Here is a 285,861-nt window from a genome sequence, read left to right on the forward strand (position 1 = left end):
CCTTTTTTTCTCCTCAATATACGATAATTTGATGTAATTCTTTTCGTCTAAGCACTCGGGTGGTAAAACCGGCGCACAATTTGCCAATCCAACGCCATCAATGTCACTGGAGCGTTGGCTTCCTTTGTCGTCTGGGACGCGCCAGACTGTTCAAAAGGCAACGTGCTGTTGTGAGCAAGGCGGTGGGGAGGGATAGATGGATGGAGGGAGGGCGGCTGGCTGAGTGGGTGAAGGTTGGGGGGTGGTCTGGGGTGAGGGATGCTAGTGTAGAGAAAGCAGGTATGCGGGCTTCCACCGGATTCTGATGTTTTGGGAGGTTTGTTTTTGTGGCCCACTGACACATTTGGACAATAGAGGCCAGTTTGCCAACGGAGCACACCAACCTCACCCTTTTCCCATATTGCACTCGATAAAGTTCAGATTCTCATCACATGACATGTCATTGCTATTTTACAGGAATATTTTGGTCATTTTCTGAATCGTACAAGGTTTGTAATTTTTGAATTTGCAGTCATAAGTAGGGAGGATCAATGTGATTAATTGAAAGCATTGAAATGTGCAACTTTAATATTAGGACAATGAAAAATAACAAACAAACTGAAATTAATCAATGCTAGCGAATTTAATCGACTGTATACCCTACCACATGCACAAATTTGAAAAATCGATGCATATCTGAGAATTGATTCCTGCATCCTTAAAAGGCTTAAAAATATGTCCATGGCATTGAATGATCTTACCTTACAACACCAACAAACTTAAAAATGTAACTACATATCTGGGAAGAAATGTTTGGATTCGGAAAAGACTTAAAAATACGTCATCGGCACTGAATGTGTTTCACGAGGACAGCTTTTGACTAAATCTTTGAAGTACGGCGGTGCAAAAGAGTAAATAATATTCCTAAAAAATGCCTTGCACCTTTTTCACACCCCTTTTACACTTTGATACTGTTGTCCAAAAGGTGGGATAAAAAAAAAAAAAAGTGTGATTTTTGGTCATGTACTCATTTGTTTGTGGATGTGGTTTGAATTTTAAAAAAATTCAGCAAAATGACTTATGAACTACAGTGGCCCAAAAAGTGAAAAACAATAGAGGGACACATGCCATGAACAAATGTTGCGATGGACTAATTGCTTGAATTACTGTGACCTAAAATGTTACTTAGGTGTAGTTTTTTTTCCCCCAAAGCATTCAGCATGCATGGTTGAAAGTTGAATTTTTAATGTTTTGTACAATATGATTTGAGGCTTTGTACACATTTTGGTGAACTGACCTTGAACTAAGCTCTAGTCCCCCTAACTGACTTTGTATTCTTCTTCATATAGTAAACTAGCTGTGACTCAACAGTGCCTCTGCTGGTCACAGCATAGAATTGCACAATGTGATTAATTAATATTTCAATTGACACAATAACATTTGACCATTTCAAAATGCCTATGCCAACTATTTTTATTCCCTTTGAGCTGCCATACATCAAAAAATTATTCAAAAGAACTCCTAGTTGGTGTACGTAACACTACGTATTTTCACATTCCTGTCCAAATAAAAGTAACAAAAACTCCTCAAGAGAACTCTACTCCATATTTGCATTCACCCAACTGCTAGCACACAAAAAACATTTTACCATTTTTTTCCCCTATAACAAACCAAAATAATCATGCTAATGGTTATTATCAGCTTCTTGAGCTACTGTACTTCTTGAAATTATCCTCCTTTTGTGGAACCAAAAAGATTTTTAGAAGAAAGCATTCCTAAAAATGATTCCAACTGCGACTTCACACAAGACGTTGGCATATGGCGCTCTTTGGCGTCATACAATTTGAGAAGTAAGCAGAGTTGCACAAATGCAACGCCATATGCTAACATCTTGTGTGCTATGGCTGTCAGAATCATATTTAGAAATATATATATTTTTTAAATAGCTAAAGACATAGCTAAATATTGTAAAAAATGAGACAATAAGGGCAGAACTGATGCAAGTTTTTCTTTACACTGCCAACTAGTGGCTGAACATGTGCATTAGCCATTACGACGTTTTGTTTTAAGGTGAAAAATTTAAATCATCTTATTGATTTACGAAGCCAAAGAGATAATGGAACATAAGTTTTTCATTTTTACTTAAAAAATTTACGCTGATGCATGCATTTATTTACATGCCCATCCAGGGGTCTGGCATGCATATTACAGCATTCTTTTTTTTTTTTTTTAACAACTTTGCTACAGTATTTGTTATCAAATCACTTTATGTTTATTTAGTTCCCTATTAAGTGACAGCCTTCAAAGTCGGGAATGTCATTTACCTCAAACCATTCCTGCAACTCCTAAGAAAATTCTCCAGCATTTTTCAACCGTCATTTTTACGAGTTTGCTGTTTTCAACGAACGCATCGGGCGTTTTTGGTTTTGGTGTTTCTCATGTCAGAAAAATGAGCCCGGCTTCCTCCCAGTTGCACGGTTTGGGATGGTCCCACCGTTCCCAATGAAGCATCTCGGGCGACTGTAAATTCTTGTTGTGTGTTTGATTAATCTCTGCCCCTGTAATTGTCTAATTGGGACACTCATTTGTACTGATTAAAAGGCGGCGCGCAGGAATGTGTTGCTCCCTGATCCTCTGCGACACCGCCGCATCTATTAGCCTCGTTAAACCACCAGCGCAACCGGCTGGGCTGCCTTCACGGGTGTTTGCAGACGTCGGTTCAAATGGGGGGGGGGGACAACCCCCCCAAAGCGTCTCTTTTCTTCTAGGAGTATGAAAAGAGGTGCCGATCCGTGCGCAGGTCCCTTTAAGAAAGGCCTGAGCGACTGGTCAATAACCTGGGCGCTGGCTCTCTCTGTTTCTCAATGGCCAGCTGAGTGCATGCATAAAAACATCCGGCCGGCCTCACCACAGCTTTACTAAATAGGTGTGATTACCCCCCCGAAAAAAGGAAGGAAAAAAAAAAAAAGGAGCAAACATAAAGCAACAATTGGGCCAAAAAAACAAGCTGCAAGTGGCCCGGTCCCAAGTTCAAGGAGAGGTCAAAACTCGGAAGGATAAATGTGCTTCTGCAAATAGATCTGCGGTGGTTCCCCCAGCCCACCACATCAGCACTTAAGGAAGTGCAGAAATAAACAGCGTACTTCTTTATAATCATAAAGTTGCCTTTTTTGTTATCAGTTAACAGTGTTTTTATTTTTCATATATATATTTATCGTAACCTGGAACCTACTAACTTTAGTGTGACGGTACTGTTCATCGCAGGGTGATACGTACATTCTAGACTACCCCATAATAGGTAAAAATCCACAATAAATTAAAAATCATATTTAAAAATTACTAACTATTGTTTTACTCTACACATTTGCTGCAATCAGGCAGACGATGCAGGACAATTATATGGAGAACAAGTAGATTTAAGAATAGTTTCTATCCAACGGCAATAACATCCCTCAATCCCATAAAGAACGATCATTAACATATCATAGCTGTACAGTAACACCACAGAATCTTGCTATGATGATAAGCAGAATGTATGAATGAGTGTTTTTGTTCATTACATTTTATTACTATGAATTTTGTCTTTTTATTATAGCTCCGACCGACACATTTAAATGTGGTTATACACAGTTAGAGTGACAATAAAGAACTATTCTAAGTATGTTCGAACATAATTCACAAGTACGCTCGCTTGTCCAAACGTACTTGCAAAAACGTTCAAATGTACTTGCAAATAAATTCAAACCTATTTGCAAATGTCTCCGAACAGACTTGTAAATATGCCCGATTGAATTCTCAAACACATTTGAACGTATTCTCAAACACATTCGAATGCATTTTCAAATACATTCTTGCTAATATGGCCGAACGTATTTTGCAGGCTAAATGCTAAAAACGTAGCATCTGTTTGCAAAAGTCAAAAATGTTTCACGCCATAGATGATCACTCCCGGTTAATGACGTTTCCTCGGGTGAGATTAGCATAGTTGAAAAATTAATTGTAGACCTCCAAGCAAGTGCTTCTTTACCACACACAGTGCAGCAATTTACGGAGCACGCAATAAAACCGCTCAGCCCCAAAAGCACAAAAAGGAGGCGAAACATCTTCTAAGTCCGGATTGATTGGCTACCCCGAGAGAAACGATCCGGATACACGAGAACATCCGCAAGCAGTTTTGAACGCGTTTGATGGTGTCTCCGCAGGTTGCAAGATAAAAGCCTTGCGGGCCAAGACCAACACCTACATCAAGACCCCCGTGCGAGGCGAGGAGCCCGTATTCCTGATCACGGGCCGCAAGGAGGACGTGGCCCTGGCCCGCCGCGAGATCATCTCGGCCGCCGAGCACTTCTCCATGCTCAGGGCGTCCCGCAACAAACTGGGCGTGTCCTTCAGCGGCTCCCCGCCCACCCCGCTCCCGGGCCAGACCACCATCCAGGTGAGGGTGCCGTACCGAGTGGTGGGCCTGGTGGTAGGCCCCAAAGGCTCCACCATCAAGCGCATCCAGCAGCAGACCTGCACCTACATCGTCACCCCCAGCCGGGACCGGGACCCCGTCTTCGAGATCACGGGCTCGCCCGGCAACGCCGAGCGCGCCCGGGAGGAGATCGAGGCGCACATCGCCTTCCGGACGGGGGGCCTGCACGACCACAACAACGAAAACGACTGCATGGGCCCCAACGGCGGCGGCAGTCCGGCCGGGAGCAGCGGCAGCGGCGGCGGCGGCCTGGAGAGTCGACTCCAGCAAGTGTGGGGCCTCCAGGGGGGCCAGCGGAAACCCCTCACCAGCAGCTACCGGCAGAACTTCTCCGACGCCCTCGGGGGAGGAGTGAGCGGCGAGGGAGCCGGGATCTACAATAAGGGCAACTTCTCCGGCTCCGGGGAGAAACCCTGCTCCTTTTTCGGTTCCGAGGGCACCCAGAGTTGGGGCGACCCCGACTACCCCAAGCAGATGGCGTTCTACGCCCAGCAGCGATCCAAGAGCTTCGGAGGGCTCCCGCTGCCCCTCACCAGACTCTCGCCGGGGCTCCCCGATCCGCCCGCCAACTCGTCCGTGGGCGGCTTGGCGTCCGGGTCGCCCCACGCGCAGGCTCGCCGCGCCCACAGCGAGCCCACCTCTGCCGGGGAGGGCGGCTTCCCCGGGCGGCTCCCCGTGCCGGACTCGCCGCCGGCCGTGCGGGACTGCATGACCTGCTTTGAGAGCAAGGTGACGGCCGCCCTGGTGCCCTGCGGCCACAACCTCTTCTGCATGGAATGCGCCATCCGAATCTGTGAGCTCAACCACCCCGAGTGTCCCGTGTGCCACACGCAGGTCTCGCAGGCCATCCGAATATTCTCCTAAGGAACCGCGTCCCTTTTTAGCCCGTCCGTTCTTTTTTTTTTTTTTTTCCCGTCTCTCGTTTTATCGGTTGGCTAATTAGTTGCTCTTATTACGGTTGTTATTATTCTTATTCCTATGATTGCGATACATTTTTCATTTTTCAGATAAAAACAAAAATGTAAACAAATCAAGCAGCTATTTTAGAAGGCACTGCTTGCTTTACTAAAAAGTATAAGAAATATTTTTCAGTTTTTCTTTTATATACATATATATGCATATATATTTTATAAAAGTTTTGTTTATAAGAGAAGTATAGTACCTTTTCAGGTTTTGATTTTTTCTTTTCTCTTTTGATTTTTTTTCTTAATGATGGGACTGCTGCTGTTATTCCTTAACGCAGAATCACAGTGAAGGCTGACATAATGTGAACATTTTATTATTATTCCAATTTGTTTTTAATTTTGTATTTTCATGTTATCATGAAGTGGGTGGATATGGAAGGAGGATGATTCAATTCACACCGCACCATACAATCATCTCGGGTCTAAAAGAGGGTTGTCAATCACACTTTTGGAGGCTAAATGAATCCTTTTATTATGCTTTGACAATAGAAAATGTGAATGGGGTTCGGTCAAAGCACCTCTTCCGTAGTTATAGTGTTGATCCTGTGTTTTTTGAGAAGGTGGGGGTTTACGTTATTGAGTCGCCATTTTATCAGTGCCGTTGTTCAAAGTAGTAGCTCCCAAAATGTGCAAATCTCATTTGGGGCGGCAATTGATTCGGCGTGGCTCGCCTTCCCCTCGTAGCTTAAAGGCCTGATTTTATTTGTCCACCCCCCCCCCCCCCCCCAATAAGAAAATCCCTTCAAATCGGGAATCAGAATTTGATCGTTACTATTGTATTCGCCGCTAGACGTGTGAGCAAACCTCATGCAAATAGGACGAGATTTTTTTGTATCGGGCGTCTGACTGGAGCAGGTGTGATATCTTGTCTGGCTTCCCCCCTGTACCCCCACCCACCCCATGGCCCCCTTCTCTGGGCTGCCCGCAGACCCTCCCTCGGATCGTGGAGAGCGTGCGCTGGAACAGGAGGCCTGGCAGGCGCTCTTTTGATAATTAGGCAAACGGGATGGTCCAGGTGCGGACCGGAGAAGAGAATTGAAGGCCGAGCCATCTTTTGCACCCAGCTCCCTACCGCGTTCGAAAAAAAAAAGGTCTTCTCACACGAGGTGTGGCGTGATCCCCTCCCCTTCCTCCCCTCCTTACACGCACACACCAACTGTGAAATTCAAACAGGGTTTACGTGACTGATCCAAATAGGCCTCGCCGCTGACCCCCTTCCCGGCTACTGTAAGGGACATCCAGCAGCTGCCCCTTCACTATGGACACTGGGGCCCCGAGCCACTGCAAAACTCCCCCCGCCCCCATCCCCCAACATCCCTACTCCCCGCACTAGCTTGAATGAAATCAGACAATTGTAATTGACGGGAAAGCGGAGGAAACGCCCCATTTAAGCAGCACTCCCTCTGAATCAAATTATGCTCAGGCCCGAGCTCGGGGAGGGGGGACGCTTAAGAAGGTGGGGCTTTAAGCTGTTGAATAAAAGGGGGGAGAGGGTGGCTTGTCAAATGTGGGGGAGGGACATCCAGGGGCGGGAATCCTTACCTCCGTATTATGCCCAGCAGTGCTGTTCCAATTATATGATAAGGGATGGCTTGATACCTACCATACTCTATGATGTTTACTGCACAACAATGCTAGTCAACTTGTTCAATCTCAAAGACGGATTTTTACTTGGTTTTTTTCTTTCTTTCTCTTTAAGAGTCCAGACATTCAATACCTGGTACTTACAGATATTTTTCTTTTTTCTCCAAAGGCTTAGCTAAAGGATGATCTATAAATGGGTGTTTAAGAAATAAGTTCGCACAGGTGTCAAACTCAAGGCCCGGGGGCCAGATCCGGCCCGCCACGTCATTTCGCGTGGGCCGCGAAGTGCTGATTTGAGTTCAAGTTTCTAGGTAAAATTGCAAACTTGCAAGTTGTCTTTAACTTTGAAAAAGTTTTTCGGGGGGAAAAAAAAACAATTTTTTGTTCCCGATATCTTTGATTTCAAAACTAGCTAAGAGTGCGACCAACTCGAATATTTATTTGACTTTACAATCATTTCGGCCCCTTGACAGAAACTATGACTACAATGTGGCCCACAATAAAAATGAGTTTGACATCCTGTTTTATAGTAAACAACACATGTTGGTACTTGAGTACTAATTGATTACCTTAGTATTGAAAACATTGATTAATTTAGTACCTAAATGCATTTCATCAGTAATGTAATCAATTAATACCTTTTGTGTCTAAAGTAAACAATTTCATAATTAATGACTAAAGTAATGGATTATTTTAGGCAATAAATACTAATAAAGTACTTCAGATACTAAAGTATTAAAGTAATCTATTGATTAACATAAAAAGTAGTTGATTACTTCAGTACTTAATCACATAAAATAATTCATCACTTTAGTAAAATAATCAATGACATAACTGGGTACAAAGGTAATCTTTTTATGGAGTGAGCACTAAAGTAATTGATTATTTTAGGTACTGATTAATGTGTAGTTGATCAATTTAGTAATTCATTCAATTAGTACCAGCCATTTTCAGACACCCCTTATGTGAAAAATTCAAAGATAAAAATAAATCACAAAGCTATAAACAAGTATCCGGAATTGAATGTATGGGCAATTAAGAAACATAAATACGTCTTTGGGATTGAATGAGTTAATAACACATGCAACTTTTGTGGTCATAGCATTGCCAAAAGAATTTAATACTCTCAGCATCCAATCAGATTGCTCGCCTAGCTATGCTGCTTTCAGAGGGGCATATTTATGTGATATTGGGGGCAGTAGCACTTCAATGGGTGAAAGTATCGATAATTGCTGTTCCGGTATTGTGAGAATAGCAAAATGTATCGCGATATCCATATATTTTCCTATCCCAAGAGAGCATGTATGGCCTCGCCTTGAGGATTCAAACTGTCTTAACGGTATCAACTATCAAAATTGGGATAGTGATAAAATGCATTGTGATATTGATACTGTGGCTTATAACTAAAGAATATCGACTGCCTCGAGCCTTTAACTCATTTCTATTCTGTTTTTAAGGGATCGGGTATCGACGGTAAAACAAGAGTTATAATGACGCGACGTATTACACGATCAATAACTTAGCCACCCGGACGACATCTGACTTGTTGAAATGATGCCCCCTCGGCCTCCTCTTGAGAGCCAAACACAAAAACAAAGCACGTGGAAAAATAAAAAGTACCTTACATTCTATGAAGAGTAGAAATAAAGAGTATGATTCTATGGAAAAATTGCACAGCACAGTCAAAAAAAATAATTCTTAGTATTTTGGTTTTATGCCTTAATGTTACATTTTTTTATTCCAATAATGCCATTTAGGCTGACATGTTGGCCTTCCATTGCACCACCCCCTTAACAGAACTTTTCAAAGTTAAAGAATGTGAATCACACTTGGCTTAGGGACGGGTTGAGAAATTTACACTCTTAACCCGCCTGTTACGTCGAGGGTCAAGTTGATTCGTTTTAACGTGAAACAAAAACAAAAGTCGTTTTTTGGGTTATGAACAGTCGCTTATTGGCTATGAAATGTTCGCAACGGAGCTAATAGAGACTATTTTGTTGTCGTTTTTTTTTTTTTTTTACTTTGTTTCCGATCCTTTTGTCTAACTTATATCTCACGAATCAAACTGACCCAAGAAAATGATCGCTCTTACAAACAAACTTACAAAAACCACATATAAAAAGCACCTTACTAACCATGAAAAAAAGCGCATTTGATGAATACCAAACCGACCACTGATGGTGAAATATTTGCTAGAATTTAAGACATGCACATAAGGATTCCCTATCATTTTTTTTATTTTGTTGGTTGTATTTCTAGTTGCTATCACGACGAGAGAGGGCTGCCTCTTTATATACGAGTATTCAAAGACTCTTTGTAAATAAATACACATTTACTTACGCATCAGACGTCCTGCTGCCACAAAGCTTTTGGATTACTACGCCAATTTAGCACAGAAAAAAAAAAGAGAAAATCTTTTATCGCTATTAATATATGTGTTACCCATCACTTTTTTGACTCAAAAAGTAGTTTATATAAAATAGATCCATACATTTAACAAATATTATTTCAAGGGATTAACTTAGTATTTGATCTAAATATAGAAATAATCAGACGCTACTATGATATCCTTTATGAAGCCTCTACTGTATAAATCCCAGCGAAATACGTAAAAGTTCCGATGAATTGTATGTGTAATAATAATAATAATAATAATAACCCCTGAATGAAGACACAAGTTTCTATGTACATTAAGATGAAGCAATAAACAGTAATATTCTATTCAGACTACTTTGACTATTAGCATATTAGCATTTGGTAGCTGGTGACAGCTCTTTGATTAGTAAAAAATGAAAAAAAAAAACAAAAAAAAACTTTCAGGATAATTGCTGTGCTCTTCAGGGTCTTTTTTTGCGTGATATGTTGAATATTAAGCACTCGTTTCAGGATTTCTGAGCGGCACTGAGAAGACGAAAGTGGATGCTAATAATGCTAAGCCGCTAACGGGCGTCTTAGCTATTAGCGTAGCATCCAGACTTCGCCTCTGCTTTGTATTACGGTCACATGTAGCCAAAGACCAACGTACGACCAGAGCCAACCTAGTAGTGTTATAAATGCGATATTCGTACATTGTGAAAGCAAATCTGTGAAACATATCAGGTTTGGGACGCCCCCCCCAATCGGGTCATGGGTGGGTCACAATCCCCAAAATAGGGGTGACGAGGACAATTGACTTTGGAGTTTTCCACTGCATGCGAGCAAGATATCGTAACGTATAGCTAAGAGTTATCCGCGTACAAAAAGCTTTACGACCTAAAGGCGAACGTGTTGTTTTTTTTTTTTCTTCCCCCAAATGGTATACAGTATTGCAGCGTAGTTTAATCCATACACAAAAATAGGATCGTTAAGAAGCGTATGTAAGTTTCATTTGTGCAGCTCGGGTCGGTATGAAATACTCTGGATGGAGACACGGGCGACCCTAAAGGGGCGGCGGAGACGACTCGCGGCGGCGCTCGGGTCGTTAATTTCTTCTTAGTATTATTTTTTACGATTATTGTATTACGATTTTTCTGTTGTAGTCAAAATAGAAGCTGTTGATGTTTTTTCTTGCTATGGAAATGGACTTATGCATTTATGTAGAATCCCTTTGAAGGAGTGATAGGAAATCCTTATTCTCAATGGATGCACTTAAGCAATTGTAACCAACTTTTTACGAAAATCGCGCGAGTAATGCATTTGAATGTACGAAGAAAACACTCAACCTAATGCACTCCTTATTTTTATTTTTTCTCTTTTTGATTGCAAGCTTTAAGTTTTTGTTGGTTTTTGCGGGGGGGAGTTTAGGGGAAAGAATTTGTGACAAGTTTTCAATATATTTGAGTTCTTCCACATGCATTTATAGAAAGTAACTTAAAATGACGAAGAAAAAAACATTACAGTTTTGTCAGATCTATTTTGCTAACATTGGTTTTTATTTCTTAGAACACAGAGAGTAGCGAGGTAAGGAAAAAAAAAGTCAGTATCCGGATGTTATTTAAGAAAACAAACCTATTTAAAGTACCTTTTGTTTTTTAATTCAAATGACAAGAAGTTAATATATTTCTAAACAAGATGGGGGGAAGTCAGTTTCTACGTAAAAAGAAAAAAAGTTTTATTTATGACCGTTATGGACACCGGACGACACACGTGCCGCGTCCACGACAGAATAGACTATTTTTTAAGAATTTGGAGATATTTTAGTCACAGAGCATCAATCTTGTGCCTCGATTATATCATTATTCCTATTATTATTATTCATGTCCTGCATTAGTAAATCCCCTTGCCGCTCCCCCCATAATACACATATGCCTTCAACTGTAAGTCCATGGTACTGACTAACTGACTGCATTACACATTTCCTCTGTGATTCAAAATCCAAAATCAAGGTCTACCGTAGGTCTTGACCGCGTACAACTTTTCATTTTAGACATCTGTAGTTTTTCAGGGTTTTTTTCCGGATTGATTGACAGCGACAGAGCAGTTTGACGAAGGCCGATTTTTGGCGGGTTAGGCGGGCCCCCGAAGGCAAAACTTGAGGCCCGACGGTGTTCAAGAAGGGCGCGCTGCGTTAGTAGATCTCTGTACTGTATCTAGATAGCACACATAACACACAACAGGCTCATTACTGTACTAGTTTGCATGTATGTCGTGTGGTCACTTAGGCTAGATTTTCATAGTTGGCAGCGTTTTCGGAGGTCAAAAGATGGCGAGTTTTGATGCCGGTCAGTCCGCGCGTCGGATGAATCAACAGTGAGGCTACTTCCTTCAGTTTTGCTGACAACTCGTGACAAATAATGGTCGACTTGTATTTGCTAACTCATTCAATCCCAAGGACGTAATAATACGTCTATAGAGTCCAGACGTTCAATCTTAAACCCCCAGCCACCACCAAATATGAGAAAGAAGGAGTAATTGAAAGTAGCTGGGACATAATGTTATGTTTTGGGTCAAACTGACCCATTTGAAAGTGAATGTCGTTTGTCAGTACCTCTGCTTGGCCTAAGCAATAATTGCGTTTGTTTTTTTTTTTTCTCATTTTTGCAAACTTTTTCCATAAATAAGCAAAATCCAGGTCCAAATGACCAAAGAATTTTGCTATTTCTGGGAGGGTTGGGGAAAAAAATTACAACCTTGATTAGTTAGCAGGATTACACTCAAAACAAAAAAAATGATCCCTGATTACTATTCCGGAGAAACAAACGGAAAAAATACATATAAAACTGATATCATTGTCTTTGCTACTTTGTATGTTTACGTTATTGCCCTTCCTAAGAATTGAACAGAAATCACAGGATTTGGATTATACACATATTGGGTGACTAAAAATGTTTTGGGTCAAAATGACCCGGGGACATTATTGGTATCCCTTACAAACAAACATAAGAGGAGGGTTACATATGTGGAAATAAGGAGTGCGAAACTCATTTTGGTCATGGCCTTGTGCCAGTTTCGGTTTCCCTCAGAGGGCCATATAGGATTTGAAATTATGTAATCACCTCAGCATATTATTACGTATGCAATTTCCCCTGCTCATTGTCACTATATTTTCAACAAGGTGAACTTGAGGTTATAAGTCAAGGAAAATAGTGACGACCAAACACAAATATGATGTTCAGATTGCATAGTCAGTGTCTGAATATTGTGTTTTGTGACGATATAAGCATCAAACCTTCCCTAGGAAACGTTTAACTTTTTCTGTTTTTTTTTTTTTTTTAGTGAAGATCTATGGCTCTGTATCACAATAAAACACAAAAACAAGGGTTTCTAACCAGAATGCCTTATATTGATCTCCTAATCATAATTTCAATTAAGGTATTTGGTGGGGGGGGGGGGAAGGAGGAAAATAGCCATTTTTTTACACATTTTCTGCCCGAATAAGGAAAACCCCATTTGGCTGAAGACAAAGTCGAATCACTTGATATCCTTCAAGTTTGAAATGTGGTGAACAGCAGACAGAAAAGGAACTAGCCTCACTGTTCCAATACTTTTGGGTAGAGTGTAAACAGTATTTGCATTCACTTGACAGCAAATCAACTTGAAGTTTGTGTACTCTGTGTATTTATTGGACAAAACTTGACAAGTTTCCTGCTGCACGTGACAGGACTTAAGGTGAAAACTCGCAATCTTCCTCCGAAGACGTCCGACACGATCGACAGTTTGTCTCTTGGTAGCGTTTTCCAATATTTGCAGCACAAGTCGTGTGTGTGTGTTTCATGCCGGTCTAATAGTGGTGGTAGTGCGTTAGTTTACGGGCCAGCGTCATCGGGCTGGCGTTAGTTTCTGGTTTCTATGTAAACGGTGAAAAGAGGGTCACTCCACTCCCCCACCCCCTCACGCGCGCGTGTGTGTGTGTGTGTGGCGCTCTGTGGCTGACCGTCAACTTTTTTTGATGGATGGGAACAAAAATGATAAAAGAACAAAAAAAAAAAAAATGGGGGAAAAAAATCTTTGAACTCTGTTACAGTGTGCCATGTCCTCGACGAGGCATGTGATATTGCAGGTTTATTTCTTATAGCACACGTTTTTTTGGTGAATTACATTTTTTGGAAGACATTTTTATGATTAATTATTATTATTATTAATGTATCTGCTCCATGTTAGTTCTGGTTCTTTGTTATTTTTCCAAGATACAAGATGTATTGTAAATGTTTCTAATAAAAAGAACAAAATGAAAATGAAATGGAAAGATTTGTGTTTTTTGTCAACAGTTGTTACAAAATCGACATTGGCAAAAAAGAATAGTGGTTTATTACTATTTTAGTTGTTAAAAAATTGCATCGGTCAAATATTGTATAAGATTTGATTTTACCAGTTTCAAACCAGTAAAAGATGATTACATTTATGTCAGTTTGTGGGGAAAAAAAAATCAAGAAATACAAATAATGACTTCATATCCAATATTGGACATACACTTTTTTCCCCCCAGCACAAAATGATAAAAGTGTAATGAAAAAAAATCCTATTTTTTCTGTTAAAGCTCTCACTTCACCAGAAGGTTTGTTTCTATATTTTTTTCAGAAATAGAACAAAGGTTGGTGTCACCAAAAGGATTGGGTTTATGCCCAAAAAGCGGAGAAATTCCACTTTAGCGAGAAGAATCATGTCAAGGAAGGCAGTTAGAAGGATCCTCTTACTTTTTTGCTTTGATACACCACTAACTACAAAATAAAAACAAGATGGAGAAAGATCTTTTGATAGCAAGATGATAATTTCCCAGTTCATCATTATGAAAAGCACCTTGAGTGAGGGTAACTTATTTTTGCATGGTTTTTGCTATAAAATTCCCCTTTGCAATCAGTAGTTTAATATTAATTGTACAAAACAATAAGCACAGGTTAAAAAAAAAGATAACATTTGGCTGAATATTGGAAAACAAGGAACAAAAATCAATGACTTTTTCAAAACGTAAGTGCAAAAATGCATTAATAAATCACCTCATTCACTGTTTATGCTTCATGAAAATTAAAAAAATATAACAATTATTTTATATATATATATATATATATATATATATATATATATATATATATATATATACACTTTTTTTAGCTATTAAGTAGCAGTAGGAAATACGTTGGTTTCATTAACAGCACAGATTTCTGACCAAAAAGAAGAGAAAATGAAAACGTCAAGCAAAACAATGACTTTGAAGCTATTTTTTTTTTTCTTTCGTGACACCTCAAACTCTAAAATAAGATAAAATATTGCAACACATACTTATGTTTATACCAAACATGCATACTATTCTAATGTAAACTTGCCCGACTTCCTGTGTGTTGACATTTCTCTCCTTCATAACTAACATGACACTGACATCATTTCTTCTACCCAAATGTTGTAGTGGTCTCAAAACCAAGGTGATGAAACACTACCATTTACTGGTGTTCATTGGTCATTACACTTATAAAGAAGGTCAAATTTCAGTCTCGCTGGACCACACCCTCTTCCATATGTATCCATTGAAAAACACACTTGAAGAATTTTTTTGTCAGTGGCAGTAAACAACTGGAATCCAATCGACAAATACACTACGAGGATAATGTAGTTTATTTGAAAAAGAAAATCATTTTCCCCTTTATTAAATTACTACTATTACTAAAAAGCAGGGTTAAAATTAAGTCTCCTCCCCTCACTGATCAAGAGGTGAAATATGTTGCATAATTAATTTAAGTCGACACAAATTGAAAGAATATAATTAATATTGTCTTATTAGCCCTCATTGGACCAGTATTTGTTCACCAAATGAACGACTGATTTGTTTCAAATCTTGTCAAGAAGACATTAGACACACACTATTACAAATCAGATTTATTTGTACATATTCCGGTGAATATACATATTAGAAGAATAGTTTTGTTTTTCCTTAAAAAAAAAAAGCCTTATCCTACACCAACCAGTTGAAAGACCTATTTAGGCCCCATAGCACACACACACACAGGTGATTGTGTGGATTTTAAATCTAGCCCTTACTAACACACTAACTTTTATTTAATTACAAAAAAAAAAAGAACAAAAATCCCTCCCGCAGGAAAGGCAAGCAAGTAAAAGGATTGACCTCTGCAAGGCAAAAAAAACCAAACTCCTGGTCCAGTTAAGACAGAAAGCTTTAAAAGGAGTCTCCAATATTTACATCAGAGTAAGACAAAGCGGTCCACCCCTGAGGAATCTGAAAAAGTAAGACCAGGATCCAACACGCGCATTTACGAAAACAAAATCTTCACGCCCCTCACGGAGAGGCGGGTGTCCTCACAAATATTAAGCGTGGATTTAAATCGATGCAATCAAAAGATAAAACCTAGTGTTCAATAAATATTTCGAGATGAAACATTTTGCAAATGAAAGAAGTGGCAACCGTCTCGAGGAAGGTTTGAGTGATGGCGGCAAGAAATGTTTTGTTTTTTAAGCGTGGGGTGGTTAACCTTAAACTAGTAAGCTTAACTTTGACAGCTGGGCGCGCTAAACTTCATGTGAACCTCACTTTGCTCATCCTCTCCTCCATTTAACCCTCCTCTTATGCCAAAATCCACATTCTCAAGTAAAAATAGTGAATGAAAAGAAAGTGTAGTGGCTGAATCAAATATGAATCTCAATCATGCATAATCGTGAGAGATACATCCAGGGTTGCAAAATTGGAGAATTTTCAATTGGAAATTTAAGTTAGGATTTAACAAAATGGAACTCACAGCCGAAACTAATTTATTTTCATACTTGAATCGCCTAATAAAATATATGGCTTGGATTTTGCCAGGCCATGTAAGTGTGTGATTAAAAAAATTACTTTGGTGATATTTTGGGGACCAAGGAAATGTGTTGATGCGAGTTTAAGACTTTTGCTTTTTGCTTTGCCGCCATCTTGTGACATCTACGGATGACTATGAATTAGGGCTGCACAATTAATCGAATTTTAATCGCGATCACGGTATAGGCTGTTAATTAAGATGATCCTCTGCAATAGTAACATTTAAAAAGTCATGCGCTTTTTTTATTACAAGTCAAATCAAGCACTTTATCATTCTACCACTAGAAGGCAATGTTTCCCACATGTTTGCATGACAAAAGCCTCAGCTTTTCTCATCCTAATATGTTATTTACCCGTGGCATTGAGTTTCACACCTGATTCCTAATATATACAGTGTTTGCTGTCAATAGAGACCCATTTTGAAAATTCCGCAAAAAAATTGGAATACATTTTGATTCGAAATGACCGAAAATGTCCTTTTGACTGCTAATTGATTAAAATTTGCTTAATGGTAAATAATGTGACTGGTTCTAAGTAGGCTTTTTGTTTCATTAGTTTGCACTCAGCAAGTAAGTTAGCTATGTTGCCCTGTGTGCCAAGTGCTTGCCATGTCTTGTGAATTTGTTTTATTGACTTATTTTAGTTTATTATTATTATTTGTGAGCATCAAGCCATGAAGCCTTGTTTATATACTGCTTGTTTAAGAAAGTGTAAAAAAATAGACATTTTTGACCATGATGAATACTCGTGATTAAAATTCGTGACGTCAATATTTACCAAAATAATCGTGATCATTATTTTGGCCATAGTTGCGCGGCCCTACCATGAACCCTTTTAGAGGGGGCTAGCAATTTTTGCAGGTTTTTGTGGCAGGTCAGACTTACACCCTGAGTGGTGAATTGGTGGGCACTGTGATGGGCAAGGAGAGCCATCTTCATTATCAAAATGTTTTCAGTTATGATTGCTTTGCTGCCTTTGATAACTGTAAACGTCAAAGATCGATTTTCACTGGGTTGGCGGTGAACGTTAAAACATTCACTGCTACTGAAAGTTATGGAAATCCAATTCATTTTAGCTGGTGAATGAGTTCATTTCCACAGAAACTTTCCAATTTGGAATATATTTGTAAGTACCAATCTTACCTCTCCATGGAAACATTCTGGAAAAGTACCTGAAATTTTTGCAACCCTAGATGTAAACTTTTTTTTTTGTAATGTCCCAGGAATATGAACGCTGTTCCTGAGAAAGCAACGTAACAGGAGGGCTAAATATTGATACTGCTCGTACTCCCCCTCCCAATAGTCCTTGTGCGGAAGTGAAGTGGTTATCTCTACCCACCTCTTGGTCTTCCCACCTGTCTGTCTGTCTGTCTTCATCTAACTGTCTTTGTGCGGCTCAGTTGTTCTGGCAGCACATGCCCTTGTTGGACGCGTTCTGGGTGGGCTCCACCGTGATGGGCACCACGTTGGAGGCGGGCGAGAAATCAGAGTTGCCGCTTCCCGACATCTGCCGCTGCGACACGATGTTGTAGATGGCTGAGAGACAGACACGGGAGAGCGTTACGCACTCACTGTATGTAAAACGCGTTAAGCACTCACTGTATGTAAACCCTATTCCCCAATGAATACAAACTTGTGCTTTCTTTTCAACTCCCGGAGACTCCATTAGCATACTGAAATTGGAACTGAGGTATGACAAAGTTCTCAAATGGCAAGAGGTGCAAAAACCTTCAGGCTTAGGTGAAGAAAGGTGGTCCATTTCAGGCATTTTGGGAGGCCTTTAACTCCATTCCAGTTGAGCTATACATCACATTTATCCATTGATGTGAACTAATACAAAGCAGGTGCTGAAAGGGAGCTTAGGAGGCGCTTTGAGGTCGCCTCAGTGCAGTCAGTCGCAAGAAGGCGATTAAATGGACGCTGCTGCCATCTACAGGCCATGATAGATTGTTCCGATATTTTGATGGAAAAGAACATTTCTAGTGCAGTGGATGCCGGTGCCAACTACTGCGCCGTCACCAGGTGTGCTACGAGAAATTGCCCCATTTCACCGAGTTGGATCTCTCAGTTGTTAGCTGTAAATGTGTCAAAATAAACGAAAAATCCCCCTTTCCACCCAATAACTTTCAATCCAGGCATTTTTTTTTTGCCCTTGTGTTACTACTATTGTACTAAAACTTCATAAATTAGCCTGATTAATTCATGAAATACAGTATACGCCTACAGCCATTTATTTATGTATCTAAATGATTATATTGTAGGTAAATTAGATATTAAATTGTCCTTAGCGATAAGTGGCTAAAAAAATAATACTGTATAAAAAAATACTGTACATACATACATGCATGCATATTCATACATACATACATACATACATTGATGCATCTATTGAGTTGTTTGCCGCAAATGTGTCAAAATAAACTAAAATCCTCCTTTCCACCCTATTACTATCAATCCGGGAATTTTATCTGCCATTTTGTTATTTATCAGTCATTTATTTATGTTCTAAACGATTATATTGCATGTAAATTGGACATTAAACTGTCCTTAGGGATAGGTGGCTAATACATACATATACATATACATACATGCATACATACATGCATTGCATACAAACATACATGCATACTTTAATACATTCATGGATGGATGGATGGATATTTCAAGGAAAAGTAATTTTTAGAATTACTGAGGAGTTACCTGTGAGTATCGTTTGGAAGGCGAGCTCCACATTTGACGAGTCTAAGGCCGACGTCTCCAGGAAGGACAGTCCATGTTTTTCTGAAAATAAAATCAATCAATTAAAAAAAAAAAAGATATTACCATCAGCAGCCTGTAATAAGCAGAGCCTGACAATGAAATCTGTTGAATGTGCTGAAACTGTGCAGAGAGAAGCAAAACTTGACTCTCCTTTCGGCTTTTCCCTTCGCCACAAGGAATCAACTGCCTCCATTTAAGCCTGTCTTCTGCATCCACTTCTTTCACACAGACTACCGTCGTGTTTTCTTTCACTACATCTATAAACCCCATTTTTAGCCTTCCTCTGGGACGTCCTGCCTGACAATTCAAAACTCCGCCTCCTCCAACCTATACAAACACCTTCTCTCCTCTGGACATGTCCGAACCATCTCAGTCTCCAGATAGACAAATGTCATCTCCAAAACCTCTAGCATGTGCTGTCCCTCTGATGTATTCATTCCTGGTCACTCCCAAAGAGTACCGCAGTATATTGTATAGCATTTCTGAAAATCTGTGGGTTAGAATGAGCCTGTACAAACTGACGCAATTAAATATCAATAATCTGGTTTAAGCACCCGCAAAAGCCTTGGCCTCGTCGGTGGGCACGGCTCTCAGGTGGCGGAGGTCACTTTTGTTGCCCACAAGCATGATGACGATGTTGGAGTCGGCGTGATCCTGCAGCTCCTTCAGCCAACGCTCAGCGTTCTCGTAGGTCAGGTGCTTGGCGATGTCATAGACCAGCAGCGCTCCCACTGCGCCGCGGTAGTACCTGAAAACAGAAATAGGAGGACATTCAGGACACCTATACACAAGTGAATATTTATTTTTAATGGGCTCTACAGTATGCGCATTGCACTGACGCAGAAGTGATGGCCCGGTATCGTTCCTGTCCTGCAGTGTCCCAGATTTGAGCTTTGATGGTTTTGCCCTCCACTTGGATGCTGCGTGTGGCAAACTCCACGCCGATGGTGCTCTTGCTCTCCAGGTTGAACTCATTCCGAGTGAAGCGGGACAACAGGTTACTCTTCCCGACGCCCGAGTCGCCAATCAGCACAACTAATTTGGGGGGGATACTAGGGTTAGCATGAATTCAAACTATTTAGTTTGATATTCACAAACGAATCACAATTTAATTTGGTATTACTAAGTTCCTCGTCTGATATTTGTCACGTGAGTCAGCCTGACACCATCCCATCTTTACGAAATAGGAAGTTTAATGCTACGGCTTGCGGCAAGTGCGTTGACAAACAAACCAAATCATGTTACAACACTGTCAGAGCAAATATGGCGTAAAAGACACAGCAGCTTGCTTTATCTTAAAAATGTAGTACCATTTGTGCTGAAAGTTGGGTGGAGAAGAATCCTTAGGCAACCTTTAAGATGAGGGTTAAACGTCTGTTCCACACCCATTCACGAGCACATTGTTGGCGTCTGGCATCAGATTGTCCTGACGGGGTTTATATGAAATCATCACCCCCCCATTTCTATTGACGTGGCAGCCTTCCTCAAAGCCAGTGAATGCTCACATGAGCTAGCTAAATCTAGGAGGATGAACCTGTTTGGTCAGATGAGATCAAAGCCTGCCCTATGGAATCACCTAAACGATTCTTTTTTAATTAAAATGATTAGACGGGTTAATTCAGCTCTTCGCATGACAAAACAAGCAAATATCACAAAACAAATGACTTGCAAAAATTGCTTAAAATTGTAATACGTCACAAAAAAAGCAGTGAAATGCTGTATGTAAACCAGTAGCTAGTTAAGACTTTTTTATGGTTCTATTATTGACCCCTCTGGGACACAGCCATATTTGATCGTAAAAAATCATTTCAGGAAAGTAAAGTGAAAGAACAAGCTAAGAATGCCTGAAATTGGACAGCTGTGGACGTCTTCCTGTGCTGACGATGGCCAAATGGGGTGGAAGTGTGACTCAGTGTGCAGCTCGTTTGACTCGCAACAAACAGTATAGGGCCAAAAAAAAGGGAACAAAAGGAGCAGTGGAAAAAGGTCAAAAGCAATAAAACAAAAGGCACCTGACTGTCATCTGAACTTTGTCAATATAATTTCTGCCGATGCCATTCGGCTTGAATCAAATCTCATCTTCGCTTTGCTCTGTGACAAGCTTTTGCTCACATTCGCTTATACACTTCATGCAGGTATTTCCAGTTTGACAACGCTAGCTTGTTTAAGGCTCTGAAGTTCCTCTTGTTCGCGTCAAGGTACAACTATGAACAACTGTTTGCACCCGCCGATGCCAGGCTGTTTCTTTTGACATTTTGTATATCGTAAGCCACATAGCAGCTGTGGTAGTTCTAGCACTTGAACAAAAGGCATGAAAGAGTCAATTTTTTTCTTATCTTAGGGAGAAAAAAAAATCAACACATTCTTAAAGGTTCTGAGTGACTGAAATGGGACAGGAGCCAAATGTTAAGATAGCGCTGTGTGTCATGGTGATAGTATGACCTTCCTGGCTCTTACTTAAAAGCATTGGAGATACCCTTCAAAAGTTTGGGGTCACTTTGATGTTCTACCACAAAATCACAATTAAACTCGTATCCAATTTGTAATATGAGATTCTTTTAAATTTGTTTTTACATGGGTAAGATACTTGGAAAATATTTGTCGGCAACAAAAAGGGAAACAATGCATTTCTGATTAATGTTGGCAGATTAGCAGGCAGCCATCATGAGGACTGTGACAGTTTGGTCTGAGACACTGGGAGCAAATGCAATTGTGTTTTAAATAAACAGGCTAATTTAATTAAAAAAAATCTTTATTATTTTGTAATCACCATTGTTTTATGACATACTAGATGTTATAGTGCCCTTTATGTACAACATTAACACTGGGTTTGCTCTTTTTTTAAGATCTCTGTAAATCGAGTTGATTGTAATTTTAAAAAAAAAAGGTCTCTCATTTATGAGCAATTGGATAGTGCCACGTAAAGCTGAACAATTTAAACATTATTTAAATGGATATCATACATTCAAATGATACAGGTGGTTCTCTTCGAGTGGAAAAAATCGAAAGTATTTCTGGTTAATTGTAATGTTATTTTTATCGGCGGTGGTGGCTTTCATACAACACACACCTAACATAACGATAGTGTTTATTCACATTGCTCTTGAAATTGAACACTTGACGCCCTTTATCGTCGTTATTGTTGAAGATTAATAGTTATCACGTGATATTTGTCGAAAGCCCAGTAAATAGACGGGGCCAATTTAAGAGTTTTTCTTTTCTTTTTTTATTGCTTTTTAGGAGCACTCTTGTGACCGTCACCTTGTCCAAAGATGATGACGTCGTCACCGCCTTGGGCAAGATAATTACTCGCCACATCGCATGCCGGTTGCCTCAGTTTTTAATAAAAGTGAGCTTATGTTTGAAGTAATGGCAACGGGGCGACATTTAAAATGCTCACGTGTTTAAGTAACAGGTGCGGTCCTCTGATAAGATGTGAAGTAGTCTGAGAAGACAAGTTTTTCATCACTCGAACGCAGGTAAACTACAGGTAGCCCGAAAGAAAAAATGGGGACGGGGGGACAAAATGGAGCGACTCACCTTTGAAGAGATAGTCGTACTCATCTTCCCGTCCCGTCATAGCTTCGTCGCACTCGAGGTGTTTGGGTTTGTCCAATCGAGCGAACTTCTATGACCAGAGAAAAGACGACAAAGCGGGAGAGAGCGTCAAAAGCCGGTCAAGCAACACGTCGTTAGCGGTGACGTTGTCTTCTCTAAACCTCGGGTGGGGGGGAGGCAGACGTGTAAGCCAAAGTTTGTGGTCGTCTTCCTCCTTCTGTCTCGGCTTTCTCGTCACCACTAGTTCCCGCAAACCCGAGCAACAGCAGCTTCGTGACGTCGCCTGTTCGTCACGCCTTCCCTCAGCTTTCATTGGTCTGAAACTGGCAGTCACGCGTCACGCACCTCAACATGATTGGTCCGCAGGGGTGTCACTCATGATTTGGGTTCCTGTAGATGACAGGCGGCTCAGAGCCTCGACAGGTGAAACCAGCAGGTCAAAGTGAGCACCGATAACAAGTACTCACGCAGTATTCAGCACGTATTTTTACTCTTCTTGGATACTGTAGTTTTACTTGTACTACCTGCAGCACCTTGACACAGGAGTTTAATTTGTGCCGAAAAACATGTGTTACGTTACGAAAACTAGTTTTGTGTAGAACGTAATACTCAACGAAACTCAAGCGCATTTAAATAAAACCACTGCTGAAAAAAAGTACTGTACATTACTTTAAAAAGCCAGAATAGGTAACACAATTGAAAACAACACATTTAAGAACAAAAATATATATTAAAAAATAGTACGATACACAATACAGTATTCTTGAGTTTAAGAGAAAAAAAAAGACCAACATTGTGTGAAATTGACCTCCACATGCCACAAGGTGGTGTGGCAAAGCATTACCTTTGTCCGAGAGTTTCACTTCAACATAGTTCATTGGCATGGATGCAACAAGATAGTGCCTAAACAGTATTTTTTTTTAAACTATTTTGTTTGCATTTTTTTCTCACCCAACGTGCATACATGGGTAGCATAAGACTGACAGCTGAATAAATAGTTGCAATATGCAATAAAAAAATCAGACTAAAGTTATACTAATGACAGTAAAGTGATCCTTTTTCTATTACTAAATGTCAGAAATATGCAAATTAGAAGGGTTTATCATGTCAATGCATACATTCAATGACATGCCAAAACATTGTAATAAAGCAGATAACATGCTGTAGTTAACATTTTGATCACAAATCATTTATTCAAGCAGGAAGACACACATGAACACCGCACATTCGCCAGCGAGCAAAGCTTCCCTTCTTAAAATGTGTACTTTAAAAAACACCTTCCAGTTGCATTTCAATTACAGCTAACCCAGGTTGAACAGTACAACAGGCGGGGTATTCATTCACATCACACTAGCCTATGCAGGTTCAAATCAGTCAATTTTGAAGAGGGGGACAAGTGTCTCATGACTTGGACCTCCTTAGTCCCCCCACACTCCCAGATGCCCACTCTCTCCTTTAGGAAGCTCAGATGTTCTTGCAGCAAGGTTTCTTCTCCTCGGTGGGCTCAATTCTGGGGGTGTTCAAGGTGACGGCGTTGATGGATCCTCGAGACACTTCCTTGCTGCTCACCTTCTTGTGAATCTCTGTTGGAGGGGGAAACCATCATCACAAAGTGAATCCATTATTAATTAATGCACAAAATGATACATTTTGTTACGTGCATTACTAGCGCCTACAAGACTGGAGTAAAACAATATTGCGCCACAAGTGAAGTACAATCAAGTCAAATGAAAACGAAAAGAAATACTGTAAAATAGAGCACAAAACATGAGAAAGAAAGGAAGTGAAATACAGAATTTAAGAAAGTAATTAAAGATAGTAAGAAAGAAGATCAAAGTACAAAGAAAACAAAAAACGAAAAATAACTAAAAAAAAAAGACAAAGGAAGACAAAACTGAAAAATGAAATAAAATAAAATGAAACATTGAAAAATTAAAAACACAAAAGACATAAAAGAAATGAAGATTAAGAAAGACAGAAAACAAATAATGAACAAGAAAAAAGGAGAAAGAAGGATAAGACAAAGAAAATAAGAAACTAAAGAAAAAGTAAAGAAAAAATAAATGAAAAAGTAAATGAAAGATTGAAGAAAGAAGAATGAAAGAAAGAAAAAGCAAAAGAAAGAAAGAAAGAAACGAAGAAAGAAAGAAAGAAAGAAAGAAAGAAAGAAAGAAAGAAAGAAAGAAAGAAAGAGAAAAAATTCTTGACTGGTGGAGGTCTCTTGTTTATTGACCTTGAGCAGATGTTTTACACTAAAGGAAAAGATAAAAAAAATGAAAAATACAGGAATTACCTGTTAGGACAGTGTTGAACGCAGCCTCCACATTAGTTGACGACAAAGCGGAGGTTTCCAGGAAAAACAGACCTTCCTTGTCTTCACAAATTGGAATAAAAGAGGTATAGCACAGTCAAAAGTTTGGAAACGCCTTCAAATACAATAAACACATTATGAAAATGCACAGCTATGAACTGAAAGTCATTCCACTTCACAAAGCATCATCCACTGCATGGAAAAGAAGTACAACGTTATCTTGGAAGAAAAAAAGTGCTTACTTTTGTGCTTATTTCACTTTCAAAAACATTCCTTTATGAACATTGTTCATGTTGACAACTCTGCCCGCTACTGACAACAACATGACGGCCAAAGGTGGCATGGCGAGTACCTGCAAAGGCCTTGGCCTCCTCCGTGGGCACCGACCTCTCCGACTCCAGGTCGGACTTATTGCCCACCAGCATGACCACGATGTTGGGGTCGGCGTGGTCGAAAAGCTCCTTCAGCCAGCGCTCCACGCTCTCGTAGGTCAGGTGCTTGGTGATGTCATACACCAGGAGGGCTCCCACCGCGCCCCGGTAGTACCTGTTCAAAATGGTGGATATAGGTAAACCACAACACAAAGATTTCACATTGTCTAGATGCTACCAGATGATGGCAAAAGACTACTTTTGTCAAAATGAAGCGCCTCCACTAACTTGGAAATAGTTCCTTAGCTACAAAGTGCCACAAATGGTTAAATGAAGCTCGTCAGCTCACCTTAAAGACGTTCCTTTACACAAAGATGCCACAATATGGTCTTCTAGCTCTACTTTTCCTCAATTGACATACAGTAGGTCTCAGTACCAAAATGTAACAAGATGAAACCTTTTTTTTCTAAATGAATCTGAGCTTATTTCGACAAAACACTACTTTTGTCTCAACGAGTTCTCAACTCACCTCAATTTTTTTTTGTACCAAAATACCATATTGTGGTGACAAAGCTTTACTTTTGTCCAAATCGAGCTCCTTAGCTCACTTCAATATAGTTCCTTGCCATCAAGATGGCAGTAAAACACACCTTTTTTTTCTCAGTGAAGCTCCTTAGCTCACTTCAATATAGTTCCTTGGCATCAAGATGGCAGTAAAACACACCTTTTTTTTCTCAGTGAAGCTCCTCGGTTCACTTCAACATAGTTCCTTTGGAAAAGCTTGTTTTCTTGTCTAAATTAAGTTTATCAACTCACGTAAACTTAAAATGCCACAATGTAGCGGTGAAGCCCACTCATTTGGTTGTTTGGCTCTTGGAAGCCATATGATGATGGAAAAGCACTACTTTTGTCTAAATTAATCTCCTGAGCTCTTGTAAACCATATGTGGAAACAAGATATTACACGATTGTGGTGAAACATTACTTTTATCGATGAAACTCTTCAACACACTTGACCATAGTTGCCTGACACAAGGATGAGTGCAAAACATTGCATAAAACTTTGTCTTGTCTCATAGACGCCCACGGACAATGCGGGTTGTTTTGCAGTTAGTGCGCCATCAGTGTTTGCCCTGAAAACAGCGCGAGGCACGCGCAGGTGTTTACGATGTCAGCAGCGACTCACGCCGACGTGATGGCCCGGTAGCGCTCCAGTCCCGCCGTGTCCCAGATCTGCGCTTTGATGGAGAAGCCGTTGAGCTGAACGGTGCGCGTGCTGAACTCCACGCCGATGGTGGTGCGACTGTCGTGGTTGAACTCGTTCTTGGTGAAGCGGGACAGCAGGTTGCTCTTGCCCACACCCGACTCGCCGATCAGGACCACTGAAGAGGACACACACACATAAAAAAAACACCTCATGACAATGAAATCCCAGGAGACTGCACAGTCAAGTATAGAAACAACAATGTAGTATATTTACACTGTATGTTTTCACCCATTAAACTGTTTTAAAATTTAACTCGGGTTGCAAGACTTTGCCTGAGTCATCAGTCTGAAATTCCTCAACGACGAAAACCTGAGCTGTCACCTCATCTCTAATATTTAAGTCATTTAATTCCAAATAAATGTTTTTTTTTTATGTTTTTAAGAGTTCAGACATTCAATCACAGGTACTCATTTACATTTCTTTCATTTTTTTTGAAGAGTTTGGTTTCAGTTATGTCTAAAAATGATATGATATTAAAGTAGTCAATTACTTGAGGTAATTGAGTACCCAGTAATCAATTACTTTATAAATTGAAGTGTTAACATAATTGATTACTTGAGGTACTGTACTAAAATACAAAAGTATTTTATCTTCAATACTTGAGATACTAAAGTACTGAAGTAAATGATTACTTGAGGTACTGTACTAAATTACAAAAGTATTTCTATTTGAAAGTACTATAGTGCATTCATTTAGTGCCAGCCATTTTTACACCCTTTTTATAGCACATGGGGAAAAAAAGTACCTAGTATTGAATGCATGGACCCTAAAAAACCTAAAATATGTCTTTGGGATTGAATGAGTTCAATAAACAACATCTACGTCTTCACTCTCACATTTAGTTAAGCTACATCTACTAACATCGGAATTTTGGCCTGTTTTATTGCCGCTTCCTCCCACTTTCTGTGGACCCTAAAATAGCGATTACAGTACTTATAAATGCAAAACAAAAAAGGTAAAGAAACACTCTTTGTGTATTTACATGTCAGTAAAGCATGCAATTCTTTTCCCTAGCAAGTAAGCGTGCTCAGATTCCACTTTTGTCTCTTGAATGATAACCCTGAGGAATAATCTACTTTGTCTAGTTTGGAGGTCACTGTTCACTCTGCGGTATTGCATGTTACTTTCCTCTCCTGCTGAACTGATATTAATGCCACTTTTTTTCCAGTGACGTCCTCCACTACTCAGTAACCACTTGTACAAACAATAGCAGCAATCCCCAGTGTGTGGGCAAGCATGAAATTTTCAACTACAATGCACTGCTGAATCCAAGGAATGTATTCACTTTTTTGCACTTGATGATATACAGTACTTGTATTTTTCTCTTGTTTGGTTTTATTGGCAGGAAATGTAGTTATTACACAATGTGACATAATCTCAGTGGCACTATTTAATAGATGAAATATCACTTTTAACAAGTGATTCATTGAGTTTGTCGGGTTAATATTTAAAGAATCAGAACACTGTTGGATTTTACTGCTCTTTCCACAAGAACCATTTTAGGTTTAGGTCACAAATAAGCTGTAGTTTCAAATATTGTTTTTAATCTTTTTTTCTGCTTCTTTTACAGTACTGTATTAACTTTTTAATTAACATCAGTACTCGTCATTAGTATAAAAAACAACAGCATTTTCATTTTATAACCCCTTAAATTTGTTTACACAATGCAGTTGTAAAACAACTTCAAAAAATAGTTATATATTCTGTGTCATCTGTTTTCTCATTCATATTAAGGCAAATGCACCCTTTGGAAAATACTGTACATAATACATAGTACATAATATCCTCCATTTACACCGTAAAAAAACAAATGGCCAAATGATGTAATCTGGCAGAAAACATAATGAATTAATATTAAGTTTTCGAATTTGAATGTTAGCAGTATATTATTGATACATATATTTTATACTTCATTACATTTTAAATAATGCAGATAAACGGCATTAAAGAACATTAATACAAGTGATCTGGAAAGAAATGACCAGCATACAGTCCAGCTTTTAGGGTAATTTGGAGTAATATGTTAAAAAAAAAATTCCAGATGATAACATTTGTTATATTTGTGACATCCTGAGGCCTCCGCCCTGCAGCTGGTCCGCTCAATGGACGCAAGCACTTCCTGGAGTCGGTGGGAACAATACATTTTGTGTTTTCGGCATTAAATGAGAGCTGTATGTACTTTGAACACGCTGGCATGTAAATCAATAACTGTAATAACTATTTAATAAAACTCTAATAACTATGTAGTGCCACAAATAACCTGTTTGCCAAATCATACACAGTGAAGAATTGCCACATAAAGTAATGTGAAAGATACAGTAAATGATGACACGACTGTAATTATTATGTTAATAAGTTATCACTATGTAATAACTGTGTAATTCGCCTAATGAACATTGTATGTGTCAAAAAACTGAATGGCTAACAGACTCATGACATCTTCCTAATGCTTTTACAGTTTTCCAGTCTTTCTGGTCCCACCAAACCAGATAGCACACAGTATTGTTCTGTGTGGGATAAGCCCTAATTACCATGCTTGTCTGGTTTCAACTGCGGTGTATCTTTTTTTTTTTTGGCGAGATGCTCAACCTAACCCTTATAGGAGGAAGTTCCTCTTCCTAATCAGCATTTTCATACCGCAATATATTTTCATTTTGGCGTTGGGGTTGGTTAGTTTGACTTTTTAACTGCCGATAGATGGCACAAGATGCGGCATAGGACTTTCGTCCTATTAGGTCAGCCTATATGGCCTAATGAAAAGAACTCCTCAGATCACTTTGACGGAGTTGCCTGGTATAAAATGAGATGCTGCATGTTAGCGCCAAAGCAATACTTTTATATCAGACGTAGTACCTGAGCACCAAACCGTGAACTGCGAATGCCCGATCGTGAGTATGCAAGTTTTGACGTGTACTTTTATTTTAGCTAGTCTTAGAGTTCATTATTTTTACTTTATTAAAGCCATAGTCAGGTTATGATGTTAAAGTTCTCGTTAGATTTACTGTACTTTGATCCTTAGCTATCATTTGGTCAAGGGTTAGTTAATTTTATGATCAACTGGCTTGCTTTAATTACTTTTATTTCAGCCAAAGTTGGTGTAAGGACCTTGGGGTTAATTACATTTATTTTTAACTCATGGTCGTATTTTGATTATTTTTGGGTCATTTATTTCCATATCCCTCACACGGCATTTTAGCCAGGGTGTGGCATATTCCTAGTAGTGTGCTAAGTGGCCATGCCATGTTGATCTTTGACATGTTGTCATTATCTGGGTGAAATTTCAGCTCCCTCATGTGTTCTTTCAACGCTTTCCCTGTGATGCGATTGGACACACAGGTTAATTGAGGTAAGGCCATGGAGTTTCGTTTAGTGGGTTAGCTATTATCACTTTTACTTAATATTTATATTTTACTTTGATTGTAATGATTTTTTATTTATTATATTTTCATGAGATTAGCTATTAGACTAGGTGAGCTACCGTTATTTTAGCTAGATTTAGGATTATGATCTAAGGGTTAGGTACAGTCCATTTTAAATGCTTTGTATTTTCACTGTAATACTTTTACATTATTTTGTTTGAGTTAACTACTTTTATTTTAGCTAGAGTTATGATTACAAGGTTAGAGTTAGTTTACATTGAGTTAGTTTACAGGTAATTATGGGTTCCGATTTTAGTCAGAGTGAGGGGTACCTTATTTTTACCTAAATTTCAGTTATTTTGGGGGTTATCTGATTAGACAAACTGTGTTATCAGGAATAAGCCCTTTGCACACAGAGTTGTCTACTGGACAGATAGGTCATTTTGAGGCTGCTATATTCCCTGGTGGCACAACAATGTTCTCTTTTTCAATATGAAATATGCAGTGCAAGTGTGTCATGCAGATAGAAGCGTCTGCCAAGCTTATCATAAACAAGGAAGTGTGCATGGACAGACAAGGTTGTCCCAAAGAGTTATACATGACTGTAATCCTGTTGGAATGCTCAAATAAGTCACAGAACAAATGCACTCACCCTTGAAGACAAAATTGTAGACCTCATCAGAGCCCATGTTGCGTCCATCCACTGTTTGCCGTGTCCCCACTTCTTCTTCTGAAGGAAGTGACTCAGTCGGCAACCGGCAGCCGCCTCACGACTGACAGGTCCTCGTCAGGCTGGAGGACGGAAACCATCCGGGTTCTGGCAGACAAAAAGGCCGTTCAGCCTTCCTGCTTTCTCGCCTGCTGGCTTAGTTTTCAGGCTTGTTGGGGTGAGACATGTTGAGTGCGTAGCCAGGTCAGGGAGTGGCCAGGTTGCGGTAATGGGGGTGTGGCGCTATCAGGTGGGGAGGGGGGGATGGCAGGTGGAAAGCCCAGTTTCGGTTACACGTCTCCTGCTGGATGGGACTAGAACAACACACACATTCACCACACACAACCTTAAAGGGATAGTGCACTTATTTAGCCATTTCCAGAAGTGAATATTTATTTTGTCTAAAATTTCAAGACTAAACTGTTTCTCATGTAAAAGTAATACTTTCAGAAACACATTTTGCCACTTTCAATTAATTTAAAATGACTTCATGTGCTGAAGGTTTTGGAAAATAATCACAATGCAACTTGTGAATGTCACATGATCAACAGGTGAGCTGCGATTGGTCACTAAGCAAGCCTGGATCACATTTCACATTTCAGGTGACAGGAAGCGAAAAAAAAGTTGTACTAATTGTGCAGGAAAATTATTAAATGAATAAACTATTTAATGCTGAAATTTGAAAAATAAAATCCGGAAAAAAGTTGGCACTTACGGTAAGAAGGAGAACCTCACATAGCACGTATGTCCCCATTTGTATCACAAGATGTCACAAATTACATCACAAAATGGTTTTAAGGAATGCATGTGATTGAGCTTTTGTTCCAAAATGTCACAATTTGCATCACTGCCACCGTGTGCTGTAGTTGGACCAGAAGCAACTTACGACAAGTGGTTCTTTCCAACTATTTATGAACAAAGCAAGGCAGGGTTGGCGGCTAACTGACATACAAGCCTTAGTGACATCTTCTGATGCAAATCGTGACATCGTGGAACAAAAGCTCAATGACATGCATTCCTTAAAAACATTTTGATGCAAAGACATCTTGTGATACAAATGTTGACATGCATGCTTTGTGAGAGAAAATTACACATAAAAAAAATTCTTTGGCTAAAATTTCATTTCTTACATACGGTAAGTATTTTTTGAGAAAGTACTAGTAATTATGAGAAATAATCATACTTTTAGGGAAAATAAAGGCAATCTTATTTTTTTAGGTCAAGAGTTGTACAATCGTTAGATTTTGCAAATGTTTTTTAAGACAAATATTATGGGAATAATGTGTACTTTTCTGAGTAGTTCAATAGCCAAAGCATAAAATCTGTGTTAAGCATTTGACATCACTTTTCTACAACTCATTTCCTTTTGATAAGGGTCAAAGGCAGGGGAAGGGAACTCGGTTCCTCGAGAGTCCTACCTCGCCTATTTCAAGGAACCGGAGTTCCCTACCCCAGGTCAAAGGTAATTGGAGTTTATGGACTTAGGTAAGAAACATAAATGACAGATAAATGACTTTTTTTAGATTTGAAGAATGCATTAAACATGTTGGAATAGGAACAGAATACTGATTTGATTTATATAGACACACACACACATAGATTTGGATAAAGTTTTTGTTTTGTGGAAAGTGAGACATTTGTCTCCCTCTCCAATGTTAGAACTATTTTGAGTGAGTATAAACACTACATTGTTTTGATTCAGAAATCCAGTTTTCTGATGCCAAATCCCAGAATAAACCATAAAACTACAAGATTTGCGATGAGAAATTTTTATTGTACACATTAGAATCAAACCATACTCAACTTAATTACATTTCAATGGCACTTGACATATCAAAGTGAATGCTTCCTTAAGCCTTCCTTAATGTTATGATGAAACAAAATGAAAGAAGACGACACACCAAACAGACAAAATGATTGTTAATAACAGAAACAAACACTTTTACATGATTAAATTAAGAAACAAACATAACAGGCACTCAGTTTCAGGATGCGGCTACTTGGGTCAGAGGTTCTTCCAGGTACTGCACCAGAGCCTCGGCCTGCACGGCAAACGCACACGTGATCAGCAAATTGATGAAGATAAGCAATTGTTTTTGCTGCCTCACCTTGGCTTTGAGCATTCCGAAGCCCACCGTCTCTTTGGCGTACATGCATAGGAGTAGGTTGGCCACTCGCGTGATGGCCACTCTTCCCTCCTGTAATTTAAAAACAAACACTATTGTCAGCTGGGCACGGGTGGTAGCTTGGTTTGAAGGTGAGTGCTTTGTATTGGGCACTAAGGAACCAAATGCGATACATAAGTCATTTTTTGTGTGTAAACAGGACCTCAATAAATTATGTTAAAGAATGGAATGGAATGATTTTTCTATCATTTTTAACCAGACAGTATTTAAATGTGCAGTGAGTAATGACACCATACTTCATAATAACATTAAAGTTGATTGACTAATCAAGATCTGAGCATCAAATTAATCAACTATTTTGACAATCAATTTGTCATTTAGAAAGCTTGTTTAAAGTCGTCCAAATCTTCACCATTTCCAGTTCTTCACTTTAAATATTCTCAGATTTTATGTAGTCCTCATTGAAAGACAGACTTATCTTTGTGGTATATTTATTTTAAAAAGAAAGATTTGAAACGTTGATCAACATTGACTTCTACCTATTTTCAGACATGTTACAGAACAAACCCGAATATCAATTATTTGTGCATTTTTGCACTGTCAGTTCAAAATAACATCCTGATATATATTTTTTAAATCTGATTGATTAAATGATGGATCCGTTAATCATCCAAATAAACCTCAGTTGAAACACCATATAAACAAATATATTTTGCGAGGATAAAAACTAATGTTGGTGATGACGCTGGTACTTGGAGAGCCTAATATTTTTAAATGTTGTATGTCGAAAACATTTTTGCCCCCTGCAACACACTATTACAGTTTACCAAAAAAAAAAGTTTAGACACATTTTGCATGTGAAATTGAAAACAGAAACAGGTCTTACCATGCAGTCCATGAGTATGAATTTAAGTTTGTCCTCGTTGAAGGCCTGGTGGCCGTTCTTGTCGTAGGCGGCCCAGATGTTGCTGGCAATGGCGGCGGTGACCCGAGCGTCCGTGTCCCCGTAACCAGAGTAAGCCAGGAGAGAGCCTTCGTTGTTTAGCAATCTGACCACCAAAATGCAAATGAATAAGGAAGCCGCAATTGAATGAATGTTGGATCTTCCAGACGCCGTACGATTCAGGGAAAAAATGCCAACAAAACATCATTTGTGAGTGATTATGCTTTTTCTTTGACTCCTAATGTGGATAAGTGGCTATATAGAATGACTGGATGAATGGATGGATTCTAAAAGAAGTTACACCAACTGTGCAGCAAATTTATTTGAGGCAAACAGAACCCTGGAACGAAATCTACTTACAACTATTGTACTGTGTTTGGCACAACCCTGTTACTGAGTGTATTTTTCACAAGTAAAGTTACACTTTATTTGACTACATAATTTCTCAATTTAAAGTAAATTATAGTTAAACGATTATTTGGAAATTTCCTGGGGAACTAAAAAAAAACGCTCTACAATTTTTAACATGCGGAAGTAAAGAAACAGTTGGCATTTAACTGCATTGGCAACCATTGCAAAATCAGTCAATATCATGGCAGGACGTTTAACAGTCAATCGTGTAAGCCATTATTCGCCATTATTATTTTTTAAACGCCAGGTTAGCATCCGGCTAGGTTAGCAGTACTCACAGTGTGCTCTGGACACCATTTGTGTTGGCTTGGCTCAGAACCTGCGTCAACGCCTTCGGTCGTAACATGGTTGTTCTCGCTCAGTGTTTTTAAATTGTTGTATTAAAATAAGCACGTAAGGAAATTGTACGAAACACTAAAACAATAATGCTTTCAAGAAAGAGCTAGCGCATTTTGGAGCTGCAGCTTAAAATCATCACTTCTTGTGACAACTGGAGATACCGGAAGTTGTTGCCGCGTCAGCTGACTTTTGAGTTGCGTGCCTACAGCGAGGCTACGCTAGTGGGGGCTACGTGTCAGTGGATTCTGTGTTTTTAGACGACACGAAAACGAAAATAAAAAGAATGAATGCACAGTTGAAACAACGAAACTGGGAATACATGAATGTATTTTTAAAGCATGACTTAGAAGCACATCTTTCAGTCAGTGGGTAAGTTCAAATAACTTTCCCCATGGATGTGTCGCGAATTTGCGAATGTTTAATCCGATTTTTTTTATATATACATTTCAAGAATTTCATCAATCTTAGTTTTTAAATTGAATCTATGTTCAAGGAAGTTCTCAATGTTCATTGTAAAACAACTGACGTTCCACTCATCATCCCATAGCAAAGCTTTTTTAAATCAAATTTTCAATCTCTAAATGTATGCTTTCGGCATGCTGATTAGATCCATAGTCAAACATCAGGATTCTAGTGCCTGAGTTGTTAGGGATTGGAAAACAAAGGTCAATCACACCTTGAAGTGAAAACTGCTAGGCTGTCATTGTGTTTGACGTGATAAGCTCTTGTTGCGGTTGGGAGGGTAAGTTCAGGAGCATTAGGAAGACTTGAAAATGTAAGAGCATGTGGGAGTTGTCCATCTGCTAAATGGTAAATTAAACTTTAAAAAATTCACAGGTGACATTGTTGATATGAAGCATCTTAAGTTTGGCCGACCACATAAATGCAAAGCACTCTGCTGTGACTGCAGCCACAGGTAACAGGAGCAAAAAAAAAAAAAAAAACACCAATGTAGCAAGCTATAAAATAGTTCTTTGCCAAACTAAACTCGAGAACACCTTTGGGCAAGTCTGCGATGGACAAAATGAACTGTGTTTTATTTCAATGTTATTTCTGTAATTTGGTGAATGACAAAACGGCACCTTTATTCCTGATGGTTGAAAATAAGGTTGTCTCAAATACAGCAGAAGGTAAATGGTTACAACTGCATCTGTTAAAGTCTGTTTTAGAAAATGAATGACTGGAGCCCCTTTTTGTTGCTGTTTATCAAGCTTTACATTTGTCAATATAACACAATGTACCTACAAAAAAAAATCAAGAAACCTTTAGGTGAGATTATGAAGATATTAATTAGATACTTTAATTGCAGATCTTAATTTATCACTCAATTCTCTCATGAATACATATTTTTTAAACGTCCCCACCATTGAAAAATGCTCTTCTACGTTTGTAAACAGAAGAGCAGACGACCACTTCCGTAACGATTTTACCTTGCCGTAATTGGCCGGTCCACCGCGAGGTGCATGTCGGGAAGGGGGCGGGCTCGCGTACTGACTTGGTGGAGGACCGACGTCACTGTTTGTGTGCTCGCTTGGGAAAGATGGCGGAGGCTGCGGCTGTTCCCCCGCATCGGTTTTTCTGTCACTGTTGTAAGGGAGAAGTTAATCCGAAACTCCCGGTAAGACGTTCGATTTTTACTCTCGGCTTTATGTCGTCGTATTTACTCGATTGACAAGTTGGCGTCTTGGCCGATTACCGTGTGTTCCGCTTGCCTTCCTTAGCCGAAAAGCTAGCTAGCCTGCTAGCAGCCATCGGTGTTTGTTGTTGCAGTTGTGAACGCGTTAAATACACTGGTAACAACTTTAGATGTATTTTTCAAACATTGTGCATTTAAAGTACGCGGCCCGTATATTTTATTTGCAATGTTCATGGAAGACATTCATGTCGAACGAGTTAGCCTCAAGCTTTGGTCTGCTGTGGTTTTTGTGTATAGCACAAAAATACACAATACTGGACGAAATAAGATAATTTGAACTAGTATTTTAAACGCATTCGCGTCCTTTCCCCCCGCCTTTACATAATCTTATCCAAAGCAAGCGGGGAATTCTGCATCTATAATTTCAGTTTCCATATGAAATGCACAAACATGGGAGTAGAAAATTGAACACTGCATATGTACTTGACTTCATTCGAGTCCAGATGAAAGATCCAAATAATTTAAGGACACTTACTTTGTTCACTTTGCATTAGGTATGCATTTAAACTCTTAAGAATATATGTTTCGTTTTCAGTGGAATACACCTTAATTGAATTAGTAAAATGCATCTTTTTATTTACTTTCGATTAAGCCCGTGATAATGTTAAAACTGGACGTAATGTTACAATCGCTTGAATTAATTCTTAAATGCTGTGTAGTGTGTACTTTTTATGAACGTAACCTTAGTTTCAATTTGGAAGAACGCTTATACCTACTACACTATTGTAGTTTAATGTTGGCAACGATGACAGTGCTTAGTGGAACAACCTGAAATCAAACTAAAATGCCCCCAGCTCCATTTGAGAGCTGTTAGAATCCTATATGTTGATATATGTACCTCGCCTGAAGGGAGGGAGACAAGACGAGGGCATGCATGTGTTTTGTGTTGTTGCTCAACCTGAAGCAGCGGCCGCCTCCGCCGTTGTCGCCCACATTTGCATAATGACTTCATTTGACTGCTGTTGAAGTATTAGGGGACTCCGCTTACACCTGGTGGGAAGAAAGAGAGTTACAAATGAAGAGCAAATATAACTGAATGCTTGTCCACTCATGTGTTTTGATAGATTTGTTTTAAGTACCTTTTGAGACTGATTCAATACAATCCTCACTAGAGATGGAAAGATGAATCGACAAGTAATTGATATACTGTACTAATCAATAACAAATAGCACATCTCTTGCGACAAACTGATCACTGGACACATATTATTGTGTATAATCTTAGCATTTTTTATTGTCGTTGTTAGAACTTTATTAAATACAGTTTTGACTTTATGTTCAATTACCCTGGTCAACTTGGATGTATTTAAGGCCTTTTTGGGCAGTTTCAAATGAATCTTTAAAAATAGTTCTCTTCTTCCAATTTGGAGTGTTAGTCATTGTCTAAGTCTGTGCTTTGACATCTTTTTCAAGGAGTATATATGTCCCCGCTGCGACTCAGGCTTCATTGAGGAAGTGACAGAAGATTCCAGGTAAGAGTCATGACTCATTTGATTGGTTTCTTCTCATGACAGCTGTCTTTCCTTTTGTCTGTAATTCCAGCAGCCTCTTAGAGGGCGGCGCCAACGGACTAGATGACACAACCACTCAGTTTGCAGAGGTACGATTCTTACCCAAGTGACAGTCTCTAACTGAAACAATTAATCAAATAAAGTCAAAGAAATATCTCTGCCTCAAAGCTTTGCAGTGCCTTTTTTTTTCCTGACACGGAATGTTAAGGCTGCTACAACCACTGTTGCCATCTAGGCACCCGCATTGTCTAAGTTAGCCGGTCGATAATAAACAGCTCATTAGGAATGGGTGAGGACCGATAACTAGGGATGGATGAGTATCTTATTTCAAGGTATCGGTACTTGCAATGGCAGCCGATACTAGTACCGGCTGCTTTCTTGGATCAGTCTTGTAATCACAAAGCAGAAAGTACAAACTAAGCAACTAGAAAATAGTGATTACCGTATTTGTCAGAGTACATGTCGACCCCCTTTTTAAGTTTAATTGAATTTTACGAAAACGCGATGAGTCTACCCTTGACTTGAGTAGTTATATAGATCATGGCTGTCCAATTAAAACACATGGTGTGTGTATTTAAAATGACAAAATTAAGATAGAGGCATTTCTAGATTTTATATTGAATAACATAATGTTGCGGTTATGGGGGCAGAGGGTGGGGCTGGAGCTAGGCAAGACCGCGAGGCAATGTATGTGTGAGCATAGACGCAAATGCTGAGACTAATGTTGCAACAATGAAATGATTTGACGTTTCAATGTTTTATTTTTTGACACAGTTCAATATTAATTTGTCGAAAATCCCAAAAAGTCATCATCACTATCTGACATGCCAAATATCCATTCCCGTTTAACTCCCTGACGTCTTTATCTTCCTCCTCCTCATTTGTTCAAACATCCTTGTTACTCTTCCACAGTTAATCGTCTTTGGACTCGTCCAGTTTTTTTTTTAATTGATTTCTTCAAAAATGATTTGCTGATCATCTTACTTGGGATTCTATCCCAAACTTTCTTTATCCAAGTGATGATGGTTGCAAGATTACAGTGTGGAATGTTGCCCTTCGCTGTTTCTCCCCCCACCTGCCGACATACATGGCTTCAAGCACACGTCCACGGGCCGAAGGAGACAAGTCAAGCAGTCTTTTCCTTTTCATAATGCATCAAAGTCCATCGAAAAAAATGAGCCGCGTTGTTGACAACAGGGAGGCAAATCGGGTGGCGCTTGACAAAAGTGCATTTTTGCGATGTTCTGTGCACTGGAGGCACACTAGATCAAATTAGAGCTATATATAATCATTTTAAGCCTTGTAAATGGAATATTTCACATTCAAATGAAATGTTATTCAAACACAGTTAATTTGCTGTATAACAAACCGTGCGGTGCCACCCCAAGTAGACAACAAAGATACTTGGAGTTCAAAGCTCTTATATAAATGTGGAAAATCTCTTCTTACATGGTCAATCAATTTTACAAGTGCAAGGATTAATCAACAACTAACCAGCAGTCAAATTAATCAGTAATTATTTATTTTTTTACAATTGTTTAGAAACCAAAAATTGCCCAAATTCTCAGAATTTCAGTATATTTTCATAGTTCATTAAAGCCATTATAGATTCAAACCAACTGATTATCAGTCTTGAAACAACTAAGTCATTTACAAATGTCTCCTTTATTGTGAAAAGAATAATCAATATTAGTCAGTTTTGTCACACTATTGACCAAAATCAGTGAAAGAAAAAAAAAAACTTAATCTAATCTACTCTCAAAAATTTCAAAAGGTGCCTGCCAGTTTAATCAACTAACCTTCTGTGCTGTGTTGTCATTATCGCCGCAGCTATGGCACCTGTTGTTAATGGAGCGGCCATTTGCCATTGACGGCGACACACCCGACTCAGAACCCCGGCTCCCCGGTGGACGCTTAGGTGGCCTCAGCGACTTTGGGGGATTTGGAATGGGACCCATCGGGGGCTCTGTCCCCGCTGGCCTCGGAGGGCCCATGGCCAGTACGTTAGGCGCCGGCGACCACTGGGGTCCGGCGCGCCCCCCGCGCCTACACACGCAGAGGAGGTACCGGTCCAGAGTCAGCAGCAGGCCCGACCGGTCACCTGCTGTCGAAGGGTGTGTCGGCATTTCCTGAATACAAACACATAACGCAAATTTAGCATAGATAGCTCCAACTCAATCACATTAGCAGTTTTAATTTCAAGTATGTGCCGTGGTTCGCCAAAATTTTCAATGTCCATCACGCAGGATTGTACAACAGTTCCTCGCTGGGCTTTTCGCCAACTCTGGAGTCACTGGCTCGCCGCCGCTGTCATGGTGAGATGCCCTTAGCGGAACCTCATCAGATTTCTGTCAGAATGTTATTTCATATTCCGATATGAGCATCCGCAACTGGCGCTTTGCGCTCCTGCAGGACAGGGATGCTGCATTCTAATCCAGGAGACTACGCCTGGGGACAGGGAGGACTGGACGCTGTCATAACACAAGTACAGCATAAAAAAAAAAAATGTGTGTATTTTTTTCTTCATGTTGCTAATGGTTTTGTGTGTGTAGTTACTAGGTCAGCTGGAGAACACAGGGCCTCCTCCAGCAGAGAAAGAGAAGATCTCTTCTCTACCCTTTGTGAATATTTCTCAGGAACAAGCAGGTTGGACTCGTATTCTGTCTTTGCCATGAATAAGTAATACTTTTTTTCCCTCATTTGCTGTCGACTGAGAATGGCGTCATCTGCTCAAGGCTCAGTATCCACCTACCACGGCTCACCTGCTTTACGGGTTTTGTTATGTGATGTTTGCAAGCTGAGTTGTAATGTCATTTTCAGTTGACAGCAAGGGGCAAAATGGACACCTGCTGATTTGAAAACATATGAATAAATAAGGTGAATATTTAGGATTTACAAGATTTGCGAGTGGTCAGAGACCCCGTGAGACACCAGAAAATTTCAGCAGCTGAATGCCATCTCTAGATTCCGAACTAAAAAAGGAACTCTCAGTCACAAGCTCACTGAGTTACTTTGGAATCATTCACGTGATGGAGTATGTTTCACAATTTGTACCTTGACACAGAGTAAAACCCGCTTAAAATAATTCATTATTTTTATTCACCACTATGGTATGGAGAAATGTTTCTTGTTTAGTTGTTAATAATTATTTTGCATGTTTGCATATTCATGAAAGCGTTCTGAAGTTTGGAAACCACAGCTTTAAAGTGATACTGATCTTATGTCAGCATTTAAAAATTGTAACTGTAAACTGTAAACTGTATTTGGTTTCAATTTAAATGCACAATTTAAAAAGCCACTTGCTGTCGACTGAGAATGACATTGCATATGCTTGGGTAACAACCAATCCCGACTCAGCTTGTGAACCTCACAATCCGGAAAACAGTTGAGCCATAATTGGCCGTTACCTGCGCCTTGACCGCCCGGGGTGTCGTCTGCAGTTGCCAGCAAATGGAAATGTGCTTTTAATAGAACACGAAAAATAATATAACAAATGAATTACAGGGAAAATATTACATTCTACTGCTGAAAATGGCTAATATAACATGAATTACAGGGTAAATATTACATTCTACTGCTGAAAATGGCTGTGTAGTATCTCCTTTAAGTCACTTTACAATTTAACACAAGTCTTACAAACACAAATAAATATAGAAATCTCTTGAAAGTCAATATACAAGTTTATTTTGGCTCATTCGGCACCCCTCTTTTGCTTCTAGTAAATTATAGAGCAGCTTATACCTTTGACACACAATCAGTAGTTTCTTACTGTGTGATACACTAGGACAAGGACGACAATCTAATTTACATTTCTACTGCTGCTGATTTGCATAGTACACACCTCCAGAAGTCAGAATTGTACCAAGAATTATGTATTACGACTGAATAAGTAACTGTTGTTGACTTTGTCAATAGAGAAGTGAGCTCATGTTCTGGTGCCCAGTGACAATGCATTCTCACTTTGCTGTGCAAACTAAAGAAATAGTAGTAGTAGAACCCCATAAGAAACTTTCTTATTAGCATTTAACGCTCAAACTGTCTGTTAACATAAGCAGTACCTGAACTTCCTAACGTTTCATAATACATCCTTTAACGTTCTCACCTTGAACAGCTGCAGTTTAAAAGCAGAGCTATCTGACAGGGTAGGATGCCATGCTTTGTTGTCGTACAGCAGGAAGTACCCAAATCCACATCCTATAGGCCCTATAGTATAGGGCCACAAAAGAGAGGAATTATTTAGCATTGTCAGAAGTTTAGACATCAACTGTGTTCAATTTGTGCGCACAGACTGTTGTATGGAATGTCCAGTGTGCAAAGAAGACTTTGAGGTGGGCGAGGCCGTAAGACAGCTCCCCTGCAACCACTTCTTCCATTCAGCCTGTATAGTGCCATGGCTGGAGATGGTGAGTCACAACTAAAACACAAGCAGCATTGTCGTCGCACTTAAAAACCTAGCTGACGCCGCGTCGTCGTCCCGCAGCACGACACGTGTCCCGTTTGTCGGAAGAGTTTGAACGGCGAAGACAGCAGCAGCCAGCCCCCGTCGGAGTCCCCGTCCCTTTCCATGGACCCCCGCACACAGGAAAGATGGTCCTTCTGAGAGGGGGAGGGGGAAAAAAAACGCCGAGAAGACACTTCTCGCTCCTCCCTTGCCTCCGTTGCCGTCATAATCACTTTTTTTTTTTTTTTTTGTAATTTTCAGTTAAATGTCTTTTCTCCTTGAACCATGTACACAGACATATGCATCTTAAAGGAGACATATTAGACATGTTATTACAAATTGTGATATGCTTAAGTCAAAAATCCAAGACGTGGTTTTGGAGGTTCTTTTCCGTCTCATGCAAATGAGTCGTCTCTCATTTATACACATTTGTATACAAAAAAAAATTGCTAGTCCGTTTCCATAATATGTCCCCTTTAAGCTCTCCTCTCCGTTCCAGATGAGGCCCATCCATGTTTACTGGCCAAACCATTTCCCCTTTTAGACCCTAGTTTGGGCAAATGTCAGCCCTTGTATCTCAAATCTGCCACACTGCTGTAATCATTTTCAAACTATTTATTTTTCAACTGTCCATGGGCTTTTTTTTTTGGGAGGGGGCAGGGGGAGGCTTAACATTTTAATTTAAGCATTCCTAAAAGGGAGATTGCCGCACAAAATCCTCACACGAGGAAATCAAATTGAGTCATCAGCGCTCGTCCCATATTTTCAATTCCACCTACTTCTACTGGTGTATATATTATAATCTGATGTCATCCCTTTCCTCCACATTTTTACCATTTTTTTTAATGTAAATAATCGTAGTCCACAAACTAAAGGTTTGCCAAGAAAACAACATTGAGAATGGAGACGCAAATGTGAATGACGTACATGGTTAACAAACTGTATATTATATAAATGAAAAATGTCTATGATGTATTAATAAAGTGACAACAATGGGTTTCCTCCTTTAGTTTGTTTGTTTTTTTTTCCCAAAAGGTCAACACAGGCTGAACATCACTTGTTTTTATTTGAAATTAAATAGTAACACGTTTCATTATGTACAAAGTGTCAAGAGCAGATATGGATAGAAACCCAATAAGTCTTCCATGCATCAAATCTTGGAGCAAATCACAAGTTTAGCAGCAAGCCTCATAGTTTGGTAAATAGCTGATTTTTAAAAAAATGGCAACAGTTCCCACAAGCACTGGTAAAAGCAACGTTGCGTAAATATGCAGTAGTGGGTTTACTTAATATTTATTAAGGACACACCCAAAAAGAACACTTAAAAACAGAATGGACTAGTTAGGTTGCAAATGTTTTGAATGAAAATTCATTCTCAAATTCAGACTGATCTTGCAACATTAACATAACACATTTTACAATGCTTTTTATCATTAAATCATTGTAATGAAAAACTCATTGTTTATCATTCTTCCTCTACATAACTTCTGTAGGAAGTTTTCAGATCAGAAAAGTCATTTGCCGAGATGACGCTTACCTGTTTGTGGACATGAAAAATAAAAACACCTTACACTTTTGTGTACCAAGCGAGTGTGAGTAAGGAATGAGATGGTGCTGTAGAAGGAATGTAGCCCATCACTTGGTCCCATACCTCAAACAGGATGTCTGATGATGACCTAAACAACACATTCGAACCATTCAAGTTTCACTCACTTGGCTAATTTGAACACAAACAGAATTTGAACCTTCGTTGAGTTCCAAATTGTTTAACAAACCCTGATTCCAAATAGGAATTCCAAGCTACATTCTGGACATGTTATAACAGATACAACACTGGCCTGCCAGCAGTCCTGACCTGTTTCCCATTGAAACTGTGTGGCACAATATGAAGCGCAAATTACAACAACAGATCCTTGACTTTGTAAAAGAAACCAAGCTTTGTCACAGTAAATTGAAATAAAATGGTAACTCCTGAAATTCAGGAGCAGAACGAAGACATAAAAATGGAACAGCATGTGAAAGGTGTTGGTCCGATAAATGGTAACATTAAGTTAAAAAAAAAAAGGATCTACAGCACATTTGATTGAGTATTATGTATCCTTTGTACGGAGCAGCTCAATTTAAGCCTACCACATAAATGCAAAGCATCCAGCTGCGACTGCAGCCACATCTAACAATAGCAACAAAGACACTAACGTCTCAAGCCACAGCAATGCTCTTTTCCAAAATAAACTTGAGAACAACTCGTTTTTGAGCAAATCTGCAAAAAACAGGATGGACAATTGTTTATTTTAATGTTAATTTCTAATTATTTGCCGATTGACAAAACAGCGCCATTCCTCATGATGGCCGCAACTAAAGGTCGCAGCTAGCACTTGGGACCAATCTCAAATACAGCAAATGGTGACAACTACATCTGTTAAAAATAGCAATTTTTGTTGTTGCATTTTTTTTTTGCCCCGCAAATATAATAAAATGCATCTAAAAAAAAAAAAAAGTTGTGTTTTTTGTGTGATTAATTAGATCAATTAATCACACACCTTAATTGATCTCTCTTTTTATTTTTCTCGACAAAACTATTTTAAATAGTTGAAATACATGTAATGGTACATAGAAATGAAAAAAATCCTATGTACTTGCGTGACTGACCCATCACCGATCCCCTCAGTTAGCTCAATAATGGCAATTTACACTGTTTGTTAGCATAACGCTAAATGACACACAATATGTACGTGGATTTCTTTGATTTATGTTTGACCGTGAATGTTGACGTGCGACTACGGACATTTACTGTTTCATACAACCTGTTGAGGATGATGAGCACCACTAAGCCGTCTGGTCGGATGAACGCAGAAAACTCAAGATTTGTTTCTCCACTGGCGGATACACCCACTCTTTGAGAGTCTTCACACAGGAACTTACTAGGCCCGAATTAAGAAAATATACATAACAAAAGTAAATTTGACTGCTGCCTAAATATGTAATTAGATTCCGTTTCACTACCTGAAGTGGGCCATGCTGTAGAAAGTTGGCTGCTTATAGAAGACGTCCCGCTTAGCATCAACTATGATGGGGCTGTCCACAAAATTCTTCACCCAGTTGGGCCCGCCGGTCTGATCCAATGCCAAGTTCCAGTCAGTCCAGCCCGTCACGTAATGATTTAAATCCTAAAGATAAAAACAGAAAAAAAAAAACCCTAGTCCTGGCTTGTTTTGACAGCCTGCAGGGCTGGCTGAATCACACGCCTTGAAAATGGGCCATTCTTACCTCCAAAATATCATGCGCGTATTGTTCGGCCCTCTGCCAGCTGCCCAGTTTCACCCCCCGGTCCAGGGATGTCCAACCTGCACAGGCCTCGGTGCCAAACAGGTAATACTCCGGGTACAGATGATAGGTGGCGTCCAGGCTCAGCCCGGCAGGGATCAGGCTGTCCAGGTACCAGTGCACCGCCACCCCGTGGATGTAGCGGCCTGCGTGGATGTCACTTAGCACCTGGTGACAGTCACATCACATGTTTTGGCTTGGAAAATATATTTTGCTGCGCGATACAAACATGTATTGACACATACAAAGGACATTTTTTTTTAGTATACTGTATTTTCGTCTTTACAGATTTCACAGTCATATCTACCAATTTGTTTTCATTTAAGGTGACTGTGACTTTCTCAAAATGTTTTGCTCCTCCCTTTCCTAGTTTTAATGTTCCATTTTTTTGGGGGAGGGAACATGTAGTGGCACGTAGGGAATTCTTGGGAACACATGAATGTGCTGTTGTCGGTAAAACAAAAATAGCATTGTATTTCCTCATACTGTGGTGTCTTGAGAATGAGATACAATCCAGGCCATGACCAAAGTTTTAACACAAAAAATCTCAAATAATCTTCCGCCATCGAAACGAAATGCCATAAATTTGTTCTGTCCGAACAAAAAAAGACAAATATCCGTGTAACCGGTTGCCCAACCGATTAATCGACAAGCCAATTAAAATGGACGATTATGGCTCTTTAAACAACAACAAAAAAATACTCGACAAAATGGTTAATATTTGCAGATTATTTAAACTTTTCATTTTATGTACTGTGACCATTCACAGCAGTTGCACTGTGTACAAGTAACTTATGTCATTAGTTTTTACTCATAATACCTTGTAGGCTTAATTACATACTGTATTTGTTGATATATGAAAATGTTTACTTTTTTTACTGAATAGAAAGCTATCTATTGCAACAATGCCTCTCCATCAAAAGGCAGGAAAAAATCCACCATGGCGCACTCACCACTTTGGCCCAGTGAGGCAGCAGCAGGCGGTTGTCATCCAACACGAGGACGTGAGTTTGCGGGAATGATGACGCGTGGAGGGCGGGGCCCAGGTCCAGGGCTACCCAGTCCCTCTGCTGCTCAGGAGTGAAGCCCAGCGCTTGGAAACTGCAGTGACATAAATGTCTCAAAATCTGTTGATATTATAATGTTAATATCCCATGTGAAAGTGGACACCTGTAATTTGTCATCCGTCCCGCTGTAGGTTCATTCCCAGTGGTCACGGCCCAAAATGTCAAATTATACTTGGCGTATTCCTCAAGGAATCTGTGCAGGACAAATAATCAAACAATAATACATGCTTTCATAACAACATACTGTATGTACTCGAATCACCTTATGTAGTACTGAGCCCAACTTTTATGCTCCTTTCCGCCAGGTTTTCCCTTGAGGGAGCCTTTGCCTATGAGTGCACCGTTCGTCTTCATCCAGGCGGGGGCGCTCCAGGCGCTAGCTAGCAGAGACAAGGCTTCGGGAGCCATGGCTTGGGCTCTCTGCAGCAGAGGGATCTGACAACCGTACAGACGCACACGCACACAAACACACACACACACACACACACACACACACACACACACACACACACACACACACACACACACACACACACACATCACAAGACATTCAGTACTGTGTATGTCTCCACGACGGATATTAAAAGTCCACACACCCCTGAGCATAATCTACCTTTTTATATGGAGGACCAAAACTAACTAAATAAGTGAAAATAAAAATGAATATAAATAAATATAAAGGGAAGTAAAAATTTAAAATCTATATATACTGTATATATAGTAAAATTACACACAACGTTTCTAAAATTATTCAAAAACTTAAAGCCTAAATATGGCTGTATTCAGAATTGACTGACCACATTTGAATTCACGTGCCCCTGTTTATCCTCAAAGTTCAGATATTTTAGGAAACTTTTCTTGACATTTGTGTAGCATTACTAAGAGCTGGAAGTGCCTCCAAAATAGATGAAAAGGCAAGAAGAAAACTAGCCAGAAAGGATGCCAAAAGGCTGGTAACAAGATTGGAGGAGATGCAGAAATTTCAGGCAAGTCGTGGCTGTGAAATGCATGCGACAACAATCTCCTATCTTCTGTCTTGATTTTTTATCTGTTCATATCCCTCTTCCTCTCTCCCTCCCTAGCTTTGTCTCTGCCTTTTTCTGTGCGTTTCCGTCGGCGTGTCCTAACCTTCAGGTGCACATCTTCAGGAGCCAGAGTGAAATTGTGCAGGCTGTAGTCATCCCGTGTGTCCGCATATGTGTACTGACGTGTGGAGAAGTCACAGCTGGCCATTGGCACACGCACCACAGTGTAACCTATACCTGACAACGCAAAATAAAGACACATAACTTTCTTCGTTTTTACATAATATTACCATTACCTCTTTCTCTGACAGTGTCAATCAAAAGTGAGAGTTGCATTCAACAGTTCTTGTATTGTTTCTCCATAAAGAGTTATGGCGCATGTACCTTCCTTAGAGAAGTATTGTCTGAGAAGTTGGTCTTGTGCTCCAGGAGAAAGCGACAAGATGTTGAGTGCTGCCGCATCTGTCATCGCTCCGCCAAATCCTCTGATCGTCTGGTACTTCTTATAAGGAAGGAGAGTCAGTCTCAAGCCTGAGGGTGACATACTGTATGATCAACACACTACCTGCCTGTAGTAAGCCAAAATAGAGAACAAATGTAAAGAGTCGAGGCTTTTAAATTCAAGTACCTCTGTGGAATATGGAGGACCGAAAGTGCCAAAATTAAATAAATGTTTCATTAACTAAGTAAAGGTTTCATTAATTAAATCGATTTGTCATTAATTACTCAAATGTTGCATTAATTATAGAATTTAAAAAATCTGTGTCATTAAATGTATGATTATTTAATTTAATTAATGATGATTATATGGATAGAAAATACATATATAATTAGTTACTTAATTATTTATTTCATGGTCAACTGTTGCATTGTTTCATTCATTAATTTTATCTGTCAAAGTCACTCGTCAAAGTTATTAGAGAGCCAAAACCGGATTAGCTCAAATCTTGTCCAATCCATTGCTATGGCCTGAAGTGGTTGGAAACATGGCAGCTACGATGATGGAGGCCCTTCATGAGCTTTCAAGAGATTTAGTTAGAGATATTCTAGACCGGGGAAACAGGGCTTGCAGAGAACGATTTTATACAACGTAAAGAGGAGGAATTTTTCAAAATAGTTGCGAGTTATTTCCCCACTTTCCAATCACGACATTGATCCAAGAGTGACCGATGAGCAGGGTAATCGATCAAGTGTTTGGACTCTCCCATCAAACTTTGAGAGTTTGACAGATAAAATACATTCATAAAGCTCCTCAACACAGAAGCGTGAAAGAATAAATTAAAAGATAAGTAATCATACATATTTTTTTTAATTTAATAATTGGTATTTTAATTAAGGTCATGTTTAATGAAACAATTACTTAATTCCATATTCAATTAATTGAACATTTAAATAATTAACATTTAAATAAACATTGATTTATTTAATTCAATATGTAATTAATGAATAAAACTTATTTTTAATTGATGAAACATTAAATTAACTAATGTAACATTGAATTAGATGATGCCAATTTGATTTAAATTTTTAACTGTACATTTATCTCTTTAATTTGAGCACTTTCGGTCCTCCAAAGTGGCCACCATGTTTATTACATTTGAAAAGCCCAGACAGTATGAGACTTACCAGAACCGGTTCTGTTGGGTCGGATTGGACCTTGGCTGTTCTCCAGCCGGCTTCCGGCCATGCTGCTCAGGTAGGAGATGTAGTGACCCAGTGGCGGAAGAGACACGGTACCGAGGGTGTCGCAGTACGTTGAGTTACACTCACACACCACCGAGTCATGGCCGAAGCTTCTAGCAACACACTTATTGCGTTCTTATAAAGACAGGACACAGAACCAGTCTTAACATGGCTTAAAGGCGGTTAAAGGTGATTTTGCTTTACCTGTGAAAGAGGTTGTTGTTGTGTGGAGAATGGCTACTAGCGAAACCGCAAAGTGCAATGACAGAAACATTTTGAAGATGGAAACTTTCTACCTCTCGTCGGGCATCACGAGTCAGGAAATGGCATTCAAATACGAGTGTATGCGTCAATAGGACCGCATATTCAGAATTATTACAATGTCATTTAGTGAACTTTAGACACGTCTCGTTCCCTTTAGATAGCAAAGACTTTGCCATGGAAGCGTTAGATTTTGGAGGAGTGGGTCATGTGACCTTTCACGTGGTATGCGATTTCCAGGATATGCCATTTAGAGGCGCTGTTGTAAACCACGTGACATGACGAAGATCTGCCAGTTGGAGGTGCTGTTTGATCAAGATATTAATTTTTCCCCATAGCTCGGGCTAATAACAGTGATCGAATTAGTGTATGTGAAATTATGTACACAACTGATAAAACATTAAAAGCAAACTCAACACATGTTTAAAAAAAGACGTTCCAACATTTATTAGCAAACATGATATGAATAATTTACAGATACACATTATAGACATGAATGTTGAGTTTCTGCATTTCTAGTGTGCGGATATTTGTGTGAAATGAGTGGTTGCTGTCTGGGACTTCATAGGAATGCGCAAATTCTGTCCATTAAAGATGGATTCCTGTCAGTCATGAAGATGATCTCTTTCTTGCCCTCTTCTGTTCGGCCTGGGGAGGAAAAATTGGATAAGCATTACATAAGTATGGTTGTATTTCAGAAAAAATAACAAGTGACTCTCACTCATTGGGTGCTGCAGCCAGTTGCGGTCAATGTAGTACAGATAGCAGCTCTCAAACTCCTTCTCGCTGTACCAGGGCACGGACACTGGGATGAAGGGGTCCATGTTGTCAAAGCCCCTCTAAATGACCAAAGAGCAGATTTTGCACGACATGCTTGATATTTTCTATCAGCAACTAACATTAACCCTCTTGAACAAAATTGCCACACAAGTGTCTATGCAATAAATATATGTAGTAAACATGTATAGTCGTTAAGTATTGTTAGTATGTTATTGTAAGATTACAAGTCTTTCATAGTGTGTTCCTACTACTCCTTGATACTGAAAAGCAAGTAACTAGCCTAAACTCCCCCAGATCCTGCAGTATTATTAGAATTCGATAAAGCCATAGGCTCCTTTTAACTACGGCTGATTCAGCTTTGCAAGGAACCAACTAGTAAACTCTGACCTCTCCCAGGAGCTCTTGGGGCAGGTAGGCCAATTTGGGTGGGTATACAGCCCCCGTATGAGACAGAGTGGTGATGATGGCGCCCCCCGTCTGAAACAAGAAGCTACATGTAAAGAAAGCCAGCAAATCTTAAGTAAGTGACACTTTTTGCATGTTATTCTCACCCAGTCATTCCTCATCATCTTCCTCAGGTTATATATCAGCGTGAGCTCATCTGGATCCACCTGGTACCCAAAACAAACATGTGAAGACGCAATGCTGCGTGAAGCTTAGTTTAGATTTTCTCACCTCGGTCTTGTCCTCCTTTTTGATGCTGGACTTGCCCCACAGAGCGTTGACACCGTCCACAGCCACGGCCAGGCGGAAGTCACAGCCCGGCTGCCCACTCTGCTGTTTAAGCTCCTTCATCAGCGCTCCCACCACATCGGTGCTGCTTTTTACGCGAGAGATGCCCTGACATGGAAATACCAAACATGTGAGTACAACAATCCACACTAGAGCCCAGCTGCTAAACTGTTAACTAACTATGCAAATCAACTATTTACATGGTCTATCAAGAATTTTCACCTATCATGAATGGGGATGGAGCGTAATTCACAATAAATGTGGGATTCACTGTGCCTTAATTATATGAGGCTTTATGCATGAGATGAGTTCAAGCGCTGATGAGATGAAAAATGAGAAGTAAAAAGAAAAAAAGAACCTGATCCACCAAATTGCCAAGAGGGCTTCCCTCGTCGGTGAACTCTCTCTTCGTCCACACATAGCGCTGCTTTGTCTTTATCTGGAGGCGGAAACGCAGATGCAGAGTATGTTTTAATTGAGACTTCATTTATTATCATTTTAAGTCCGAATTAAAAAAATAACAAGCACTTTTGAACTAATACTTCATTCAGGACGGATTTTTATGGGAGAATTTTTCATAAGAGCGCCTTTATTGAATTCATTTAGATGTGGCATGTGTAACTACCGGTAATTGAATTGCCCACCGAGTGTACCGTTTGATGTCTAACTACGCATTTGATTTTAAAGACGGAAAGACTTCATTGTCTGGACGTCAATGATTATATTTTAATTAGGCCAAGTACATTCTGAAGTGCCAAAGCATAATGACTTCCATTAATGTCTCATTAAATAATTAAGCCCAACGTGCTTTGCATCTGCCGGCAAGCACCTGCTGCTTTATGTGCATCAGCATGTAACTCGGCCTGCTGTGACGACACAATGAAACCGCATTTACTGTCTCCATGTGCCTTGTTAGTTACTGCTTGATACGAGTGCCAACTTATTAATCACACAGCTATTTAATGTATAATTTGGATTTTTACCTTGGACAGGAAGGGTTCGTTGGTGATTTTGAAGTTGCGCAACCATTCAGTGGCTTGTAAAGGTTGGTCGAAACGAGAGGTGTTATAAGCGGAAGGCAGCAGCTCCTTGCAGTTTTTCACCCAGATGTGAGCTACATGTAGAAAACATACAAAATAAATCTTACTTGATCAGCACTCAATTGATGTGTTATTTATTTTTCACACCTGTTGTCATGCAACTCATGCTGAAAAAGAGACAGTTGTTGGCATAGCTTTGAATTCAAATATTTAAGGCTGAAAGAAAAAATATTACAAGACAAAGACATTTTAAAAATGTTTTAAGAGAATTGTAGGAATATTTTCACAAATAACGTTTAAAAGGGGAAATGTGCTGTTTTTTTAGATGACAGAAAAGTAATATTTAACATTTTAAAGAGTCATTGAGAAAATATTTCTGAGTGCCATCAAATCTAATGTCCAGTGACACATTCTGTTTTTTTTGCCTTGAATAAATGATCAGTTTGTGACTCTTAACTCCATTAATCCTGCATTGGTCATGTGGGGTGTTTACACACCCTAAATACAAAAAAAAGTCTTTAGGGTGAATCATACAACTGGTTCAACGAGTCAGGAAAGTAAATGGGAGAGACAAAACATGTACTGGTAATATAGGAATTACAAACATTTAACTTAAATTGTTTTTATTTATTTTAATTATGTTTTTATTTATTTTATTTCTTTTCAGTGACAATATACAATGTCAATATTCTCAGATTTTGATAAATACAATGGGGCGTCACAGTAGCTGTTCGCAAATGGGGGTACGTGTGCCCCCAGGGTTTACGTGAAGGCAGTGATGGGGGAATGTGAGAATTTAACAGGGATACTGTAGGTACAGTAAAAGATTTCATTTCAAATTAAGAGCACATTAATAGGAACATGAAGCAACATTGCTAACTGTGACTCAGCTAGTGACTCATTTGCAAAATGTTATATTCCTTTTTTGTTGCGTTTAATACAAGTGTGCATTGTCATTACTGATGCAATTTCTGTCTGACAAGACAGGAATAAAACAATGACGTTAAACAGTCTTATTTCTGGAATTTCTGAAAATAAAACATAAAATATATAAACAAACACATAGCGATACCTATACAAATGCAGTTCTGAAAATGAATAAAATAGAAATTAATGGCACAACACACTGTTGTAACATTTTAATTTTCATCCAAAATAGCTTTATGCTAGTTTAGGGGTACTCACTGAAAAAGGTTGATAACCACTGCTTAAAACAGCATGATTTAAATTCGAGACTTTTGCTAGGCAATATTAAACTTTAAATTTTGATTTGACGATCATCAGGACTATATAAGTGACTAGAACATTGATGCCTACAGTAAATGCTTTTTTTAAAAATCTCACCATCAGGTACATGCAGCACCAGCCATCCTTGCGTGTAGCAAAAGTGGACAACGTGACAGAGAGACAATGTCTTGCCACCACCCTTTATTCCATCTGAACAAATCATAAGGTTCATGCACAGATGGGGACTGTCTTTCCTGTGTGTCAGACTGTGATGAATTTGTCAAGGATACAGAACATATAGCGCTGAGCCGGTTTGCTCATATCCAGTTCCTTCAGGGAGGAGATGACCTCCAGTGCTGGCCGCCTCACCATCACGGCCGCTTCGGTAAACGTCTTCATCTGCACAAGGTGAGCTCGTGGTTAGAGATTTTTTTGGGGAAAAAAAACGTATCAAATAGTGAACTGAGAATGTGTTAATGAGCCAACCTGTTGCTGATATCGCCGAGGGAGCCCATGAGGGAAGAAGGTGCGAATGTGTTCAGGCGAAATCTTGTAAAACTGTCCAATGTGTTTCTCTGAATGACAAGCCTTACATGGCACAGAAAAGTGAGCAAAATCAAGTAAATTCATACGCAACGCATGATGTTACACTTACACCACATGCTCATTGTGATACGTGGAGGAAGAGTAGTTTTACTTACTGGATCATTCTCCTGTGTTCTAAAGACTGCAAATGGTTCAGGTTCTGGCTCAACTACCAAGGCCTCCTGCTGCTGCCCTGATCCACTTGAATGAAGCCACCGAACATGTGACACCTTCAAGAAAATATACATTGCTGGTTAGGCAAACATAAAATTAATGAACCTAGCTTACTGCGTGAACTACTCTGCACAAATTTAAAATTTCCTTTCAAGCTCACCGTGTGTCGAAGCCTGAGCGACATTCTGTGAAGGGCCATCTTCTGTGAATATGGAGATAAGACGCTGTAACAAACTGACTCAAAAGTGTCAAAAAGGATGTCGTTTTACGGAACTGTCTTGTCACCTTAGTTAGGTAAACACGTAGCAGCTAGCTAGCCAAATAGCAAACAAGTAAGTAACAGACAACACTATTACTTTAGCAATTACAAGCACACGGTCGGTCATAAATTATTGTTTAGAATAATGTTCTTCGATTGTTCACATTCCAAGAGACCGTGGAGGTAAAACCGCACTGACGGTGGTAAAAGTCAATGTGCCAGATACGTCACGGGCGCCGCCATCACGCAGCCTGTCTGAACGGAAGTGACGTATTCGCACCCGCCAATCACGTCGCATCAGGCAAAACAAGAGCAAAATGGGGTTGAATTTCTTTACTACATTATTATTAAATGTGTAATTTAAGACTTTACAGTACTGGAATAGTATAAAAATCTCCGAAACATATTTTTTAATGACTCAATTTAAAGATTAGGTGCATTTTTTCCTTTCCCTGGTTTTCTTCCATAATACCATTTCTGGGGTTTGCTTTCGTTAAAACACCCCAAGGGTAGAGAATTATAAACACATTTCTACAGTATATTTCTTGCCACGCTGCAACTGGCTAGTTTTAAGGGTGACTTTGTTTCATGCACTGAGCCAGCCCTCATCCTGTTGTGCCCAGCTGCTTGTTTCTAAATTACTAACTGACCACAAGAGGATGCAAGTGAAACAAGCATGCGCCCAAGATAATGAAAATATTTTTAAGGTGCAATATGGCACAATGCAAAACAAAAACAAGCCCCCATCCCACGAACAACCTCAGAGTAACCACCAATCAAAAAATCAACTATATCCCATATCCCGTTCACTTATGAAGGTAGCCATTAACCTCCGTTAGAATGTCATTTCTAAGATCTCTAAGTACATTGCTGCTACTATATAGCTACTGTTTGACCTGTATTTCAACAATACAACAATTTCAACAATCAAATCTCAGTTCATTCATATTTTACAGTATGTATTGTGCCGCAAGCTCCAACATTGCTTGTATCTATGCAGGCAGCTTGTAATAACCCCCAAATTTGTGTTTTGTACATACATATCTAGAATTGCCTTTTTTAGCCTCTGCTAAGAGCAAAATATTAGATGACATCAGGAAAAGTTGACTAGAATACCTGAAAATTGATGCCCGTGAATCAGAAGGAAGTACACGTTTGCTGATTCCCATTTAACATAAATTTTAAAGTGATTGGTAATTGGCAAAATAAGTCTGAACAATATTAGATAGTTATATGTGTGTGTGCAAACATTTGCAACCACATTGTCAGTTGTTTATTTTTCCTTCACCTTGAAAAGATATACTTTTTAATTGTATTTGTTTTATCGGTCACATAAATGGTGGAAAATGTTTTTAAATTCTTTATACTGATTACATTTTTTCATATGACAAACAAAACGAATTTTAACCAAGGTTTTGTAGAGTTTTTAATACCATTGTGTTGCGCTAATCTATTTTAAAAGGTTACATTCCATGAGTAATTTAGACATTGTTGTTGTGCAGGATGTTTTGGGGTCAGTGTTCTCTAAGTGAAAAAGAAGCAAGCATACAAAAGGTGGGAGGCGAGGCGACGGCTGAAGATAAAGCATAAAAAAATGTTGCTCCAGGGCCTCCTGAAGCGTTAGTTAATCCTCTATGCAAAGCTTGATTACCAACGAGGCCAAGCAGGGAAAACTGCCCCAGATACCAGAGCCCCGAGTCGGCATCTTTTGCAGTCATCAAATTAATACATATCCTCCCGCAAGAGCACAATATCACCATCAGTGATAACAGTAGAGCGATAATGTCCTGCATTGTCTGCTTGGGGATTGGGGAGGCTTTCGTCTCTGATTACTTACTTTTATGATTATAAACAATAATTGCTCAGAATGAGATAGGCTTTATTGATCCCCAAAGCAAAATTGGTACACAGCACTAGTTAATCTGATGATTTGGGTTTCGCTTTTCCGTGGGGCCAGTTCAATTCGGAATTTGACCACAATATTAATGAAAAAGCTGTTCAAAGTTGCACAAAACTTGAACTTTCGTCAAGGTCAGTTCAGTGAAAGGAGAACGATTTACTTTTACAGAAATGGTCTTATAGTTTATTTTAAAGTTAATATTTTAACATGTACCATCGTGCAAAATGTGGTGATGCGTCCAGGCCCGCGGGACATAACGCGACTCATTCTGGCTGGCGGGAAACGACGTGAGTTTTTCGGCAGGGGAAGTGCCTGAAAAAAAAAAAAAAAAAAAAAGAAACTGGATAAAAAAAAAAAAAAAAAAACACACATTTTCAGACGAAAGCAACCAGCGCGCACCCTAGCGGCGGACTGAGAACTACCCACCGTATGATTATGAAAACACTCCCGCCAATGTACCGAAGCCCGCTCGGTCGGGGCTGTGTTTTTATAACCTCTTCACTCATCTGATCCACGCCACGTCATTCACACGCGGGGAGCAGGCGGTCGTCCCACGAGTGGGCGGAGGTGGCGGTACTGCAAGGTACCATACAGCAACACCTTCACCTCCCGCGTCTTGAACGCAGTTTGCTCCGGGACGCGCTCGCTGCTTTTTCAGGCTTGTTAGGTAAGTAGCCTGCGTAGCTTTAATTCCGTACTGTCACGGCTACGCTGCTCGGGCCTATTCGCGCCACGCAGCACTGCTCGTGTGCACTTTGCGCTAATTTTATCCCTTGTTGCCGAGTGTGTTCTGCGTGTGCACGCCGCTGTCTTTTCCCGCCAGCGAGAGAAGGGAAAAACAACAAGGTGGCGCATTTTAGATCCCACTTCCGTGTGCGTTTGTGCGTTGGCATTAAATTGACACACGCGAGTGTTGTTGTTGTTGTTGTTGTGTGCCAGTCAAGCGTGATGTGATTTTTGTGCGTGGAGGCTCTCCCGTGACACTGACAGGAGAGTGCGGCAACACCCCCGCTGCCCATACTGGAAGTAGTTCCAGTGGAAATGTCAGCGAGCCTACGCAGCTGCCATCTGGGTATACAATGTACACCTGACACACTTTAGGCTTATATTATTGTGCTTGTAACACTAACATAAGTAGAGGATAGTATCTTAATTGATAAGAGTGGCTTAGATATGTGGCGGCAGCGGTACCGAAACTGAGGCTCGGGAACCAAAACAGGTCCCAGATCAGTCCATAGTAGGGATGCATTATTATCAATCTCGGGGGAATACTGTAAGTGTGCACTTTACAGGACACCATAAAAAAAAAAATTGAAACTAACAAATTGATACTGCTTTATCAGCCTAACGGTAGCATTGCGGTTTTAAAAATCTGAGCTATGTGGTGGCAGGAAACAGAACTCATCTCACTTCAAAACAAGCTGGAGGCTGGCAGATAGTAATTAATTCTCAAAATACGTGTTAAACTGTTTAAATGGCCCGTATCATTAAAATACAACCAATCCAGGCTTTTGGATACCGTAATTCCCCAAATATTTTCCCAAAAATGAAGGCCGAAAATATGGGTGCGTCCTATAAACGATAACTTAAAAATTATATTTTTTTATTCGACACCATTCGAGGAAGATTGATCCGTCAGCCACATAAGCCGAGTTTTGACGCATTGATGTGCATTTTTATATCGCCCTTATTCTTAAAATAATTACCGTAACGGGACTAGCTAGAGGAGGGAAGTCAGTTGGCTGTTAGCAGCAAGTGCCTGTTGAAGCTAACAGCAGCTGGCTTTAGCTGAGGTTGTTAAAGCATTATTTTTAATAATAGAAGTGAGCAGACTGAACCACCGTCCGAGTCCATCCTTCTTCACACACAGGAATATTACGAAAACAGAGAAAACACAAATTGGTTATTTAGCAAATATGTTTTAAAATGATATATTTTTGAGCTGTCATGTCAATACCGTCATGTTTTTGCGCTAGGTTATCATACCGTCACCATCTGATAACCTTCTCATGCCTACTGCCATGACTCATTTAATTATGTCCATGCAGTAGAAACCTGGCCTCAGTTACATTGGAGGTCAATATAAGAGCTATATGGGGGCTTACTCGAAGCTTTATGTAACTATTGACCTTCTTGCTCGAAGAAAAGTACATTTGACTCAAATAATTAATCACATGAGGTACATTAGTGTAACGCCAGTGCCTTGAAAATGTCACAAAGTTGGTCCGGTAAAAGTTCCACTTTTGTACACCTGACTTTTACAACTATGGGAAACTACCTTTTGGAATCTGGGGAAAGTGCAAACAGTTCTGAGGTGAACTGCAGAAAGCAGCTCATTTTTACAATGTTGTTCTTTTCTTAGGGCTGCAAAGTAACCATAAATTGCCTAGAAGTTATAATCACGGTAACCATTTGTATGAAAGACACTCTCAGGTTGTAAATATTAAATAACCACATTAAAAACAATCAGAATGCTTCTAACTGAGTGTGCTTTCTTGTGTTTGGGCTTTGTGACAATATATTTTTGGGCTTCTGCAAACTTTTTGCATCCTGAACTTCAGAATATTATGTGTCAGTAAAGTTGTAAACCAAGGACCCCCCCTGTATGTTAATGTTTTACCTTGAGGAGTAAAAAGGTGTTCACTGTGGTGGCAGTTATACTCTTAAAGGTTCTGCTTTTTTAATCGCTGAAACTTGACCCTGCATTTGGGTACATTGGGCCATAAAAATTGTTTGGGGGTCACTGTAGTGAGACCCTTGGTTTTTAAATGGACTATTGTTTACATTTATCAACTGCGGGGTAAAACTTGACTATAGAGGTGTCAAAATTATATTTAAAAAAAGAATCATTCATTAATAATGACATTTTCTTTGATGAATCAATGGAAAACAATACATATCCATTCTAAAAATATTCTGACAGATGGAATTGATTTTATCTAAAAATATATTTGTAATGAGATGGCGCAGTCTCTAATAATTTTGAAATATAATCGTGGAGCTCAACTTCTCATAGTTGGCATCACGTTGACGTCGTTAGTCTACAAACTGGTTGACAACAGCTAGCCAAGTTTTGGATACTGTTTTGACTCAGTTGTTTGAACATATGATCCATCAACAAAAGCATTCCGTACAATTGATCACATTCTTGGAAATTCATTAATCGTTTATATAAAGTAATTACCTTACTCCTTTTGTTATGTCCCAATCTTGCCATCTCTTGTGATTCTTGTGAGGAAAAAAAATGTCTAGCCAATCACAACAACAGTTGTTAATTTTCTGTAAAATATGCCAGAAACTTGGTGATATGGCCAACTTATGGCCAAGACATCTTATTTAATCAATATATATATGGACACAAATACCTTGGTAAGCTGTATTTTAAAGTTGTTCCCAGCAGTGTAACAGCTTGACAAATGTTGCTCCCAACTCCCAATGAAAACACTATGTTGTTCTGAATTCCCTTTCAATTGTAAGTTCAGGGCGCTAATAAATACCTTAATTACACAGAAATTGACATAAACATGCGACACCTGTTGCCAGTGTTTACCTGTGGCTCGAGATCTGTGATAGCTGCGACTGACATAAATTAGCCGCTAGCTAGTAGCAAACGAGTGCTCCATATAGGCTGGCGTGACAGACAAGAATGAGTGCACAGTCTGATGCTCTCAGCTTGACACAGTTGCCGTTTCTACTGATCACAGTTTAACAGATCATTTGGACTCAAATGTGCTATTAGCCGACAAGTTTGTCTCACATCAACATTCATGAATATTTAATCTAAAATCTAAAATAATAATTAAAAATAACATAAATCTTACAAATTTGGTCTTCTGTGTTTATAATTGTTGTTCATAAAGCAGCCCTACATGCAGGGATGTCAAAATGATTTCATGATATCTCCATGCTACAACTAAATTCTGTAATTGGCCTAAAGCTAAGGTAGGGAAAAATAATTGATTTAATATGTTTGATTTACTCGCTGCCAGTCCGCAAATTTAGGTATGCATTAAAAAAAAAAACACTGACGCAACATAATAATTTATTACAAATTACTTTGTGGGCTCCGAAGTCCCAAGCAATGGTGGTTCCGGGGACCCCAGTTTGAGAACCACTTTACATATTCCAGCTGAATTAGAAAAATTAGTCATATGCAATTGGGAAAAGCATTCTCGTTCTCTCCTTATTTGTGATTGTTGTGATCAACATGCATTTGTAGATGATGTGCCTGAGGCTTTTTAACTCCGCATCCTGACACCCAGCTGAGCTCCCGCGCTGGTGCTGTTGTCAGGCAGATGCTTGCAGTTATTGACGACGATAACGCCGCCACCGCCATTGGATGCCGGAAAGACGGTGGGGGACATTATCATGATTTAATCGTCGCCTCGGCGCTGCCGAGGAGCCCAAGCTCACTCCGTGTGTCAGGTCCACCCATCATCCTGTCACAGGAAATAGCTGCCGGTTCAATATTGGGATAATTTAGAGTTATGTTTGGGCGGAATAGTCCTGAGAGATCAAAAGACTGTTAATATGCATGCAAAATGGACTTCTCTTAAGTTGAAGGACCTGTCACACTTAAGTATATGGGAATGTGACAATAATTCTTTACAATCTACTACAGTAAAAATGTGCAACATGCAGTGCAGGAGTATGCTGCTTCTAAATTCACTTACAGTGAACCTATTTTTATTGCAGGGGAATACATTCCATATTCACCCGCAACATGTCAAATTTTAAAAGATTAGACACAATTTAAAAGTGTTTTTGTTTACAGTATGTAAGTCCTAAAACACACCTTAAATTGGTAAAACACACTTAGGCTTATTAAAGCCCCCAAATTGGTATGCGAAATTCTGTACAAATGGCAGCGTCTGCATATGCCTTTTAGAGGGGGTTTTGGGCGTGCCATGTGATGTCAGTAGGTCACATGTGAGGCTCATCATCAGCGATATGGTAGGGGAGCAAGGGACAAACCATGATACAACACTATAATCATTTTTTTTTTCTGTCGGATTTATCATCTCTTTGTGGCCCAGCATATTTTTGTGCGCTTTCTGTAAGGCTCTAAAATGCCAGAATGTGACATCAAAGCCAGCAACAGGAAATTATTGGTGCCAAGGAAAAAAATGCGACTGATCTATGTCGGCGAGAAGCTACGTTTAGCCTGGGTCATCAGGGAAATTCTCACATGTATGTTTTAGCTCAGCTGACTGGCTATTAAAAAGTATTATTCCTTGACAGTTCATATTTTTACGTCTTGTGACGCTTTAATAATTCTCTACTGTTCAAGGCAATTATTTACATTTTACATAAACGCAGGGACCGGTATCAACTACTTGTTTTTTGTTTTTTTTGTGCTCGGTTTCTATTCCCCGCATAATATACTTTATGATTTATGAGATGGTCATTAATAAAGATGTCTAACAGAGTACTTTATTCTAATTTCACAGCAGGGTTTGGCAGTAGAAATAGTTTCCAAAGGTCTTACGTAACGTCTTTTACTGGAACCGATGTGGATTTGAGCTCCTCTGTCTCATTTGAGCAAATGGTTTTTGGGGGTGTGCGTGAGTGCGTAGGGACGGAGGGGTTTCTAAATGAAAACATTAACTCGAATGCTCTTGAGGCACCCGAGCGGATGTCATAAGAATGCATCGCAAGGTGTGTTTTTATTGTCAAATGAATGCTTCCCTTGATGCGAGCGTGAAGGTTATGAAGGACGGTCGAAGGCTGCATCCATTTTCTGCGCCGGGGTCCAAATTTGGGCTGAACCAAGAGCGAGTTTGTTTTGGTGGGGAGAATGTTGTTTTAGGGCGTGTTACTAGCTGTAATGTCATATTAGACGTCCATTTACAATGGGGTCAATGAAAAGCTGACTTGACTCAGAGGAAGCAATGGGAGGAGAAGGAATTTGCGCTCCTTTCCAAAAATAAGTTTCCCCCCTTTTCCCAACGCGGTGTTACCATGACTGAGAGGGAAGAGAGGGTGGTGGTTGTTGAGTACCGTGAATGGGGGGATTTAGGTAGAAAAAGGAGAAAATAATGAAGTGTAGGAGGAAATATGGTTGTGATTAATGGGAATACAGTGTTTGACTTGACCATTCAGCTGTGTGGTCTACTCAGAGTGAGAGAGCGAGCTATAGAGCGAGAAAAGAGAGGGGAGGGGGCTAATAGAGAATGCATGCGAAAGCTTACTGCCAAAAATGAGACGGGGAGTTTTTCAGAGAGAAAAGAAAGTACAGCCCAGCGCCAGGAAGGGAAGAAGGAGTAGCTGAGAACAGAAGGCGCAAAGATGGCGGTGAGAAGGGGGAACGGAGCGTGGAGCTTGGGCTCTGATATCGAGGGGCTCCCAAGTGAAAGTTTCTCACAGCCGTAAGTTGACCATTCGCTCTTTTTCACTTATGTGACTAAGATTCGCTTCCAGTCAGTTGAGTGCAGGCATTCTGGGAATCGGGCCGCGCTGATTAGCCCCCCGGGTCTTCTGTGTGATGAGATCATCTCTGTGGACACACACTGTAGCGCCTCTCTGCAGCTGCCCGCTTGCAAGGGGACTTTCCTCCCCCGTTTGTGCTGCTGCTGCTGCTGCTGCTGCTCAGCATCTGTGCTCACTGAGGTGACTAATCACTGGATTCCGTTTTTCTCTTTCGCTTTCTTAACAGGCGTTTTGTCAGCTCAAGCCCAAAGAACAAGATCCGTCTGTGCCGGATGAACAAGCTCTACTGAGTGATTTTTTTTTCTTCTTCTTCTTCTTTTGAACCATCACCTCCACCTGCAGGAAAACTCCTTCAGTGGTATACTGGGTACTATTCAGTCCTCTTCTCCTCCCCCCTGACTTCTCTGATGGATCAGAGAATGAAGGGGGGCACCCCTCTAATGACAGACTCCAGACGGGATGCCTCACCGGTACCTGAGGACTTTGAGCAGGACCAAGAGAAAAAGAAGTGTGTCGAGACAAAGGATTCGGACTTGGGGAAGAAGGACGACAGGCGAGGGAAGAAGAAGGAAGGGGACAAGGGGGCGGTGCTGGAGCTGCTCATCGAGGGACGCTGTGGGGGCGCGGGGCAGCAGCAGCTTCAGATATGTGGCCGAGAGACCAGCTGCCCTGACGGGAACGTGCGACTCCGCATCGGAGTGCAAGCCAAGCGCACCAAGAAGCCCCCTAAGATCTTGGAGAGTTACGTCTGCAAACCCACCATCAGAACCTATCAGAGGCAACAGGGCCGAGGGGGTACGTTGCCCACCAGGGCTGCCGCCGATCCGGATGACGCCAGTAAGGAGAGCCGCCCGGGCTCAGATGGCGTCCAGAACGCATGCAAACAAACGGCATCTGCCGCTTCGGCGTTGTTATCAACGACATCAGCAGTAGCAGCAGCATCGTCTTTAACACCAGCAAACGCTACTGTTTCCACCATAGCCTCAGCCATCGCCATCCCAGGGACCAAACAGGTGAGTTAAAGCTGCTTCAATGACATAAACAAGCCACAAACAAAATTTGGACTGTTTATGATATGCCAATCTTAGCGGCAAACTGTTGCTTATTTAAACATCTGGCACTCATGGGACACATTCATCCATGTGTCTCCTCGGCACTGAGACGGGGCTATTAAAACCGCACCATAATAGCATGGACAATAAAACTGTTGTCACTAGAGCAAAACAATGAGCTGTAAGTCACTATTAAAGCTCAGTAAAGCTGATTGGAGCCACAGAGATGGTTGATAATTCTCGTAGGTTTGTCACATCTCTACGAGTGACGCTCGCTTGTGCAAAGGCACAGACGTACAAGCCTGTCATCTGCTGGCATTCAAACTATTACTGCGTATGAATGCGGGAAAACAAACAGCAAAACAACACCCTCCTGTTTTCCTTGGAAGTAGAAAACTCGGGAGTGTCATTTCTCATCTGATTCTCTCAAGCCTTTGCATCAGAATGGAGTGCACGGCTTTAGCTCCTCAGACTCACTATTTTGCAGTCGAAAGAAGAGCATGACGTAAAAGGAGGTCTACATTCACTAATGTTACACTACGGTGCGTTTCGTCATGGCTACAAAGTCAGGTTACGTCACTGCCGTAGGAATGGAACTCTGGCCAGGAAAAACAGAAGCCTCCCTCTATGCATTGTATTTTAGCTCAGTCTTTTCTAAAGGAGTAACAGTTTGTCCTTGTAGGGATAAGTGGTACAGAAAATGGATGGATGGATTGTTAGCTGAAGCTAGTTCCAAAAGTGTACTCATGCATTATTAATGGCACTCATGCGCCATAGCTGCGTATTGTTTTTTTTTTTTTTAAACCACCAGGCGTGCGCACGCCAGTTATGTGTGGTGCGCCATCATAAGGTCAAATGAGCAATTGTCTCAATACTTATAAGCAAGCAACACATTTAACTAAACTGGGGCCTATAAATAGGACAGTGGCACAGCAACCACTTGGCCATTACAGGCATTGGTCCATCAGTCCTTCTGACGATGGCCCGAGGGAAAGCTTATTGCTTTAGCTGCACAAACGCCACTCAAGCTGCCGCCTACCAAAATTAAAGGACAAGTACAAAATGTCAGGCCTCTTCATCTGTGGTAGTAGCAATTTATAGCAACCAATAGCACCGCTTTCTCCCACTGCCCGACACTTTATATCGGTCCCTCTCTTCTATTTTTACATCCCCTCATTTCTCTACCTGCTCTCGTTTATCTTTGAGTCCCTTTCTGTCCCTCATAGCACCTTCTTCCTCTGTTTCTTGCGTTGTGTCTCTCCTTTCTGTGTCACCCCCCTCCATTCCCATTTCCGTCACCTCTCTCCCTGTGTCCTCCTTTCTCTGCCTGATTGAGTCACTTTGTCCTCAGTCTGGGCTTTAATGGGCAGACAAAAACAAAAGCATTTCTGTTATTGTCATCCCCCACCACTGTTGTCAGTTAAACTGTTGTCAACGGCAGACATATTGGATCTGCCTATCAAAGTGATACATAACAGAAATTGCGGATTTATGTTTTCCAGAGTCCTCTCAAACTGGCGAGTAACACAGAAGTGACTCCGGCCGCTTCATCGGAGAAAGGGAAGAAAGAAAGGACTCCCGGCATCCATGAACAGCCGCTCCTTGCAGTGCTCAAACCGTGTTTGTCCACCTCAAACCAGGAAGCTTCAGCTACCCTCTCCAGGCTGTGCACCGAGGCGCCGCCTGGAAAGGAAATCATCAAAAAACACAATGGTGCGGTGCAGACCAAGAAAGGACTTTCAAACGGCAGATGCTCTGAAGATATATTTGGAGATGTCCTACCAATCAAAACTGCAAAACACAACAGCTCAGTTTCTTCTGTGGATGCCAAACCTCCAGGTTCTTCCAAAACCAAAATTTTCTTGGCGCAAAAGAGTAACTCCCCCTCGGTTAATACTAAATCAAAATCCTCCCCTAGTCTGGATATGTCTCCTGCCCAGTCACAAGTTCAGGAAGCTGCACTGAAACTTTCAAATGATAAAAAGAGAGATAAAGAGCGAAAGATAAAGAAAGACAAACAAAAAGAAAAAAAGTCAAAGGTTGATGGACTAGAAGCTGAGAGAGTAAAGAGTGATAAAAAAGAAGAAATCAAAAAGAAGAAAAAAGACAAAGGAAAGGATGGCAAATCGCGACAGGGTAAAGATCATAAAAGTAGTGAACTGAAGAGTGTAGAAAAGGCTGCGAAAAGCAAGATCGGCATAGAGAAACAGAGAAACGAGGACATGCGCTCAGATGGCATGGGTACATTTGATAACACGTATAAAGTGGCAGAAAAAGGGAGACCTGATGAGGGAAGCATAAGAGATCATATCAAACAAGCTGAGCTACAAGCAACGACTGCTGACAGTGGTCTAAAGTCAAAAGAGAATGACATTGCCAGGTATTCAACAGTGGCACCAAAGCTTCCAGTGTCAAACTCAGTCCCGCCACCTCTTTCACCGCCATTTTCCTGCCAAGAGCAGGACAGCAGACCACTGAAGAAACGTAAAGCCCGAAGGCCCAGCTGGACGAAGTTGGTGCACCGGGCTCAGAGGGTGGAAAATCATGAGGCGGATTCTCAACAGAGTTTCTCTCAGATGTTTTCGACTCTCTCAACTCCCTCTTGCTCGCCAAGCTCCTCCTCGGTTAAACCATTATCCCCGAAACAGAACCCCGCCATATCCGATCTGAAGCAGTCTGCTTCCAGAAGCCCTTCAACCCCTACCCGAAAAAGAGGCAGACCCAAATCCTACGCCATGATCTTTAACGAACCTCCACTAAGACTTTCACCCGAGGAGCTCGCCTTTCTGGAGTGTGACGACGTTCAGAAAAGCCCTGCGCTGGACTCAAACCCAAAGAAGCGCGGCCGTCCTCGCAAACAATCCATGAGTAAAAGGGACGTGACACATAACAACAGCGATCCACCTTCTCCTCCTCCCGAGAAGGGAAACAGGCAGCTAAAAATCAGGAGGCTGATTAATGAGATGAAGAAACGGAAGAAGAAGAGACTTCACAAGGTAATAACGTCTGGCTTTGCAGAAAAAGACAGCAAAGGCGTTAAAGATGTTGCAAATTCTCAGAGAGCATACAAGTCGGTCGAACCTCCAACAGTACCCACACTCTCCGAACTGTCCTCTTCTTTTGGGACCAAGCTGGGCCCTCAGATTAATGTGAGCAAGAGAGGAACCATCTACATGGGCAAGAGGAGAGGGCGCAAGCCCAAATCCCAATTGGCCCGTCTGAATTCCCCCAGTTACACTCAGTCGTCTTTGTTTAGCCAGCCCACTGAAACGTCTCTCTTCATGTCCAACCAGTCCCAGCCTCCTGCCGCCCACCCGTTTCCCTCCCCATCCCTCACACACTCCAGTGGGGCCCAGAGCCCTTACAGCGAAGGAAGTGTCACAGAACCAACATCCACTCTGCTTTTTCCTCCCCCGTTTTCACTCCCGTCCCCGTCGTCCTCCTGCACTTCACCCCGTCCCCCGTCCTGCTCCTCCCTCTCCCCCTTTGTGAAGAAAAGTTGTCCATGCCAGGGCAGGCAGCACTTTCCTTTTCACCAGTCGTCGTGTAAGCTCTCTTCTCTCAGTGCCCCGCTCCATCCCACAGCCAGCTCCCCTGGACATCTGAAAGATGCCACTCCATCACCCAGGAGTGAATCTCATAGCGAAGAGACATTGCCCAGCGATAGCGGAATCGGAACAGACAACAACAGTGTGTGCGAACGAGCCGAATTGAGGGGCGTAAGAGGCATGCTCAGGTTGGGGCAAGGGTCTGGGGGGATTCTCGGAGGTCCAAAACGCTCCTCTCTTGCGGGCCCTCTTATGACTAGACACAAGAATTCGATTGGCAACTCAACTTCCATGGAACGGCATCGACATAGGCACAGGCGGCGAGATTACATCTGCCCGTCTTCCTGTAATTGCCAGTGTCCCTGCCCTGGACATAACAAGTGCACTCATTCCGATTACTTCCCTTGTATTGCTCACAACGCACTGAAGAGACAGAAGAACAAACACAAAAAGAAACACCAGCAGCTACTCATGAAGGATCCGGAGTTTCTGTCTGAACTGGAAGAGCTCATTGGTCAATTCAGTGAAGTCCACATCGGTCGGCGAGGCTGGGCTAGATCAGAGCTGGGTCAGGCTTTTGATGGTAGCAGGCGGCATCACTCCTCGCATTCTCACCGCTCCAATATTTTCAGGATCAATCTGAACGGCTTCTATTCTCCGCACCCTCCATCTTACGCCGCTAACCCCTCCTACTCCTCCTCTCAGTCTTTCTACCCCTGCCAGACGTTGCATTGCAACAGAAAGCCGGAGCGCAGGCAATGTGGCTGCCCGTCAAAGTTCCAGGAGACAATTGACAACATGGGGTTCTACAGCAACTACCCACCGAACACAACACTTTACCACCATCTTCCCGGCTCATACCCACTTCCCTCTCCTCACCAGTACGCGTCGCAACAGCCCCACCATGCCCATATCCTCCTTAACCCTGCCAGGTTTCATCGGCGGAGGAGCAGATTGCTGAGGGAGGGCACTCTCGGAGGGGAGACCGAAGGTAACGGAGGAGGCCTCAATTTAGGGTACTCGTCAAGCCTCCCGTGTGACTGCGGTCACAAACATAAACACAGACAGAGGTTCTGCGATCGTAACGTCGAACGGGAGACGACGGCGTTAGAGCACGAGGAACTGCAGGGCATGGCGGCGAAAGATAGCTTCTCCACTTCGAAGTCAAGGTTCATCCTGGGGCAAGGAGGACGGAAGGGCACAAGAGGAATAGGAGGCGTGCTCTCCAAAGAGTCACCTTGGTTACGTGAACGCGCAAGTAATTCCTTCTCTGCTGCAGCATCACCACCATTGGCAGACAAATCAAAACATGCATCGCTTTTCTCCGTGGGGCTGGGCTCCTCTCACTTGTCTTCCTTTGGAGGGGGCTGGGGCGGCCTGGGCCAAAGTTGGACCAAACTTCGGAGCGCAGGGTTCCCAAATACCAGTTGGGGATCCGCTGCTGGACAAGCAGGCCGGACGATCCCCTCCGACCTGGAGGACGACAGGGATGACATTCACCACCCCCGCGCGAGCAGGACACCTTCATCCCCGACGCACACAAACCTGTTCACGTTGGTTGACGTGGCAACGGGGGGGCGTGGTTTTAGGTGCGAGTCGGCCAGTAGGAACCTGGGAAGTGGAGAGAGGTCGTGGAGGACGGATGAGCCAGTTTGGACAGAGAGGAGGGAAGCAGGTAAGATACCGTTAAATCACCGATAAACAGCAGTGACCTTAAACAGGAGGTTTCTTCTACAGCTGGGCATTGTATGCCAGTTTTGCGTCTGGTCAAATAATGCTGAATAAGAAGTTGGTATTGCAGGAATGTCGCGTCAACTTCCCTTTGCGGAGTCTCTACTGTAGCAGTCAATGTGCACTCATCTATCAGTCTAAAGCAATCACCAGATTCTAAGTACTTTATTAATGTATGCGTTCATTCCAACGTTTCATTCAAATCCCTCCACAAGTATGACCTAATTTAGCAGACATACACTGTACAAGTGTATTTGACATTCAAGATTCAAGTTGTGGCCAGCTTTTGGTCATACATTTGGCTGTTTTTGCTGATACAGTCGACATTTTTAATGTCATCACCGTGTGCAGTCACAGTTCACACCCTAATTTAATGTGAACGTCTTTGGAAAATTAGTTGCACATATAAACACTGTTGGCAGGAAGTCACACATAAATAAACAAACTCCTGCCAATTAAAACATAACCTACCTTGCCGTGTTAACATAAGGGTGGGTAACCTTTTTCTATCCGGTTCCATTTAACCCTGTGAGGGCCATACTACATTTTGTGTGATACAACAGCCATTTGTGGGTTTTTTTCTTTTCTTCAAACTGCATCTGTGGCATTTAATCTTGCATGTTGCATTTGCTAGCCTTGACTCTGGCTCCGCCCACATTGTTACAAAAAATAATTGTTATTAATAGAAAACATGGAAAATTATCCAAAAATATCCTTTGGCAACCATATGAAAACTAGACAGGCCTTTGAGTTAGTTTATTTTTATTTTTCTTCCAGCAGTTTAACTGCAAAAAAAAAAAAAAAAAAACAAGAAAAGAGGCATTTTTTCCCAAGATTTTTTAGGCACACATTAAAGCCAGGAGACCAATTGAGACAAGATCAGACTTGTCTTTTTATAGGCTCCTTCTGCTTAGCAGCGGATGTGCTTTACACACGCATAACTGCTCGGCAACCCCTTTCTGTTGGAATTTTCTTTCCCCCCAAAGTGTTATGGCATAAGAGCAATGTCTTGATCAGAACCAGCCAAAAAATCTTCCTCAGGGCTGTCGCGAACCGCACGATGTTTGAGCCCAAGGCTACCCAGAGAGCACAGTCATTAGTTAACCACAAGATTGGCTATTTAAGGACGGGCCGCCGGCCGACAGGGCCTATTTGACTTGGAGAGATTCAATAAGCAAAAAGTGGTCGGCCTTGTCGGAGGCTGTGGAAAAATGGCAAAAAAAAAAAAAAAACAAAAGAGATGAGCTCAGCAGTGATTGATGAAGGATTAACGGGTCAGCATGAGGTTGCTTGGATGGAACGTGTGAGTGGATGTTTAGGAAAGAACATGGATATCAAAACTAGATGCATGTGTGTTTGAAGAGACAGCACGCACATGCGGTCTGTTTGGACATTTGGCAATATGTTGCACATTAAACAAGCATGCAAACAATATGTGCACATGTACGCAGTGGCCTTAGCACTGGTGCCTTGAGATACACATTTAATTGGTTGCGTGACCACACACTTAACTTAAAACACTCATATCTCAAATCAGCTTTTCCCTTTGTAAATGAAAGGAAATTGCACTAATCCTTTCCAGCCATCGCCCTGCCCTCAAAGTTGCAATGTAATGTGTTTTTGAGAAAAAATATTATGCTTTTAAAAAAAAAAAAACATACTGCCATTACATCAATAAATTGAATGTGTACAATCTGTCAGGCCCATAAATATCGGAACAACACACATATGGCTGCCAATGGAAGTCCCTTGCATTTAATGTAACTGATGACAAAAACAGCAGCGTGAACCCTGAAGCATTGTAGGAAATATTATCTGCTCATACTCAGAACTCACTGGACAGTGCTTCACAATGCAGATGGACCATAACCCAAAGCATGCTTTATAAGCAAACGCAGTTTTTAAGGCAATAAAGTTAAATGGTGGCAATGGTCATCACTTATCCTAAATCTGATTGAGCATGCATTTCACTTGCCGAAAACAAAGCTCAGGGGAACATGCCGCAAGAGCGAGCAGGAACTTAAGAGAGAGGAGAGAACTGGCAAAGGCATTCTTTTCAGTTCTCTGAGCATTCGGTTACGTTTATGGACGAAAGACCTTAAATGCCTAATTTGTCTCATTGCAAGTGGTTCCTAAAAAAGTGAGAGGCATAAATATATACAGTATAGAGTGATGCTATTTTTTCCACTTACGTACGTTTGATTTGGGATGTACAGTAATTTCACTTTTTTTATTAAAACTGAAAGTCTAGTTTAAGCGCATCTCGTTTCATTTCCTTTAAAATCTGTTTTGGTGATGTTTAGAGCCCCAAAAAATGCAGTTGTTTCGATGTCTGAGTCTGGTCACGAAAAGAGTTTTTGATACATTTTCGATTCAATACAATTGACACTGAGCTTCTCCGGATCATGCCCCAGCTACACCTACACATGAACAAAAACTTAAGCGAGCTATGTTTCGGTGTGAGTGTGCGCCCGTGTGTATATAAATCACTTTCCCAGAAGTAACGTGGGCTGAGGAAATGCTGTGACTCATCTAATCTGTGGCCCATCTGCATGAGTCAGCCTAGAGTGGTCTCACCTCACACCTCCTGCAGGCCTCATCACTGATCCACATCTGTCTCATTTCCTGCCTGCCACTGATTCTCCCCCCGCACCCCTCCCCTTTTCCTCTCCTTTCTCCATTACACTAACTGCAGCTTTACAAGGTGACCCAAGAAGCCACGGGCAGCTCAAAGGTGTGCCAAAGACACACGGCAGCGCCGACGAGAAAAACAAAAGAAGACCCGGTCGACCCCGGAAACGCCCTCTGCCCTCCGCTTTGCCTCCCCCCGTGTCGCTGCCCGACCTGCTGCGGGGGTGCAGCCGTAATAACGGCGACGCCGGAGAGAGGAGAGCTCCGTCGGAGTGCGAGGGAGCGGCGGTTAGCTCGGCGCAGCATTTGACAGATTCGGAGTCGCGGGCCAAGAGGAAGCGAGGACGGAAGCGAAAACATGACGCTTCTCCCTGTCATCGGAGGTAAACGCCCCTCACTACCAAACGCTTTTCTCTCACAATTCAGCCTGTCATTGCTGTGTAACATACTCCTATATTAACCGGTCACATTTCAGCACTGTGTGCTAAACCAGTGCCTCTTCTTTCTCTTTTTTCCTCCCTGTCGCTCTATCTCTCGCTTCATGCTTTCCTTTTAGTGTCGCCGAGGACGAGGCGGCGTGCTGTGACACGCCCTCTGAATGTTTTGGCCAATCGGCCGCCGAGCAGCCTGCATCCCAACCGGCTGCCGTCCAAAGAGACAAGAGTGAAGACAGTCCTCCCAGGAAGATGTTTTTGAGGGCTGGTCTTTACTCTGATGATTACAAAACGACAGAGTAAGACCTTAGCTCCTCGCTGTTCTGACGCTTATACGGTGGAACCTCAAAGGTTGAACGTGGTTTGTTTTGGGACGTTTGTTCGCATTACAAACAATCTGTTGCAGGGTCCACTGCTCACAGTTAGAAAAATTAGTTAGATTGGAAAAATTTGAAAACGATTCTTAAGAGGGGTGTACTGTATGTGTTTCTATAAAAGACAATTCAGTTTTCAATACATGCACTCTGGAAATGTTGGTCAAAAAAAATTGGGGGGTGAAATTAGACCCAATGTTCTGGGTTTTTACTCATTATTGGGTAATTTTTTACTCAACTGTTTTTCAAATGTGGGGTGCGTTTCAAAGATAATTTGATTTGTAAGTGGAATGATGCGGTTCGCCTCGACGAGATTCCGATTTGATTCAATCTGGTATGGTTCAGTTTTGGATGGTATGATCCATGTTCGTTTGAGTGAACTTGTCAGTACTGTAAGTCTGCCAGTCTTTTTCATCTCTCAGCTTGTTATGATTTCAGAATGGCTAACAAGTTTTTGTTTTTTTTTTAAACCAAAACAATAAAAACAACACAAGGCAACAAAGGCTTTTGATGATAGAAACTTGGACCGGCATTAAAAATCTATTGTTACACCAGAAAGTCATTTTTTTACGATATTGAAAAACAGAACTATATCGAAGACGCATCAAATCATGCTTTATTTGAGAGATAGCTATAAATTACGAAACTATAGTTAATCATTTTAAAACGGCGATGACACTTCTTGCGACTACTCGTTTTTTGCTCCTTTTTGGTCAGAAACTTGGATTTTGATCAGAAACCAACTCGTTCTCTAATTGCTTATTGCTAAAGAATGGAAAAATCAATGTAGTGCTTATTTTGTCAAAAAAACACAATGTGGGTCTTAAAAGCTAGCAATACGTTGAACCTTGTTTTGAAAGTGATTGGCAGTGACATAGCTCAAGTCACACAAATGTAAAAACACTAAAGTTAATCCTACTCACCAAACAGGTCTTGTCTTATGGTCTTTTGGTTTTGTATTCTGCGGCATTTTTTGAGCATTAATTGGATTCGTTTGTTCAACTTCTTTTCAGTCCTCCTTCCCAGTCGCAGCTCTTTTCCAGAGGAGGTGCAGAGTACAAACCGGGCGAGCGGGATTACAGCCTTTTGCCGGCACCCATCCATGTTGGTGAGTCTTTGTCCCGAATGGAGGTGATAAGGGGGCGGGGCTCCAATGTCAGCATGACCATTCATCCAAACTCTCATGCTTGCGTCCGACAGGGAAGTACTTGAGGATGAAGAGGATTCATTTCCAGTTGCCCTATGATGTCATGTGGCTTTGGCAGCACAACCAGGTAAAAGAGACACAGAAGAAAATTTAAATGCTGGGTTTGGCACGCATTTTCAATGTGCGTCTGGTAGACTTTCGAAATGTTAATACTTGCTAGATGCAAAATGTTGGACTGCCTGCAAGATCTAGGGCAAGGTCATGGAAACAACTTGCATGGCATCTAATGATTGCCGCGTTATGCTGTGATGTTTTTAGTAGTGATGCAGTCTCAATATGATTTTCTGTCTTTGGACATGATTTACATGGCATTTCAGGGCCAAAAAAGAAGCTCGGCCTTTTCGCGTCATTTCAGAGGATTGCAGTTAGTGGTTATTTCTGCTCTACAATGGGCTGGCTCATAATAGCCTTGTCATTTCTCATCGGATTCCAACTTGATCCAGAGAACAAAATGTGCAGCTCGTTTGCGACTGGTGAGCTATTATATTTCTTCGTCCTCATTGGCACCAGAGCGTCAGACTTTCAAAGACAAGGCTATCAAAGGCGAGCTCGGTGACACAACTTGAGCTGGATCTGGTGATTGAGAAAGCTGTGTTTATAGTGCCCAATTCATTCATTGCTAATGTCAGCTTTGTGATTGATTTTTTTCCAACATTCACAGAGAAAATGTCAGCGTTCATTCCTTTGTGTTTGTCATTTTAATGGTGCAGAATGGCGTTGTCATTTCTCAATGGATTTAAACTTGATCAAAGAATAAATGCAGGGGTCATTTGGGTGCAGTGAGCTATTAATTCTCTTTGTCCTGACATTTTGCTGCAGAAATCTTTCAGCCAGAAAGGGAATCATTTGTATGATGTCTGGGGATTACCAGGTCAACAGTCCAAAAGTGTGGCTTTCATGTTCTGAATGGCACTAAATTATTTTAGATGCTCAGTTACAACATAATTCATTTTGGTCAACTTCTTTTCAAATATGGTGGAAAAGTGATTAACACTGCTGCCACCTAGTCATCGATGAATGGATGTTTTTATTAGTGCTATATAAGTTTAAAAAATGAGGAATTCAGATCTGTAATTCGTTTATCTAATTCATCACATTTTAAGATATTAAAATTGTATTTTATTTTATTTTCTTTCAAATTTAGATACCTTTTGTTATTGTGGCCGATGAAAATATTGATATACCACAACAAAAAATTTGCTTCATTTATTTTCTTTAACAGACACAGTTGTAACCATTTAGCGTTTTGCTTTATTTGAAACTTTTAGTTTCGACCATCAGGATGAATGATGCCGTCTTATCATTCACCTAATAATTAGAAGATAGCATCAAAATGACTTGCTCAAATGTGGCATGATGTTGGGTTTAATTTGCTAAGGCTCACTATATTAGTGCCTTTGCTGCTATCGTTATCTGTGGCTGAAATTGCGGTTGGGTGCTTTGCATTTATGTGATGGGCTAAACTTGAGCTGCACCTGTGGTAAGCAAAATTCTTCAAAAAAATGCACAGTCTACCTTGATCAAAGGTGCTGTGGCGGTGTTTTTAAAGTTAAACCGACTACTCTTATGGGTTCTTCCGTTTTAAAGTCTTCTGCTCATGAACTTGCAACCCCACCAACAGAGCTGTCAGATTATGCCAAACACAAAAGCCAACCGGTGTTCCACTTTATTATGTGATTGACTTGTTTCCAACCCTCAGCGACTCAAGCACAAGTAGCCTGATGCATAAAAACTGATCTAATGTACATATAGAAAGCATAGAGATTAGAAAAAAAAAATTCAACGATGACTGTAATTGATGACGCTGTTTTATTGACAACCCCCCCTCCGCTTTCCTACATTTTTTTTCCCATGCCCAGTGATCTCCTAACCGTCGTATGGAGCATGTTTCTTTGCATGTTCACACCACACAGCAAACAGTGCAACAGAGCAGCCGCTTACTCTCCCCGCAGCGCCGAACAATACCCCCCCCCCCCCCCGCCCCCCCCCCCATTTGCCACAATGCAAGTTTTCTTAAACGGCCAGGCTTTGCGTGTGTCATTCCCTTATGCATCCGCTCACATCCCACACCCCTCCCCCACATGTACGTCTTCGCACAGCTCTCTCATTCAGAGCCAGAAGAGTGAAAAGGTGTTGCCAAAATGCCCTTATATATTGCCACGACTCAGTCGATTAAAAAATGATGAGCAGTGGTTTAGTTTTAAGCAAAAGTTCCTTCATTTACAGCTGAGCAAGACCGAGTATTAACAGGCTGTTAGACTGCTTCAGAATCCGCTTTTTGGACTGACTTTACCACTGCTTTAGTGTAGAAAATACAGCGTGTTCCCGACTTTAGTATGAATCTGTCCCTGTAGGTCTGTAACTGTCATAAATCGAGCCCGCCTCCATATGTGATGTCAACAGTTCATTTCCTTCGATTGTGGCTGCACCTCAGCATTCACAATTTCTGAAACATTTTACATTTTAATCATTATTATTTCCTCATCAGCTTCAGAGGCAACCCGCCTTCCCTCTGAAGAGGAAGCGGCGCTACTGTGAGTATTAAAGAACTAAGTTTTCAATTGAATACATTCGAGTAGGATCTCACTGTGAACATCTCGCATCCAGGTCGACTGAAGGAGAGGACTTCTCCCACTCGGCACTCAGCGGTGAGAGTCAATAACACATTGTCTTACTCGATGCAAGCTCAATACTTATTGGCTTTTCCTCACTCAGGAAGAACTCTCAGGTGACTTGGCCAGCCTCTTCCCTCACCTCGACATGGAGCCTTTGAGCAGCGACGAGCGGTATGGGAATCAGACGGCGACCCGGATATCAGTAAGAGCTATCTGACGCCATGTTACTCACTCGCGGCTGGTGTGTTCTAATGTGGGTCAGGAGCTTCGTGGTGACACATCGCGTGTTCCTGGTAAGGAACTGGGAGCTGGTGAGGGAGCGACAAATCCGACTGAGGATGGAGGGGAGGCGAGAGGGGGACGGCGAGGCAGAGGAGAGGGACTGGCGCGTGGTGTGCGGGGACGGAGCCAGTGGGGACGATAGCTACATCAAGTCAGGTCCATGAAGCAAATGTGTGTGTTAGTTTTTGTTTCTGTAGGTGTCAAACGCTCAGCACATGCTTCCTTTTACATTTAGACAACGCATATACAACATTAATTATTCGCGGACTGTTCATATTTTAGGACAAATGTACCCATATGAATGGGTACTAAACAAACCAGGCCAGGGCAATGTGGACTTACAGTATATTTATCGATATTTTCACATTCGCCTGTAAAAAAGAAAAAAAGAAATCACGGTGGCTTTTTTTCAAAGCGAGTAGGGCTGGAACTAATGCGTTAATTTAATTGCTGAAATTTATGGTTCTGTCAGGAAATGGGAATGCAATGATCAAGAAGTAAAAGCAATTGTTTCATTTTTGATTCAACACTGAGATTAGGTATGCAAACACTCGGCCCGTTTTCGTCTAAGCTCCTCTGGGAAAAATGAACTCTGTCATTTTAAATGATTTTTGAGTCTGTTTTTAGATATTGTGCATTCCTTCAATAGCCTTGCTTTGGATTTGATGATTTTCATGCATGGCGGTCTAACTCTGTTTTGTCCGCCCAAAAAATGTTGAAAGCTAAATTGCCCATTATTTCATCATATCTCATGTAATTTTGAGGTATTCAGTGACATGCAGATGAAGTTACATCCAATTTGTATGATTCAGAGGAAAATTATATGGTGCCAAAATTTATGTTGCATAGGAGAATTCCGCCATTGGGTATTTTTTCTTAAAAAACAAAACAAAAACACATTCTAATGTTTTGTTTGGTGTCGTTTTTTTCCCCACCTTTTACCTCCTTAAGTCTTAACACATTAAAAAGTAAAAAAAAAAAAAAAAGCTAAAGTTTTTTTTGTCATGTACCTACTAAGATAATCAGTCTGCTTTCCTTGAGGGGCACATAAATCTCATAATAATTAAAAAAAGATATCTAAATGAGTAATTAAATATAAAAATGATCAATTCATTTGATGAGCATTTGAGTTTTGCTTTTTGCTTAATTTAATTTATTTTTCTTGGTATGAAACAAGCTTTTGAACCTTTTATCCCCAAAGTTTTTTTTTTTCCCATGGATTAACTTGCATTAACCAACAAAGAAAAGGAACTTAATCCTATGAACAAATATTAATAACCTATCACCACTCAGCTGGTCCACATGCAAGAGAAAGAGTACTGTTGCTTTTTGGGAAATCTGTCACAGAAGGGGTTGGAAAATTTGCTCAACATAGCAATCAAATCACGACATTGGAAACACTGATTGTGCTTTTGTAAACATGCGATTCATGGCCCAACCCTAAAATTCGCTCCATAGAAGTAATCTCCATTAAAACTACTCAACTTTTCATGATCGAGTGGGAAGATAATCTTCAATTCGGTCGACTTGCACGATGCTTTTTGACAGTCACACAAGTGTGAAAAGAAGTTATTCGCTGTGTAGTGAAACGTAAAAAAAAAAAATAGTTGCATACCCATCATTAACTGATGACGTGATTCAATTACGTGCACTGCAGATGGAAGATTACAGCGTGCGCCTGGGAGGGGATTTTCATCACGTTAACTCTAAACATAACTGACATTATTATGATCTATTGCCACTTAAGCCATTCTTTTTTTCAATGAGTGGCCACAACAGAGACACGTGTACCATTTTTATCACTACATGACATTCTCAGTGTTGGTTGTTCTCACGTTTCTTTCCATCATGGGTATCATTTATAGGTCTTGCATGAAATCCATAATGATAGTACCGGTCTAGGATTTGGCCACTTTGCACTATGCAGGTTACACAGTATACATTAGGGCTCTAGTGATTTGAGTGTCCAGCGTTTTTTAGTTTGAAAGCATTCTTGCGCTGCTCTCTCAGCCCACCAACCTCATTGTTGGCTCCGCATCACGGGCTGCAGCATAAACTTAAGTGCTTTTCCAGCCACAGAATGCCAAGCGCACAGAAAACCCTCCCAGTCTCTGTCATCCACTCTTTGGAGTCCAAGAAGTGAGCAGGGAGCTTACCCCTCTTTTGTACCAAAGTCTCCCTGACTGATTGCAATCAAGAGGAAACCATCACCACAAGATACAATAGAATCATTTCTAATAGATGAACTGCATTGTTTCAAAAGCCATTTTCCACCATTCCGACACGGAAACAATGAGGGCTGACAGTTTGGTGACTTCTGAGGTAGTGTGACGTCTACAAAAGGTGAAATGGCACCTCCGTGTAAGGAAATGCCAAAATAGGCGTGTGACATTCGACACGGGCTGCTTCTGCTGTGTTGTGCTGATTGCGATTGGCAGCTACCTCTGAGACCCTTCTTTGGGTTCTTAAATATGTGTGTTTCGGCCCCGCATACTTCTTTGGTGAGGTGTTCTGGACAAGACCAACCACCAATTTCGAACGTTACAATCACCATTTACCCATATTGCGTACTTTCACATTTGCTGCTGTGTTTTTTGTTTCGTTTTGGGTTTTTTGTGCTTTTGCACAATAAAAAATAAATAAATAAATAAAGACGATGTGGGAATTTTCCAGGGCAGAAGTGAGTCTGGTGTATAATTTCACACTCTGGTTCTGGCTTTGTGCTAGTGCAAGGCTTTGGTGGAACTAGACGAAGCGGCAAGAAACATAGAAGTCTTAGCATTCCTGGACCTTATGAATATGGATTGATGGGGATTACTGTGTGTAGTGGCTATACTTTCTGCTTCACAGTTCTGTGGTTTGGGGTTCAAATCTCAGCTCCAGGTGTGTGGAGTTTTTTTTTTTTTTTGTTGGTTTTTAATCAGGGAGCGTCCATATTCCAAATCAATGCATTCAGGTTCATTGAGAACTTGTTCATAGACATGAATACAGTTGTTCAACAAATAATAGATTTGTGGGCAACAAATTGATAATCAGATTAACAGAAATTTTTCTTTGATAATCAATTGATCATTTAGAGAGTATACATGTCCATTTCTTCAGAATTTCAGCCTATTGGCATGTTAAATGATAAAAAATATGATTAGTCCTCCATGAGAGCAAACTGATTATAATTGCTGAATCAAAGTAAGATATTTGCAAGCATCTGCTTTGCTTTGGAAAACATTTATCAATCTTGTACCCTATTTTCTTGCTTGACCTCGGTATATAGAAAATGAATTAGCGGATGAACAGGACAATGACATTTTTATTCTTTGATAGTGGGGGAATAGTCCTGGGCAATACAAGGAATCCAAATTTACTCACTTAGTTTCCTCCCAGTAAATCGTTGGTGCTTTGTTTACAATAATGCGTCACAAGTCCTTGAACTTTCCATTGGACGGCTCTTAGTATAAATTTGATCCAGTTACACCACTGCAAACTACAACCAAATTTATAAGCATTCCTAAAGGAATACCTCTGGGGGTATTAAAAACAAAACAAAAAAAAAAGATATTTTTCCATGGTGTTCTTAATTTTTTTTCTCCATCCTTCATATCCCAACTCCTGCTTCCCTGGATTACCGTTACTAAAATCCCGTACAACTTCTCTCTATTCTCATTCCAGATGTACCAGTAGGGGTGGTGGAGGTGACAATTTCCAGCAGTGACCCCCACCCAAGCAGTGACGACACCCCCCGCTCGCTCACCGCCAGCCCCGGAGTAAGTGTAGATGAGTAATCCGATAATTCCTCCGCTTTCTATCTACAAGTGGATCTTGTTCATTGTAGCCCACAGAGAGCCAAAACAGAGAAGATGTGGATGGAGACGAGGAGGATGGCGAGGACGACAAAGCGGGAGAATGCAGCAGAGAGCAGAGGAGAAAGAGGCTGAACGATTTACTTTTGACCCTGCAGCATTCATAAGCTAACGCTCGCATTGAGGCAAGTGGAGCATGACACACATTGGGAAACTTGGTCGTGGTTATACAAAGTCAACATGACCTTGTTAAAGTTCCAGGGACATACAAATATATAAATATTATTTCTAAACCTTTTCAAAAGTGCAATGAGTTGGTTGCAAAATGCTTTAGTACAGAGCTTCAATGGAGATGTCGGAGATTTTAACAGGGTTACCGAAGATATCTGTGAATGTAATTTATTGCTTTTTCATGGCGTGTCAGAAACAGTTTTTTCTCACATTTAGAATAAATGATTTAATGCAGTACTGTGTTTTAACTTTTTTTTTTCAACAAAAAAATGCATTGGCCTGGTTAGGTGGTACTTAGAAAAAAAATTCATTCAAACATGGAAAAAGCTTGAGAACCACCGTTCTCGTACAACTGATCCTTCGTGGAAGCATATTTTGCTTTAGTGAAGACATTTGGTCATTTTGGGCCTGGAACAGTCATTTTCATACTGCCCCATAATACCTAACTTCAATTTTCATTTATCAATGTTTTTTTTTTTGGTTGACTTGGATGTTTGCTCAATTCTGAGTAGTGAATTCGAGTCGGTCATAATCGGTTCAACAAATACTCACCGTCCAATCATTTACCGATTGACATCATCTCCCCGCTGTGTAGGCAGGAACTCTCAAGAGGAAAAGGGACCAGGCACGCTGCAGGACACATGGACAGGTGCTGCATTTGAATCAGAAAACAACATCATCAACCACACCGCGCTTAGAGTGCAAATCGCAAGAAAGACATCACGGCGCGCTCTGACAGCCGCTGAACCGAGCGTTGTGAAGGGCATCACAGCAAGGATGAAACCATGGCAACACATCTTTTGTCCAGGATGAAAGAGAGAGCGCGGAGCGAGGGAGGATCAACAGAAACAGACCAGCTGAAATTAATTTGCACTAAGTGCCCAAGCACGCTAAAAACACTAAACAAGTGTGTATACTCCCCGAGGGAAAAACACACATACGCACACTTGGATTGCGCCTACTTGGACACCTTAAAGCAAACTTGGGAAAAGAACTTGGACTGCGGGCTGGGAGCGTTAACTAGGTCACAAATGAAGCTTCCAAAGTCACATTGCACCTTTAGGAAACGGGAGGAAGAGCGCCAGCTTAAAAGCACTTGTTTGGCTTTACTTTACTTTACAAGCCAGTGAATAAGAGGACAAGGGAGGAGGGGGATTAAAGGGGGGGGGTCTGGGGAAAGGGTTCTTAGTGATCTGAGGTATTTTGGCACCGCTGCAAAAGAATTTCTAATAAGGTTTTAAGGAAGATGTTATTTTTTTCTGTGTGCTAAATGAAATCTATGAACACTAGTAATGTGTATTGTGAACTATTTTCTTCAAGTATTGCTTCTTGGGAAGGAAGGAAGGAAGGTCAAATGTGTCTTTATGTATTTCAGACTGCCTTTGAGAATGTTTTATTGACAATCAGAATGTCCCAGGGTGTTCAAAACAAAACAAAAAAATGTAAGAAAAAGATGGCAAACATGAAATGCTAAGTAGAAGTGCCATGCTGTCTTGTGTCCAAGCAATATCTCTCCTAATAAGACTATATGATACATTATTGTGATATGTTTTAACGGTTATTTTTTGTGTACAGATTGTTCTCATTTTAGGGGCATTTGCTCAATCCATAAAATACATAACATTTAGTTTTATGTACATAACAAAAATATATGACAAAAGTTAACTATCCAGTAGTTTTTTTTTCTTTTACAGCTGACCAATACATTAGACAGTTGTCATTAGACTATGATTGTATATGTTTTTTTTTTATTTGTAATATTTTTTAGACAAGCATGTTTTTTATGGTCAGTGATTTTTAAGTTTTTGTGGCTTTTTAAAAAATTAACAAGCCAAGAAAGTGCAATTTCTTTGACTGTTTACATATCCCACATATAGATATTTCCCCTTCCTCTTTTTGAAACCGTGCATCGCTGCAAGTTATTAACTTTATAGCAAAGGTACACTTGAGAGTTATCTAGGTTTGCATGACTTGTATCCTTTGCCTGCTGCCTCTAACAATGTGCATTTGAAAAACAAAACGTCATCGAAAGAAAGATCAGAGTTTTTATTTCTTCTCTTATATATCCAACAATAAAAAAAACATTTTATGTCTACCAGCTCCAAACCCTGCAAACTGTTGTGATGCATGTTTACAAGGCAAGGTTGCATTTTAGTCTAACAGTGGCACCTAGCGGTGGTTGCATTGCATGGGACGTGTTTGTCCTCCATTATGACCCGTAATAGAGGACGTGTGATCATAGCTCCGAGGTGTGGGGGAGGGCTGTAGATCACTCCGGGGAATAGTTCTCCTCTTGCTGCCCTTCCAAAACAACCATGGCCACTATTTATAGCGCAGAAGCGACCGATGACATTTCAAAGGGCGATGATTGCGTATACAAGCGTCCTTGCGTCTTCTAAAAAGGCGCTTTGGCGGGGGAGGAAACAGCAAAACATACAATGACATTTGAGGGGGCGTAAAAAGGCAAATGTTTACAATTGGGTAGTAACGTTGGACGTCTTAAGGAACGATTGCGCCAGATGTCGTTTTGAGAGGATGGATTGCGCATGCGTGAATAATGTTCAATCTGCGCATGCGTCAACAGGTTAGTCAGACTCCGAACTCGGCGGGAAACAACTCAAAAGTACATAAAATACAGTGAATCTTACGTAGCATCAGTTACCAGTCTCAACTCATATAAGTCAATGCCAGCTGAAGGAAATTTTAAAGAGGAAAAGGTAATCAATCGAGGCAATGTAATCAATACGCATGCGTAGTATTTCTTCAATAAATTCTAGGTCAAATTACCCAATTAATCGCTTAATTTTAAATAACGCAGTGCGGTTTAACCCCCAACATAAACAAATCCACTTGAAAACTCACATTTACGTTTCATCTTCTGGACAGCAGAAAAAAATGAATACATGTACAGGTGTAGTAAATTAAACTGTTGGTTTCCGGCGTCCACCTTTCAAAATGAATGTTTTCCAAAATAAAAGCTTGTCGACAGGGGTGGGTCCAATTATTTTGCATTTAAAGCGGAATTCCAGTCAAAATTTTACAATTATACTACAATTGTAGTCTGTGCTGCTCCAATAGTCTAAACATAGGATTATTATTATTGTTTGTAGAATATGAATTTTTCAGCTAAATCCACCCGCTTTTATCCATCACTGATCTTTGAGAGGCTCTCGTTTCTCCAAGCATATATGGATCCTGGCGTAAAATACACACTAAATGTTATTCACGGTTTAAAAATATAAATAAACAAAGTCATCAGTAATAATGGCAATGAAAATTGGATGCCACCTGGCTTCCCCTGCTCGGTCGGGCCAATTGTTTGACCTTTCATATGCAAGTTTGAGCCGTAGATCAGATCAACAAAAAAAAGGGGTTTATTTAGTCATTTTATCCACGTTAGAGCACAACATCATACGGAGCATATTATATTGATGCCTTCCCTGCTCAGATTCAGTACAAAAAAATTGCAGAATAACAGGTTTGGTTCATACTGATAGGTTTTATTTGGTGTATTTACAAACAATCACATGCAGGTAGTGGACAGTGATAGGGACACAATTATGCCGTAGTTAATATTAGGGCACAGGGCATGTCTACGGGCTACATGACACCAGAGAGGAAAGGAGAGGAGAAGGAAGCTACCGACTACTACCCGTTGTTACACTCCCACTTCACACACACTTACACACAAGTCTAGCATGTGCTTTCCCTGACATGAATATGTACTCTCACGCATTTCAGAATCCAGCGATTTGACTCAAAAAAGAGCAATAAATAGTACATCCAATAAATAAAAGCGTGCAAATAAACGCATGGCAATCATTACCTCACAATGGAGTAAGGCGGAAAAAAAAAACGTGTCAAGTGGTGTTCTAGCAAAACGGACAGATTCTTGTTAACTCGTCCATTCGACGGCAGCAACTTGAGTTATGAGCACCAGCTTAAACCTAATGCTACTGTTGCCATGGTGACAGTAATGCTACATGGCCACAGACGCGATAACAAGTGTTCCCTGATAGCTGATTTGATCAGTGAGAAATAAAAAAAATAAAGTAAAACATTACCCCATTGGTAAACATTCCATCTTCGCCTCCATATTTTTTTAAGCATCAAATAAAACAATGACTCTTTCTCAGAATAGACGGCACAAACAAACAAATGGCTGGATGACATTCTAGCCAATGAAAAAACTCTACTGTGTGTTGTACATTAACCCATGTGCAATGCCTAATCAATTCCAAACAATAATCACTAAAATAGATGATAACAAAGCAAAATACTTTGTATAAACATCACTGCCACAACATGATCACTTTCCACTACCACTGCCGCTAATATCGATGATGGGAGAAGCTTAAACATGGTAGGTTCACGGGTTCAGGGTGAATGCTAAAGCCAACAAACCAGCAGACATTATTATTATTATTCTTATTATCATCATCACCACAAACATGAGATTTGCTTGCTGCATTCAGTAAGTGTTCAAAAGTGAGGAGAGATTAATGAGCCCATGCCGGGTTGAACCAGGAGGAAATGAGTTAGCCTTAATAACTGGGTGATAATCACAGAATGCTATCGTATTTTCTCAAATAGCAACCACAAGCTGAATAGCAGAGTGGATTGAGTGTTTATTTGACAGAGTTTAATTTGAGGACTGTTTGCTAAAATAGAATTTTTAGCTCCGAGTTATATTTCATTTTGCAGTTCATTTACTGCACCACCTGAAATAAAGGAGATATTCATTTTTTGTGACTGGCAATCACTCCAGTGTGTACCCAGCCTTTTGCCCAAAGTCGGCAGGGAAATGCTCACATTAACCAAATAAAACAATAACAATAAATGTATGATCATTAACCCATTTGCTCCCATTGATGGCTATAGATGTCAAAGATCAATTTTTACTGGGTTGGCAGTGAATAAATTAGTTCCAGCGGAGGCCACTATTTGAGAAAATGCGGCAAATGCGTTGCAATGTAATATCAAGACAATACATGAAGCGCACAGGAAGGAAGATATTGGATTTCAAACACATACACTGTTGTTTGCGCATGTAACGACCACTCGACCTGCGTCGTCACTCTTTTGTGTTTAATGCATCAGTCTCTCTCTCTATTTATATATATATTTATATATAGACCTATATATTTATATGTTTTATATATATTTATGTATATTTATACAGCAGTAAAATGTCAAACACATATGAACCCGCGGAGGGTCAAAGGTGAGTAAGAGGGGTAAAAGGGCATTAAAACACACATGTACATACAGCTACAGTTCACTATGATCACGTATGCAACAAGCAGGCCTGGGAAAGTAATCCCACCTGGGCCACTGCCACGTGGCGACCAGGTGGGGGCCGCCGAGGCGACAGACCTGCCGGTGATTAAGTGCCCGTAGATCAGCGGCTGCCCGGAATAGCGGATTTCCCAGGGAGGGCGTTTAACGAGATATTTCAAATAAAGATCATGAACTGATGCCATTTTGCCCATCATAAAAGATGGATTTCAATGAACTCTCCCTTTATAGTGAAATATCCCTTTAAGAGTACTGGAACCTTGCGGGAACCACTCGCTGCGTGCCCAAGGGGGGGGGGGGGGAATACACACACACACACACACACACACGCACACGCATATATATATATATATATATATATATATATATATATATATATATGATGTTTTGTTTTGCCATCATTAATTCATAGAGTCCAGCTGCGGCAGCGTCACATGATAAGCGAGGCGTAGCCAATCGGGACCAGGCCCTCTCTGTCTCCCTGACGACAGCGGATCCAGTCTTGGTCGACGCCCCCCAGGAGTATGAGCTCCTCCCCCTTGCGGAAGCTAAGCTCGGAGCCCGCTCCGGCGTGGTCGCACAGCGTACGCACGGACCTGTGGAGCGGCCCGCGCCAAGATGGAAAGCGAGCAGCGTAAGGCAAACGACCACGGCCAATGACATCATTCCAATAAGTGCCACTTGAATTTCATAGGAGGCTATAAAAATTAATGATAAAACATTAAGCTGCGGGAGGCAAGCTTTTAGTTTGTGGAGTCAATTAAAAATATTGCAAAATTTTACAAAGTTTACAAAGCGCTTGTTGGGTCACTGCTTTATGTAAACAAATATACAGTAGAATTTGATACTGTGCATAAAACAGTGGTGGATGATATTATGCCATATTAATTTTACTAAGATGCAAGCGATTAATCGGTCAAAGTCATCCAAACAACAAATATTTGCTGATTATTATGATTTACATTTATGCTAACTATTTACAGCTTTTATATACGAGTGACACTGGCGTCATTATTTACAATACATAAATCTATACCATAATCTTGTATCCTTAAATATATATCATGAAATTAGTAAAATGACAAACATTCAACCACTACTGTTATGTTCCAGTTAATTTGCTCTTAATTTAAAAAGTTTAAACAGTTGTTGTCACTACATTAAAAAGGCATTAAATTAGATGTGTTGATACCAGCAGAAACCCTGTGAAAATCTCACGCATCCCCTGAAGTGCTTTCACATTTGAGAACTACTAGCCGCAGTCAGATTTTAATATTTTCGAAAACAAGAAAAAAAAAAAGGTATTTTAGAACACTCATTGTTATTTTTTTACATTGTAACAAAACAGATTTGTGAAGGATCAGCAATATAAAAAGATCTAATAATTATTATTTAAATTGTCAGAAAAATCTTGTTTTCCCCCAAAACATTGAAATATGACTTCCGCAATTATGCTGTGGCTGACAATGTTTTTTGTTTAAACTTATTAAAATTGATTTGCCATTAAAAAAAAAACTGAATATGACTGTATTTTGGTTGGTTGGTAACCACTGGCGACCAAAATATACCTGTGAGGTTTGTCCGTTGTCTCTGCAGTGTCAGACCCTTGTTCTGACACTGTGGGCCTTTCTTCTATTGGTTCTGGGGTCTTCCTTAAAATTGGAGCAGAAGTGCTGCTCACCAACCGGGTCAGCGCCGTGACACCAGGGGCCAACCACTGCGAGGGACGCCTGGATTGTTGCACGCATAAACAGAGATGTTACTCCTCGTTGGAAGCAAAAGCCCAAACATTTATTTACATGGACTCACCTGCTCGGTGGTGCCTGACCCTCGAGATTATTGGCGCTTTTGGAGGAGGTAGAGCCAAACAGGCGGCCCAAACTCCAGGGCGCCTGCGCAAGAGCGCTAACCGGGGCGAAGTCGCTTTCCGTCTCAACCTGCTCATCTGGCAGACTGGGCCTCCCCTCGTCCGTCTTCCCTGTAGCCAGGTTAAGTTCGGCCAGGTTCTGGCTCAGTCTGCCTCCCCACCGAATCACAGCCCCCCAACCTTGCTGGATCGCCTGTGATTTGGAAGACACATTTTAAGATCCGAAAAGCTATGGCAAGACTCGAATTTCAAAAAGAAGAGAGCACCTGTCCGGCCTGCTGAGCGAGGCTTTCCTCTCCCGTGTTTGGAGGAGGTAGTTCCCCAATCCTCTTGTCCTGGATCCACCGCAGCTGTGGACTTGTTTGGTCCACCACAGTCAGTGACCACCCCGCGTAATTGGGAGACGTTTTACCCTCATCAGCCGCCTGTTGCCCCGAACCTGTAAAATCCACCTCAGAGAGGCTTTCCATGTATCTTCCGCCTCTAATTTCCGACCGGGTCGTCTTTGTCGACTGTCCCGTATCCTGACTGGGGGGGCTGCAAATTTGTGGCGCGGGGCTCTGGGGTTCCAAGTGGTGGTGCTGGAAGAGCAGGTCGAGGTTAAACGTGAGCAGGCTGAGAGGCTGCAGCACGAGAAGCAATTCGTCAAACAGCGGCTGGCAGACGCTCAGAGACAAACGCATGAAGGAGGATGGACGGTAGTACGCATCCAACACATCTGTGAAGCAACAGAACAGATGATTATTGTATACTTAAAAACACAGTAGTGCACAAAACTCATTAAGTTTGTGAATCACACTGTAAAAAAAAAAAAAAAAAAAGGGACTTGTTGGACAGCAACAACATAATACATTTCACAGCCTCGTCAATAAAATGAAACAAAAAAAAATTAAAGTTAATGAATTTTAAATGTTGTGCTTTAAATGTAGTGCTTAAGCAATGTCTTAATTTATACCAAAAGCCCTGACAACGTCACAGCAACAACTGCAATAAGCCTATTTAGTCCAAACTCTGGTGGCAGATTCAAATGCTGCATTCGAGGAAGGTGGGAACTTATCCAGCTCTAATTGTCCCAGTTGCGACCTCAAAGCAATTGAGGCAAACGTAAACAACAAACGTTTACTGAGAACTAGTTTTTTGTGAAGACGAGGTCCTTTTTTTCCAACTTTGCAAATCTTAGGATGTTTGAGTGCACTTTTTCTAGTCGGAGGCTGGAAAATTCCAACTTCTACCTTCCTCGTGCAGCAAGAGTAGACATTGGAGAGGCGTTTGAAAATGAAGAAGGCTCAGGACAACTTTAGGTTTGAAAACTGACCCACTTCTGGCTTTTAAGCATTTAAAATTCCTTAATGCACCATCAACTGTTTCTTCGCATATATGGTCAGTTTTCTTTTCTTTTTTCCACTCACTATTTTTTAATGATTTACTTTCCAGCAATTTTGTATCCTTTCCAGCTGTTGGTACCTTAGAACTAAAGCCTGGGATGTGTACCACGATGTCTGAGATGAAACCTTAAAAACCACAAACAGTGGTTGTATGAACAAAAATCTGAGGCTACTCACCGCTGCTAGAGTGAAGGTGAGACACCCAGAAATCAAGCTGCTTTGAACTATAAAAAAAGAGAGGTGGATTTATAGCCCCAAATAAAGAAACAATTCATATCCGTGAACAAGCAGCACTTACTTGAGTAATCCGAGGACAAACGCATTGAAGCGGTGCTTGCTCTGTTTTAGCTGTGGCAATTCGCCAACTCGAACTTGTAAATTGAACACGCCTTGTGTTTTAGGACCTGAATGATTGCAAGAAGTGGAGCAAGCAAATAAAAAACAAAATAAAAAATATATAAGAAGGGAAACATGAAAACCACTATTTTTTGTAGTCAGAGAAAATCTGTTAATTTTTTCATGGAGTCGTCTTACATGAATACACTAGAGAACTCTACATCAAATCCATAGATCAATTTCAGTAATAAATTCTCCCACCTGGCCGAGTTGAAGCCAAGACCAAGCTCCAGGCTGAATTTGGCCTCCTGCCTGCAATCAGGTCACTCTGGTGGGGTTTGAGACCGTCCGTCAGAAGGCTGTGGAGGGCGGGGCACAGGCACTGCAGCACCAGACGGCCCAGTGATGGATTTACAGTGCTGTCTCCTGATAAGGCCTGGAGATGGGAGGAGATGAGGACAATACGTTAGTACATGGAAGGAGAAAATCACACAAGATACGGCAAATTCAATGCATCGTTTGCTTTCAAGCTTTGTTGTTTTAATGACCGTTTTGTACTGCAGTCAGTAGCCACTTTTACACATAAATCACACAAAATAACCGCAACTAACTGTTGCAAAGAATGCAGCAAAGGGATTGCGTGCTTTCACAAGTTTTTGGCAGAATGGATTCTGAAGACTACAAAAGCATTACCGCAATTTGTAGAAAAATGCATGCATTCAAGCTAATTGGAAAAAGCTTCATCATGCAACAAGATGAGGAGTGGTGGAACATATTAGACTGTCTCAGGTCTCAGGCCGGCCCATGAGGAGTGAATATCCGCATCTAAATGACAGCTATTGAAATTCATTGGGATTCAATCGGCATCAGCCTGAAAAAAAATCTGTATTAGTCAAGCCCTACTTAAACTCCTGTCAAATCTATGTCTGATTTATTCAATTAGAACTATATTTGTAGTGCTTTCTTTCTGCATATTTTATTCTAGTTTAGGTCCAAAAGATATATTGTGTAGCATCATCTTTTTTATTTCTGGTTCATCTGCAGGAAAATTGTGTTACTAATGACAATGTGCATCTGTATAAAAGTTAACAAAATAAAGACACACCACACTTAAAAAATAAGTTAATTCATGTTCCAATTAATTTATTCTTAATTTGAAATGATAAATGTACTGTTCCCGTCATGGCACTAAAAGCCATTAAGATGACATTTGCAGAAACCTACCTAAAAGTGTCATCACCCACCCCTAAGTGGGTCTCATACCCCCATTTAAGAACCGCTGCAATAGAGAATGCAATTTACCTCATGAAGAAGAAACTGAAGGGAGAAATCCCCAGAAATGACCAAGAAATGAAAGACGCTTTAGATACTATAAAATCTGGAATTCTGAATTTTTTTTGACCCAAATCCTTTCAATACACAGTACGACAAAAACAAAGAAATTTATCATAACATTCCACTACTGTAGGAGGGGACTGTATCGCATGTAGTTAGATTTGATTTTCTCTAGTAGGCCTTTTATTTTTTTTTGCACAACCGGATTTTCGGGCGTTAGATGTTTGGTTGTATAATATGCGGCAATATTTGAAAAAGTGTCATACTCCGATTGGCAATGGACTGTATTTGAATGTTCAAATGCATTGTAGAATTGCTAATTAAAAAGTGGAAAATAGAGGGAAAAAAAATTTAGAAGTTGACCTTTTGAACCACCGTCCGAGAAGAACTGAACTGGGCCAAGATAGCTTCCACCGCCACGCTGACCGCACTGACAAGAGCTGGAGCATAAAGAAAAACAGTCCACAATTAAAACAAAAAGACTTAAAACTGCTTTGCAGGACAACCACAAAAAAAATGCAAAACTAATACCTCTCTTTTCCAGCAGGTGCAGAGAGGAAAGGCGGTGTCCTCTGATCGAATGCGCCACATTTTCGCCCATCCAGGATGCGTCACCTCTCTGCACAGCTCCGGCAAATGACACACTGCGAACAGCTGGCGGTGGCAGCAGTAACAAAAAAAAAAAAAAAATCAAAAAGAGGGATGACATAGAGGAATAAAAACGGATACTAACGAGCGCAAAAGAAGCCATGGTGAAGCGGAATTTCTTAACTAAAAATGTTAGTAGGTGCAAACAGCGATGAGGAGAAGGCAGAAAATAAGCAGATGGTACTACGGATGATTAGAAAAAGAAGTGAGTCATAGCGTTGGATATGACTGGGAGTTGACCATTATACGGTTCTTCTATTTTGCTGCATAAAATGTATGCATTAGATTCAAACAATGTTTTCACAAGAACTAGGATCATAGGAAAATAACTTGAGAATTTGTTAAAACCAGGGCTGCAGTTAAGTCAACCATTATTGAGTCAAAGTCAAGTTTAAATGAAGAAACCTTACAACACAAAATACTATTTTCAGGACCACAAAGTTACAAAAAAAAAAAAAAAATTGATAGCCAAATTATTATTTATGGCTCGACTTCTGGCTGGGGGATCAGGGAACAACAAATCATGGGTCATCTGTTTTTTTTTTTTTTTTTTTTTAGGTTATGGGCAATTACACTTACATTAAGTACCTGCACCTGTGTTTACCAGGAGCTCTGGCTCTGTTATAGCTGCGTCTAGCATAAATTAAGTTTCTAGTAGTGCTGCTTATAGTATGGCGTGATAGACATAAATGACTGCACACTTTGATGCTGATCGCCTGAAACATTTGCCGTTCCTGTTAACTTCTTACTTAACAATTAATACTGACTCCAACGTGCCCTTTCTGCAGATTTTTTGTATTTATATTTTTGTGTAAATGTCTAAAACCTAATGTTTCAAAAAGGAAGAGTCATCTACTAAGCACAGAGTCAAATTTAAGTAAAAAAGAAACATTTATACAAGTTGGTCATTCATAATATGTGGAAAAGTTGTTTATGGTTTAAATACTCAATATGCAATTCAAATTTTCTGAGGATACCCGAATGCAATAAAGACTGGATAGCTGCAGCCCTTATTAAAAGAATCAAGGAGTGTAAGTCAAGTCAAAAAAAAAATGTTGCAGCGCTACAGCCCTGGTATAAAGATAAAGCTCTTTTTCCTCATCTTTAAAAAGGACCTGCAGCATGAGATGACACACTGATATTGTTTAACATTGATTCCAATCATGGATCATACAGAGAGACAAATAAAAGGCAGAAGAAGAGAAAGAGAGATCTTACTGGCCACGCGCGGCTGTCGAGAAGCCTGGTAGAGTTTTGGGGGTAGAGGGGGAGCACAGAGGGGTATTGCGGTATATAGGTGAGGATAGCAGAGGGGAGCGGTGAGGGCAGGGAGCGTGTGCGAGCGAGGAAAAAGGGGCGAGGTGAGGCCGGAGCCCGCCGCGCCTGGAGGGAGCGTCCCAGAGCGCCGGGGAGGCGAGAGAGCTCCGATGGGGGAAAGGCGAGGGGGGGATCCCCCGTGCAGTGGGCAATGCTTGGAGCGGTGCAGGTAATAGGTAGGCAGAGGGGGAAGCTCTTTGGACGTCCTGGTGTCATTAGCGTTACGGTGCGTATGTTTTATTTGACCACACGGATGCATCATCATGACATCTATGTTTTTATACGGGGTGGTGCATTTAGGAGCATCCGCAGCAAGGCTGTCTGCACAACCCAGCTTGTCACTGCAGTAGAGAGAGTCCAAATTACACTGGGAGTCCAACGTGGCATCTATTCTGTTATAGCTTGAAATTTGCTCCCCATTGTTGGGAGAAGTCAAATCAGGCCTGGACTGGCTGCTAAACACAGCGTCAGCATGAGCCCACCGCGGTTCTCCCTGCATGTCTGAGGACTCTCTTACAACTTGGCCGCGCGACCGAGAATTTATATTGAAGTGGTCCTGTTGATAGGAAATAGGGACAGTGTGGAGGAAGTAGGGCTGGGGAGGCTGGGTGAGGGACAGTGGGGGAGACGAAACTGCTTATTGGAAAGGTGCAGGAGGCATAGGCAGAGCAGTGTGGACAAACGATGGGAACATCACAATGGGATTGGAAAGGTCAGAAGAAAAAAAGTGGTAAAGAAATGGGAAGGAGAGAGATGCATAGAATGTTAGTGTCTGTTGGGAGAAAAGTGCACACTTATGAGCGTATCAGCAGAAAGACATACATGAAGGAATACAGTACTTCCTTTCAACTGTTACAATGATCACGAAAAACAGTAAACTGGCATTTAGGTTGGTTGGAAAGACAAATGATGGCAAAAATAAAACCAGAACGAGACCACGTGTTAAGAATGAAGCTACAACTTTCTGTTTCACTTTCGTATTTTGCAGGAATAAAATCGAAGCGAATCTTCTTGGTAACTTTTAGGATAAATTTGATATATCGTTGAAGATATATTTGATCATTTTGTTACCTGCTCTTTTTCCATCTACAGGTACTTGCATTTAAATTTCCTCAGCCCACGCCAATGTCACGCACACGCTGAGTCAGCCGTGAGATAGCAAACCTCTCGAGTACACGTCCCGAAGAAGCTTTAGTCAATGACGCTAAAATGAACAGTTTAATTCTACTCATTGACAATCAGTATGAATATAAGTAACATAAAGTTCAACAAAATGTCATCTGGACTCGTTTGTAAATAGATACGTAATGCTTCCTGTTTTTTGGATAAGGTTGTCAGTAATTGGTTTATCTTATAAGCCCCGCCTCTCACAAATCTTAAAGGTATACCCTTATTAAAATGTAAACGTATTTCGAGGTAGTATGTTGCAAATTAGCCTTACATTCATTGCTGACCGTTCAAACGATTCAGTAATTGTTATGGACAACATTAGTTAGAATAATTGAAATAAACTTTCTTTTATCTCCACAAGCTTTATAGTTTCTATTTCGCTTCTAGCTGCTGCAGCACCACTGATATGCGTAACCTGACCCAAGCTATCTGTCTCAATGGGGAGAAAGAGAGAGGATACAAGGAAAGTGATTTCCCAGAAAATGATGGATGTAAAACACACAGAAAACCAGATAACATTAATTATTTTTTTTTAAAAAAGACAGGTAATCCATATCTGGTGAGCTCATTCGAGAACTTTCCACCTTCTCCCTTGCTTGGCCAAGAGAGGCAATGAATAATTCAATGAGGCGGTGGTGACATCATATTCTGATAACCAGGAATACTGGCTGGAGACTTTCCAACCTTCTGCTCATATTACCTCCAGTATGCGCCTCCCTTTCACACACACAGTCATCCCTCACAGTTTGTCCCCTCATTATCTTTAAGCATTGTGCATCATGCTATTCTGTGACTCATGCTCGTCCTCCATTTTGCCACTACCGTTCATAACTGTGTCCGTAACTGTTACTTTAATTTGTGTCACACTATTCTATTATCAGTGCATTTCAAAGTTAGTAAATAACCTGATCTGGATAAAGATGAGTCATGAAATGAACTATAATGTAAATTGGCACCGTGTGAAATACAGTGAATTAACTTTTTGTGTGAATAGTTCTGCCTTGCAGACCAGTGATTTCAGGTAAAAATCTCATCACGTCCTGGACTAGACTGTGTGGAGTTTGCATGTTCCGCAACATGCTGGATGAACTCATTCCCTGCTATCCAGGTTACAATAGATCTATTACCCATACTGTATAGCTGTCAATGGCAGTGAATTATTCGCTTATTCACACTGTCAGTCCGGATAAAAAGGCTTTTTTTTTCATATCTACAACTATCAAAGGCACTGAATGAGTTAATTTAAAACACTAAGATGAGTTTTGAACTCATATCCTTAGAACTGTGATGTAGACAGGCAAGGCAATTTATGATGTAGCTCTGTCAAATACGCAGCCTTTCAGGTCATAAATACATAGCAATCAAGTAAAAAAAACTGTAAGGATATTGGTAACATGTTTTTTTGTGCATGTCACCATGTATGCTTACACGGCTGCATGGCAGTAATACCATCAAAATGGTAAACAGAGGACCCCTGCATTGTCATAGTATCTGTTAGGGCTACATGATTATGGCCAAAAAAATAATCACAAATATTTTGGTCAACATTGAAATCACGATTATTCATCATGTTTGGTCAAACATGTCTATTTATTGCCATATTTTTTAAGCAAGCAGTATATAATCAAGGCTTCAAGGTTCGATACTTGATACTCGATACCTTTCCAAGACATGGCAACATTTTGGGACACAGGGTAACACAGCTTTCTTACTTGCTGAATGTAAACCAATGGAAAAAAGCACATTTTAATTTACTTTTAAGCTAATTTTAATCAATTAGCAGTCAAAACGTAATTTTTGGCCAATTTTAAACCAAATGTATTCCAATTTTTTGTGGATTTTTCAAAATGGGTCTCAATTGACAGCTAGCACGGTATATATTAGTGAGAAACATTGCCCCCTGGTGGTAGGATGACAAAGTGCTTGTTTTGACTTGTAATGAAAAAAAAGTGCTTGACTTTTTAAATGTTAATGTCGCCAAGGATGAGTTTAATTAATCGTGGCAGCCAATTTCGTGATCACGATTAAAAGTTTTTTCTCACCGCAATTGTGTACTCATACTCCTTAAGTATAAGCTTGTACAGAATCATGAAAAAGACTTCTCACCACTGGTTCTTGCCTCAAGTGTCCTCCCTCCATCGGCTTGTCCTCGCACCTCCGCCTCCTCTTCTTCCCGCCGTTCCGTGTTCTCCTTCCTCATCACATCTTCGCGCTCCCAGTCCTTGCCAGTCGTCCACAGGCTGCTGTCGCTGAGCGAGCAGCCCAACTTGTCACCTCTTCCGCTCTCCTCGTCCGCCCTCTGCAGCATCTCCTTCAGTGCCGCCATGGAGGTTAAGGCTGGGGGCGGCTGCATGAACAGCGCCTGGGCCTGAGATGTGTACTCCCACTGGCTGCCTCCACTGCCCTCCTTCTCCCGTCTCCACTTCAGGTTGTACAGTATGTCCGGATCTGGGGTCATGACTGAGGGGTCGGGGTCCGGGTCTGTGATTACCTTTGTAGTAGGGGCACTGCTTTTGTTGCGGTAACGCAGCTCTTTGAAGCTGGTGACTTTTGGAACCGGGGAGCTCTTCTTTGCCGTTTCCACATGAGATTTTCTTAATTGAGTGGGTTGTGGTGGGATGTCGGCCTCGGGTGTGAATGCTATGAGCCAATCAAAGCGCTCCGGCCGTGCGGAGTTGGCAAGGAGGGTGCTGACTCTAAGCGGTGGCACGCTGGGTGGGATTGGGGGTAAAGGTCGTGGTGGAGGAGGAGGAGGAGGGGAATCTAGTGCCTCACCTTGGTAATTGCGGGACTCAAAGCTTAAGTTTTTGGCTTTGGTGTCTTGCGTGTTACTTAAGGTGGTGCTGTAGTAAATGTCCGATGCCAGACTGCTGCTCTTTTTCCGCCTTCGAGCCATCTCTGAGAATGAAGTGGTTCTCTGGACCTCTTTACCATCTCCTGTCTTCCCCTCCCTGGGAATGTCTGCTCTTCCATCCGCAGGTGACTTGCCTCGGCGACTAGATCTGTCTTCTTCTTCTATTTTAGGATCACACTCCTTGTAGTCTTCCTGCAACCTGAAACCCCCACTTTCCTCCTCTATCACCCCCACGCAGTCACCGAGTTCTGGGCTCAATTTGAGCAGCTCAGCTTGGGTCAACCCTGCGAGCATCAGCAGCTTACGAATCTCCATATCCAGAGCGTGAAAGGAAGGTGGAGGCGGCAGTGCCGGTGGCGATGGTGGGGCTAGACCTGCAGGGGGCAGGGAAGAGGATATAACCGGTGGAGGAGGCAAAGGTGGTGGGCGTGTGGTAGGAGGCGGCAAGGACAGGGGAGTCTTTTCCCGCTCCGCTTGAAGAGCAGCGAGGCGTTGGGCCTCCTTCCTGGCCAAGTGTCTCCTGCGAGGCGGAGGAATGGGAGGAGTTGGCGTGGGGATTGATGGAGAGGAGGCAGTGTAAAGGGTTAGGTACTGGACAGGTTTGGAGGCGGGGAGCGGAGGGATTGACGGTGGAGATGGGAGCAAAGGTTTCTCGCAGCGAAAGGTGGTGAATGTAGGAGAGGAAGAGTTGGGCGAGAAGGTAGACAAGGTGGGCGAGGTGGACACGGCCATGGAGGTAGTCTCCCGGCTGATGTTGATGTAGGTGTGGAGGTCGGAGTTGACGCTGGCATGACGGACCGGAGGTTTCGGTGGACGAGGTGGAGGCTCTGCCGGGGAAGCGGTGAGGGAGTCCGGAGCGACAGGATCGTCGCAATCCGACGGAGCAGTCAGATCTACGCCGGCGTCAGAGAACTCTTGAGATTCTCCCATGAATCCCTCACCACTTTTGTACAGTTTCCAGCCCATGTCGACATTGCCCATTTCATCCATGATGTCAGAAAGATCCTGCTCATCCAGATCACTAAGATCAAACCCCTTTTCATGGAGTCTGGCGACATAGGCCAGTTTGATTTCCCGGTTGACTTTCTCCAAGCGATCCAAGTGGTCCAAGCGATCTCTCAAGACATCCCAATTCTGTTCACCCTCCAAATCCCAGCGAGCCACTTGGATCACCTGACTGAAACGTTCCATTTTTCCAAACTCTCCGACTGATTCCAGGAAGTCGAGCAAACCTAGCTTGGTGACTTCTGGATCATCTTTGACCCCCAAGTAGTCGGGAGAAGGGGTGTCCAGGGCTGAGGGGTAACCTTCATCCGGGGACGAAATGGGGGTGCGCGAGGTCAAAGTGAAGGGAACGCGACTGATCGGTAAGGAAGGGAGCGAACGCGCAGGTGGCTGACATTGCGGAGAAGACTCTTTGATTGACACGGATAAAGGATCTTGGTGTTGGGGAGTGTATTGATCCGCACAGTCAGATTCTAGATCGGAGCAGGAGCTAATGGAAGTGGAGGACGAGGAGGTAGAGGAGGAGAGCGAGAACTCCAGCAGGGAGGGAGGGCAGTCGCAGCACGAGGGCACCAGGGTGTCATCATCGTCCTCGTCGTCACGGTCGCCGTCGTCATCGTCCTCATCATCAATATCGATGTCCCCGCTGCTGCTTTCGTCGTCCTCTTCCTCAGATTTCACATCTTTCTTGTCATCCACATCGGCTTTTTCTACAACGTCTTGATTGGAGGCGGGTTGAGGAGGAGGCTCCGGCTTTTCTTGAGAAGGGGACCGAGGATGCTCCTTGGCCCCTGTCCCGTTTTTTCTCTGGGGCACAACGACCGGGGGCGGAGGAGGGAGCTGCAGTTGGCGCCTGAGAGAAACGGTGTTGTTGTTGTTGTGGTTATGGTTGAACATGCTGTTGTTGTCCTGCGGCGAGCGGCCATCACAACACAAGCACGGCAGGCTGGGCTCGTTGCAGTTGGGGTCGAGAGGGAGAACGGAAGGAGCCGGAGGAAGGAGACGTGAGGCTTTGGTCGCCGCCGCCACTGTACGAACAGTTCTGGGTTTGGGCTTAGCTGATTTAATGGGGGCGGGGCTCTGTTTCTGTGAGCCAAACCTGCTTTGGATAAGCGGCGCTCGAGGCTGCGCCGTTGGCCTGCTTCTGGGTGGAGCGACTGGAGCTTTCGTTACCCGCCTGGGGGAGGACGAGGTGATGGTGTTCATATTTTTGTCCTCCTTCTGAGCACCACGAGACTTTGGTCCGACGACGGTTGCCGCTCGCCTGCTGACGTCGAAACGCCGCGGCTTGCCGGGCTGAGCGGAGCAGCCGGAGGATTGCATTGTGATAATTGGATTTCCTTTTGAGATGAGATTGTTTGGTTTTATTGTAATGAACGCGGGGCCAAGCCAAACTATGATGTGGTGTGACAATCACATGTTGGATTGACTTGCCAGGCCCTGAAACATCAAAGGAAACATGGTGAATTTTGATGATGTGCAATATATGATTTTTTTTTTTACATCGCTCGTTTGAAGTGAATGGGACACTGTGTAAAGGTTTGACAGTTTTTCATTGCAGACAGCAGGAGGTGCTGCATTATCCACTGTCCGTATCTATAACAAACATGGCAGCCTCCGGAGCAGTGCCACCCCCCCCATGTAATATCATTTAATAATAACTACACCTACGATTATATTTAAAACATACTGTTTGTCACTAAGAACATATTTATTTGCAAGTTTTTGAAATTTATAATCATTTAATTTATTCCTTTTCAATGAAAAGCGGTCTAATTTTTACACAGTGTCCCTTTAAAGCATTCATCTAGACCCGGAAGTAACGTATTGCTTATCCACCATATACATGAGCATTTCATGCACCCACCATTCCATATAATTTATTGGCAAAACTTAATTTATATCATTTATGAAGAAAAATTTTAACTCACAAGTCCTCGTTACAGTATAATGGATTGAAATTGTTTGATCATATATATTTTTAAAATTAATTGGCACTTGAAAGATAAAATTTAGCATACCCACTCATACAGATTCAGTAACTTACACAAAGTGTGGAACACTCGTATCATGTTAAAATGAGGAAGAACAGAATTGTGGTTAAGGACCAAAAGCTGCATTCAAATGACTTTTAACTCATTCAATGACAAGGATGTATTTTTATGTTTTTTGTTTTTTTTCAGAGTCTAGACTAGACATTCAATCCCAGAGACTTAAGTATTAAATCGATACTTAATGATCGGAAATTATTGTCCATAACGTACTTAAGTATTGATTTACTACTTCATTATCTGGGATTTAATGCCCGGACTCTTAAAAAAAAGTGAAAATACGTCCCTGGCATTGAATGAATTAATTACATGTTTTCTTGCGTCTTTTGATTTTTTTTCTTTTAATGTTTTTCTTCTGTCTCAAATAGTTTGCCTTTTCTATATTCAAACAGCAGTATAGGTTATGGTACAAGCCAGCAAATTTTCATGGAATTCAAATCGAGAATCTGGCTTCAAAATACTCCGTTTTGGTTGACACTTCAAAAATATGTTTCCTATTATGGATTCCACTTCCATCAACATTGCACTGCAATATACTGAGTGAAATTTCTCATATTTTGGTTTTTAGGGTGTTGTAAATGTTACTTAATGTTATATCTTGTGAATTACAATCATTTCATATTACAATACTAATAAAATACCACTCATCATCGTCATCATCTGTTCAGCCTGCTCACTGCTGTTGCTGCCTGTCTCCATCTGGGCATCCACCCTCACCAGCTCATAATGAATATGAATAAGGTTTTTTTTTTTTTCTTTGAAAGGAAGAAAAGAAAAACACAGCATCCCTTAAAGCTATGGAGAGCTGCTTTCTTTAAGTGGAGCATGAAAATCAGGCAGCACCAGTGAGGCTGCATGAGAGGAAGGCTATTGCTCATTGCTGCACTGTGCCCTTTCACGTCACTGGAATATAAATCACACTCACGTCTCATTTTTGATTGTCATGTCGAGAAGGCGCCCCCCCCCAAAAAAAACAAGCTCCTTGGAAAATAGGACGTAATGACATGTAATTTGACTCTGCTGACTGTGTACAGTATTGAGCCTGCATTTATTGATCTTATAGACATGATGGAGACTGGGAGGAAGAAGAGGGAGGAGGGAGAGATGGAGGGAGGTGGGGTAACATCCGCATCGCCCTAAAATGAAGGCCAATCCGCTTGTATCTGAGCACGAATTCCTCTGTATTCCATTGTACTCTCAAAAAAAAATGTATATTTACATTATGACCGTAAGGTGTCAAGCCATCGTTTTAAAGCTGAAGCTGCGAGACGTGAGAGTGGGACGATTCAAACGGCAGATCATACTGATATTTCAAATACACTTGATGCAAATAACGTTTGGAATTGAGAACTCACGTCAAGTGAGAAGGCGTCCATCTCGGTCGTTCCAGTCAGTGTCGGAGTGGCTCCGGACGCGAAGAGCCTCCCGTTCCTCTCGCGAGCGTCGAGACTCCGCGGACAGCTACGACCGAAAGAGGTTGCTAGGATAGGAGGGGGGAAGGAGGGTTCGATCACGTGGTCGGTACTGCTCTCCCCTATGTCACGTGACTCCCGCAAGGGCGTAGCGGTCCGTGGAGGATCGGCGCCGGCACCAAGCATCACCAGATTCACTACCCCTTGCCAGACCGCACCCCTTTAACTTGTCTTGTCATAAAATCGCTTTCTAGGTGAAATGATTACTTTATAATCCCCCTACTGGATGGATTTCATTACAGCGTAATTGCAACCACTTGCATACTTTTAATATTTAATTTTAAGAAGCAGGTTCGTTTAAGGGCAATACAGTACTTGTTTTAACCACGTCTGTAGAAACGTTCACAGGTTTTGACGTCGAATTGGCTATTGGCATTGTATATGGTGTTTGCATCCTTCAGTTTAACGCATGCTTAGGTGGGTTTACCTTCAGGTGACCTATTTGTTATTAATTGTAATAATATAAACGGCCTGGAAGCAATAGCTTCCAGCTAATTGAAAGCCTGACAAAGTTTTACAGTGGTTTAGTGCAGTGGTTCTCAAAATTCAAAAGCAAATTTATTCAATCAGCTTCAATGAAAAGAGATTCAGATTTTGTTTTGGGATATCAAAACGTGAAAACTGAATTCTTTCAGATAACAGCATATCTAATTAAATGCTTTTTAATGCCGTTATAAGAGTACATCATTCTTTTCAAATTAAGAGTAATTGAATTGGAATATGAAGCAACTCTTTGGTAAACTCTTTTGCAAAACGTTTTATCCCTTCATTTGAGGGTTAGCAAAGATTAATAGCAACACAATTTCCCATCGAAAAAAAAACAACCTGATGCTTGATCTAGTTTCTAGAATTGCTGAAAAATATATACTTACAGATACCACTACAATTTTGGTTCAAAAGTTTAATAAATCAGACAAGGATACAACAGCCCTTTAGTTTTAAGTCTTTTTTTTTTCTTCCACCCAAAATTTGTGCTGAATTTGGGGCAGTTAGCTGAAAAAACAAACAAACAAAAAAAGCACATCTTTCTCAATTTTATGTTTGAATCTGGTCCCAGTCCAACATTTAGGACGAGTTTTATGTATGAAAACGAGTGTGAATGTTTTAATGTGCCCTGCGGTGTACCCCACCTCTTGCCTGAGGTCAGCTATGATATGCTCTTGCAAACCCACGATTCAAATAGAAAATAGCGGCTGGAGGTTCTTTTCAGGATGCATTAAAACAGCAGCATGTCGGTGCAAAGACTAGAATCATATATCTGGTCTTTTGTTATTTATTAGAGGCAATAAACAACCAGTCTAGGGCAGCCTCTACTTACAGCAGCAGATATAAAAATATAGAATTAAGAGAGCAAGTCTGCCTGAATGAATAGCTGTCATACAGTATAGCAAAATTCATGCATCTATAAATCACAAATCTCTGTGAAACTCTGCAGCATAAAATGACTGGGGAATGCTGCAATAAATAGATAAGAAGCTGAAGTGTGAATGGAACTAAAGCACTTTCTCCACTTCGGGCAACTCAAGTCTTTCAACATCGTCTCATGTTTCTCTTCACTTGTTCCTCTTGTAAATCTTCTTGGCAAAATTGAGGAAAACGGCGTGAGGAAGGTTCTGAGCGTGACGCGCGATGAGCTTCTGCAAACGCTGGTAGCTCTCGTCTTCATACTTGCGGTAGAGGCTTGGCATCTGCAGGGCATTGTACAGCGCTTTGACCTTTTTCACGCTGGCGTCATCGTGCCGCCCGTAACATGCCTGAGAGGGAGAGCGGATGCAATTTTTTAGCCAGTCGAGGAGGCCCAAAAAGGTCATCTTAGCTACCTTTTCATTTATTTATTTAGTTCAGCTGTAGAGAGAGCCGTGCTTCTTTTGGGTTAACACATTTATGGTTTTTCTCATTTCCACAAACACACAATAGAAAACAATGGAAAATTCATGCATTGGAACCCACCTCTAGCTCTGTTTTCTGTTCAGGGCTTAGGAGCTCCATCGCCGTGACGACCAGCCAACTGCACTTGTTATCCTGGATATCCGTGCCGATCTTTCCCGTCACACCAGGGTCTCCGTAACAATCTAGGTAGTCGTCCTACATGTGGAGCACATAACAGTTTGTTTCAGTTTAAAAAAAAAAATAAAATAAAAAAAGGAATAACAATAATACCATAAAGCCTCACCTGGATTTGAAAAAATTCTCCCATCTCCAGGAGGATGAGTTTGGCATTTTTATGCTCCTCGTCGTCCGTGATTCCAGCCTATGAGGATGTGATAAAAATGGTTCAGGAAAAGTTTGGGCATTTATTTAACTGCAGAGTTACTTACCATGTACATTGCTGCTGCCACTGGGAGGTAGAAGGAGTAGAAGGCAGTCTTATACTTCACAATAGCTTTGTACCTGAAAGAGGAAAATACTTTCAAAACATTGAACGATAGTAGTGTTTCCCAACCTTTATCAAAGACAAATTTTACACCATTTGTAAACACTGAAATAATGAACTTGTCTCAATTTACTCGTGAATTCAGTGTGAACTCTGTACCCCAAAAAACAAATGATCAGAATTATCAGGAATAGCATTTGGGAATCACTGCTTTCGTACTGTAATTTCCGTCATGTCTTCTACTTGCCTCTCCATGGTGAATCTGTTGAGATCAATGTGACCAGGGGGCGCGGTCATGAGGTCTAGAGCTTGACCCAGTTCTGTTTGGAAGGAGGTCTGCAACAAAAAAAATGTCGTGAAATCCTATTGTGCAACCTTTACATCTATTCATTTTCTATACTCTTTGTCCAAAGTAGGATCGTGGGTGAACTGGAGCTATTGACTTTGGGCAAGAGCCAGGGTACATCCTGGATTGGTCATGAGCTGGGGTTTTAATACATTTTAATAGTACGAGTATAATATAGAATATAGAATTACAGTTTTTTAGGAGTAGGTATTATTAAAATTATGCCTATACTCATAATGTTGGAAAAAAAAAAACTATTCTCAAAGCATTGTGATATATTTTGTCATATGAATTAATTCTCATAACATTTAAAAACACTAGCCAATTTAGACTCTTGAAAATGACACGTATATTTTGAAATGTGGGAAGAAGCCTGAACACAGGACCTTTTCACTAAGAGACAGATGTGCTGACCACAAGTCCATCATGCCAGTCCTGCATCCTTTCCAATATATTCAAATACAAAATCTAGAAATACCTCAGTGAATAGCTCGAGTAGGTGGACATAGTAGGGCTGGTTCCTGCAGTGTCTGCGGAGCAGCCTGTAAATGGAGCCTTCCAACAGGAAGGCATCATTGATGGCATCCAAACCAATGCCCTCCTTAAAAAAAAAAAAAACAAAAAAAAGATTTTTTTTTTTTTTTTAATTGAGGAACATCTCCACAAAAACAAATCGTTTCCAAATGGATCATGCCTCACCTTCTTGTACCAGCAGGGCTGTCCTCTGCGAGTCACAGATGCATCCATGATATCATCAGCAACAAGGAAGAAGGCTTGAAGCTACAAACAACACCCGCAGAGCCAAAAAGTGTTAAGGCAGTGTGACACATCAGGTGTGAAACTGATACTCTGAGTACTCAGCCACATCTTAATCAGCTTAGATGGACAAAGAAGATCAAATCGGTGAAGTTACGAGGTCGGTTCATTTTAAAACCCATGGGTAGATTTTTTTTTTTCATTTCAATTACATCAACAGACAAGATTTACATAAGCTTGATAGTAAGAACTGACAACAACATGTCAACAACTTTGTGCTTTTGTTAGACAAAATGTTTGCTATCTCTTTTTATTAAGCCCCTATACTCCTGAGGGGCAAATGTTTGTGAGCATCATCGAAGGTATCGGTTGTTGCATTCTCATCAGTGTTCGTTCAAATGGAGGACCAAAAAGGGACTTCATTCTCGCATCACTATTTGTAACATAGCAGTTAGGAGGAAAGGCCCTCGTACAGCCCCTTACCAATCGTGCAAGAGTAAATACACGCCGACCTTATCTAAGGAGAATTTCATGTTTTTTACTTTCATTTTCAATCCGGGTTGGGGAGAAGGGATTGTCCACCGAATCTGTCAAACAAAGAGCATCATTTGCTTTATTAGTTATAATGGTTTTCTGTAGAAAATATCAAAGTGGAGAAAATGTGTGTTTGGAGAGTTGGACAATGAATGATGAAGTACAGAATTTACCCTGAACAGTTATTATGAAAGGGAGCGATTTGATAGAAGAAACTGTTATTACTGTGTGTAGTTGCTTTACATGTCTTTTGCTTTGTTGGCTCTCCAGTTCATTTTGATGTCATTAAAACGCCTGTTTTTGGCTTTACTTCACTCTGCCTCCAACTGCCATTACAGATTGCTACAACGTTCATGCATTGTTATCATTTCATCAAGGCCGGTTGGCTCGATGTCATGAAGGGGGCGCAGCCGCCAGTGTGTGAAAGTTCAGTCAACGAGAAATTTCACTTCTTGATTAGAAAAGTTAGTAAACAAAAAAACTCGTTTCATTAGAAACAATGTGCTAAATGTAATTTACATGAGTATATTACACTGAAAAGTTTTAAAATACCAATATTTGGGCCCTTTATATCGCAAGTCGAGGCTCCAATAACGTATATTGAGGACACGACTTACCAATTCAATACACCATCCGACCACCAGAGCCCGCTGCACGTCGTCCTGCGTAAGCTTGGTCGGTGGGACAAGCTCGCGCAAGGAGCCAATCACAGAGAGGCCACGGTTCCTTTTGCCACCTGGAGTATTGTAGTGCAAAACCTGGCAAACAAACACGACATTAGTTAACGCTCATTAGACGTACCGAGTCGTTGGTGACATTACAGCCACCGAGTCACCTTTTTAAGCCGGTTCTGGGCGTCGAGTAGTACGGGGTCCGTTAAATCCTGCTCTGTCAGCTCCCGCACCAGCTCCTCGAACTGGGCTTCGAACAGCCCAGGGTCCGAGAGCAGAGCCTTTTTGCTTTGCGACCCATTGCAGGTGCTGTCTCCCTGGACAGACGACAGCAGAGACGCTCGGTGTTGTACTTGAAGCGACGTCGCGTTCGGCTGCACGATTCGAACCATTTTCGGGACTTTCATAGGCAAACGCAAGAGGTGCCTCATCCCAAACTAACATCCGAATGCCTGTCCTTTCCAGTGAGAAATATAATCATTCGACATTCATTCCTTGGATTCGACCAAGCGGTGCATGAAATTAGTTAGCTTTTAGCAAACAGAGCAAGGATAAACACACATTGCTATTTTTAGCTAGCAGCTTCCCTTGTCATAACATGTAGCGTTGGCTGACGTTAGCTGGCATCGTTTACCTTTAAACTGCCTGTCAGCAACGCGAGTAGTATTTAAAGTTAATACTCACAAAAACCATATTTGTATTCATCACATTTGCCCTTTATCTTACCATATTTCTTTTGTGCTCGTCTTCCAAACTGAATGATAGAACAGTGCAAAGTTGCGTCCCGTTGGATTTTTCGATTTATAATCAAACTGAGGACCGTGAACGTATCTTGAAATCAGGATGTGGAGATTGTAGTTCCGATGACAATAACGCCTCTTTTATTTGGAAGCCGCAAAACTAAATCTCCCATCATTCCTTGCGCCGGTGGTTGCGGGCGGGGATTACGAAGGCTCGAGTTTACTCTCTGCCTTCTTATTGGTCATCTGTATCGAACCAGGATGGGCTTTCACACAGACTGGTCAATCGAATTTCAGAAGAGGAGGGGCTTAAAGTGGAGTGGGATGACTGCGAACCAATGAACGAGAATTTTTTTTAACTTGAAGGAAAATTGAAGTAAAAAGCGTTAAGCATTAAAACAAGAAAATACTAGTGTTAATTTTGTCACCCCCAAATGTGAAGATTTGAATGTATTTTTAAAATTCTATGCCTGGTAATGTTTAAAAAAAATCAACACATTCACAACTCAAGTTTACAAAATGGACTCAATGAATAGGTGTCATATTTACATACAATTTATTCAGGGTTTAAGGCTGTATCCTCCAAAGCCTGCCATACACATAAACATTTCTTCAAATAAATAATGCAAGACATAATGCAATAATAATGCAAGACAGGAGGAGGTAGAAACACATCTCGGTGGAGAGTGCCTGCATGTGTGTATACAGTACATGTACATTTTCAAAATTCCTTTCTTTTGTGTGTAGACAAAATGCACTTTTGCTGATGTTATCCTCTTCAATTCAGTACATTTTGCAGAAAAAAAAATCAGCCTGATCCCCTTAGTGTGAGCCCTATACGGTAGCGTCTTTACAAATATATACATTTATTGCAAGAGACTTGTTTCATCAGTCACAGTGCAATGAACACATCGTTATCTTACAGGACCCAACTGCGAAAGCCACAATCAGATGTACTTGGTGCACAAGGAAATATTGCATACCAAACTAGTGTGCTGCATATGCATATTTGGTTTGCAACACTTTATCACACACATATCTGTCATTTAACACTTTGTGTATGTTGCGTGTGGACAAGGGGAAAATAACTAAACATCAACCCATGCAAATGAAGACATGATATACTCTTGTCTCATGTTTGTGGGGGGGTACCGAAACATGCATGAACACCTCACCATGCTTCCAAGGGGCCAGCCATAGAGAATACAAGACATGCATTCGTATTTATGTATGCCGGCAAATGCATTGGTGGCGGGTAGAATTGGAAAAAGAAGAAAAATGTGAACAGGTTTGCTTAGCTTATATCACACTCAGCTAAATAAGCATGGTCAAGTCTCTTTTCGTTTTCTTTATACATGGAAGACAACATATTTTTTTTAATCACCAGTCAACCTGCCAACCCCTTACGTTGGACAACAATGAACAAAAGGGCTTTTAGTATGTTGTAATCCATTATGTTGAATGCTTGAGGGCCTGTCAGTCTCCAGGATTTTTCCACTGGGAAGGCTGCAGTCGAACGGAAAGAGGGTCTCGGCTAACACTGTTTAGATAAAGCCGGACGAGCGTCTTGTCTGGTATTCATAGTGATGGACAGCACCTTCTGAATAAGGCCATAAGACTTTGAAGTAGATGGGTCTTCAAATATCTTCACAACTCAAGATTTGATGATCTCCAATCCCTCTGTTTGTCTTCACAGGACAGACTCTGAGTAGAGCGCTCCTGATGAGCCATGCTGCAGGTGAGGAGACACTAACCGCCGTACGGATACGGAAGACGAGGAGTTTAGATCCCCGCAGCTGCGCAGGTGGATGCCCTCCGGGGCACGGCCGCGATGGCTGCGGTTATGACGGCTGTCGCTGTGTGAGTGATGGTGAGTGCGCTGGTGGGATTGGTGGTTGGGTTGTCCTCGACTGGTGCTCCAAGGGGCTCGCCAAACCTGGATGAGATTTTTTTTTTTTCCCCCCAGTGCAAACAACAAAAAACAAGAAAACAATTCTGATTACCATAATATCACATTTTCCACAAATAGTGGTAGAGGTTTGACATATTTCAGTCATTTTTGGAATAGTATTGAACAAAATTACCATTCACTTTTTAAACCACTTGTCCTCATTTGGAATCATGCAATTTAGACAGTTAGACTGATTTTTGCTTTGGCAGCAAAAACTCTTCATACGAATGCAATAGATGGTGAGCTGGAACTCTCAGGTGAACTTTATTGTCAAATTAAACAAAAGTTCGCTTTATGGCTAACCAAAAATAGAAAACAATCAGGAAAATGTGTATGTGTATTGGACACTGTAAATTGTCTTCAGGTGTGATTGGGTGTGTAAATGGTTGATTGTCCCTGTGTGCCCTGCAATTGGCTGCCAACCAATTTATGGTGTCCCCCACCTACTGTCTGGATAGGCAGCTATAGAAAATGGAGGGATGTAATTGAGAGAATTTATGTAACAATGTCATAAAGCAATACTTGTTGACAGAAAATATAACATTACTCACAGGAATATGTTCATTATTCTTTGTGAAAAATTACTTCTTTTTTTTTATAGAATCTTACCAACTCAGTAACAGTAGTTATGGGACTTTCTCTTTATTTGTGTTGTATGAATGTATGTATGTATTCTATGCAGTCCCTAAAACCGATCATATAGACTTATTAAATACCAGCCACCATGCTGCACAACATAACTAGTGTACCCCTATCACCATCAATGCCAAGTGAAACTGGAATTTAAGACATTGTAACCCAATTAGGACAAATTGTCCTGTTCATTAAAAAAAAAAAAAAAAAAACACCACTGTTTGCGGGAAAAAGGTGAGCTGTAATAGATTTGACATACTTGTTCCAAAGACAGATGGTTGGTGGCGGTGGCCTCAGCTCCTCCTCTCCTTTTAGGGACCTGCGCAGCACTCCCAGCATGCTCGGAGGAGGGCGCCAGGTTGCGTTTGGAGCGCTGCAGGAGGCGGGCTACCAGAACTCGAGTCACCTTGCGGAAGACAGGTTGCAAGATCAGTATGAAAACGTATATATGAAAAGATTAAATTAGGACACAGTGACCCTTTTCTCCAACCATTTTTTTTAACCAGTAGTTTTATGACGATGACAGTTTGTCTCTAAAACAGTTCTACTCTCAACATCTCCAATGGGTATTCTAATATTTATGTAATGCCCAAAGGTACATTGTATTTGCAAGTAACGCTATTTAAGAACTTTTTTCAGACAAACCTTGAGGTCACCAAGTGAGCGGTGATATTCTCTGGGTAAACGCAGGGGAGACACCGGGGGGGCTTTGGAGGGAACTTGCACCCCGGGATCTGTGGATTTCATGCTGTCTTTTCTTGGTAGAGCATTAGCTGGTGGTAAAGAGGGACGGGGGAGCAGCAAGGCCTCATTGGACGGACCTTAGAATGAAAGATGTTTTTACAGTCTTTATTGTAAAACCACCAAAATACAACAATTTTAAACATTTCATCAATGTAGAGATAAGCCGATCTTACCTATGTCTGGAGAAGCTTTGCTGCACCCAAAGCTCAAGTCAACTGGAGGAGAAAGGGCAAAAAAAAAAAATACTGGTATATATCACCTTCCAAGGAACCCAAGGACACTTAATCGCAATTCTGAGTGCATTAGGAGTACCATGCCTTAGTTACCTGCACCTGTAGTGGAGCTGAGACCCGGCTCACTATGAGACCTTACAATGCGCAGAAGGCCTTCATGGTCATTTCTTCCACAGTTTGCGTTATTCTTTCCGGCCCGTCGTCGCAGGTAAAGAGGCTGGCGCTGTAACGGTGGTCCACCGCTCTGACCCATACCCTGCTCGCTGGTGATGGGAGCAGAGGGATCATGGCCACCTGCTTGGCGTAAAGGAGTGGAGGGGCGAACTTGGATGTCTGGAATGGGGGATATTTGTTGTGATGTGGTGGTGGGCCCCACGATGTCCCCCAGCTGAGAACAGCTTCGAGCTAGCATTGCCTGGCGTCGTAACATTGGAGACCTGGAGGAGGACGATAGTCAATAATACTGCAGGGTCTACCTTCAGAAAACTTGCTAAGCTTGGTAGTCAGGGACGGACTGGGAAAATACTCGTTGACTACTATTTACTCTTCCTTGAGGCAGGAAATGTCTGTCAGGCCACAAGCTTATGATATGCCGGGGGAAACTCCATTGTACAGTATGTAATAAAAGCGCTTTATTTAACATACACTGATTGGGCCGCCTACCTATACGTGGTGGTTGCAGTGCTGGGTGAAGAACACGAATTGGACCTCTCTCCTCTGAGAAAACGTCTGGCTCTGGGTCCTCCTGCCAGAGGACTCTCAGGAGTCTGCGATCGTGGACCGCGGAGACTGAGACGCTCCGCTCCAACATCCGGGCCGTCGCTTATCTCACTAACTGTCCTGCTGGCCCTGCCGCCTTGATTCCTTATCCCCACCTCCAAAAGACAGGAATCCTCGGATGGAGATGAATCATCTGGGATGTCCACGATCTCTGACATGAGCAGAGATCCACTGTCCATGGAGACTAAATATAAGAAATAAGTGAGGCACTTTGTGGAACCTTGTTTAAAATAAAATGAAATAAAAAAAACAATGGAAAAAAAACAAATTTACTTGAGTTCAAACTCATTTTAAAACATACATTTATTCCTTCTGCAGAGAAATCAACTGGCAGTAAAATTGCTGCTATCTTTGCCAGGTCTTGCTGTTTTATTTAAACTGCTAGGAAAACATGAGTGTGAGTCTTTACACCACTAAGGTGTAGCAGTAAAAGAACTGGATCAATAGCTGTGTAAGTACCGGTAATGGTTATCGTGGCAGAGACTCATTTAGCTACCAACGTCGATATATCTGTTCCGTTTAGGAACATCAAAATGCCACCGGAACAAGTTAATTCCCTTGATCAACTGCGACAAAAATCAGCAGTCAATAAATCGAGCAATTGGTGTTTTCTTAAACGTATGATGTAAGAATATGTCTCCGATCTAAATTTTCGCTCAACTTCCCGTAGCAGGGGACAATTTCCCTTGTTTAGACTGCAAACTATAAAAATATTATTGATTCAGTCTCTACTGAATCAATAATTCTTTTATGGGGCAGCAAATATGATATGAAATAAGAAAAGAGCAGAGGCCCCAAATTTGAACCCTGTGGAACACCAAATGACAGTAGGGCAAAGTGAAACATGAATAACCCAGATTAGGCAATCACTAGCACCCACCTGGTGATACGACCCAACAAAATATATTATTCTTAGCGATCAATTCATTGATTGAGTAGTTCATGTCACATGTAATAAATAATCCGCTCACCTTCTCCACTAAATGCCGTAGATGTTGCTCGCTCTCCAGACAGCTCAGCTCCATGTTGGTCAAACATTGTGGCCTTGACCGACACAACATTTCACCAGAAGCATCACTCCAGTGCCAATTAAATTTTTTTAATGAAAAACATATTTGTCGGCAATCATGCTCACCTGGCTGGAAGCTCTTTGTCCCATCACGGCCTCGTAGGGGGGAGGACAATCAGTAGGGTATAGCGGAATGGGGCTCTCCATGGAGCCATTGTAGGTAATACTATGCATGAAACATATTAAGAAGAAATATAAATAAACAACAACAAACAGTTGTTAAATACCTATCTTTTTGAAAGCATCAGTCAAAGGTATTCTAATAAAGTGTCAGTTGTTGCTATTCGTACCTCTGCGCATCTGTCTCCGAGCTGCAGGTGTACTCAGGAGGATAATAAGGAGGAGGGGGAATGGGCGGAACAAACTCTTCAAAGTCCATGATGTTGGTCAGGAACGCATCCTGAGGCGTGGTGCATTCTGGGTTGACGGAACGAGAACGGTGGGGCGCCAGCTGGGTCGGGGTAAAGCGTACACTTTTTTTCAAAATACAGTACAATGTATGATGCAGAATTCATACTCTGACCAGGTTTTTGAGGAAGTTTGCATTTTTGTTTGTTAGAGGCTTTTTTGTTTGTTTTTTATTTTTGTTTTTGGCTTGAAATGACACAATGTAGTGAAAAATGTTGAATAAAAACTTTTTTTGCTCTGTGTAATGTATACAGTTTCTTCCACTCCGTCTGCACCATAATATGCTCAGAAATGAAGTCTATTTATTTATTAGTTGTTCATTATTACTGCCCATGTTGCTCTATTACTGTTTATTTGTTTTTGTTTTATTGCCTACTTTATTATTTGCTCGATTATGGAATGTAGTCTGCTCGGGGGATCACAAACTATCTTCCGCAGCATCTGTTTTGAGACCTAATACTATACATATATACTATACATATACTATACATATACTACAATATGTAGTTGTTTCTTTAAGGAATATTTGTTTTGAAAAAGTCTAACTTTGCATGGGAACTCACCAGGTGCACGAGGTCCAGGGAGAAAATATGGATGCTGCAGGTGACCGTGGACAGAGTGCAGATGATGGTGGAAAGAATACTCAGACCACACGCACTAAACAACAAGTCCTGCAGAACATAGGTTTTAGCCCAAATGTGTAAAACGACCATTACCGGGAAGAAGCAGCGTCCCTACCTTCAATTGATGTCTAACTGAGTGGCAGTCAGAATTCAAGTTGAGGACAAGGGTTCCATCTTCTTTGCTGGAGCAGGATTCCGTAGGCGCACAACACACACAACGGCCAAACTCCACCTTCACACCGAGAATGAGTGTAAAGTCAGGCACTGCAGAACTATCTGAAGTTAAAATCTATTCCTGGAATATTCCATCGCACATCTGTTTCGAAGGACATTTTAGCATGAGGCTTGTGCTGTGTTAGTACCTGGCAGGTGAGCATGGACTTGACCATCTGCGCGTTCTGACAGGAGAGCATGGAGCCGGCCAGACTTAGGATCACACACACTGCAGACAGCAGCATGAAAAGCGAAACCTGTGGAGGGACGCAGGGTCAGAGACTTTCATTCTTTCACGTTCATTAACAGAGCTTTGGAGCTCAAGGAATGCATCATAAGGATAGTTTATACAATACTATGTTCTATGTCAGTGGTTCTCAACTTTTTTTTTAGTGGTGTACCTCCTGTGGAATATGTTTTCAACCAAGTACCCCTTAACTAGTGTAAAGCATTTTTGGGTTAAAAAAAAATAATCTGTGGCTGTTTTATTAAACTTTAGAACATTTCTAAAGTTCAGATCACTCCATCCGAAGATCATGAAAGAGACCTGTTATCAAAAAGATATTACTTCATTATTTATAAATATTTGCCCACAAAAAATAATCAACAAAAGTGTCAGACCTGTTCCGAAAAAGAAATTATTCTAAATGAATATTTGTCAACAGAGAAATACTAAACATAAAGTGCCCTCTTTTGTGATTACATTAGATATTTGTTCACAAAAAATCATTAATTTAATTATTGATAAATATTTTGCCACAATAGTGCCAGACCTGTTCTCAAATAAATAAATAAATAAATAAATAAATACATACATAAATAAATAAATATTTATCACAGGTAATGTTCAGTTTAAAGTTTTCTCTTTTGGGATCATATTAGAGATCTGTTCACAAAAATAAAACATTAACTTGACAGGTAACGAGAGGTGGCACGTGACAAATTGGGTCGAGCCATTCTAGTACAGGGGAGAATCTGTGTTTTCATTTGATTTTTGCATGTTTGTTTATTTATTTTATTCAAAATCTTGAGTACCCCCTGGAGTTCCTTCAAGTATCCCCAGGGGTACCTGAACCCCCATTTGAGAACCACTGCTGTATGTGACTCTATTGGTCTAAACATGGCATTCTGTATAAATAATATTGCATTTGTAGAATACGATTTAAGCGGCAAAATCCACCATTATCTATCTCTAGGGGCGGGCATTTGCCACAACTGAAAATGCCATCACTGTTTCCTCATAGCTCAGGTAACAACCAATCACGGCTCACCTGTTTTGGGAGTTTGATCACGTGATATTTACGTGCTGAGCAGTGATTGGTTGTTTGCCCCGAGAAAACATCTTAAATCACTGAAGATCTTTTATTGAGCTAAAATTTTAGTGTAAATGAAATTTTTTACAAAGATACCTTTTAAGGGGCCAATCAAGGTACACTGCGGTCCTACACAAAGTATTCTTGATAATTCACAGCTGTTATGGATGCAAATATAGTACGTAGTTTATTGCAGTCAAATTTTCTGGAGGTATAGCATGTCCCAATAATTAAATGTAATATTTTTGACCATATTGGGAATCAAGTCTTGCATTATGATTTTTTATGTAGCTAATGTGCCTGTTTATTATCACAAAGCATCACTAATAATATGTTGCACCAAACTGAATCTATTGTTAAATTTTCATCTATTTAACAAAGAACAAAGGCACAAATGTTCTTCCAGGACTCAGACAAACACATTTCCAGCCTGGAGTAACTTTGCAAATATGTAAGCCATATTTTACAGGAATATATCAATAATTCACAACTACAAGAGGATCCATCTGCGAGGGGTTGCCAGATCGATTAATAATACAAGACCCCTCGTGTGGTCTGTCACGTTCAATTGCTGTTTATGGTGCGTATTTAAAAAAAAAAAAAAACGCAGTTGCATGACATCTTTTGGAAAGACTAAGTGCCTTGTTGGTTATTTATCCTTCATGTCAAACCACAACCCCTCTGTCTCTTCCAGCTAACGGTATATTTTTGCTAATGTAATCATATGACCATCCATTTTCTATACTATTACTCATTAGGGGCTGTCTCAAGCCTAACTGACTTTTGAGCAAGAGGCAGCAAATAAAATACACATGCATGTTTTTGGAATGTTGGAGGAAACTTTAGCAAGTACGTGGGAAAACTTGCAATATGATGGAGCTGTGAATCAAATCCTATAACTGTGAAAAATCTTGTGCTTTAATCGTGGTATTATGTTTTTTTTAATCAGTCATGATGGTAGTAATTCTAAATGAACAAATGAAGAGTTGCTAATTGTCCTGCTTGCTAACAACACTACACTAAGTAGGCATATACCTTAAATTGGATTTTTTTTTGTTATGTTTGCTCAAGACTATTTTTATTGCATTTTATTATGATTAATATCAAGATTGGTTGAATTTCAGACCGTTTTAAGTGGTTACAATATAATGGAACCAAACAGAAACCCCTTCGCTAGCGTTAGCACTCTTGATTAAGTAAACAGCCACCATGAATGTTTCATCCAAAGTTATTGTTCATTTTTTTGGCATTTCTAATTCCACATAGCATCAAATTCATCTTGCTGGTTGGAAAAAAGATGGAAAAACTGTTCTGTTGGTAGCTCTTGTACTTCCTTTGTCCCTGGTAGCATCACCAGCCATTGTATTTTTTCTGTTTTAAAGTAATATTTGTATTTACATGTACAGTAATAAAAATTTCTGTCATCAAACTTTGTTTTATTTTTCTTCTCAGAACTGTCAAATAGTATTTTGCATCTCTCTTCAATGCCTGTGAAACGGTGATTAGCCTTAAACTTGAGAGGTTTCAGATTTGAAATCCTGGTTCGGGTCACAGTGTTAGGAAAAAGAAAATGGACATACCACCAGCGTTAAAGGTCTCCTCCATGAGATAATGCCAACTATGCCAGATGCCACCACCTACAAACAAGGACACAAATCAACAAGGCATTCCTTAGAGTGGGTCAAAGTTGTCTGCACATCCCCACACCCACTTCAAACAGGCAGATTCTTGTGATCGAAAATTGAAGTCCAAAAACAATAGTTTCAAACGTTTTTCACCACCAATGTGACTTTTGATCTTTAGATAAATTGAGACAATCATTTGATATCAAATGTACACACACCTTTATAACTGGGGACGTGACTGCGTTTGGAATTAACACGCCATGTTCAACTTTGAAGGTTTCAGTCAACTGTATAGCATGATACTGTAAATTAGTCTGTACTTACAAAAAATCCAGCCCAGAAGGGACAGGACTGCCTCACACGAGCAGACGAGGTGAAGGCCATGCTGGTGAAGGAAAAGGCCAGGACCATGGCGCCCAGGCTCAAGTGACAGAGACCCAGGTAAAGGAGCAACCTGGCTCCCCCGGGTCCTCGGCCCGAAATGCCACGGCGGCTGTCCGACCAACCCCGTGACCCCGAGGCGGACGCCACGCTGCTGGAGTCTGATGGCGACGGCATGTTGGAGATTTGATAGGAGGAGGTTGGACTCTATGTGCAGTTCTTTAGGCAAAGTTCAAAAGAGGCTGAACATTCTGAGCCTGGTCAGCAGAAAGTTGAGAATGGAGCACACAAACAGCCAGCTCATTTGACTGTTTCAGCCATGTCCGTATAAGTCAATACACCTCACAGCACCTCCTCCTGCAACAAGACTCCTCTGTGTGGCTCATATTGACGCTTTTACTCGCTTTTATTTTTGTTGCTTCTTCTCCTACCACTTCCACTTTCTTGCCAGTGGCATTGCGGCAAGCAGCAGCAGCAGTCACTGCGTTGTCAAACATCCCAAAATAAAAAAGCTGGAAAGACGCGCATCTCTCTCAGATTGTGGGCCGCTCGGCTGCGTGTATGTGTGTTGTGCTCCTCCCGGGCGGAGCATCATCCGACCTTCTGTTTGGCCCACAGAACAAAATGACGATCTCTCACCTAGTCAACACGTATCACCTTCCGTCGATTTAGAAAATGCATCAGAAGGGACGATCCACCTATCGGGAATCGAACAGTGACAAGTCCGCCTGGCCGTCTCTTTTCCTCCCCGCAGTCACGCGGGCATCACGTCCACTCGCGTGTTAAGCGCGTTTGCTCACTGCTTCCTCTTCTGTTCGCATATTTAACATCACGGTACACTTCAAAATCACCACCCTAAGTCCGTGTTTTGAAACGCCACTGCGTGTTTTCGTCCGTGGATCCGCCTCCGGGATGGAGAGGCATCGTGCTAGATGCAAACCTGCCCCAGCGCGTGATGACAAGGCACGTAAAGCGTGCGTGAGATGCGGCAGAGGAGAGGAGGTGGTTGCTGATGCTGGGAAGGGAGGGCGGGAGGAAGGAGGGAAGGAAGCAAAGAAGGAAGGTAGGAAAGAAGGACGGACCCCGCCGTTACCTGGCAACAAGATGCAGCGTGTGCTAAACAAAACGAACGTACTCGTACAAACTTGTCTTCACTCTTTCATCGCAAAATTTTATCCATCCATCATCCATGATCTACCACTTTATCTGCTTTATTTCATCGCAACATTTTAAGGACAAAAATGCACATCTTCATATTTGCCTTTAAAGAGGAAGTCAAGCCAAAATGTTCTTTACAACATTTTCTATGCAACGCCACCTGTCTAAACATGGCATTTAAATGCATTTGTAGAACATTAAAGTGACAGTATTTAGACTTTTGTCCCATCTACTGGTGAACAGAATGCAACGATTAAGTCTACGTATTTTTACTGTATACAGTATACAGTATGGTATGTGTATATGGTGGTGAAACGTGTCAGCCTCCGTTAGGCTATATAATATTATTGCAGATTACTAAACCTATGATTATATTAAAATTATTGATATGATTATATTAAAAAACACTTAAAATCGTCAAAATGATCAGTCATCCTGTTAACTGGAAATTTCCTCCTGTATGAAAGCAAACTGATTATCACTGTGTTGAATTACACAAACACTTGCTTTCACTTTGGAAATGCTTTACCCATTCCCTTGTTTGTCAATAAAACAACAACAACAAAAAAACGTTCCATTTAAAAAAATCAAGAGATCAAAAATGTTTTTTCAACTAGAATAATAATCAACAAAATAATTGACTATTAAAACATTGATAGTATTTTTTATTTCATAACTATTTTTAAAATGTAAACTATTTAATATAATTATTAGTAATAGCACTACTGAGACGAAATATGACATCATAGTTGCTCAGGGCTCAGATAACGGCCAATCACGGCTGAGCTGTCGAACATCACATGACTTAACTCAGTAAACAGGCTGTAGTCTTCTGAGTGATGAAAAAAAGAAGTGAAATAACCCTAAAAGATGCATCTTGATTAAAAGTCGTTTTTGTTGGTGAAGTATTTTGAAAGCACAACACAAAGCTCACTGCCTTCAATTTTTATTCAGCAAAAGTGAGGCCACAAACTGAATCCAAATATAGCGGCAGAGTGAAGCCTACTAAGATGCAGGACACGAATTTTGGCAGGGAAGAAAATAGTGAGCTGCTGTCATCACAGTTCATATGAGCAAACAGAAAATTGCTCAAACTGTCTAACAAATCTAAAATCTTACTCATTCACTTACTTCATCCTTTTACCTTTCCTTGCTTCTTCTATATTGCACTTATGACTACCGGAAACGTCCACATACTCCTCTTGTCGCATTTACTTTTCACTTACTTTATTTAGTTTCAGGGTATCTTTCCTTCCCTCGGTGTGCTCCTTCTGCTTGATTCTAATATCAAGAGTAGCAGATGGCTGAGCATGAGGAAGCCTTGGAAACCCCAAACAAGACAAATCACATCTCACAAATGCTCACTTGTCTTCTCTTCTAGGATATGGTGATGGGGTGGTAGCATATATTGCACACGCCGCAAGTAGAAATGTGAGAAATGAATTGAAAATGCCGAAATGATTTGCAACCAACTGTATGATGAACGCTTTTCAAAAATGGGGAAAAAAAAAATGCAGTTGTGTGGATACTGTGCAAAGAACGAGAAACATGCCGTTTATATTGTGGACATGCGAGTCACCAGATGGAGACATGTGACTGACTGTCTGTGTCCGATTCATATGGATGAGGTTTTTCTTTTTATAAATTGAAGGGCAACTGGCACTGGTATGTTTGCGTTTCGATGTCTAGAGAAGGGCACATTTGGATGTTTTCTTCTGTGGGCTGCTGGTAATTTTCACCTCTCGGCCTGTGGGACCCTTTTGGACAAAAGAAAACAAAACAAAGACATTCACCACCTGTTCAGGATTCCTCAAAAACTCAAGTCAACTACGGATAATTTCATCTGTAAATATTGGTGGGCTTTTACAGTAACTGATTTTCTTACTTAAGTGGTTTATGATTTTTAACAAATGCCTCAACAGACACTAATATATATAATAAATAACTAAACATAAACCAAAAATTAATAAGCAATAACTACTAACTAATTATTATGGATCAAAAAGGAGTGACCCAAAATTTAGGTCAGTTTGATTCACAGTTTGAAACACATTTCATTATACAGTATATATTTATGGACACAAGGGGATGGTATGAATGTAAATGTAATGAAATATGACACCAATGTTACTCGTGTACAACTGCTGTAAATGATTAGCATACATAAAGGAAAACATTTAATATATTTGTCAAATATTGACCATTTGGATGATTATTTTTGGCTGATGTTCGAAAGGCTATAAACAGACAATTTAATCGACTGGTTGATTCATCGGTTGGGCCCTTGTAGAAATAAATAATCTCCAAATAACCTGTTGTGTCCGTCCATCTTTCCAAATCAAATATGATGTGACCCTTGAGTAAAAAAGTTTGTCCATTATGTAATATTTGACTTACAGGTTTTTTGCTGGATTTTTGAAGTATGTCTCTTGCCAACGACAGAAAGGACTACAAAATAAATATAGAGACAAAAAAATCAACCCTAACATATAAGAGAATAATCTCAATGTGTTTTTTCGCACTGCAGCTCACCTCTTCAACATTAATACTGGACTTGGCGCTGGTTTCAAAGAACCTGATGCCGTGGTCCTTAGCCAGCTGTAAACAACAAGCACAACATAATTACACAGTGGCAGGATATAGATGGCAATCACTTCCTGTTGCTTATCTCAAGTAAACACAATGCCGAGTCACCAAATGCATGCACCTTACGCAAACAATCCCTTCCTGTGAGCATCACTGTCAGCGAGTGCTCATACGTGTCACTAATATTAAAAAAATGGAGGAAAAAAAAAAACCCCAAACTGCAACACAATTTTGCATGCAGATGTCCGTTCCTGTCAGGGTCAGCTTACCTTTTCTCCTGTCTCCTTGGTAACTTTCCGCTTGGCCTCAATGTCGCACTTATTACCGAGCAACATTCGACTAACCCCCGCTGATGCATTCTGGGAAAAAAAAGAGGGGAAAGAGATTGATTAGTTCTGATTGAGATGCATTCAAGGGAAAAGGAGACAGACCGAGATTGCAAACCAGAAAACAAACAAGATGATGCACGTTTGGGACACGATTGCGGCCTCTGTTTTGAAGCTAAATTATAGCATTTGATACATGGGGAGTGGATTTGCATCTGATTGGACAATCACATCCTGTACGTTGCTTTAAGTTCTAATGAAGTGAAAATAAAAATAAAATGAAGATTCAAAATGAAGGGAAAACAAAACATCAAATATAATTGCTAAAAACAGTAAAAAATGGATGTTACTTTGTATAGCATCTTTCTTACACCTAAAACACAATAAAGATGTCAAAATTCATCGACAAGCAAGGGCAGAGCTACATGATGCCCAGGGAAGGCAATTCCCTCTTTGCCATTCTCTTGCCACCCTCATAATAATGAAGAACATTTTTATACGTGTGATATTTCTGCCATTCTTACATGCACGCAGTATTCTTAGATCCCTTGCCGCAAGTTATTTAAATTAACTGCATATTTAAATGTATATAATAAATTATTACATTTCATGAAAACCTGACTGTAAAAATGATAAAGAATCATGCGCGCACATTTGCATGCACTGCATTAGCAACGGCACCCTACTGAGGTGTTGTCACCTTAGGCACCCCAAGAATAAACAAATAAATACATTTTTCAAAAGTCAAAAAATGATCAGTAGGAACGGCAACTGTGTGAGACTGTCTGCATCAAAATGTGCAGTCATTTACATCTATCATGCCTCCAACAACAGTTGGAGCAAAAAGACAAGTCATAATGTTACTTCAGGACACCCTTCAAAACAACTTCAAATTATTTGAACACCTCAGCATAATTATGGCCTTTTTTACCGTCATCTGGAGCATAAACAATTGTTGCGTCAATTGGCTGGACATCGTATCTGATATGTACACTCATAAGTGGATGTCTGGGTCAAGAAAAAATGCTGAGGATTTAATTTTTTAAACCAAGGTACTCAAATTATTCAAGGCCTAGTTTCAGCTCTAGTTTTCAGAAAAAAAAGTCAGTAACAGAGGCAATGCAAGATGGCTTTCCTTTGCTTCCATCTGCGTGATTACATTTGTTTGTGGTGTACTGTAGGAACACTGTAGCTAGCTACTAGAGCTAAGCGCACAGTTTACAGTATTTTAACAGAAGGACAAAAGCAGATTCCTTTTGTTGAAGTGTCTGTAACTGTAACGCTATACTTGCACTGTGAAGGCCAACACAAATGACTAACATGGCCGCTACTCACTGAGCAAACTATTTTTACATGTTCACCATGGTAGAAAATAGCCTCACTTCTTTGATGCTCTTCATCCAGTTCTGGATATTTTCGAAGGACTTCTCGTCTGTGATGTCGTACACCAGGATGATGCCCTGGAAGAGGGCGATAGAGAAGTCAGCTACTTTCACAAAGGCCCGGTCATCCGAGGCTTACCATGGCTCCTCTGTAGTAGGCTGTGGTGATGGTCTTAAACCTCTCTTGGCCCGCCGTGTCCCTGCGTGATGCACAAGTGGTCAGAACAGAGAGGACAGGAGGCAGGCCTGCACTTTTCATCTGCGGGGTGCATTATTAAAATCTTGGCAGGGAACAAAATGGCTGTCATCGGGTTGCCAACAATGTGTGCAGACACGAGCATTGAATCTGACTTGATGTGACAGCAGAGAGAGCTAAAGGCAGGAAGGAAATAACGTTATTATCAAGCAAAGTGGAACCGCTGCGGAATTTAGAGTTTGACCTCTCTAAAGTCGCATAAAAGGAGTTTGAACCGCAGTCGTGAAATCTGGCCATTTGTTTTGCTTTTTTCTTTGTGGCTTTTTTGAGGCCTCGGGGTAGTATTCTTCAAAAATGTATCACGTTTATGAGGACAAAAGTTTTGATAAGTATTGTTTAACTTTCCTAATAGATCTTACTAGCATGCGGTGCTGATAATTTACGGTATAGTCATTCAGTGTCATGTGACGCACAGTTCAACACAGCATCATCTCTTACCATACTTGCAGTTTCACTTTCTTCCCGTCCACATCAATAGTTTTAACTTTAAAGTCAATGCCTGGGAAGAAGGGGTGGGGAGTTGGAGGGCAAACAATCAGTTAAATACCTCTGAATTGAACGCATTCATACATTCACTGCATAATGCAGCATAATATAGGTCACAGTCCGTTGGGTGGAGACTGGTTCAAATTCACATGGAGAGATGGTTTGAGAGATAGGAATGAGTGTGGGTGGAAGAATGGGATCTGTGTGTGTGCGTGTTAGCTCACGTATTGAATCAGGATAGGAACAAAATGTGAAAAAGAAAGAGAAGGCACGGGCCAATATAAGATATGACAACGAAGTGGGAGGAGAGTCCGTTTTAAGAGATAACAGAAAAAAAGATATTTAAGGAAAGATAACGCACCGATGGTTGAGATGTAGGTGGAGTTGAAATTGTCCTCAGCAAAGCGAATAATCAGACATGTTTTGCCGACTCCACTGTCCCCGATGAGCAGCAACTTGAAGAGAAAGTCATACTTTTTCGCCATAGTTTGCAGACGTTCCTTGAAACGGGGATTCTTGAAAGTTGGAAAAAAATCCTCCTTCTTCCTTTTTCGTTGCAAAACTTCTCTCCCTTCCTTCCCAAACTTGAGACCGGTAAAGTCGTGTCCTCCGTCAGCGCCCCTCTTCTGCCCCGTTTGGGTTGACGAACGTTGTTGACCAGTTTTTCACATCCGTATACATCACCATTAAAGTCGACTTTTGAAAATATTTCAAACGATCTACGTGCTTGTTTTTTTTCCCTGCCTTCTCTAACAACAACAAAAAAACTTGCAGTCGGCCCAGAGCTTACGTTGTGGCAGAGCTTCGTGGGAGTATCTCTTGGACATGCATTACTAATAATCTGCGCTAGATGGCGCCATTTGACAGTTTTATGACTTTTAGGGAGGTTTGCCGACTTTATACTGAATTTGGATATTTAACCCAAGTAGTTTAGTGGCAAAACAATTTATCCAACTGAGGGTACTGTTACGTAAAAAGAATATCACTCACTATTGTAAAATAAAAAAAGGACTTAGTCGTTCAAGTAAGAATTCAGAAAAATAAATACAGAGCATCTTGTGGCTAATTTAAGATTTAAAATGCAAACGCCATAATCATAAATATATGTATTTAGTTTAAATTCTTTAAAAAAAAAAAAAAAGTTCCAATATCACGTGATGAGACCGTTAGCAACTTCCGGTGCGTCACTGTACATCACCTCGCGTCTTTTTCCGGCTAGAGTCTAAACTAGTCCGGACATGCCCGTAAGTACTCTTGTGTTCGCTCAAGTAGTCATCCGCCGTTTAAAAGTCGATAAACTGCTACAATAGTCCTACTGCAAATGTGCGATTTGTGTGATTCCGTTGTCGGCGTGCGTGTAATGTAGAAAGGCGAAGCAAAGAAAGGACGCAATATGGCGAGACACGTGGAAGTCAAAGCAACCCACGTTGTCGATTGGCGAAGTGTGCGTCTGTGTTGTAGGGATTTAATACAAAATATTATTTCATATGACAATATTGATTTTTCTACCACACATGGTCCCAGAAGAAAAAATACAACTCTTGTATGTTGGGTTAGAACGCTGTCGTTTGGAATTACCAGGAAAACGCAGTTCAAACATTGTTTAATTCATGTATTCTATTTTTCTCGTTGTTTCTTTCGACGTTGTGACATTAAATTTGCGTTTTTATAATTGCAGCTCGCAAAAGATCTGTTGCTTCCCTCCTCTGAGGAGGAGAAGAGGAGACACAAGAAGAAACGACTCGTCCAGAGTCCAAATTCCTATTTTATGGATGTGAAATGTCCAGGTCTGTGTGATAAACTGTTTTTATCATTTTAAAATATCAATGATCTCATCACTAGTAGATGCTCTTCAACATAAAAAAAACAAACAAACAATGTCCTCCCTTGTGAAATACTTACCCTTCGACCCATTGCAAAGAATTTTGGGATGAAAACAAAACATGTGCCCTGCCATTCTGTCTGATTTGTTAAACTTTGGAACACTCTTTGTATTTATCTCTATGTGTATTTTTGATCAACTTCAGATGATACTGTAACATCGTCTTGTTTTATGATGGCCCATTTGCTGAAAAAGTGTGTCCCTAATGACAGTGCACATCAATGTAACACTTAAAGCATCCAACTTTCTTCGAGTCACTTTGACTTTTGCTTTATGTTACTATTGATTTGCTCTTAAATGAAGAGAAATGTAATGTTCCAGTCATAGAATTCCAATCCGTTGTATTTGATAATGCAGATCCTCGTAGAAACTATTAATATATTTTTTTATATCACCAAATGTTACCCAAAAAGATTTCTCCACATATACTAAAGTAGCCTTCATTAGAAAGTATTTTATTAATGTAGATTTGTCACTATCAAAATGTAATATTATGTACATTTTGAGCTAAAAAAACATAGCCCAAAAATAGCAAAATTCAACCTAAATTGCTCAATGAAATTGTGGTGCATATCAGTTAAATCATTGTAATCAAGTCAATCTTTTTAAATATAGTGTTCTACAATATATAATGCAAATGTAATATACTTTTAAGTTAATTGCAGCTGGCGCCATACTTTACAAATTTTCTGAACTAAATTATTGGACTTTGTATTTTAATATATGTATTTCTGTACGCTTACATTGCCTTTATGTGTTGCCCTCTCATTTTTTGCAATGTAGTGATGAGGGTGTCAAACAAGGCATACAGTGACTCTTGTGGCTACCGTGGAAAGGAGTTTCGAACGACTCTTTTTACAAGTGCTGCCGCAAGCACATGCAACAATTTAATGTGTGGGCTGTTGTGTTTTTAGGTTGCTACAAGATCACCACAGTGTTCAGTCACGCTCAGACTGTGGTGTTGTGTGTTGGCTGCTCCACCATCCTCTGCCAGCCTACGGGTGGTAAAGCTCGCCTTACAGAAGGTATGGATTACACAAAAAGTGGAGTTGATAAACAACAGTGTGGCGATGCTTTGTTTCAAGTTTTTGTAAGTCCGTTTTTTTGTCACATCTTCAGAGCTCATATTTAGATCTGTGTTAAATTCTTAGCATTCTTAACTGTCATACAAGTGTAAAAATGAGTATGTTATTATTGTTAAAATAAGCCAGTGTTGTTTTGACAAAAACTGTAATGTCAATGTGAGTCATATGGAAAATTGACAATTTCCACAGAAATGTAAAAAGGAATTAACCCTTGTAAAATCTGGTATAAAATCAAAGCTATACTTGATTATAGGAATATTTTGGATGTTTTTTTTCTGATCACATCCATGACCCGGATCTATGATCTGATCTGAAGTTCTCTGATCCATTGCACTACAACTAGAAATAAAATAGGCTGGCATCAAACATTCGATTTTTTGCTCAAGTGGTTATTTCACTGCAAAAGGCTTAACAAGTAATTGTGTCTGTGCACTGTAGGGGGAGTTCTTAACAAAAATATGACTTTCATACCAAAACTGTGATGACACGTGTACAAGTTCTGCAAAATTCTCAAATGCAAATTTAATTGTGGTCAAGTTTGACTTCATTAGGTTATCAGTTTCATGTATGTACTTTTGTATTGTCGACTATTGTGCAATTAATCATTTGAAAGGTTTTTGGGCGATATCCCTCCCCTCCTTTACATGATTTTACGAAGGAATCAAAGGGATCAAAACTTCGCTGCGGCCCGAAGCTTTCAATTTTATACTATGTTGATGTTTGGGCGGTGTGACAATGCCGATCTATGCGTAATCCATTTTAAAAGCCTTAAGTTATTGCCTTTGTGTTGCCCTTTCGTCGCATCCATCGTGAACAGGGTGTCAACTCAGGCAGACATTGATCCTTGCAGCTGTGGTAGAAATTCATCATCACTGATGCATTTCAACACATTCAGCTGCAAGCACAAATGAGACGCGGGGGTTTACGCGGGTAAAAGGGAGTGGCAGCAATGGGATCCTGATATCATATAAAGATGTTCCTAAAGGAATTTGGTGTCGCGTAAGGCAGTGGTCCCAAACCAACGGTTTGCGGTCCGGGATTGGTCCGTGGATCTATTGGCACCGGGCCATATGGGAACTGTTAATTTAGATTTAACGGTTCATTAATTTGTGCTTTGTTTGGCTTGATCTTTATTTCTTTAGCGCCGCCTCTGGCCGCTGTTGATATTACATTTTGTGTCTGAAATCTGTGAAAGTTGTACTTTCTTTGTAAGAATGTTGATATATATTATATGCCCAAATTATGTTTGTTTGTTGATCCAACAAATTGTGACTGTGGATGTATTAGTTCTTCATCATGTTATATAGTGCTGCCCTATAGGCGTTTTGCTCATTTTCATTTGTGCCAGGTATTTCCCTTGAAATTAAAAGATTTTGTAATTCAGTTTTATGATCGCCTTAGTGTAATTTGCGTACATTTTTTGCCAACAATTTTATGTTTGTCCCCCCCCCCAATTCAACCAAGGAGTGTATATGTTATGGGAAAAAAAAACACATTTTTATGATCACAAAGACTTCACATGTCCTTAAAATTGCCATTCACGCCGTCACCTGCTCTCTACCTATTCCTCTGACTTTCCAGGATGTTCGTTCAGGAGGAAACAACACTAACTTGGATGGGAAAGAGGCAGTTGAGAATGAGCCAAAGTTTGGAATCAAAACGCTACGGCTGCGGTTCAAAATGGAACGAAACAAGCTAAAGGAGGCATTTTCTGCCACGTCCTGGGCCACCGCTTAATCCTTGGTTTTAAAATGAACCCAAGTAGGTTTAATTGTTGTCATCGCCAATGTGCTTTGTGTGCTCTCACTAAGACCAGACTTGAAATGAACTAAAGGATAAACATGAATGTCGAAGGGGGTAAAATAGCTCAATCCAATGAATAACAAGTCAAAGCCATTTCCAGGAAGGGAGACAAAAATCTTGAGACTTGATCATGTGATGACATTTTCTTGCTCCAAATGTTTTCACGTTTAGTCAAGCAGATCTTTGCATTGTAATTCAAGACTGTTAATATTAATCAAATGAATGAAATGGTTTGATCAAGATTTGACTTTATAGGTCAGGTCATAATTTTCTGCTTCTAAGTCGGTGGAGGAACTGGCCTACTTTTGATTAAGGTTCCTTAAGACACTACTAGATGTATGATGGCACTTATTTAGTGTGCTTTCTGTGAAGTTTTTATAATGATGCACGAAATCATGAGCTGAAATGTGTATTGCAAAAAAAAACAAAAAAACACAGGCTGCACTGTTAGCCATTTTGACAATGTTAACAGTTAATTCTTCGCTTATGCAGTTTTGAATGTGACGAGTATTTTGTTGTCTTGATCATTGACCAAATAAAGTCGGACTGAAGTTGAATCTGACGGTGATTGCTCTAGTTTTTCCCTTCCTCGCTGTTCAGCTACTTCTCATGCATTTTTAAAATCCGCTCATTGATCATGACACTCATTCGGTTGAGTTAATTTCTTGCGTGGGTGGCATTCAACTTTCCTAGCGGGTTCTTGTGCTATGAAACCTGAGCTGCCCTAATCAACTGTCATCAAATGATGCTTTTCTAAAGGACTATTTTATTTTTTGATTGACGTTGTCCATGACTTAAAGCAGTGCTTCTCAATTACATTTTGCAAAGCAAGATAAAACATCTAGTGCCCCCTAGTGCATTTTAAGCAAAAAGATGTCCCCCATACCTACATTGAAATAGTAGAAAAATGAAAGTCTTATGACCTTTCATGTATTCATTTGCTATGTCATTCAAGCCTGAAATTGAAATCAGTGAAACTTAAAAAGAACATATGCAAAGAGATTACACAGCAGGATGAAGCAACATTGAGCCCACGTGCATGCAGGTGCCTCGAAGGGCCATCGCTAAAAAGCAGCACACAGTGTACTGACCTGTACACTGATGACTCTTGTTTGACTGACTTCATGTTGTCGCCATGGTAACAACCACCTGCATTTCCAAAGACTTTGTCAAGAACCTCATGTGTTGTGACACACGCAGGATTTCTGTCTTTTAAATCAGTTTCCCTCATCGAAATTAATGCACTCAAATATACTCCACATAGAATCAATTTCATTGCAGTAAACCACAGGCGCGGTGTGAGAGTGGTTAGCAAATCTGCCTCACAGTGCCGATGTCGCAGATTCGATTCCGGCTCTGACCTTCCTAGGTCAGGAAGGTCAGGAAGGTGGAGTTTGCATGTTCTCGCTGTACCTGTGTGGGCTTTCTCTGGGTACTCTGGGTGGAAACTCTGGTTTCCACCCAGATTCCCCAAAACATGCATGGCGGGTATAAGAGGGAGTCCGAATTGCCATTTGGTGTGATCATGGGTGTGCATGGTTGTTTGTCTCTGCGTGCATTGCGATTGGGTGGCAACCGGTTCTGGGTGTCCCCCGCCTACTGCCCGAAACCAGCTTGGATAGTCTCCAGCAGGCCCACGACCCTGGTGAGGATGAGCGGCTATGGAAAATAGATGGATGACAGTTTTTTTCCACTGTCTGTCTGCATATATTGCTCCACTATTTGTGGTCAAATACTGTATGCATTCCTTGAAGCCACATGGATGCTGTTTTCTTAGAACAGGGGATCCCAAACGGAGTGCATGAAGGCACTTCAAAGCGGTATGCGGGATTTTCAAAAGGTTTCTGCAGGTAAAAGCACATTTAATGCTTTTAAATGCTGTGACGGTTCCTTTTTCTTTTCAAATTAAGAGCATGTTAATTGAAACATGAAGTAAGTGACTTCTAAAGTGTGTATATTATTTGCAAAATGTTGTGTACCTTAAATTTGGTAAGTTTTAACTAGAATTAAAACAAATGTCTCACAATCTGTCCTCTGGAGTCGTTGAATACATTTTTACATAGAGATGCAAGCTACAAATGGAGTTCCAAAGTTCAATAAATCAGACACTAATGTCAAAGCTGTCCGTTTTAAGTTTTGTGTGTGTGTGTGTGTGTGTGTGTGTGCGCGAAAATGCTTTATGTTGGTTAAGGGGATACTTGGTTGGAAAAATATTTCACATAATTGAAAAAAAGGACAAGATCCACTGCGTTAGCCCATATATTACATCTCCTATTATGTGTTGGCATCCAGCTACTGTCCTTTAACATGCAAATATCTTTTTAAATTTTTTAATTGTATTTTTTTCCATCTACTGGGAGTGGTTGCTATATTTTATTTAAGAAATGGTCACAAGCAGCATAGTAGACATAGTGGTCAGCATGTCTGCCTCACAGTTCTGAAATTCATGGGTAGAAAACTTGCCTCTGGCTGTCTTTGCGTAAATGAATGTTCTGAATGTGTCCTGTGATTGTCAAGCACCCAGGCTGGGATAAGCTTACTTTTGCAAAAGAAAATTGACATATGGATTTGTTTACATATTTTCCTGTTCCTTTTAATAACAATCAACAAACGGCAAAACAAGCCATGCAAATATGTCCAACCTTTAAATGATTCCTTTGGATTTGTTTCTCCAGTCAAGTGGCTTCAGTTTTCTCCCTGCTTTGAGTGTGTGCCAGCATTGTGCATGGTGTAGGACAACAAGTCAGTGTGGACCTTACGAGAGCGTAAAGGATGAAGGCAGACACTCATTCATCATCAGTCGACCGGTGTTGAGCCAAAGGAAAATGAGGTGCTGGGAGGAGGAGGTAAACAATGGTCACACTCCGTTGGCCTCCATGGCAGAGAGACTCTCAAAGAATAAATTATACTTTAATACCATCCCTCATCCTCTAGGTACTGGTGTGGTCAGAAATGTAATCTTCGTCAGGAACTCACAGTGTAGTGTGCAGAAGAATCACCAAATTAATTGCAAATGGAAAGCATAGCAAAATATAGTGGATTTCACCACATAATTCATATTCCATAAATGCATTATTAATTAGTGGGGCCTTACAAAACATATAATTTAATACATATTGATTCACAACAATTTGAAGTCTAAGGCTGACCTGATCTACATTCGTCTTGCAAAGTCAGCCAATGTCACAGCAGTAGCCTACATTGTCATTGACCATGGAAACGGCATTCTGTGCTTTGCTTAGTTTTTTTTTGTATGTGACACAATCATCCTGGTATTCACAAAATACAACACATACGTCACTTAAAAAAAAGAAAAACCTCAAAAAAGCAAATATTCGAAACAGCAATTTGCAGGAAGACGGTTCAAATAAATTGTTCAATGTACTGTTCTGTAATTAAATGTCTCAAAAGTCAAACAAAATGTAAGTCCAAACTATCACAAAAATAGAATTGGAAATAAAAATCCCCTGTTTCAATAACTTCAAGTCCGGCAATGGCTGCAAAAGACCACTAGGTCGCAATAACGCTCTGCACTTTTCCGGTTCCGCTCTATCACGTGTCAGTCATCGTCAGTGAGTAGTTTTCCTTTATTGTAGTTTTGATTGCAATTTCATATATATATTTAATAACGTTACTTGTTACCTAAACATTAACTGTAGAGTTAAAATGGCTATATGATGGAGCTAAGGGTTTTTCCATGGACAACACCAAGCAGAGGTTTGTCATTATTTTTTTTGAATATTTTCAGATAAATATTCAGTCGGTAGCAGTTATGTTTGGCAAGACCAGTCCAGGAAATCTTTCAGACTCATTCACTGCTAGCCCAGTTAAAATGGATCTTTGACGTCTATAGTCGTCATTGGCAGTGAATGAGTTAACACAGAAAGCTATAGTAGAACTATTTGATGTAGCTGTAAATAAACATAAAGCATTAGGCCTTATACTATTGGAGCTATGACATAAATGGAAACCAATGGAAGAATCGCTTTGAGCATATGTTTCTGTTGCACACATCATCTTGGTAGCCTAAAGAAAACAGAATAAAACAGAGGCACTTGTTTTGCTACTGGTGTTATGCAATGAAGAAGAATCCATAGTAGGATCAATAGAGCTTGTGTTGGAAAAATATTAGCATCTGCACTGCCTTGAAGTGGAAAAGCCCAACAAGTAGCAAGGCCTTGGTGTGTCTGTCTACTCCTTGACCGCCTCCACAAGGTCCGGTGGGCCACACACACGCAGGCACGCATGCATGCTCATATACACACGCGCACACACATACACAAACCTTGTTTCATGCATAATAAGATGCGGCAAAGCGCTTCAGATGTGGAAAGAGGCAAAACATCAGACGGAGGGAAAAGAACACAGTGGGAAGGTGCTTGGCAGTGAGGACTCCCAGGTAGTGTCAGTGAAGTGGCAGCAGTAGGAGTCCTGTCAGGGGAGGAAGCGGCGCACAACTCCCCTGCGGGATCATTAAAAAAAAAAAAAAAAGAAAGCCCAATCGTCTTCTGCCTTCATGCCGATTCAACTGTCTGAAAAATAGGTCAATTAAAAACCTCTGCTCACGCTAGCACCGGTATGTCCCCGCTGCACGGAGCCGGTGGGGAGGGGGGGTCAGTGTGGGAGGCCGGCGTTGCCATGGAGATGATGTTGTAATCGTCTGCACCGATGGTAACCAAAGTATGTCCTGCTGCTGTGAGCAAAGTGCTTCCGCTCAAGAACTGTGCTCATTTGTACACACAAACAGATGGCTGCGTGGCGCCGCAAAAGATCTCACCTCGTTAGTGGCTTACATTGCCAATGGACATTCAAATCCGTTCGTGAGCAGGGGGAGCTTGTTCTTTGCAAAAAAACAATCCCTCATTCAGAAAAGCTTTTTGTCGTTCTTTGGGGTGCGCAGTGCCATCCTCATGTACAGACAATACTTAATGAACTTTGAAACACATGTGAAATGTTTAAAATGATCATGGCATGGAAAACTTAGTTTACAACACTTAGTTTACAATACTTAGAATATTTCAATAAAAGTACTTTGAAAGCCTAAGCATCTTTGAAATCCTAATCTTTGTTTTACAAAAAACTTCTTTGAAACCCTAACAACATTTTAAATCTCTATCCCAAATTTAAAAACCTACTTTGAAACCTTAAACCTACAGTCAAACCCTACTTTCAAACCCTAACTGTACTTTGAAACCCTAACCTACTTTAAAACTCTAACCTTATTTTGAAAGCCCTACCCTATTTAAACCTCGACATTGAAACCCTTAACCAGAAAAAAAAACTACTTTGAAGCGTTACTTTAAAACACCAAGTTTAGTTTGAAAGCCTAACCCTAGTTTAAGCCCCTAATTTTAAACCCTTAACCACAAAAAACTTTACCTTACCTTACTTTGCAACCCTACTTTTAAAACCTTACTTGGATACCCTAATAACTGTTTTAAAAACTGATTTGAAACCCTGACCCTAAATGAACAGTTTTGAAAACCTAACCTGCTAAATAAAACTATATTTTGAAACCCTATCCTAAAATTGTCACCCATTCCGAATACTAATCTTACTTTTCAAACCTAATCGTAGTTTAAAAGTCTAATTTTAGACCCTCGCCCTTATTACAAAGCTTACTTTGAAACTTCAACCCTAGAATACAAGTTTACTTGAAATACATAAACCTAATTTCAAACCATAACATTACTTTGATACCCTACACCTTGTTCAAAACTCTTTCTTGAAACCCTACTTTGAAAACCTAACCCTAAACCCCACTTTTAACAGCTCTAACACATTACAAAAGATGGTTGTTAAAAAACCAAAACAAAACAAAACACAAAAACATCTTATAATATTTACAAGGTCATTTTTCCAAATGCCTTACTATGTCTTAATGCCTTACTATATATGGTGATTTAAAACATCTAAATATACATTTTGATTAAAATAATTTTACTATACCTTGCCGTCTTCTATTAAAATTGTTTTTTTTAAACGTCTAACCATACTTACAAGTTACTACAGATCGTATGCTTTTTTTTTCCAACATAAGCATAATAATTCTTTGTAGAGCTCAAGGTGAATTGAAATTCTGAAATGTATGAACTTGGCAGCACTAAAGACACCAAAGATCTACAAAAAGAATCCTACAGGCCATTAAACAGCCACTGTGTAAATATGCTGTAAAAGCAAACAAAGCTGGCGGAAAAATCTGTGGTCGTCCTTTAATCGAAGCTGCGCAAAATACACACACAACCTTTGTGTTTCTGCTCAAAACAATGGATAAAATAATGAGGAATGTCAATGGAAATATCCCTGCAGGGGGTTAAAAAACATAAGCGCAATTGTTTTCCATTACATTAGTGGAAGTGAGACACAAAATGAGCTAATGTTCCAATGGAGAGAAACAAAACATAAAAGAGGACAATTAAGGCGAGAGCTGCATCGAAGATTCATTTAGGAATCCTCTTATTTTCCTTGGTATTGTAAATCTTACAGTAATTGGGCGATCTTGTATTATATATACAGTGTTTTCTCGCTCCAACGTGGTTCACCTTTTGTGATGTTTTTTTCTGATGGGAAAATGAAGCCTCATGAAGCACATTTGTTAGTCTTTTCCTTTTCCAAAGTGTGCTCCTGGTTTAAAAATATACACTAGTGCAGAAGAAATGCATTACATTCCCCCCACTTCATCTAGAGGAGTCAAAAAATATAACAAGTGCTTCATGAAGCTTCATCTGGTTTGAATTTTGAGAGTGAACCTAGAGATGCATGAGAAAATGTGAATATCTGTCTGACAAAATTATAAACTGTGATGGAGTTTAAATGCTTTATAACAGATGGTAAAGAAAATAAATGAAAGAAAAAATACTGAAAATGGAAAAACGTATTTGGTAGTGATGGATGAACCAAGCAGGGGAAATGGAATGCATTTCCATGGCGCTAGTCTTCATTTTTAATCCAAGAGGACCAGCTAGAGGAATAAAACAATAAAAACTTCATGAAGCTTCATTTTCCTATCACTAGTATAAGACATAAAACTTGTCCTAAACAAAAAAGCAGTTATTACAAAAACATATTCTGAATTTAAAATATATAAACTAACATATATTTCATGATAAACTATAAAAAATACTGCAAACATACAATATGATAATGAAAAAACAGGGAAAAAAAGATAAACAAAAATGCATGCATGAAATCAACCCTAAAATAAACAACAAGAAATCTTGTTTAAGAAAAAAAAGAATCAACCTGCATTTTCACTTATTACAGATAATTTTTGGAACCTAATCCCCGCGTAAACGAGGCAATACTGTACCGTAAACGAAAAGTAACGCATCCGATGTGATTAAATGGCACTAGGTGAATAGCCACGCAGAAAATGAGGGAGGGGGTATCATGTTATAGATATATACTTTATTAATTCTCTCTGGTAAAATAAAAATTACAAAATAATTTCAAACATTTCAGAAGTTCCTTCAACGTATCGTTAATGTACAGTAGATATAGTTGTCATGACGAATGAGAAGAATACTAGAGTAATATTAGATATCAGCTAGGACCGAGTTGAGTTGAATCATAATGGTAGAAAAGACTAAGCAATACAAAGCTAGTCCATGAATTAACAGCATACTGTACAGTTATAATCCGAGCCTGTGTAATTCAGCCTTTTGGCCACAGCGTGTCACTGTAGGACACGTTTCCACTTTGTCTCTCTAATGCCAAGAGTTGTTTTTTGCGTCCATTAAAAACCCTTTAATATACCTTCATCTCTCTTTCTGTGTGTTATTAAGTAATTATTTCAAGAGTAACTCCTTCATGGCCATGTATCCTTTATAAGGTTTATTTGTGTTCGTCCACCTTGGGTTGATTTGAAAGTGAAAGTAGCGTCCCAACATTGTTCTGCAGTCTTAACAAGTCCATGTCTGTATTTTCACAGTTATTCCCTCGGAAAAATATTGTCAAGGTGTCCGAGATGCCTCCTGCTTTGTTTTGTCCCCGGTGGCAGCAGCATTCCTGCTTTTATTGGAGTCCATTAAGAAGAGAGCACTTTGGTTGTTGTATGCGTATGTGTGTGTAGGGGTTTTATGTGACCAACCAAGCTCAGGCATACATTCATGATAATAGTGAGTTGTTCTTGTTTGTGTGTGGAGAAGATGGCAGTACATTAGTTCCCCTAACGATTTGGTACAGGACTGCATTACAATTGGGGGGGGGGGGGGGGGGGGGTCCTTTGGTTGCAAACAAATGCTGTTATTAGCTTACAAGTACGTATGGCATTTTGCTAACAATTGTGGTTATTTGCAAGTTTTTTCAAACATACAGTATTTGCAAGTACGTTCAATCTTATTTGAAAATATATTTGGGCATATTAGAAATGACTTTTGAACGTACTTGTAGCCCAAATGCTAAAACACGCATTTAGTTACCATCATGCCAAATGATGTAGTCCATCATACATTGTAGCAATTTGGGGGAAAAAAAAATGCTTATGAGTACATTTGCACACATTGCACATTTGCAAATACATTGGAACGTATTTAAAAATGCGTTCGACTGTATTTCAAATTACATCCAAACAAATTTGTATGCTAAATGCTAAAAACATAGCATTTATTCCTAAAATGTCACGAGAGAATACTCTGTAGCATTATATGAAAAAATGCTGTTTTTAGCATTCAGCCAACAAGTAAGTTTGGATGTAATTGCAAGTACATTGAAACATATTTGAAAATACATATGACTTTATAGGAAGCAGGACGCTTCAGTAGTTTCAGGATGTGGATGTTTATTCTTTCTTTCTCGTTTTGTTTCTTTGTTTGTATTTGATGAGATTCCCGCCTCCATTTCTGCCATGGCAATCTAATCTGCTGTGAGCAATGAACGATAAAATCTTTGAATTAGTTTGCAGCATGCCGTACGTAACCTTGAAACCACACGTTGAAACTGTCGTAAACTGAGGATCCCCTTCTTGTATGTAGAGAATGTGAACACACCTGTTAAGATTGTTGCTAAAATATATATATTTTTTATGATAAAACCTTAGACCTAGACCATGAAGAAAAATCCTGTGCGGTATTTTGTCCGATCCTTGGATCTTTCCAGCATTTCAAATCAAACGGAAAGCATTGATAGAAGACAGTAGGGAGCTGAAATTTCACCCAACAAGCTGAACATGGCACAACCACTTAGTTATCACACGACTAAAATTGTGCCATTCCTTTGCTAAAATACTGCAAGTATGATGTGGAAGAAAATGAACCAACAATGGTCAACATTCTGCATAGGGTTAACGGTTTTTCACACATTAACTGTGGAATTCAAGCAACAAATAGGTTGGAGGGAAGCAATGGTAAATAAAACACGGCCGTTTCATTTAGCATTGCTTTGAAACAAGCCAGAATCTCCGATTTGTGAAGCTGAGCTACTTACTGTACATTGTGATGATGATTTATGTTGCTCTCATTTCAATTTAACAGGGATTGTGTTCACGCTCTCTTCCTAGCACACATTAGAAAACAAGACCATCAATCATTCTGTACAATTCAGTCGAGAAATGTCAATACATTACCCATTAAGAAAAGAACAGGTTTTAAACATTTCAGAGAATGAAAACAAAACAATGTATCCATTAGTCACCAAGTCAATTTGTCCCCTTTGGATGCATGACGTTTTTGTATTCATTCACTGTACCGTGCTCTCAGGAATTTGGTAGGATTTTGCACAAAAATGCACTTAAGTGAGCGGAAAACTAATATTCGTTCTTTCATTCATGTTCTTTAAAGTAAAACTGCCATTAAAATGTGGTTGGGCATTGTCAACGGCTTGTTGAGAATTGAGTAAAATAAATAGATGTGGAATCGATAAATCGTGTCTTGAAGTGTCAAATTGGAGTTTCATGCTGAATCATTCTAGTTTGCTGTCTAAAGGAGACCAACTCTTCTTGGCAGCATTGTTCTGCTTAATATGGCAATAAAATAAAAACAGAACTTCTTAATACACTTAATATGACAATAAAATATCAACTGGACTTCAGAACTTTGAGATAAAACAATTTCAAATGATCATGATTGCTAATTGTTTTCCCAGTCCATTGCTTCTCAATTATATTTTGCCAAGCCCCTTTAGGAAAGAGAAAACTTTTTGTGACCCTCCCACTCGACACACTGACAATAAATATGATTATTATCTATAAAAACTGTAAAAGTATACCTAAACTTGTATCCTTTTCAACATTAAAAGGATACATTAAAAGAAATAAAGCAATACATTTCAACAACTGTTAATTATTTTTTACAGCATTTATTGTCATGGTTTGTTGGGTTGTGGGTTTATTTTGAGGGGTTCTGTTTCTGTTTACGTTTATAGTTCCGGTTTCTGCCCCTGTCGCGTCTGCCTGCGTTAGTTTTGATTTAGTCCACCTGTCTGTTACCTGCGCCTCGTGTCCTCCAATCTGCTCCCTTTGCCTGTTGTCCCTGCCCAGCTGCCATGTGTTAGTTTGATTAGTTTGTGAATGTATTTAAGCCTAGTGTCTGTTACAGCCCGTGTCGGATCATTGTCTCTGTCACGTCATGTCATATTGTCTCTATCGTATTGTTGTCTCGTAGTCCCGTCTTGCCCCGAGTCCCTCAGCTCCGTGTTTTCCTGCCAGCCTGTCCATAGTGTTTTGCTTTCTGTTTTGCCAGCCTGCCTGCGCCCTTAGTTCGAGTTTTTTGCCGTCCTGTTTTTCTCGCTTTTGTTCCCGTTCGTTTATAAATAAATGGATTTAATCAACCCCCTGTCCCGACGCTCCCCTGCTTTTGGGTCCTCCTCCTCTGCAACCATGCCGGCCTCCTCAACCGCCGTACTCCCCCGTGACAGAATGATCCGACCAACGCAGGACCCAGCGGGAAGCCCGCGGCGGCGGACACGACGCCGCCGCCCCGTCCGCATCCGCTCTCAGCCCGCCGGTCAGCCCCGTTCCCCCAGTGTGAGACCTCTTGTTTTTTCTTCCGTGTTTCTCCCCTCCGAGTCCGCGTCTGTCCCCGCTTCTGATCCGCCCCCCGCGTCTGTTACTTCCGCGTTTCCCTCGTGTTCCTCCGACCTCCCATACGACACGATTCTGTCCCCGCACGTTTTTTGTAGTTCCGATTTTTCTGATTTGCGTAGTTCACCTTCTGTCCGCACACCCGATCACCCTTCCTCTCCTGCTCGCGCTCCTCACTACACGTTAGAGTCTAATTTTTCCGACATCGAGGATTGCCCTCCCTTCGTCACGTTTCGTTCCAGTACCGGTCCTGATTTTGTTTACCCGCGTCCCTCTTCCGTCAACACTTTTTATCATATTCCGTATTCGAGCCCGTGCACCTCTGATTATGATTTTGATTCAGATTTTGACTATCAGTCCGGCCAGTCCTTTTACAGTTCGTCCGAAGACTCCGATTCAGAGCCCCTATTTGACCGTGACCTTTTCGTGGGCTCCCGGTTGGCATTTCGTGGCCGCCGGTGGAGGGGCCCGCGAAAAGGCCACCGCCCCAGTGACCACCAGAACCCATCTGTTCAGCCTTCCGATCCGTTCCCTCCTGTCTCTGTGTCCCCCTCTTGCCGCGCCCTGCCTACTTCCTCCTGTCCTGTACCACCCTCTTCTTGCACCCTGTCCCAAGCTCCTGTCGCGTCTGTACCACCGGTCTCTGTTCCCCAAACTTCCTGCCGGCGGGCTGAAGCGGCACCCGCCCCTGTCCCAGCGCCAAGGCGGCTACCCGTACCTGTCCCAGCGCCAAGGCGGCTACCCGTACCTGTCCCAGCGCCAAGGCGGCTACCCGTACCTGTCCCAGCGCCAAGGCGGCTACCCGTACCTGTCCCTGCGCCAAGGCGGCTACCTGTCCCTGCGCCAAGGCGGCTACCTGTCCCTGCGCCAAGGCGGCTACCCGCCCCTGTCCCAGCGCCAAGGCGGCAGACCGCCCCTGTCCCAGCGAGCCGGCGCCCGGCCTCTGCGAACCCTGCGAGCCGGTCCCCGGTCTCTGCGAACCCTGCGAGCCGGTCCCCGGCCTCTGCGAACCCTGCGAGCCGGTCCCCGGCCTCTGTGACCCCTGCGAGCCGGCGCCCGGCCTCTGTGACCCCTGCGAGCCGGCGCCCGGCCTCTGTGACCCCTGCGAGCCGGCGCCCGGCCTCTGTGACCCCTGCGAGCTGGCCCCCGGCCTCTGTGAACCCTGCGAGCCGGGCCCCGGCCTCTGTGACCCCTGCGAGCCGGTCCCCGGCCTCTGTGACCCCTGCGAGCCGGACCCCGGCCTCTGTGACCCCTGCGAGCCGGACCCCGGCCTCTGTGACCCCTGCGAGCCGGACCCCGGCCTCTGTGACCCCTGCGAGCCGGACCCCGGCCTCTGTGACCCCTGCGAGCCGGACCCCGGCCTCTGTGACCCCTGCGAGCCGGACCCCGGCCTCTGTGACCCCTGCGAGCCGGACCCCGGCCTCTGTGACCCCTGCGAGCCGGACCCCGGCCTCTGTGACCCCTGCGAGCCGGACCCCGGCCTCTGTGACCCCTGCGAGCCGGACCCCGGCCTCTGTGACCCCTGCGAGCCGGACCCCGGCCTCTGTGACCCCTGCGAGCCGGACCCCGGCCTCTGTGCACCCTGCGAGCCGGACCCCGGCCTCTGTGCACCCTGCGAGCCGGACCCCGGCCTCTGTGCACCCTGCGAGCCGGACCCCGGCCTCTGTGCACCCTGCGAGCCGGACCCCGGCCTCTGTGCACCCTGCGAGCCGGACCCCGGCCTCTGTGCACCCTGCGAGCCGGACCCCGGCCTCTGTGCACCCTGCGAGCCGGACCCCGGCCTCTGTGCACCCTGCGAGCCGGACCCAGGCCTCTGTGCACCCTGCGAGCCGGACCCCAGGCTCTGTGAACCCTGCCCGTCTGCCTCCCAAGCCAGTCGCCCGTCTGCCTCCCAAGCCAGTCGCCCGTCTGCCTCCCAAGCCAGTCGCCCGTCTGCCTCCCAAGCCAGTCGCCCGTCTGCCTCCCAAGCCAGTCGCCCGTCTGCCTCCAAAGCCAGTCGCCCGTCTGCCTCCAAAGCCAGTCGCCCGTCTGACTCCAAAGCCAGTCGCCCGTCTGCCTCAGTCATCCCAAGTCAGTCTCCTGGCATCCCCGCCGTTTCTGATTGGCCCCCAGTGGCCGTCTCTGTCCAGCCTGCCGTTCCCAGTGCTGCCAGCCACGGTGCCGCAGCCTCAGCCTGTTGAGCCACCAGCCACGGCGCCTCAGCCTCCTGAGCCGCCAGCCTCTGCGCCGCTGCCTCAGCCTCCTGAGCCACCAGCCACGGCGCCGCAGCCTCAGCCTGTTGAGCCACCAGCCACGGCGCCTCAGCCTCCTGAGCCGCCAGCCTCTGCGCCGCTGCCACAGCCTCCTGAGCCGCCAGCCTCGGCGCGGCAGCCGCAGTCGCCTGAGCTGTCAGCCATGCCACCATTGCCGCAGACGACAGAGATGCCAGACGGTTCCCCGTGGTCGCCCCTGTCCCAGGTCAGTCTTGTGCTCTCACTCGTGTCTGTGGTCTGCACCCAGTGGCTGTTCCCTGACGGCGTCCAGCCGACGCCTCCGCACCTGCCTGACGGCGTCCAGCCGACGCCTCCGCACCGGCCTGACGGCGTCCAGCCGACGCCTCCGCACCGGCCTGACGGCGTCCAGCCGACGCCTCCGCACCGGCCTGACGGCGTCCAGCCGACGCCTCCGCACCGGCCTGACGGCGTCCAGCCGACGCCTCCGCTCTGGCCTGACTGCGTCCAGCCGACGCCTCCGCTCTGGCCTGACTGCGTCCAGCCGACGCCTCCGCTCTGGCCTGACTGCGTCCAGCCGACGCCTCCGCTCTCGCCTGACGGCGTCCAGCCGACGTCTCCGCTCTCGCCTGACGCCGCCCTGCTGACGTCTCCGCTCTCGCCTGACGCCCCGCCTGCCGATCTTCAGGGGCAACCGGGATACAAGCCTACCTGGGGTGGCTTGCTGTTCGCCATCGGGCGCCCAGGTCGCCCGCCTGACTCGGCCCGCCGGGCACATCTGCTCTGGCGTCCTGGCCGCCCGCCTGATTCGTCTCGCCGGGCGCCTCTTGTCTGGCGTCCGGGCCGCCCACCTGACTCGGCCCGCCGGGCACATCTGCTCTGGCGTCCTGGCCGCCCGCCTGATTCGCCTCGCCGGGCGCCTCTTGTCTGGCGTCCGGGCCGCCCACCTGATTCGCCCCGCAGGGCACCTTTCGTCTGGCGACCGGGTCGCCCGCCTGACTCGCTCTGGCGACCGGGTCGTCCTCTGGACTTTCCCCCTCGGGTGCATCCCGTTTGGCACCAGGGGTGCCTTTGGACTGTTTTTGTTTTTCTCCTGTGCCCTCCTCCGGTCCCCCTTCCGCCCACCCTGCCTCGGTTTTGTTTGCTTGTCGGTTTGTTTTGGGACGTCTGGGATCCGTCCCTTGAGAGGGGGGTTCTGTCATGGTTTGTTGGGTTGTGGGTTTATTTTGAGGGGTTCTGTTTCTGTTTACGTTTATAGTTCCGGTTTCTGCCCCTGTCGCGTCTGCCTGCGTTAGTTTTGATTTAGTCCACCTGTCTGTTACCTGCGCCTCGTGTCCTCCAATCTGCTCCCTTTGCCTGTTGTCCCTGCCCAGCTGCCATGTGTTAGTTTGATTAGTTTGTGAATGTATTTAAGCCTAGTGTCTGTTACAGCCCGTGTCGGATCATTGTCTCTGTCACGTCATGTCATATTGTCTCTATCGTATTGTTGTCTCGTAGTCCCGTCTTGCCCCGAGTCCCTCAGCTCCGTGTTTTCCTGCCAGCCTGTCCATAGTGTTTTGCTTTCTGTTTTGCCAGCCTGCCTGCGCCCTTAGTTCGAGTTTTTTGCCGTCCTGTTTTTCTCGCTTTTGTTCCCGTTCGTTTATAAATAAATGGATTTAATCAACCCCCTGTCCCGACGCTCCCCTGCTTTTGGGTCCTCCTCCTCTGCAACCATGCCGGCCTCCTCAACCGCCGTACTCCCCCGTGACAATTTATATGGATTATAGCTTAGTCTAAAACAGAAAAAAAATAACCAAACGCGTCAAAGTGCCTGAAACAAAAAACAGAAAACAAACAAAATAAAACTACTGTATTTCAGAAGCATGGGATGAGTGTAATTGCAATAAAATTAAGAAGCTCCATCATTTATTTATTTATTTTTTTAGTTTCAAGCACTTTGATGCACTTGGTTATTTTTTTCTGTTTTAGACCAAGCTGTAACCTGCATAAACACTGTAAATATAATTAACAGTTGGCAAAATATAATTGAGAAGCACTGCCTTAGTCTTTATAGGGATATCAAGTGCCCATCCATATCCCTTGAATTTAACATCCAACAAATTTCTACTAAATTCTAAACATAACGACAATGCTTACAGACGTAAGAAAAAAAAAACATGGCTCTTCTAATATTGTAAGAAGACAGAGTTGCGAAATGCCAATAACTGTGTAAATTTAAGTGTTTTGTGCTAAAAAAATTGTCCCTTTTCATCAGGTCACCGATTGTCAGAGGAAAATATAATAAACCATTTGGCAAGCAATTTTGTATGAATGGGCTCACAATTGAAAATACTGTGTTGCTTTCCTAACTCACTTGGTGGGTCGCTGAGCATTTGAGCAGATTGGGTTATTTTTACCCAAGGTCGGGTCAATTATTTTGAACCACCCAGGTGATCGGACTGGAGAGCATTTTTTAAAAGTAAATTAACTGTAGCATGAACAGAAATTAGTGGTGATGGTTGGATGGCTTAAAGGGTGACATCACTTGACTTTGAGCTCGGAGTTGAAATCCCGGTCAGGGTGTGAAATGGGAAATGGGTGGGTTGCTTCAGGAAGGGCATCCGGTGTGAAAACTCTGCCAAACATGTGAGTGACCTCTCTGATGGGAGACTGGCTGCTTCTTCTTAGAAATGTGTCATAGGACAATTTGTATTATTTTAGACCACAGTTATACTGATAATCTGGTAACTGTTTTAACTCATCAGTAATGGGTAGTTTTTACCACTTAACGCCCCCAAGCGCCTCAACCCAATATGTTAGGCATGGGCGTTTCTCGCCATTTTTTTGTGGGTACTGAAAAACGTTAATTTGAATCATGTCCCCCTCTTAAATCAAAGGCATTATGCGTTGTTCACCTGTGTCCTTTTCAAGCGAAAAAAAAACTGTATTAACAAGGAGTACTTTGTTGAACCTTTTTCAAAAAAGCGTGAATTAAATATCATTTAACTCGTTCAATCGCAAAATCATAATTTTACGTTTTTATTTAAAATCCAGACATTCAGTCCCAGCAACATATTTCATTCAGTTTAGCTAAAGGAGAGTCTAAAAATGGCTTATACTAACCAATTACTAAAACAATGCAGTACTTTTCTTAAGTCAAACAATTACTAGAATACAAATAATAAATAAATAATTATTACTAATTAAGTACCTAAAGTAATTGATTACTTTATTACTTGATTTCTTAAATAATTACTTTCGTGTCTTCTTGGTCTCTTATTACATAAGGTAAACCAATTACCGTAAGTAATGGATTATTTTAGTACTTTGCTATCTAAAGTTATCAATGACCCTCATACTTAATTACCTAAGTTACCTGATCACCTTAGTACTTATTTACTATGAGTAATTGACTACTTTAGCGCTTAATTAATTTAGTATCATCCGTTTTTAGACTTTCCTTTAGCTAAACACTTGAAAAAAAAAAAGACAATCTGAGATTGACCGTCTGGATTTGTAAACATATGTATTTGGTGAAATTTATCATGCCAGGCCGGCAGATCAGCTCACCCTAGAATTACCACTGATGTGGGGTATAAACAACCCAGGCTTAAACTTGGTCCCTTCTAGAGCCAGCGCTGGGTTAGCCAATTCACCCGTTTTGGGTACTTTGGAGCCAGCACAATTAAAACACATTCACTGTCAGCCATTTTAGAGCATTTGTACATTTTCAAGACCCACGATATTTCGTGTTACAGTATTATATTTATCATATTCCACCAAATGAAAGAATAGGACCGCTCAATTCACAGAAAAAAAAAAAAAAAAAACATGTTCAATTCTGCTTTTTTCTGTTCTTTTATAATCAGCAGTAGAGAAAAGGTTTGCTTATCTAATATCTAACTTGGGGCATCAATGCCATCTACTGGTCATTGTGCATCAGTAACGTTGTTTACAAATTTGAAATTTACAGTGGAGTAGCATCAAATGGTGAAAAATGTAAATGACAAGTATAATCGCCAATAGCAGTGAATGAGTTAAGAGTACTCTTCAGTCATTTTTTTTTCCCCAACAGGAAAACAATAATTTGACAATAAGGCCAATACATGATAAATTTATAAAGCCTGGATCTTGAGCATTTTTTTTTCCAAACCGCCTTTGAAATATTTATAGAAATCTATCAAATTCTGCTGCCAGCTTGGATAGGAGTTATACTTTCAGACAGAGCCATTTAACCATGAAATGATAGCTGTCATTTGTGCAAAAGATTAAAAAAAAATGTAATCCCCGCGTGTCCTGAAGACGCATTTGTCATCCAAATTTCAACAAATCTCTGGGTGCCTGACTTGAAATTTAATTAAAGCCAATGTAGAAATGTGTGTAGTGGATGTTGTGAACTCACAGGCATGCGTATGTATGCCATCTTTGTTGATTTAGTGTAGTTCAGTGCATTATTAGTGTCAGATTCTATATATTAGGGGTGTAATGGTTTTGGTATTGGTGCTGAACAGATTAGGTGAATTAACTGCAGTATCTGCACGGCGTAACCAAGAAAGGCAGATCCAAAAAACTGGGTTTGGGATATTTCTAATTAAAAAAAAATAATGTTAAATTATTGCTAAGTGGGAAAGGCATAACACAGCAGTAATTAAAAAAACAAAAAAAACAAAGAGGATCGTGACATACAACTCCATTGCTTGGCTTGACGCACCATCTAGCGGCCAAATAAAAGATGCAATATTATGTTAGCATAGGCAAATATCGTTTGTTTAAAAATTCATATGTAAAGAAGAGAATAAATAATGACTAGTTATTTCCACTCACATCACCTCATGTTAAATATGAGGGAAATAAAAAAAATAGGGATGTGGGGGAGATTTTTGATGGAATATTTGATAGAACAAGCCATTAAAAATGAATACTGCCCGCCCTAGAAAACAAACTGTTGCTTGCCCCACTGTCTGAAAATAGATGAAAAGAAACCAAGAATTATGCTTTTTGGACATTTTCTTGCCTTTTCCTATCACGCCGTGACCCCAAAACCGTGAACCATTACACCCCTTGTATATATAAATTCTTACATTGATTCCATCCTTGGCAGTGCTGTGTGCAGATTGACAAGTGCATTGACGACTGGCAGTAGAGGCTCGAGTGTTATCTTAAGGGCTTCTGTGAAACGTGTGTGTGTGTGTGTGTGTGCGTGCGCGCGTATGTGCATGCCACTATTCATTTTTTCAAATAAATTCCGGTCATATTGATCTAACCTTCTGTTAAAGGGATGCTCGTTATCACACAATTAGCATTCTGATAGAAAATACATCATAAGGATAAAAAGTCATGGTCATTAATTCCTGATGAAAGGGCACGGAAAGCGGGAGAGCCAAAGAGAGAAAGAGAGAGAAAAGAAAGAGAGATAAAGGCTTTTTTTTTCATTCAGCGTTCACATAATTAGTCCTGGTTATTTCTCCTCCTCCTTTTTATACTTCCCCGCGCCATTTCTCACCCCCTTGACGTCCTTCCTCTGCCCCCGCACCTTTTCCAGTCTCCGTTCTTGCTAAATTTCTCGCTCTTGAAGGGGAAGGCGCCCCCTCCCCAAAAGTGTCATCACTCACGCCGGCGCTACCATAATTTCTCCCCCGTCGTCCCATCTTTATCAATTTAAGAGGCTCATTTGTCAGCGGGGGGCCCTTCCATGCGCTTGTCCACTCTCAGCATGCGGAGGCGTTGACGTTGGGATTGGTTTCCAAGCTGCCCTCCGGGCCGGGCGAGGGAGGCTCTAAGGGGGCGGGCGCGGGGGCCGGAGGGGGGGCGGCTGCAGTTGATACCGGCGCTGCCGTGGCCGTGGCCGGGGCGGATGTTAGCGAAGCGGCGGGGGAGAGCGGCGCGGCGGCTCCTCCGCCCGCCGACCCTCCTCCCCCCGCGTCCCTCCCATCCCTGGAGTCCCTCTCCCGGAGGAGGTGCACCAGGGCGGCGTGCTGGGCCCCGAGGGTGGCCGAGAGGTGCGCGGGTAAGGCGTTGAAGCCGGCCGTCAGCTGCTCCACCCGCTGCTCCAGGGACAACATCTGGCGCTCCAGGTCCTCGCTGCGGTCGTTGAGCTCCGACATCAGCTCGTACATGACGCTCTGCATCTAAAAGGCGGAGAGGATGACTCGCGACGGTTGTTTTTCTGCTTTCGTCAAGCGGAGGGCAACCTTTGTTGGCTCGATATAAAGTGCCTTTGGCGTCCCTGTTGGAATCCCTCGCTCATCATTAAAATGCACTGGAATAATTAAACTCTGAGGTATTATTTTAAGGTAGGGACTGATTATCGATCCGACAATCAGTGCTTTGAGGAATATCGGCCTCAATTAAAAAAAACAACTGCCGCGAGTAAATCAAATTTCAATATGTGTTAGAATTTTTTTCAAGTGTTAGGGTAACTTGGGATTACCTCATGCACAGGTGTCAAACTCAAGGCCCGGGGACCAAACCCGGCCCGCCACCTCATTTTATGTAGCCCGCCAAATGCTAATTATGACTTAAAGTTTCTGAGCAAAACTAAGTAAATGTGTGACAATCACACTTAAAATGTATTTGACTTCACAGCCATTATAGCTCTCCGACAGAAAGTAAAAGTAAATTTGGCCCACAATTTAAATGTGTTTGACTCCCCTGACCTTATGTAATTGATTATCTTTGTACTTCCAAAGTATCTGATTACTTTAGAACTTCTGAAGTAATCAATTATTAATCATTGTAGTTTTAGTATTTAGTCACCAAACGTAATCTGAGTAATCTTACCTTTAGTACTTAATTACCGAAAGTTGTCGTAAAAAAGTCGATATTTTTGGACCCGCCTTCAGCTAAATGCTTGAAAAAATGTGATCAACATCTAACAACAAATTACCTGGGTTTGAATATCTGGACTTCTGAAGAAATGTAAAAATGGTCTTTGGATTTGAATGAGTTAACAGTACAGTAAATATACCTTGAATCTTTTTTTTTTATGATTGTGGTTTTCTTGTGCATATGATTTAAGGCTATATTTGTTCTTAGCTTCGATGCAAGCGGACATTTTGGCAACAATATAAAGACTGCAAGAGTCCACCCTTCAATTCTCTGCCACTGTCGTTGGGCCTTGAGGGAGGTCTAATCTTGTTACAAAATGTGCAAAGGACAATATTGTGCTGTGTTTGAATGTAACGAGGAGAGACGCTAGAAGGGGTTATGGAGGAACTGAAGTAAAAATAGGCCGCCTGAGAGCAGTGAGTAAGTCAAAGGGGGAAAAAAAAATGTCCGAATTGGAGTGGATGCAGGAATAAAGAGAAAGCTGGAGGGAAGTCTCTGGAACATCGTGAGAAAGCAGAGAATGAAAGGAAGGACTGCGTGCACACACACACACACACGCACACACACACACACTTGGATCACACGCTCACTTAGACACCCACACGGTCACAGAACGAAAAACACTCCTCACATTCCCACTCAGTCATCCCTGCTTCATAACACTTGTTCCGGTTGCTAAGGAGAGACAAACAGGCCGGTCGTCATGACAACGGCACGATCACTTGCAAGGAAACGCTTAAAATGAGTTCATTGACCGAGGCTCTGCGCTACGTAGCTTACCTTTGACAGGTCCACCAGCGTGTTGGCCTGGTCGCTTAACTTCCTCTGCTCCATTTTTACGCTGCGTAATCTATGCACACACACACACACTCAAATTAAGATGCAGGGAGCCATACAAAGTTGCAACTCAGAGAGTACACAGTGGTCAGCGTGGCGAGTCAATCCCCGGCGGGCCGCGTGACAACAACAACTGGCACGGTCACCTTGTCCCGCTTCACCTTTTGTGGCGGCCGGCGACGTGCGTCCGCATGCGCGAGTGTGCAAACATTCGGGCACAGCCTGTGCTCGCCCCTCTGTGATGGCTTTGTAAATCACACCGCAAAATATTTCAGCTCTGTCGGAACTGAGGGCTCCGGAGGAATAAATAAAACTGGCATTTAATACTACGAGACCTTGGGCATAATGAGGCCTTTGGGGAAATAAACGAAGGGGAATAGAATTAGTTATTATAAATAATCTTGCCAGGGAATTCTAAATAGGAGTCGCAGAGTTCTCGGAACGCGACGCCATGACGAGAAAGTTCTGATTGTTGTTTCGAAAAACAAATCAGGTGGCCTTTATAATCAAGCGCTGACTGATTGCATGTCACTGCAATTCTAAATTATCGCAGTCGGCAATAATGCCATTATCAGAAATGTTGTTTTAGCAATGCTATGATAGAATAAGTCTACATACAGTACCTCTGTTCAAAAGGCTTGCAGTTGATCCAAAAAGATTTGACCAATTTAAATCATTTCAGAACTTTTCCGTTATTACTGAACCTATTGTATAAATTGTTCAACTCAATTGTAAATAAATAAACAAAACAAACAAACAAAAATTAATAACATTAAAACAATTGATTATTTGAACCCAATCACTACCAATGACGGCTATAGACGTCAAACATCAATTTTCTTTACTACTGGCAATGTATAAGTTAACATTTATAACCGTCCTACCAATGTACACTTAGCATAGCATAGCATAGCATAGCATAGCATAGCATAGCATAGCATAGCATAGCATAGCTGGAAATGAAGAGGGACGCTTGCTAAAGTTGGTCCTATGTCACGGTTTTAACTCATTTATTACCATTGATAGCTACGTACATCAAAGATTTTTTTTTTTTTTTTACTGTGCTGGCAATGGGTAAGCTAACATTTGTAATTATCCTATAAGTGTATGCCTAGCCTAGCCTAGCCTAGCATAGGCTCCAAAGCATTTTAAGCTCCAAAAAAAGCTATAGAAATTAATGATTGTTTTTGGACAAAATTTTGGCAGGCTAAGCGCAACCCTTTTATCAATTTTTGACTGAATTTGGACCAGATTGGATGGGCTAAACATAACCCATAGTATAATTACAAATGATTATTTTCTGGACAGGCTGAAGAACACACAACTTTCAATGACTTATTGGGCAAAATTTTGACCACTTTCAAAAGGCAAAATGTTGAGCACAAGGTTACATACACCCCAGTTTTATAGGACAATATTGCATAGGCTAATAGCCGATTATTGGCTGACTAGCCAATTATTGGCTAAGCACAACCCCTTTAGCAACGACTATTTTTGGACTGAATTCGCACCATATCGGATGAGCTGCACACAACCGAGGTTTCGATGACTGTTTCTAGACTAAAACAAGTTTTAACTGAACGGACCACATTAAGTCAAAAGTCTTACATCCAGAAGACATCTAATGCTTGGTGGCTACACTTTCAGTCTTCCACAACAAAATGAAAGTAGTTTACCACTAGAATATTATAAAATACATAACAAAAAGGCCTTATTCAAAGAGAAACGGCCGTCAATGAATTAGGCTCTTTTATGCTAATCGAAACCATGATCAAAGCATTTGTAATAGAATGATGCGTGTCGATTAACCGCAACTGCATTTGACTGGATGAACTTTGAGCTGCTGATGATTCATTGAAATGGTGGGTGGATTACAAAGGTACCGTCAGTGTCAGCATGTGTGTGTGTGTGTGTGTGCGTGAGTGGGTGCGTGTTAGTTGTGAGCGCTCTCACTGGTGAATCGCCTGCAGGAACTTCCGCTGGTGTTTGCGGACTCTGGAGTGGTCGATCTTCTTCATCAGCTTGGTGTGCTTGTAGATGAGCCAGGTCTCCCTCAGCACGTTGGCCGCCGCGTTCTTTATCTGCTCCCAGACGACACGCACAAACACGTAAGCGTTAGCAACAGGTCACCCATGCAACAGGTTTGCTGTTTTCTTGATGCCGATGAAAAAAAATACTTTTTTTTTTTTAAAAGGTTCTTCTCATTGTCAGTATCTATTATACGCTGCGTACAATTTTCATCCACACATAAGTAGCTCACTCCTTAGGGACTTTTGGCAATGAGAAGCAAACGGCATCTCTGCCACAATAAATCTTGGAGCAGCTCAAATGGGCTGCATCGCGATGGTTGGTTGGCTGGCTGCATGTAATCCAGCACAGTGCTTTATTAAAATCCAATCATCTCCCATTGTATGAAAACAAGTGAGAGAAAAAAATAGTAGACGCTGATACAGTAAGCAATTTGGGATAATTCCACTGAGGAGGTAGCGCAATGTTCAGTGTGGCTCACTGATGGTTATTTCTCTCCGTTTGCTGGCCGGGAAAGGCAATTATTTTATATAATCAGGACATGAGATTGCAATGCTACAAAAGCAAACAAACATGCCATGGGATTTTAGTGATGTTTGGAAGAAAATTTGGGATCCGTAATTGGTGGGATAGGGATGTATTTATGTGGTCTCTAACTGGCTTGACACGTTTTTTAATGTTTCTATGTAGGATACAATCCAAACTTTCCACCCATCATGTTCCATGATAAGAATAAAAACCATATGCAAACAGAGATCAAATGGTTGAAAATATAACTTAAACTTTACTTGTTGTAGTTGTTGTGCTAGTAGGAGTGCTTAGCATTGACTACAAAATTTCGACTACAAAAAGAGTTGTAGTCGAGACGAAAGAGTGGTTTGACCCCGAGTTTATTCTTTGTCTTTCTTATTTTATTTATTCTTTATTTGTATATTCAAATAATAAATATACACTATTTGGAACAGTGCTTCCAGTACTTCCAGTACTGTATATTTTTTTTCTAAGAAAACAGTGAACCTACCTGTATTGCTAAAAGCACATTCCACACCCAAATATTAAAAAAAAAAAGCTGTAAGATGTAACTCACCAAAAATTGTATGACATATTTTTTTACACAATTGTTTTGACTTATTTTTGCATATTTTCTGTTCAGTGACACACTTTGTCTTTTGCATGGACGATGACTGATGTATTTCCAACAAAAGCTTGCCGTGTAATTACAACGAAAGCAAAATGGTGAACAGCGGGGCGCTTTAGCAGGGAGAAGTGAAGAGGTGCAGGGAATGTATAAGGACATAAATTGAATGAGAGACTTCAAAGAGATGCTAAGTGCTCAACAAAGAACAATTATACCCCACATCTGAGGAGCACAAAAGACTCCGGCGGTTCGGCTAATCAGTACCCATCCACCGCAGCTGACCTCGACACACACATACGGACACGCGTGGCTTTTTCAATGGCAAACGGGAAGTCAAGCTGGTAATCCACAAAAGATATACGCGGCCTAATCAAGACTTCAAATTTTAAGTCATTTCAAGCACAAAATTGGCTTATTAGAGCTTACAAAAGACCCAATCTCTAGCTAACTGTAATGTATTGCATTATTGGATTTGGGACTGAACCTGAATTGTATGTACATTTCATACAATTTTTCATGACTGCATTGCTTCCACTACGCATATATTAGTTTTTTTTGTTTTTTTTATTCTGGTCTCTATGGGATGCCATTCAATGTAATCTGTCCAGGACCTTTAGAATCGGAACAATAATGTCCAGCGCCTGCAATTCTGTACATACAAAAACTTTACTCTTTACGTCATGATAATGTACGCATTCAGTGCCATTGACGGTCAAAGACATCAAAGATCTATTTGACATATGTGCATGTGAACACACATACACATGTATATACTGTATATATACATCAATATATATATATATATATATATATATATATATATATATATATATATATATATATATATATATATATATATATATATATATATATATATATATATATATATATATATATATATATAAAATGATCAGCCTGCCATGGCTGATGATATCAGCACCAGCTTCTAGTTTGATGTATAAAAAAACTTGTTGTACGTTCTACCTTTCCCTTGTACAAAGTCGGCGTCCCGGTTCTGATTCTAACTTAAAAGGCGTAACATTGCTGGGTTGACAATTTTGTCAGAATGCAGAAAAGAACAGAGAGCCTGGAGAAATGCTGACTTTTACAAGTAGTGTAAAAGGGACTGTTGAGAGGCATCGCCAGAGCATGTTGTCAAGGACGACCGCATCTTTGGAGCATTTTACCTACCTACGGCAAGGACATTTGTGGACAATTAATCTTGATACATTTCGAAGTTTACCTGAGTTTCCATGATAGAGGAAGTCCAAAAGTGTGGGTATTGAATTTTGGTGAGAAGCTACACATACTGTGCAAAGGAATCATCGTTATTTTGGTAAGCAATTGTAATTGGGACTACGTGGGAGAAATACTAACTGCTTGGCTTTGTATTATTTTCTTAATCAATACACAACAAAAACACATCTTTCTCAGCAACTAATTTGAATAGAATTTGCCATGTAATGTAATATAGTGTTATGCCTAATCCATCTTGGCACAATACTAATCTAAATTTAGAGAACTATTTTACATGTAGGGATTTGTTTTAAGAATGGCATTAATACTGTGCAGAGGCAGGTTAGACCTTGTGTTGGTAATTTCACAGACAGGGACGCCCAATTTTTTTGCCCCAAGATCTACCAAGTAGTTTCCTCAAATCGTAGGCTGTTGATACAGCTCAGGACCACATGTAAATAGAATACACACTAAATGGTCTTAGCAATAGTAACTTATTCCTTCCATGGACAGCAGGTCCAAAACGTGACCTGGCGACTAAAACACGAGCCCAAAACTACACACAATATCTTCATAATGGATTTATAAACATAGCATGGGCCAACTCCTTGAACTGAGTTTATTACTATAATGATTGAGATTATAGGGAGAACTACATAATCATTTTAGAATGAAGAATGACATAGACTTGCGCATGAAGCATGACATCACCAGGTAATTGTCTATTGAATGTCTTCAAGGGCTAAGTAGTTTTAGTTTCGATTTGTCTTACAGTACTGTTGTTAAAAGGTTAGCAGGTTCCGATGCATTGAGATTACAGATTGTAAAACAGCGAGTAGGTTTCCAGGCAACAAATGATTAGAAGTTGACCTTTTAGCTTATCTTGTCAATTCAGTTCATCATTGCCTGTTTTTTTTAATCAAGAGGAGGTCTCTGAAGAACATATTCGCTGTCTTTGCGCGTTAACATGTTCATCAGTCATTAATGTGCCTCATCCTGTTGTATCAAGGTGAGTCATTGGAGCAAGTCAATGGAAGAGTGATGAGGGCTGTAAGAACTTCAAATTTAATCAAAAAGCTCGAACTATCAATGGGATGCAAACGGCAAAATTTCGAAGCGCTTCAGCGGCTCACATTATCAATAGGAAGCAGCGCAACAATCGTCTTGATTAAGGTACAGATATAATATTAAGACAGTGTTTTTTCTCACTGCTCTCCAGCTTGTGATTTGTGCCCGCTTTTAATCAGCGTAATACACTGCCGCCTGCAACTGCTTTCTTTTTTCAATTCCCCAAAGGGACAAAAGCCGCTTAACTCCATTGATAAAGTTAAAAGACTTCATGAAGATTTCAGCTACAGCGGATATCAAGTGTCTACGTTTTTGTGACGTATAAAAAGAGACTACGGTTTTGAGTTTATCTTTCACTAATGTGACCTACAAACCATTTCACAAGGTGAAGTCAAAATAAACAATTGAGATCTTGTGTTTGCACAATTTGACGCACCCTCTCATGACGTGTGATGTGGCTGTGTTCCGAACCAACCAGTCCCATTGCAACTAAATGGGAGTCAGCACACACCTGCAGCCTTTCAAAGTGCTTTTGATGAATCCAGTAGGCTTTTCTTGACATTTTTGAAGTCACGGCTATGCAAGTCACATCTGCGCAAGCATGAGCCACGGTCTGCAGAGAACCTCTATAGGATCAGAGAGATCGCGTTTTTCAAAGAAGTCGTCAGGAGAAAGGTTAAAAAAAGAACTTCTGAGGGATTAAATGTACCATGGAGCATAGTGAAAACAGACATAATAAAATAAAATATAGCTCAACATTCACTCTACTGTCTTTAAAATGGATAAAACAAGTAAACTGGTCAGAGATCTCATGAATAACGAGAGGAGCCACTTGGCAGTGTTCACACCCACAATGGCGCAAAAGGCCGTTTCTGACTGCAGAAATCAATTTGATCTGCGCTCTTTGAATTTCGTGGGGGTTTTTTTTCACACCTTATCTCTACAAGTAAAACATCATATCCTATCCAATGTTATGTCTCTGATAAAACTAAGGTTGAACCAAAATTCCAAAACGTTTGTTCACTGCTTACACAACACCAAAATGACAGTGATGCATGCTACCGGCAGCATTATCTGTCAGCGTTAGCATGAAACTTTTAAGTTTTTGCTTTAAAGTGACACTGTGTAAGATTTAACTATGGTAAATGCAGGAATAAACATTTGTCTGTAGCTATAACAGACTTAGCAACCTCCGGAGGAGTGCCACCCCCATTTACTATAATATCATGATAACTAAACCTACGATTATATTCAAAATATACCGTTGGTCATTAAAAACACATTTATTTGCAAGTTTTCCATATTTCAAATCATTTAATTTATTCATTTTTCATGAAAAACGGTCTAAATCTTACACAGTGTCACTTTAAACAAAACTATGCCATTGGAGACGCTTACTAGAACAGCTGAACTTAATTTGGGGTAAATTAGAGACATTAAATGGTGGCAGGTGTGTTCTGACTTCAATTTAATGAGTTTGAATATGTTAATTTTGAACAGAGCCATCTCCTGATAAAAGAGGGGACGCACACTTGTCAAACTGCAACTCAGTTGTATTTCCTTTCTCTTTTTTTCCAGCTAAAAGAAGGTTTGTCACTATCAAATCTTTTTAAAATCAATTATCCTATTGATAGTTCTATAAAATAATCATTACCTATCAACCCCTACCCCCTCCATTAATTAAAATGAGTTGAAGTGTGTGGATATACCGTATTTTTCAGACTATAAACAACTATGTTTTGTTCATCATTTGAGCCCTGTGGTTTATAGTCCAGTGCGGCTTATCTGCGGGTTTTTTTCACCGGTGAAACAAACACATGTAACTGTTCAAGGTGTCAGTTTATGGAACAACTATGAAATAGAAGTGCAAAAATGTGAATCAATGGATGTGCTCATTGAAAATAAAAAAGTAAAAAAAGTCTTAGTTAAATAAGATCTTGTACAAAAGTTTGTGACGTGTAAATTTGACAGTAAACAGTATATATGTTAGTTTTTATATATGGATGATTGTATATATGAATTATGTGCTTTGTTTTTACATGTTCACTAAAATATCAATTTAACGATCAACTGTCAATTAAACAACGGAAGACAGGAACAGATGCTAACCGCTATTGAAGTATTGATTTTGAGTTTAAACTGCTATTTAACTTGGCAGGATTCTGTTGGTGATATGTTGAAAATATCCATCCATCGATCCATTTTCTAGAAATATGTTGGGACGAAATATGCCGGCATGTTCAGCCTGTTAAAGAGAGGATGTTACTGTTGGCAGACAATTAAAAAAAAAACAAAAAACTTTCATTTACTATCTTGTTGCATAAATATCTGATGTTATGACCTGCGGCTCAAAATCCAGTCCGGCTTATCTGTGACAAAAATGTTTTTTTTTCCTCAATTTTCGCTGCTGTGGCTTATATACCTGTGCGGCTTATAGTCCATAGGCTTATAGTCTTCTCATGATTTTTTATCTTCTATAAATACGAATTTTTAGACATCAACAAAATAGTGTCCTTAAAGTCATACTCACAGATGGTGCTTCAACTACTGCATTTTCCGTGTGTAAAACTTGAAAGGGAAACTGCCTGTTAGCTACTACATCCATAACTTCCTGTTCTTCTTCTTTGTCTTGTAGTGACAGGTTATATTCTCGGATAATACAACCCGAGTGCTTTTTGGGAAGTTCTTTCCTTTGTGGGAATCTCCATGTGCTAACATTGTCTTTAATGAAAGCCTGCTAATTTCTAAATCGGTAAGTGTTTTAAGCACATAAATGGCATTATTAACAGTACGGGCTAGGCTTTTTATATCAAGTGTAAATGGACTCCACCGGAAAGTAAACAGAAGCTAAGCAGCAATAGCGGCGGCATATGGTTTGTTCGCGGGGAGCCGTGTTGGCGCCATCTGGGTCAAAGATGTGTTCCGTTGCATCCCGCGCATGGCACACCTTCTGTCAGGTACATGGGAGATGTGTTACAACAAGCGGCGTTGAGAGCTTGCCATTTTGTGAAGGATTCATCAATCACTCATCACTACAAACATGGCTGCTTGCCCCTTTTAATGACCTGTGTGTGTGTGTGTGTGTGTGTTTGCAGATTACGTGGACACAAAAGCATAAACAAAAGAGCGGTCACCTTGGCAACAAGTGGCTACCGTGTTCCTCAACATGCCCACAGGAAACATGGCGGCTCCCGGATTTGACCTTTTCCAGCCTTAGACACACTGAACAGGTCCAAATTGACAAAAGCTAGTCGCTAAAACGTAAACAAAACGAATGCAACTATCTGGACCTCGCCGTGGGTACAGCACTGCTTTTGACTGTCTTGGCTTCGTGAACAGGGTATGACAAGATACATAATAACAAGTATTGTGAAAAGAAAATTGCTTGTACAAAGTGCGTCCATTCAGTAAGGCGCTGGCCTTGAACAAACCATTTCAGCAATTTGAAAATTCTCAAAGGGAGATTATATTCTGAAAGTAAGGAGGCCTGATAAGGGGTGCAATTAGCAAACTGTTATGTCCTAATTAATTTTTTTTTTTTTTTCAAATTCCTATTTCATGTTTTTTTTCATGGTTAAAGCTTCAGGTTTTGTCAGATATTGAATGTGTGTACATTGTTCCCGCATTTAACACTGGGGTTATGTTCCAAAAAATACCAGCAATTAGCGAAGTTTTTTCTGTTTGTTTATTTATGTATTACTTTTTATTTATAATACTTTTTCATTTGTATGATTTTCGTTCATTATAACGTATGTCCTTTTATTTATGTTTTTTTTTAATCCTACATGTTTTGAAGCTGTTTAAAAGCTCTCAAAGTTCAAACCTTCGTAGTCAAGAAACTGTACAAAAAAATCTGTGAAAAAGTGAGGCCCCCAAATTGAATTGTGTCATAGAAGTAACACCATCAAAAGTTCAGAATCATCCTCAAATTCTGTGTTTTCCTTTCCTAAATCTAAGATTCATACTCAAATCATTGATATTATGAAGACATTTTGATAAACAAAAAAGGGAAGATGTGTATGGTTTATAACTTAGAATCTTCATGATGTCGATGATTGATGACTTCCAGTTCACAACTGTGCATTTGCACTTAAAATGCATTTGACACCATTTGAATTTGAATGTTTTCAAACTTTTGAGTGGTACTGTGATTTCATTAGTGATGTGAATAATGCTTTACAGTTCACAGTGTGCATTTTTAAATTCTTCACTTCGAAACCAAGCTGAATTTGAACGTGTTTTCAAACTTTTGACTGCTCTTGTGATTCTATTAGTGAAATGAGGCTTTATGACATGGATGATGCTTTATGACTTGGAATGACTAACAGTTCACAGCTGTGCATTTTCAAGTCTTAATAACCTAGAATTCCTTGACCTTTAAACTTAAAGATGCATCCAAAACATTTGACTGATATGGTCATTATTATTATTGAAGTGATGATTTATGAAGTGGATGGCGCGTTATAATTTGGAATGGTTTTCAAATCACAGCTGTGCATTTACCTTTATGTGGTGTTCATTTGTGTTTTTTTTTTCTTCTTCATCACCATCAATGCTGATAACGCTGTTGGCTATTTTGTGCATCCAACAACATTGCAGCTGTGCTTAGCCTTAACATGTTCAATTATCTTGAGAAAAAAAAACAAACAAACTTCATATATTAACTTAGATTGCTGCCAAGTCATGGGTGCCCATTGACTTAATTTACATCAACTGACGTAGGCAGCATTCAAAAAATAAAACCTTGGTTGACTAATTTCACACTTGGTTGGTAGGTGCACACTCCAGAGACATCATTTGTACGTACAGGCAATTAAAAAGACAGTTTTCCATAACGTCTATTCAAATGATCAGCACCTCCAGGATGGGAGGTGTTGGGCCTCACTCAATTGAGTGCTCTTGTTTTCTTTTGGCGTGGAAGCGAGCTGGCATCTCTGGGGAACGGGCCGTTCCCATTTGGCTCGTGGCGCAAACAGTGAGCCAGGTTGCAGCATGTTCTCCGCACCGGCGATGAATTAGCCGGCGCTGCAGACCGGCGGGCCAAATGCGATGCAAATTTCGCCCAATAAGATATGACATCAAAACAGAGACGCTTAGTTCTTGCTCTAGTGATCATGGCGCTTTTAATTGAGATTGCGGCGCAAATTGCACTAATTTAGCAGCTACGATGAAGTTTTCCACTATCAACAGCAAAAGAGTTCAATTAGCCGCCGCCATTTAAACCTTTGATGCCAGCTCTGACATCTCATATACGCAATTAAAACCTCACAAGCCATCAACTCAGGGGTTACGTTAACTATTATCAATTATGATCCGAAATCCTATTACGAGGAGAGGAACTCTCAACTGAACCGAAATTAATCCTGTGACTCAGTATGAATCGCCGCTCATTGTGACGTCATCATCACTGAGCGAACAGAGGATGTATGATTATAGCTTAACAACGAAAAGAACAAAAAATAACTGAAAATTTGAGAAAATTATATGCATAGTATAAACACAAATAATAAGCTAAGCTCTAAATTGTCTATAAGTAATTTGATAACTAAATTATCTTTCGTGTACTATTAATACCTTTAAAAGGCCTTTTTTTTCATTCACGCGCTGAACTGTCAGTACTTGAGCCTTCAGCACTTGTAATGAAAGCAAATTGCCAAGCAGGTTTTTACTGGTATTAATTGTGCATGAAAAATAGTTATCAAATTAATTTTAGATGAAATATGAACTTTTTACTCCTAAAGAATTTGCAAAGTAGCTAAGGTATAGCGCTAAGTGAAATGGAAATATGAATTCTACTGGACCCAGACATGTGAAAACATGGCAACACAGCTGCTGAACTCCATTTGGATGAAAAATCTATCATTCATACACATCTGCTGGAAGGAATGCAGGCAAAAAAAAAACAGAGTATAAACAATAAATACATTATTAAAAACATTTCTAAGTCATTTCTAAATTATGAAAGGGGCGCTTGAACACAGAATTTTATACATTGAAACAAAAAATGTATGAGTTGGAGTTTGTATTTTTTACTTTGATGCTGCAGTTTTCCCTTTTACTGAAAATGAATATCAGTTATTATCCTGCTTATTGACTAATCGTGACTACTCATAATTGGTATAATTACCGACCGAGACAAAAAACACTGATCGGTGTATCTCCTGTGTTTTTGTCTTTTCAGTGCTTCCACGTCTAGCATAAAAAGTCTGTACAAAATGCTACATGATTCTCCCACATGAATCCGATTATAGCCAAGTTACATCGAAGACTGACCTAGAGTTTTCCCCTTGCCTTCCCATGGGGCTTAGATGCCATATTGAGGCCCAACAGCAATGTATGGCTGAGCAATGTATGGAAGTCACGACTTCTTATGGAATGTCCTCAATAATACACACCCCATTAGTATTTCTGGTGTGTGAAGATCAGAGTAGTAGTCCTCACACTGTTAAATGATCTCCTCCCTCAAATCTTATGCATGTCCGGTCTGGATGAGTGCTCTGTGAGCACACATTCAAAACATTGTGTCCACCGACCGTCCTCAGCATGCTTTATGGCGTAAAACAAAGCTGAGCAAGCTCATCAAGAACGATACACACATCCCCACATCAACTATAGACGTGGTCCAATAGCCGCATTCTCCACTAATTGGCAATCCGTTCTTGTTCATCCATTAAAAGGGGACACCGTGCCACTGAAGTAGATGGCGCGCGTCGCAGTGTAATTCCGTTTCCCCGAGTGCATGTACAACGTCGGCAAGATGGACAGGATGTCAGGGGGAGTCTATTGTTGCATTATTCATCATTACAGCCTTGAGTGATTGTGTTCTCGTGTTGCGCCTATATGACGGAGAATGGCCCGGCACATGTAAATCAACGTGCGCGCAACAGCTTCAATCATTAGTCGCTCAGTAATCGGGGGCAGGAGACAATTACCGCCGTGTAAACCTGGGGCCCTTTGAAGCAAATGCCAGCATGCAGGCGCTCAACACAACTCCCGGAGTGTGTTAATTGAGATCACATCACTTATTAAATTGTATGAAAAAAAGAGGAATTTTCAATATCCCTCTGAGACCCGGCCTATTCATTTGTGTCCACTCTTGTGTCCATTTTGACTGGGCGAGGTAGCAAAACATTTGAATGGGATGCCGATGGAAAGGCCAGGATGTCCACTACTGAGCACACCAGGATTTAGTAGGGTAGCTCAAATGAGTCAAAATATATAGGCAAAAAAACAATGTCCTCTACAGTGGACACAGATGAATATCCCTGGTCTCTGGAGAATATATAAAGGAAAACATTATGATGAACGAAAAAATATAATGAATAGATAAAAGAAAAGAAAAAAGATAAAAGAAAAAACAAACAATATCCTCCTGAGACCTACCCTGTTCATTTGTCTCCATAGTTGTGTCCATATTTTCTTAGCAAGACAGATAAATAATTGCCTCCCACCTAAACAAATGAGACATCATTGGAAAGGCCAGAATGTCCTCTATCCAACACAGTGGGTAGGTAGCTCAAATGTGTCACAAGATGGAGATCAAAACCAATGTCCACTACGGTGGACACAAATGAAACATCTGGATCTCGGGAGGGTATAATAAATAGACATATATACATATTTATTTCTTTATTTATAAAATGAATGAAAAAACATCCTCCTGAGACACAGCCTATTCATTTTTGTTGTGTCCATATTGTCTCAGCAAGACAAAAAAATAATTGCCTCCCACCCGACCACCCAATCAAACGAGGCTTCATTGGAAAGGCCGGGATGTCCTCTACTGAGCACACCAGGAATTAGCTGGGTAGCTCAAACGAGTCAAAAGATATAGACCAAAACAAACGGGCATTACCGCGGACACAAATCAATGGGCTGGCTCTCAGGAGGATATGCAAACAACATACTTCAGAAGGCAGAGAAGCACGTCCCTGAGGGGTGGATGAGCAGTTGCAGGGGAGAGATGCTAATTCAAAACGACAATGATGTATATATATATATTTCTTAAAAAGCCCACACATGCGCCTAATGCTCCTATTGGATTACAAATGGCTCTGAGCGGATTTTTTTGTCTGTTCCCCTCTTTAATCTCCCACAGCAGATGACGGATGCTGCTGAGAGCGCATTCCAAAAAAAAAGCATTTCTTCAAGAAATTTGAAAGCATTCCAAACAGACGTATTTAATGAGAATTCAAGCAAATACTCTCAATTTGTCAAACACGTCGCGAGAGGACCACCCGGCGAACGTCTCATCCTCTTTTGAGTCCATGAAGTCATTGATCATCCCACATACTCCGCTGCCATAATGTACTCTACATATTTGATACTGGGCGCTATTTTTAAAGCGTGGGTCTTTCAATGGTATGAAAAATTGAAAAGGGCCAGAAGAGCGAGGAAAGGGAGGCCAAAACGACCAGGGGCGCCGGCAAAGAATAGCACAGAAAAAAGAGGGACGGGAATTTACAGTAAAGGAGACAAATGTCACACTTTGTGGAAGCGGGCTGGAGGGAAAAGCTCAGTGATGGAAAGACAGTAAGACATTTGGCGAGGCAAATTCCGAGGAGATAACCTTTTATTGCTTCCACTCTGTAAAATAACACGGCTCTGTCACGCCGACGCCAAGTGCGATTCTGTTGTTATGGAGGCCAAAGGGGGCGCCGCAAAAGGACAAGCTGTCAATCCCCGACTGACGGGAAAAACACCCAGCGGGACTGGTAACCGATAAATACGCTTCTCTACCTGATTTTCAACAGATTTTCTGTTGGTGGTTCGCAGTATCTTACAGCCTGAAAATTCAAACACTTTTGTGCGTATGTACTAAAGTCACTTTAATACGGTGGTACCTCTTATGAAATCAATTTCATAAGGTGATTTTTTTTCATAAATATAGACACCTTTTATATGTAAACAGCCTAATTCAATCACTCCAATTTTAAACTGTTCAGCACTACAGAGTACCACTGACATAAATTTCTTTTAAATTTTTCTTTCTATTACCTGTAATTTTACCTTTAATTTTTTTTTTTTTAATTCTTGCTTTCCAAATTCAAACTGCTCCCCGCTGCAATGTGTTCATAATTTCAAAATAAAAGCCTAAAATGTTTTTGTTTTTTCCACTCCAACCTTTTATATTTTTGGACAAATTCCTACCATTCCAACATTAAAAAGCTTAAGGTTTTAAAAAGAAACTAACAAACAAAAATGTTGATCTTTTTGTTCCTCCGCCCACTTTAATTTCCATACTTTCTGACCAATTTAAAGATAGCGTTTTATGAGCGATTCCAATTGTTCCAACTTCAAACTATTTCACTTATTCCTACATTTTTTTTCAAAATAAAACCGTTTTAGCATTGACATTTTTCCTCAAACATTTCAACATTAAATTGTTCAATCTTAAAAATATCTTTTTTTTTCATAATTCCACATCAGTAACTCTCCACAATTCCATATTGTTCATTCTCCATCGTTAAAAAAAAACCTGTTATATTCCATGCATCCCACATCATTCGGCACATTTTCACACACAATTTCTCGAGAAATGAGTTCATCGAGTTACTTTCATACGATAGACGCTCTTCCGATATTGCTACTACCAGCATGCAAGCCATATTTCTGAGTCATCGTTTATGTGAAGGTCTGCACCATTTCATAAATGAAACAAATGTTCCTCTTTTTTTCCCTTGATCTTTGTACACACGCCTTTACCTATGCGTCACATTGATTGAAACGGACTTTACGCACCCTCTTGGTGAGCTGCGTGTCCATCATGAAGTTGTGCACGTGCTTCTCGGCCTTGGTTAGCTCCAGCTTCCTGGCTACCACGGCAACCACCAGAGCCGTGCAACCGGCGCCCTACGAGAGAAGGAACACTCAGTCACTTGCAATGCAAGAGCAAATGTCTCATTTGACTTTGAGAAATAATCCCCCAGTGAGTGACAGGCCAACGCAAACACGAGCGAAGCGGCGCCAAACGCAAGCGATAGGCGAGCGAGAAGAAACGGGATTAGGTTGGAAAGTTCCTTTGCGTACCCGCAATTTTTCATGTCGACAAGCAAGCCAAGTCTATTTTAACTCCCGATCCATCTGCTGTGAGATCCCTCCTTCCATACTTCTCAAATACGCGAGGGAGACGCACGCCGCAAAGAGCGTAGCGGATTGACACGCCATAATGTCGTTTAATGGGACGCCGCCGATCTTAATGACACGGTGTCAGTCCGCCGCCGGCTCGCATGTCGGAAAACGTGCGCCGGAAGGGGAACATCGGGAACGCGACAGACTTAGTTAACTTTCAGATTAGATACTCTTTTCAATGGGGGATGCTGAGTGCTGGGAAAAGGGGGAGGAGGGGGGAGGCAGAGATAAAGTGAGCGGCGCGCCGTGAGTGCATACAAATGGCAAAGGCGGGATGAATCCTGGAGGAAGCGGACGAGGGCGGCGAAGGAAAGCAATGTTAATGAGGTCACACATCTCCTGATAAGCAATGAATTAAGATTAAGCGTGCTAAATGAAAATATATGGGCGCCTCCTCCTCCTTCTGGGAGAAGAAGGCCAAAAAGGAATGGAATAAGCACACTATGAACTAAGTTTGTTCCCCAAAATAACTTTGCCCGGGTTCACTCGAATGTAAGAGACAAACAGGCATTAGTGCCCCTGTCTATACACACATCCGAATGCATGAATAAAAGATGATGGAAGCCCACGGAAACCCACAAAGTGTTCAGATATCTTCTAGCTTCGCAAAATGTATAAACCAAGAACCTCCCTCCCAAAAAAAAAAATCTAACCCGACCCATTTGGATTTTTCAAGGCAATGCCGACTCCAATATCCAGGAAAATTCTGATAACCGATTAATCGACTCATTAAAAAAAACACACACACAAAAAAATGGTTTTTGGGTCCTTGAACACTTTCAGCAATAAATATTCTAGGGCTGTCACTATCATTTTTTTCAGAATGGATTATTCTATCAATTATTCCATCAATTATACAAAAAGGGCTGCACAATTCATTGAATTTCAATCGCAATGACGATATTGGCTGCCATGATTAATTAAGGTGATCCTCGGCAATATTAACATTTAAAAAGTCGGATTATAAGGAATATAGGGTGCACCCTCAATTAATGACATAATTTAAAATTTTTCAATCACAATATAGTAATACTCAAAGTAATAACAATAATAACTCTAAACTCTCATTAGCATAATAACTCAATGTGAATATGACCAACCTTGTTCCACTGTAAACACACAAAAGAAACAGGTAAAGCTTACTTCATCACTTCATTCCCCATCTACGGATCCCAATCTCAATATTGATCCATATACTGTATAAGGCGCACCTGATTAAAGGGCGCACCATCAGCTTTTAAAAAAAAAAATCAAGGCTTTTAGGTGCGCCTTATAGTGCAGAAAATACTATACAAGCACTTTTCAATCCTACTACTAGGGAACATTGTTTCCTGACTGTATATTGAGACCCATTTTGAAAAATCCGATTGGCAAAAAAATTTGAATGCATTTGGTTTGAAATGACCTAAAATGACATTTTGACTGCCAATGGATTAAAATTTGCTTCAAAGTAAATAATGCGCTTGGTTCTAAGTAGGCTTATTTTTTTCAATGGTTTGCACTCGCTATGTGGTTGTTCAAACAAATTGCAATACTTCTTATTTCTTTTGCCTAAAGGGACCCCTTACGTTGACGAAATGGCATTTTTATAGTCGAGTCTAGCTCCTGTACGCACATTAAGTGACATCACTCACTAAGCTATGGCCCTCAAATGCACACAAACAACATTGTCGCCGTTAGTGTGATTTCTGGCTCGTCCCAATGATCAGTACAATTGACTCACTTTATAAAACCCGTTTTTTCTTTTATATTTGTGGTTAAGTTTCATGCACTACATTTTAAAATTCGCAGTGAAAAAAAATGTGATGAATTGCTGCAGAACAGTGTACTCAGCAACGTGTGGAGCTCTGCGTGCGCAACTGTGCCCTGTGGTCCGAAGCGGCACGGCGCTGATTGTTCTATGCAGACACTGTGTGTACATGTGTGCGTGGGAGTTTTTGTGTGTACGCCCACGCATGTTGGATTCCATCAGGGTTCCCTGGCGCAATCTCCGCAGACGGACTGACGCGAGCCGAGCTGATGTGAATTGGTTCATACGCCGCCCAAGTGTTTCCCCTCGATTGCTCCGCCACGGCACAGCCAATCCACCTCGCTGTCAAAAAACGAGGAATTACCATCTGTGCCACTGCGCCACAATTACATGCCACAAGGAGACAATTGGATCATTTTAGTTTCAAGAAAAAGCTTTGCAAAAGACACACACAATTACACAAGCAACTAATGGTCTAGGCCTCCACCTGAATCCAACATTAACACATTCACATTTTGCACATCATTATTGCAATTCACAAACTACTTAACTTGCAAATGTATTCTATCTACCTACCCTCTAATAAGGTCCCCTCCTTACATAGTACTTACATATCTACCAACCTAACTAACCTACTTAATAACTTAATCTTTCTCCCAACCATACCTTCTAATTCTCCACTTTTAGTACATTACAAAACCAATGTCAGCTTTTAACCACCAAAGGTTTTCTAGCCAAATACCTACCCACTTAACTCACTAAATTCTGCCTACCTACATTTTATTACCTACAGCATTTACTTAACTACATATTTATTTACTTAGCTACATATTTAACTATCCAACCAAATCAACCTACCTACCTACCTACCTACCTACCTACCTACCTAACTACCAACCACAAACTTAATCTACTGAAACCTATTCTTCCTACCTACCTACCTACCTACCTACCTACCTACCTACCTACCTACCTACCTACCTACCTACCTACCTACCTACCAACCACAAACTTAATCTACTGAAACCTATTCTTCCTACCTACCTACCTACCTACCTATCTACCTACCTACCTACCTACCTACCAACCACAAACTTAATCTACTGAAACCTATTCTTCCTACCTACCTACCTACCTATCTACCTACCTACCTACCTACCTACCTACCTACCTACCTACCTACCTACCTACCAACCACAAACTTAATCTACTGAAACCTATTCTTCCTACCTACCTACCTACCTACCTACCTACCTACCTACCTACCTACCTTCCAACCAACCACAAACTTAATCCAGCTAGCTAGCTACTTACCTACCTACCAACCTACCTACCAAACTTAATCTATTCAAAACTATGCTTCCTTCCTACCTACCTACCTACCTTCCTACATACCAGCCACAAACTTAATCTACTGAAAACTATGCTTCTTTCCTACCTACCTACCTACCTACCTACCTACCTACCTACCTACCTACCTACCTACCTACCTAACGTCCTAGCTACCTACCTACCTACCTTCCAACCAACCATAAAACTTAATCCAGCTACCTACCACAAACTTAATCTATTCAAAACTATACTTCCTTCCTACCTACTTACCGACCACAAACTTAATCTACTGAAAACTATGCTTCTTTCCTTCCTACCTACCTACCTACCTACCTACCCACCTACCTACCTACCTACCTACCTACTGTTCTACAACAGGCATCGTATTCATGAGCTGAGTCTGTAAATCCTACTAAATCCATCCATCCATCCATCCATCCATCCATCCATCCATCCATCCAGCTAAATGCAAACGAGGGTTTTCGGAACTGCGAGGTGGACGTGCTAACCACTCTGCCATTGTGCCATCTTAATAAATTCCGAAATGGGGTATTATGTGTAGATTTCATTTTAGCTAAGAGATGAATTTAATACAGTTAGGAATGAGGCTGTAACGTAACAAAATGTGGAAAGAAGGGGAGCACTGTGAGTACTTTGCAGATGCGCTGTACCGATCCGGTATTTTGAACTGCCTACCTACAGAATCCACAAACCTCTTCTGCCTACCTCCCTCCTACTAACAGCTAACTATCAATCTAAGCAGCCACCCAGTTCCTCATGTCAGTATATCACCAGGTGCACGGATACAAAAGCAAAGTAACAGTCTGGGAAGATTTCTTTTCATTGAAGCCAAAAGAAAAATGGACAAAGTTGCAAGTATGACACCACTACAAATGCAGTGCACTTTGGACAACTTTGGCCACACTTGGTAAATGGCCTCCACTTGCATAGTCCATCATCTTCGCGCCTCGCAAACACCTGGGGCACCCTCACGCGTTGCCATAGCAATGACCATGAGACTTCACCGTGTACGAACTCATTACAATAATTCAAAAGAATCCATTTTCTTCTCTTAACCCGTCACCTGAAGTGTAACCTGTATTTCTTGGCAGGGCTTCACTTCCCAGCGCTCCAACACTCATCACGCCGCCTCTGATGAGCAGTGAAAATAAACCACTCTGGAAACTGATGAGAGTGTTTGTGCGCGACAGGGGAGGAGAGTGCGCCCGTGTGTGTGGGGGAGTCCTCTTGAAGAGTGTGTGTGGAGGATGCAGCCTCCGGCGGCGAGCATGGGACGTTGAGTATCCTCCCCGCTTGTTTTGCGACTCTTGCAAGGTTTGTTCAACTCAACTTTTGAAGAGCGCTATTAAACATTTTACTTTCAGCGAGGTAAAAACATTCTATTGCAATTCACGAAAGTTACCCGCTGATTCCATTGCATTCTTTTCATCAGTATCTTCACAATCTAGCAAAAAATAAAAGGCTATGTGAAACTATTGTTATTTGTTACATTTTTGGGGGATGGGCAATGTCAAGAACATAAAGATAGTGAAAACAGAATATTATTCTGATGTATTACTGTAGAATCCGGTGAATGTTTGACTAATGAATTTGACGAGGCTAGGGGTGCTCAATGCGGAGAATTTGGAGAATGACGAGGAGAGTGATGATCTTAATAACCTGAAGGATAGCGCAACTATCAATGCTTTGAAATAGAAACTTTTCGCAATGAACAAAAACCCCAACCGTATTTTGTTCATTTAATTTTCAGATATTGGAAGAGTCATTTCAATAAATAGATGGGTCTTTGCTTTGTATGCACACCTGTGCAATAATCATACAGTCTAATTAGCATCTGCCATACTTGTGAAGTGGATGGGTTTTCTCTGGAAACGAGGTCACCAACAGATTTCAATTTTGTGAACGATATTTGATGGAAAAAGATTCAAGATTCAAGAGTTTTATTGTCATATGCATAGTAATACCACACAACAAAATTCTTAATCCGTTCACTTCCCCGGTAGGCAATAAAACAAAACCAAAAAAAAGTACTATATGTGCACACAGAAGTGTTGTCTCTCAAGTCTAAAGTTGATTTTTCGTTCAGCGTAAATGAATGTACCGCCATGATAAAATAACCTTTGAAAGAGAATGTCACCTCATTTTTCGATGTTTTTAAAAATCTGAACATTGCCCGCAACGCAAATTTGACTTATTTTCACCACCACCTTGCCTGCACTTACTTAGCACAAATTGTCTTCTCCATCAATAATAGCTCAGGCTCAATAATTCCTCACTACAAATTCCAAAGTACATCCAAGTGGATTCAATTACTTGTATGTAAATGGATTTGAAAGCATCTCCACTATGAATTTGCATTTTTTAAATAAAAAAAAGTGCTTATGAAAAAGCCGGCTGACGCGCTTGGAGAACTAAATCATTCTGTCGTTCGGAACGTTAATAAGATTAGGTAACATATTAAAAAATGCATCATTCCCAATTGAGGCGCGCGCCCACTGCGCGGCGTCTCTCAATTAGTCTCCGTGTGCTACATGTCCTTTGAGGCAAGCAATCACAGGTAACACATTTCATTTCAATCCTCTTCCCTTTGCCTGACCTTGCAGAATATTTCAAAGCTTTTTTGGGGAGGCATCTGCAATGACTTTAAAAGCCCATGATTGCCTCGCGACGGACTAATTGTCTCCCATCGCTCAGAAAGCCGACAACGTGACAAGTAAAGTGGGGAAGCGGAGTGTTGAAAAGGACACTGAGAGACAGACGGTGGGTAGAAATAAACACGGGGCCCGGCACAGGATGAGGAGGAGTAGATGGACAGCCAGGGAAGTGAAATGTGATAAATAGGAAAAGACAGGATGGGAGAATGAGCGAGAGAAGCAGAGAGTGGGAGGATGTGACACCCTGGAAAGGTGGGACCTTCATTATGCAATCAGGACGTGAGCGCACATCAACATTAATGGGCTCTCTCTTGTTTGTGCACCTACAAACACGCAGAAGCAGGCTAATTCAGGAGGAGGCTCTGGGGAAGAGGGGGGGCGGGGGGGTGGTTTCCGTGTTACACGAACAGCAGAAATTTCTCAGGCGAGGGACAAAGTGCGCTGTAATCTGTTGACCTTTTGAACGAGGCAAGGACGGTGCCCAGGGGATGCACAGAGAGCGCGCGCGGGCGAGCGAGAGAGAGAGAGAGAGAGACTGGCATGGTAAATGTGCTGATTTTGTTGTGCGTGCCATAGCCTCCGGGGGGCAGTGTGGTGCATGCAGGCAGATAATTTGTACATTTGATCGAAACACGTAAACACTGCTGCAGCAAAGATCCAGTACAGTGGTGAACTATATGCATTGTAACATTACTCCGAGTACAAGTCTACCTCGCGTATAAGTTGACCCCCCTACTTTTTTACTCCAATTTGGGTGAATTTTACAAAAACGCGATTATAAGTCTATGACTTTAGTGGTTACACAGATTATTACAATTATAATATTATCATATTATATTTCACATTTGAATTGATGTTATTCAAACACAGATATGTGGAAAAAGATTGGTCTGGTTTGAGTTATGCAGTTCTAAGTTGACCCCCCTAATGTGGGTTGAAACTTGACTTGTACTCGGCGAAATGCGGTAAGTTTGTGAACTGATAAGTACAAGTGTATGTCTGTCAACAAGTGGTACATTTTGATATACAGTATATACAGTTGTGCTCACAAGTTAACCTATGTAAACCTATGAGTGCAATTGCATGCCTAAGAACGTAAGATGAATTGTGACTAAAGCACTAATATCACCTAAACGTATTAGCATTGTAATCTGAATACCACCACATAGTGGTGAACGTAATATATGCAAATATAAAGTTATAAGCAAAACTATATGTCTAAGAACGGACATAAACTGTGATATGTGAGGTTAAATTAACTAAGGGGAACTAATAGCACAACGGAATGTATTCCAATTAGTGGTAAATGGTGATCTATGCGGGTGTCCTCATAATTTTTCATATATAAAATTATGAGCATCATTCCATGTCTAAGAACTAGAGGTGCATTGTGATGTATACAGTTCTGCTCATAAGTTAATAAATACATAAATAAAGCTGTGCTCATAAGTTTAGCTTTGTGAACTTATTAGCGCATCTGTATGTCTGCACACTGGTGGTGGGTGTTGATATATATGATTGTGCCCATAAGTTCACAGAATTCAATTTATGAGCACAGCTGCATATCTCATCATTAAAATTATGAACATGATTGCCTGGTGGTTTATATGCTGATTTATACAGTTGTGCCCATGAGTTTAAATAGAGTTTGTTCCCTGCAGGATAGTATACTGTAATTCCAGGCTGTGGTTTCAGTGTAGTAGTATCAGAGCACTTTTACAATCGGATAGTACCCACCATGATTCCAGTGAGAAGACACACCCCTTTGCCACAGTAGGTATGAGGAACCATGTCGCCGTAGCCAATGGACAAGAAAGTGATGGAGATCAGCCACATGGCTCCCAGGAAGTTGCTGGTCACGTCCTGGGCGTCGTGATACCTGCACAGCACATGCAATATACCAACAGTTTTTAATACACTTGCATCTACACGGTGCGACATAAAAATATTATTGATATGAGGAGGAGCATTTTCACACTGTAAAAATGCTGACTGAAGAAAAACAAAAGTGACAACAATTGGGCTTGAATAATATAATTTAAATCGATATTTTCAAAAATGCATCCCACACACACACACTCACAACACCGTTACCGTGGCAACCGAGCCGGCGCAAATCGGACACAATGTTGTCTTGTCAAAAAATATTCACGAAAAACGCGCACTGTCGATTATAGCCCGCATGTTTGCAAGGGTGCGTTCCCGAGCAGGTCGCGAGATTGTCGCCTGCCTCGCTTACAGCTTCGCACCTCATTTGACGCCCTCTTTTGTCCCCTCCATTAGTTTGGCTTGTAGAGGAGAGGGAATGCCAATTAAACTTGGATGCCACCCAAACGAGGGCTTCTCACCAGCAGGGCATTTATGCATTTAAATAAGCTTATTAAGCAAAGGGTAATTCCACATATTGCCTTGTTTTTGCCTTCGAAGAAGTGAAAATGAAGCATTAGGAGGGCTGCGAAACTTCAACAAATCGGAGAATCGATCTTGAGAAGTGTCTCCAAATCCCTTTCGTTCGTCCACGGTTGTCCTTGCGTAAACACTTTCTAATGTTGATGTTTTCTAATCTTGCAAGGACGGAAAAGGCAAACATTTGCTGTGATGGAAGTTTTGCTTTTCAAGTGCGTGGTATATAAAGGACTGCGGAGTGCCTGGTGGCTCATACGACTTGATGATGAACATTAATATTCAAACTCCTAGCGGCACAAGGATGTGGAAGGCCCCACGACTGGGCTTGCCTTGGGCTCACAAATGACTAAATACGCCCATGTGGAACTCATTTGCATAATAACCATCCTCACTTTCTCCACCCATGGCATTGTCACCCGGGTTGCTGAAGATCTATATTATATTGTCTGCAACAATACCACGCAGGAACCAAGATAAAATGCTGAACATGATTCTATCTATCTATCTATCTATCTATCTATCTATCTATCTATCTATCTATCTATCTATCTATCTATCTATCTATCTATCTATCTATCTATCTATCTATCTATCTATCTATCTATCTATCTATCTATCTATCTATCTATCTATCTATCTATCTATCTATCTATCTATCTATCTATATTGTATATATTATTCCTATCTATCTATCTATCTATCTATCTATCTATCTATCTATCTATCTATCTATCTATCTATCTATCTATCTATCTATCTATCTATCTATCTATCTATCTATCTATCTATCTATCTATTTGTTAGGGTTAGGGTTAGGGTTAGTATTGTTAGTATTTGTTAGTAAAGGAGTAGGAAATCGCACATTTTCACTTAATTATGAAAGACCAAATTTTTGAATTTTTGGATAATCAACAAAAAGCTTCAATTTTACTTACATTTAAACTGTGAGATTTGAGACAACTCTCCGCATAACTTTTTGCGGATGAGACAAAGTGACATCAAAACCGCAGGCACAATGTTAAAGGCTGAAACTGCGCATTACTTGTTCAAAAGTGATTAGTAGGAATGACAACCGTGTCAGGCTGTCAGCATCAACGTCTGCACAGTCATTTACATCTATTGAACTGCCTTTAAAAGGTAATCAGACTGCATTCAGGGGCAATCAAGCATTGCTAGCTAGTAGCTAGCTTATGCTAAATGCTCTGCCAAAAGCATGGAACAAGTGTCATTCAGTAAAATGTCAGTTGAAGTATTTTTTTTAACACCCGGAATTGGCGATTGAATGTGATTTGAGATCAATGTTGTGTTTTTTATTTCAGGATTTGGGACTTTGTGAAAAGTTGCACACTAGAAAGACAATTCCGAGCTGCTAGCTAATGGTTAATTTATGCTAGACACCGAGCTAACTATTGTCAACAGGCGCCATATTAAGTCTGTATAATTAAGTCCTTTTTTAGTGTCCCGAATTGAGATTGAACATGATTATAGAACAACCTTGTGGTTTTTTGTTTTGTTTTTTTTAGTTGCAACTTGCATGGGAGAAACATTTTGTGCTGTAAAAACAGTCTGGCATTGTTGCGCTGCCGGGAACAACTTCAAAATAAAAAGCATTCCAAGGTGCTACTGACCTCTCACATACTCGCACAGTCCAAGCGGCGATGATCCACAGAGAGATGCTGAAGACCAGCAGCACCGTCCCAGGGCAGATCGTCATCAGCGTTTTCATGACAAACCGCGTGTTAAAATGCACCTGCAAGAAAATCCATATCATTCTTGTTACAAGGGGGTTTCTAAAAATCCATCATATTTTACAATATATTGGGTGTATGCCAAAAAATTGATTGCAGAGTACATTCCCAACCAGTCCAAGTACTTATTGTTTTCATCTTTTTGGTTTTTGGAGCACTATCTGCTAGTCAATGCAAAGGTCTCACAGATTTATCTGAAGGCACTAATAACAAACATAACTGCAGGCCTTTGTTTTCAGCACTTTTGGAAGTATAACTGTGTACTCCAACATGAAAACACAGGTACAGAATCTGACATTTAAGTAAGGGTCCGCCATCCATCTGTTTGCGTCCTTGAGAAAAAACAAAGAGTTCTTCATGATGTCATACAAAAATTTAGTGGGGCCCTATCATGAAACTTTTTTCAACCATCATAAAACGTTGATTTCTCATGCTAAACACAAAGTGTAATTTTCCTTCATTGATGCATTTCTAAGCATTCCTTGCCCCAAAGAAGATGTTAGAAAAGTTTATTATGATAGAAAAGTAAATACACGCTGACCTTATCTATGTTTTTTAGTTTAGTTTTGGTTCCGGAGTTGAGGAGGAGAGATTGTGCACCGGTTGGCCAAGTAACTAGCGACATTTCGTTTATTAGTTACGACAATTTACAGTAGAAAATGTCAGTAAAAACCCGTTTTGGGCTCCTTCCTTCACTCTGCAAGCCTCATGAGGATAAGTGGTCAAGATGATGGCTGGTTAGGTGTTTCGTGGCCGGCGGCATTGAACAAGGTCAAAAAAGAGGTGTGGCCACATGGTGAGCTGCATGGCCGGCCAAAAAGACGTTTTACTTCCATGTTAGAAATGTCAGTACGCTAAAACTCTTATTTAATAGAAAAATACATCCCCAATGTGCCTAATGTAATATATATGCATTTATTTAATTGTGGAAATTGCCCTTTAATGTTGCCAATGATACTTCTATGAGACTTCAAGCACAAAATAACACAAATTGTGCGGCGACTCATGACAATACTGAAATACTTGGCAAGTATTCTTTATCCTCTGCGTAAAAACGACTAATATGACAAAGCGAATGTCTATGAAGAGGTGATTTTCCAAAGTAGGGTGACATTTTGTGGTTTTCCTTTAATTTGTCAATTTGAGACGAATGATCATCTTTTGGCAGATGGATCATCTCAGTATAGCAAAAGCATTACCTCGGATTACAGCCTCGCCTCTTTTATACCTGACTGGAAGAAAACAAAAAGACAGACTTTCTTTTCAAAGGATTTTCTCTTCAAAGGATACCGCATTTTTCTATATGTGCGTGCAGGATATCATCTTCGTCATCGTTGAACGTCATTAAAAGCTAACACTGATGGTTTATTGCATGGCTGAGGCACATCCCTCCACTACCTCGATCGTTCCTTTTCATGGTCCATTTGAGCCTCATGTAATATCTTGTTCCCATTTCAAGCTCTCATCTCATATTGTGTTATGAAGGATTCCAAGTAGCTTATGTCTCTAGTGCAAAGGAAAGACGTGTGATTGGAAGGATGGGGAAGAACAGAGATCTCATTTGAGCTCAAGAGCTTTTTGACCTTATCATTTTTATGCAGGCCAGCACTGTGGAAAAGTGGTTGGGGTGTTCTAGTTACACAGTTCTTCAAGTTTCGGGGATCTCGGCATTCTGTGTGAAGTTTGTATTTTCTGAATTCTGAGAGGGGTGAACGATATCGAAGAAAAATCAAACTGCAATTTTTCCATTTCCGATGTGATTGTGATCCAATGAGACTATTTCGTAAGGCCTTCTTCCCAAATATATTCAAATTGACAAACACAGCAATAAATTAGAGATATTAGAAAAAAAACACAACAAATTTATGACCAAAAAAATGTAAAACTTGCTGTGTTCACTCCTACAACGAGGCCGACATCCCTTTCTAAAGGTGATAACTCTCACAACTAATCCAATTAAATAACTAATTAATTGCAACTGGAATGTTAGATTTTTCATCCAATTAGAGTTGAGCCTCTATGTTGCCATGTCATTCTATTCTGCCCAGTACCTGTGGGGTCAGTATTGCGGGCCGGCAAAGGGAAACTTTACTCGTTGACTTTTTTCAGGAGAAAAACCTTAAAAAATCATCTATAATTAATTTGTTGAGTTCATTCTATCTCAATACAATTGATACCTTTAAATTTAAATTGACCACTTGCTGTTCACTGAAAATGTCACATGACCAGATGTCTGTCTATCTATCTATCTATCTATCTATCTATCTATCTATCTATCTATCTATCTATCTATCTATCTATCTATCTATCTATCTATCTATCTATCTATCTATCTATCTATCCATCCATCCATCCATCCATCCATCCATCCATCCATCCATCCATCCATCCATCCATCCATCCAAATGTAGGAATGGTTGCTTTTGTGACCTGCGGCGGCCTCTGACCTTATTGAGTGCACCTATACTCCTGGACGAGGCATCGGTGAAGAGTTTGCTGTGCAGGAGCATGACCCTGGCGATGAGGTAGAGGCGCAGGAACATGGGCACGCTCAGCACCATGTCCAGGTCGGCCTCGGCCTGCGACGGGGCGTACGAGAAGGCCAGCCGCGCACGCCACTGGAACTTGAAGTCGCCGGGCACCGGGTGCACGGCCGACACCAGCAGCTCCAGGGCGATGAGCAGAACCCTCTCCATCGTCATGGCAATACGCCAGTCGTCCGCCCCGTTGTCGATGACAAACAGCTGCGAAGACGAGAGAGATGAGACAAGAGGAGTCCACTTAGCATTACACGTGATGGATGCGATGATTGAAGGCAGCGCTTGCTATTTTTAAAGGGCTAAATGGCTCTTGATCTGCATCTATTCAGTCTCATTAGCACAACACACAACTCGAGCATCGCACACTTGCAGAGTCATCTCGCGTCTGGGCTGCTTAGCAAAAAAAAAAAAAAAAAGCTGCTTATCTCAGTCGTCTCTGAGATGGGAGCGCCATGACCGTCTCCGCTAATTGTACTTCTCCCCCCTGCTGCATTTGGATGTTTTTGTTGCTAATTGCTGTGTTAATCTAGATGTTGTTATGAAAGGCGCCGTTACAAGGAGATCGCTAAAGGAAGGTTTCATTACATGGAGAGCTGAGAGGGTGGGGCTGTTGGAGAGAAGGATGAAAAGGAAATGAAAAAATAAATATCGGAGCAGAAGCTCAATCTGTTCTGGGATGCTGGCTGACGTCTGAATTGCTTGCATTGAGCAACAACTTTTCAGTGAAAATCTACATCCGTTTTCTAAAGGAGGTGGAACTATCAAAAATGTTTTGGGTTCATACAACTAGCAAAATCAAACATTCATTTTTAATAAGCATACATGAATGCAAATCAGTATGGATTGAGGTCAAATACTATTTCAAAATAGATGGGTAGGTGGATGACTGAATTCAATACACGGCCCTGGGATTTTGGTTTTTAACCTATTTTGAAAAATGATTATATATATATATATATATATATATATATATATATATATATATATATATATATATATATATATATATATATATATATATATATATATATATATATGTATACGTGGTATGATCTTGATCTCAATATTGTGACAAATCAAAAATTGAGTATTCATATTGCTCTGTAAAATAAAAGTTGTCAGAAAGATCTCTACTATGAATATTATGAATTTACGTACGAAAATCATGAGTTGGCATCATCAGAAAAAAAAAACTTAAAGAGCAAACTTTTTGCATTTGATGTAAATGGTCATTTATTTATCAAACGTTATACATGGGTACTCTGCATCACTTCGTTTTCCTAGAATGCTTGTACTGATATTCCTTTTGACTGTTTATTATTGATTTATTGAAGAATTTTTTTGGGGGGGGGTTGATTTTTATTCTCTTTAATGCATTTTAACAGCCGTCATTTATGCTAGTATTTTTGGGCTAACCTGCAAACCTGATGCCAAATGAACCTAAATGACAGACTGGTATCGTGTGGAGGGGTATCGGAGTCAGAGTATCAGGAAAAACTGTACAGTCTCGCTGTTGCTGGTTTTGTGTAAAAAAGGCATAATATCTCTCCTTTAACACATAAACATTCATAAAACGCAAAATTATTTCATAAATTTACCATGGCCCTCAGAGGACTTTCCCACTCGTTCTTTTAGTCTTGGCAACATGAGAACGGTTATAAAAATAAATGCAAACGATAAGGGAATTGACATCCCTGTGGCAAAACATCTAAGCACACGCTTTTGTTCTTTATTTCAGAGTTTGGCTTATATCCCCGCAGAGTAAATAAAAGGTTAATGATGACACAAACAAGAGGAAAAGCGAAAGCTCCGCGTACTCAAAAAAACACAAACACAACAACAAAAAAGAAAACAGGACCGTGTGTGATCGCCGGCCACGTGTTGATAAATGGCAAATCCATGCCATGACCACCTATGGACGCGCGGCCACTAGTCCATCATTAAAGCCATACATGGCTCAGCGGGTGAGTTTTCCAACCCATGCGGCTAACGTGCGCAAACGCACTCGTTTGGAGCCGATGGGGGAAACCGTCGAGGCGGCCAAGGGTCAAACGCCGTTCCTCGCTTTCCCGTCCACCCGAGCGCGTGTGCGTTCCGCACTCGTGTGTGCGGGCCAGGCCTCGTCATGGTGACTGTTGCCACGGCGACAACATCAAAGAGCAGCCAAGCTTAATTAGGATCCCCAGAGAGAGCGAGGGAGCAGCAGGAAGACGGCAGAAGAGAGGGAATCAAAAAAACCAAAGAGGAGGAGGAAGAAACACGTTTAGAGATGAGGCGAGAAGAAAAGGGAAGACGCTGGAAAAATGATGGAGGTGTGTGTGTGTGTGTGTGTTTGACATACAGACTGGCTGTCTCATATTGATGCGTACGTGTCAGATTTTGGAGCGAAACATCTCTTCCCTTCTTGTTGAGGATACGACCAATTAAAATAAGATTAATTTGGAACAAAATTGGGTTTGCGGTCATAAGTTTACATACAAACAGAATCCATCTTTATTGACACTCCCAGTTGATGTGTGCAGTAAAACTAACACAAAAGAAAGTAGGTTACATGCTTTATCTATCAAAAGTTTTTTTTTTCCTAGCTTAAACTAGCTTAAAGTTATAAGTTAAATAATGGAAAACGCCATGGACTAGCTAACGGAATTAGCAATAATGTCAGAGTATATACCTTCACAAGAGGTGGAAATGATACAACAAAACTCTCAGGTATACGTTCTTTCGGTTGCAGAAAAAACTGTTACATAACTGTCTTCTTTGTGTTTTTTCTTCATCAAACCACTGTTTAACTTTGATGCACGCACCACACTGCCCCCTGGAGGAACAACAGAAGCAGCGCACATATTTTTGGGCAGATAGCGTACAAATCAGCTGCATGAAAATTCTTCAAGGTATTTTTTTGTTTGTTTTTTTTTTTTACATTGATTTTATATTTTAGTTTAATGAATTTTTGTGTTTTTGAACAGTATATTATATATTAAACAAAAAAAATCTGCAAAATTGCAAGACATAATGGCATCATGAAGTATCCATGCTTGGTATCAGATAGTGCTCAAAGTACATACTTGAAGTTTTACTCTGTCCCAACAAAAGAAAAAAAGTGGTGCAAGTGCATCGTTACAACCAACAACAATTTTTGTTATTCCTGCTATTTCCTCTAAAAAATGTCTCTGGGAGAGCGCAAAATGGTAAGCCCAGCGAGCTAACACAGATTTGCGTTAGTGAACTGTGTTCCGATGTTCCGATGACATTTTTGGCAAAATTGTGTAAATTGTGCAAAGATTCACAACATTTAATGACAAAATGCCATTGACTGGCGTGACTTGGGTGAAAATATAACATTTTGTTAGGGTATTTTCAGTCCAAAAGTTCCAAGAGTAGTTCTTTTCAATTGTCTTATTTTGATTAAATATGAAAGGTGATCTGTCTGTTTTTGTGAAGGACTACAAAAATAAATGTAAAATTACCATTGAGAGGCTGAAAACAGGATTAGAACAATTTTAAGTTAAACTATGGCCTCAATTAATTACTTGATTTTTGAAATTCATTTGATAATCGATGAGTTTATTCATCAATTAATTTTGACAGCTCCAGTAAACATAACAAAACAAAGTTTGCTACAAGTAGCCTTCCAAAACCAAATCATTTGAACTGGAGTGAAACAAGCGAGCTGCAATTATTCATCATTTGTGTATTTTGCTTAGGACAGCAACTATTGATGATTTTGATAATCGATTAATCGGTTATTATGAGGAATCCATTTTAGAGAGAAAAGGAAATTATCTTTTTTTTAAAATATTCAAATGACTGTCACAAAATAGGCTAACATTTGAGCTTTGTTTTTTCAAAGTAAAAACAAATGATTGTAAATATCTTAAAAATCTTACATTGTTTTAACACAATGACACTCTACTTTCATATCGGAATAAATCATAGGTGTCGAACCCCAGTCCTCGAGGGCCGGCATCCTGCATGTTTTCCAGTTTTCTTTCCCCAACACACCTGATTCAAATGATTAGCTCATTAGCAAGCTCTGCAGGAGCTTCAAAATGATCCCAATCATTTGAATCAGGTGTTTTTGAGGGAAAAGGTTTGAAAACATGTAGGATATCGGCCCTCGAGGACTGGAGTTCGACACCTGTGGACTAAATACATTTCAGAATATTTACTGATGAGAGGTTTACATTCTGAGAATTTAAGTTGGGGTCTGTAAATGATTAAGCGACGATCAAAAAATAATTATGGAGTCATGTGACTGCCGATTATATTAAATGATTCATTTTTGCACCTCAAATTATGATGGGAGTCTTTTTTAAGACGCCCGTGAACGATTATAGATATCTTTCCTTTGCCGTAATCTCTTTGACAGAAAACATTCAGCTGAAGTTCCTTAAGGGGTGAGATTAATGTCGAACATCTGTCATTAGACGTTTCCTGTCACCATCAGTTGGCACTGTAATTAAGGAAAGTGGCACATGAATCTCTTGGGGGCGGGACTTTTGTCACACACCACAAGTTTGGTCAAGCTCTGACCTTGTGGAGCTGAGTTATGTTTTTTGGCTGAGACAGCTGACTGGATTTACACTGCATGCTTCAAGTGACGCACACAATTCAAATGTTTTGCTCTCAAGCGACACGATTGGGAAATACGTCACGGCTGCATACGCAGGAAAAAAAAAAAAACACAGGGAATTGAAAGTCCTCCAGACTGCTATAAAATGTGGGAAAAAAATCCAATATGTATCAGATATTATATCCTCCAGTGCATGGAAATGACATGGCATTTGTTCTTTTTCCTTGTTCTTTATGTATTATAATTGTTTTTTTTAAACGTTCTCTTCAATTCGCCATTTTATTGTGTCACATGACAGCATTACAGTTACAGGTAGGGCTGGGCCAAAAAAGAAAATCTTGATTGTCTTTAGTCATTCTAGGCGATGACGACGTGAATTGATTTCAATGGAAGCAATAAATATTCAGAAAAAAAATCAATCTTTCACTATATCCATGGCTGCAGGTAAGATAAGCTCCTCTCCTTGGAGCAAAAAGATGTAAGGCATGCTTGTGATGTCCTAAAGTCTTGAAGTCTTCTTTGAAAATACTCAAGAGATTTTATCTACGTGAGAAGGGTGTATTTTTTCCCCCCAAATGCCTCATAGGTTTTGATGGCTCGTTTTTTTTTTTGGTGCTTTTAATTTAACTTTCCCAAAAGAAGAAAAATCCATATAGCCATATTCTATGTAGCCTATATCGCATCTGTGATTAGCCATTTTCCTTAGCATATTGTTGCAGCTGAGTGGGAAAATTATAAGTGTAAATATGGTCGGTTTCATATTCTTTCACAAACTGATATGATTATTTTGTCCCAGTGTTGTTTAAAGTGTTGAAAGTTAGATACAATGCATCACTCTAAAAACTTCGACGCGGAAGAAACTAGTTAGCTTTGAAAGTAAACACATTTCATTTTCCTTTCATCTTAAACTCATTATTGTCTCCATTGAGGTACTAATGGCCATTTGAAAAAGAATTTGTGAAGTGGAATGAACTATGAAAGGCTTTTTGTCTTTACAACAGGCGATAACATTTTGAATCAACAAAAATATAGTAAATTTGTGTTGTTGTTTTTTTCTCCCTGAAACAGACAGTTGAAAGAACCAATCAGTGAAGAGTGGTGGTGATGTCAGAAAAGTGATGTGTGGAAGTAGGAAACGACAAAGGCGGGGTAATTCAACATCGATAGCCAAAGAGAGACGGTAATGAATGAATGATGTCATTTTTGCTGGATAAAAGTTGACGATTTATTAGCGTCACGGTGACTACTGTCTAGCCTGCGGGCAGCTTTGAACGTTATAAGTAGCACGGACTTTGTGACATTGCTCACGAAGAATACGCCAAATTTGACTGCACCGTTTGTTTTTAACGGTAACATGAGGCTTTCCGAATCTCCTCCTTTCTTTCTCTCAAGAAAGTGGGTGTGGCTTGCCAGGTTAGGATTCCATCAGCATTACTGGACAGAAATAGTAAATAGGAGTTAAAATATTCAGCCTTCCAAGGCTTTCAAAATTAAAAAGTGGTCATTTTTCTTAACGAGAAAACAGGTCCCACTTTTGAGTTGCGACCCAACAGTTGAGGCAAGTTTATTCATGTGACAGCCTAAAAACTGGCTTCAACTTCAAATCAAAGTCGCTGCCTATCTTTCTGTGGAGCATAAATTATTAATAGGGCACTTCATCAATAATTCTGTTGTGATAAATATGTCAGTTGGATTCCATGTCAGTCGGACATACTGGCGGCAAAGGCGCGTTTTGTCCACACTTTCCAAGCGGAGCTCCTGAGTGAGTTTCAACGCTTAACTTTTTGAATTGAGAATTAGACATGATACGTTCTGGAACCTTAATTAGGCGGCCTTTATCCATTCATCTTTTTTCCCTGCTTGACAGGGGAAAAAAAGTGAGGTGGTCCAGATTTTGCCACAAGGAAATGAGCACCCCCCAACCCCACACACACACACACACACACACACACACATCATTTTCCCCTCTTCCCCCTCCCACCTTCCGGTTCTGTCCTTCCCCTGCTACCTCCTGCTGCTGTCGGTCTTTTCCTGGCTAAACCGCCACGAGGAAGGGATAAATAATTAAATTCCATTAGGAAAGTAATCTGTCAATGTTGAGTGAGTGAGTGAGTGAGTGAGTGAGTGAGTGAGTGAGTGAGTGCCACTGCTCTACATGACCAAAATGGGATGGAGCTTGGACGTTTGGACGTTTGGACGTGTGTGCGTGCGCAAGTGCGGCCAGAACAAACACTGGGACATACAGTATATACAGAGAGCCCAAAAGGGAACGCTGAGTCAAATCCCATGTGTGTTTTCTTGCTTTAAATTTAACAAAACGTGGCAGCGGAGTGCAAAGGCCGAGCGATATCAAAACGCCAAATGAAGAGCGAGCCGGACAGAAGGAGGGCAGCGCAAAAACAAAACAAGAAAAGGAAACAATGTGCATAGAGTCACTTTGGACGCAGTCCTCCACCTTTCTGGCTTGACCTTTGCCCTTTCCTCCTTCATCCAACCTTTTTCTGTCCTGAACCGCATCCAGGCCTTGCGGCCATTTTGCTCAACTAATCAGGTTAAATCCCTCATTGCACGTGTCTCATCACGGAAGCAGATGCAGAGCTGGACACAATCTGCCGGGCCCACACACACACACACCTACAAGCGCATACACACACACACACGGATGTGAACTTTACACAAACACCCAGATGGTCTGGACAAGTAGCAACTATAAAAGAACAAGAAGAATATGCGAGCAAATTAGCCACAGGGCGGTGTTTCCCAAAGGAGGTGGTGGGAAGATGTGTCTGATCAGCGAAGGAGTAAGCGAGCACACGCGCAAACACAAACACGCACACACGTAGTCAGTCACACCCCTGGGAAGTGTGTGCATCCTGCTCCTTGGAAAGCCCTCAAATAGGCGCGCGTGATAGAAATGGAGCAAGACAAACACATTCAGAAATAGAAAGATTGGCAGATGGACTATGGCACGAAAAGATGAACATTACATCCATCCATTTTTATTTCTTTTTCTCTGGAACTCATTTGTCATTAGAGTCGAGGGTGAACTTGAATCTCTCCCAGCTGACTTTGGTTGAAAGGCAATTGCGTTACACGTTCAGGGCTTGTTCACACAAAATGGCTCTGAGTGTATCGCTTTTTTTTGGTTGTCTTTACTTTTGGTCTACACGGACCAAATTTGGAAGCCTGATCATTTTTTTTTTTAAGTTTGGAGTTCCACACCTTACCAATAACACAACTAAGAAACGCAAGGCAGAGATGCTTATCACATTTTATTTTTTGTTCCTACCAACGAGAATAGTAATGACAATGAATACGTTAAATGTACAGGGGATGTTTTAAAATCACATTCTGACATTTTTCAGTTCAAAAGTTAAGAACTCTGAGTATTCAAATGACTGGACATACAATATTCATGATGAACACAAACCCATTTGGTCACTTTTGTTTAACTTTTTTTTTTTCCAATTTAGCACTTGTTTTGTAATTTGTCCACCATGGTTCATATTGTCATCCTGTCTGTCATCCTGTCATCCTGTCATCTGTTAAAAAAGATGAAGTTAAGGACAAGCACATATGCTGAATTACAAAAATGGACCTCAATCTTCTATAAAAGCTATTGCAACCAATTTCATCAACTTAGCAAGAAGTTAGAACATTGTCTTAACAATTAATGTGTTTGTTCGATATAATTGATAATTTAACACATTTGCAGATGATTGTTTTAATAGATCAGCTCAATTTTGTTTTTCACCAGTGTTTTGGAGAGAATTTTTGACGATATTAAAATTCCCAAATTGTACAAATATATAGACAATATACCCATTTGATACACATTTCGAAAATAGGAAATTTGTTCAAATAACCTAGTAATATTGCTCTAATGCATTGCTTCTCAATAATATTTTGTCAAGTCCCCCTAGGAAAGAGAAAACATTTCACGCCCCTCCCACTCGACGTGCTGATTATCTATTTTAAATTGTGTAAGCAAACAAACAAAAAAGGAATATAAATCAACTTTCAACAACCGTTAATTATTTCTTACAGCGGTAAAACAGAAAAAAAAAAATCAAATTGACTGAAAAAAGATGACAGTTCTTATTTTCATCATTTGTCATCCGAGCCCCCCCTGGCTTCACCTGGTGCCTGACGCCCAACTATTTGAGAAGCGCTGCTCTAATGTATGTGACCAGTGTTAACAATTTCAAAAAGTTAACAATGACTTAACAAGAGAAAAACGGATGGATATCAACACGCAACCTTGTTTCTATAACTTTTACAAAATTCCTAGGAAATCACAATATCCCATCATCGGTGAGCTATTTTTAGAACAAGCTGCTGGCTACCGACATGCTCTTTGATGGCAGCCCTTGTACGGTAGCAGAAATCAAATGAGTCAAAGCGCGACAACGCACTGATTGATTGTTGTAGGTCGAAGTGCTAAGCGTCCCAAGACTTTTGCAGCCGGTGCCCCTCCGAGGAAAAACACGCACGCGGCTGGTTGTTAGCAGCCAAGAGTGTAAATACGAAAAGCGGGAGTGAGATGAGGTGACAAAGAAAAACGTTCACACTTTGACTATGTGCTGAATTTCACAAAGAAAAGGTCTAAAAACAGCACACGGGTGTAAAGATGATTCCACCAGAGACATCTTGAGATGGGAAATTCCCTTCATTCAATGCTAATTTGCAAGGCGCCTATAAATGGCAAGGAGACAAAAAAACGGCATCTATGGGAGACGGCGTGCTGCGCTGCATTATGCTCTTCCATTAGCGTTCCCTGGGTGCATACGCAATGTGGTGAGCATCATTAAATGCCCATTCAGATATTAAATAGCAGCACAGCACTAAGAGGATGACCCTTCATGCTTACTTTCCTCTCCCTTTGCCATCTGCTTGTTTTTGAGTGCCAAGCTGGTGTCTTGTTGATCAATGGAGCGCTGGTGAAATGCACCAAAAGTAACTGAATCAACACAGTTCACTAATGCTGGAAGCGCACTAATGGACTGGAGAAATATTGCTCTTCCTCGCTCTCGAAAGACACACGAGTGCCTCTTGTTTCTGTTTGATTCATTCAAACGGCAATTCCGTTTGTTTGCTAACCGAAGCCGACACAAGTCTTGCGATTCAGGATCCAGCCGTTACTTTTGGAGGGAAATAAAATAATAATTAAGGGCTGTAATCAATTCATGTTTTTTAATCTCTCCGGTTGTAAACATTTACCTTCTTTTGGATTTGAGAAAAGCCCCAAACGCTGGTTGCAACCTTTAGTTTTGACCGTCAAGAGGAATGCTGCTGTTTTCTTTTGTCAATCGCCAAATAATTAGAAAATAATTTTAGAAAATAACTGTAAAATAAAACAACGTACATCCTGTCTGTCTTAGACTTGCTAAAATGTTTAGTCTGGCAAAGAGATTTGCTATAGCTTGCTACCTTCAAGTCTGTTGCTCGCATGAGCTGGGTTGCAGACATAGCTGGGTGCTTTGCATTTATGTGATAGGCTGAACTTGAGCTTCTGCTTGAGAAAACACCTTAAAAAGAACGCGTATCACTGTATTTTTGTCAAAGCTGCTGTCTGGGCAATTTAAAGTCAGAACTATTGATTATCTGACCGACAAATCTCACATGCTCTTCCATTTTGGGGTTAGGGTTAGGGGTTAGGGGTTAGGGTCTTCCATCTATACCTGAAATCATAAGTTTAAAGAGGAAAATTGGATTTACGCAATTAAAAAACATAACGTTGTATCTATGATTGTAATTCCATGATCACAATTAATCTGTTATTTTGACAGCCCTAATTACAATTTTGATGACATTATTTGTATGAAATACTGAGGAGTGAAACAACGTTTAACTTCTTTTAACAACAATTTTACTTGAGTCGTTTCTTGTGCAGTGAACAGCACCGAAGGTTCGACCCTGGAACAGAATCGCTTTCCATTATTTCTTGAGGGGAGACTTAAAAGCTCCAAATAGCTTAGAACTTCAAATACTTGCCGCTCACTGCATAAAATGTCTGCATGGTGCAAGCTTTTGTAAATGCGCAATTTTTGGGCATGTATTTCAACATTTATTTTTTTCCTTTATTTATGACCGATGAATGATTCGTTCGACTACGGAGCCACATAACCATTCGCGACGTTCTCAATGGGAATAATAGTTGTCTTGGGGTGTTTTCCGTGATCCATAACTATTATATTTCAGGCTGGCTAAATCAGACGAATGGTGGTGTGTTTGTACATAACAGCCGATCAATCACGGCACCTTTACACATCCTGAGGGATACGGCCGATGTTCACGCTCTAATGAAATCCATTTCGCATTCGGCTGTCAGATCCGTTGGCTTTTTTTGTTTATTATTGTGTTTCTCTTGGTCTTTGACGGCAAGTTAGTGGTACTATTTGTGACACTGCTGAAATAGTAGATGATACAAAACAAGCATACAAAACATGATGATTTGCTGAGCATGACACGGTAGGAATATAGCGGAAACTCCAATTTTAAAGGCCTCAAAATTCAATTAGTTTGGATTTCAAGCTAAAGCTTCCTGAGAAAAAATGCTTTAAGGGCCAAAATTAGCTGCTGGTCAGTTAACATGTTCAGTGAGTCTTTTTTTTAAAGAATTTTATAATTACGATTGCTGCTTTCAGTGGGGGAGAAAAAAATAAATGCCTGGCACTGCCCAGATTATCGATTGTCTCGTAGATTAAGCAGTGGGTAACAACGGGTAACAAAGTTAATTCATTAATAAATAAATTTATAATAGAGAATAGGTTATAAATAAATAGATAAATACATTTTACCAGAATTTGAAATGCTCAAATGCATTTTAATGCACCTTTAATACACCTTTAATGCTTTGTCTTGCTATAACATCGTGACCAACTTGCGTTTATTTTTTTAATCAAATTGTCTTTTATTTTGAAATTTGAGGTACTCAAATTACTGAAGAAGTCGTATGAGTATGACAAAGGGCAAGAGAGAAATGTAAAAGAAAAAGCTACAGACACCTGATAAATCAAAATATCATTGGATGCTGGAAGCATGAAATTATTATATGCAAACTGTTTCCTTCTTTACATAATATGCAGTAGCAGTCAAAAATTTGGAAACAAATATTTCAATGCAACGTCCAACATGCATGCTTGTGAGCTAAAAGTCATTTAAGGTCATAAAGCATGATCATAGAGCAGATTGAGAAAATACCAAGATGTCCAAAGCTTTCATCTGGGCAACCAATCTGAATTATAAAACTTTGACTAAAAGCTGCTTTTACTAGTTTTTTGTTTTGTTTATTAAAAACCACGGTCAATACATTCATTTCAATGGGGAACTTTGATTTAAGTTACTGTACAAGTGCTTTGAGTTCATGGTTTTCTTCCCGATGTTTTCCATTTATTACAGTTCCGAATAATATATAATCATATTTTTTTTAAAATACTCATGAGCTCACATACATTTTTATTGTTCCATTTAATTATTTATTACAGTTTAGAAAATTAAAGTGCTATTCTATGTACAGTTAATTAAAAAAAAAATCACTTCAACTTATTTCCCAATGGGAATTCAATAAAATATTAGAATAACTTATCACACAGTGTTCCACTTTGGATGTTCCACTGTATTGTATTTTTCACATTAAATTAACATGACAAGGTTCTGAAGATGTAAAGAAGTAATGAGGGTAAATGGAATATGTAAATGGAAATTAGCAATAGAATATTCTATCAGCAGTTGATGTTAACTCCATGATGGAAACCTTGTCTTATTTCTAATTCATCTTAGTTTTTAATTAATGCTTTCCTTATCATCTCACTGATTTCCTAAACAGAATAGTTGTTCGGTCCATAGAAATCTACCAAATGTTCTTTACACGACAACATAGAACGTAGCGTTCCGCTCAGGGGGCTGAAATTATTCAGCACTCACGCATAGAAATGTCACCACATTTTTTTTTTTCCAGCCAAGCCAGCAGCAGCAAGATCTGATGGCCACTTGCAGGGCAATTAACACAGCCATAAGCACCTTCATAAACACTTTGGAATATCGTCATTTGCAAAAGGTCAAGTTGAGGGAAAGCACATTTCTGCCTTCGGAGGACTAACAAGAGAGCAGATATGGCGCTACGAGGGAAAACGTCCTGTCTTGTGGACCTGAGCGAATGAGCAATCAAAGTGATTGCTTCTTTAGCCAGTTATTAATGAGAACTGCACAGCAATAATAAGAAAAGACGTAAAATAGGTTATAAATCATGAAAACGGTTATGATTACACATGCAAACTCTTTTTTTTCCTGAGCATATTATAAAGCCCAATGTGATTGCTTCTACTGATGGTTATTACAAGATGTGAGGAAGTCAAAATTGTGATAGCCATAAGGACGTCTCAAGCTAACCTTCAATTTACGAGCACGTTTCAAGCAATTTCGACAAAAAAAATCAAGCATGTCCCGCTAAGTGGCAGTCCGCACATTTCACACTTAGGGCTTCGGCGATGTCCTACTGTACCTCATGGAATTATAATTGTGCCACAATCGCGAGTGAGCAATGAAGGATTTTGAGCGAGCGAGAATAGATTCTGAGCACAGAAAAAACACAGTATTGAGCGAGCAATGATTAGAGTTTGAGCGAACAACGATGGATTTTGAGCACAGAAAAACTTTTCCCATTGCTCACTCACGATCGCCCTCCCTCCCTCGGTCAACATCTCGCTCGAGTTGTGTAGTCTCTGCGCACTCAGTGGGGCACACACAATACGAATGGGCCACAATACCAGCCAATCAGAGCTAGGAAAAGTGCACTGATTGATTGCTTGGTATCCATTTAGATTGCTTGTTGTATTCAGAGGTCAAATGAAATTGCCTCACGACTTGGGCGGGAGGTGGACATATCATTAAAGTACAAAAACTAAAAAGGTACTGTGTTATATCGGTACTCGACCGCCTCTATACTCGACCAAATCGGTGCTCGACCAAAAAATTCAAGTAGATAATGCATCGGACCTCGAACAGATTTTCGGTTCTCGACTAGCCGAGCCGACCCGAACGCGCTCCTCGGCCCTTCTCGGCCAGCGGGTAAGCGCCAGTTCAACTCAGACCGCCAGCGGAGTAAGACGTTTGTTCGAGTATTTCTTCCCGGATTTAAACTTTTTCGTGTTGCTCTAGCCCTTAATAATGGGTCCAAAGAAAGACAGTGATAAGGGGAAGGCAAAGAGGAAAACAATGAGGACCACTATTGAACCGAAGAAGGAAATTATAGCAAAATATGAACGCGGTGTACCTCGCGTCGCAGTTAGCTAGCGTCATCATGGAAGGAGTAACTCCCTCCCGTCCTCTCCACATCCATTCCTGTATGCCATCAACCATTCTCCAAAACGTAAGTAAATTATACAAAATGGTTTATAATGCTTTATTTATCTTTATCTTTATCTTTATCTTTATCTTTATCATGTACTGCTTGTGCACATTTACTTGTGCACACGTACTTTCCATTATTTCTTATGGGAAAAATGGTTTCGGTGTTCGAACAAATCGGTGCTCGACCACCACCTCAGAACGGATTATGGTCGAGTACCGAGGTACCACTGTAGTTCTATCAAATAAAAACAATACAATAATAATAATAATAATAATAATAATAATGATAATAATAATAATAATAATAATAATAATAATAATAATAATAATAATAATAATAATAATAATAATATAAAAGTCATATAGTCATATACTGTATATGTACTGTATATATATATATATATATATATATATATATATATATATATATATATATATATATATATATATATATATATATATATATATATATATATATATATATATATATATATATATATATATATATATATATATATGTATACAAACACACCCACGATCACACTTGAGTGAAACAAAAAAGCAATAAGATGTATCAGCATGGACACTTCAAAATGAAAAATTTCTCAGGTCAACCCCATCATGCCTCTGTTCACTTTTCACTGTTTTGTCAAGCGGTGTACACGTGCACAGACAAACACACAAAATCCCTCACAGCAAGCCAATCTGCGAAAAGTTAAATTCCCTCAAACGACAAGACGGAATAAAGCAGAGATTTGCAGTCCGCTCTGATTACTGATGAATTTCACTATAGTGAGAAGTGATTGCCTTTGCCTTGTTTCATGCTAAGCACGGCCGGGTCGGCCTGTCCCACCCTGACAGATTAGCGAAGATGCCGAAGAGACACAAAACGAGCAACGGAGAAGAGCGAGACCAATTTTGGCAGAGAAAGCGTGTGAAAGCTTCGACGCGATGAAGGTCCAAAAGTTGGGAAAGTGCTTTTAGAGGGCGATGTTGGCAGTCCGACGGGCACGGGGTAAATGGGGGGGATGCTGCATGCTGAGCCAGAAGTGAGGAAGAAAGGAGAGTGGATGGGCAAATTGAATTGAGTCCCAGTGGAAGAAACAAGAGGCAGATGTAATGTGATCAAGACAGAGGGAGGAAGAAAAGTAGGCAAAAAGACAAGAAAGATACTGGGGAAGGTGCTAAGACGCCGCCAGAATCCTCTAACATCTTTCCAGTGACCATCTCTATTATGTGTGCGCGGGAATGTAATATCCTGTTATATCCCGATGTGGAGTCTTCAGCAAAGCGTGTCCTGATGCGAGATGGCCATCGTTATTGGACGAAGCTTTTCATTTTCCAAGCACCGCTTCCTGTTTGTGCGCGTCAATAAAGAAACGGGCGCCAAGTGAATTTTGTTATTCTGTTCATGTACGGAAGCAAACGGCAATCGTGTTGACGCCTGTCACGGCACACGGTGTCATGTGTCACATTCGGGACAAGAAAAATGGAGTGATGCTGTGCTGTATTATGAAGTGAAGACATGCACAAACCGGAGTGGGTACACATTATAAGCTGATTGCTCCATCCGCCGCGTACTGAGCGACAACAAACAGGACAATTGTGAACAAATTTAAGTTGCTGTTTAGTTGTGTTTTAGTAACTGAGGCTCCCTACCCTTTGCTTTTCTACTTAGAAGTGTGTGTGTGTGTGTGTGTGTGTGTGTGTATATATATATATATATATATATATATATATATATATATATATATATATATATATATATATATATATATATATATATATATATATATATATATATATATATATATATATATATATATATATATAAATGAACGGATAATTTATTATTGTAAAACACAATACACTTGTATATACTGGGGGTATTGCAATAAGATGGCTTGGCAGCAAAATAACAAACTAAAATGGAAACAACATTTTTATGAATGAAATAAAATCAAAATAAGACAAGTGAAACTACACATATTTAGCAACTTTAGAATAATCTAAAACTATACTGTATATTAAACTGCATAATTAAGTATTTTGGTAAAACACAATATCCTTGTATATACGGGGGACATTGCATTATGGTGGCTCAGCAGCAAAATAACTGAAACTAAACTTGAAACAACATTTTGGTTTGTAAAATAAAATCAAAACAATGAAATGTAAGTGAAACCACACACATTCACCAGTTAGAATAATCAAATACGAACTATAATTGCACAGAAAATGATCATTATTCTCGTTTTGCCAATTTACTTTTATGAATGCGTTTTTCATGAAGGTATAGATTTTGTCATTATTACACAGATACAGAACAAGTAAGGTTGAATAATCATAACAATTGTTTTTTTCACTGTGCTCAGAACAATTATAGTCTCCTGGTGTGAAAATCATGACCCCAAAACCAAGACAGGTTCTGTATTAATGTGAAAGACAATGTAAAGTAAAATGCATATTGCCTATCAAAACAAACTGCTTATCTATAGCGTTATTTTTTTGTTTGTTACATTGCTGCCGTGATGCTGAGTTGGATCATTGCATGATGAACATGCAAAATGTTCACTTTTATTTGATGAATACAATTAGTGTCAGGACTTCTCTTCTTTGACGCACATACTTTCCATCTTGGTGGATTTATGCGCTTGAGCAAGTACAAATGCTTCCAGTGGAATTTTGCTGGATGGGAAAGAAAAGAAATAGCATGAGCGTGATGTTGTGCATGCCTCGCTTCTTGTTTGCCCACGTGTGTGTAAACAGCAACAATAAAGGGCAAACGCTAAGCGACACTTGTTATGCTGCTGATGTATGGAAGCAAACCGTCAACATGTTGACGTGTGTTGTGACACACGCAGTCTCAGTGTCGCACTCTGGGATCCTACACACATGTGTTTACCATGAAGCAGTTGCATAAATGCTATACAGTATGATTCAAGGAACTCAGAACTCCTAACTCTAAATTTGGATTTAAAATATGGCAATGTCCGTGCCACCCCAGGAAAAATAAATAAATGAAGAAATAAAAACTTTTTAAGGCTCATTCCTTCTTTATTGTTTTCAGGAGAAACCGCATGATCCGCAACGGATATGATGTTATGGCATTATGGGCAAAGAGCTCATTCCCCTTCCTACCTTCACAGAGGGCCAATTAAAAGCTAAGATATCATTGCCACATTTCATCACATAAATCCTACATCCCTGCATGAATAAAGCCTTTTTAATGAACAAAAGGCCAATTATTACAGAAGAAAGTCGTTTGTTTTTTTTTAAAAAGAACAAAAGACTTCTTTTTCAAAAATATAGTGCCTTTTTTTAATGAATAAATGTCTTTCCTAGAATTAAAATTGTTAGATGATGAAACTAAAGATTCATTTTATATATTCCCCTGGTAAAATGTCACTTTCTTCCCTCAATAAACTCTAACTTCAATATCATAATATTTTGACTATTTTGGAAAAATCCGAAGTCTTACTTATAAAAAATGAATGATAAAGATTGAATTACCGTTTTACTGCATTTTCATCATCGAAAAGAAATGAACATTTTACAAACCAGCCTACGTTCCAGGTGAATTTCTAAAATAAACCATTCATGTCTAGACCGGTAACATCCCCCGATGCTTCCCAGTCACACTTTCTTGAACTCCTCCTGTGATTTCATCAAAGAGAATCACATCACGGAAAGGACAGAATGTTATCTCTCTCGTCACCGCGACTTCTTCATCCTCCACGTCACGTGCAGCCTCCGCTGCGAACGTGGGCGGATAGAACAGAAAAAAAAGCCCTCTTTTAGTATTTTGTCAATGAATCCTCAGCTGCCTTCTACCTGAATGCATCACATGTACAGTACACGACAGTAATGGACTTTTCTACTGTATGATGTAATGTAAGCAAGTGACGGCATTAAACTAGCATGAGGCCGGATGGATGATTGTGGTTTTGCTGATGGGGAGTAATAGCTGGTCTGGGGGGCACTCACGGCTTCCCGCAAGGCTCCCATAAATAGTCGATGTGCAATGAATGATGAAAACAGCGGGCCGACGGGCACGTTGCCGTTGTATTCGTCAAAAGGACAAAATCACATACGACGGAGCATGAAGGCGCACGTGATCGATTGTTGCGGTCTAGCTACTGCATGCAAAGCCGTGTAGAGCCTTTGGTCGATCCCGCCACGGCGGCCCGTTAATGGCATTAATTGGTGAGGCGGACACACACCTGGGCCCCTGATTGCGGGAAGGCGCCTGAGGGATGGAATGCATTAGTATGGGAATAGACCTCTATAGGAACAGCTGCACAGCAAGGCAAGGCTTCACAGCTCGCTTACGTCTTCTAATAATGACAATTTGCAGTGTTAGCATGTCATAAGGCAAAAAAAAATCGTTTGGACACACTCAACTTTTCTACTGGGTGGATGCACTTTGTATTGATCTCACTGTAGCGACCGCATTTGGCAGATTAAAGTCAAAACGGACGGCACACACTTGGTTATAAGGCAGTGCAGTCATGCGATGGCACCCAGGCCCGGAAAAAAAAATAACGCAGTTATGAGTAGCTACCATAATATATTTAATTATACCCTGTTGTAGTAATACATTTATATAAGTACAACTATATTGCTTGATTAGGGATAGGGATAAACTATGATTTGCTTTGTTTTGAATTAGCTAACAGCTGTCGAAATGGTGGTCCCATAAAAAGCGGATGGATTTTGCTGCTGAATTTATATTCCACGAATGCAATATTCATCAGAATGCTGTGTTTAGACTAGTGGGGTTGCATAGAACATATGGTACAGAGCATATTGGGGTTGGCTTTCCTTTTAAAGATGTCGTAACATGAAGTCAACTTTTTGGAGCTTTTAATCATGTTCCAATGTTGATTTCTCACACTAAACACTCCCAAAGTATTATTTTCCTTCATTGATGAATTTCTAAACATTCCTTGCTTTTACTGCGCTCTCACACCAACCCCACTGGTGCAGACAAAAATGGCTTCTCGTTCGCTTATGAGGACAAGAGCGAGACAGAAGCATTTCACAGCTCCCTGCACCACCGGTGCAAGAGTAAATACACACCAACCTTATTCTCGTTGTTTAGTTTTGGTTTCGGTTCCGGAGCTGAGGAGAGGATATTTAGCAAGTTGGCCAAGTATACACAACATTTCATTTATTAACTTCCACCGGACGATTAGCATCAGTAGTAAATAATTCCCCCTCGGGTGGGACTATTGTTATGAACACGGGGTTCCCACAGGGACTGATTTGATAAAAGGAACGCGTGTTAGTGTGAGGGATATATCGAAGCCGCTTTGCATTTTAATTTCAGTAAAACGCCTGTTTTGGCTCCATTATATGGAGTAGTCATAATCAGCCGCGAGTCTTGTGAGGATGAGCGGTCAGGATGATGGATGAATGCATGTTGCGTGGCTGGCCATCGTGCGGCAAGAGGGCGCAACAGCTACACGGTAAGAGCAAACGAGTCGTTTTACTTCCTGGTTCGAAACATCGGTACCATAAAACCCAATTTAATAAGAAATTAAATCGCCAATGTGCCAAATGTAATTTATATGCACATATTACACTGTACTTAAATATCATGTCACGGCCCCTCTATTCTCTCATTTGGCTAAATGAATATATCTTTAATTGTGTGCATTAAAACAAAGCATTATAGTATCGTGAGCTATTGAGACGTGACTCGTGAGATTGTGCAGGTGTACCTAATCTGGTGTGCCTGAGAGTGTTCAAGAGCAAACAATTTTCTGTTTGGGCCCAGAGCAAATGAAAGAGCAAATGACGCAGAATGAATCTATGGCTTGACATGAGCGAGTGAGCCATTTTACCTGAACCTCCCGTGCGTGATAGGCGATGATGAGGCCCAGCAGGATGACTGTCGACAGGCTGATCAGACACTTCAGGGCCAGAGAATACATGGAGCTCTGCGGGGGAAAGAAAACACATACATCACAAAGTGGGAAAGTTACATATTGGGTCACTCCGGGGTGAGCCGTTTCCCTGCATTTACCAAAAAGATTTTCAGAGGCTGAGCAGAAGTATTGCACCTGTCAATAACCCTGTGGTGTGGAGCTTTAAATCTTCAGCTCTTCTGCTTTCACAGGGCTTATAATCAATGCACCGGGGAACTTTCAATCAATACAACTCATCGCACTTCTGGGGCTTCCTTAACCTTCATCAATCCCGCACACGCAAAGCTCACTCGACTGTGATGCGCACAAACACATCGCTTTGGCTATTTGACCAGAGTTGGTGTGCTTCGTTTTTTTTTTTTTTTAAGGGTGAGTCAGAAGATAGCCCAAAAATTATATTTCGTTATTCAGTGATTCTTATGGAACAATCGCCATGGTTAAGGCAGCTGCGCAACAACATGATGTACAGTAAAATGCCACCAACGAGTATAGGCCAATTTCAGAATAAAGACTCCAAATATTACATGGCAAAAGCTTTATTAGGCTTTTACTTTGAAGGTTTTCCGAGCGCTGGTTACGTTTCAATTGGCTTCACACGTCCAAGCCTCCAGTAGCTTTCGACATGAGGATGAGACGTATGGTGCATTCAAATGCAGTCATTTCAGATCAGAATAAAAGGCCATAATAATAATGATAATAATAATAATCATCATTTTATTGTAAAAACATTGCTTCAGGTCCTTGGGATAAACCTCCACAAATTTAAAAAATTGCTCCTCAAATGAAGACAATAATTCACAGAACTGCTTTGCAAAATAAATAAATAAATAATAAAAATCAAGTCTTAAAGAGTATATGACATAATTCACCTTGGGCAGTATTTCTCCGCAAATGGTCAGATTTTTTTTATATTGAAATAATTTTGGCTCTCCAGTCGCTGTTTTCAAGGGTTTCATTTCCGCAGCCAAGAAAGCATTCTGAGTAGCAGCGGCCGATCGTGACTCCAATTCAACAGGATTAGAAATGAAAAACATAAGTGGTATGAGTTCCCTTTAAAAAAAAAAAAGCTTCCACTCTACAACGGCAAAATATAAATCATTTGCATTTAAGTGTGGTTGCTGTAGCAACAGTATGAATGCTTCTGGACCCAGTGAACCAGAGCAAAATAAGTGGAGATTAAAAATTTAAGGACAGGCTCTTTTTTTTGACGTGTAATGAGTTGCCATGACTTAAGAGCATTAACCCACACCAGAGCATCTGGATACATAAATATATTTACAGTATGTACAGTATATTCATATTAATCATGAGAGCAGCACAGTAGGCAAATGCTTATCATGTTCCATGTATTAACCTGTTGCAATAGAGAATAGTATTATGCACTAAATGATCATTATTTCAGTATTCTGTATCTGGATCATTCAATTGATGCCATGTGTGTCCGTAGGAAATAACATGTATGATAGTATTAACTGAAAAGTGTCTGACATATTGATATGATTACATACTGTATTTAATCACCATAATAAGATTATTTTAAGTAGTCTTGAACACTGTAAACCTGGTATTTATTGCGTGCCCTTGCATCAGAATATTAAGAATCCGCCCTGATAAATAGTAATTCAAGTATAGTAGGAATGGTCTTTTCTAAAGGCCGAAGCATCCTTAAAAGTACTAACCTGCATTTAAAACGTTGTATACGTTTGTAAAATAATGCACACATTTGTATATTTTCTACATTTATTTTCGACTGTCTTTTGATTTCATTCAATTGCGTGTAACTTAGCTGTGAAGCCAACAGTCGTTTGTGGGTTATGATTATTACAATTATTTTGTTATCCAATCAGATTCCAGCTTCTGTGCATGGCTATATCAGCGTAACATTCCCAGGGCATTCGGACTCAGGTTTGCAGGCCTTCTGCAATTGAACACAACACAAGAGCAGGAACGTCATAGCAGTCGCATCCTCTAATTGGTTTCGAGTGACTCCGAGATTCATTGCATGGTAAATGGACCGCCAGACACAACAGTACATTACTGGAAATTTATTTTCAAGGTGGACTTTTCCAAACCAAAAAAGAAAACCTGGACAGCTAGCCACTTGTTTACCAGGGAAAAGATTTCATAACAAATTTGCTACTAGCAAAGACTACGTAATGGAGTTTGTCTAAAAATATATTTTTGTGCCGAGAACAAATGTACTTTGGCTAAAGTTTTAAATTTGAATGGTTATTAGGTATAATGATGGTTAACTGATATACTTTTATGAAGACATTTGGAGATGATTTTAATGGTTTTAATATTGTCGTAGTATATTTGCCTGCTTGCAGTCCACTAAGTGTGGTTTCAGTTCTCGTTCAAGTCAGTGATGTGAAAGTGAGGGCTAATTATTGCCCGTTTCAATAATGTGCCCAGCGCTGAACGCAATGACGAAATGCTCAGGATGTAGTTGGCCTTTTTTTGTCTTCGAGGGTGAGCATATTTTCAATAAAGGTTAATTTTATTTTTTGGAACCGAGTCTGCGTCCGAGTCACCTGATTTTTAGAGTTACCGACACCAAGCCCTGATCTGATACCGCCATGATATATTGAGGGAAAATATGATGGTGCTGATGGTGCGTAGTATAAAATGGATATATTGATCAGGATTATTTTCTTGCTGATGACCTGGTAAATATGTGATCCAGCTCAGTTTTTGTTCACATCACAGTCAGGTCTCTGAGTTTGCCCCCAATCCCGTTACCGAAACAAAACGAGAAATTCCACAAGTCACCCGATCCGCAGGAAAATATCATTCAACTTCTCAGCAGGCTATGTGAGGGACAAAGTTAGTCCAGTCATTTGTTTTCCTTTAATACAAAGTTTAAAACTTGGCAAAGCCCCTGCTACTTTACTTTATTTGTTCATTTTTAAATTACTTCACTGAATCACAGTAATGCGCTTCCTGTCAACATGCTATTTGCAAAAATACAATTCAGCTGCATTTCATGCATATGCTAAGAATATACTAAAACTCAGAAGAGTGACTGCATACTAAAATGAGATTCAGGAGGATAAAACAAGAGGAATAAAAAATAAAGTTGCCTTAAGTAGTTTGATTTGTGTATTTTTCACATTTTTTTAGTTCATATAGAGAGTTAGAACAAGAAACTGGTATACATTTGTTGGGATGGTCTATCACAATGGTTCTCAAACTCAGTAATGTACCCCCTGGGAAATATGTTTTCAGCCAAGTACTCCTTAACCAGTACAAAGCATTTTGGGGTTAAAAAAAATGGCCATCAATGCCTGCTTTATTAAACTTTAGAACTTTTCAAACTTCATTTGTATTGGTCCACAAAAAATAATGAACATATATTCTGTCCTCTTTTGGATCTTAGAAGAGTTCTGTTATTGAAAAGAAATAATTATTAATAAATATTTGTCTACAAAAAATAATCACTGTAAAGTGTCAGACTTGGTCTCAAAAAGAAATAATTATAAATACATATTTTCCTGCAGAAAAATATTAAAAATAAAGATACCTCTTTTTGATTACAGTAGAGATGTGTTCACAAAACTAAATCATTAATTTAATTATGAATAGATATTTGTACACAAAAAATAATCAACATAAAGTGTGAGACCTGTTCTAAAAAAGAAATACTTATAAACAAATATTTTTACAATAAAAAAAAATTAAACATAAAGATTCCTCTTACAGTAGAGATCTTTTCAAAAAATAAATCATTATCTTGACAGGTAACGAGAGGTAGCACGTGACAAGTTGGGTCAAATGGGGAGAATTTGGCTTTTTAAAAAAAATGACATTGAATGACCTAATCGTAAAATTTGTTTTATAAACTTACATTTTCCTGAAACACTTCATTCATTCAATAATTGTTTGTAAAATATTCTTGCATGCTTGTTTGCCTTATTTAAAATCTCAAGTAACCCCTGGAGCTCCTTCAAGTTCCTCCAGGGTTACCTGTACCCCTATTTAAGAACCACTGGCCTATAACATACATTTTAAAAACATAAGCAATGTTCCTTTGCTCGATACTACTCATCCCATCGGCCTATTACCACCTCCCTCACACGCACAGCTGGATATCATATCTTAATGGCTTTTCTTTTCAATACCCACTTGTTCTTCCAAGACGGTTGCACCGACGTCAGCACAGATTACGATAATACTCAAAAAGTTAATTTTGAGCGAGCCCTTGCAGATAGATTTAGCACGCTCCAGGGCCACATTGCGGACGACTGTTATTTCTCTTCATTAGTTTAACTACGCACACTCCACAACAGCGTCTGGAGACAATCGCGAGATTGCGTCGGTTGCTAATGGCTAGCGTCATGTGTGCGGAATTTAAGTTTAGCTAATAGCAAAGTGCGATTGATCCGGTACTGTAAATGCTGAATCACTTGAGATGGGGACAGTCAGATCCAATCATTGGTTAGTCTTCTCAAAAAGCCTCTATTGGGTATGATTATGTGGGATTGAAGGCAACAGCTGACAGATAAAAAAAAAAAAGGTGACAACAGCATCATCTCATGCAACTCACGTATCTCTGTCCCAAAAATTTGCGCTTGAGCGCATGGCATAAACAACAGCTGCAGATATCAATAAAGCCTGCCTTGCTATGATATTCAAACCGCAGTCACATCACGCATAGTTGCTTCTAACTGAATTGGAATGAAATATCAATGCAGTATAGATGTATTCTGGGGTCACAACCAAAAGACTTTCACATACTGTAATTTGGTTTCCCTACTTAAATATCTACAAAAAAAGGTTCAAAACATAAAAACAAAAGATTAGGAGCCTCGTGGTTGGTATTATTTTTAAAGATGACCACTCCCACAAGGAAACTTATGTCACCTATTCTCTTATTTGAATCTTAACCTGTTTTCCTGCCACTTATGCTTTTTTTCCTCCCCCTACTCTCTCCCTCAATGTTAGACCAGAAGATTTCATCAATTTAAGAATTTTATGTGATAAGGACTAACTAACAAAAAAAGTCTGACCAGCATGCTGGCGTGGAGCTACATGGTGGCCTCTGTGGCCGCCATTTTTACATGCACACAGTATTCTTATACCTCTTGACAACTGCCTGTTGTTTATAAGAACAACATATTTACATTAAACCCGAGTATGAGGGTTGAAAATTAGAAAAAATAAAATAGACTAGAAATACAGTAATAGAACTAATAGTAGCAGCTAAACTCTCAAATTTAAAAATGTAATATTTTTGAAGAATCACTTCAAAGTGACTTTGCAATATACGCATACATTATATATGCGTGAATTAAATGATGGTCAGTGTTTGTTGACATTGAATTTGAATTCCTCTTGCACTAATACTAATCGCGATTACTTCATAAAAGTAATACAAGCAAGAAATTGAGCTCATTTCTTCGTTATCAATGCCGATGACAGCCAAACGTTTTCCAAAACAGCCTCACTGTCATGGATACTTCAAGGTATAATATAGCTCTTAGCGCCTGAGTCAAAACTTGACGCCGGCGTACGCTCCGAGTCTTCATTTAGTGGCTGACTACTGAGTCTCCCTCATGAGGTGATTAAGCACAATCTGCATTGGTTCATGAATATATATTGCGAGTCAGTGTCCTGGAAAATAGAGTGTGTCAGTATGTTATCGTGTCTATTGCGGCTTCCCTAAAATGTGTGTGTCGGCCCAAATACGGGGATACGCAGCTGTATGTAAACACACACGAGCTTCCGAACCTTCGTTTTTATGCCACTTGTGCGCCATATTTTTATTAACTGATTACACTCATAGGGCGGCTCGGGGGCGCGGTGAATAGCATGTCCGTCTTACAGTTAAATGGACCCGAGTTCAAATCCACCTGGCTCCAGCCTTCCTGGGTGGGGTTTGCATGTTCTCCCCGAGCCCGCGCGGGTTCTCTCCAGGCACTCCGGCTTCCTCCCGCACTCCAAAAACATGCATGGCAGGTGTGTATACTGAATGGTTCTTAAGTGTGATTGGGTGCGTGAATTTGTCTCTGTGTGCTTTGCAATTGGCTGGAAACCAGTTGAGGTGCCCCCTGCCTACTGCCCGAAGCCATTGAATTGAAAATTTATATATACATCGGGCATAGGTCCTAACATTAGATATTTACACATTATGGAAAGTTATGCCTTCAACACTAACTGAACATGCCTGCCTGTTTAGAAATAAAAGCAGCTTTTACACACCAAGATTTACTAGTTGCGTTTTTATGAATGATCAGGTTTTATCATTTTCATCAGCAACAATGTTTTTTCCTTTTGTTATAAGAGAGATTTAAGACTTGTATGCCTATGCATTCTAATCAATGAGAAGAAGAGATGTCAGAACCACAGAACCCACATTTTAGTCAGCTTGTTTTTTTAGAAAGTGATCAGTAGGAACAGCAACCTTAGGCTGTCGGCACCAAAGAGTACACTTTCATTTACGTTTTTTTAACTGCCTTCGAAAAGTAATCTGACTGTTTTCGCATGCCTATATGGAGCACTGGAGCACTGCTAGCTAGCGGTTAATTTATGCTAGAGGCTTCGCTGGCAACAGGCGCCGTATAATAAAATGTCAGCGTAATGAAGTTGTCTTTTAGTTCCTTAAATTGGCCACTGAATGTGATTCAAGGACAACATTGTGTTGTTGGTATCGATGTTGCAACTCAACAAGTAGAAAGAGTCAAGTCAGTTGGTAAAAGAGTCACGTAAACCGGCGTTGCAACACGCTTCCAGAACAAAGGAAACAATAATGACAATTCCTACGCAAACATGACTGTTTTTTTTTTCCTATTATTGATCATGGAAGTGTAGTAAAAGACCACTAGCAGTATATAATTTCACACAGCGAAGTGAGTTAGTGGTTGTTGTTACGGGCCACCGCACAACACTTTGGCTGATTTTTGGCTCAACGCTCAAGCTGTCGTCTGCTTTTTATTTCCCTGTTTTCCTGTCTCACTCTCCCTATTGCAAACATCTCATTTGTGCTCAGTGGAGCAAAGTGGCTGCAAAGGAAGCACCGCTTGTCTTGTTAATGAGAAAAATACCCAGCTCAGCGGCCTGACTGTAAACACACTGTCACACCAGCCACTTGCAACCTTATTTTATTTTATCGCTTACCTCGTCCTGCCTTTGTTCTATTTAGCTGTTTTGAAAGTAAAAAAATCAGTTTGAGGTCTGTAGGAGTCACCTGAGCGCTATTTTAAGTAAAGGGAGGGTAGAAAGGAAAAAGAATGAATACGTAAGGTGTACTGGATTATAAAAAATACAATTATCAATTATGTTATGTCTGAACAAAGGTAAAATGGTCACTGAGGTTCATATTTTCAATGAGATTCATTAAACAATTGCTTTTGGTGTTTTAGTTTGAAGTAGTCTTCAACTGTACTTCAGTATGAGGTGAACATGCTGCTATGGTCTCTTTTTTTTGCATGTGCTGAGAGCAAAACTGGAAAAGTTGACCTGAGGTTAAACAGAGGCAATTTAAATGAGCTCTACTATTGAATCTGACTTTGAATATGTTTGATTAATTGTACGCACACTTGTGCAACCACATAATATCAGTTTGATTGTTTCTACTCCCGCCTGGATACCATTTTGCAAAATCCAGAATCGGCATGGCAACAACGGGCCCCTTGTTCTTATTATACAGTGTGCCATGTGAATAATTTGGACCCTGTCACTTTAAGGTCAACCGAATCGCACATGGTTTGCGTGTTCCGTGTGCACAGAACATGAATAGCTCGGGTCATCTATTACACCAGCTTGCAGCGGCGGCTGTGAGTGTTCCAATCGTCTCGCTGGGGTTGCTAAGCAACCGGCCAATAAGAGTTACAGGTGTAAATAATCAAATGAATCACGGTTGGGATGAACGGGAGTTAAGTTTTTGTTTGAGGTTGTCATGCCTTAATAGCGTAATGTGGTGTGTAGTCCTTCAGTGCATACATGGCGCTCATACATACAGACATAAGTATTGGGACACATGGCTATAATTCCAGAAGGAAATAAAGTATGGAGTTGAAATTTGTTGGAGGGTCAAAGGTCCAAGCTTATTGAACCATCTGTATTGTAGTTCATCCAGAATTTACATGGGGGGGGGGGGGGGGGGGGGGGGGGGGGGGGGGGGGTGTTCTCCCATACCAAATACATCCAAGCATGCTTTCGTGGATATATATTTGTCCTCTGGAAACACAAAAGGGCTTCCCCCAGAAGCTCTACTGATCCAAAAGGTTTTAAGATGAAGCTAGAAGATAAGCTTTAGTGTGGCCAGCCCAATCTGTGATTGATCAAGTAATTGATTACCAGGGGGTCCCTTTACTGCTAAGTCAAGTGTGTGTATGTGTGTATTGACTGAAGTGTAGCTAGACAGCATTCCGAGATTAAAAAAAAAAGATTTTCCTCTGTGAGCAGGCCAAAAATAGAACTTTTTACATCACACACATACAGTTAGCTAACGCTAAGCAGCTAATAATAATAGCAACATTTTAGAGTAGGGATGCAAATTAGGACTATTTTAAATGATTATTTTATTGATTAATAGTTAAATCGAATTTAAAATAAAAACATGTTTTAATTGCTGTCCTTTTCCAAACTTGATGTTTCTTCAAATCGATTCAATTATTTTTCCAATTTGACTGATTTGGTCTGTAACTTGTTAGAAAAATCTGGCTTTTTTCAAAGTAAAAGATGTTTACCGAGGTCTTATTCTGATTTAACATAACTAATCAGTTTGATCATTGTCGACATTTAGACAATGTTACGTCCACAAATTATTAATTGATTATCAAAAATACGTATCGATGAATTTGGTTGTCATTTAATCGATTATTGTATGTATTATAAACTATTCATGAAGTACTGTGACTGTGAAATTGCATATCTGAATCTGCCCCACATATATTTCAAATTTTTTTGCCCACACACACCAACACGATGTCTTTGTAATACAACATCCAACTTGTAATTGAAGTGGAGGCTTTAGAAAAATATGACGCGTTCAAGTACCATATAATGCAGAGTGCAACCATAGACAGCAACCAAGACAACTTAAGAGGCTGATTGCACAATTGTTAGTGAGGAAAACACGCTTCACGGAAAACGTGTCGAAAATACTTAGGGAAACAGTTGTCAATCAAGGGTTGCACACATAAATGTAAATGGAGTGTTTACAACAAAGTGCCAATCAAAAACTGTGTGAACGTATAAGCACAGGAACGGGAAATGATTATACTTTGACATGGAAATTGTTTCACCGCTCGGATTGGATTTGGGTCGAAAATAAGATCAATGTGGGTTACATATCATGCGAAGAGAAGTGTGATGATAAAAACCACGATCCAAAGCAAACCACATCATGAATTGTGAACAACTTTGCTCACATCCAACCATGCTGTTAAATTGATAGGACAGACGGATAGTGACTACATCGTGAAAGCCACTCAATTCCTCTCTGAAAGAGAGGAAATTGTTCAATTCTTCCAAGTCGCCTCATTCACCTGATTCAAAGCCAACATAGCACATTTTGCTTTTGCCGAGGAAAAAAGGTGAAAGCTCCATCTTTTCATGGCAACTAGTGCCTAAAAAGTGCATTAAGATAATTCATTCATTGTGAGTACATTTTAGCAAGAAATTTAGATTAATTGATCTAATTAGTCCTGTTTTTTTTTCTATTTTTTTAATGTACTATGTTTTTGTGGTGGATCAAAAGATTTCAAATACAGATTAATAGTCTTGGTGCTTTGCATTTATGTGGTAGTCTAAACTTGAGCTGCCTCTGACGTTTTTACAAAAAAAAAAAATGCATATAACTATCATTTTAACCACACTTGCTTTAGGCCATTTTTTAAATGTTTAATTTACTATTCAACAGACATGCACTTTCATTTTCGCGTTTTCCTTCAACTCATGAACTTGCACTCTCGCCCACAAGAGGATTTTATCTCAAACACAATGACAGCCAATCAGTGTCCACTTCAGGGTGTGATCGATTGCGACTGTGTTCCAACCACCAGCAATTCAAGCACATAAAGCCCGAAGCATTAAGAATTGATCGAATCAGCATACACAAAGCATAAAGTTCGAGATTAACAATTAGATAAATTAAACTACCACTGTAATTAATTGATCACACTTAGTCGGTAATTTAGACACTCCTAGTTGATTTTGACAAAGGTGATAAGTATTTGATTACAATTTTTGCTTCTGATGAGCAAAATGAACGCAAGCACGTGTGATTGCGTCGGACTGTGTTAGCCTTGAGGCTCGCTTCCTGTCAAAGTGGCTCTTTCTTGCAATCAGTCTCCAGGGAAACAGGTGGGAGGCAGAGAGGCTACAGTCACCTTAGCCAGATATAATCAAACACACACACACACATACATACATACACACAAGCATGTTTTCATTACTTCAGAAGACTGGAACTAAAGCCAAACTTGACTTCTCACCGCCCTCCAACTAAAAGAGTTACATCACACATATCAACACGTATACACAGATCAATCCACTTATAGGAAAATAAAACAAAACAAGATAAAAAAAAAACATGTTTGGATGCACACATGGCAGGTGCATTCATGGGAGCTAACACAACTGAGCTGAACACATAGACAGAAAATCCTCAAGCACACATGACAATGTTTACGTTACAGGTAGGTGATGTGAGGTCAAACATACCCATGCGACCAACACAACTTTCAGGACTTTCAGGATGTTTAAATGCTCTGGAAAATAGCCTGTGTAGCACAGTAAAACATACGTGTGCTTCTGAGGGCTATTTATTTGAGGGGTATTTATTCGAACATCACTGAAGGTGTAAGTGTGAAACGCACGGACCGCCACTGATATATATATATTTATATCTATATGTCTAGTATAGATTATATATCTATATATATCTATATATATCTATCTATATATATATATATATATATATATATATATATATATATATATATATATATATATATATATATATATATATATATAGATAGTTATATATCCATCTATAGATATATCTAGTATAGAGTGAGAGAGAGAGAGACAGAGAGAGAGCGAAAGACTTCATTACAGGGGTAGAAATTTGTAGCAGTTAGCGACAGGACCGAAGGGATGCTGAGGCCCTCAGAAGCCTGAAGGCGACGTAATGGAGGGGTAAGGAAGATGGTGGCAATGGGAAGAGAAGGCACATGAGTACTGAAGCGGTTGATGACTACCCCAGAGAACATATACATCAACGACCGGCTAGTTTAATTCCCTTCACGTGAAGCAATCGACGCGCGACCAGAAGAAAGCGCCGGAAAAAGTCGCCCAGGAAATGTCGCCAGAAATGCCAGGGATGCAGGGGTGTGGCTAGGGAGGCAATGAACAGAGGCCTGCTGGGGTAGAAATAACATTAGCCCCCCCCCGGGGAGCTGGAGACATATTTAGGATCCGCAGGGGAGGAACATAAGCACCCTGTTTAAGTGTGGAGAAGAACCAGTGAAGCGCCATCGAGACACGGAGAAAAATTTTCCTTAGTACTGACGACTCATAGCACAAGAAGCACCCGGGAAGATAAAAACGAACGCACAACACATTGTGGAGTGACCACATGCCAGCGTCAACCAGAACACGAATTGGCAATTGCCATTGCCAGACATTTATTCATTTAGTTATTCATTTATATTTAAAAAAAAATCTAGGATTTGGCTAAAGTCATCCATAGAAATAGCTGGTACTATTGGAGTTAATAAAGTTTCTTTCAGAACTTAAGTACTCAAATAATTTATTAATTTCGGTAAACATTCAAAAGTAATTCATTACCTTAAATTCATTACCAAAAGTTGCTAAATACTTAATATTTTGCACTATCTTCCTCATACTGTATGTTTACAGTCTTTTCACTCAATTTTCCATCACTAACCACCCGTGGACAAAAGGCTTTGTTTTTGCCAAGTGTAATTGCAATAAAATAAGAATTGACATTTTTTTGTTTTTATTTAAATTTCAGGCACTTTGATGCGCTTTAATTTCATTTTCAGTTTTAGACTAACCTGTAACCTGTAGAAACGCTGTAAAAAGTAGTTAAAATTTGTTGGAAATTGGTTCATATTGCTTCTTTCTTTCGTTAATGTGAAATAGGATACAGTTTTAGGTTCACTTACACCATTTTTATAGATAATTAGCTTATTTATAGTCGGCGCGGAGAGTGGGCGGGGCACGAAACGTTTATGCTTTGCAAAATATACTTGAGAAGCACTGGATTAAACCAATAAAACTCATTGGTTGGGTCATGCTATGTTAATTAATCAATTTAAAGCTACTTTGCTTGGTTTTAGGCTTGTGTTGCAAGGTGACGTTTTGAAGTCCATCTAAGGTCTAAGCTAATATTCCTCCCGCCGATTGGCCCGTATTCTACTTTTTTGTGGAGCTGAGCTACGTCAGTCAGTAATTTCAGCTCAATCGTAAGTTTGCGCAGCGCAGGTGCGCAACAACACTAATCACATCGAAAGTTCTTTCCCTGGTATATGTTCATTACTTGCTATTCATCTGTTCTTTGGATGGGGAAAAACACTCCTGATAGCTTTCACACACATGCACAGCAGCAGCCATCTGTACAGTACAGTATGTGTGTATTGACAGGTGATGTTGACAACAGCTGTGCATTCCCCCAGAATAGCTGCTAGTGTTTCATCAGCGGGCCTGAGACATGTCGCAGTGGGCCCGGGGGCCAGCAAAGAGCCACGCGGGCCGTCTTCCAATGATGTATTGATCTGACAGGCCTCACGCTAAGCTCCCGAGTGGACGTGCGGCCTCATTTATTCTCAGATCCAGACGCGTGTCAAACCGCCAAGTTCTCGCTTTAACCCGTCCCAGGAAAAATACCGGAGGAGAATCTCATAAAAAGTGTCTCTTATTGTTTTTTGGTTACATTTGAAGGCGCCAGGTTTTCTGACAGTGAAAAGTGAGCTCAGGGGTTTTACAGTTCAATACAAGGGTTTTAGAACTCGATCAAGCCCCGGACAATTCCAATTTGAATAGACACGAAAATCACAATTTGACTTCAATTTCAGGGAAAAGTATTCGCTGTCAGAGCTCGATTACATATTAAAAAAAAGAGAATTACATATTTGAATATAATGTATAGAATTAAAAAATGTATGCGTCATGATGAATTTATTGCAGGTTCTTCTGTTGTGTACAACTTGGCCACCAGGGGCAGTATAATACATTCACGCTGATAGAAATGAAGAAAGGTTTTACAACTGCAGTAATATTGTCCATAATAAAATGTCTAGTCAATTTAAAGCCTATATGATTACATTATATTTTATATTTTTAAATCGATCAATTTTTGGAGATTGTATTTGTTTTAAAACAAAAACAATGTTAATATATACATATAAAACTAAAACATTCCCACCATTCATCCAAAAATCCTCTGAAAAACAAAACAACGACAATGTTGTAAATCACGTTGTAAATGTAAACAAATGCTAAAGGGAAAAATTAAATTAAAAAGTCAAATATTTTAGCTGTAATATATCATTATTGTTGTGTTATGATTCCAATAATAAGTTGTTTTAATTACTAAACAATTTCATATCAATTGGCTGGTTGCCCGAATTTTACTCCACCAAATTTCAGAATCAGCACCAAAAAAAACAATTAATATTGGTAATATTCTAGAATATAAACCAGTGACTATCTCTATTTTGTTTGTGTACAACTGCTGTCTGACGCGTTACTTGTGGGCTATTGCATTATGTGTTAGCATTAAGCTAACATACTTTAAGTAAGGTCGTTGTTGTAAAAAGAATACAATTACACATTTATTAGCCTGCATTAGCCTACACATACACTTATTAGCCTTTGGCAAGCCTTTATCCTGTTTGGTTTGAAAGTAATTTTCAGCTAAGAGTAAACAGCTTGACATCTTTTATTGAGAAATTGGTCACTAGCAAAGGTCTACTGTAAATGCCCGGTTGGTGGGATTAAAGAAATGGATGCCATACTTTGTTCATCTACCCATTTAAAGCCTTCATTATCATTGTCACAGTCTGACCCTGCAACCAATTATTTCTGTTTCAATTACTTTTTATTGGACCATCATCCATTGTGTGTTTGACTTAAGAGGTTCAGCTATATTCCACATATGTCAGAAGTTAAGTAAGCTAAATAAGAGTCATGCATTATTCATGCTAAATAAAGGGACGTTTTAAAAATAAATTGCCCATTGTGCAATAATGAACAAATAGAATTTCTGGAACTTCATAAAAATGAAATGGGCTCTTCCTTGGCCCGTGCCCTCTACAAAAGATGAATGGAAATCAGTTGTGCAGTTTTGGCGAGTGGTAATAAAGCGAGCTGCAAAGACTGCAGACGCACGGCGTACAAACAAATCAAGTCTGAGCATTCAAAGCCTCCTTTTGTATGAAAAGCCACAATTCTGCCAGAGGGGCCACATTTTCCCTACTCATGAATTATTTCATGGTTCAATTCTGCAAACTGTGCAAAAACTCAAGAAATGATTGGATAATGTTAACACATATCCAATCCAAACTTTCTAATGAGCTTCAAGTTCTCCAGATAAAAAAGTGACATGAGCATTATATGCAAACACAAAATGGATGAAACTTGGAAGTAATGAACAAAACATGAGTAAAAGCTCCCTGAATGCAATTGAACACCAATGCAGAATATCTTTCAAACAGTGTCCGTCATAAATCAGCATTGTTAGCTTTATAAGGATGTGTATTTGTATTGCATCACATTAGATTGTGTGTTCAGTTGTTCGTACACTATTTACCCTCTTCCAGGAGCACCCATGTGTACACAAGCAACACACCCCCTTTAGTTCCATTCTTATTCTTCTATCTATATTTCTGGATGGCTACGCGGAGCAGCTGGACCTCCTCGACAACAACAATGTACAGTCACTCAGACATTAAAAACACGGTTGTGACATTAACACATTGTGCACAAATAAATTGCACTCATAATAGGATTGACAGTAAACACTGACAAATCACTTGATTCCAATCTAGGGTCCTCACAGGTTGTCAATAAAACACATAAATAGCATATATAGCATCGGTAATGCCGCATCACTTGGAAGATGCCATTTTTGACAGAAAAAAGATGTCCAGTTTGCTTCGTTGCTATGTTCTGAAGTTGTTCTGAAGTTGAACATTCATCCAAATACTAAAAAAAACAACAACAAAGTATTGTAAATCAGTATATATAATGTGTATTTTTATATATAACAATAAACATTCTACCTGTAATTCATATCTGTATTATTCTAATCCTTAAAGCGACACTGTGTGAGATTTATACCATTTTTCAATAAAAAGGAATAAATTGAATGATTATAAATTTCAAAAACTTTCCAAATAAATGTTTTCTTTATAACCAACAGTATGTTTTAATTATAATCGTAGGTCTAGTTATCATTAAATGATTTTACATGGGGGGTGGTACTTCTCCGAAGGCTCCCATGTTTCTTTTGGCTACGGACAATGGTATATGCAGCACCTCCTGCTGTCCGTAATGAAAACTGTCAAATCTTACACAGTGTCCCTTTAAGAGTACGCAACAATATGGTTTAAACAGAGTTTCTGGAGGTATCAGTGGATCTAATTTAATTCTCGTTAATCCCCATAAAACAAGTTAATTTTTCTTTTCAAAATAGGAGCAAATTAATTGGAAAGTAAAGCAACTTGTTGCTCACTTGTGATACATAATGACTCCTTTGCAAAACATTTGCTTTTATTCTTTACAAATTTATTTTCACCCCAAAAGGCTTTCCACTAGTTCAAGGGTACTTGGCTGAAGATAATATTTCACAGGGAGTACTTCATTGTAAAAAGCTTGAGAACCACAGTCTTAGAGGCCAAAAAAAAAATATATATAGTTTTTTATAAATTATTTTGTGATTAAGCGACTGATTAATTGGTAATTTGAATTTCATTTTGCACATCTGTCAACCCCTGATAATAATAACAAAAAAGGCATATCTCAATCCGATACCTTGATAAATGCATTACGCAGAAAAAGACAGCATATCAAAATTGTGTCAAATTACATTACATTATAAATAGAACTTTCTATAACTTGGTAGCTTCTTAGACTTCAAAAACAGCACAAAAAATACAAATTTGTGAACGAACAGCAAGTATGCCTAAATTTACCTAATTGCCTAATCCTTAATCCTGGTTGCAACGCTTGGTTGGTGACGGAGTTCCAAATTGTTTTGCTCGTTGTAAACACGTAAATAGCCGCTATTTTCCATGGTCTCATTAAAGTTGGTGTAAGATCAACACCTTCCTGCACGGGCCCCTAATTGGCAATAGATTTATCAATAAGAAGATAAAGGCGGCGAACGTGGCACCCCCCACTCTCAAATTCACCGATGTCGATCAATTCTAATTGATCGGCCTGAGCTTTTCTGTTCGATTTGCACGCCGGCATTGCTCACAGGTTGAGAGGCAGAAGGCATATGAATTATGATGTCTAACCCTCTACAAATTCACAGCCTTTCATTTTCTCCTCATCAACACCCCGAGTTTGATGCCCACTGGGGAACTGTGCAAAAAAACTGAGTTCCAAGAATTAAAGCCAAATAAAGAGACAGTTGAAATAGAAAAGAGACAGAAAGCTCGCGCAGACGCCGACAGAGCTGGCCATGTATGAGGAGAAAAAATTAGAGTGTGAATTTCCCTTAATGAACCAGTCAGAGACTGTCATTATGTAATGGATGGAGAGTTAAAGCTTTAAATGTGACACGGGCAAGTATTCCTTGCAATAATCATAATGGCCAGTCCTTTAAAAAGCAGATAGAAGACGTCGGACACGCCCACGCGGCAAAATCTTCAGCGGCTACCTGCGCGCATCACCCGTTGTGTGATCGCTGATCCATACGTGATGCGGCAAAGTCATGCTTTCACACCGCTGACCTTTTGTGCTATGTCACGCTAAAACAAAGGCCGGGACAAGGACGCGAGAGACGAGGGACGAGCCAAGATAAACAGACAATAGCTGTTGGGGGCCGATTCATCTTATTACACTCACCATTACGCAGACAAATGAGATGCTGGCCTCCTACTGATAATCTACAAGGCCCACCCCTTGTCCTCTTTATCATGGTATTACATCATTGTGCCCCCCCCCACGCATCTGACCCTTGGAACTTCATCATACTTCACTCCATCTTTTTGTTATTCCAAAGAGCTGCAAAGTCACCGGAGTCTTTAAAAAAGCAGATTCAAGTAGATAATTACAGGTAGAAACATTTGTTGCTGTAATAGCAAGTGACTCGGACACCGGGGACTTCATTTCCCATGATGCAACTCCGATTATATTTCATTGGATCCATGTGGAGAGAAAAATGGAGTAAAAGCCGTTGTTTGTAGTCTTTAACTCATTCAACCCTCAAAAGACATTTTTTTTTTACATTAAAAGACATTGAATAGCAAATCTTTTTTTTTCTTTTTTCTTTTCAAAATTTGGTGAAAGTAGGGGTGTTATATTCATTTTTATGCCGATATGGTTGTGAGGTCAGATGCTAAATGGACTTTGACTTATATAGCGCTTTTCTACCTCGGGTACTCAAAGCGCTTTACACTAACTAGTCATTTACCTAAAGATGCATCAAGAGCAACTGGGGTTTCAGTGTCTTGCTCAAGGACACTTCCACATGGTCTTGACGGTTGGGGGATCCAACCCACAGCCTCTCAGCTGGGAGACGACCACTCTACCAACGAGCTATGCGCATTTGCTACACATTTACCTAGTGAAAGGACAAAAGTCATTGATTGCTTAGGTACAAAAATTACTCAATTCATTTCCGGCTCCGACCTTCCTGTGTGACGTTTACGTGTTCTCCCTATGCGGGTTTTCTTCGGGTACTCCAGATTCCTTCTACATTCCCCAAAACATGCATGGAAGGACACTGGACACTCCATCATAAAACATGATACAGTATATCATAAAACAACTTCACTGGCATCCAGTCAACTTCAGAATTCAATTTAAGCTGCAGAATTCCATTTAAGATGCTCAGTTAGACTTTCAAGGCCATTCAGAACCTTGCCGCCCCCTCACCCCCCTCCATACCCGTTTGACCTTCTCCAAATCCTCACTCCAGCCTGCGCCCTCCTCAATTCACCTGAGTGTTCCAGCTGCCCACCTCAGCCCCATGGGGAGCAGGACCTTCAGCAACACTTTCTTTCACTACTTTTGCATCTAAACTCAAAACTCAAGCATTCTATTTCTCATAACGCTGCACTATTTTTTTTATGTATTATTTATTCTGTATAATTCAGTTTTACTGCCGTTTTATAGATGTACAATTTCCTAGTGTCCCAAAAGACTCTTAGAAATAAAATCTCGCTTATACAATTATTATAATGCAGGTTTTTGTCCAAAAATCCAGACCATATGTACTGTAGTCTTTACGTCCACTAACCGCTGAAGTCAACTCGTCAATACAGAGAGACTAAATGTCTAAAGTTTGAAGGTTCCGCTCTGTTATTGAAAAATGTCAAGTCTTCAGTTTGAAATCTTTCAACGAAACGGCCCCACTTTATAGTACGTCAAGTACCATCATGACCATTATTGAAAAATACTGAACCCAGCTTAGTCATCATTCCAGGGACTACATATCCGACAATGCAACTACATCATATTCAAATGATTCTCTGCTATTACCTCAAAATATCATACCAAGATAATTACATCAAATGCCACTACACTGTTAAAAATCCCATAATGCAATTCTAGCATGACTACCGCTAGACACGTTTTGAGGGTTCAAAGCCAAGTGAGGCCTTCGGAACATCTGCATTGCAAACACTTCTAATATTGCAACTGACAGTAACAGTACTTCAATGGAATATTGCTAACTAAATATCCCACAAAATACCAAAATAATGGCTCCAAATTTTGGTAGTTTGGTAGTTACTCAATCTTGAATTATACCATTGAACCCAATATGTTATAGTTCACAAAGAAAGCTCAAACTGCTGCCATTTTGACATTGAAAACAATTCATCCAGTTCCTCTAGAGCTTTTCTTCAGTCAGTTTGAATCAGATGGCTTCCCAGTAGCTTTCATTATATTGACAACAGAAACCTTTAGTAAAGAAAATGTCCATTAAAGGAGACAGATATAGACAAAACAACCATTCAAACTCACATTCTCACCTATGGACAATATAAAGACTTCATAGAACCGAACATGCATGGTCTATTTAATGTGGGAGGAAAACAGAGTCCCAATGAAAAGCCCACACAGCCAGGGGTATTAGATGCACTCAGCCAAGACTAGAGCTTGCAATTGCCATAATGGAACAGCACATTCTTTTTTTTTCGCCTATGCTAACAGAAACGCTGCAAACGGTCCAATCCACAGGTTTTCGGAGACAAAAAACAAAAATTACAGAAACAAGAGACACTACAGAACACTTGACAATCTATTGTTGCGCTTTCCTAAAAAAAAGAGATGAGTGCCAACTGAAATTCTGTAGCTGTATTTTGTATATACAACCCGTTTCACTTTGGTCGTTTTTCTGACATGTTCTTTTTCTTTTTCTTTTTTTCTCTGAAGTAGGGCTACAGCTGTCAAGTATTTTGTGTTATCGGATATGCTACAGTAAATTTCAATTGAGTTTTAAGTATTCAGGTAAAAAAAAAAGGTACATTCTTTTTGCTTGTTATAATTATAAACAGAGACCAAAAATTACAGTTCCACTTAATTATGAATAACAAGCGTTCATACAATTATGATAATTAACTTTTTTTTTTCACTTCAGTGTCCCAATAACTTTCATCGAAGAGATGAATTTGCCGACTGAAACCGCACATTTAAGTCAGTGTCGTGTTGTGTGCGTTGGGACTGAAGAGCAACAGTCGCGGTAGAAAGTCTAATCAAGTCGTTAGGCCGAGACAACAGCCGGGTACAACTTCAAAATAAAAGCATACCCATGCATCGGTGTCTATACGTTATTTGATAAACTAAGTTTTTTTTTTTTTTTTTAATTATTGTTGACCTCACCACGTTTTACTGTCATGTTATTTTGAACCAAAATACTGGAAATTTTCGAGGGCTTCTTTCAGGCCTACTTTGAAGAAGATTTTCATTTTTATGATATAGTCTAAAATGTTTGTGACTTCCATAAAGGTGAGTCACGGCAGAAGGAGAATATGTAGGAAAATATGTGTCCCATCATGACAACAGTTGGAAGTAGCATTTCATTGGACTTAGTGTGCCCCAATTTGTTTGAAAGGGCTGTCCCAATCCAATACTTACTTTGGACATTGGTCCAATATCAGACCAAAACACTCGGGGTATCCCGGTCTAATAATAATATCGGATACCGGTCTGATATCTACCCCAAAAGGATAGTGTCCAAAATCTCGGATAGCAGAACACGCTCCAGACTGAATTTATGTAACCTAAACGTTCGGAATATTTATATTTTGTCATGACCACTGTTGTAGACTATTGTTCTTTGTTTGAACAGTATCGCTTGAGTAGGTCTAAATAGATAAATAAAAGCATTACTCAAGGTCACAATATCGGTACCGTATCAGAAGCGAAAAAGTTGTATCGGGATACCCCTAATGACAGGACTGGGTGAAAGAGACATGGTCTCACCTTTGTGTAGACGCCCCAGGACAGCTCGGTCTCGATCACCATGACGACAATTCCGAACATCCCGAAGATGAGAGCGTAGTCGCTCAATCGCTTCCTCTTTTCAAAAAGCGCTCTGCGATGGCCCAGTTTGTAGCCGATGTTTTGGTTCTTCCTTTTGGGGGCCTTGACGGGGCCGGCCCTGGCTCCAGGCCCCACCCCCCCGGAGCCCCCCTGACCGGCGCCCCTCCCCGCCTGCGCTCGGCGACTCTCCACCAGCGCGTGGTTCTGGTGGTAGATGGACATCTGGTTGGAGGTGGTGTCGCTGATGTCATATCCTCCCCGGGGGTACGGCGAGTCTTCTTTGGATGAAATAACAATTTCTGGTGGGCTCTGGAGGGGTGGTTGATTGGCGGAGGACTGGGCGACCAAGGAGGTAGGCGGAGCTTCTCGCTGCCTGTCGTGACCCCCGGCCGCCGTCGCCCCAGCAACAGCGGAAACCCCACCCTCTTTGGTTTCACTGCTGCTGTCCGACTCGATGAGGTTCCTTCGGGAGGCGCTGAGGCGGCTTAGGGGCTTCATGACCCCGCCCGTGTACTTGCAGGAGCTCATGGCGATCTCTGTGAACGGGTTGCTGTCCCTGCGGTGGACCAGGGGACTGGCCTGCCTGTGCTTGCACCCGCGGTCCCGGTCCCGCTCGCGATCCATAGACGGCGAGTGGGAGGAGTAAAAAAGAGCGTTGTAGATAGGCGAGTTATCCCCGCTCAAGCTGTGCTGCGAGCCCAAGCAGGAGGAGAGCGGAGTACTGGTAGGGTGTAGGGCGTTGGGGATGGGTGGGGGCCCCGTCGTCGACAACTTGGGCAGGGACGACGGCGTGGCGGCGGGGGACGCCGACGGGTTGCTGCCGTTGAGGCGGCCGAGGCTGGAAGGCGCCGTGTGGTTGGAGTGGTTGGACCCCGGACCCTGGCCCCCAGGGGCCGGCGGGTGGGAGATGCCCGCCAGGGGGAGCAGGAAACGCTGGTCTTCGTCCTCGCTGCCTCCGAGGAGAGCCAGGCTTAGAGAGGGGGGAGGCTCCATGGTCACCGCTGTGACCGTGCACCTCTTGTCTGCTGGAGACAAACGCAAACAATTACACTGATGTCTCTGAAGACGTTAGAAGAATCGGGTGAAAGAAGGAGTGAATAAAAAAATGGTCGCAATCAGGGGAGGAGCACGTTAATCATGCACTCGTAATATTTACTGTTGTGTGTCAGGTGTGTCAAGCTGTTTCAGTGGCGAGAAGATAGATGACTCCTGGAGCAGCTTACAAAACAATACTACAACTTTTTTTCAATGGGGTAGCCTGTGTGAAACATTTTTTTTTACCCCATAAACATTTTTAATGGGAGGGTGAAAAAAGTCTTTAAACAAAAAGTTGAGCCATTCGTGTCTGAATTACTAAACTGGATCTAGATTTGTAGAAAACTCTTAGATGCATTTCATTCAGCATCTCTAGAAGATAGAGTATATAACATCAACCGTTTCACAAATGACACTGCATATCCCTGAGTCAGTATAAAACAATTTAGCAATACGCTGCTTCATGTTCCAATTAGTTTGCTTTTAATTTGAAAAAAGATTTTTTTTTTTTTTGCTTCAGTCACTGCATTAAAAAGCATTAAATTAGATGTGCTATTAGACGCCAAACCCTATTAAAATCTCACATACACCCTGAATTGCATGCAAAAATTCTTTGGGGAGGCCAGGGTGTCACAATACCTCAATGAGGAGTGGTCTCACAAAATAAAATGAATCATTTATGTAAATGTGCAAATTCGGAATATTTTTCTTGAGATTTTTCCTCATTCTAAGTTGGACCAATATATTTTTAAACCAAAGAAACAAGCACGAAATATCAAAAGCAATACAGGCATGTAAATTTAATCTTTGTGGATTTTCATTTACGACTATAATTTTATTGTCGCTTTGTCTCAGTTTTTCTTGAGTTTTTTTCGCTTTTAAATCAGTCTAAATGTGCTTTGAACCACAAATATATCAATTTTATTTATTTTTTTTTATGAATGAAGAAAAAAAATACTGTTATATTGGTTAACGCCAGCATTAACAGAGGGAATGAGTCCATTTCTGGCTTATCTCCTGAAAAACGGAGTCCCCAATGAATATTCATTTTTACAAAACTTAAAGGGAGTGTTGTATTTTTTTCGTATGCGCCCATGGGAGCTTTAGGGGCATTACGGAAAATGCAGCAGTACACATTCCTCCAGCTGTCCGTAGCTACAACAGACATGGTAACCTCTGGAGGAGTGCCACCCCCCATGTAATATAATTTAATGATAACTATGCCTACGATTATATTCAAAACATACTGTTGGTCATTTTTAAAATGCATGATCATTTATCCATTTTTAATGACAAAAAAGTCTAAATCGTACATATTGTCACTTTAAGAAAATAAAGGCAAGCAACATTTTGAAACACATTTCAGCAGCATAAGTCACTTTATGTTCCAATTGGTGTGCTCTTAATTTGAAAAGAAAACGAAGCATTCCTGTCACGGGATGAACATGCACTAATTAGATTTGGGTTAGTCGTACCCCCCATTTGAAAATCGCTGCTATAACCTACTTTTTTAGCGTGACATAACCAGACACCTGCCACCTCTTCTACCTACCTCTTCTCTTTCTCTCTACCACTCCCCCAGAGCAGATATGTTGGATCGATCACTTGGCTGGATGAAGACGGAGCACCCTAGTTTTTTTCTTTTTCATGTTGTCACAGCCATGCCATCCTCTTGCTCTCTTCTCTGTCTGTCTGAGTGTCTCTCTCTCTCTCGCTCTCTCTCTCCCCCTCACGCCTCCGTTCATGAGGCTTCCCGCACAGGTCCACCAAGCCGCCTCTCGAGCTTTGCGCACGGCGTCCCGACTCTCCGAGTCCCCCTTCCCCTCTCCTCCCCTCTCCTCTCTTCTCTCCTCCTCCTCGCTCGACCCGCTTCACTCGGCGTGCGTGCCCATCCCGGGCGAGCCGTCCGCGGCGCCCACGTCGACGTCGCCGCCGGACACGCCGGTCTCTCGCGGACGACGAGCCATGGCGAGATGCGTCAACCTGTGGCGTGCGCGTGTCCCTCCGCGCGCATCGCCAACAAAAAAAAAGTAGCCCCGAAATGTGTGCGCGCGCGTCAGCCGGTCGGAGCCAAGTGATTGAATACGTCTGCTTGAGCTCAATCTCGGCTCTGCGTGGATGAGCGTCTCTCACTCTCTCCTCCAACTTGTCCCCCCCCCCCTCCTCCGACTCACCCCCACCCCCGCTCGCTCCCATTGGATGGAGGCAGAGACGCGCTGGAAACAGGTGGCCACGGTCTGTAACCACTATGTGTGACATGCAATTACACGGGATGAAATATCAGCATCATATTGTTTCACTGGAATGGAATCCACCATGATAGCACGTTTTTATGTGCATGGCCACCGATTTGTAGAGAAGTGCAAACTCTATCTAGCCATGTCACCCAGGCTATACAGTGTATTTATTATACGCGTTGTAAAATAACAAAAACAAAACGCCAGTTAAAAATCGCGCAACACCTCCCAATTGTTTTTTCAGAATCCAATTGCAGTTTGCTGATTTGTTTGAAACTATTCTGGCTCCCGTTTAACTTAGTTGTAATTCCACTGTCAACCATTATATGCCAGCAGAGTATTTGGACACCAAATTTAAACCCAAAAAACCCCAGAAACTTCAAGGAGAGGGAATCTGGTTTGAATCCAGTTTTGCAGTCGTCGATTTGATTCAGAATCGATTTTCAATTCCAAACGATTCAGTTAGATTAAAAATGAATTCTGCCACAATCTATAGATGTGCAAAGACTCATCACACTACTGTACTTCTATCTGCAGGTAGACAAAGTGTCTTTTTTTCATTTATTAAGTCTTGATTTGTAAGGAGAATGCCTATTCCCCCAAAATAACATGTGGACAACTGCTACTCTTTGAAGTCAACTGTAAATGCTTTTATAGTATAAAATAAGATGAACAAAAAACAAAGCTATATTGTCATTTCAAAGGAAATTGCAGTACCAAAGTAATATGTGACAAACTATTGAGAAGAAAGAAAAATATTCTTAGTACATTTATGACAAACAAGATATGGAAAATTGGGAGCATTATCAGTCACAATTGTAACATTATTTAATACAGTATAGACAGTATTATCATTCATTTACATGTAATGTGTTTGTGAAATAATTTGGAGTTTGTATATGTTGTTTTGGATTTTAACTTGTTTTATTTTGTGAACATGCTGAAGTTTTCTGTTATGTTGATTATGGACCATTTGTTTTCTGTTCCGCACTGTATGAATATTTGTTCCTGGTTAGCGCATTTAATTCACATGCTCGCTCGAGAAAACGAGGATAGTTGTGGCGTCGTCGTTGATCTATTAAATCAATCAACAACGACATCCTCCTTCCTACTAAATAGATTCTGTTTACTACTAAATAAATTCAATTTGGTAGGAAGGCGGCAGAAATATTTAACACGGCTTCAACATGACTGTGACCCGCGACAAAGAAAAGCCACTTTTGATGCTTGCACATTTATCAGATCCGTGTGGCGTTCATGCGTCGCACAAGTTTGCAAAACGTGACAAGACTGCTTTCAGTGAAGACAGAGCGGGTGAATTTCCTCCATTGTTTGTTTATGTGCATCATGCACGCTTGACTTTCACATTGTCACTCCTCTTCAATCCTGCTTTTAATGCCAACAGAAAGTAAACAAGTTCACTTTATGGAGCGTGTCTTAAAATGACTCTGCCCATCCATTTTCGCGAGCTGCTTATCCTCACCAAGGTCGCTGGCTTGCTGGTGCCTATCCCAGCTGGCTTCCAGTAGGCGGGCGACACCCTTGACTGGTTGCCGGCCAATTGCAGGGCACACAGGGACCAAGAACCATTCATGCACCCAATCATACATAATAACAATTTAAAGCGTCCGATACACCTATCGTGCATGTTTTTGGAATGTGGGAGGAGTGAACCCGTGCAGGCACAGGGAGAACACGCAAACTCCACACAGGATCCCCAGGTGAGCCGGAATTGAACTCCGAACTGTGAACTGCGGACGTGCTAACCACTCTTCCACGGAGCCGCCCCTCAAATGACTCAAGAATGTGTAATTGAAATGCCACAGAGTCTATTCAGCATAATCCTTACTAATGAGACCATTCTACCTGGCTTTAACGGTACGAATAAGACGGGCGTTAAGTGCGCGCTAATGTTTGCTGTAATCGGATGAGCAAAGCTCTCCAAATTTGCGGGGGTGCGGATTAGAGAACATTTTGATCACAGGTCAGCACGACGGGCGTCAATAATGCAGCTCATTGCGTGCATTTACAAGTATTAGTCATGTACACAATTAAAAGACATGCAGCACTTCTTCAGCGGTGAGTCACTTTTTATTTTCTTTTTTTTTTGCTGGATTTAATGTCACGCGCGCATCATTTTATGTGTCGATTCAGGTGGGAGGAATTAGTTACAGGCTTCTTTCTACACTGCACGTGTGGATTCATAATGGAGACGTAACAGGGAGGGGCTCAGAAAGGTCAAAGTAAGCACAAAAGCTTTTGCATGGACAATAGGGTGCAAATGATGGAAAATGAGGGGGAGGCGAGGATATAATTGTAAGCTTTGTTGGAGGACTCTAATGCATGCATATGATGATATTTTGAGGATGTGTAAATTATATACTTTTCGTTTTTTTTTTTGTTAAATGTGCGAGTTGTGTCCTTTAAGCATTCAACACCTGATTCAACACCAATGGTTATAAATAAATGAGCCATCTTGAAAAGTCCCCCACCCACCATAAAAAGTCTTAAAAGGTTAAACTTAACATTTTATAACAAGTCTTTAGTTTAACAAATGAAGTTATTTTTATGTGTTTAGTTTGACCTTATTGTTAGTAACATTTTCATTATATGATAACCTTTTTCTTATAATGAATGATTTTTTTTCTGGAAATTTATAAAAACCTATCATGTTCAGACATTTTCTATTAATATTTGAAAAATGCACTTGCTATTTTTTTTTTCTTTACAGCAAAAATATAATGTAGCTCAAATAATAGTGTATTACTACTTTTCAAGAAAATATCAATTTTGCTCCAATAATGTTGCAGCTTTTATGTCTCTCACAAGTATATTTTTCTCATCTTTACATTTGTTTTGTTACAACCAAAGATATTGTACAATTTTCTGACTATTTTGACTATTTTATTAAAAATCTTAATTCATGGGGGCAATTGCTCATAAATAGCAAAAATCTGCATATAATTGAGGTTGAAATGCATTTCATTGGAAAATTTAGAAATTGCTTTTATTTAAAACAAAAATACAGGTAAAACACTGACAATATAAATATTTTCCACAAATAATGGGGATTGGCTCTCTCAAAGAGTTTTAAATATTTGAAAATTTAAATAAAAACATTGCGAATATGTATACATTAGAGCAGGATATATATATTAAAAAACATTGAACAAAATATTGTTAAAACACGAAAAATCCAATAATTACCAAAGATTGGTTTGCACCTTTAATTATTAGGATTTTTTTTAAATTGTGAATTGGTCAGGATTAGAATGAGATTTTATGATTGATATTTAGATGCTTAAAAGATACAGATAAAACACTGACAGCCTAATAATTTTGTAAACAATGGGGATATGCTCACCCCTTATGAGTGACTTTAAATAATTGAAAAAAAATACAAATGCAAATAGATTTTCAATGTGTGTGGGACATTCAAAAAAAATTTTTTTTTCAACAAAAAAAAAAGAACTGCTAAAACAATGACAGTCCAATAATATTTCACTAATAATGGGAATTGGTTTGCTCCCAAAAAGTTCAAATATTTGAAAACATATTTTAAAAATTGTGAATCAGTGGGAGTTAGAGTGCGATATTAAAAAAAAAATGCTAAAAAAAAAACTAAAAAACTAAAACACAGACAATCCAATAATCCCCCACAAATAATTGACCTTAGATGGCTTAGTTTGACTATTTGATTTTTTTTTTTTTAATTTGGCTGCGCAATCTGTTTTAAATACAGTACACTTCTTTATTCCCTATTGTATGACTTAGTTTTATGACCCTTCTTGTTATTTATAAAAACAAACAATGTTAGCAAAAATCTTTCATGCCCAAATAGCAGGACATAAACAGCTGCAAATCCATCCATGGTCTGCAGCTGCTTTCACACCTAAGGAGAATTTAGTGTATCTGATACACCTGCCATGAGAGAACCCACACAGGCACGGGGACAACATGCAAACTCCACACAGGAAAGCCTGAGCGAGCTCCAAATGAACTCGGGACTGCGAACTGTGAGGCGGATGTGCTAACCGCTGCTCCACTGTGCTGCCCACAGCTGTACATGCATCCTTGAATTATCGAAAGAGAATTGACAAAGAAAATGCAACCAAATAATTGAGACAAAATTGAAAAATGGCTGGCAAAGTAACATTTGGTTTGACAGTAAACCGGAAAACCACAAGACGAATTTTTTGCAGCGTGCTCGTCATGGTGAGGACCAAGGATAGAGGGCAAAAAACAAACACATTAAAGGGGAAACCCTCAGTCCCGCCCCCCAGCAAGTATCCACTATTGGTCGGCAGCACGGCGTGGGAGAATAAATGTGAACAAGAAAGTGACTAATGGCGCACAATGAACAACACCGTCAAGTGGGCCAGCTTGTTGCCATGGTGACTCCTGTGTATACACAAATGAACCTCCGCTTGATAGATTGTCTTTCGCTCCAAGCGTAAACCGGCGCAAATGCAGCACAGTGAACAATTTATCAAAAACGAGACCTGGAGCTGTTTATTGCCACTCCCGGTTGAAGTTTACTGTCAAACCAAACATAAAACAAAGAGAATTACACCTTGTATAATGAAAACAACCAAACGGCATTGCCCCTGCTAGCTTCATGCTACCATAATAGAAAATTCCATTGACGTGCCGCCGCCTCTCATACAATGGGATTGTTTTCCCTGTCATTTTTACCTTCCATCTAAAGATATGAAAAGCACACTAACATCTTGATTTAATGTGGATCTTGCCGAACAACAATGCAAAAGGCAACCAGAGGATTGCTCCTTTTTTTCCACATGTAAATACATAACATCAGGGAGGTGACTTCAATATACTTGACTTGTGGCCCTACACTTGACGTGTAGCATACCAAACGGCGGCCATTGCTTTATGAAGCCAGCGTGAGTTGACCTGTAATCTACAACGACCGGCAGATGGATGGCTATGCTCATACCGCACATCCATCCCATAGCGAAGGCCTTGATTATTGCTTCTCATAAATCCGTACTCGCTGTGAATCTGAAGCCTCCCTGCAATTTTTTTTTCTTTTTATGAAATCATCAACACAACACCCAAGAAAATGAATCGTGGATTATGCTGTTTGCAAACATATTGCACCTCCCCACGCTCACAAATCTCAGGGAAAACGAGCATACGCAATATCATTTCCAGGTAGATTAGATATCAAATATAGACGGTAGGTAGTCAACTTCATATGTGTTATTGAGTACAGTATTTCTATTTAATATTATGCATTTCTTACCAATCTATATTAAAATCTTGTGGTGAAAAGTTAACCCGTTCACTGCCAGCCCTGTTGAAATGGATTTTGGACATACAGCTGGGGGGAGTCGGGGGCGATTGTTTTCCGTGTTGATAAGCAATTTAAATGAAGTTAAATGTTGAGATCTGTAACATTCAGATTGTATCCTTTTACTGCAATAAATATTCATTGATTTCTTGAAATGAATATCGGCTTTAAATATCGGTTATCAGTTATTTGACAAACGATAACTGCTATCGGTCTCGGCTCTGAAAAACAGCATAGTGATTGATCTCTAAAACACATACTGTTTGAAACTCAAACAGAAAAAAAAAAGACTAGAAAACGTAAATATTATTAAATGTAATGATAGTTAATGTTATATTATTATTGTTCATTAAAAATTGGGGTTCGCTGCTGAAAAAAAAATAGAAATTTGCCCCTAAAATGAAAGGGACAATGTGTAAGATTTAGGTCGTTTTTCACTACGGACAGCAGGAGGTGCTGCATTTACCATTGCCCGTAGCTATAACAGACATGGCCACCTCCGGAGGAGTGCCACCTCCCATGTAATATAATGTAATGATAACTTGACTTACGATTATATTTAAAACATACTGTTGGTCATTAAGAGAACATGTATTTGCAAATTTTTGAAATTTATAATAATTTAATTCATTCATTTTAATGAAAAATGGTCAAAATCTTACACATTGTCCCTTTATGTTCAATCATTCACAACATTGCTGTAAAAAATGTATATAATATTTCAAGACTTGGAATAAGCAGGAGGATATTACAACTTCAATGTTGCCCATGACAAAAATGAGTCCGACATGCCCTATCATGCAAACTCCAGGGACCAAGATTTAAAACTCCGAGGTCGAATTGTGAGCCAGATTTAACGCGAAGCCCCTGTACTGTCGCTATGGTAAAACATTCTTCAAAACACAAACAAATTGGATCTCATACAAAGGGCTTGACTGACATAAAATCATACAGGACGGACTTTGCCAAGGCCGACTGTCATTTTGCAGCGTCAGCAAACAGCCACGGATAGTGCGTTCAAGTGCGCAGACACACACACACACACACACACATTCCCACTCATGCGCAATTCCTGTCACTTTAACATTCCGGTCGGATCTCTTCCAAGCCCTCTCGAGATGATTCAGATGTCAGTTTTTAAAGCCCAACTGTTTGTCTCTCCACTTTCAGCACCCCTCTCCATATCAGCGGTGATAAGACCCTCATAAGATGCCGCGTCCGCTTCAGGCCTCTCGTGCTGTAATAGCGGCACGTGTGATTGAAGAGGTCAGAGGCCTAACTGTGGCTGGACGAGTGTGCGCAACTGGCCCTTTGCCAATATTTACAAGTGGCACATAAGCTACCCCGCTAGCGTGATGGCAAAAATTTATGCAGGGTTGGCATTGAGAGATGAATAGGCAGCTCGCAATGAGTCAGCTGGGCCCACACCCTCAGTCAAGTGACGTCATTGGCTTGTCTGACTCACACGTGCTCCGCAAACACTGTCACGTGACCGGTTTTACATTTACCTTTCCGGGGACGTATGTAAGCGTTTGCATGTTCTCCCCAAGCCTGCGTGGGTTCTCGCCGGGCACTCCGGCTTTCTCCAAAAACATGCAAGGCAGGTGTATCGGAAATACTTAATTGGCCTTAAGTGTGATTGGGTGCCTGAAGTGGTTGGCAGCCAATTGCAGGGCTGTGTCAGCAAGCTCACATATATTTCAATTTGCATATGCATTGTCTACTTTCAGTTGATAAATGTAGTTTTTTAAGTGCGAAAGCACCAACAATATGCAGTTCAAACATCATAAAATCTACTTAGTATATGGAATCTGCTGTTTTAGTGAAAATCTCTGACTTGAAAAAACAATCGCAACTGGAAAAACGCCCCTGCAATGTACTAGTTAAAAAGTCATATCACCAACCAGTTCTCCCAGTGGTCACGTTTCGTGAATGCCAGGTCCAGGTCCATGAAGTTACCATTGAAAAAATGTCTTAAATCTGTTTTCCTTAAACCTGCAGATGATCTGGTAAAAAGAAAGACGGATGAAAACGTTATCATGGATTTTATTTGGATATTTTACACACGCCGACAAAAGAAACGGCAAGAAGAGAAAGAACACTTGAGAGGCACTGGAAACCGATACGTTCCTGTTTTAAAGTTGCAAGCAAGATTTGGATACCCCCAGTGTTTTTAGTGTGCCGGTACGCACCGTTAACACTTCTCAATTTTAGCCTTAAGCGTACCCAGGTTTTTTTTAACGACGTACCGGGACTTATCATGAGCCCACTTAATACCTTCTCTTGTTACATTTCTCTCTTACACCTTGTGATATTCATAAAACTCTTTCAGTAATTCGAGTACACGCCCCCCCCCCCCTCAAATAAAGTTAATTACACTGTCATTACGTCATAAATAATGTCGCAATTCTTTGGCATTGACGGCTCGTGATGTCAACGAAACCTGAGGTGCATTCGGTGCATTCGATGCATTTGCAATGCATTTTCGAATTCAGGCACACAGACACACACATATACATACATATGTATATATATATATATATATATATATATATATATATATATATATATATATATATATATATATATATATATATATATATATATATATATGTGTGTGTGTGTGTGTGTGTGTGTGTGTGTGTGTGTGTGTAAAAATAATTATAATAATCATTATATATTTATTGATTGACTTAACGGTGTGCCAGCACTTATTTTTTCCCCACTTAAAGCGCTGTTCATAATGGAGAGCCACTAAAAACGAAATGCTACTAGTCTGATGTTACATATTTTGTAAACAAAAACATAATGGTGATGGTGATCAACTTACCTAATGACTCAATATCAACGCTGTAGGGTGCAACATGACACATCTCTTGGTCACACAATCATGCTGTCATAAGTTATATTCAAAAACCAAAAAGTAATAATAATCAAAAACTGAATTGGAGCGGTAATGTGAGGCTAAAATTTTACCTGGTAAAACTATATTTAAAAAATTGAATTTAAAGAACATTCTACTGTCGGCTCATTCTGATGGTTTTAACTGTTGTATGGTAAAAAGATGTTTTTTTTTCTCCCACACTTTAAAAAAAATACAATTGAGAAAGATTGAACACATGATATTGTTATGACAATGGGGATATCCTTGCTGGTAAGGAGCGTGGCAGCATAATGGAGAATATGCAAGAAAAAGTTGTAGCATGGCTGGGTAGCACACAGGGAGTTATAAAAAGCTCCACCCAAAACAAATCTTAAAGAAATATATTTTACCCCACAGAGATCCAATACTGAAATAAAACAAGAGGAGATATAAGGGTCCATCTCATCGTATAGATTTGTAAACCGTAGAGAGAGTTAAAAAATTGTATGAATAATGAAAGATGGACCGACACACAGATCTATAGCAATGGAAAAATACTAACTGAAAGAAAGTTTTGCTGTCAAGTGAAACTGAAGTTGAACTTGACTGTGAACACACATCAAGTGGGAATAGACTGGAATGATAATTGTTAAGCCCAAGATAAATAGTTCCAAATGTATTCCCACAATCAATGTGACCGTTTGATAGATTTTTTTTTTAAATACTGTTTTAAGCGAAATTTACAGCTAAAGTAAGGGGTTTGCAAAAGTGCACACCTGATGACTGGAATGTGGCTAAATTGAGATTGAACCATGTTCAAAGCCATCAAAAAGTCTCTCCAAGCTTTTCCTGAACACTGAAGTTTTCCACTCACTTTTTTCTTACTCTCATTTTGTCCTCTTTGTACCTCTGTGAGATGCCCTCATCCTCGCCGCCTGGTCTTCATTAAGCGTAGATGCACTTTCAAGTTGTTGTGATCTCGCGTCTTCACACTTTGACTCCAATGAGGACTTTGCACGCCCCAGCTCAGCTTCTGAGATATTCCCCCTTTCCCTCTTCTCATTTATTTCCTTTGGAGGGCATCGATTGGTTCCTCTAAGCATTCGGCTCTGGACTAATATTTCATTCCAAGACCCCCCACCCCTTCGCTCCTACGTGCTTGTTGTCTCACTCTTCATCATTAGTCCAACTCTCCAAATACTTGACTTGGAGAAAGGCTTGGGGGTTCAAATAGGCTCTCATTAGTGCTCATATATGCATGCATAGCTGATGACAAATTAGTTCGGAGCTAATAAATGTTAACTCCTGCATGACATTGATTTTAAGTGTCTGTGGGAGGAGGGGCATCGGTAACATGACTAATTGGCGGGTAGCGTTGCCGTCTAGGCTCTTGACAGGAAGTGGCTGACAATGATTGTCCATGTCAAACTCTGTTATGTCATTCAAGATCAGGGGCATCTTTGTCGTCTTTTGGGGGGCCTTCACATCGGTTTACAGCACTGACTTAAGTTTTTTTCACCACAACAGATGATCTTCATTGACCTGACACTGATCGTAGTGCAAAGACGGTCAAATGTGTCTCAAAAAAGGTTTTCATCTTTTGCAGTTTTTGATTAAAAAAACAAACAAAAACTCTTACCTTTGTTTCACTGGAACAATTCCTCTTCATTTTCTTCACAATTGTTCTTACAGGTTGCGAGTGCTAATGCTGCACATGCAAGTAAAGATGGAATAGTTCATTGTTTGAGAAGGAGGAGCTGTCAAAGCAATTATGATAGATGAAGCATTTTGAAGATGAAGAAAAAAACATTTGGGGAGAAATTACCCATTAGCCTAAAGCTAAATATAAGTCCACCCCGGTTCAAGATTACAATCAAGTTATCAAATAGAAACGGACTAAGTTGTAATAAAGATGAAGTGTTGGATGACTGTACCTTACCTTAGTGTTATCATTTACACTTGTGAATCAGATAAAACTGAATATCAATTTCACAATACGTGATTGCGTGCTCTTTCTTCTCCATAACTGGCTGAGATGATTCATCCCCTCTAAAAACAGACCGGGTTAAAAATATTTCTATTATGGTTTAACCCGTGTGCAGCCTTTCATCTTTCTCATCAAGGGAAAACACTGAAACAAAACACTTGATAGCTGAAATTTCACCCAGATAGTGACATTATGTCAAATTCCACCATAGCGCGACCATTTAGTCATTACACTACCAGGCTTAAGAACAGCGAAGAATGTGTCCAAAAAATTGGAACATTACGGGAAAAGAATTGAAAAAATTAAAAAAAAAGACCAACCCAATGTGTCAATTTCACCCAACTTTAAAAAAATACATTGTTTTGTATAAACCATTGGGTCAGCGCAGTTTTTAACCATAACGGGTCATATTCTTTTAGGGTACCCTTTATAATGCTAATCATAAAAAAAAAGCTAGCATAAACCACTCGTGCTTTTCAGCCTCAACTCTTTCAATCCCAAAGACGTATTTACACATCTTTGCAGGCAAGAGTATTTAAAAAAAAAAAAAAAAATGAAGAAAGAAATGTCTGAAAGTAACTAGCATCAAACGAGTTAATAACAGGAGCTCTGCACTGAGCCCCACGCAGGGAAACCCCCATCCGATTTCTTGTTAATGCACCACTAACATCAGGTCACCCAGACCTGATTCCACAAGGTCTAGTCGACATTCACACCTCTTCAAGCCCAGAGCCGTGCGCATTTGTTGCTGATCCCACCGAGCGTTGCAGGGAAGCCATTTTTAGCCCAACTCCCCCGTTGGTATGGTAGCATCACACCCTTCAGTCATGTTTCGGCAAAGAGGGGATAGCACGCAGATTTGACACAAAGACGGGCAACCCCCGAAGGTTACACGGAGCGCCCTTCTCTAATATTCTGCCCCGAGGTAAAGAAAGCTCCCCTGGCCTAAGGGAGAAGCAGCAGATGATGTATGAATTCTGTATGATAGATGAGAAGAAACTTCCAAACACATTCCGGTGGAATATGGTTAATTTATTCTTCTTGAAAGTTCCAACCATGATTTGAATATAAAAAAACAGGTCTTTACAATATTAAACCTACAGAGACACACACATTGAAGGTCTAGAATACACTGTATTGCTAACAATGGAGCCAGTGGCATTTTTTTTTAAACGATGGCCCAAAAAATACATGGATTTGAAAATAAAACAATCTATTCAAAGAGATTTTGTGTGGTTCACAGGTTCAATCTAAAGCTTAAAAAAAAAAAAAAACGGTGTGTTTTAAGAGCTTTTCCGCAGGCGTCAGGTGAGCACAGCGGAAAAATAAACAATTAAAAAAAGGCCCACTTAATTTCCAGTTGAAGCACGTGTGCACAAAACACAGTAGCCAGAAACACTATAGTTTTGCTACAGGAAGGACATTTCCCCATTTCTGGGGTATTTGGATCGCACTTGTGCTAGTTTGCATATTACATCGTCTAAAAAAAAAAAAACTAAAAAAAAAAAAAAAAAAAAAAAAAAATTCGAGAAGAGGCGCTCACGTTTTTTTTTTCCCCCTCTCATCGCAAAAGTGGAATGACCAAATAAGGACACAGGACAAGGTTACAGAAACATGCGATGGCGGTGATCTCACAAAAGACCATCCTAACGAATAGAACTAGTGTGTAGCTCGGGGGCCATGACATCTTTCTTGTTTGTATATAAAAGCATAGGACTGCTCGAACAGATGCACGAAACTATGGTGTGCTAATGGTAACCACGGCGACCACGTAGGGATGGATGTGGTTTTTCATAGCTGGTTTAAATCAATAGAGGCGCCTTGTGTCCACTCAAAAAAAATCACTAAGTAAAGCTCGGTCTTCTTTCAGCTTCGTCGTCGTCATCGTGATCATCTTTGAAAGACAAAAATTGCATCACTGGCAGGTCACATGATGTTAAGACATGGAAGCTGTCAGCGATTGCGACGCATTGTAAGATAATCTACTCAATATAGCAGCTTTGTTTTGCTCCATCTTTCCGTTGCCATTTTCAAGCCCGTTCCTCCTGCAGGCTTCTCATTATCTTATTTTCCTCCTCTTATCAGTCAGTTGTTAGCCTCAAGACACGTTTTCAACAGATGACACATGATCGGCCAGTGGCTACGCTTTGATTGTCCTTTTTTTGTCGCCCTCCCATTTCCAGCGGCCCGGCGCCCGGAAAACCATAAACGTTTCACGCTACGCCTCCGCCTGGTTGTATTCCATCCCTCCTCCGTTCCGACTGCCACCAAAGGCGGCGGGCACGCTCACCGTGTCCTCCGCTGCCTCGAAGCTCTTTTCCTCCAGCGGTTTGCCGATCCACGCGCCGTAGCCGTGGTCGCCGAGCGCTTGGAAGAAGCGGAACTTGGCCAGCTGGAAGGTGCTGGCCGCCTGCTTGGCCTGAGAGTACGAGTTCATGGCTAGGAGGTCGGTGCGCTCGCAGCGCTGGCACAGCATGCGGAACAGACAGAACAGGTTGGACTTGGAGACGCGGGACACGGCCAGCTTGTTCCTGTAGGAACCACATTTGGAACATAGTTCAGGCTAAAAGAAAACAACAAAAAAAACAACAACTTCAAGCTGTTTTTTTCTGGTGTATTGGAGCCTTTTTAAGGCCTACTGAACATCAATCGAAAATGAAGTGAACTGTTGTACAGTGGTCAACAACTAGCTTTCATGAGTGGCCGACTGTAGCAAACAAAAAATACACAAGATGTCTTTAAAAAATAAAATAAAATACAAATTGGGAGAACCTACGCATAAACCAATATCAATACAACATCTATATCTTAGGTGTTAAACTGCATTCCTCGAGGGCCGGTATCATGGATGTTTTCTGGTTTTCTCTCCCCAACACACCTGATTCACATGATTAGTTCATTAGCAAGCTCTGCAGGAGCTTGAAAATGATCCTAATCACTTGAATCTGACCCTCAAGGACTGTTTGACACCTGTGATCTATATACAGTACGGTAGGGATGTTTGATACCAGTATGATACTCAATTCTTGAGTTGAGTAATTGATTACAAATACGTTTTCATTAAAGACAAATAAATAACTGGGTGTTTTATGCATAAAACCCATACTAATACAGCATCTATAAACAGTGGGTATGTTTGATACCATTTTTTTCAGACCAATACCAGTACGATAACCAATTCTTGACTTAAGTCAACAATACCAAGCACCAATACCAGTAGTATTAGGACATCTAGTTTTTATGAATGGCTGACCATAGCCAATTAAAACTGCACACGATTTCATTATAAATTTAAAAAAAAATTGGGGTATGTATGCATAACCACATACAATTACAGCATCCATAAAAAGTAGGTATGTTTGATACCATTTTTTTCTGACCAATACAATACTCAATTCTTAAGTGGAGCCAGTGATACTCAATACTCATACCACTATTACGACAAGTAGCATTCCTGAGTGGCCACCCACAGCAAATGCACAAGATTTTATAAGACATTTCCAGAAAAGAGGAGATCATTTTAAAGAAATTACCTATACTAAATCCCAAGTTGCATTCCTTTTCTTTTTCAATTAAAACAGCATGGTTAATTGTATATTCTCCAAATGTTCAGTCCCTGATCCTAAGTATCGGCTGCCATTGCAAGTGCCGATAACTTGAAATAAGGCTATATCTGCACTTACCCATCCTAATATACAGCATATAATTGGATTTTTTTTTTAAATACTCCTGTAAAGCAAGGAGTGGTCCCTTCACTGAAATGCTATCAATGTAAGGTGTATTGATTATATCAACACCCTCTTTTTTCCTATCCTATGTTTCATCTCTTTGTCGTAACTCACATCTTCCTTGACAAGCTTGCTACACTTTTGTGGTTCAATTAAACAAATGAAAGTAAAGCAATCTGTATCAAAACCTGATGCAGAGGTCTCAGTTTTTCCATTAGAGTGAGTCAGAACAATGGGCGGTTTTTAATCGATTGGTGGGTGGCTAAGATACGAAAAAAAAATTGCTGTGCTCTATCGACAGCTATAGGAAGTCAAAAATCCATTTTAACTGGACTGGCAGTGAATAAGGGTCTTGACCTTCAGAGGTTCCACAATTTTGGAGAGGTGTTCACAATTAACATTGGCTGTAATTTGGTGACGTACCCGTCCAGTTTGCCTTTGGTCCCATCCAGAACCTCCACACTGGTGTGGTCGGGAAGGCTCCAGTTCACACTCGATTCTTTGGTTTTGCCTGTGTGTCGTGTGGAGTCGTACACGCTGACTCGGCCAACCTATGGAGCAACCAGAGGGTGTGGGGGGTTGATGCAACAGGTTGGATGTAGCATCAGAATGCTAACTCACTCGAGTAATACACACATCCGAGACAATTAGTTCGGCTGTCAGATTTCACCTCACATCGAGACTGACCCGCTTGTTTAGAACCCGGCCGATCGATACACTTGTTTTGTTGATAAAGCAAACAACTGGAGGGCTTCAATTAGTGAAAGAAACACAAAGTGATTTATGACAGTGCTCTCACCTCAGGGTGGTTGAGCTGGAAGGGAGGAGGGAGGCTTTGGCCGAATGCATCGCCATCTCTGGCCAGCCTGCAGCACACGGCTCGGGTCAGGTGACCGTGGCTATACAGATAGCCTGAACAGAAGAGAGCACAGTTTTGTACGCACGCACACACTTGACAAAAAAAAAAAAGTTAGGATATTTTTGGCCTGAATATGAGTGGTTAAAGTATGTTAAAGTGATACACCTTGAACAACAGACAAGCTTTGTGTGTCAGGAAGGAGCTAAGTTTAGCCTGGGTTGTTAGAAGAAGTCCACAGAATATGTTTGTCAAATGTCCAGAAAGCTAATCCTCGGGTTCTCAAATGGGGAGATGAGTACCCCTTAGGGTATGTCTTGGCAATTTAGGGGGTAAATAACATTTTAAAACGTTCCTGCAAGTGTCAGCAAATCTAATTTATTGCTTTTTAATGCTGTGACAGGAACGCTTCAGCTTTCTTTGCAAATTAATTGGAACACCAGGAAAATTAATGCTAAATTTGTTGTTTTGAAAAACTTGATATAAATTTAGCTTGTTAAGTTTTATATGGATGTGCACTGTCATTAGTGATACAATATTTGGCAGATGAGCCAGAAATAAAATAGATCATGTTACCTGATCTATTATCTGGAGTTCCTGAAAAATGAATAAACCAAGCGATACCGCAACAAATGTAGTTCCATGTTTCATAAATCAAACACAGGTCTTCTTTTGTATTTCAACCAAAACTACTTTGCAGCGGTTAGATTGTGCATGCCTGCAAAAAATATTTCACAGGGCGTACATCTTTCTAAAAAAAAGTTGAGAAGCACTGTAATAAACGTAACATTTGAAATAATCGTTTAGCCATATATTTTTAAGAGTGTCATTCTAAAATGGGTTTGAAATAAAACAGTTTTGGGACGTCAATTATATCACATTATCAGATGCACGTGTACCTAATTGTGTGGTCAACAAGTATGTGTGTGAAATATTATGTATGGAAACCAAGAGTTCTAATCAGTGACAGAGATAATATTTAAACTAATACAGACTGAGAGCATATGCAACCAAAAGGTTTACCGAGTGTGATTGACTTTAGATAGATGGGATGCAGAAAGTGAGTGAGGAGCGCCCCCTGTAGGCCCAGCACGTTCCAGCGCAGGATCTTATCACTGCAGCTCATGGTGCGCAACCTCTCCCCATGCTGGATTCCGTCCCAGGTAGGCACGATAGCACTTGACTCGACAGGGATGGTTCCCTCACCTCGTGACAGCGGCGGCGCACAAATCGAAAAGGTCACATGGGTCCAAAATGTGCGCTGAATAGCATCTCGGCGTGTTTAGTGGGTCTCACCATTTTCCACCTTAGTGCGCAGCTTGCCCTGCTTGGCATTCTCAAACAGAGGCTGGTGACAGCCCACCTCTTCCCCTGTTTCGCTGCACGACTTGTCAAATAGGGCGCCATCCCCACATGGCGCCGTGCTTCAAATGAGACAAAAAGAAACAGAGCGGTGAGATGTAACATGAAATCAATGGCGCATGCGGCAGCAAAATGGGGAATGGGGGAAACAAAAACATCATCTCACCTAATATACAAGTGAAAAGTGATGTCAGGTTTGATTTGCAGTTTGTTGTCCGTCGCCACCTCAAATATACTGTTGTCTGTACTTTCAAAGTGCTTCAGTAACTCACTGTACAGAAATCTAAACAGAAAACAGAATTGTAAACAATGCCACAGTAGAGAGATTGGTAATTACAAAAATTTAAAAAAATTAAAGGATCAATTTGCACCTAACAAAACCCCTTCTGGAGATGATTTCAGCATGGCCATCATTCACCGTGTCCCCTTTGAGGCTGAGCTCCTCTCCTTTAACGCAACGATTGCCTTGAATCGACAAAAAGGACACACAGAATCTATTACACAAATGACTGAAATGTTTCAAATCGATAATGATTTTCTGGAAAACAGCGTCCGGACCTGTTCCCAGGCTGACAACAGTTCCCAGGCCTTCCCCCCTACGCATGACAATTGTGGCCAAAATCTTGCGGCCCAGCAGGCTGTGCTGGATGCGTGTGGTCAGGGCGTTGAAACGCTGGTGGCTCAACATGGCAATCTGGTCGTGCAACGTGCTGCCGCTCACAGGAAGCTACAAAAGGAGAGTTACAGGACCATAAGTACATTCTACTATTGGTAGTTCCACTCAAAAACTATTTCCTGCGGCTTTCCTTTGGGTAGCCTGGTAACTGTACCATATGGAAACATAAAATGCGTTTACGATAGTTGGAGCTTTAGGCTACAGGGCAATTCCCTTGATTTATTGTTGCATTTGCTAGCTACCTAAAAATGTAGATCCATAGTGATGGTTGTGTATTGAATTATGCACACACTGCGCTGTTTAGTACATTATTGGAGGTGGAGAAATTGGAAGATAAAGTATTACATAGAGAACATAAAACCATCACTGATTTTTTACGACATTATTTCCTCAAATAGTGGCCATAGGCAATTACTCAAATGTAGTAAGAATCAGGTGTTTACTCGAAAGCAGTCCTTAGCAGTACAAATGCATCTGTAATAATGTTATAATTATTGACATTTTAATCATTTTATAAATACATTTTGTAATAACATTAAACCGGATTACCAGCAGAAAATACACACAAGCGCAGCATATGTTAAAAAGAGTTTGTGTTGCATTTTGGACTTAAATTCTCATAGTGAAATTTCTGCCATCTGTCAGAACTAAATGAAAGGTCTTTTTTTTATTTAGGTCTTGTGTGAACGTAAACAGTGCAAAATCTCCTCCTCAGAACACATGAAAATCAGTACACATGGTTTTGTTTATTGACAAACAACAAACAAACAAAATCAAGTCAACCTCGCTTATAGGTCGACCCCCCTTTTCTACTGCAATTTGGATCAATTTAACAAAAAGGCGATTATAAGTCTACACCCCACAGTGGTTACATAGATCATGGCTGTCCAAATAAAACACATGGTGAAATTACGGTACTTTTAGTGCCATTTATACATTGTATATACGGAGTATACATTTTTCATCGACCCCACCCAAATATGGTGATTGAAAATGAGGGTAAAAAAAAACTCACCTTGTACCAGAGAAATACGATATTAATGGTAATGGCTTAAAAAAAGGTGCCATTGAACATCCATGCTAGTTATTTCAAGGTCATTTTTTCAAGGTCTATTTGAACTTATATTAACCTAACATCTGGGTCAGCCATTAATGACTAAAACGTAGGTCTGTATAGGAGGGAAAAAGAAATACCTCAGCGGGGATCAGCTCCCCAGTGCGGGCCGCCCTCTCGGCCTCTCCAATTAGAACGCGTAGCGCAGCGTCGGCTGCCTCCTGTTTGCCCTGCTTCTTGTTCGAGGCGCAAACTGGTGGGAACCAACGTCCACCTAGCTTGGCCTGATAGGTAAATCTGAAAACCCAAAAAGAAAATCAGGACTTGCTGTGTCCCCCCTCAAAAAAAAAAAACATATATATTAAAAAAAAAAAAAAAAGACTTGACAGGACTTTTGAGACCCCTATGGGAAGCTCACACATACTTGGGCTCGTGTGCTGACCCGGACTGGCCCACTAGGCGGATCTCAGCAGCAAATCCCCTGGCCCTGGCGTACTCCAGAAGCCCTGAGACGGCATTGTTGTTCAGGTGGTTGATGAGATCCCCGACCCCGGCCTCGTGGGCTGCTCGCAACTCGTCGGCTGTCAGAGGCGGCAGAGTGGGGCAAGTCCCGCAGCTGTCGCTATCGCTGGAGGAACCGAGGGGCAACTGAGGCTGCAGCCGCACGGCAAGGAGACACAGGCAACATTTTCAAGCCCATATGCGGAAAGAAAGACGATAAAACCTCGAGTGGTTTGCTCATCTTGTCGCTCCTCACCTTGTTGAGCTGCAGCCTACCGTCGGCCATCAATTCTTTGACGGCCTCTTCGGCTGCCAGCTGGCGCGCTGCCTTTTTGCTTGGAGCTGAGGCCTCCGAAAAGAGATTTTCTCCAACCTTAACTCGGTACATAAACCTGAGGACAAGAGAGGCGGTTGACACCGACTTTAGTGTTTGAACTCTAAACATCACCACACAACTTTTCCCTGGAACACTTGACAAACAGAGCTTACCAACTTCCTCTTGGATGACTAAAAACGTAAACAACTGTCATTTACTGATCGTGTAGCTTTACAATGAGAGGAGCTGGTGTGATAGTGCAGTGATAGCTTAACACACGGCTTGTGGCAGATTCAGGAAAAAAAAACACGCATGCTGTGTGGCAGAGTCAGCTGACTATGCCGAGGGCCAAAAGAAGTAGAAATATAGGTCAAATGACTGAATTGACACAGGCCAGGCAGAACTGTGTAACAGAATGCTTCTGGAGGAGGGAAGTGAGATGAGATGAAGGACCTTGTGACAAACATGAGATGGGGGAGCACCACATTCAAAAAGAAAGACGCCGCGGGTGGGCTAGTGAACAAACTTAATGTTCACATTCTAATGACTAAATCAGGGCGCCACTTTTCACCTTTGAGCATCATACTGTCATTTGTTAGCACTTTGATATTTAAAACAATAAAAAATTATAAAAAAAAGGATTCATTAAAAACAGAGTTGGTTGTTTTAAAGCAGTGGTTCTCAAATGTAGGTAAAAGTATCCTTGAAGGTATGTGAAGGCACTTCAGGAAATACTAACAGTTTCTGTAAGTACATTAATTCAATGTTTTTGAATGCCATGACAGGAACAGTTAATTTTCATTTCCAATTAAGAGCAAATAATTTGAAACATTACTTTTTGCAAAGTTTTATATGAATGCACAGTCATCAGTGACAAATCTTCCGACGGATGAGCCAGAAATAATACAGGTGATGTTACACAACCTATCCACTGGACTCGCTGAGTAAAATATGCCTAGACAGAAATGCAGTTTCAAAGTTTATTGAATCAGACAGAGATGGCATGTTTAGTGTTTTTTGTTTTTCATCCGAAAATGCTTTGCACTGGCTAGGGGTTACTAACCCCAAAATATATATCACGGAAAAAATGTTGAGAACCACTGATTTAGAAACAATTAAATGACAGCTTGGGTAGCATTTACAATAAAAAGCCAAAGGCTATTGTAGTGTACGATTAAGTACCTTGGATCATGTGGCGGGCCAACTTGGCCAGTGATGATAAATTCAATGGGGTTCCCGCTGCGCTGGCTGTATTCCATCAGAACAGAAACAGGATTCTTCCCTCCAGGCAGTGAGCGTGACAGTGGCTGCCGGGGTCCGTCGGGCATTCCCATCACTTCCACAGTACCTCCTCCAAAAGCCCCCCCTGAGCCCTCACTCGTGCCCTGGAAATAACAGTCACTCCTCATTTTATTGTCATCATCAAAGCCTCTATTTTACCAATGGTGTGACAGGAGACCCAACTTACATCAGAGTTGGAGACCACGCCCGTTGTTTGGTTTGTACCGGCAGTACTTCCTTCATTGCCGCCACTTGCACCTCCCTGCATTTCTCCGAAGAGAATCAGCAAAGTGGCGGCGGCGGCGTCTTTCTTTGCGACCTTCTTCGCTGATGCCTCAACTATTGGAAACAGTCTCCCATTTAGCATCACCTGCATGCGGAATCTGGCAGACAGAATAATTCAAGGAAAAATTAGGCGTGTTGAGAAATCTCGTACGAGATGCTAGCATTAAACATCATCAATAGCTGTTTATTATCCTTTATGTGCAGAGTGAAGATCAATTACAATGTCACAAAATGAGCTTGGAGGATCTAACCTGGGGTCATGGGAGGGTCCTGACTGATCGAGGAGTATGAACTCACAACTCTGGCCCAGATATTGGGCGTACTCCATGAGGCCGCTCACAGGATTCTTCAGACGAACCTCCTGCAACTTTGCCCAAAGGTTCTGTGCCGGCGGTGCAGCCAGAGACACAGCAACAGTCCCGATTGGGTTGGCGTATTCCTCGTCCGCTCTCTCAAAGTCCATCTGTTTGTGAATGGCGTTTAGATATTCTGGAATATCGTCAGAGGCCCACTGTCCCTCGACAGCCACTTCCTCCTGAATTGGGATTTCAGGAGGAAGTTGAACTGTGCTAGGCGACAGCTGAAAGTAAAACAAATAAAGTCATTCAAATTAGGAAATGTTTTTCTTAAGCTTTTGTCTCTCATTTTACTTCACTTAATCATTTTTAGAACAGACCTATGGGCTACTCATATTGTCCTTGAGGCTTAATACTACATGCTGGCACTTACACATGAAGGTTTTTTTAAGTCCTCGTATGCAAAGGCAACCAGTTCTATTTTGTCAATTACCTTCCTCTGTCTCTCCTCACATACAGAAATGTGTGTGTGTGTTAACTTCAAAGAGGTGGCTTGTTGACTCAACTGCAGTTGAGTATAATGCCAAAATTTCATCAGTTATTAAAATCTTTTTAAATCTTTTTAAAACAATTTCAAACTGTCAAACCGGTTATCAGCCCTTGCCTACTTTCAAACATCCCTCTACACTGGACAACAGAAATAGTCAACAAGTCAAAGAAGTGGATTTACATTACATCAATGAAAACGGAAAAAAAAAAAAAAAAAAGATTATACCCCCCTCAGCAAACATCAAAAACAAAAACCTACCGATTCAGTCTTTGGTACCCAAGTTTCGTCAAACGGCAGTGGCTCGAGTTCCGACATCGGTTCAGGCAATAAGAAAGGTTTCTCCTCATTTTCAGTTGCCTCCATCTGCTCACATTTTGTTGCTTTAAGGGTCCTCATCATCCTCTCTTTGCGATGGGCTGAAAGCTCCCAGGTAGGCGGTTTGTCTTCATGGTTTTTCACAACGTCGCCAAGTCTCTCCAGGGCATACAGGGTGGAATTGACCTGGTTGGCACTCCTCAAGCCCATGTTTTTGGCTAGCACAAGAGCGGTTATCGGCGCTAATTCCAGAAGGTGCCGCAGGACCAGTTCCTTTTGATCGCTCATTGTGAAACCTTGAATGGGTTGACTTTGTCTAGATGAGTGAGCTTCTTCTGAAGAAGAGCTGTAAGACTGTGTTTCTGTGTCAGAGTCTTCTCCAATTTCCGTTTTAATCTCTAACTTGACTTTAGTCTGTTGTGGCTTCTCTGAATGTGACTTTTGACGTTCTTCGCCTCTTACAGGTTTGCTGTACAAAGTCCACAGTGGAGGAGAAAGTCCGTGCTTGGAGACTTTTTGTAAACGCTCCAACGAGTAGAGAGCCTGGTTGATTATTTTTTTTGGTAGATGTAGCTTTTTGCTCAACAATTTTGCAGAGACACTGTTGCTTGGTTTTACAGCCCGGAGCACCTGGTCCTGAATTTCCGGAGTGAGAGTGATGACGCACGGCCTCGTTTGGCAGAGAGACAAGCTCTCGAAACTGTTCCAGAGACTGTTCGCATGTACGCTCCAGTCGCTGTTGGAGAAGCGGTTTTTACTTTTTAGCTGGTTTTGATTCCGATGTCCAAAAAGACCGGGGGCCTGACTGTAATACCCTCTATCCCAGTGGGGCTTTGAATATCGATTGTAACCTGCCTGCTGCTGGTATGAGGAATTATGAAGCCTCTCAGGTTTGTGAGGACTGACTTTGAACTTCGGCGCCTCAGCGCTCTGTCCTTTCAAAAACTGGACCTGTTGGTACTGAAAGGAATTGAGGCCAGGATGGGGATCACAATTTTGACTATGTGAGGATGGGTTAGGTGTGGGAGGTTTCTTAATGGGGCTTGGTATGGGTGGGGCAGAGGGTCTAAGGGGAGACGGAGGCTGAGTGGATGCTAAAGGACAGTCATGCCTGTCGCTATAATTCGGAATTGGCTGCTGGAACTGCGGTCCGCCTCTCGAGAAGGAAGACGAAGGGCCAGATCTTTCGGAATGCTCCCTTGCCTGGTGATAGTGTTGGGGGTGCCGGTAGTAATGTTCGTTGTAAGGCCCTCCTCTACCTCTGCTCATAGCGCAGGGGTTGAGTAAGTAGAGGGCTGAAGTAGTTGGATGTGTAACCAAAAGCAAATCCTGAAGCTCAGAGGAAAATGGAGTGAGTACACCTGAAAGAAAAACAAAAACGAACACAAGGTCATAATTAAAAACAAACACAAGAATTAGGAGATAGGGACAGTATCTATTTCCCATTAAAAAAAACTCTAAAAGAATAAACAATATCACATAAGGAACCAATCTTTTACCAATAGAAAGTACCATGGGGGTAAACAAGATGAAAATCAACACTATGGCTGCTGTTATAGGCATCGAAAGTCAACAAAGACATTGCAAGGTGACTGCCCCAGTCATGCTGAAACGTAATCTCTGGGTAAAAGGACGGCAATGAATAATTTAGTTCTTTTTGTGGCTATTCTGTTTTATTTCGAGCCTTCCTTTTGATGTGAATTAGACGGAGTAATGTGAGACTTGTGCAGACAAAAATTCTACCGACAAAAAAAAAAAGAAGCCTCAGAAAGGGTATACTTTCATCCGCATTACACCCCCCCCTCCCCCCTTTTTTTGCATACGTAACATTAACATCAAGAAAACATCTAATACTGAGTCAGGTTTCCTTCAGTCAGCATATCTGACCTGTTACACAAATGTGAACGGGCCTGAATAAATGGTGCCTTGTTAAGGGACAACATGACAAAGTTACTGCATCACAGTAATTGGGGCTGACACAGACAGACGCCTGGGGACAAATGGAAATGGTGATGACAAAGACTAATGTTATTTTTTAGAACCCTTTTGGGCTACCCTTTACAATGATGATATTTTGTGCACTTAAGATTTTACTTTATCTGTAAACAATGTATAAATGGATGTATAAATTTGGTTTGCATTTACTCTGGTTCAGTTTTGGTGAATAACTGAAGCAAATAAAACAATGCAATAGTGAGAGAACAGTTCTTGAAAAAAAAGGAGGAAACGTGCTTGATTCAAGCTGTCAGTTGACACTACCAGGTGAATTTTAGTGACAAACTAAACTTAAAACAAATAATTAACACAATATGTATTCACATAATGTTGTCTTATGAAAGCCTATTAACATAATGATCACACAACAGTGCAAATTTTCATGCTAATAGAATTAGCCTTGATGGTGTGGCGTTACAAATTCTTTGAACTATGATATTTGAACACACATGCACTTTCAGACACAATATGATAAGCATATAGGTTTTTCATCCTCTGCAAAAACAAACTAATAATATTACAATTGTGACTCTCAATGTTTAAACTCGAGTGTACGCAGAAGGAGTGCAAATATTTGTACAAAAAAAAAATCACAATGCTGTAGGGTAAAGCGAATTAAGTGAGTTTCCCCTTGATGGGTAATAAAACTTATGGCTGTGGAAGACAAACTGCCATGGATGGATACATGAACCGAGTTTTAATATAACATTTTGAGCCAATTCAATGTGTTTTAATTATTGACTTCAAATGTAAATCAAACTCGAACCGAAGTAAAAAACAAAAACAAAAAAAAAGCGAAATACTTCACTGTGACGTTAAATGCTTTTTCAAGTGGCTGAAGTGATTATGTTTGCAATTCGAGAATCTCACCTTGTTAGAAGTCGCTGTGATGTGTATAAAAACGAAGGCTTTAAAACGGTGGTAGTGAAAAGTGGAAAATTACACGCAAAACCCGCGTGTGTGCTGTAAGTTAAATAGAGTTAGCTTTATTCCGCATGCGAATTGGTTCAGGCGCAAACATGACACTCGTGATGCAAGTGCGATTAGTAAAAAAAAAAAACTGTTTAATTATGCAACAGATTTCTCCAGCAAAGTCTCCGATTGTCGTGCAAAAGGACAAGGTAAACAAACGAACTTGAGGCAAATTCAGTTTCGATTTCTCTTAAGATTCGTTTTAACTACCGTTTGAGTCATGTGACCGGAAACCAGACCAGTGGCGTGTGGTGGTTGTAGTATTTTAAAACAAAAACGCTCCAAGTTCACTCATAGAGGCAACAATTCTGATTGTGGCATTGAGCAAAGTTAAAAGACGCCACAGAAAAACATAGTGAAAGCGAAAACATATTGGGTCAATCACAAAACGAGTCAGCACATAGATTAAAACCTTGACCAAAGAACCAAAATGCTATTAAATCAACATACTCCATAATTTTTATACTAGGACTAGAGACAATACACAAACTCAATATGCATCACTCTTCTAACGTCACGAGTGCAAGTGATACATATTTTACACGTGTTGGAGCAAGCATGTTAATCAAATAAGTTCAAGTAAAATCGGTCCACGTTTTGAATGTAAACGTAAAGAGGTAAATTGGTGCGCCAACAAAAAAGGTCATTTCAGACGTGTAAATGTGAAATTAAGATTTTTGTTTTGTTTTGAAAATTCTTGACAATTTTGATGTTTGAGGCAAAGCAACAACTTACAAGGTTTGATCAAACAAAATAGGGGTTTACATTACATTACATTACACGGAACATGTTTTTTTTCTTTTTTGTTTTAAGCATCAGGGTAAAAACGAATCAGAAGTCATTCTCCAAGCTAACGGAGGTTAGCCCGTGTAGCAGCCTAGCTCCATGCAAGTGGCAGCCGTGTGCCGCACTGCCACTGCACCATTTCTACCCTAGCGTCTGGTACACAGATAATTCGCTGGTCACAAAACGCAGTTTACCCAACAAACCTTTAAAGTATTCGACCAAACAGCGAGGAATTTCACCAATTACCTCAATCCGTTAGTCCGCCACAGCAGAAAGCGTATTGCGGACATGCAAACAACCCCTGAAACGATACAGGGGATTGTGACAGCATCACCTCGCGACCACGACCGACGAAGTGTCGCACGAAAATAACGTCACAAATTTTACTTGCCTGTTTTGGCTGAAAACAAGGTAATAAGTACGTGTATCATTTCTTTAAATTAATTTGTAAAGGTGAAATGGCTTTTATTAGAATTTTTAAAACGCGCCGTTTGAAGTTTTCCTATTCTACAGGTAATTGGTAACGTCGAACTAAATACAAAATGTTGATACCCTACGTTCGAAAACAAATACAAATGGTTCGTAGGACCAACTCACAGTACATTTACTTGATGCAAATTAAATTTCTATAGTACACAAAGAAAAAACAAACATCACATTGACTTAAAAATAGGAAACATTTTACAAGCTTTATTATTTAACATTCACTATGCTCTGTATTAAAACCCTTAATTGTTATCCATTTAACACGGATCGCTTTTGATAGAAAATAAAAAGGAGTAAAATACATTCATTAACTTTCAATCATTTTCAAATGTTAATAAATTATTTTTATGAGTATTATTTACACCTTTTACATGTTTATATTTTTCATATCAACTATATATTTTTGTTTGGTTGTTAATTCACTTTTGCTTTCTTTTCAAAGCTGTCATAATAAATGGAATATTATCAAGGAGCTCCTTGAATTAATAATATTGCATGTAATCTGTCGCCTCATTTTAATTGAGTAATATGATGGAGGTTTTTCTCGGTCTATGGTGGTTGTTTTCATCTGTGTACTATACGTAATCTGTGTACATAAGAGGAGTTTCTTTCTTTTAGTGACACTACCTATAAGACTTCTACGTGTCTGTAAACAGCAACAAGTAAATAACCCGACTAATCCTAAACCGTAAAAGAAATATTGTAAGTTTCTGAGTCAAAATGAACGGAATACAGGAATGCTTAACTGTCCCTTTTAAGTGTCTAGTATTTGTTCATTTGCTGTAATATCCAGTAGGTGTCAGAATTACTCTACTGTGAACTGAAAAAGTGTGATGCCAGATTATTTCTGATAGTACTGCACTGTATAGTGCCAGCAACATTGTGACCTATTGTGGTTTTGTTTCTCTATATAACATTGTTATATCCCCTATAGTGTGTGTGTGTCCTCCTATTGAACTGTTAGAGATAAGGATTGTTAGCTAACAATGCTAAAGACTGTTAAAAAAGTGTCAAGATAAATGAAAGCTGCAATGTAAGTCACACTACAGGTAACAGAGAGCACACCCTTCTTCCCGCGAGTATTTGTTTCACTCCATCACTCTCTAACTCTCTCTCTCCCCTCCTCCACATCACCCCATCTCCTGCTTCCTCCCTCGCTCTGCTGCTGTTCATTTCACACTCAACCTCTCCTCACATCTGGATCTATCCATCATCTCCCACCACTTTTTCTCCGAGCATACGAGAGGGGAATGCACACAGCATGTTGCAGGCTGCGGCACTTTGGCTTTTGACACTTGCCACCCAGCTGTCAGGTGAGTGACTTTGACAGGCTTGGGCTCTAACAAGTGTGGGTTTCGTTTGTGTGTGCGTTTGTGCGTGTGACCTTGCGTGTTTGCAGCACTATAGAAAATGTTTTGTGATGGCAAGCGTCATGCGTGAAATGTATTCCTCTCATTATTGCTTAGCAGGGCACCAGAGTAACACTATTGATGGAATCATGCTGCAATAAAGAGGCAGTAATTACGGACCATTAAGTGGTTGCTTAAAATGACTTGAACCTTTGGACTCAATTAAAATGATATGTATCACATATTATACCTCATTTATACCTCGATGATCATTGATGTATGATCGTATTATATGAAAATTATGCCAATACATTTCATACAGTGGATTCAAAAATACACACCCATGCTCAGGTGCCATTTTTGTGATTTTTTTTTAAAGTAAACAAAGACTAATTTTTACAAAACATTTTCCGTCATTAATGTGCCACTGTACAATTAAGGAAGACAATCTGTTCAAGAGAGGAAATAAAATTAAGCATTAAATCAACCAAATACATCAGAACTTTGTATGGGGTTAATCATGCAGTTGTGTGCTAATTCAAATTTGATATGAGTATGAATATGACTTGTTCATTCTGAGCACAGCCACATCTGCATTTCTAAGAGGGTGTGCACACTTGTACAAACGCATCTCAGTTGCTTACTATTTACGTCAACAGTAATCACATTAATGGTGCAAACAGTTATGAATTTATATATGTTGGATTTATTTTATTCCTCCAAAACCTTGCATTTGAACAGTGGTGTGTAGACTTTTGATATTTACTGTATGTTGCGTTATGTTATTTTTACATTCTTCTATTATGTGTTTCTATGTACATTACATCATTGAATTATTTATTAATATTTTTTTAAAAGTTTGGAACACCTTGTAAAAGTGTCAATTTGATATTCAACCACTTTGCACCACAGCTACCAAAAACAGCGGGAATATCAGGTGTAATGGTGTACAAATTAAAGTTTAAATACTTTTCGGATTTTGCGCAGTCACCCTCACTAAATAAGAAAAAAAAAACATTACCACTTGTGTATAACTGCAACAAGGGGAAAATTGGAATTTAATTTGCTGATTTGCATTATAGAAGCAATGCCTTTATTGCCAATAAACTGTTTTTCTTTTTTTTTTCTTTAATTCTGTGAAGATAAAAGTGGTTGCGCCAAATTTGTCAGGAGGTTAAAAACAAAGGATTGTGGCATAAAAAAAAATGGGAAAGGTTGCCACTGATTGCATCAAATATGTACATACTTATCAACAGCACAGAAGTTGTCTGTAGTCCACACACGGGCCCACCAAGCACGGACACAATCAACAGTTCTGTAATATTTCTTGCATGCATTTGCTGTTTTCCTCTAAAATTAAATGATTAAAATGAGCTACTTTAGAAGTAAAGTAGGGCAATTCTGTTTTGGTAGTTTTTGAAGTCAGAATAATTTGAAGTTTTATGTGTGCAATAAAAGGGGGGAGATTTATATCCAGGTTGTTTATATGGCAGTTTTCCTTAGACAACGCCTTGTGTGCAGTACCAGTCAAACGTTTGGAAACAAATGTGACAGAGAGAACCTACTTAAGGAATCTAAATCAACTTTAAAGAATATAAATCATAAAAGCAAGAAAGCACAATTATGGTTGTCTAATAAATGAGCATGTTTCCAAACCTTTGACTGTTACTGTAAGTCAACTCACCCTTGACGACATTGTGGATAAGCTGTATAGAAAAATGGCGACAACCATATGCCAAAATTTTAATTTTATTTTATAACTCATCTATAAATAATGTGTTTTAAAAATCAAATATGGCTTTTGTGCACTTCCCAAGAATGAATAAAAGTATCTAGATCCTCTTCTTAATCAAAACATGAATCACTCAGAAGTTAAGCTTGACTTCTTAGAGGATATCAAACTTATTTAGCCATTCCAGCAATAAAAAAAATATTTTGTCTCTCTCTAATTTGATAAAAATATTTCCCTTAAAAGCACATTTTGCCACCTAATGTCAACTGAAAAAGACATCATAGTTGTCCAGACGTTAGGTAACAACCAATGAGGACTCACCTATTTTCTGCTTTTGGTCATGTGACATTTGCATGCTGCATCATGACTGGCCATTAGTTGCGCAAATAAATTGTGGTTTTTCAGTCGACAACAAGTGGCCAAATGTGTTTTTACAGTTATTAATTGCAGATCTAAAAAAACAATGCCATAGTTATACATTTAACTCATTCACTACCATTGACGGATATCTTAGTTCATCTTAGTGGGCAGGCAGTGATTACGTTAACTCATTCACTCCCGGCCTAGTTAAAATGGATCGTTGACGTCTATAGTCATCAACAGCAGTAAATGACTTAATTACTTTATACAGCTGAAATTGATTGAGAAAGTTCAGTATCTGTTTCAATCTTGCATCGTATCAAGCTATTTTGAGCAGTTGTATTTATTCAACTCTGCCGGACCACAGTAAGAAGGTCCATTTTCTGTTTTAAGATCTCTGTGCAGCCACCACGTACAGTAGACCACTTTGTTGCTATGCAAAGCGTGCCGTGGCTCTTAAATGATCGTTGTGTCCACATCAGTGTAATTGGCCTCTTGAGAAATCACCGAATTGAAGCCTCCTCCATTGGAGTTATGGGCCGCGGAGTGAAAGCTCATATCCCACTGAATGCTGTGTGTCGCGCTTATCTCCGCGTTTAACAGCCTCACTTTCCACGCCTGAAACGAAGCGGGCATCTTTACAACAGCAGGAAGAGCTTGCGTGTCGGCCGGTGATCAATCAGAGCTTGTAATTGATTAGAAGTAGCCAGGTTCTATTACTCTTTTGCTTTCTTCTGACACAGCGTTCTCCTGTTCATGGCTCTCCTCTTCTATTTTTCCCCACATAATCAATACATTCCAAATTCTCCCATCTCCACTTGCCCCCCGTCTATCGACCCGCTAAGAGACAACGCAGGGTCCCCATCAACGCTTTTTGCTCAGGGAGCTGCTGAGAGATTATAACCCTATGGAGAGGCCCGTGGCCAATGACTCCCACAGCCTCATCGTCCACTTTTCCATCACGCTAATGCAAGTCATGGATGTGGTAGGTAAAGCCACGAAACCGGCACAACACAAATGATGTCCCATTTATTACTATCCTTTAAAAAGCCGCTGTCTCAAATGTCAAGCTAAAAGACAAGTTCAACAATTTTATTCACCAGTGGCTAACTGCTGCCAACTATTTTGTTGCCATTTAAAAATGGGAATGTATTGTAATCCTTATCTGTCATGATAATAATGACATTTCTCGGTTAATTTGTCCCTGTTGCTAAAAGCCAAGTGGAAAGTTCACCAAAATGCACATGAGCTTTCCATACAAAAAGTGAGGTGAAATCGGTATCAATAAAGCATATAAAGTTTGAGGGTAATGTGTTTTACAACACTACATACAGTAAAAAGCAAAAAGTGGAAAGCCTTTGTTAGGAAATTATATTTTTAGCACATGAGTGTGTCTCAAGCTATAGAGTTTACAATAATCCTTAACTATATTTCGATAATAAATTTGTGCCTGTTGCTACAAAGGTAAGTGTGGAAATTACACCAAAATGCAAAATGTTTGTGAATATGATCTGTATCAATAAAGTATGTACAGTATGGAGGTATTTTGTTTTACGATAATAATTAACTAATTGCACTAAAAAGCGAAGAGTGGAGAGGTTCTGTCACAAAAAATACATTTTTTAGTACATCAGAATATCTCACCATTATAGAGTTTACATTACTAATTAACAATATTTCTAATTTAATTTGCGCCTCTGGCCAAAAAGCCAAGTGTGGAAAGTTCACCAAAATGCATGTGAACTTTCAGAACAAAAAACATATTTGTGGATATGAAGTGACAGCCGTATCAATAAAGTATATACAGCAGAAAGGTATTATGTTTTATAAAAACACTTAACTACATACACAAAAAAGCGAAGAGTGGAGAGGCTCTGTCACAAACCATCCAAAAGTGGTAACTAAAATATTTCAATTTCTAAACATAATATTAAATACCCACGCTGTCATCTTTATTACTGAAATGAAGAAATGTAATGCTTATGATTATAGTGATGTTTACATTTCGTAATTTACATTTATAGTCTAGGTTTCAAATTTTTTAGGGATGATCATGTGTTAATAACTGATATCGGTACCCTGTAGCTGTGCTGATACCTGCTTTATTTAAAAGTATCGGGGATCAGAAACGAAATGAAAAGAAAATGTACACAAGTTTTTTGCCGTTATCAGAACATTTTCTTGCAAGGTCTCTCGTACGAATTAAATTTGTAATTTGTCTCAGGAAATTTTTGTATCACAAGTATTAATGATATCACTGACTACTCAAGTATTGAAAACTCGTACTGGTATCGGTTTGAAAAAAATGTAGCATTGAATATCCCTAATATTTATCTAAAATGAACATTTTACTAAACAATAACAAAATACATGTAAAAGTAAATATTAAACCATTGTGGATTTAATTGAATCAAGTCAATATTTTTTAATATATGTGTACATGGACAAAAAACAAGTAGAACAATGAAAAACACAAACTATTATTGCAATAAAAAATGTTCGGGAAAACAACATAATCAAAACTGCTATATTTTGAATCATATGATTCAAAGAGATTTAGGCTATATTACATTATTTATTTTTTGTCAATTTACAACCTGCTTAGTCTTTCCTCTCTGGGACTTCTCTGGCAGGGACACTCCTGTCAACCTCTTCAGACTTACTACTTCAAATGTTTCTTTTGATTGCATGTCCTTGTTAAGACGTGTTACCTGACGGCAACAAGTTACAATTTTACAGTATATTATCTTGCATTGAGTTTGACTCCTGACAGCCTTGTTTACACTAGCTACTCTAATTCAAGTTATCCCTAACCGAGGACTGTACAATGGTTGCCAAATTTTACCCCCCCCCCCCACCCCACCCCACCCCAAAAAAAAGCATCTGCAAAGTGTCTGTGCATGAATCTGTTCTTTTGCTTTTGTATTGTTCAAGGATGAAAAGAACCAGATCCTCACCACTAATATCTGGCTACAGATGGTGAGTTATTAATTCATAATCTGTTATTATAGCTGTGTATAAATAGACAAGCCCACGTACCAGCACAGATGGCAAAATTAGGTGCAACACAAATGCAGAATTGAATATTTTAGTACAGATACCAGCACATGACTGCTATATAATTTATACTTGTTATGCTGAAGTGATCACTAGACTAATAACAAAATGTATATTTGTGTTCCTCCAGCAGTGGTATGATCACTACTTGCAGTGGAATCAGTCAGAGTACCCCGGAGTTAAAAACCTTCGCTTCACTGCTGATCAAGTTTGGACACCCGACATATTGCTTTATAATAGGTATGTCACGCGCACACACCCATATCCTGCTTTTCATTATAATTTGTTGCACTTTGAGCAACAAGTAATAATGTTCCTTGCTCCACTTTCTTTTTATGCTTTTTTTTTTTGGTACACATAAACAAAGTCATTTAAATTGTTAAGCCAATTTTTGGCTTGGACTTGAACTTAACTCACTCCGCAATAAGAAGCAGTTTGGCAGCTATAAAACAATTCTACAAAAATCATTTTCATTCATTCTGTCAAACTAAATAAGGGGGGTGACTCCAGGGAAAAGACTTTGTTTTTGCAATGAGAAGTGTAATTGCAATAAAATAAGAAAAATAAGGATCTTTTTTTTCAGGCCCTTAGATGAGCTTGGTTATTTTATTTTATTTTTTCAGATTTGTACTAACCTGTAAGGTATTGAATTGGGACTCGATATCAGCAAATCCTCAAAATCAGAGTGGATAAAAATATGTTTGGGACATCCCTAATTATTTATATTCCTTTACCATTGTTATTACTATATGAAATGTTTCAGACACTCTTCATCCCAACAAGTTCCATTTGCACTAAGTAAGTCAAACTTTTAGGATGAATGATGCTATTTGTCCCCATCAGAGGACAGCGGAAACAGATTTTGATCCCAAAATTGACTAAATAAACACTCATCACTGTCATTCTACTTGCAGTGCTCACAACAAATTTGACAGCACATTTAAGACCAATGTGCTAGTAAACTCAAGCGGCTTCTGTGAGTATCTGCCACCAGGTGAGTTACTATTTTAATTTAAAAATATATGAAAATATTTTAACAATTTTCTCCCTTTCCAATAATATTATCTTTTTAATGCTTCTCAAACATGCACGCTCTTTTCTTTTGAAGGAATTTTCATCAGCACCTGTAACGTGGACGTGCGTTGGTTTCCCTTTGATATTCAGCGATGCGAGCTGAAGTTTGGCTCCTGGACATTTGATGGCTGGCTCTTGGACATCCAGATGAAGGAAGCGGATGTTTCGGGTTACATGCCCAATGGAGAGTGGGACCTTTTGGGTGAGGCTGACCAGTGTTTTAAGATGGAAAAAACAAGTGCCACTACCCACCTTATTGGACTCTTGACAAATAAACTCAGCAGGGGGTCACAACAAATCGTGACATTTGTTTTCCAAAATGTCTCTTATAGATAATAGGCAATGATAAATAAATAAACGAATGAATAAATAAATCAACTCTACTAGAAAATGAAATGTCCGAGTGCATTTGAACGCGTCTCGTGCGCAAGTCAACACTTCCTTTAGCGGCTAGCTACCAACGAAGACATGTGCGGTGTACCTACTGCTGCGTGTACTCCTGCTTATTTGTCATTGAACTTTTTAATTAGCGCTACTTGCTGGACCGGAGGGGTAGTGTATTTTTTTTCTCATTCTGCTTCATGATATCAGTCTGATTCCTATATGTCATATAGTATATGATATACCCTTGCGATATACCCCATGCTGTGCAAAGTGTCTTGGCTCATTACTTCCTTTTTGTTTTATACAATCAAAAGACATAGCAATTTCACATCAGTTATTTTAATATTAAAATAATGTCTCCATAAACATTTTTCTTCGACAATCTTGGTTTGTACTGTTCCTTATCATTGTTGGGAAATACAATTATAAAATAATTAAAATGATTTTGGAGAATAAAGAAATATTCTCATTTCAATTGGAAAGGGTGCTTGTTAAAAGCAAAAATGTACATGCGCTGACCACAAATTAAATTAGCAAATGCTGGAATGTGCTTTTTTATTTAAATCAAATGAATAACTAGAAGAGCATAGTTGCAGCGATGGTATTCCATCTTCCACTTTTTCAGAAGACTACATTTTATAAATACAGTACATTTGTACCACAAAAGTTGATACCCTGATGGGATTTTTATTTTCATCATCTTTTTTTTTTTTTTTTGCTTCAACAAGTTCCAACTTACATTCGTCCTGTAATTTATATTTTTAAATGTGTTATTTACTCTACTGAAACTCATAATTGAACAACCTACACAGGAAGAGGTCCTTGGTTTTGCTTGAGTTCCTTGTGCAGCAATATAACCTCAATTTGAATATCAAGCAGAATGCACGGTTGTCTAACACTCACCTTAGGTGTCAAGAGGATAATTGTAACTCTTTAAAGACAAATCTTCCATGCAAGAAAACAGTTCAAGTACACTTGGAGGTTTCTAGAAGTGTCTGCCTGTTTCTCCTTAGTCAATGTTATTTGTCACGGGGGTGCACGGCGGGTGTGAACGCCGGCGTGGTTGCGGAGGACCCAAAAGCAGGGGAGCGTCGGGACAGGGGGTTGATGAAATCCATGTTTATTGAGGAACGGGAACAAAAGCGGGAAAAAACAGGACGGCAAAAACACGAACTAAGGGCGCAGGCAGGCTGGCAGAACAGAAAACAAACACGACGGGCAGGCTAGCAGGAAAACACGGGGCTGACTGACGACGGGAGAGACACGACAATATGACCATGACATGACAGAGACAATGATCCGACACGGGCTGTAACAGACACTAAGCTTAAATACATTCACAAACTAATCAAACTAACACATGGCAGCTGGGCAGGGACAACAGGCAAAGGGAGCAGATTGGAGGACACGAGGCGCAGGTAACAGACAGGTGGACTAAATCAAAACTAACGCAGGCAGACGCGACAGGGGCAGAAACCGGAACTATAAACGTAAACAGAAACAGAACCCCTCAAAATAAACCCACAACCCAACAAACCATGACAGTTATTATATGAAATGGGGGTACAAGTAGACACTTCACGTGTATGTGAGATGAGGGCTTCTGCAGGTATCAACAAATCTAATGGAATGCTTTTTAATGTTGTGACAGAAACAGTACAGCTCCCTTTTCAAACTGAGAGCAAATTCATTGGAAAATGACGCAACTCCTTTCTAAACTGTTATAGTGACTCCTTTGCAAAACATTGTCATTGGTGACCAATTTTTTTTTTTTAGCAAATAAGCTAAAACAGATAAAACAGAGATGATGCAACATTGCTTTCATGATTTAGCTCATTTTCAAATCTTTGATTTTTTTTAAAAATTCGATTTGTTGCCAAGCCCTACTCACATGGTTTTGATCCACCAATTAAAATGTTCTGCCGAATCTCTACCAATCCTTTTATCATTAATGTTCATAATATTAAACTAAGAATAACTACCAGAAGATTATATATTCTCAGTTGAGTTTTTTTTATTGACGCTAGAAAGATTAAAACGCAGATGTGAAATTTTTTACACACCATAAAAGTACCATCATAAACTGAGGCGTATGTATTCAGTATATATTTTTTTTAATAGTCGTGCTCTCTATATCTTCCCTCAGAGGTGCCCGGCAGTCGCCATGAGGTTTTCTACGAATGTTGCGCGGAGCCTTACCCCGATGTGACTTTCGTGGTGACCCTACGTCGGCGGACCCTCTACTACGCTCTCAACCTCCTCATTCCCTGCGTGCTCCTCTCATCCATGACACTGCTGGTCTTCCTGCTCCCAGCCAATTCTGGGGAGAAGATCAGCTTGGGTGAGGAGACGCACGCTTGGGTTATAAGTTGAAACATGCACGCCTGTCTGCATATTCAACACTCTTGTGATTTTTGGGGGGAGAGTCTTGCTCCGTCTTCATGACGGGGAAATATTTCTGTCAAGCTTCAGAGAAGCTGTAGGGAGGATTGCGATGGGACTGAGAGGCAGAGAAAGAACAGACAAGGGGGGAGATGAGAGAATAAAAGGAAGGAGTGTTGTCAGAATGTCAGCAGAATTAAAAGAATCAAGCACAGAATACTAAGTACAGTAGACTAGTGCTTTCGAGTTTACCCACAAGACATTGGTGGAACTTTGATTTTGGATTAATTTTGCATACGGACATTTCTTGTAAATTAGCTCATCGTAGGGAAGGATCTTTTGTATGTCGGGAATCTGCTCGTATCCATTTATTTCTGGTTGTTTGTGACATGCAAGCTGAGCCACAGTTGGTGATTACCTGATTCCGGTGTAACTGTTACGTGGTTTTCAGCCGACAGCAAGTTTCAAAATGGCAGTTAACTGAGGGGGATTAAAAAAGGTGTATCCATCTGTTCAATTCATGTTCCACGAAAGTGATTTTTTTGCATCTGGCTTCTTGTGCTTGAGCTATTGGGGGTTGGAAAAGAAAGGTCAATCACGCTCTGAAATAGACAATGATTGGCTGTCATTGTGTGTGGCATACCGATGGGCTTGTTGTCCAATAGCAGTGAGCAGATGTATAAATAAAGGAGCAGGTGAGGGTTATTGGTCTAATGAATGGTAATTTTCACTTAAAAAAAAACAAAAACATCTCAATAGCTCCTTTGATAAAGGTAGATTGATATGCAGTTCCGGTAAAGAGCTTGCTTGCAGCTCAAGTTTAGCCTAACACATAAATGCGAAGCACTCAGCTGCGGCTGTAGCCGCAGCTAATAATAGCAACAAAATGCTAATGTTGCGAGAAATAGCAAAGCTTTTTGCCAAAATAAATACAAGATTACCCTGCTTTAAGTTTTATTTCAATTTTATTTTCTAATTCTTTGGCAATTGACAAAAGAAAAGAGCATCATTCCTCCTGATGGTTCAAAATAAAGGTTGCAATCAGCATTTGGGACTATGTAGTTTCAAATAAAGCTGAAGGTAAATGGTTACAACTGCATCTGTTAAAGAAAATAAATGACTGAAGCCACTTTTTTGTTGTTGTATATCAATCTTTTGATCCGCCACAATAATATACAGTAATGTATCTAAACGAACAAAACTCAGATTTATGTAGGTGAGATTAAAGAGATGAATTTGATCTATTAATAAGACATCTTAATGGATTAATCTCTCTATGTTTTAATCTCTAGACACTACTAAAGTTTTCATAACATGACCGGTTTGAATACGTTAGCCGATTTCACAGTAACTGCTGCGAAAAGCCCAAGTATAATGCCAGAAAACACGCAGAGTTCATCTTTTGACACTTGCTGAAATGAGGTCTAGGGAGGTGTGCTGTCAGCTCATCCGACATGATAAAAGTTTCAGCTCCAACTTGAAGGTACCCCTATACACTGACTTCTATTAAAGATGATTATTTTTATCTCATTCTTCCAGGCATTACCGTTCTACTTTCTCTCACAGTCTTCATGTTGATGGTTGCTGAGATCATGCCCGCCACTTCAGATTCTATACCGCTCATAGGTCAGTTGTTTTCGTGTCTTGGCACAGTCTGATATTGCTTTTAATATGTTTTCACATAAACTATCCGTGTTTGCTGCGTTTGTCTCAGGCCAGTATTTTGCCAGTACCATGGTGATTGTTGGGATGTCTGTAGTGGCTACGGTCATTGTACTTCAATTTCATCACCACAACCCCAACAACGGACAAATACCACGTTGGGTGAGTTACATCTTTCATGTGGTACGTGAATACATTTCAGGTGTACGTGAGATGTTAACAGTTTTTGTAGCTATCAGAAAATCTTATTCAATGCTTTTTGATGCCATGGAACGGTTCATTTATCTTTTCAAATTAGGAGCAAATGAATTGGAACATGAAACAGCATATATTGCTGTATCATTCTAGTGACTCGTTGCATAAATGTAGTGCCAAAGGCTAATAAATCAGACATGGACGGCACAGCACTATGTTTTAAGTATTTTTTTTCCATCCATCCATCCACATATGAACAACAATTTGCACTCACAAACACAATGTATGATCTTAAAACTATTGAGTTAAAAAAATAACCCTAATTATGCATCAAAAAGGAGCAAGCTAATGTTTGAATCCATTTGACAGAATTCTCTCATTTGTTTTGCATAAAAATGAGCCCTTCTCCCAAATAAATGAATACATTGGTTGTTTTGAACAAGACAACCTCAAAAACTGTGTTGTTTTGTTGAAACTAACCCAGAAAGTTTTTAGAGTATAGCGCAGGGATCAGGATCCCACAATGTTGAATGCACCATGTAGGACCAAAAAAAAAAAAAAAAAAAAAAAAAACGAATCTGTCTTGAAGTAAATAAAGTGCCTGGGGAAAAAACACACAGGCACGGGGACAACATGCAAACTCCACACAGGAAGGCGCTAATCAGAAGTGAATCCGGCAACTCTGTGGCAGGTGTGCCCGTCTGCCACAATGCCTGGTTAAGTCATTTTTGTCAAAAATGCTTTACGCTGTATAGGGGTGTAAAAAATTTCACCGGGACATATCAGTGAAAACATTTCAGTCAGCAATCGCGTACATGATTTAGAGGACGACTGGTAGAAGTCTGTTGTCATTGTTTCACAGGTCAACCTGGTTCTTCTGCAGTGGGTGCCTTGGTTTCTCCGTATGAAACGCCCAGGTGAGGGAGCCGAGCGAGATCTTCGTCACAGCCAGGCAGACGGCCATAGCAAGTCCCTGTCTTCGCCCGCCACCACAACCACCACCCAGCTGACCTCCATCCTTCCCCAGAGCCTGGCCTCCCTGAGAGCCAGCCTGGCTCAGCTCCACCACTCACCATCCAACGGGTGCATTTCCCAATCCATTATTCTTCCGCACGCCATCCACAGAGATCCCAGCCCCAATTTGCACCCTCAACCCAATGGTCACCTGCCCTACATGGCTTTCCAGGCCTTTTCGTCACCAGCAGAACTCGAAGCTCAGAATCCCGGTCCAACGAGAGGCTCTTATGGACCAATGAGCGAGGATGGAGAAGCATCAGACGGAGGGGGGGATATGCCCAGTCACCACCACCTTTCATCTGGAAAATCGCAGGAAACCCCGTCGTTGCTAAACCCCGAGTCGGCAACCACGTCTCCGGGGCCATGCGGGTTAGAACCCGGGCCGTGCTCGGGGAGGGCCGCTCCTTCAAATGCTCACGGTGGCCTGAATGGAAGCAGGGCAGTGGACAACCAGCTCCAGGCTCTTCTCACAGAAGTGCAGTTCTTGGTAGAACGGGTACGCGAGCAGGACCGGCAGCTCAGTCTCGCCGAGCAGTGGCAATTTGCCGCCGCCGTCATCGACCGCCTGTGTCTGGTCGGATTCAGCGTCTTCAACATCATCTGCACCATCGCCATTCTCATGGCCGCGCCCAACTTTGGAGAAGCTCTGGCCAAGGATTTCCTCTGAGAGGCAACCAGACACACTGGAGAAAGAGATCTTCGCAAGCACAATGCTGATCTTTGATTTTTTTTTTCAATGCACATTGTTGTGCTCTTTCACCGAGCGACATAAAGGAAACGTGAAGATAAGAGAATTGCATGCAAAGTGAAATGTGAGTGTCCTGGACGCATCATGTTGAAAATTGTATGCATGTACATGAATCTAACTTTTTTTTTTTTTCAATTAAACACTTGACATGTTCAGTTAGTTGGTGGTTCTTCTTTGTAATAAATAACTTGGTATACTGTAATGGCACTTATACTATAGTTTAAGAGTGACATGTATACAGTACGTGATTTGAGTGATCCAGTGCTGTACAGTATTTGTTCATTCAACAGAAAGAAAAAATGCATTTTTTTCAATTACTCTTAATAATCTTACATTTAATTACCTTATTTTCCACACTATAAGGTGCACCCTCAATTAATGACACATTCTAAAACGTTTTTCCATATATAAGGCGCACCGGATTATAAGGCGCACCCTCAATTAATGACATTTTAAAACTTTTTCAATCACAATATAGTAATACTCAAAGTAGTAACAATAATAACTCAAATAATAACTCTAAACTCTCAATAGCATCATAACTCAATGTCAATATGAGCAACCTTGTTCAACTGTAAACACACAAAAGAAACATTCATTCATTCCCCATCTACGAATCCTAATCTCAATATTGATCCATATATAAGGCGCACCACCAGCTTTTTAATTTTTTTTTAATACTTTTAGGTGCGCCTTATAGGGCGGAAAATACGGCACCAACATTTCACATGCACTTATTGAAAATGAGTGTCAACTGTGATCACTCCCACAGTGGCGCAGCCCTCCTTCGTTCAACTTTTTGGAATTTCTGAGTGGCCGGATGGTTGAAATGTATTGCATGAATCAACAGCTTAATGATTTTTAAGACCTTTTCTGAAGAATAAACACATCAACCGCATCGTTGAAAAGGATCCAAGTCTTAACCTCCTCTGATGGAGGATGCAGATGGGGGGTGCTTGTGAAGGGATAACTAGCCAGAGAGTGATGGAGGTGGAGGGAGTGATTAGTGGAGCGCAGTGATAAGGAGGGATCAGGCAGAAATGAGAAGGAGGGGATGATTGAAGAGGCTATGCAGAGGATGCAAAAAAGTAAAAAAAAAAAAAGAAAGCCTGAGAGAGAGAGGAGAGAAGGAAACATGCTGAAGAAGCAAATAGGCTTTTACAGTTTTAAATGATTGGCCATTAAAGTGGGAGGCAGTTTGAGGGGAGTGACCCTGACTTTGCCATGTAAACAATCATCACAACTATGAAAGTAACGTTACATTTTTTTATATCCTATGCACATTCCTAGTCTTGTAAAGGCGCAATTTGTCAAAATAGATCGCATACAGCTGTACCAAATGATGTGGCTGCTGAGAAGAATATACAAGGCGATGGATGCATTGGCGGATCTAGTGACTGTGCCGATGAGTTACAAGTGAAACGCACTGCAGGTAATAAATTTACATGATGTCAGCGACATGCACTTCAGTGACTGCATCAGCAAACCAAACATGGAAACATGTAGGTGGTCTGCCATGGTACTATTACAGATGTCTATGTATTGTGTACTGTACGTATGAATTTACTTTGATTAATTTATGTGCTATGTGCAAATCATGTGACCGAACTCAGAAATTGGTTTTGTGGTTTTAATGTGTATGTTACAATAACAAATAAACAAATAATTAACAAATAAAACATACTGTTGTTCGTTAAGAACACATTTATTTGCAAGTTTTTGAAATTTCTAATCATTTAATTTGTTCCTGTTTTTTAAATGAAAATGGTCTGAATTTTACACATTGTCCCTTTAAGCCTCTTCCTCCCATAGATGGTCCCGATAGACAAAGAGATGAACGTCTCTTATTGTTAGAAAACTATGAACAACTGTCACCAATTGAAGAGCACATCACTTATGTCCATAGCAATTTCTGAAAATATGAAAAGAATCACAGAAATATTTAGAATTTCATAGTTTTTTTTTATCCCTTACAAAATCAGTGCTCAATCTTGATCAAATTACGTGAACATCTCCACCTATATCTAGCGCATTAAGGTATTAAGCTATTATACTAATATTGTCACATTTCTATTGGCACTGCTTAATGTTGTCTAATGAGGAAAACACTTAATAGTCATAAAATACAAAATACATTCACCTTGGCGACTTTTTATATTTTTCAGGGGTCAAAGTAAGCGTGTGTAACATGAGTAGAAATGTACATGTGAATTTTGATGATGATTCAAAGCACTTTCCTGACATTCAACTTTCTTTTTTATTTGAAACGTAAACTAAGCATTTTACTTTTCAATTGTCTCCAAACAGGAACTATGTGAACATAAACAAAACGTAAACATTGGCTATTACGATTTTCGATCGCTATATGATGACATTTGACTTGACTTCCTGTTTTACGTAGATTTAATTGTGTAGTATCATCACGGAAGTCAACTTTAAACACTAACGGCAACTTTCTTTGGTAAACAAAGTAATAGCCGCTAAACTAGGAAAAGAGGGACACAAATGGTTATTGCAACATGTAAATTACCAGTAAATGTTGATCTAATGGTGCTATTGTTGCTAAAGATTTTTTCAATTGTTTTTTTTTTCTTACGTTAGCGTTGGACGTTTGGGTGTAGGACGTGTGAATTTTGATGATGATTCAAAGCACTTTCCTGACATTCAACTTTCTTTTTTTTTTGAAACGTAAACTAAGCATTTTACTTTTCAATTGTCTCCAAACAGGAACTATGTGAACATAAACAAAGCGTAATCATTGGCTATTACGATTTTCGATCGCTATATGATGACATTTGACTTGACTTCCTGTTTTACGTAGATTTAATTGTGTAGTATCATCACGGAAGTCAACTTTAAACACTAACGGCAACTTTCTTTGGTAAACAAAGTAATAGCCGTTAAACTAGGAAAAGAGGGACACAAATGGTTATTGCAACATGTAAATTACCAGTAAATGTTGATCTAATGGTGCTATTGTTGCTAAAGATTTTTTCAATTGTTTTTTTCTCACGTTAGCGTTGGACGTTTGAGTGTAGGACGTTAATTTTTCATAAATCGTCATTTGGAAAGACGCACTAGGTAAGAAAAAGGAACTTGCGTGTCGCTGACGTAACAGTGCTTAGTGACGATAAAAGAGATGAAAGGTCTTCAAAGTGATGAAAGAGCGTCCACTCGCGCTGCAGCGCGACAGGCAACGTCACTGCATACAAACCCAACGTAATTCAAAGCTCAGCAGCAGTACGCGGAGCTCTCGTGATTGCAACGATGGGAAATCAAGCTTCGATCAGGTATGTAACTCTTACGAAAAAAGTTAGATAAGAAGTTGCGAAATGAGTTGGGTGAATAGAGTTGTACTTATTAAAAATGTCATCGCAACGTGAGGTGAAAGTCTTTTGATGGAAACCAGCGATAAGATACAAATCGATCGTGATTCTCATTTAACACGATTCACAATCGAATGAATAATGAAAAAAATAATTTCATTTTATACCGTAAACGTTACGAAAGTTATTGTTCGCTTCAAGGAGTAGCAGTTGTAATCCACGCGTTGTTTTTTCACCATTCAAAACTCTATGGATGTAAAATAAATAAATAAATAAAAACAACAACAAAAACAGAAGCATTTTGTCCATTTTGTTTGAAAGTAGTATGATGATTTTTGACACATCTGTACACTGAAGCAGAAATAATTGAGATTGAATCGAAAATCGTTTTGAATTAAAACGATTCTTAATCTAATCTTGGGCCCAAACATTGGAATCTAATCAAATCGTAAAAAATAAATAAATAAATAAAAACAACAACAAAAACAGAAGCATTTTGTCCATTTTGTTTGAAAGTAGTATGATGATTTTTGACACATCTGTACACTGAAGCAGAAATAATTGAGATTGAATCGAAAATCGTTTTGAATTAAAACGATTCTTAATCTAATCTTGGGCCCAAACATTGGAATCTAATCAAATCGTAAAAACCAAGATTACCCTACTATAGGCACTCCTTTTCATATTATTGTGGTCTACTTATATCTCACAGGAAACTATTCAATAATGTTTGCTATTGCAAAAATACCTGCATTATTTTTATGTTGTTTTTTTCCCCCAAGCCCTTACATCAATGCAGATGCTTACCGCCTGCTTGAAGAAATCGTCGAAATGACAACTTTGTCACGGAGTGAACAACGCATGTACAACACAGAGGTAAAGGATTTTGAAGTGATCTATTTGTAATCTGTCATGTTGGATCTTATTAACATAACGTTTTTTTTTTTTTTTGTGCTTACAGAAGACCTTCATGAGGCAATTTATTCTCTTGGCCAAGGCAAATCAAGTCCCACAGTGCCTCTCATCAAAAGACATGAGGACATGGTTGCTGAGGAGAAGGCGCTTCCAGCAAGAGTGAGTAGAATATGTATGAATATTAAAAAAAAAATCAAAATTGACATTTGCCTGCATGTGGAAATAAACATTTTTTTTGTGTGTGTAAATTTGATAGGCTCCAGGAGATGCAGACAAGAACTAATTCTGGGATGTTGTATGTTCTTCAAGTGGTAAATACAGATTTTTTTTCAATGGGATTATGAAAAAAAAAATCCAGAATGGAAATAGTAACTCGATAAAAAGGCTAATTGTTATTTTCTTAATTTTCCAATGTATTGTTATAATGTTGGACAATTGCTAAAATAAATAAATCCATGCATATGCCAAGTGTTTTTAGTATCTAGCCTACAACTTCTTGAATGAGTTTGGTTGTCAAAAATGTTAACATTGGCAGCTCCAAACTTCTGTAGCGTGCAAAACAGATTTTATTGTAGTAGTTTAAAAGAGTGAAAGTCAAATACTGTGCACAGTCTGCTCAGGAAAATATAGTTCATAAGGCAAATTCCTTGATTTTAATACGTTTAACAAAGTGCATCAATTTTACGTTTTGTTTTGAACGAGTGAAATTAATTGCCTGAGGTATGCAAATGTATTTGACCTTTTTCAGCAGAAAAAAAGATGGTGAAATCAATTCGCTAACTAAATTGTTTTTCACACACAACTATTATCCCACTTGCTGTTTATTGTAAATGACAAACATGACCAATCACAGGCTGGCTCATGTTTTCTGGGTTTGGTCATGTGATGCTCATTAGCTGAGCCCAGGACATGTGATGTCATTTTCAGTCAAGTGGGAAAATGTGTTTAAACTTGGGAATTGTGTGTGAAAAAAGGATCGTTATTAATTGTGTGTTTATTTACTGCTGAAAGTGGCCAAATAAGTTATTGCTTTTCATAGGTTCAGAAATCCATTTTAGGGATTCCAATTCAAAATGAACCCAGCAAAAGTTGACTTATATTTTTACTTGTGATAATATTAAGGATACCATTCCAGGACTCTTTTTCCCCAGGCAGGGCTTTGCTGAGTCAACCCAATTAACGGCCCAAAAAAGAAGGCAATTTAACCTAATTTTATGTGTTGTTTTGCACAAAACAAAACCCTAAAAATGGCTTGGTTTGTGCAACAAAAATTGGCTAGTTTTGTGTAACAGTTCAGAAAGTTGTCAATTTGACCCAGACATTGTGTTGCTTCTTTTTTGACCCATAATTGTATTTACAACCCTTTTTTTTTAAAATAGTGTGCACTAACATTTATAACAATCAGAGTAACGTTCTCCACATGAGAACAAAATGACAAGCAATTAGCATGCGGACGCCTCTTTGATCCGCGATGGCGTTGTGCGTATCTAGGCCTGGATGAGTGCAAGGATCCTGCACTTGAAGAACATGCAGAGAGAGGTCTACAGTGAACTAGAAGAAGAGGAGCGCCTTTCTCAACTGCTGGGGAGGAAGGTAAGGAAAATACATCCGGCATTAAATGACCCGTGCACCAAATCACTCGCTTACATGCCTTTTTTGTCTTCCCAAGGTCACGCTCCAAGGTCTCCACAAGTGCATGTCAGCACTGTGGCCACTAGCTAAACGCGACACCCAGGTGTACATCCGCCATCTGCTTAACGACCTGCTGACGTCACTGGACGGGACCGAGATGACCATGGCTGAAAAAATATCTTTTTACCCACAACTCCATCATGCTACCATGCCCCTGGTGCGGCCGATCGTAATAAAGGCTCTGGATATCCTCCTGCAGGAAATTGAGCCGTCTCCCAAGGAGAAAAACATCACCGCAACTTTGTCACAAAGAGCCATCGACGCCAGCAAGGAGATCGGCAAGATGCTCGTCAACGCCGTCGCCGCCATCCCCCGCCTATGGCAGTTCGTGGCCGTCGAAGAGCTCGACCGCATCTGTTCCGCCATGGCTTGGAAAATGACCGAGATGTTGTTCCTCAAGTTTTGTGAGTGTTCGGAAAACTTCCACCAGATGGACTTGGATGACACCTTGGTGTCTGCGCGGGACAGCGTTGTGAGTGCCATTGTGCAGATGGTCCACATGCGCAACCAGTAAGAACTCTTTGATGTTTCGCTATTGTTTCACACGGAAACAGTAAGTGATAAATCGATGAATTGACACGTTTTATCATTTTATACATATGTTGGTTAAATGGTTTAACAGAAAGTTTTCTTACTTTGGTATATTTGTTCATTAAAATGGTTCAACAGAAAATTACAAGTTTTCTGGTGTGTTTTACTTCTCTCGTACACATGCAAGTTACGCACACTGTGAATTTGAATTCAAATCACATGAAATACCAACTTTAAATAGAATAAATAGCAGATGTCTTTTGTGGAAAATAAACCCCAAACTGCTTGTTTATGACAAAAAAGGGACAATACCTTTCGTGTACCACAGCCCGGGCAAGTCATTATCACGTAGAAATTTGACTTCTTGCACAGAGGTAAATTACAAATTATTAAATGATCTAACTTACGATGCATTTTTAAGATCGAAGAGTTTGGATTTGAAATTGAAGGTATTTCCAAACATTTGACTGGAGTTGTAGGTACTGCAATATTTAAATAGCAAAAACGTTCTTTGCAATAACACGTTTGTGTCGACCAGCCTAAGCATCTTACGGTTAAATATTGCCTTTGTGGAATAACACTTAAGCAAATTAATCCATCACTTTTCATTCAAAAAAAGGGTCGCTTTATCCAAAACAACGCTGAAGGTCAGGCCCTAATGACAAGTCAATTAAGTCCTATTTTGCTCCTCAATGGGTTGTGAAAGGAGTTATTTTGTCATTAAAAAAAATCTTCTTTTGATGGTTATTTTAACCCAACTTTTTGTGTTAAAAAAAAGGTTTGGAATCCAATTTTTATCCAATGCTGTATTGCTTTTGACAACAAAGCATACGTTGTGACTGAATCAACAGTGCCTCGACCAACTCATAGATATAAAACACACACAGCAGTGCATTCTTATTTATCCAGGGATGACCATACAATTTTTTTCACTACCTCTTGAGATTGATCATCTCTTTCCACGACATATTTCTAAACTCGCATCCTGAGATCATATTGTCCGCCACCAGCAGTCAATCGCTATTAATTACATAGTGACGGGTCTTGAAGCGGGTCGATAAGGAAAAGGCCTTTCTCCGCTTTTGGGTATTTGTCTCCCACATCTCATTAAGGGAGGTTGGAGATGAGGAGGGCAAAAAAAAAAAAAAAAAAAGGCAAGTGGATGAGCTGGTGGAAAACCCTCCTAAGAGGATCATTCTAGGACCTCTTCCAAAAGAGAAAGAGACTAACAGTTAATCAAGAAAATTCTTTATTTAAAAGAATACTTTACAATTTATTACAATAAGCCAACAATTTGCAGGTTTGCCAGTTACTTTTTTTCTTTGAGAGGGGGCGCTATTTTCAGAGATGCATGAATTGATACCATCCTTAAATCAATATTCAAGGCAACAAATTAGTCTCTAGAAGGGAAACAGAGACATGCACGCGCGTTCGGTAACATCAGACAAGGTTCACTAGACAAACACAATCCCCACTCCAGCAAACTCAAAGCGATCAATTGGAAGCTCATCACATTCAATTAAGTCTCCTTCACACAACTTGGCTCAAGCTCATTAATCACCTGAAGACTTGAAAAAAAAAAGTAACTTATCTTGCAAGATGCATTAACATTGGTGTCAGCGACCCCGCTAAACTAAATTCAGCAAAATCTTTTTTTTTTTTAATGTGACTGACAGGAGACAGTCTAGGGGAGAGTGCTTTAGAACGCCGCGTTGTCTGCTGTGAGTGCATGCAGAAACTATTTTTTTAATCATTCAAATTTGGAAAAGATGTTAATGACACTAATCAATGTGGCGTGTCAAATTAACGTTTATTTTTACGTCACAGGGACTTTAGAAGGACTTACAGATAGTGAGTGAAAACTTAAGCGTTCAGCACAATCTGGTTTGTCTTCCGAGTTAGCCTAAAAGCACTTTTCCGCCATGGGGAATAATGCATAGCGAATGAATTTGTTCCAGGCTCAAACAGGTGGCATTATAAAATGTTAATAACCTCTCCAGGCAACGTTTTAATGAAAATTTTCACATTCTTAAAGTAAGCAGCAACCCAAGTGTGCACGAAGGGAAATGTTGGACACAATAAAACAAACATTGTTACATTTAAACTTTACATAATTAATACTATGCTCACGCCAAGCATTATCAACATTTTTTTAAACAGCTCCTCTATTGGATCTCAGTGCTTGACTTTGTTTTGATGACATCATCATTCAGCATGAGGGGTTCTGTTTTGATTATCATAATAACTAGATTTCTGCTAAACGATGTCAAATGCAAATAAGGATAAATATATGTACATTCGTTTTTCGTGGACAATGTTACATATTTGTTTGAATGATGGGAGAAGCCGTAATTACAATCTCTTATTACATTCCTCAAATTGCCATATATTCGATTACTCTGGAAACATTAAGGGGATATTAAATTAGACAGTTCATCACATTAGAATGCAGCTACTGTGTGTTCAGCCCTTATCCAAAGTGCATTCACATTTACTTAGCATGAATTTCTTTAGCGCGGTTGTAAATATTAGTCAAATACCGCCTGAACTGAGGGAGCATGAGGGATTTACCCACAGAGCGCAGAAGCATCTGCAGCGGTAAGTTATCGTATGTCTGAATTAAGGCCTATTATAAATCGTATGGACAAAGTCATCGCTGCCAGCGGGGTAGCCAGCAGCGAGAGGGGGCCCCCTACTGTTCGTCTTGGGTCATGCACACAACTCGGAGTAAACAACTGTCACTTGTCTCAGGCTAATGCGCAGTAAGACTTAAGTCTTTAGGAAGGTTTGTATAATACTGTAACTATATGAAGGCTGAGTGATGGCTCAATCTGGAACGAACAGTGGGTTATTAACCAGTCAGTCACATTTTTTTTTTAAGTAAACTATAGTGCAAACGGCATCATTCCGTGAAGAGAGAGTGACAGCACCCTTTTAAAATACTGCAAAAATATATGTCTACTTTATTCAGCAATAGGCTCAGTCTATTTTGGGGAGCTTAAGTGGGCGATGTCCTCGCAATCTGACACATTGGGAGTGTTTGCTGATTAACTGCTACCTAAAAACGACTCCCACTAAATCAAAAGGTGCTTTAAGGTCTGCAGTTCTCTTACTTTGCGACCCTTACGAGGCCGCTTTGCCGCATCATTTCACCCATTCAAAGATGGCTTCTTTTGGAGAGATTTTTGCCCATTTTCTGAAAACAAGTTTTGGAGAGTTTTATCGAGGTGTCATTTTAATGAAAAAGAAAAAAAAAACATGTTTTTATATCTCTTATCAACTCAGTCCCGTAATACTTAAAACATCACCCAATATGTGGTCTTGCTTATACAACGGTTCCTTGGTGTCCTGACTTGCTTTTGGATCCCAAAGTCAACCCCATCAAAATATTTAACATGATATGTTCTGTCACTAACCACTAGTCTAAACATGACATTCAGATTAATATTGCGTTTGTAGAATAAACAGCAAAATTTGCATGTTTTTATACATCTCAGCAGGTGGACATTTTGTTTTTGACTGAAAATGGCATCACGAGTTCCAAGTGACAATCAATCACGGCTTGGTCATGTGACACTTGTTTGCTGAACCCTGGTACTTGATTCATATTCTCCATTCATACTTCATCAAATTCCACGAATGCAATGTTAATTAATGTACTGTATTTAGACTAGTGGGGCTGCATAGAACATATTGATGTAAAAAATCATTTTTGGGGTGACTTCCTCTTTTACTCATTCAATTCCAAAGCCACTTTTTTTTAATGGTTTTTAAGTAAATAATTTTCTTTTTAAAGTTTTCAGCTAAAGTAGACACTAAAAAAGGCTGATATTACCCATATATGAATTCAAAACTAATCAATTACTTTAACTAGAGTAACTAAAGTATTCAGTTAAATCAAGTCATTAAGTACCAACGTCAACTACGAATGTATTGAAGTGACTGATTACTTTAGTATTTACCTAAAACTACGAATGTACTGAAGTAAATGATTACTTTAGTTCTAATTAAGTAATCAGTAACTTAGGACTTAAGTTCCTAAAGTAATTGATTACTTTAGCACTGAAATACCCAAAATAATTATTTTGACAATTACAATCAAAAGTCGATTGGGTACACAAATGGCTAAAGTAATCATTAATTCTTGGTTATGTAATTGATGACTTTAGTTAATTAATTTAATACGAGCCGTTGTTAGACCCTCTTTTCAAGCCAATCACTTGAAAAAAAAAGTAGATAATTATGGTACGTGGGAATGAATTTCTAAACACATAAAAAATGTAAAATTTGTCTTTGTAATATTTTTCTTTGAAATTGAATGAGTTAATTATTTCCACTAGCTTAATGCTAACACACGATGCAAAACGCCATATGGTTACAAAATAGCATTGGCGGCACAATGATACAACCAAAATTTGAACACACTCCAACATCAAAACGTGGAATGAAGGCAGACAACGTACCAATACTTAGACATACATTTCTTTTGCATGAAAAACAATTATGATGATTATTGCGGCTTACTGTCTACCTGTATTATACTGCCCTTTTATTACAAAGACACACATGTATTAATGGCAAATCCATGGAAAAAAGATGAATTCTGTTCTGGGTACTGTATTCTGAAATGAGCATTATCACAGATTGAATAAAACTCATAGGTCAAGGCACCACTGTACATGTCAATTTACAAGAACTGTTTTTTTTTTTCTTCTCTTCTTTCACTTGCTACATTATCCTCTTAAGACCCAGTCTATTCATTTGTGTCCACTGTAGTGGACATTTGTTTTTTTATCTAGATCTTTTTGACTCATTCAAGGTGGACTACTAAGTCCTAGTGTGCTAAGTCGACATCCTGACCTTTCCAGTGTCTTACGTGTTTGGGTGAGATGCAGTTAATCTGTCTTGAGACAAATTGGACACAACAGTGAAAAATGAAAAAAAAAAAAGATTCCTCTGAGCTTGTTGTAAATGACACTGATATGAAATATTCGCAGTGTGGTAGCCATAAAGTCGACGCTGTGTCAACAGTACAGCAATATCTCGCTTTGCTTGTGGATCTGCGCAAATTCTGCTTATTGCCACATCCTGTTAAGGGTCTGACGAGACCATGTTGAGAAAACAAAACCTCCCCTTGCATGATGGGTTCCCGAGCACTTTTCCAATCCATATTTACAACATGCCAAAACCGCTTGAAATTCTCGTTTCCAACCCTGCTCCGTGTTTTGCAGTTTCCCTTTTTCGAGTTGCGAAAGACCCTGTCGGTTGATCTCAGGCTATTAAGGCTAACTTACCTCACTTTGTCAGGATTTCAGTCAAGTTCTCCTGGATGCTCTCAATGCGTGACTATGTGCCGGAGTCAAGAGTTGTCTACGTGTTTTGCTGGTTTGTATGAATGGCAATTGGGGGCCCGGCGCAAGGAAGCGTAAATCCATATCCTTCACTGCCTGCATTCAGAAGAGGGCCGGGCTGAGCTGAGTGGAAGATTCTGCGGCGTAGTCAAGAGGTAACGAGCCCTCTTGCAGGGTGCCTCCATTCTTTCGGTGCCTCAGAAGCCGGAAAATGTTCTGTGACGGCAAACATGAAGGGGTCGGAAATCAGCCCCGGAGGAAAACAGGAAGGATCATATGAGGCTTTTTCTTATTGGGACAAAGGCAGGCATAGCTTTACCTTGCCACACATACCATCATGGGAGACGTTCTTGTTGTCTTTGTCCGTAGCGTCCTCTTCCACCTGTGCGCAATAAAAGGAGTCAATTGGTTTTAAATAATGCTCGCGTTAAAAAGTTCCGTGTTACAGCACGCCTTACATCAGTGATCACGTGACTGATCAAAGCTGTTCCAAGATACCGATGCGCAACTCAAAGGCTGCAATTAACGATTTTTAGGATAACTGATTAATCCCTTGATTATTTTGCCGATTAATCGGATAAATACATGTCTTACATTAAAAAATGGCCTTGTTTCAAATTGACATTAAATAATAATGCTTTGGTTCCTGGTTTAGTCTGAAAAACGTTTAAATATTTTATTTCGATTCAACACCAAAACAGTCAGCGGACTACAGGAATCGGGTAGCAATTACTGTTGATCTGAAATTCTGAGGTTTAGGGCAATTTCACATTAAAAAGATATTCAAACAATTCATCTATCTTCAAAAAATATTCATGTTTACTTTGATAATTGACTGGTTGTCAATTAGAACTGGCTAAACTGGCTAAGTAAGTGGACTATCCCTTTAAGAATCAATTTTGAAGTGGAATGTGAAAGCCACTACTATGCATTGGAAAGCAGCCAAAAGTCCTTACCTCCTTTCTCCACTTGAGCTCACAGAAAACTCTCTCAAAGCATTCATGCATGTAGTTAAACTGGAATCACAAATAAGACAGATACATCAGGTTTGGTTGAACGCAAAGTAAATTTGCTTTTTTTCTTGCGATCAGCTTTGTCTTCTCACATAAGGAGTGAATATCTTGACCCAACGTGGTTTCTTCTCCCCTCGCGCATACTCAAAGCAAAAGGCCATGCCCTCTTCGTCTGTGTCCCACCTCTGCATCTCGCCCCACTCAAAAGCAATCACCTGGTTCTGAAAGTACATTGGAGTCTATTAGGACAGAGCGTTCGAAAGCAGCGACAATGGAATGAAAAAAACACACACACACACACACAGATTGAACACAAACACAGGCACACACTGGGTACACCTGCATTAGATCCAATACAAGTCTCATTACATTTTAATACATAATGTTCTGTTGAATGCATTTAGGTAATATTCGAAGAACTGAACTGCACTGCATTATACCAAGAGGTGTTTCTAGCATTTTCGGTGCATTATTTAGCAACTGGCTCCAATTATTAGCTGCATCTCAAGCATGATGCAACTCAGTACACCACTGTCACATCAGCCACAATAATAAACTGATATTTTTATAGTTAAATGAATTCCACTCTGATATGGGAACTGAATATTTTGAGCATCTACAGAGGTCATGCCAGGCATCTATTTGGAGTCTGTGTAAACTCAATTTGATCAAATACACCCCAAAATTCAATTAATTTTACCCACAATATTTAATCAAAATTATAATTTATCTGTTTTTGTCCGACGTAGAGTCTGCAATGTGTCCCTGTGCTTGCGTGAGCTTCCGCCCACATTCAAAAACATGCCTCCTAGATTCACTGAAGACTGAAACGTGTATTTGTCTATATCTGTTCTACAGTTAGCTAAATGGCAGTTGTGCTTCACTGCATCATACTGAGATCAGAGATTAGAGATTTTAGTTGCATAATTTAGCAAGCAGGTCAAAATATTAGCGGCACCTGTATGTTGCAAAGCAGTACGTCGCTGCAATCGATGCAACATGTTTCTTGTTAAATTAAATATTTAACCTATAGGCTCATTTCACATCAAATAAACCAGTGGGTTCAATCCTGACTTTAAGCTGACTTTGAATGAAATGTGAAGTACTGGTGATAGTAGCGGCACTAAATCTAAAATTTTCAGTCAATCAGAGCAGGGGTTTGGGTGCTACGACCAGACAAATGTTTACATTTTTTGTAAAAGGGGCATGGCCTACTTCTCTTTTGCTTATATGAGTTGGTCTCATATAATATAATAACCCTTGATGAGTGCCAGGGAATAACTGAGAGGCCTAAGGCCATATGTCCTATTAATATGGTTAACCCTCGAGACATGATGGATGTTCTAAATTTCATTCCATTTCTTCTCCAACAATAAAAACAGACGGATTAGAGCAAAGAAGTATGAGGCTGGATGATTTTATGGGGCCTGATACGAATTACATGTACTATGTATATGTTATATGATGATACTTGTCTATCATGAATGTCTGAGGAAAATTTTTGAAAATAAAAATGTTGTCAAGGTCACATGATCTTCGAGGTCAAATTATTGCTCAAAACATCATTTTTCTGAATTATGCGCCAATCTTCAAAATGATTGCTGATTTTGAATTCTTGCTGAATTCCTTTTCCAACAACACCTGATTGTAAAGATTGGAAAGTGCCCCTTTTTTTCTGAGCATGTCAAAATTTAGTGGGCCATAGCTTCTAAACCCCTTCTCTGAATGACCTAAAAGTTTAGATTAAGAGCACCGCGAATTGTAGTTTCATTACAATTTAAATGGGCAAGGTTCAAATTTTCAAGTTTTTTGGGTTGAATTGGCATTGAAAATTTACATTTTTTTCCATGGGTGAAATATTTGGCATCTGCATCTGCTCAGCTCAAGGTTAGTATCAGTTATCAAAGTAAATCAAAGAACTGCCCCCTAATGGTGAGGGGCTCAATGTTTAATTCTTCACAGGAACAATGCAAACAGCAACTAAGAGCAGTGACGGCATATTTTAGAGCAAAGGCCACCATTTCTCCAGAAATCTCCCACGCATTGGATCTCATTAGATTGTGCAGGTGTACCTTGTGACGTGCCTGGAAACTATACACGTTTAGTTAAGTAGCACAAGCTAAGAAGCGGCTGCCCTTGCCTCGAGTGTCCCCTCCTCTGTGCAGGCGTGAAGCTTGAAGTGCTGAATGCTGATGGCAGCGATGACGTGGCCTTTACGTCTGGAGTCGCATGAGCAGTGCGGGAACAAGATTTCGTTGTAGCCCTCGCAGCCCCTCAACAAATTGAGATACTGCCGGGAGGAAAAATTGAGCACAACTTCAAGTATATTATGAAACGTTACATTCATTACACAGCTTGATATAATGGCGCTGTTTTGATGTGATAGCTAAGTATAGTAACTCAAGTAATAAATGGCTATTTTGTTATATTCCAGTTGTTTTATTAAGAATTTAATGTTGGGCTGGGGAAAAAAGTCGACCAAATCACGTAAGTCCATTTTGAAAATAGGTCAACTAAAAATATCCTCCTCGAAGCACCGGCTAAAGCATCTTTTCGCCACTTTTTTTACTGTACACAGATCTTTCTTGCAAATGTACACATTGTTGCGATGGCTGCAAGGGAAAAAAAAAATTGCCTCAAAACAGGGGATCCTGTAAGTTTGAGGTAATTAAAAAAAAACTGGCAACAATAAAGACATGTTTAATTATTATTTAAATAATTGGACATACAGCTTAATTGCATGACCCAGTGGCCAAACGGCTGATGCTTTTTGTGTGCTTAAAACCACTAATTGATTTAGTAATTAGCAGGCTTTCATTAAAGATATAGCACGTAGAAATTCCCAAAAAAAGGAAAGATCTTCCCAAAAAACACTAGGGCTGTACTATCGGCGATAATAACCTGGAACTACAAACAATATATAGTGGCTCAGTTTTCAGTGTTCAATTTTTAGCCAATAGGGGGCAGTCTGCTCATCAAGAAGAAATAGACAATGACAAAGAAGAACAGGAAGTTGACGACATAATAGATAACAACAGGCAGCGCCACTCTTACATTTTACTCATGCAATAATGTTGAAGCATCATCTGTACCTAAGTGACCTTAAGGATATCATTAAACTTCTAAAGTACATATATCATGATGTCAGCGTGCCGACTAGCATAGGACATTTTTTGTTTGTCTTAAACTTCATGTATAGACAATAATGAGTAGATACAGTATATCCACAATAGCGGGGCAATTACTCAAATATTTGATGGAATAATCAACAGGATAATAAAATGTCACCTCCTCTAAAACATGTCTTTACTTCTGCTAGTTCTGACAATCGTGGATTAAAAAGGTGGTGTATATGAGCAACTGACCATGGACATATTTTTCTGCTCTGCAAACTTCTGTAGTTGGTAGGACTTCTGCTCTACTTTTATGAAACCTTTCTTCACATCCTCTACAGCCTGTAAAAAGAGAAATCGATTTAAAGAGGGTGAGAAATAAACATTGCACCTTTTCAGCACACACACACACAGACACAGACACAACACACACCTGGTGGAAGAAGTAGCTGACAGCAAGTTGGTTGTCATTGAGCAAGGTCTCCTCTTCGGTAGTGAAGAGCCACTTGCGCATTGTGAGGCAGGTTCCGGGGATGGCTGAGGTGTAATTCTGCACGTACAGCTTGTGGGGGAACTCATTGGGGGCGAGCTTACGTACTGAACAAAAGAACGGAAAGCAGCTGGAGAAATCCAAAAGACATTGGACAAATATGCCTCAAGAAAAATGAAGCGTGGGTCTCAACTCATCATTGTGCATGAGACACGTTTGCTTTTTAAAAAGGACAGATGGGCCTTGGCATTCACAGATAATTATAGAGAAGAGGTTTGGAAAAAACAAAAAGATACTTAAAATAGATTATGCAAATTTTTAAACAACAAAATGCAGTCATTGGCATAGTTTATATGTATAATTTCACATATATGAGTTTCTTATTTTTATTAGTTTTTTTTATTGTTATTATAAGGAGGTTCAACTCTTGTTTTCTGTGTAGAATTTGACTTATTCCTGTACTATAAAAGAACGCAAGTTTAGTGCTCAGTTGTGTACTCACAGAAGTTCGTGTTGATGACTTCAAACAGTGCAAAGTAGCGGGCCGTTATGTTGTCCATCCCTAGTTTCATGACCAAAGCCTGAAAGATGAAGGAAGCAGTCAAATGCATGCGGAACGTAATATTAAGTGACGTGTTAAAGGATTTATTTATTTACTTATTTTTGTACCTGGTACACCTGGTCAGTGGTGGAATTTTTGCGAACCCGCACAGTGATCGCTGTCTGATCGGGAAGAGCTATTCTCAAGTCTACGTCCCACACGCCGTTGTAGTTCTAGATCATGGGAGGGAAAAGTTGCCATGAGGTAACGTGCCGCGGCAAAACAAAACACTAATTCGGAGTAACGCAATCATTTCTTACTTCGTCTGACTCAGAGAGGAACTCCTGCATGATGTCACTTTCGCCGATGACCCTCACAGAGCACACTGGAGACAAAACATAATAAATGTAACAATTTGCCCTTTATTTACACTTCCAGCCCAGTAAGGATGACGTTTATAACTGTCATTGGAGATGAATAAGGTACCCGGTAAAAATGGATTTTTGACATCTATATATCTATATATAAGTCCTGTAAAGACAGTAAATACTACTGGAGTTGAAAATGTGTATAAATATTTGGGCCTTATTTATGATGCATGCACACTGAAACATATTCCAAAGAGGCTCTTCACTGCACACCTCTTTCCAGATATTCTTCCAGGCCTCGTCGTCGTGCGTCCAGCTGCTGTTCCGACAGAGAAAAAGGCCATTTCCCAGGTAGCTTGGGGAACGTAAAGTTGGAAAACTCTCTTTTCAGGTTTTGGTGAAGGATTACAAACTCTCGGTAGCGTTTAGAGCACAGCTGCCTTCCCGCCATATAGACGTTATATACCTGGAGGGAGAACACAGTTGGTGTTGAAGCTGGTAAGTATTAAATAAGGATAAATATATAGCTCATCAAAGTCAAAAAAAAAATCTTTGTGCCCTTGCTTGTATGAATACAACTTTCTGCTTAATATAGCATGAGTGGAATATGAATGAAAAGCCAAATCTAGTCCAGCAGTCTTTGAGCAGTAGGCGGGGGAGACGTTGGACTGGTTACCAGCCAATCGTAGGGGACACACTGACTAACCAGCATTCACACACTCAATCACACTTAGGGACAATTTAGTGTCCAATACTAAATTTTTAGGTACTTTAGTAATTGATTACTTTGGTACTTTAGTACTTAGAGTAATTGATTACATAAGTACTTGATTCATTTGGTACGGGCCATTTTTAGAGCTTCGTTAGGCCAAACACTAAAAAAATAAATAAATAAATAAGTACCAGGTACTAAATGCCTGGATTTTTGAAAAATGTAAATATTTGTCCTTAGGATTGAATCAGTTGAATATTAGAAATTGTATTGCACACACTGACCATCTTCTTCTCAGGTACTCACCACAAATCTTTCCTGGTTGAACTCAGTGTGTTTGTAGCTGGGCACAGAGATGGGGACCGCCTGCTTGTCGGAGTAGTCATAAAAGGATTGAGCCGAGCCATCGTCCCCGACGTCCAGACAGTCGGCTTCCTGAGGCGGGACTGAGAGCACGGTCAGTACCAGCTCCCTCTCTCCGGCCCGGATCAAGTCCACGACTTGCTTGTGTGTGGCACCTTCGACATTTACTCGGTTCCTATTCCAACAAAGGAAGACAAGGAAGGTCAACCAATTTGTTTTGCATTGATAGGCTCACAACAATCACAATTTTATACCATCAAATGTGGGAAAAACGTCAATTCCTTTAGGGCTGCAGAACCTCTGAGCATGAGTTAAGATATCCTACCAAAATTGAACCAAATTTTCCTCTGTCAAAGTGAAGCTAAAGCTAAAGAAACACCAGCTAATTAGCCTTCTCGCATTTGTTTTATACCATCAAATGTGGGAAAAACGTCAATTCCTTTAGGGCTGCAGAACCTCTGAGCATGAGTTAAGATATTCTACGAAAAGATATCAAACTGAAAATTGAGCCAAATCTTCCTCTCTCAAAGTGAAGCTAAAGCTAAAGAAACACCAGCTGATTTAATTAGCCTTCTCGCATTTGTTGTCCTTCAGAAGGCCTCTTATATTTGAAGAAGGTATCCAGTAACAATTTACAGTCGCCTCACCTATTTGCGATTCACTAGTTGTAACTTTAAATGATTTTTATTTTGAAGCTACTATGAAACAAAGGCTATCATATTGTTAAGTCTTATGGAGCAGATGTTTATGCTAAGGTGTATGCCAAAAGTGTGTTTTAAGCTAATTAAAACAGTTCCCCCAAGGGACCTGATGGGTGTTTTGTGTTGTAGATTGATGATAGTCCTGAAGGATAACAGCAGTGAAGCAAGATGTTGTTGGAAGCAAATCCCTTTGCCAATAGTCAGCTAGAACACAAAACAACAGGAAACGCTTTCAGTGGAACTTGTGACTGACAGTCAGCTGTTCTTATGTCACACTGCATGGTGAAACGTTCCATGGGTACAACAAATGAAGCCAGGAGATAGAACGCAAAGCAGTAAGCAGGTGTGGTGACAAAAAAGTGTTGACGAGTGCAAAGCAGCGACTTAGCACTTTGGCAGTACTTCAATCCTTGCAGTTTTATGACTCCATAAGCACCTCATGTAGTGACTTTTGGTCCTGCAGCTTCAGCACTTTCCAAAGTGTCATGAAGTCACTTGTTTCACCGTGTTTCCAGGGAATGATTTATATTTTCAATTGCCTTGTATCATTTGTTATGAGACTTTTTTTTTTTTAATTGATGATGGTCATTTTGTGATTTCACCCTCTGCAAAACGTGAAAATTGGGCCTTTGCTGACTTTGATCACAAGGGAGGAAATGGCCAAATTTAGCCCCAATGTGTTGATCAATTGTCAATGTGTGATCCTTCCTTAATGAATCTAATCACCTTGTTCTGGAAGTGTTTCTCAACCTTTTTTTTTCAACGGTATATCCCCCCATGGAATACTTGTACCCAGTAACCAGTGAAATGCGACATTCGCATTGCAGAGGAGTCACTATATCACACCTTAGCAACATGTTGCCTAATGTTCAAATTCATTTGTTCTTAATTTGAAAAGAAAATTATACTGCTACTGTCAGAGCATTAAAACATTAAAATAAGATTTGCTGATACATGCGGCAACCCTATTACAATCTCATGTAAATGTTGAAGTACATCCAAGTAACCTCAGGGGTACGCCGAGAGGAGAAAACAGTATGCATTGATCCAGTGCATGGAGACTGAATCTCCTCTCTTTTCTTGTATTGGGATAATAGTTTCTTGTATAATTTCAGTTTAAGGTGAAGGTGACAATTTTAGAGTATGTTTTTGTTCAATTTTGACAGCACTCAGTTTAATACACAGTAAGCTCTCTCATTTGATGAGGTTAACTTTTAGACACATTTCCATGTTTGTTTGGAGCTTTTAAATGTGAAGGTATTCACACACACATTTGAAACAATACATTTAAACAATATTTAAAAGGGAAAGCAATGGGTAACTTGTGTACAAACACTGCAAATCAGAGTAGCAGCGAGAATACATGATAGTGTAAATGAATCTGAGGATTTTCTATGACAAATACGTTGCGATGGGTTGAAAATACAGTGTCAATGCAAACATGCACAAGCCCTCAGAAATAACGGGGCCACCAAACTGCCAGGTTACTGCAGGCTATCCTCCACCGATAAAAGTGCATGCTGCCACAAGCCAATGAGATGGCAACTATGCCAGAGCAGAGCCAATCACGGATAACCGTTCCTGGGCTTCTGTATACCTTGAACGCACACAAGCACGAATGAAGCTGAAGCGGATGCTGCACGTTCCTCTCCATAGCAACAGAGCCTAACATCAGCCACCAATCCCCACAGTACAGTGCAATGCGGTGAAAGATAGTAAATTTATGGAAGACAAGAGTTTAGTGCTGATGAGAGTGAAGTGGCTTGGTGTTGCCAGATAAAAGTCATGCATGCATGGGAAAAGGGGAAAGATAGGAGTGTGGAGGGAACTTGTGTGACAGGAATGTCTAATAACCCATCGCACAAACAAGCCATTCACAAGCCCAGTGCAGCTTCACCACCGGCACCGACTTAGTAAACAAACAATAGGAGCACGGGTGACCTTTTATGACATAAAAGCAAATCCACTTACACCTCGAGAATCCTGTCCCCTTTCGAGATCCCGGCTCTGTCGGCGGCTCCTCCAGGCAGGACAGCGCTGACGTGCTGCAGCGGAGCGTACAGCTCCCCGTTGATGCTCCGGAGTTGCCCCCCTTCACTAACTTGGCCGCGGACGTTGAAGCCATAGCCCGAGTCCGATTTGACGATTCGGATGAGCCGCGGGCCCGACGTCACGGTAGCGTTGGGACTCTGGAAGCCGCCACAGCCGCCGCCGGTGTCCGGTGTCCCGTTTCCGCCCCGGATGCCGTTACAAGCTGAATACTGAGGCAGCGGTGGACAAAACGTGTGCCCCTTTACATCCGCCATTTGTTTATAGCAATTGTTCCATCCGCCTCGATTGGAAAACACGATGGATATTAGCTGAGCGGGGGTAAGCTAATCAGCTGTGCTAGCTAAAGCGCGAAACCACCCGGGAGAACGGAAAATGCCGAAAGACGCCGATGGTAAACGAGACCGCGCCTTAGCGCGCTCACGTGAACTTTATCACTCGTCGCTCGTGTTTTAGCTGAGCGCTTCCTGCGAAGTCGCGGATTTTACATGTGAAAAATCAAAGTAAACTAACACACAAGCACGTCACAAAACATATGAACACCGTCGTACGGATGTCAAAACTGACGACATACTCGGTATGAAATCTGGGTCCGTTTAGTTGACCACTGATTAAGATTCACATAAACTTTGTCATTCTAGTACGCGCAGAACGATACGTGGCGTTTGACTTGCATAGTGATACAAATAAGTAGAGATAAACTAAATGCTGGATAAAATAGTGTAGATATTTGAACTATGCAATCATAATTAATGTACCCATCCAATGTACTTCAGGAAAGCCGAATTACCGGGTACTCGCAGGAAACCAAAGGCAGCTACACCCCCCAAACCACCCACAAAATATGAATCACTGATTAATTTTGTGTTTATGATGTGAACACAGCAAAGAACATATTATTCTAATAAAATGAGCTTCCGTCACACATGTGAAACACCACGATAGGCTTGCCAGACATAAATTATTATGTAGAATTCGATTAAAAGGATTTTGATGGGTGCATTCGACCTTTTAAGAAATGCTGACTTTTATCTGTTCGAAAATTCAACATTAGGTGGCAGCAGTCATGTAAATATAGTCTATCCATCCATTTAGCCAGCAATCAGCCAACCAGCCACATGCCACATACATCATACAAAAATAGAGAAACAGCATTTTATTTCTTTTCAAACAAGACAGACTGCCAGATAAATGAGATATGGCTCAAACTTGAGAAAAGTCAATTACCATTCATGGCATTTTATGGATAAGAAAGATATCATGATCCAGGCATAAACATTTAAAATAGATGTTTTCATGAAGGAGACAACAATGTAAGAAATGTTGCCATAAGAACACAAAACTCATTGAAGTCCATAACACCGTCCCCATTGGAGTCAAGCCTGTTGAAGAACTCAGTCAGTGACTGATTGCTGTCAAGCTGCATAAAAGAAATCATGGAATCAGACCATCTTAGAGTATGAAGAAATACTGTATGTTTTCTCATTTCTCACCTGCATGCAGCACTCTTTGCGTAGCATCAAAGCGAAATCTGCCTTGGTCATACTGTTTGGGTCACCGGATCGCTCTGCATACTCGACAAATGTTTCCTGGAGAATGCACATCGCTTCGATCAACCTCGGCTGTGTGCACGTTCCTGCCAACTTTGTCCTGGCGCTCATCTTGACTCTGGAAGAAGAAAATATTGTCTGTACAGTATACTGTATACTTGATGCTGAACAGTCATTATTTAGAAAGAAACCGTCACTTACCAAACTTGTTTCAACAACTGACGAGTTCAAATGAACCGTAATTGGCTACAGAGCTTTAATAAATTTGGTGACACACCCTTTTCAATCGTTTTGCACAATGTGAAATGTTCTGTGTTTGATGTGATCCATTTCTGGCTGTTTTTAGCCTTGAATGTTTAGTTATTTGTTTGCGTGACAGGGAGCCTGATTTGTCAACTCTAAAAGCATGTCAAGTGAAAAAAAGCAAAATGAAAAATGTCTAAAATGTTCTATGTGCCCCCACTTACCTGAACATGATCATCATTTGTGGACCCTGTTTTTATCTATTTCGGGGGCAGTCATTTTTCTACGTAGGGACCTCACAGCTGCTGAGGGCCTAAGTGAGATAACCACCAATTACAGCTCAGTTTACGGATGTCACATGACTAAACTCAGGAAACTACTACATGAGCCATGATTGGCTATTACTTGAGCCTTAGTGATGCCATATGTGTTGATTTCTGCTGCTGAATTCAAATTCCATAAACAATATTAATCAGGATGCCATGCTCAGATTGGTAGGGTGACACATGTTTGATTGATTGATCAATTGATTGATCAATTGAAAATATAAACACACTGCAAAGTTTAGGAATAAAACTGAATAATAAAGTAAATCAAATAATATAGTTCAGTTTAGTGTACTTGTTCAAAGAGAGGAGGAAACATTACAAAATGTATCCAGCCCCGTTTCCATGTTTAACTCATATGACGTTAACGCTTTCAGTGCCATGGGTGAGAATTTTCATCATGTATTTTTTATTTTTTTAATGAATGGGTATAAGACACTTCTGGCCACCTTTCCTCTTAATATTAAGGCAATCAAGCACTGTAGTAGTGTATTAATGTAATATGCGTAAAAAGTTATATTTCCGTGAAAAACACAGTTTAATTGTTTTTGTTAATGTTTTCGTCAAAGAGAAGGACTGTTGGGATATTTCATGCCACTAATCCAAAAATGATTAGTGTCAAAGTCACTGGTATGCAGAAAAAGCATCTTCTCACATAAGGCTAATTTTGTCCTTTAGTCCAAAATATCTTAGTGTCTCTAAAATGGCCTATTTTCAAACAGTGATGACTAATTTCTAAAGAATAGAATAAGATAGAATCTTCCTTTTTTTTACCCAGATAAAGAATGGAATCCAGTCTTTCATATGGTACCTCCTTCGTTTACATAGACATACCACACAATATTTTTTCAACCTTGAAAGATCCGCCAAAATGCTCAAAATCGGCTGGCACTCCAGGTGTTGCCTTTTTGGATAACACTTGGCACTGAAAGAGTTAATAAAATGATTCTTTGAGTTGGTTATAGAATACTATTGTAAAGGAAATATTTCACCTGACTTCCCCTTTCAATTGTTTTAAGTGAAAATACCGTAACTTACTGCCCTGCCCTGTGCTTAAGAAAAAAACAAAATGCAATGCATTGTCTCTAAAGAGGACGTTTTGGCATGCAGTTTTAGATGACATTTTTACTGTCCAATTCTTCCTACTGAGAAATGTGCTTCTATTTTTGGTTACTCATTTCTCCGCAGACACACCTCTGTCTGCTCTAGTCTGCAACAGGTTCTCACAATCAATTTGATGTTGGCCTTATCCAATAAACGGAGCTTTTGGAGACACACCCAACAACACATCACTGTCAATAACAGGATGTTCTGTTCTCATTTGAGGGTTGGGAGTTACTGTAGACAGCAAAGTTACATTCTATTTATTCACTGAACATGATGTGTTCAAAGACATATCAAGGAATTTTGTTGTCAAGTCTGAAATGATATGGAAAGGGTATCAAAAATATTTAAATATATGATGTGTAAGCTGTCAGGGAATCTACAAGCTCACAGTTTATTGTAGAGAATATAAGTGAATAAATACACAAATATTTAAATTGATATAGATGTGAAAGAAGCATTTCATCATAATTTAATTCATTTATAATATAATTCATTTATAATTTAATTCAGGATGAATTTTGGGCTGTGGTATTCTTCACTGATGAATGAATCATCCATTTGATAGACAAATTTCTCGCACTTGCTTTAGGGCATTTTCTTGAGCAGTGTTCTTGAATGCCTTTTTGTTGCAATGGCAACAGCCACAACAACACATGAACATTGTATGACATGATGTGGCATGGAAAAACATGACACGACTTCACATGACCTGATTTGACATGAATTTAACATGAATATAAACCTGAGCTGACATGGCATGGCTGGGCATGACATCACACACTCTAAAAACAGTTGTCATAAAATACACCACATGGGGCCAAAAGTTAACAGACCCAACTTTTTGGGTAATTCATTTGACCTAAAATTTGGGTCTGTTTTATGCATGGCCTAACGCTAACCCACAAAACAATTTTATTTTTGCGGTTGACACAATGTTTAATTTTATTTTTGGACAAAACATCCAACTTTTTTTTTTAATTTTATGAAATTGATTTTATGAAACTGAATTATCCAAAAAGTTGTGTCAGTCCAAGCCTGACACAATTTGGATTATTGTTTGATCCAACGGATTTTAGAATGTTGAGTCTAAAAGTTGGGTTAAAAACAAACATGTTCCACTTTTGGGGGGGGGCAAAAACAATTGAGAAATTTGGGTCAAATAGACCCAAGTGTACAGCCTTTGCCTATAGGCTGGACAGCAGGGCAACTGGGTAAGTTTTGTTTTGACGCGTGCGTCGATCAAATAATTTCAATAGTCTCTTTGCGTTGCGTTGGATATGCCAATCCGTTTATTTCGTCCACATTGCTTTCGTTTAATATCTTGATAAAACAATAATTCGGGTTACAAACCAAACTTAAAGACCACTCACGTTCGCACGTTCGCACGTTCGCACGTTCGCACGTTCGCACGGTCGAAAACTGTTTGTGTCTTGCCCTGTCGCACCTGAGTGCAATCACCAACTGGCACGTATTTATGTAACCATGGCAACCATGGTTCCACCCACCATAGATTGGCATGTCTTCAGACAATTTGTTTAACTTTCTTAATATAAACAAATTAGAATATACAAAAAGCTTTTTGGCTCCAACACACCGGCCCCTAATTGAGAACGGCAGGAGACCGTGAACAATTCAAACCAAT

The 285,861-nt window shown here is 40.3% G+C and overlaps 18 protein-coding genes, 1 long non-coding RNA gene and 1 other non-coding gene across 36 annotated transcripts; 7 read left to right on the plus strand and 13 right to left on the minus strand.

Annotated features, from left to right (window-relative positions):
• Positions 1-4,181: 4,181 nt before the first annotated feature.
• LOC148425254 (RNA-binding protein MEX3A-like) lies at positions 4,182-6,871 on the plus strand (the record flags this gene model as incomplete). The annotated part of the gene is made up of 1 exon (XM_088409458.1): positions 4,182-6,871. A coding segment is annotated over one exon (1,136 nt), but the record flags the coding sequence as incomplete, so codon positions are not given.
• An 8,399-nt stretch (positions 6,872-15,270) lies between these two features.
• LOC148425255 (ras-related protein Rab-11A-like) lies at positions 15,271-22,791 on the minus strand. The gene is made up of 6 exons (XM_088409557.1): positions 22,698-22,791; positions 22,519-22,606; positions 19,818-20,013; positions 19,533-19,726; positions 18,919-18,999; positions 15,271-17,754 (listed from the first exon to the last, which is right to left on the minus strand). The coding sequence occupies exons 2-6, from the start codon at positions 22,556-22,558 to the stop codon at positions 17,615-17,617; spliced, it is 651 nt and encodes a 216-aa protein (XP_088265683.1). The 5' UTR covers positions 22,559-22,606; positions 22,698-22,791; the 3' UTR covers positions 15,271-17,614.
• A 912-nt stretch (positions 22,792-23,703) lies between these two features.
• Positions 23,704-31,454, minus strand: LOC148425256 (ras-related protein Rab-11A-like). The gene is made up of 6 exons (XM_088410627.1): positions 31,268-31,454; positions 30,496-30,866; positions 26,404-26,599; positions 25,200-25,393; positions 24,830-24,910; positions 23,704-24,119 (listed from the first exon to the last, which is right to left on the minus strand). The coding sequence occupies exons 2-6, from the start codon at positions 30,530-30,532 to the stop codon at positions 24,001-24,003; spliced, it is 627 nt and encodes a 208-aa protein (XP_088266753.1). The 5' UTR covers positions 30,533-30,866; positions 31,268-31,454; the 3' UTR covers positions 23,704-24,000.
• Positions 31,455-32,305: 851 nt separating this feature from the next.
• Positions 32,306-34,547, minus strand: LOC148425257 (ragulator complex protein LAMTOR2). Its single transcript, XM_088411808.1, has 4 exons — positions 34,311-34,547; positions 33,565-33,727; positions 32,661-32,750; positions 32,306-32,594 (listed from the first exon to the last, which is right to left on the minus strand). Exons 1-4 carry the CDS (start codon positions 34,376-34,378, stop codon positions 32,538-32,540), a joined length of 378 nt encoding a protein of 125 aa, XP_088267934.1. The 5' UTR covers positions 34,379-34,547; the 3' UTR covers positions 32,306-32,537.
• A 1,296-nt stretch (positions 34,548-35,843) lies between these two features.
• Positions 35,844-43,027, plus strand: LOC148425258 (E3 ubiquitin-protein ligase RNF115-like). Of its 2 annotated transcripts, none has more exons than XM_088411806.1 (9): positions 35,844-35,989; positions 37,480-37,538; positions 37,609-37,666; positions 39,408-39,691; positions 39,824-39,892; positions 39,990-40,062; positions 40,130-40,223; positions 41,865-41,980; positions 42,058-43,027. In XM_088411806.1, the coding sequence occupies exons 1-9, from the start codon at positions 35,912-35,914 to the stop codon at positions 42,175-42,177; spliced, it is 951 nt and encodes a 316-aa protein (XP_088267932.1). In that variant the 5' UTR covers positions 35,844-35,911; the 3' UTR covers positions 42,178-43,027. The 2 variants fall into 2 exon arrangements, with proteins under 2 accessions (XP_088267932.1, XP_088267933.1); XM_088411807.1 differs by having other exon boundaries at positions 37,612-37,666.
• A 38-nt stretch (positions 43,028-43,065) lies between these two features.
• On the minus strand, positions 43,066-49,584 carry LOC148425259 (lysosomal acid glucosylceramidase-like). Of its 2 annotated transcripts, none has more exons than XM_088411801.1 (11): positions 49,322-49,584; positions 49,061-49,252; positions 47,819-47,965; positions 47,538-47,671; positions 46,672-46,844; positions 46,513-46,602; positions 46,296-46,443; positions 45,286-45,510; positions 45,022-45,185; positions 44,823-44,939; positions 43,066-43,694 (listed from the first exon to the last, which is right to left on the minus strand). In XM_088411801.1, exons 1-11 carry the CDS (start codon positions 49,389-49,391, stop codon positions 43,586-43,588), a joined length of 1,569 nt encoding a protein of 522 aa, XP_088267927.1. In that variant the 5' UTR covers positions 49,392-49,584; the 3' UTR covers positions 43,066-43,585. The 2 variants fall into 2 exon arrangements, with proteins under 2 accessions (XP_088267927.1, XP_088267928.1); XM_088411802.1 differs by having other exon boundaries at positions 49,061-49,230; positions 49,322-49,483.
• A 216-nt stretch (positions 49,585-49,800) lies between these two features.
• LOC148425260 (small ribosomal subunit protein mS29-like) lies at positions 49,801-54,424 on the minus strand. 2 transcript variants are annotated; one of them, XM_088411803.1, is made up of 13 exons: positions 54,202-54,424; positions 54,077-54,118; positions 53,859-53,972; positions 53,644-53,745; positions 53,448-53,556; positions 53,275-53,367; positions 51,874-52,004; positions 51,249-51,329; positions 50,834-50,998; positions 50,710-50,769; positions 50,546-50,635; positions 50,100-50,217; positions 49,801-50,026 (listed from the first exon to the last, which is right to left on the minus strand). In XM_088411803.1, the coding sequence occupies exons 2-13, from the start codon at positions 54,113-54,115 to the stop codon at positions 49,941-49,943; spliced, it is 1,188 nt and encodes a 395-aa protein (XP_088267929.1). In that variant the 5' UTR covers positions 54,116-54,118; positions 54,202-54,424; the 3' UTR covers positions 49,801-49,940. The 2 variants fall into 2 exon arrangements, with proteins under 2 accessions (XP_088267929.1, XP_088267930.1); XM_088411804.1 differs by having other exon boundaries at positions 54,375-54,423.
• A 2,111-nt stretch (positions 54,425-56,535) lies between these two features.
• LOC148425261 (uncharacterized) lies at positions 56,536-82,512 on the plus strand. Of its 4 annotated transcripts, XM_088411799.1 has the most exons (14): positions 56,536-56,742; positions 62,731-63,517; positions 65,059-68,779; positions 71,531-71,849; positions 72,023-72,199; positions 73,288-73,382; positions 73,475-73,548; positions 75,970-76,015; positions 76,089-76,129; positions 76,197-76,267; positions 76,359-76,534; positions 80,045-80,139; positions 80,208-80,364; positions 81,006-82,512. In XM_088411799.1, exons 2-13 carry the CDS (start codon positions 62,912-62,914, stop codon positions 80,340-80,342), a joined length of 5,556 nt encoding a protein of 1,851 aa, XP_088267925.1. In that variant the 5' UTR covers positions 56,536-56,742; positions 62,731-62,911; the 3' UTR covers positions 80,343-80,364; positions 81,006-82,512. The 4 variants fall into 4 exon arrangements, 2 of the variants coding, with proteins under 2 accessions (XP_088267925.1, XP_088267926.1); XR_015865233.1 differs by lacking the exon at positions 81,006-82,512 and having other exon boundaries at positions 76,359-76,549; positions 80,208-80,262; XR_015865234.1 differs by lacking the exons at positions 76,359-76,534; positions 81,006-82,512 and having other exon boundaries at positions 76,197-76,298; positions 80,208-80,358.
• A 1,373-nt stretch (positions 82,513-83,885) lies between these two features.
• Positions 83,886-101,145, minus strand: LOC148425262 (uncharacterized). Of its 2 annotated transcripts, XM_088411246.1 has the most exons (12): positions 101,028-101,145; positions 95,869-99,061; positions 92,494-93,225; positions 91,159-91,281; positions 90,991-91,067; positions 89,554-89,728; positions 89,255-89,360; positions 89,134-89,180; positions 87,838-88,289; positions 87,514-87,764; positions 87,273-87,434; positions 83,886-86,300 (listed from the first exon to the last, which is right to left on the minus strand). In XM_088411246.1, exons 2-12 carry the CDS (start codon positions 98,942-98,944, stop codon positions 86,135-86,137), a joined length of 5,367 nt encoding a protein of 1,788 aa, XP_088267372.1. In that variant the 5' UTR covers positions 98,945-99,061; positions 101,028-101,145; the 3' UTR covers positions 83,886-86,134. The 2 variants fall into 2 exon arrangements, with proteins under 2 accessions (XP_088267372.1, XP_088267373.1); XM_088411247.1 differs by lacking the exon at positions 92,494-93,225.
• Positions 101,146-102,376: 1,231 nt separating this feature from the next.
• On the minus strand, positions 102,377-106,693 carry LOC148425263 (farnesyl pyrophosphate synthase-like). 2 transcript variants are annotated; one of them, XM_088410691.1, is made up of 10 exons: positions 106,552-106,693; positions 105,990-106,142; positions 105,772-105,912; positions 104,564-104,644; positions 104,343-104,465; positions 103,766-103,854; positions 103,463-103,535; positions 103,318-103,395; positions 103,095-103,229; positions 102,377-102,898 (listed from the first exon to the last, which is right to left on the minus strand). In XM_088410691.1, the coding sequence occupies exons 1-10, from the start codon at positions 106,552-106,554 to the stop codon at positions 102,698-102,700; spliced, it is 1,077 nt and encodes a 358-aa protein (XP_088266817.1). In that variant the 5' UTR covers positions 106,555-106,693; the 3' UTR covers positions 102,377-102,697. The 2 variants fall into 2 exon arrangements, with proteins under 2 accessions (XP_088266817.1, XP_088266815.1); XM_088410689.1 differs by lacking the exon at positions 106,552-106,693 and having other exon boundaries at positions 105,990-106,412.
• Positions 106,694-107,104: 411 nt separating this feature from the next.
• LOC148425264 (protein ENTREP3-like) lies at positions 107,105-117,487 on the minus strand. The gene is made up of 14 exons (XM_088409573.1): positions 116,482-117,487; positions 116,113-116,169; positions 113,369-113,476; positions 113,122-113,238; positions 112,947-113,054; positions 112,266-112,426; positions 112,042-112,141; positions 111,878-111,950; positions 110,790-111,090; positions 110,220-110,563; positions 110,067-110,108; positions 109,795-109,970; positions 109,409-109,555; positions 107,105-108,501 (listed from the first exon to the last, which is right to left on the minus strand). The coding sequence occupies exons 1-14, from the start codon at positions 116,713-116,715 to the stop codon at positions 108,256-108,258; spliced, it is 2,214 nt and encodes a 737-aa protein (XP_088265699.1). The 5' UTR covers positions 116,716-117,487; the 3' UTR covers positions 107,105-108,255.
• Positions 117,488-118,626: 1,139 nt separating this feature from the next.
• On the minus strand, positions 118,627-123,541 carry LOC148425265 (ras-related protein Rab-13). Its single transcript, XM_088409574.1, has 8 exons — positions 123,094-123,541; positions 122,685-122,745; positions 122,130-122,190; positions 121,991-122,068; positions 120,552-120,641; positions 120,229-120,294; positions 120,094-120,144; positions 118,627-119,453 (listed from the first exon to the last, which is right to left on the minus strand). Exons 1-8 carry the CDS (start codon positions 123,215-123,217, stop codon positions 119,382-119,384), a joined length of 603 nt encoding a protein of 200 aa, XP_088265700.1. The 5' UTR covers positions 123,218-123,541; the 3' UTR covers positions 118,627-119,381.
• A 377-nt stretch (positions 123,542-123,918) lies between these two features.
• LOC148425266 (small ribosomal subunit protein eS27-like) lies at positions 123,919-128,059 on the plus strand. The gene is made up of 4 exons (XM_088409575.1): positions 123,919-123,976; positions 124,411-124,519; positions 125,529-125,639; positions 127,281-128,059. Exons 1-4 carry the CDS (start codon positions 123,971-123,973, stop codon positions 127,307-127,309), a joined length of 255 nt encoding a protein of 84 aa, XP_088265701.1. The 5' UTR covers positions 123,919-123,970; the 3' UTR covers positions 127,310-128,059.
• LOC148425267 (small nucleolar RNA SNORA13) lies at positions 125,360-125,495 on the plus strand. Its single transcript, XR_015865258.1, has one exon. It is a non-coding gene; the product is annotated as a small nucleolar RNA SNORA13 (small nucleolar RNA).
• A 14,500-nt stretch (positions 128,060-142,559) lies between the features above and the next one.
• On the minus strand, positions 142,560-220,104 carry LOC148425268 (small conductance calcium-activated potassium channel protein 2-like). 2 transcript variants are annotated; one of them, XM_088410844.1, is made up of 10 exons: positions 219,561-220,104; positions 216,914-217,995; positions 196,199-196,294; positions 176,333-176,629; positions 173,766-173,887; positions 171,469-171,610; positions 163,585-163,695; positions 150,327-150,454; positions 148,317-148,386; positions 142,560-146,836 (listed from the first exon to the last, which is right to left on the minus strand). In XM_088410844.1, the coding sequence occupies exons 2-10, from the start codon at positions 217,964-217,966 to the stop codon at positions 146,417-146,419; spliced, it is 2,439 nt and encodes an 812-aa protein (XP_088266970.1). In that variant the 5' UTR covers positions 217,967-217,995; positions 219,561-220,104; the 3' UTR covers positions 142,560-146,416. The 2 variants fall into 2 exon arrangements, with proteins under 2 accessions (XP_088266970.1, XP_088266969.1); XM_088410843.1 differs by having other exon boundaries at positions 216,914-217,998.
• Positions 220,105-231,944: 11,840 nt separating this feature from the next.
• On the minus strand, positions 231,945-245,722 carry LOC148425269 (double-stranded RNA-specific adenosine deaminase-like). 3 transcript variants are annotated; one of them, XM_088410272.1, is made up of 16 exons: positions 245,629-245,722; positions 241,573-242,990; positions 240,720-240,931; positions 240,371-240,566; positions 240,085-240,287; positions 238,843-238,978; positions 238,510-238,739; positions 238,226-238,382; positions 236,914-237,082; positions 236,727-236,820; positions 236,522-236,638; positions 236,290-236,417; positions 236,017-236,199; positions 234,937-235,049; positions 234,561-234,688; positions 231,945-232,940 (listed from the first exon to the last, which is right to left on the minus strand). In XM_088410272.1, exons 2-16 carry the CDS (start codon positions 242,896-242,898, stop codon positions 232,628-232,630), a joined length of 3,705 nt encoding a protein of 1,234 aa, XP_088266398.1. In that variant the 5' UTR covers positions 242,899-242,990; positions 245,629-245,722; the 3' UTR covers positions 231,945-232,627. The 3 variants fall into 3 exon arrangements, with proteins under 3 accessions (XP_088266398.1, XP_088266396.1, XP_088266397.1); XM_088410270.1 differs by having other exon boundaries at positions 240,720-241,048; XM_088410271.1 differs by lacking the exon at positions 245,629-245,722 and adding an exon at positions 244,495-244,670 and having other exon boundaries at positions 240,720-241,048.
• Positions 245,723-245,801: 79 nt separating this feature from the next.
• LOC148425270 (neuronal acetylcholine receptor subunit alpha-7-like) lies at positions 245,802-259,983 on the plus strand. Of its 5 annotated transcripts, none has more exons than XM_088410273.1 (10): positions 245,802-247,181; positions 250,155-250,294; positions 252,244-252,288; positions 252,497-252,606; positions 253,281-253,360; positions 253,475-253,642; positions 255,971-256,165; positions 257,746-257,832; positions 257,921-258,030; positions 258,926-259,983. In XM_088410273.1, the coding sequence occupies exons 1-10, from the start codon at positions 247,130-247,132 to the stop codon at positions 259,745-259,747; spliced, it is 1,809 nt and encodes a 602-aa protein (XP_088266399.1). In that variant the 5' UTR covers positions 245,802-247,129; the 3' UTR covers positions 259,748-259,983. The 5 variants fall into 5 exon arrangements, with proteins under 5 accessions (XP_088266399.1, XP_088266400.1, XP_088266402.1 ...); XM_088410274.1 differs by having other exon boundaries at positions 252,500-252,606; XM_088410275.1 differs by having other exon boundaries at positions 247,048-247,181; positions 250,053-250,294.
• A 2,973-nt stretch (positions 259,984-262,956) lies between these two features.
• LOC148425271 (uncharacterized) lies at positions 262,957-266,434 on the plus strand. The gene is made up of 6 exons (XM_088410937.1): positions 262,957-263,118; positions 263,937-264,030; positions 264,116-264,228; positions 264,326-264,380; positions 265,561-265,662; positions 265,739-266,434. Exons 1-6 carry the CDS (start codon positions 263,096-263,098, stop codon positions 266,273-266,275), a joined length of 924 nt encoding a protein of 307 aa, XP_088267063.1. The 5' UTR covers positions 262,957-263,095; the 3' UTR covers positions 266,276-266,434.
• Positions 266,435-267,524: 1,090 nt separating this feature from the next.
• Positions 267,525-281,437, minus strand: LOC148425272 (sorting nexin-27-like). Of its 2 annotated transcripts, none has more exons than XM_088410188.1 (13): positions 280,916-281,437; positions 278,187-278,418; positions 277,442-277,634; positions 277,121-277,185; positions 276,929-277,033; positions 276,762-276,840; positions 276,203-276,366; positions 276,022-276,111; positions 274,797-274,946; positions 272,749-272,877; positions 272,600-272,659; positions 271,977-272,025; positions 267,525-271,859 (listed from the first exon to the last, which is right to left on the minus strand). In XM_088410188.1, the coding sequence occupies exons 1-13, from the start codon at positions 281,248-281,250 to the stop codon at positions 271,792-271,794; spliced, it is 1,719 nt and encodes a 572-aa protein (XP_088266314.1). In that variant the 5' UTR covers positions 281,251-281,437; the 3' UTR covers positions 267,525-271,791. The 2 variants fall into 2 exon arrangements, with proteins under 2 accessions (XP_088266314.1, XP_088266313.1); XM_088410187.1 differs by having other exon boundaries at positions 271,963-272,025.
• A 697-nt stretch (positions 281,438-282,134) lies between these two features.
• On the minus strand, positions 282,135-283,133 carry LOC148425273 (uncharacterized). The gene is made up of 3 exons (XR_015865044.1): positions 283,011-283,133; positions 282,487-282,661; positions 282,135-282,413 (listed from the first exon to the last, which is right to left on the minus strand). It is a non-coding gene; the product is annotated as an uncharacterized LOC148425273 (long non-coding RNA).
• Between the last annotated feature and the right edge of the window lie 2,728 nt (positions 283,134-285,861).

This window comes from Hippichthys cyanospilos, chromosome 3 (assembly GCF_059441005.1).
Source record: "Hippichthys cyanospilos isolate Australia breed blue-spotted pipefish chromosome 3, RoL_Hcya_1.0, whole genome shotgun sequence".
Taxonomy (NCBI): domain Eukaryota; kingdom Metazoa; phylum Chordata; class Actinopteri; order Syngnathiformes; family Syngnathidae; genus Hippichthys; species Hippichthys cyanospilos.

Excerpts from the sequence above, each read along its gene's own strand:
- LOC148425259 (XM_088411801.1), bottom strand. The coding sequence starts at position 49,391 with ATGTTTCTGTCATTGCACTTTGCGGTTTCGCTAGTAGCCATTCTCCAC. Across the intron at positions 47,672-47,818 it reads ACAATACTTCTCTAAGGAAG|GTATAGGTTACACTGTGGTG; the intron begins GTACATGCGCCA and ends TTGCGTTGTCAG. Across the intron at positions 43,695-44,822 it reads GTGCTCATCATCCTCAACAG|GTCATCATCAGACATCCTGT; the intron begins GTTGTATGAAAC and ends TGTGTTGTTTAG.
- LOC148425271 (XM_088410937.1), top strand. The coding sequence starts at position 263,096 with ATGGGAAATCAAGCTTCGATCAG. Across the intron at positions 263,119-263,936 it reads GGAAATCAAGCTTCGATCAG|CCCTTACATCAATGCAGATG; the intron begins GTATGTAACTCT and ends TTTTCCCCCAAG. Across the intron at positions 264,229-264,325 it reads AGAAGGCGCTTCCAGCAAGA|GCTCCAGGAGATGCAGACAA; the intron begins GTGAGTAGAATA and ends TAAATTTGATAG.
- LOC148425270 (XM_088410273.1), top strand. The coding sequence starts at position 247,130 with ATGTTGCAGGCTGCGGCACTTTGGCTTTTGACACTTGCCACCCAGCTG. Across the intron at positions 252,289-252,496 it reads CTAATATCTGGCTACAGATG|CAGTGGTATGATCACTACTT; the intron begins GTGAGTTATTAA and ends GTGTTCCTCCAG. Across the intron at positions 257,833-257,920 it reads AGATTCTATACCGCTCATAG|GCCAGTATTTTGCCAGTACC; the intron begins GTCAGTTGTTTT and ends CGTTTGTCTCAG.
- LOC148425269 (XM_088410270.1), bottom strand. The coding sequence starts at position 242,898 with ATGAGCAGAGGTAGAGGAGGGCCTTACAACGAACATTACTACCGGCAC. Across the intron at positions 240,288-240,370 it reads GCGTGGTCTCCAACTCTGAT|GGCACGAGTGAGGGCTCAGG; the intron begins GTAAGTTGGGTC and ends TGTTATTTCCAG. Across the intron at positions 238,740-238,842 it reads GTAGGCTGCAGCTCAACAAG|CCTCAGTTGCCCCTCGGTTC; the intron begins GTGAGGAGCGAC and ends GTGCGGCTGCAG.
- LOC148425266 (XM_088409575.1), top strand. Across the intron at positions 124,520-125,528 it reads TATGGATGTGAAATGTCCAG|GTTGCTACAAGATCACCACA; the intron begins GTCTGTGTGATA and ends TTGTGTTTTTAG. Across the intron at positions 125,640-127,280 it reads TAAAGCTCGCCTTACAGAAG|GATGTTCGTTCAGGAGGAAA; the intron begins GTATGGATTACA and ends CTGACTTTCCAG.
- LOC148425260 (XM_088411803.1), bottom strand. The coding sequence starts at position 54,115 with ATGGCCCTTCACAGAATGTCGCTCAGGCTTCGACACACG. Across the intron at positions 53,368-53,447 it reads GGCTCAGCGCTATATGTTCT|ATGGAATAAAGGGTGGTGGC; the intron begins GTATCCTTGACA and ends TGATTTGTTCAG. Across the intron at positions 52,005-53,274 it reads GGTGCTGCATGTACCTGATG|CTCACATCTGGGTGAAAAAC; the intron begins GTGAGATTTTTA and ends TTCTACATGTAG.
- LOC148425258 (XM_088411806.1), top strand. The coding sequence starts at position 35,912 with ATGGCGGAGGCTGCGGCTGTTCCCCCGCATCGGTTTTTCTGTCACTGT. Across the intron at positions 37,539-37,608 it reads GAAGTGACAGAAGATTCCAG|CAGCCTCTTAGAGGGCGGCG; the intron begins GTAAGAGTCATG and ends CTGTAATTCCAG. Across the intron at positions 37,667-39,407 it reads CAACCACTCAGTTTGCAGAG|CTATGGCACCTGTTGTTAAT; the intron begins GTACGATTCTTA and ends TTATCGCCGCAG.
- LOC148425268 (XM_088410844.1), bottom strand. The coding sequence starts at position 217,966 with ATGGAGCCTCCCCCCTCTCTAAGCCTGGCTCTCCTCGGAGGCAGCGAG. Across the intron at positions 173,888-176,332 it reads GTATAGGTGCACTCAATAAG|GTGCATTTTAACACGCGGTT; the intron begins GTCAGAGGCCGC and ends ATTTTCTTGCAG. Across the intron at positions 150,455-163,584 it reads ACACGCAGCTCACCAAGAGG|ATAAAGAACGCGGCGGCCAA; the intron begins GTGCGTAAAGTC and ends GTCTGGGAGCAG.
- LOC148425264 (XM_088409573.1), bottom strand. The coding sequence starts at position 116,715 with ATGCCGTCGCCATCAGACTCCAGCAGCGTGGCGTCCGCCTCGGGGTCA. Across the intron at positions 110,564-110,789 it reads ACTGCAACCACCACGTATAG|GTCTCCAATGTTACGACGCC; the intron begins GTAGGCGGCCCA and ends GTCCTCCTCCAG. Across the intron at positions 109,971-110,066 it reads CAAAGCTTCTCCAGACATAG|GTCCGTCCAATGAGGCCTTG; the intron begins GTAAGATCGGCT and ends TTTCATTCTAAG.
- LOC148425262 (XM_088411246.1), bottom strand. The coding sequence starts at position 98,944 with ATGCAATCCTCCGGCTGCTCCGCTCAGCCCGGCAAGCCGCGGCGTTTC. Across the intron at positions 91,068-91,158 it reads GCACCTGCTGGAAAAGAGAG|CTCTTGTCAGTGCGGTCAGC; the intron begins GTATTAGTTTTG and ends TTTATGCTCCAG. Across the intron at positions 88,290-89,133 it reads TCACCTTCACTCTAGCAGCG|ATGTGTTGGATGCGTACTAC; the intron begins GTGAGTAGCCTC and ends GTTGCTTCACAG.
- LOC148425256 (XM_088410627.1), bottom strand. The coding sequence starts at position 30,532 with ATGGGCTCTGATGAGGTCTACAATTTTGTCTTCAAGG. Across the intron at positions 24,911-25,199 it reads GGAGGCCAAGGCCTTTGCAG|ACAAGGAAGGTCTGTTTTTC; the intron begins GTACTCGCCATG and ends CAATTTGTGAAG. Across the intron at positions 24,120-24,829 it reads GTTCAACACTGTCCTAACAG|AGATTCACAAGAAGGTGAGC; the intron begins GTAATTCCTGTA and ends CCCCTCCAACAG.
- LOC148425265 (XM_088409574.1), bottom strand. The coding sequence starts at position 123,217 with ATGGCGAAAAAGTATGACTTTCTCTTCAAGTTGCTGCTCATCGGGGAC. Across the intron at positions 122,191-122,684 it reads AAAGTGAAACTGCAAGTATG|GGACACGGCGGGCCAAGAGA; the intron begins GTAAGAGATGAT and ends TGCATCACGCAG. Across the intron at positions 122,069-122,129 it reads CCTACTACAGAGGAGCCATG|GGCATCATCCTGGTGTACGA; the intron begins GTAAGCCTCGGA and ends GCCCTCTTCCAG.
- LOC148425263 (XM_088410689.1), bottom strand. The coding sequence starts at position 106,256 with ATGAGGCACCTCTTGCGTTTGCCTATGAAAGTCCCGAAAATGGTTCGA. Across the intron at positions 103,855-104,342 it reads TACTCGAGCTATTCACTGAG|ACCTCCTTCCAAACAGAACT; the intron begins GTATTTCTAGAT and ends TTTTTGTTGCAG. Across the intron at positions 103,230-103,317 it reads GAGAATTTTTTCAAATCCAG|GACGACTACCTAGATTGTTA; the intron begins GTGAGGCTTTAT and ends CTCCACATGTAG.
- LOC148425261 (XM_088411799.1), top strand. The coding sequence starts at position 62,912 with ATGGATCAGAGAATGAAGGGGGGCACCCCTCTAATGACAGACTCCAGA. Across the intron at positions 68,780-71,530 it reads GACAGAGAGGAGGGAAGCAG|CTTTACAAGGTGACCCAAGA; the intron begins GTAAGATACCGT and ends CACTAACTGCAG. Across the intron at positions 73,383-73,474 it reads GCCGGCACCCATCCATGTTG|GGAAGTACTTGAGGATGAAG; the intron begins GTGAGTCTTTGT and ends TGCGTCCGACAG.
- LOC148425272 (XM_088410187.1), bottom strand. The coding sequence starts at position 281,250 with ATGGCGGATGTAAAGGGGCACACGTTTTGTCCACCGCTGCCTCAGTAT. Across the intron at positions 277,186-277,441 it reads GGAAGAATATCTGGAAAGAG|TGTGCTCTGTGAGGGTCATC; the intron begins GTGTGCAGTGAA and ends TTTTGTCTCCAG. Across the intron at positions 274,947-276,021 it reads AGCAGAAAAATATGTCCATG|TATCTCAATTTGTTGAGGGG; the intron begins GTCAGTTGCTCA and ends TCCTCCCGGCAG.
- LOC148425257 (XM_088411808.1), bottom strand. The coding sequence starts at position 34,378 with ATGTTACGACCGAAGGCGTTGACGCAGGTTCTGAGCCAAGCCAACACA. Across the intron at positions 33,728-34,310 it reads AATGGTGTCCAGAGCACACT|ATTGCTAAACAACGAAGGCT; the intron begins GTGAGTACTGCT and ends TTTGGTGGTCAG. Across the intron at positions 32,595-32,660 it reads TCGGAATGCTCAAAGCCAAG|GCCGAGGCTCTGGTGCAGTA; the intron begins GTGAGGCAGCAA and ends TTTGCCGTGCAG.
- LOC148425255 (XM_088409557.1), bottom strand. The coding sequence starts at position 22,558 with ATGACGGGACGGGAAGATGAGTACGACTATCTCTTCAAAG. Across the intron at positions 19,000-19,532 it reads CGAGGCCAAGGCTTTTGCGG|AAAAACATGGACTGTCCTTC; the intron begins GTGCTTAAACCA and ends TTTTATTTTCAG. Across the intron at positions 17,755-18,918 it reads CTTCCAAACGATACTCACAG|CCATCTACAACATCGTGTCG; the intron begins GTAACTCCTCAG and ends TCTGTCTCTCAG.